The following is a 288,358-nucleotide window of genomic DNA, read 5'->3' as shown; positions in this document are numbered from 1 at the left end:
TTCCAAGCATTGCCTCATTGCTCAATTTGTAAATCAAATATAAGAGAAAAAACATAGAATGGAAATCAAAACGGCCATAATAGAAAGAGTTCTTAGCAACGCTTAATGAAGCAAGCTTAAATAAGGAGGCAGAACTCTCATTGATTGCCTTTTTGTTAGAACAACTAGATATATTCTTTATTTATATAGTTACGCATACGTACCAAAAATTAAATGTTCCAGAGAGTTTTGGAAAGGTTAATCCAGCAAGGGACACTGTAGTTAATGAATAAACAATTCATTAACTAGGAATCATAATTTAATTATATATCAAGCTGACTTGGCTGACCTGTCCACATAATATAAAAAAGCATTTTTTTAGTCTATTGATTAAATCTATCTATATTTGAGTTGTGTAGCATGATGCTTTTAAAATCGTAACATGTGACAATTTAATATACATATATAATGTTAAATTATGGTCACAATCAAGTTAATTAATACATCAATTACAACATTGATCTTTGAATGTGTGATGAGACTAATTAACTTCCACCTTTTTAGTAAAATTTCAAGAATTATTAACTATCTTCACCAGGTTATACAGAAGTTCTCAAAAACATTCATTTTTATGAGGTTGGACAGATTGTATACCAGCTAGGGGACCTGGATTTGACCTGGGCTTGAACCCCAGCACCCTATATGATTCACCAGAGCCCTCCAGAAATGATCCTTCCAGCTTCTTCCACAAATGATAAATTGAGTTGCAATCTAAAGGGATTCCGCTGAGATTCCAGGTGTAATTTGAAACTGGCCCCATATCCAGAGGTGAGGGAGAGGCTAAAGGCAAGGCATGCCACCCCAGACAGGGAGGTGAGAGTTTCCATGATCAAGGGAACTTAGGAGGTTTCTCTCTTGGACAGCTGCAAGAAAAGATAGTTTTCCACACCTTCATCTAGTCCCCTGTCAAATCTTGAAATGTTAGAGAGAATTTGTGTTTAATTACACATGCAATCCAGATAGTCCTAAAATTGTATACTGCATGTTGTATATTACACCATATTTCCCAAAGGGCTCATCCTTGGAAAAGCTTCCAGTTGCACATAATCTATGGAACAAGTTTATAACATACATTCCAAGGGTGGAGAAAGAAACATCAGATTGTCTGTGTCTCAGTCTAGATGACTGGAAATTCATTCCTTTGCCTTCCTCTTCACAACAGACAGTCTTCAACTACAACTTGCTTCTCCATGGCTGCTTACCCGAATTCCCTTCTTTGCACATTTTTAAGTTTCAAACCATCATAAGTGTGTGAGGCAATTTATTAAGATATATACTTTTCTTTCTATTTAGATACAGACCTATTGTTTCTGTTGGGTTTTTTTGATTTTTCTGAAAACCCATGATTAATATGCAATGCATATGAATGTTGAAGCATTTAAATGAAAAGGCTTAAGTTCTGAGTTTATTTAAAGAACTATTGAAAGCCTTATCATTAGCAGTATGGTAAATCACAGTCCCTAAGAAATTAATCAATAACAATGAAATTGTAGATGTTGACCTAGGCAACTAAATCTACCTTTTAAAAATCATTGTTTCTCAAAATAAATGAAGTAAAAATTGTCAAAGTTTAAAACATTGTGATATAAATTCTTGCTAACTTAATTTGATAAATGGTACCTAAGAAAGTCTACTGTTAATGCCATATAGAATGATTAAGTATTGAACCCTTTATCACTGGGACTCAGAACAAAGCAAGGACATCTCTGACAACTTCTTTTTAATGTTATACTGGAAGTCCAATCTGATGAAATGAAGTAAGAGGAGAAATATAAGCCATAAATATTGCAAAGCAATAAAATTATCTCTATCCTAGACAATATGATTATCCAATTTTCAAAATAAGAGCTCTCTTAAGAAGTTACAGGAGTAGTAAGTAGATTTTTGAGTAACAAGAAAAAAATGTCAAATATATTCTTTTAGTTATCAAAAATGATACATTTTTACATTTTTTTTTTGCTTTTTGGGTCACACCCAGCAATGCACAGGGGTCACTCCTGACTCTGCACTCAGGAGTTAACCGTGGTGGTGCTCAGGGGCCATATGGGATACTGGGAATTGAGCCCCGGTTGGCCAAGTGCAAGGCAAACACCCTACCCACTGTGCTATCTCTCCAGCACCTACAGAGCATTTCTAAGCTAATTTATAGCACAATTAAAAAATGGAAAACTGTACCATGGCACACACTAGCAGAATTTGTATGACTATTTGGTGAAATTAGTTCTTTCTATATTAATAGGAAAGATCAAAAGTCTCTTCTCAAATTTTTGGGCTACTTTAAAAAACAAATAAGTAAAATAATTATAAACTTTACATGAAAATTTATAAGATTTAGGATAGGAACAATTATATATTAAATAACACGTTTTCTGTATTTTGACATATTTATTGTTTTAAAGCTTACTAATCAAGGAATGATATCTTGACGTTAGGTTAGATACACAGATCACTGTCATATCATTGCTCATCAATTTGCTCGAACAGGCACCAATAACATCTCCATTGTGAGACTTTTGTTATTGTATTTGGCATATCGACTACGCCATGGTTAGCATGCCAGGCTTTGCCATGAGGGCGAGCTATTCTTGGTAGCTTGCTGGGCTCTTCGGGAGGGGCAGAGGAATCGAACGTGGGTCAGCTGCATGCAAGGCAAATGCCCGACCACTGTGCTATCACTCCAGCCCAGACACACAGATAAATGAAAAAAATTAAAAAATTCTTAAATAAGTAAACTCTCAAAAGATCAATTGATGATGGGCACTTTAAATTCACTAGAGAAGCATTTATTTCAACTAGTTATTTATGAACAAAGACTGATCTTAGAAAAATATAATCTGCATAAACGATAAGTCTCACACATAAAAATTTATTAGCAACGATAAAACATTAACCTAAAAATAAATCATACATGTTAAAGATATTAGAATAAGATTAACAAGATTATCATTTTGTTTCTTTGTTTTTTGATTTGGGGGAGTTACACCTATTGCTGTTCAGGCTTTACTTTTGACTCTGTGCTCAGGGATCAATACAGCAGTAGGTGCCAGGGATTGAACGTGGGTTAGCTGCATGCACGGCACTGTATCGCTGTATCATTGTCATCCCATTGTTCATTGATTTGCTCGAGCAGGTGCCAGTAACGTCTCCATTCGTCCTAGCCCTGAGATTTTAGCAGCCTCTCCTTACTTGTCCTCCCCAACAGTGCCACATTGGATGCTCTTTCAGGGTCAGGGGAATGAGACCCATCATTGTCACTGGTTTTTTGCATATGGATACACCACAGGGAGCCTGCCAGATTCTGCCATGGTGCAGGCAGGATACTTTTGGTAGCTTGCTGAGTTCTCTGAGAGGGAGAAGTAGACAATAAGAGGTTGTGCAGTCACATTTGCTTCCAGGAGCTTTGCTTTATAATCTCTGAATCTTGGCTGTTAATGGGATTACATGGTGGGGGCAGTTTGTGGGTGTGACTGCAAAGCTACTGGAAAATGGGAGATCTGGGTGGAGGAGGCTCAGTCCCGAGCAGGTTTGGAGACCTCAGCCACGGGTCCTGCACACCGAGGTTCCTCTCCCAGTTCGTTCATGCATGAGGCTCGTCTGAACGTGTGGAGAGGGGCCTTGAGCATGGCTGTGGCTGGGTTACACAGGTCTTCTGCTGCCAGGGCTCTGCTTGGGGAGGGGAAGAAAACTCAACCCGCACCCCTCTGAGAGACCCTGGTGAAGACAGCCAGGCGCAGGGACAGGAGACTCTAGTTATATATAATATATAATATATTATACAATAATATACATATTATTACTGTTATTTGTATCACTTGTCATCCTGGTGTTCATCAATTTTTTCAAGTGGGTGCCAGTATTGTCTCTGTCCCTGTTGTATGCTAGTTTAGCCCAATGGCGTCTGCTCTCATATTTCCTAAATAAACCTATTTCACTTATGTCAAATAATTAAGGGCTGGAAAGATGGTCTGCAGGTAGAACACTTGCCTTGCACATGGCCAAGTTGGATTCTATTCCTGGCACCTCATGTGCCCTACCCTTCTCCAGCCCAGCCCTGCCAGGAGTGATCCCTGAACGCAGATCCATGAATAATCTCTGAACACTGCCTGGTGTGGCCCTCAAGCCAACAAATCAAACAATGAAATAAAGAGTAGTTATGTTCCCAGATCAGATCATTTACCAAATCTCTCCTTTCCCCCCTGCACACCTCAAAGCATGCACACTCCACTCCGGGCCTGCAGGGGAAACCGATATACAATCCGCAAGTGTGGGGTGGACCCTGGGGGTGGCCACTCAGCAGTGCTCAGTCCAGTGACACCTCGAGGGAATTAGGGGATGAGCACAACCAGATGGTCAGTCTGAGGTGGGGGTGAACAGTGGAGCAGCGGACATGATGGAGTTGGAGGATGGGCAGTGGGGAAGGAGGATGACCAGCCATGGAGATGAATGGTGGGAACTGTGAGGGGAAGGTAGAGATGGAGAAGGTAGTGGAAGATGGAGCTGCTAGATGATGGAGCTGCTGGATAATAAAGCTGTCAGATGACAGAGCTGCCGGATGATGGAACTACTGAGTGATAGTAGCTGGGTTCAGTCCCTGGCACCCCATGGTACCCTGAGCACTGCTAGGAGGAAATCCCAAGTCTGAGCATCCAGCAGCTCCATGATCTTGCAGCTCCATGATCCGGCGGCTCCATCATCCAGCAGCTCCATTTTCCAGAAGTTCCATCCTCCAGCAGCTCCATGACTCAGAAACTCCATCATCCAGCAGCTCTAGAACCAGAAGCTCCATGCCCAGCGGCTCCATCATCTGGCGGCTCCATCATCTGGCGGCTCCATCATCCAGCAGCTCTGTCATCCGTAGCTCCATCATCCGGCAGCTCCATGACCCAGCGGTTCCATCATCCAGTGACTCCATCATCCAGCAGCTCTGTCACCCAGCAGCTCCAGGACCCAGCAGCTCCATCAGTACCAGCAGCTCCATGACTCAGCAGCTCCATCATTCAGCAGCTCCATCATCTGGCAGCTCCATCATCCAGCGGCTCCACCATCTGGCAGAAAGGCAAGTACCCCAAAATCTCTACTATCATTCAGGTACCAAAAAGATAATCCTAAAAAGAAATCAATGAATTATGGAGACAATACAGGACTCAGGTCCCTTGTCTTGCAAGACTGCTTTTGCACACCTTGCTTCAACCCTTAGCAACACACATGAACCCTGAGTGCCACTAAAGGTCACCCTTGAGCACAGACAGAAACTGGACACTGCTTGTTATGCTTGTTATAACTCTAACTACACACACACACACACACCAAATTTCAACAACAGCAAAAGGAAATTGATACATTTTACTTAATAAAAATTGAAGCAGTCCACTCTTTGCAGGGTAAGTTGTCCATGTCAGAAAGCTTACACCAGGAAAAATACTGCTCATGTTATTTTTTTGGTGGCTGCACCAGTTTGTAGTTGTTTCTTTTTTTCTTTTTTTTTTTTTTGCTTTTTGGGTCACACCCAGCGATGCTCAGGGGTTACTCCTGGCTCTGCACTCAGGAATTACTCCTGGCGGTGCTTGGGGGACCATATGGGATGCCGGGGATCGAACCTGGGTCGGCCGCGTGCAAGGCAAACGCCCTACCCGCTGTGCTATCACTCCGGCCCCAGTTTGTAGTTGTTTCTAACATATAAATTGAGTTTTGGAAAAAGAAAAGTCATAGTTTCCGGATCTCAAAGACATGCTCACTTTCCACTAAGTTAGTTGATGTCACATGTCAGAAATTCCATTCAACCACATTGTTAAATCAAATGCAACACTTTTGGACTCCTGACTTAGAGTAAAAAGTATCCAGCAACTGTGGCTCAATTTAATCTATTTAAGAACCACTTGATATTTTTATCCTAAAGAATTAAAAGGGCTAAGACAGTTCTGGCACTGTACATTCAATATTGCTCTAAACTACCAAATCTTCCCATCCTGAACATGAATGTCTGGGATCAGCTTTGGTAGGCATCCACAATGGTTGTATTCTATTCGCCAGAGAAGCCAAATCACTCTAGTTCCCTATTCCCCCCCACCCTTATGGCCAAGATACCAGTAACCATTTCCAGGATGCCTGAGTTAACTGACTCAGGGGGGGACAGCTTAAACTGAATTATCCTTATGCTGTCATTTTAATGTAACCATCTTTAACTTTAGACATCATTTAAAAATAGTCTGCTGAGTAGTGACTAAAGAGGTAACAACACAAACTACCTTCCCTCCCTCCCTCCCTCCCTCCTTTCCTTCCTTCCTTCCTTCCTTCCTTCCTTCCTTCCTTCCTTCCTTCCTTCCTTCCTTCCTTCCTTCCTTCCTTCCTTCCTTCCTCCCTTCCTTCCTTCCTCCCTCCCTCCCTTCCATCCATCCTTCCTTCCTTCCTTCCTTCCTTCCTTCCTTCCTTCCTTCCTTCCTTCCTTCCTTCCTTCCTTCCTTCCTTCCTTCCTTCCTTCCTTCCTTCCTTCCTTCTCTCCTTTTTTCTTTCCCTCCTTTCTGACTTTCTTCCTTCCTTTTCTGGTTTTTCATTTTGGGGACACTCCTGGCAGTACTCAGGACTTACTTCTGACTATATGATCAAAGAACTAATCCCATGCTTCTCAAAGGACCATATTCAGGGCCAGAAGTCAAACTTGGGGTTGGTTACATGCAAGGCAAGTGCTTCAATCTATGTACTATATCCCTCTCTTTTATTTTTTTGTAATATCTTACTGTCATAAAATCACTTTTGAGAGTAGTTATTAACACTGATGTAAGGACATGATGGTCACTTCACTACAATCCAGTATAATATTTCTGATCCCACAATGTTAAGTTGGTTGGTGTTTATTCAAGTCCCCAGGACACAAAACATTAAACAAAAAATATAATTTATATCAATTATGCTCCCATCCATTTACAAACATTCAGTCATCTTTCAGTTGTTTTCATATACTAGCATTAGATGCTAGTTGTGACCCTCTCCTTAAATAATTATCTTCACAGAGGCAGAAAAACCTCATCTAGTTACCTATCAGCTATCAAATCCTTCTGATTAGAACTGAGAGCTTATTTCTCTGGCTGCATGCAGATGTTGTGTGTTGGGAGACTGTAAACAAGGATCATTTCTGACTAAATTTCAGGAATCCACAGTGCTCACCAGGGTAATACCCAGCAGTGGCCTGCGGGCCAAGTGATGCTGGGAATCAAACTCAGAGTCTCCCATCTTGCCTGCAGGAGTGGAGCCCAAATATCTTAGCTCTACCTAGCTAGAACAAAGGATTTTAAATTGTCTCTCATTACTAGTGTAGTGTACACAATTCTTACCTTCACAAATAAAAAGTAAAGCATCCTTTTGCATTTCTGACACTCCAGGGCAAGATAATCGCATAACAAAAAGTTAAGGAATCACCTAGAGTCCTTAATAAAAACCACCAATAACACTCACTCCAATTTAGGTGGAGATACAAGAACTTGCTTGCTTGTGCGTGCCTTGGGGGATAGCTACATTTCTCTCAAAGGAGTCAGGGTTAGAGAGAAAAATATGTGTCTCCAATTCTTTCTGCCCTTGTAAAGCAGACAATTCTGAAATACTCTAAGGCTGATAATTGCCACTTTCCTTATTCACCTGCAATATAATATGAAAAAAAAAGTGTTGTGATTGCATACTACACAGATTTTTAGCACTTAATAGAAACTCTATACTCAGGAAGTTGCATACAATTTTCTCAATTTTTCCATCTACATCTTCAGAGAGCTAAACTATTGTCTGTATATCACAATAAGGAAGCAAACTTCAAGGGGCTAAATAAATAGTTAATTGAAGTCACATAGTAAATGGCAGAGGAAAAACAGGTCTGTATGATCTCTAAGCTTACTTTCTTACCACATGCTGTGGCCTCAAGTGTGGTACATTATAACTAGAAGATTTCCATTTCAATATTGTCTGCCTAGTGTCCAGATGTAGTACAGCAAGTGAGGTGCTTCCTTGCTGGACGCCAACCAGTGTTCAATTCTCAGCCTCCCATATAGTCCCCAAGTACCTGCAGGAGTGATTCCTAAATGCTAAACCAGAAGCATCTGCTTTTTTGTTTGTTTGTTTGTTTTTTAATTCAGAGTCTTTTTCAGAGAGTTCAAAAATCTTAATATATTTTGGAGTGTTTCTATACAACATACTATGTTTATGAGATTTGATTGCTATTATAAGTAACGGTAAAGCATTAGTTATGTTTTAAATTATTCATTTATAATTTAAATCTGTGAAAATATCTGATGTTAGCAACCCTGATTAGTTATTGGTAAGAGTCTTGCTAAATGTTTGTATGCTGCCCAAGATATTTTTTAAAGAGATTATCTTAATTGAGTGATTATATTGGAATATAGGAAACAATGTAGTCTTCCTTAACTTCACTATATTACTCTTAAGGGATGTTGTTCAGTTTAAGTGTATTTGATGTAGAGGGGGGCGAGGTCTTACAAAATTGGTGATCTTTATATATGCCTATGTCTAATTAAAGTGAATCTTCAACAGCATTATTTTTACTTCGATTTTAAATGGTAAATGACATTTTATCAAAGTCAATATATTTATTCTGATAATTTGGTGGTAAAAAAGAAAGGAATGCCATTTAATTGTCAAAATAATTACTAAGATAAAATAGAATTTCCTAAGAAGCTATTCAATGAGACCCTGACATTGGAAAATGACTCGATTTTAGTATTTGAAAATAAATGAATCCCGAATTTCAAAGGGATCTCCTGGAGAAGAAAGTGAATTCCTGAATGCCTGTAAATATTTTACTGACTAGTTAAATTTCCTCCTTGTGGGCTCTTTAAAAGTATCTATTTAATAATTCGGTATTATCTTTTCGGAAAGTAATTGCTATAATTTCGTTTCTTTGAAGAAAAATAATTATTTGACTTTTTTAATTAAAAGACTCACTCCCCATGTTAATTATATTCATAGAACTTTACTCGAGGATTTCTTTTAACTTTTAAATAATTTTCAAAAGAATCAACTTACACATTTTAATAATCTACAAGTTGCCGGAATTTGCCCCAATCAAGTTTTTATCTAGATAATTATTCAATCCTATGCAAGGAGAGACATTTGTATTCCAATTTTCTTTGGACTTGCTTTCTTTGTCAATTATTAAAATTAGTAATAATTATATGTTATCCTTCTCCTCAAAAACGTTTTTGTGGAGTTATTCTCTTCTTTCCCATGGATAGCTGATTTTTTTCTTTTGACATCTGAGCTAGTATCTTCCGCTATGGGGATGTTTTTCCCTGATCTGTAGATATTTTTCTTAAAAAAAAGAAATGTTCAAAAGTGAATTCAGACAAATTGGTAATTCCAAGGCAAGGAAGCTTAATAGAGATTTATAAATACACTTTTGCTATGTCTGGCATGTAGCAATCATGACTTTTTCAAGCCAAATTTTCTCAGCTGTAGACATATTTATATTGTGTTTCAAATATTGATGAAAATTATCTTAAACTAATCCATTATCTTTCTACAAAGAATTACAATGGCATTGCATGATCCCACTGATTCTAATGAAGTTTCATCAAAAGAAAAAGAATGATTCTTTATTACATACCCCTAAGAACTGTTTGATTAATAGACTTGGTCTTATATTAGTAGAACCAATGGGAAGAAAAGATGAATAGAACTTTTCTGAAGACAGAAAGATGGTCCATAGGGCTTATAAAAAAGTGCTCAAAAGCACTTATTATTAGAGAATCTGAGTTAAGACAATGAGATATCATTGTCAGACAAGTGAGGATAGTATATATCACAAAGACTAAAAACAACCTGTGTTGATCAGATACGGCAAAGTCAAAAAAGAACAAAATAACACAGGAATTCAATTCACTAATGGTGAGAATGTGCTCTGGTTCAGCCCTCTATATAAAACAATGTATAGATTTCTTTTTAATCTGGAGTGATAGCACAGGGCTGGAGTGATAGCACATTGGGAAGGGTATTTGCCTTGCACATGGCCAACCTGGGTTTGATTCCCAGCATCCCATATGGTCCCTCTAGCACCACCAAGTGTAATTCATGAGTGCATGAGCCAGGGGGAAATTTATCAATAGCACAGCAGGTAGGGTGTTTGCTTTGCACGCGCCCAACCCAGGTTCAATTCCTCTGTCCCTCTCGGAGAGCCCAGAAAGCTACCGAGAGTATCCCACCCACACGGTAAAGCCTGGCAAGCTGCCTATGGTGTATTCCATGTGCCAAAACCAGTAACAACAAGTCTCACAATGGAGACATTATTGGTGTCTTTTTGAGCAAATCGATGAGCAACGGGATGACAGTGATACAGTGATGATACACTGATAGATTTCTCAAAAATGTAAGTACAGAGCTACCATATGACCCAGCAATTCTACTTTATGAATTAACTCCCAAAGACAAAAATAGTCATTCAAAAAACATGCGCATTCCTACATTCATTGCTGTGTTTACTACAATAGTTAGAATTTAGAAACAATCCAAACATCCAACAACATATTATTGTATAATTAAGTTATGGTACATGTGCTGGAGCGATAGCACAGCAAGTAGGGCATTTGCCTTGCATGCGGCCAACCCAGTTCGATTCCTCCACCCCTCTCAGAGAGCCCGGCAAGCTACTGAGAGTATCCTGCCCACATGACAGAGCCTGGTAAGCTACTCATGGCGTATTCGGTATGTCAAAAACAGTAGCAACAAGTCTCACAATGGAGATGTTACTGGTCCCCACTCGAGCAAATCGATGAGCAATGGGATGACAGTGATAGTGATAGTGACATGTACACGAAGAAGTACCAACTGGTCTTTATGACAAAACCATGCAATTCATTAATACTTGGATGGAACTGGAGATTGTCATGTCAAGTGAGTTAAGCCAGAAGAAGAAGGAAAAGTATAGAATATTTACACTTATCTGTGGCATACAGAATTAGAAAACAAGAGAATCGAAGGTATCAGAAGTGGGAAAACCTTTTGTCTATATTAGAAAAATGAAGACACTGAGGAAGGAGACATCTGGAAGGATGGAATAGCAAGAGTTAGTCTAGAGGTAATATAGGGGCCTTGGACACATTGGTGGTATAAAGAAAAGATATCTGTATACCTCAAGACCATTAGTGCCAACAGTACTATAAGCATGGGACCCAAATCACAGTCACTGTCACTGTCATCCCATTATTCATCGATTTGTTCGAGCGGGCACTAGTAACATCTCTCAATGTGAGACTTATTGTTATTGTTTTTGGCATATCCAATATGCCACGGTAGCTTGCCAGGCTCTGCTGTGCGGGCGCGATACTCTCGGTAGCTTGCCAGACTCTCCGAGAGGGGCGGAGGAATCGAATATGAGTCGGCTGCGTGAAAGGCGAACGCCCTACCGCTGTGCTCTTGCTCCAGGCCAAATGACGGTAATTAAAACTAAATGTATCTGTAAGGAAATGGGCTGTAGCTGGGAAGGAACATGGTGATATGGGTTGATGAACACATACAGTCACGGTGGGTTTAGAACACTGTCTTCTTGAAACTCAATTATTAATTGCTTCATAAATCATGGTCCATAAATTAAATATCTGAAAGAACCTTGGTGTCTTTGATAATTTGTAAACATGTGACTAATCAATTAAACTTCTACGTACTTGGTATTGTCATCACATTCGTTATTAGCTAGTTGTTCTTCCTTTAAGAGAAACAAAATAAGCTAATCACTAGATGTCCTGCTTTCTAACAGAAAATTTAGGCATAGCTTTTGATGTCAAGTCAAATCACAACATAGCTCATATCTAATTAAACAATATTGATCGAATGTGAAAAATACAATTGCAACTAGGAGAAAAAGTGTTTTGTTTCTGTCCTGGGTGCAAAATTTGGCATTGTGCTAACAGCAATGATTAGATTGAACTCGGCAAGAACTTACAGCTTGTTACTCTGTTTTTATCCTCAACAACTATATGAAACATGAACTCCTTTCACCCAGAAGCATAGAAAACAGGATGGTTGTGGGGACAGAGAAATGGCACAAAGTGTAAGTCACTTGCATTATACCTCGATAACCCACGGTTTATCCCTGGCACCACATATGTTCCTGGAAGTACCACCAGGAATGAGCATAAAGCCAGATGTGAGTCCTGAGCACTGGAGAGTTTGTCCCTAACAGACACAATTGTGATGGAATGGAGAGCGACAGTGAATAGTAAGGAGCAAAAAATGCTGTTCAGAGCTGCATGTGATGTATATGCTAAAAATATTTTGAGAATTTTATAAAACATTTAGAAGACAAAATACAATTGAGAAATGTATAGAAAACATACAGAACTTTTCTTCAGTGCTCTTTCAATTTAACTGGGTGATGGCTGCGAGTTGAAAAATGCAAAAGTTTTTTCTCTGCTCAGAAAAATATTACTTTCCTTTTTGGAGTTTTGCATATTTAAACTATATGTTTAATATAAATTGACAATTGAACTTTAACAATTGTCAATTTATTGCAATTGCAATAATTGTGTATTGCAGATGTGACAGACGTATTTATGACCAACTCACTTACATAAAAGCAGGCCTTTTATTCAGGAGTTTTCTGTGAACTAGCCACAGCAAAATAGATCCAAAGCAATAGGTTAACCAGTAGTGGTGCATTATTTTCGTTTACTCTTTTCATGGTTATGTTGGGTCTTTTATTATCTAAGAAAGTAAATAACTGTGTTATAAAACTCATGGGAAATTCAGAAGTGTAAAAAAGTCATTCACTGTTAAAAAAAAAGTAGGTCCATCTCTTGCATAATTTTGATAGAATACTGTATTTGATATGCCAAAAAAAGTAACAAGTCTCACAATGGAGACATTACTGGTGCCTACTGGTGCAAATCAATGAACAATGGGATGACAGTGCTACAGTGCTACTGTATAACAATGTATCAGTGATACACTGGGATTATTTGCAAATAGTAGGTTAAAAATTATCAGCCAACTTTTAATTAATATAGCACATAACTATAGAATTTATTATTCACGTTCAAATATTACAGTTTCCCAGGCCTTGCTATTGTTTATAGTGTACATATGGACTGAGTCTTTATACTTTGTCTTGTATTTACCTCAGCTGCACCTGACAGATGTAATGACTTCCAGTGTTTTATTTGAAGAGGCTGGAATTTATATATATACATTTGGCAATGGACCTCTGAGGCTGACATCAGGGGATACTAGGAGAATACTGACATTTCAGGCTGCATTGGATATATTTTCCTCAGCAGAAGAAGCATTTAAGTGGGTCATGGCCCAAAGGTATTGAACTTCTTCCCTTGCTGACAGCTATTTACTCGAGCACAGTCGAGTAAAGGAAGAAGAGGATTAAGGCGCCCCAATTGATCAGAAAATATCATTCAAAGACGAAACCTGCTCTAGTCCCAGGACTCAGCTTTTGAAAATTGGTTAGTGAAAACCATTGTCAAAGGATAATATAATCACAGAATGAAGTAAGAAGATTTAAAATTTGTAAGCAGACAAAAATGCACTGAGTTTCAGAGTTCTAAGGGATTATAGGAAATAGTCATGTGATACTGAAACAGAATGAAGAGTCATTGATCCTTCTACAATATGACAAAAAATTTCTGAGTAAACTAGTTCCTTTAATTATTCAATCCAGGTGGAATATATGCATATTTAAAACACATGTGAAGTAATGGAATGCACATTTTATTTAATTTGGAAGAGTAATTTACACAAAGAATGGAATGATAGTAAGATTATTTTCATTATCTTATAAGCTAAGGCGCATTGTTTCTTTATATATGTGTATATATATCTATACATACACATATATACAATAGACTAGATTCTGTGGTATTTTTATTTCTGTTGATTTTCCACTTAATCAATTTTTTCACACTTGGAGAATTATTCAAGAGTTAAGTGAAATGAAAGCAATAGAAAATTGAAGAGTAAACATTGTAAGAAAAAAACATAAATGACATGTTTTTTTCCTTTGGTATTTTCTAATTGAAGAGATATCTCTCTCTCTCTCTTTTTCTGTGTGTGTGTGTAGTGTTTGTGTGTGTGTGTGTGTGTGTGTGTGTGTGTGTGTGTGTGTGTTGCAGAAGACTGAGAGACTGATGGGTCATTTCAGGGTAACCACAGAAACAAGAAATTTCGTTATAAAGCCCATATAAAAGGATCAGAGAGTCATTCAAAGATTACAGTGAAGGGCCAAGTTTTCCTCATTGCTAAGATGCACAATTTTGAAAGTTTGGTTTCAAAAGTGAAATAACAATGGTGTTTGGAGGCATTCAGTGCTAGTCATGTGACGATGGGATTCTCATAACCACTTTACATGAATGATCTCAAGTATAGCCCCAGATATATATGTCAAGAAACTCAACAAGATTTCTAGTTTCAGAGGATGAAATTAAAGCACATTACAATCTTAAAATTTGACCAGTCTTATTGTTCATAAGTAGTGATGTCAGAAATTAAACTCCAGAATCTAAATTCTTTTTATTCACAAAAAAAAAAACAAGAGGCTAAAAGATAATGTTCCAGGGGCTGGAATATAGCTCAAAGAAATAATGCTTTCTTTGCATGTGTGAAGCATTGAGTTGTCTGCTGTTCCCTCACCAAAAGAAAAGAAAGAAATGTAATGTTTCCTGAAGTTAGAAGACAATGTACGTATAATACTTTGACAAGTACCCCGTTTTGAGGTACTGCCCACCTGTAAAAGTTATTAGCAACATCTATCATATAGTATTATTACATGTGCTAACACAATTAAACATATAAAAGGTTTTTGTGAAGTGCAAATATCTGTGGTGTTGATAGAAATCTCAGTTTATATAAAATTACATTTTCTATAGTTCCAGCTATCGGGTCACAGTTATTTTGATAATTATTAACCTTCACACTAAGATGAAAGAGCTAAAAGAACAACAGTTCTTCTTGGGCATGGCATTTAGATCATAAAAATAAATTATGTTTATACATTTTGATTAGAAGAACATCTGTTCCTCATTTACCAAGAAGGCAATAATTCACATAATACACATGAACAGCATAATTACCAAGTATATTTGGGTAGTTAGTCTTTTTTCAAAGGAAGAGAAAAAACACATGCTGGAATGAATTTTAAATAGACAATTTTCATATTATGGGTAGAAATATTTTATTTATGATATTGTGTGTTCATTTTATGTCTTTTCTTAGTAAGCCTAAAAAAACTAAAAAGTGTAGGTACTAAAAACAATGATATTTTGACATTTAATGGGAATGGAGTAAATTCTTGGGCTTAGATTATTGGAGTTAAATCACATACAAGACAATATTTAAAGTTTTGTAAGTGAGTGGCCTGAGATATAGTACAGAGGAGAGGTTAAGGCACTCAACTGGTGTGTCGATAACCCTGATTCAGTCTCTGATACACAGTAGTGCCCATTGTTCCATGAAGCCCAGAAGGCCCCTAAACTTAGTAGGCGTGGCCCCAATAATCTCCAGCACCATAAGGCTCAAGTAGCGCCACATCTTTGGACCTTTATGTAGAACCACTGGTCTGGTTGGCCAAGACCTATAAAGAGAGTCCCCATACCTTCTGAGACTTTCTTAGAAGGCGCCTCTTAAAAGGAAGTAAACTAAATATATATATACATGTATATATATATATATATGTGCATTCCTGTATATGTATATATGTATCACAAAGTAACACTGTCATTATTATAAATAACACAGTACTAACTTTGTTAATTATAATCTATGTTTGGAATTTTTTGACACTTAACTAAAAATAAATAAATACATAAATAAACCCAATGGTTGCTTCTTTAAGATGCTGTATACATTTTAATTGCATGGTGCATTTATTACCTCATATACTCATGAGATAGCCTTATAGAGAAAGCTGGTTTTTGCTTTTTTGTTTTTATAATGGATTCTACTCTGAAGACTTTGAAAGTGTATGGGGAAGTTTACTTAAGCTACCCAAAATTCCAGAGCTGTGAACCTTAATTAAATTGGGTCACTCAATGAGGGCGTATGACTCCAGAGTCAGCATTCTCAGTGATCCTTTTAAAGTGTAATGATCTCACTGACCAATTAGACATAAAGAAATGGTTTTTCTGATGCATACGGCAGTGCTCTTCAAGAGCCAGATGTCTATGAACCATGTTTCGGTATCACATTGCATAAATGGGACTCTGAGCCAGGCTGTTTTCACTCGGGGCACCCCACAGGGGGCGGGCAAAAACCCTCCCCGCCCCAAGGGACCCAGCCCTGGTAGCTGACCTCCACTATCCAACCGCTGCTACACTCCAGGTCGCTTTCTGGACACATAAGATACTTCCTACCCATTTTCCATATATATATATATATATGTATATATATACACACATACATACATACCTATACATATATATGTCTTGGAGAGCCCAGCAAGTTACTGAGAGAATCCCGCCCACACGGGCAGAGCTTGGCAAGCTACCTGTGGCATATTTGATATGCCAAAAACAGTAACAATAGGTCTCATTTCCCTTACCCTGAAAGAGCCTCCAATCGTTGGGAAAGACGAGTAAAGAGAGGCTGCTAAAACCTCAGGGCTGGAAGGAATAGAGACGTTACTGGCGCCCGCTTAAGTAAATCAACGAACAATGGGATGACGGTGTTACAGTGATTGCATAAACACCTTAACAGTTCCCAGGGCCACATCATAATCCATGTTGATGAGGCATACATAGATATACCAAATACACCCAGATATTGATATATAGCATAGGTCTAAGTTTCTTGAAATTTTAAAAGTGTTATTGTTTTTCAAGTAGGCCCATGTCTCTATTCTTTGTCACTAAAATACACGTAGTAGAAAAACTCAGCAAATATGTTTAATTAAAGAAAGTATGTGTACTATAACAATGTGTATATAAGATATATATATATAAAAAAAACTATGTATATATGAAGAATATGTGTAATTAAAGAAACCCAGCCACAGCTATGTTCAAGGCCCCTCTCTGCAAGTTCGGGTGAGCCTCACGCATGAAGGAACCAGCAGAGGAACCCAGGTGTGTGGAACCTGGGGCTGAGATCTCCAAGACTACTCGGATCGGGACTGGGCCTCTTACACCCAGAGCCCCCATTTTCCAGTAGCTAGGTAGTCACACCCAGGAACTGCCACTGGCTCCATGTAATCCCATCAATGGCCAACATCCAGAGACTGTAAAACCAAGCTCCGAGAAATATTTTATGGCCTAGTTCTCCCTCTCAAAGAATCTGGCAAGCTACTTAGAGTTTTCTGCCTGCATAGGAGAGCCTGGCAAGCTCCCTATGGCATATTCATATGCCAAAACCAGTAACAATGCTGGGTCTCATTCCCTTGACCCTGAAAGAGCCTTCAATGCAGCACCATTGGGAAGGACGAGTAAAGAGAGGTTTCTAAAATCTCAGGGCTAGGATGAACAGAGACACTATTGAGACCGCTCGAGAAAATCGACCATCAAAGGGATGATGATGATAATGAAAGAAACTATGAATGTACAGATAATTTTTCACAAGATGACCTTCAGTAAAATAAAAAGTAAGAGAATATCTATATCTAATAAGAAAATATCAATAAAAAGTAAGAGAAAATATTTTATATGCACTCTTCATGAATATATGTTAAATTAAATCGATATTTCTTTCCTTTTTATTTTTTTCTTATTCTACTTTGCCCTTGTAATCCTAATAAAAGTCACTCCTGCAGGATTTATAAAATGTAGACTTGAAAGAATTTGGTGTTTAAAAGAATGTGTGTCTTAACTTTGCCAAACAAGAAAAAAAGAAAGAAAAAAACCTCAATCTCCTATGGAAATTTATCAAAAGTTCACGTTTTTAGATTTAAACATTGAGGGTCAAAACATAATTCCTCTGATTTTATAAAAATAAACTGCCAGCTTTCACACCTAACTTCTCATTTTGCTTTCATTTTCATTTCTCCAATAATTTTCAAGATAGCACTCACATATATATGTAAAAATTCAAGAACAAAAGTTTTACAAGACTATAAGTTACATATTTAGACTCCTTAAATAAATGGAGAGATTTCCCCCTTAAAATTCATATATATAATTATAATTATATTTAGGATTATCTTTAGCTTTTACTAAAAATGATTAAGTAAGTAATATATTAAGCATGTAATATGATGGAACAGCAGGTCCTCTAAAAGGAAACCCAAATTTAGAAGAAAACAATGATAAATTGTTTCTTTAGATAATGGGTTTGAATATCAAAGAGTATCTGATATTCTGGCTGTACTCAGATAGACTTGATTAATTTTAATATTTGTTCTAACTAGATAAAACAGTGTCTCTGTTCAAAGATATTGCCTTATTAGAACAGTTGTTTAAAATAGATGTTTGACATCGGTGGAGGGAAGGGCATCCTCGTGATGGTATTGGTGTTGGAAAGTTGCATGCCTAAACCAACTCTACCATAAACAACTTTGTACACTGCAAATCACAATATCTTCATGGAAATATGTATTTTTAAGTATAGAAAAAAATAGTGTCTGAGAGTGTTTGGACCACTTTAACAAAAATGTCTCACTCTGGGTAGCACTGTAGCACTGTCCTCCCATTGTTCATCGATTTGCTCGAGCGGGCACCAGCAACGTCTCCATGATGAGACTTGTTGTTACTGTTTTTGGCATATTGAATATGCCACGGGGAGCTTGCCAGGCTCTGCCATGTGGGAGGGATACTCTCGGTATTGGAGAGGGATGGAGGAATCAAACACAGGTCGGCTGCGTTCAAGGCTAAAGCCCTAGCACTGTGTATCGCTCCAGCATGGGTACTTCTGAATAACTAAAATCATTTTTCCAAAGAGTGAAAACTTCAAGCTGAAAGCACCGCAGGATGAGTCTCTAGTGAAAACACACTTCCTGTTCATAGATAATTGTCTTCTTGCTGTCTCGCACATGGTAGACTGGAAGTGAGATGTCTGGTACTGTTTTATACAGCAACCTATCACATCCATAAGAATTCAGCCTCACAACATCATCACCTACCAAACTCTCCATCTGTAAACGCCAAGAAAGTTGTGGAATAGGTTTTAACATAGTGAATTTGGGGTAAATGCAAACATTGTCTTTAGCAGTAAATTAACTCCTTTAAAAGAGTCTTTTGAATTTTTATCGTTGAACTAGTATCTATTAGTGAGTTTTAGTTAAAAGTTTTAGCTTTAACTTATGGAATTTAAGACTTTAGTCTTAATTTTTGGAATATAATATTAAAGAACAAGCAAATCTCCTACTGGGGTCTAGTTTGAAGGGAAGAGTAAGCATAACATTTAAAGGAAATTAGCTAGGGAACCAAAAATCTCACAAGACCAGTTCAATGATTTCTTTCATAATACTTTGTGCCTAACAATTACCATCATTTTTAGAGTTTTTTTTTCCAGGCTAAATAGAAACAATAAATTAAAAACTCATTAAAATATAGTTTGTGCTGTTTTATATATTCATAACACTATGTGAATCATAAAAGACTAATCCACAAAGACTTTGTAATAAACTTTGAATTTTTTTTCCCTAAGCAGGGCCAATATAATAAGGGAGGGAAAAACAGTAAAATGTGAATTTTTAATCAATTGGTGAATGACTGAGAAACAACAAAAGCTAAATTAGTAATTTTATCTTATTTTATTTTCAAGATCATAGTATATTGGCCTTGTATGTTGGAGGCTAAGACCTTGTACCTCAATGTCTAGGGAAGTTTTATGTCATTAAGTGTCTACTTAGTAAAAAATGAAAACATTGATTATTTATGACAGTTCATCTAAAAGAAATAACTTTATATTTTATCCCATTTGGAGGAAGCTTTTGCAAGAATAAATGAAAAATGTACATAAGTTTTTAAAAAGCACATAAAGCATTTGTTTGGTTCAAATTAATGGCCATGTGTTGCCAAATGTTGTATCACTTATGGTAGATAATCTGCTAGCAAACACACCAATGTATCCATGCCAAGAATTAATGAGGGGCAAAGAGGGATAAATATCATTCTTGGAAAAGAGTCAAACTTAGTGGAGAGAGCAGAAAAAATGTGGAAATAACAGTATTTTTAATAAAATTAAAAATAATACTCAGGTCAAAATAGAGTTCATTAATACTAAGAGTTTAAGTTTTATCTCATTGACATGGTAGGAAAAATACATTCGATAAGAAAATTACAATAAAGAAAGATTACAGGAAGAGAAAAAATGAATGGATAATTATTTACAATTAAGGAAAAACTGTTCAACAGATTAGCGGATTTAATAAAATTGATACATATTGTAGCAACCGCTTTCATAACCCTGCTTTTAAATGCAGGAGAATTCTGAATATTTAAAAAATTCATCTTAACTGTTGTGTATAGGCAGTGCACTAAGTATTTTGCACCAATGAAATAATGATCCTTTTAGTAAAATCTTGTATTATTAACAAACACTACATTATGCTAATTCCCTTATAGCTAAATTTATTTGCAATGTACAGTGAATGCTAGCTAACATTTATATTGAAAAGTTATGACAGAATTTAATGAAAGAAATTTTGAAACATAAGATACGCAATTATTGCACTTGAGAGATGGTGAAGTGGGTGAGAAAGGTCTAGCACACAGCTGATCCCATTAGGATTCCCAACACTATATATAGCCCCCCCAAGCACCTACAGGAGTGAGACCTGAGCATGAGTCAAGAGTGAGCCCTGAGCACAGCTGCGTGTGAGCCAAACACCTCCAAGTAGAAGTAAATGACCACAAAGATGATGCAGTGATTGTTTTGAATGCAGTGGACACACGTTGGATCCCTGCCATCATATATGCTACCCCAAGGACTGCCAAGAGTGATCCTGAGAACAGAACCAGGATTAAGTCCTGGACTCAGTAGGTATGGCCCCTAGCCCCTCCCCCTCATGAAAAATAAAGATAAAAAGTGATATGTTTTGGGGGTCAGAAAGAAAGCTCAATGAGGTGAGCACATGCTCTGCATATTCAAGTCTTGGTTTTGATTCTCCGCACAGCATATGCACCCTGTACCCCACAGCCACCAGAGTAACTGTCAAGTATAGAATCCAGAGCAGCTCTGGGGCTGGAGTGATAGCACAGCGGGTAGAGCATTTGCCTTGCATGTGGCCGACCCAGGTTTGAATCCCAGTACCCCATATGGTCCCCTGAGTACCAGTAGGGGTAATTTCTGAGTGCAAAAGTAACCCCTGTGCATCACCAGGTGTGACTCAAAAAGCAAAAAAAATAAAAAATAAAAATAAAAAGAATCAAGAGCAGCTCTGAGCACTCAGGAATGTGACTCCAAAATGAAATAAAAAAAAATGTATCGACATGGTAAAATAATCTGAGTTTTTTTTTTTAATGCACAATTTTAAGTTTAAAAGGTACATAACAATGTTATTAGAAAAAACAGGATAGTTAAAGAAAACCATGATCATATACAACTGATATTCAAGTTTCAAAGCTTCATACTAATTTGTGACCAATGTTCTATATTCAAGTATACATCACATCAATAAAATCTTAAGAAAATGGGGTTCCTAAAACTCAGCTTCTCCATGTTCTCTCATTTTAGATTGCATGGATTTGTTGTATTGAACTCCATGAAATGTAACTTATAGAGTGTTGTGCAAATCAAATGCCAAGTTTATAAAATTTGTCTGAAATATTCCCTAAGCATTTTGCAATGGATTTTAGTGAATCCATGGTGCTCTACCTGCATTGCCTAAACTTCCACTTGTCCCGTTTATATCTATCACTTGTCATCACTTGTCATCCTGTTGATCTTTGATTTGCTCGAGCAGGCGCCAGTAATGTCTTTATTTGTCCCTGTCACATGCTAGTGTAGCCCAATGGCTTCTGCTCACTCCAGGAACATGAAGAGCCTCAAACCTTTTGTTCAGAGTTTTCACAAAGAAGTCTGGCCACCTCATAGGTGGGCAGCCACATGTTCTTTTGATGTTCCGTGGAATCCATCAATGACAGCTCTAGTCCAGCGGTCATCTCAAAAATCGCATTACGTGTCAGGTCCATCTGATTTTTGATGCTTTGGCAAATGAGACAATGTTCCTGATTCTTGATCGTCAATGGAGGTCAGAACTCTGGATTCCTTCTCTCATTTGAGTGAAATGTGATATTCCAAGCATAGCTCTTTTGATTCCTCTTTGGGATATCCAAGTAGTGTTCTCATTCTGTTTTTGTAGGACCCAGGTCTCTGAGGCATATGTTAGTGAAGGAAGAATGGTGGGGTTGAAAGACGTGCCTGAAGCTGGAGGTTCTTTGTCCTCTTAACCACTTCTTCAATGCTCTTGAAGGCGTTCCATGCTGCTTTCTTCCTCCTGCACAGTTCTGGCACCAAGTCGTTCCTAAGTTTGAGTTCTTTACCCAGGTACACATAGCTGCTGCATTGAGAGATGTTCTTTCCATTGAGAGCATGGAATATCAGGGACTAGTTCATTTTTCATAAACCTTGTCTTGTTGAGATTCAGCTGCAGTCTGACCATTCCACACTCGAGGTCGAAGTTGGCCAGCATTTATGCCGATTGGCAAATGTTTGGTGTTATTAGAACGATGTCAACAGCAAAGTGGAGGTGGTGTAGTTGCTGACTATCTTCACTCTCATTTCTTCCCATTGCAGTCGTCACATGACATTCTCCAGGGTGGCACTGAATAGTTTCAGTTAAATTGTATCACCCTGGGGCTGGAGCGATAGCATAGCAGGTAGGGCGTTTGCCTTGCACGAGGCCGACCGGGGTTCGAATCCCAGCATCCCATATGGTCCCCTGAGCACCGCCAGGGGTAATTCCTGAGTGCAGAGCCAGGAGTAACCCCTGTGCATCGCCGGGTGTGACCCAAAAAGCAAAAAAAATAAAAAAATAAATTGTATCACCCTGCCAAACCCCTCTCTTTACATGGATGATCACTTCCTTGTAGAATGACACGAAAGTAGAAAGTACTCGGTTCTTTTAAGTCAGCTCAAATTTGTCCCATATAGTCTCAAGTAACTTTTAACTTTGAATGACCCTCTCTGAGCCAGGTTTCAAAATGCTATCTATGCAAAATAAAGAAATTTATGTATGATATCCAGGCTCTACACATGCCATAATGTTCCTCATGTAAGTGGAGTTTCATCTTCATTAGATTCTTCTCACCTATCTGTAAATCCAGCTCTTTGTACAAGACTTTTTAACTCACCTTCATTTTATTGATGCCACTTTAATCTAATTACTTTTGTAAATACTAATATCTCTAAAAAAGTAACCCACCCATCTTTAGAAAACAAAGTTCTCTATATAAAGGTGACCAATATTTTTGGAATTAGAAAAAAATAATGTAAGTGTGAAAGTTCTAGGCTACAGTGTTGAATACTCATATTTAATAGAATTGTAATCATACATGACTTATATTAACATACAAACTCATTCACTATTCCGATTGGAAATTATTTCAAAACCTCATTATACCTTCTGAGAAAAGTATGTTTCAAGGTAAGAATTAGAGTGATGAGAAAAGACTATCCTGCTCTGTTATCATTAAAATTGTTTCATTGCAATTTATCTATAGGTAAAGGCATGTTTAAACTCAAAGAATTACAGTTTTTTTATTAATGATGTGATAGTAGAAACACTCAAGTCTTAGCAAATTAATTGAATTTTTAATTTAATTAACCATTTGAAAGTAAAGCACGATAGCAAAATAAAGAAGGACCACTTGCCATGAATAAATTTGTAAAAGCAAAATGAGATGAATATCCTCAAATGGCCAGCAGTAATTCTCAAGGATCATATAAGAGATTTTATCTGGAATTACATATAAAGGGAAAATTGACTTTTAGAGCAGATTGTTTTCAACATTGTTTAACCATAAGAAAGAAGTTTTATAAAAAAATAAAAGAATGCAGAGCACAGATTAATTAAAAGATTTCAAAGAAAACTATCTGGATTAAGAGGCTTCGTGACTTTAAGAAAGAAAAAAGGAATGTTATATAGAATTCTGAAATAAAGCCTTCTTTTACAATTATTTGAAGTTGTTAATTAAATCTAGTTAAGTATTCAACTCACAGTGCAACTTCAACTTCCATTAAATGGTTGCAAAAAAGAAATACAAGCTGATAAGAAACCATGCCTGAATTAGAATTTTCTGTATTAATTTTCTGTACCAATACTCATTGTGTCATTTTATAACATGCAATTTCCATTACAAATACAAATAAATGAATACACACAAGTATCCAAATACATTTGGTATATAAAGAGAAAGTGATTCATATTAGATCTTTATTGTTGATGTTGATACTCATCATGACTAAGAATTTATAGTATAGAATTATTTTTATGACCTTGAAAAAAATAAGGCACAACTGAAATGTAAAACAGTGTGACTTTTACTTGACCACATTTGTACTTTAAAATTTTTTTATTTACTGTTTAGAAGTTATGATCTGGAATTAGGATCAATGTATACCTTTCCTTTTATAGCTGTCATTATTATTACTTTGTACAGGAAAATGGAATAATATGATGAATATGTTTTCTCAAATATTCAAAATGAAAGAAAAGTTAATTAAAAAGTCTCTGCAAAACTGCAGTATATATAATTATTTACAAAATTTTATGAATATATATGAAGTTAGTAGCAATAACTTGAATATACATTTGTTTGGCCTTTCTAAAAATCTAAGTGACTATTTTTTTAAAATGTAGGAGCACTGCTATTTAAGTGACTATTTTTTGCAGCCCTAACTTTATTACTTTTAAGAAAAAATACCAAGGTAACAATTTCATAACATGGCTTGAAACATAGTCCAGCACAGGACTTGATCCCTCACATCATATATGGCCCCTGAGAATATTTAGGGATGATCCTTAAGCACAGGACCGGAAGTTAGTCCTGAGAGCCACCAAAAGTGGCCCCAAAACAAATACAAGTTTGATTTTAATAAAAAAGTTTCATTTGATACTTTATTTTCAACATGAGTATATGAAATGTGGATTGCATCAACTTACTTTCATTCTGCTATTGTTTAATTACTTGGGACTTGCCACTGCTTCCAATCCTTTGGGATAAAGAACTTTATTACAGAGGTCACAGAGCTAAAATTCCTAGCATTGACAAAGTCTAATAAGCACATTGACACCACAAAATATAGAGCCAGCAGGTGAAACATTTCATTCTATTTAATTTTAATATCAAGTACCAGGGAGATAATCTAAAAGGATGGAGCATATTCTTTGAATACCTGAGGACAGGTTCACTCCCAGGATCTGCTGATTCCTGGCGCAATCTTGAAACAAGTGTTGAGAATAGCTCCCAAGCACTGTCAGGAGGAACCCCCAAAACAAAAAGAAAGTATTCATATAAAAATTGTAAAACTTGTATGCTAATTTAACTAATTTTTTTTACCAAGCTTTTGAAGTATTACCTGTCCAGCTTTCCACAAAACAAGTTTATCTTTCTGGAAAGGTGCACAGATATGTGCCTGACTATATAAAAATTGTTTTCTGCCACAAATACTCCAAACTTTTAAACATTTTCTGAGACTGAAGGGTCATTTGGTGATTGGTGAGTATAAGCACTGCACTGTTAGCACTGTCATCCCGTTGCTCATTGATTTGCTCGAGCTGGCACCAGTAACGTCTCCATTGTGAGACTTGTTGTTACTGTTTTTGGCATATCGAATATGCCATGGGTAGCTTGCCAGGCTCTGCTGTACGGAAGGGATACTCTCGGTCGCTTGCCGGGCTCTCCAAGAGGGACAAAGGAATTGAACCCGGGTCAGCTGCGTGCAAGACAAATGCCCTACCTTCTGTATTATCGAAGAGCCCAGCAAGATACTGAGAGTATCTGGCCACACGGCAGAGCCTGGCAAGCTACCCGTGGCATATTCAATATGCCAAAAACAATAACAAGTCTCACAATAGAGACGTTACACGTGCTGCTCAAGCAAATCAATGAACAACTGGACAACAATGCTACAGTGCTACAGCTAATAATCCATTTAAAACAGTCATAGAATATAAGACTATTAATAATAATTTGTCTAAGTATTTTTCTTACTGACCTGGAGGCTAGAAGTCTTAAATTAGGATGTCAGTGGATGGGGTGGGGGGAGTCTATGTTTTCTTCAAAGATTCTCTCTCTCTCTCTCTCTCTCTCCTTTTTGTTTTTTTTTAATCAACATGAGATACAAAATTGTTCATGATTGAGGTTTTTTTTTCGTCATGGGAAGAGTTTCCTTGACCCTTGCCACTTTCAGCTTCAGGTAGTAGTGGACTATGCAGCTTAATAACAGAGTTCCAAACACTTCTCTGTCTTCCTTAGGGTGTTATGCTCTCAATGTCACATTGTCTTCACCTGACCTCTTTCTTCTCAAGACTCCAGTAAGGACTTCTAAGGATGCTTTCTTCTACAGACTAAAGCCTCAACTGTTCACCTGTTACAACATGATCTCATTTTAACTTTACTTATCTCAACCTAATTACAGGATATAATCTCTTTTCAAATAAGATTACATTTAAAGCATTGGGGGTTGGCATGTCATCATACCATATGTTTGACTTAAATAAATGTGGATACTGTATGAGAAGGCAAAAAAAAAATATTTGTGACTGAACTAAGATAGCACACACAGTGAATCTATCCATTTCAATAGTATCCATTTGAGATTTTTTTCTATCTTCTCCACATGTTCATATCACCCAAATTTTATATAGACCCTTCTATTAAATGGCATAAAATGGCTAAAAGGAAAACAAAATTATTTTACCTGAGGCTAAATGTTTTTAGCTATTTAACTGATTTATCATTCATTTAATATAACTGAACTGGAGTGATGGCACATCGAGTAGGGCATTTGCTTTGCACGTGGCCAACCCAGATTTGATTCCTCCATTCCTCTCAGAGAGCCCCGCAAGCCACTGAGAGTATCCCTCCCACACAGCAGAGCCTGGCAAGCTACCCGTGGCATATTTGATACGCCAAAAACAGTAACAAGTCTCACAATGGAGGCATTACTAGTGCCGGCTTAAGCAAAGCAATGAACAATGGGACAACAGTGCTACAGTGCTTAATACAATTTATTTCCTCTCTATGTATAACCCAACCCACTACAAAATTTTCAAAACTCTCTCAGAAAAAAGACTTCCTATGCATTCTTTGCCTCTCATTTTCCCCTCTCTGGTAACTGTCTTAGTTTTCACCAAGTATAGGAATTGGTTTTATTGTTTATGAATAGTTATTGGCCCCAATCACTTTGTAATGGTATTCCATTGAGTATATAGTCTACAGCTTCTTTATATAGTTATCGTCAATTGTCATGAGGATTATCATGTTTAACCTCATGAATTATTATAATTTATCCACATAAAAATATAAATATATTTTCAAAATTGTGTTTTATTTCTTTTTAAAGTTTCATTATATTTTTGGTTAGATCAGTGGTTTTTCTCAGTTAGTAGTACTTTGACATTATTTATGTAGTTGAGATTGCATTGAATCTGTATAATGCTTTAGGTAAGATAGTCATATTGACAATGTTAATTCTTCTAAGGCATGAATATGGAAGTCTTTCAATTTCCTAGGTAGAGTCATCTTCTATTTATTTAAGTAATGATTTACAATTTTCAAAGATCCTGACAAAATCTTAGCAAACTGATTCAACAATATATTACATCAAAGAATCTTATATCATGGACAGGTATGGTTTTATACCAAGGATGCAAAGTTGACTTAATATAAATAAACCAATTAATGTAATGTATCATTTTGACTACAGTGTGCCCTAGTGTTGATCCTTTGGGGTTTACTTTGGCTGTCACTATTCATACCCCTGATCACTGCCCTAACATCACTCTCCATATTGGAGAATTATGGCAGAAGTAATGGTAAAGCATATAGCATTGGCCTTGCACCTGGCAACCCAGATTTGGTCTCCGGAGACTGCCAAGAGTGATCCCTGAGCACAGAATGGGGAATTTATCACATTACTTTTTCAACTATTTTTTGACCAGCTTTCTCTCTTTTTTCCTAGAATTTTTGTGACTAGGAACTTGTTTCTTTTGGTATCATCAATAATATTGCTTATATTCATTTTTTATTGCCTCCACTTTATTGGCAAGCTGCTTGACATATCTCAAGCTCACTGATTTATTGTTAGCTTTATCCATTCTGTGGTTGTGAATTGCTACTGTATTGTTATCTCCTTTATTTCTGTTTGAGTAAGCTCTTTCATATTTTCCGTCAGTCGCTCTTAAAGTTTTATTTATTCTTTTCAAATGTCCTTTCCATGCCAATGAGCACTGATATAATTGTTGCTCCAAAGCCTTCTTTGATCAGATTTAGACAGGACAGATGTAACTGGAGAGTTCCTAGATTTTTTTTCATTAAAAGTTAGAACACAGGAAAGAAAAGTGGCTTGCTTTTCTATGGCTACTCTCACCAATAGGTATGATTCCATTAGCTCTCCTAGGGCTCCAACTGGCATGGCTGATTGCCAGTGCTGGTCCTGACCTATTGGAATTCACTTCATGTGGTGCTGAACCTGGTGGGTGTGTTGAGATGCTCGAACTGTGCTCTTGGGCAGATGGATGTAGGCTTCTGGGTCGGGCCATCAGGAACTCATCTTGAACTGGTATTGGCCTGGTGAGTGCTATCATGATATCATATATATCCACTTTATTATTTGTCATAGTATATGAAATTTGCACTCTATTTTCATTTTCTCACACATTTGTACGACACCTGGTACTGTTTGGGATTACTCCTAGTGATTATTAAATTTTTACAGTTGAATTCTTAAGAATAATGTAGTGCCGATGATTGAATCCTGGTGGATAGCAGACAAAGCACATGTTTTGGGCACTCTCCTAGACACTTATTCTTTGATTTTTGTTATTTTATTTTGGGTTTTGTTGGCGAAAGGGCTCAGGGCTCTTGCCCAGTTCTGTACTTACAGGAATGCTTTTGGTCTCTCCAGGGGATCATATGTCGTGCTGTGGGTCAAACTTGGGTTGACAGCAAACAAGTCAAGCACCTTATCCACTATTTCTCTATCCCCAGACCTTTATTTTTAAACAAATCTCCATGTTACTTTCCTCACAATCTATTCAATTGTGTATCACCATTATGTAAGGTAGAACTAAACTTATATCCTCACTGTGTATGGTAAAATTAAATACTCTGTGGCCACATTGTATCTGAGAAAAACTGTTTAAACTATCAACACCAGAAACATACGCAGTGTTCCTCCAGCAAATAAATTGATTCATCGATTGTGGCTTGTGATACTATTCTTAAGTATAGATACACATTTAATAAGTGAACAACTTCTGATTCCTAATTTTATTGCCCTGTATTAAAAAAATAATTCTGAGATAAATCTTTACAAAGGCTGATGTTAGTGTTGCATAAAGTTGGTTAATGTTAGTCATATCAATGAGCAATAGTAAACATAATGAGATGATTCATGAGCAGAAAATATGTGTATACACACATACATATTTTTACTTACTTAAATGCGTGCTTTTAAGAGAGTATTTTTTGTGTGTGTGTTTAAATATTGAAGTCAGATTGAAATCAGAAGTGGCAATCATACTCCAAAAATTTTTTAAAAGTTTGAGTGTTTTTTTATTGTTTTATAGAGAGATTTAATTTGGTTTTAATCCATATCAAAAGAAAAAGGTACATTATGCTACTCCTTGCAACCAGTTTTTTTTTTCAGAGTTCTCAGGTTTATGTCTCAGTTATAGCATATTCAAACACCATCCCTTCACCAGTGCCCATATTCCACCACCAAAATCCCCGGTATACCCCCCGCCCCCCATCCCAACTGTATAACTGATGAATTTCACTTCATTTTCTCTTCACCTTGATTACGTTCCATATTTCAACACAAAACTCACTATTGTTGTGGGAGTTATATCCCCAAACAAGATAACCCTAATAAGAAGGCATTTGATAATTAGTTTTCCATTAAAAGATTGTATGTTTTCAGGTTTTAGAAAAGGTCGCGTGGCCACTAGTTAGTTGCTGCTCAGTATCGCCAGGGCTCCATCTGGAGAAGGTGTGCTGGCGGCACCTCCTTCTTCCGGCCCCCCGGTGTTGCTGGCCCTGATTCAGGTCCAGAGCATTTTCCGGGCCACGTTGCTCACCAGAATGCCTGCCGCTTCTCTGTGGATTGTGGCAAGATGGCGCCGAGGGCGGGTCGAGGGCGTGACTTAAGAGAGTCTTTTAAGAGAGTGTCTTGTCCGCAAGCCTGGCTGTCTTCCCCGGGGCCCCTCGGAGGGGATGGGCTCCAGCTTCCCTCCCCACCTCGAGTAAAGCTCCTGGCGACCAAAGACCACCGGACCTAGCTACAGCCATGCTCAAGGCCCCTCTCCACACATTCGGACAAGCCTCACGCATGAAGGTGCCGGCAGAAGAACCCAGGTGTGTGTAATCCCATCAATGGCCAACATCCAAAGACTTAAAAGCAAGCTCCCAGAAGCGATATCATATAACCAACTTCTCCCTCTGGGAGAAACTAGCAAGCTACTGAGAGTATCCTGCCCATATGGGAGAGCCTTGAAAGTTTCTCATGGTGTATTCATATGCTAAAGCCAGTAACAGGTGGATCTCATTCCCCTGACCCTGAAAGAGCCTCCAATGCGGCATCATTGGGAAGTCAGTGGAGAGAGGCTTCTGAAATCTCAGGGATAGGACAAATGGAGAGGTTACTGAGCCCGCTCGAGAAATCGCCGATCAATGGGATTTCATGATCGTGATCATGAAATGCATGTTTTGGTCAACTGAAATTATATATAAATTGAAAGTTGACTAGAAAAATGTTTTCCTTTAAAATTCTTAAGGGCCCTATCATAAAATGTAATCTGCAGAACCACATTTTTAAAGAACACTCAACTTAATACCTGGTGACATTTATTGTGTGTCAGAAGTATATAACTGTGATTCCAAGATCATTGTTACTGACCGATGTGAGAGGGCATTGCAATCATTAAACTCTATTCTATATGTTTTATTTCATATTTTATGGTAGGAAACATGCTGATTCTTCATCTCTAACCGACTTTGATTTTTAGATTGAATGATTAGAACTCACCCTATTAGGTTCCACTAAGAAGGACAAAGTGTTTTAGACCATTTTGGGAAAGCAAAGATAACTTTCTGCTTGTTTGAGGAAAAAAAATTGTATGAACTTCAATATGCAAAAACAACTTATCTTTACTTTTCCAAAATGGTCTTAAAAATCTTCTCCTTCTTAGTGGGACCTACGAGGGAGAATTCTAATTATTCAAACTAAAAATCAAAGTTGGTTATAGATGAAGAATCAGGATGTTTCCTACCGTAAAATATGAAATAAAGCATATCAAATAGATTGTGACGATTGGCATGCCCTCTCTCGTCTGTCAGTAACAATCATCTTGGAATCACAATGACAATACTTCTGACCCACAATAAATGTCACCTGGTATTAAATTGAGTTTTCTTTAGAAACATGCTAATTACATTGTATGGCATAGACAGTGACAGCTAGTGGGCATATGATTTTTAAGTGCAGCATTTCAGAATTCTTCATCTGAGACACGAGTGTGCGAAAACGGAAGGACTGACTCCTATGTATCTGTGTGCACACGAGTGGGGGTGGGGATGCGCCACTAAGCACAGTGAGGAAGGAACTGTGGAATATTTCTGTCTTACACCAGGCTAGTCCCCGGATTTCTGTGGTCACTAGTGCTGTTTTCCTGTGTGACAACATCTCTTCAATGAATAGAAATCTATTTAATACAAATAATACAGTGATCATTTTATGACATAGGACAAACATTTAATTGACAAAAAAGTACTGTCATTTTTTTTCACTGTGTATGCTTCCAAACCTAGTGTTTTAGGGGGCGTGTGGCCAAAAGAAGGACTGGAGCGATAGCACAGTGGGTAGGCCATTTGCCTTGCACATTGGCCAACCTGAGTTCGATTCCTCTGCCCCTCTCAGAGAACCCAGCGAGCTACTGAAAGTATCTCCTCTGCACGGCAGAACCTGGCAAGCTACCCGTGGCGTATTCAATAAGCCAAAAACAGTAACAACAAGTCTCACAATGGAGACGTTATTGGTGCCCGTTTGAGCAAATCGATGAGCAACTGGATGACAGTGATTACAGTGAACAAAAGAAATGTCAGATCCAATAGTGAACTCTCTTGAGAAAAACCTTTATCAATATTAATTGGACTAAATAAAGAGATATTTGAGAGAGTAAAAATTGCTTGCAGATATGAAATGTGTGTATCAAATTAAAATATTCAATGTGTATTGAATATGAACAAAATATAAATTATGAATACTGATCACTAGCTTAAGATATTAAAAAAAATATTTCAAAGAAAATGTATAAATAAATTAGCATAGCTAAAATCATACATAAAAGACACATGTATATTTTATAATATAATTATTAAGTATTAAATAGTGTATAAGTACAAAATCAAAATAGAAGTATGATGAGTTTATGTGATTGAGAATTGTAAAAATTATATAAAATAAGAAGACAACAAAAATTAAATACATTCAAAATAGATAACGTAAGAATACATCTCTGACTTTAAAAAGAATTTGCAAGCTCATTTATTAGATGTTTATTTGGAAAGAATTTTTAAATGGCAATAATTGAAGCATATGTGCCTATGTAATGTTCTTCTCTTGAAGGATGCCAAAATCTACTCCAAATAAGACAAAGCTGCTAAATACAGATCGATTTTAGGCCCTCATTCATGACAGCATCCTGGAAGAAATAAGCCAGCAAATTAAAAATACTGCCTTAGAAGGGATAGCCTTTGGGGAGATGGAACAGTTCTGTGGGATTCTTTTCTGATAGTAAAGTAATTTTAAATGATTTTGACTTCAAGTAAAGTACTCTAGAGGCTGGAGCTAAAATAGTCCAAAAAAAGAAAAGAAAAGAAAAACACTTTACATTCACAAAGCATTGTCTAAAAGGAGAGTCTATCAGCACTGGAACAGCTACTTCTTTGTATGTAAAAGGCAGTGATTTCTTTCACTATCGTTAGTATATTGACTTCATTCTGAAATACAAATCCAGTAAAGTAGGTAAAGTTAAAAATAGGGCAAGACTACATGATAGGATTAGACTAATAAAGGCAGTACACACTAGATATTCTAATCAAAACTGAAGCTACATTATCAACAAAGAAGAGGGACTGAAACTCAAACATGAAAGTTTTGTTACTGTAGCTCATGGTGATTCAATTTCTTTTTCAAAAAAAATGAGGGAATGTCCCATTTGACCCAGCAATACCACTGCTGGGAATATATCCCAGAGAGGCAAAAAAGTACAATCGAAACAACATCTGCACATGTATGTTCATCGCAGCACTGTTTACAATAGCCAGAATCTGGAAAAAACCCGAATGCCCCAGAACGGATGACTGGTTGAGGAAACTTTGGTACATCTATACAATGGAATACTATGCAGCTGTTAGAAAAAAGGAGGTCAAGAATTTTGTAGTTAAGTGGATGGGCATGAAAAGTTTCATGCTGAGTGAAATGAGTCAGAAAGAGAGAGACAGACATAGAAAGATTGCACTCATCTATGGTATATAGAATAACAGAGTGGGAGACTAACACCCAAGAACTGTAGAAATAAGTACCAGGAGGTTGACTCCATGGCTTCGAGGCTGGCCTCACGTTCCGGGGAAAGGTCAACTCAGAGAAGCGATCACCAACTACATTGTAGTCGAAGGCCATGTGGGGGAAGGGAGTTGTGGGCTGAATGAGGGCTAGAGACTGAGCACAGTGGCCACTCAACACCTTTATTGCAAACCACAACAGCTAATTAGAGAGAGAGAACAGAAGGGAATGCCTTGCCACAGTGGCAGGGTGGGGTGGGGGGGAGATGGGATTGGGGAGGGTTTACGGGTGGTGGAGAATGGGCACTGGTGAAGGGATGGGTTCCCGAACTTTGTATGAGGGAAGTATAAGCACAAAAGTGTATAAATCTGTAACTGTACCCTCACGGTGATTCTCTAATTAAAAGTAAATAAATTAAAAAATAAATAAATAAAAAAAGATTTTACCCATTAGATTTTCTTAATTCTCTTCACTTTTAGTAATTATTATAGTTGTAGTTTTTACCTATGTCATGAAAACTCTACATAATATTAGTGAATAATTAAAAATAATTTATTAATGGCTGAAAAGACAATTATTACCATAATAATACCCAAGTAAAAATTAAAGAATATGTTTTAGATATCATAGTTGAACACTTTTCTATATAAATGAGAGTAGGCATTCTCTCAGATTGTATTAAATATTTTTAATGTTTTCAATTCAATAAAATTTTTTAAAAAGCACATATACTGGGTATATTGGTGGTGGGGAATGTGCACTGGTGGTGGAAGGATAGGTGTTTGATCATTGTGTGATTGTAACTCAGACATGAAAGCATGTAACTATATCTCATGATGAATCAATAAAATTTAAAAAACTAAAAAAAAAATGAGGGAATGCTCTGCAGTTAGCCCTGTAAATTATTGAAAGACATAAATGAACAAAAGGCTAACAGAGAACCCTGCATGAGCAGTGTAGTAAAACAATATACAATTGAACTGTTAATTTGATATTTGGGAAGTAACCACTTGCTTTGTAAGAATCAATTTACTGCCCAGTAAAACTACTCTACAGTTATATGCATCTCAATAACATATTTTATCATAGCTACAAGCCTCCAAAGGTTTAACTACTCTAAACAAGGCATACTGAAGAGAATATTTTCATAGTTATCTTTTTCCAAATCGGTAAACAAGAGGATGACAGTGATACAGTGATTTTTTTTTTCCAAAAAGAGATGGCACAGAGCCATAATACAGTGGGTCAGTTATGTACTTACCTTGCATCCTATGGACCGAGTTTTGATCCCTGGCACCCTCTATGGTCCCTGAGCCCCTCCGTCATTATCCCGAAGCACAGAGCAAGGACTAAGCTCTGAGCACTGCCACTTGTGGCACCCCTTCAAAATATAGAGATTATATCATTTGAGGGAGTTTTGAAGAACTGAAATATTATTACACTGTTCATTGACAAACCATTTGCCAGCACTTTTTTTTTAGCCCTTTACTTCTCAAGTCTTGCAATGAAAATGAACAATTTTACAAAGAAACATAACTTTAGTAAGTTAGGGAGTAATTAACTGCGTTAACAGAATTTAATCATAAAAACTCTAGATAACCAATCTATCTGAAAGGGAATTTCAATAAATCCAAGAAATGGAGTGTTTTGTAATAAAATACGTGAAAGATATTGAATTCATGTCTCCATGGAGCCTCTTGTTCTTCCTACACAATTCAAAACCAATTTATGTGCATCACTCTGTTCGAGATTCTCTTCCTGAGTTTAATTCTCAATCAGTCATTTTAATCCTAGTAGAAAAAGGACAAGGTAACAAATTCCTCTTTCTTAATATTCTTAATATTTCTTAATATTCTCCTTTGTGCATTAAAACAATGACATTAATTCTTAATTCATAAGTTGCATGCCATACTTAAGTGAGGTAGTATCCATAAAGTATAGTTATCTGTGGCATCTGCCATACATATGTATAGGTGTGCTTATAAATTCATTGATGAATGTATGTAGTTGTTAAGCAAAATTTTTAAAATCAGAGCAAGATAGTACAGTGGGTAGGGCATTTTCCTTGCACATAACTGACCCAGGTTTGATCCCGCAACCCAAATGGTTCTCTGAGCCTGCCCAGAGTGGTCTCTGAGCATAGATCCAAGAGTAATACCTGAGCAATGCTAGGTGTGCACATCCCCTCCCAAAATAAGGAAGTTGGAAAAAAATGACAGCACTACAGGGAAAAAGAACGCATAGTAAAAAAGTTTAGGAGACATATTTAGGGAGGTGGTAAAATGAATGAATAAAAATCTATGATATACATTTCTTACATGCCTTCTTGCATTGTGCTTGTTACAGAGCTCAAAAAAAAAAAGATTAATGAGTTTCTTTTTCCCCACAGTTAATGTATACATTTTATGTTTCATTTGCTTATTAAATGATTTGTATAGTGAGCCAGAATAAATTTTAGAATACTAATTTATGTGAATCATAAAAATTTTTAAGAAAAATGTATAAAGTATATTTTGAAAATATTTTCCACCCTTCATTTTTTCGATGTAAAATAGGAAAAGTTTTTTCCATTAAGATTATAACATAGACTGGGTTCCAGTGGAGACCTCGGGAGAGGGGTGAGCCAAGTTCCCACCTTCCTAGAGCCCAGCAATCACACCCACACCCGAAGAGCTGCAGCTCTGCTTCTGACCACATCCCACTGCCCCAAAACTGAGCTTCACAGATATAGTAACTTGGCTTATATTTCAGTTATATCTTTTTTAAGTTGTGTGTGTGTGTGTCTGAAAACATAAGCCTTCTCAGCTGGGCTACTTCCCCCACCTTCCTATACTTCTAAGAGCCCCTGCAGCCACACCCCAATCCCTCTGTTGCCAGTATGTAAGTCATTTGAATAGGCCTGTTCCAGAGACTATAATTTAATCTTGTAATAGAACAACTAGCCTCAAAATTTTCTCAGATACCCAGTCTGGCAGAGACCTCTGGGAATATCTCAGAAGGGGGATGAAGTTCCACCCTACCAGAGTCCCAGCAGCCATACTCACACACCAACAGCTGCCTCCATGCCTCCACTTGGACTGTCCAGTTAAATATTCTGTATTTTCCAGAGTAACACCTCCAAAATCTATATCCCAGAGAAGCACAGCACATTGGACGGGCACGTAACATAGGAGCCAACTAATCTTAGCCAAAACATTAGCACAGAAGGCTTAACCAGAAGGTTAGTAAACCCTAAGACAAAGACTTAATGTCCTTACAATGAGATACAACAATTTCCACAAATTCTCCTTTGCTAAAATATTTTTAATTCAATATTTCCTTACAATTAATATAAACATTAATTATCGTGGACCTGGTAGGGGTACAGGTCATTGAAGAGTGGAAAAATGGAGACAATGATGGAGAGGAGGTGACAGTGGTGGTGGGATTAGTGTTGGATTATTGCATGCCTGTAAAAAATCCTTATGAACAACTTTGTAACTCATGATGTTCAAATAAAATGAGAAAAATAAAAAGATTATATCAAAGTAACACTGAAAATTTTAAGGAGGTTTTATCTATACACATATCTAAAAATTTGTAAATTATTTCAGTTGTATAACTGCATCAATAATTATAAGTATTTGCTAAAATTAAATAATTTATGACCTAATATGCAATACAATGATATAAACAAAAAAAAACTACAAGAAACTGAAAAACACTGCTTCTCCAGTAACAGATATATATTACTTTCTGAGAGCCATTAGCTCAGTGATGAGTTACAATATGATAACTCATTTTTTCCACTCTTAATCCACTCTCACTTATACTCTCCATAAAACTTAGTACATATATATATATATATTTTTGAAGTAACAGATTTTATTTTAGAGGGTTTTAGGGAAGGAGGAAGGGATAAGTGGAAAAGAAAAAAACAGCAGGAGTAACATGCTCAAGAAGGAACACGGGCTCCTCCGAGGATGGAGAGAGCTCTACATACATCCTAGCACTGGACACGAAAGCATGAAAGGACACATCTCAAGGGGGGAGATGCGGGCGACACATGTGCTCGGGCACCACATGTGCTCGGCCATGTGGGCACAAGCAGCACATGGCTCAGGCAGCATATGCGCACCAAACTTAGTACATATATTTCTGAACAAAATTTTGTATCCCCCAAATCATACTCAACTCTATAACAAGAGAGAAAAATCATTTCATAAATAGACTGGGAGAAATGTTTTAGTAGAGTTAAAATAATCCTAAACAACAAAAGTATAGGCATTATTTTCCTATTGTTTTTTTTTTAAAATTATAGGTTTAAAAAAACAAAACATACTGATTTTTAACATATACAAATTAAGAGTATAGCTATCATTTTAGTAGGGAAAGCAAAACTGTTATCTCAGCAGGGACAAGAATATCTGGTCTCAGAGGAAAACATTTTTGAGCTATGCTGCAATATTTGAGTAATTATTGCCCCCTTTCTACTAATGAGAAAATTTGATGCTCAGGAAAATTAAGCAAAATATACTTAACTTGTGAGTAACAAAAATCTAAACTAACAAAATAGCATTCAAAAGCAAACAATTTAAATCAATAATTCCCTTCAATATCACTGTAGAGAAATGAAACATGGGAACAGTCCTAAGCACCAATTTTCAGAATCCTCTATTCAAAGTAGGATATCTCATTTTAAGTGTTTAATACGGATACTTCATCTTAAATGCTTAATACTCTTATTTCTTATATCATCAAAGATCATATTAACTCCATATTAGAGCCATTTACCAATATTAGAATTTATTAGTATGTCAAACTTTCCTAATATTAATGATCTACTTTTTAATATTTAGAGCTTCCAGTATAATATAATGTAATTATATTAATTAATATAAAAGTTAGCAGATGATTTCTAAGTTTCTCTAAAGCTTATTCTTTGACAACTACATGGTTTTAGAACTTTGATGGGCACATAAGTCACTTGGGGATCTTGTTAAAATGGAGATTTTTTTTAATGGAGAGTTTTGATTAATAAATCTGCATTGATTCTGCATCTTAACAAGCTTACAGATGATGAGATAGACTAAGCTTTATTAAACCATAACCTTCTTTAATCTAACCTAAATTCCTCCCAGTGGTCAGAATGAGAAAGCCCACACACCTGGAAACTCTTTGATTATACGTGTCTGACTCTCACTGCAGAGGAGTGACCAAGACCCAGGCTGACACCTGCATGTTAAACCCACAGTGGCATCTCTGTCCAAGCTTGACTACGTTATTTGGACTTAATAGAAAGTCAGAGATCAAAAGTTAATTTCATAAAGCAGCATATGTGTTTATTATATGTTTAAGTCAGGTATGACATCACTAACAATAGCCATATCACTAAATCATAATACTAATTATTTTTGTTGATGCATCGGTTTCTATAATACACTGAATCTTTATTACGTAGTATGAGAGATTTATTTGACCCCTGTCACAACCTATGAATTTTCACTATACCTTTAAAGTGTTAAAGGTCTTTATTAAAGATTTTCAATTGAATTTGTACTTTATCTAACCACAAAAGACTGCCCCAGCTACTCAATAAAGAAATAAGTGAAAGAGATTCCGGCAAAGCCAGATAACATTAATAAAAAGAGCATATTTATTCCCTCCAGAATTCATATGTTAAAATTCTAACCTCCAGTCTGATCTATTAGGAGATGGTGCCAATGGGAAGGTTATGAGGTCAAAGGTGAAGTCCTCAGGAATGTGATTAGATCTCATGAAAGAGATAACAGCCCTCCCTCTTGCCACTTCTGATATGTGAGCAGCGAGGAAGTCGGTGGCAGTTTGTAACCTGTAAGAGGACCTTCACCTTAACTTGATCATGATATAAGAAAGAAATCATTTTATTCTATTAATCTATTAGTCTGTGTTTTTTTTTTAAGTCTTCTAAATGAAGACAAATTCTGACATTAGAAAAAATCATTTAGGGTTACTTCAAGTATGACTTTTGGCTATTTTAAACTGATTAAAATGGTCTCAGTCAAACCACTTTTTGCATAGTCAAACTTTAGTTTTATTTTATTTTTATTTTCTTTTTGGGTCAGACCAGACTATGCACAGGGTATACTCCTGGCTCCGCACTCAGGAATCATTCCTGCAGGTGCTCAGTGGACCATGTGTGATGCTGGGAATCAAACCCGGGTCGGCCGTGTGCAAGGCAGACATTCTACCTGCTGTGCTATCGCTCCAGCCCCCACATAATCAAAGTTTAAGCCTAAGTAATTACATTATTTAATAATATTATCAAAATCAACAACTAAATTTCATAGCCAATGGTCTTGTGCTTAGAAAGAACTAACTCCCTTTGCATAATATAAATACAAATGGGTGAGGTCTTCTGCATTCTGTAACAACCCACAAGTCTGATTGGTACATAATAATTTGGATAAAGTTTTGTCCATGTTGTGTGCTGATTATTAATCATAAGCAACTCTGTTTAAATTAACTGTATTTTATGACCAAAATGGATAGAGCAACCATATCTAGAATATGTGGTTTTTATCATAGAGGGGTAAAATAACTTGCTGTCCTCGTAGTTTTAAAAATATCCTAATATGGATGGTTATATTTTCCAGCTTCAAGAAAGAACAGTGAAAGCATCAGGATCAAACTTGGAGTTAATGCTGGTGGAACTCTGAAGAAACTGTTCTACCAGGGTAGCGTAGATTATATTTTTATTTATGTAATCTTCTATCATTATAAATACTGTGAACTCTATTGCTATTGTATGAAACTAGCACTTACAAGTACCCACACAAAACTGGATTGTCCATTTTTCTACTTCTGTGGGCCCAATTTCAACAGTATTTTCTAGCAGAGACTGCAGTCAAGATCAGTCGTCCATTTTTGTTTGTTTTTTGTTTATTCATTTTAGAGGTTTCTCCAGTGATACTGGGGTTACAAGAGCTGTTCAGTGGTGCCTGGGATTCAATGCAGAACCCTACACATGCCTCGCATGCTCTCTGACCTTTTGAGCTATCTCAAAAGGCCCTCCAATTTCAGAGAAAAACAGAAATGAGAGAATTTTCTCCTCTGAAATACTAATAGAGCAATTAACAATTACATCATTTTATAGTCAATAGATTATGGAACAAACTGATATGTTTGATATCAAAGAGATGAAGGTATAGGAATGGAATGTGAGAGTAAGAAATGGTGGGAAGGATGTCATTTTGCCTGTAACAGTGAAAGGCATAAGTAAAGTAACTTCCAAAGCACAAGAATATAGGCAGAAGAGTAGGTCCCTTTCAGCAAATATATACAGGTGGATAATGTCAACCTCATGCAGATGTTACCGCTACATACATGAATAGAAACTCATTTGGATTCTATAATATCAGCCATGGCATGACAGTCTCATTCCTCTGGTCTACTACTACTACTACTACTACTACTACTACTACTACTACTACTACTACTACTACTGCTACAGCTACTACTACTTCTTAACATTGAGAAAAGATGCTGAGACAATCTTGCAGAATAAGATAGTTAACTTTTTCACACATGGTACTCAGAAGTAGAGTATTTTGGTACATTTTTTTATTTTTGGTTTCTTCTGCCATCAAATATCAAGTATTAAAGAAATTGCAGGATGAAATTCAAGCAGAGAGGCTAGTATGTTTGAAAGAATAGCAGAGAAGATATTGTTTCTTTGGTGGTGAATTGGCCATGATTGAGAGAAAATGTGAACAATACATTCACTTATCTTTTAATGAAAGCAAGACAATGGGCAACAGGATGCTAAGAGTTGTCTTTGATTCATTAACTTTTCTTAAATTGGCTCAACTTTCCCCCACAATTTTATTAACATAAGGAATTCTTTAAGCTTTTCCTAAAATAATGCCTTGTACAAATAATATTGAATTATTGGATACTGTATTCCAATTGTGTTTGCATGTGAATATGTATGTTTGTTTTCTATGGTTGTGAATTTATGCTGCATACTACTTGCTTAGATATGAGATAAAGCATGAGTATGTGTGCTTGTGTGTGTGTCTTTGCATGATTTTGTGCATTTGTGTGCTCATAGATCTAGAAATTGATTAACATGTTCAGTTTAACCTGTATGGTATTGGGCTGAAGAGGTTTTCAGGAAGTAAAGTAATTGACTTGCATGCAACTGTGATGGCCCTCACTGTGGTTCAAACTCCAGATGCCACATAAGGTTCCCTAAGCATTGCCAGGGATCCATGCCCAAACAAAGGGCCAGGAATAGTTTCTGAGGACCACAGGATGTGGTTAAAAAACAAGCAAAAATAATTAAATATGTTAGTAGTTTTCTTCCTTGAATCACTGTCACTGGCACTGTCATTCCATTGCTCATTGATTTGCTTGAGCGGGCACCAGTCACGTCTCCATTGTGAGATTTGTTGTTACTGTTTTTGGCATATCAAATACACCACGGGTAGCTTGCCAGGCTCTGCCATGCAGGCGAGATACTCTCGGTAGCTTGCTGGGCTCTCCGAGAGGGGCGGAGGAATCTGAACTCAGGTGGGCTGTGTGCAAAGCAAATGTCTTACCTGCTGTGCTATCGCTCCCATGAATAAGCTTCGTTTATAATTTTTTTTTCAGAAAATTAAGGGAGAGTAAGAATACTTTCCTGTTTGGCTGGAGAAATAGTACAGTAAGTAGGGCACTTGCCTTGCACACTGCTAACTCAAGTTCAATTTCCACCATCTGATATGCCCCAAGCACTGCCAGGAGTAATTCCTGAGTGCAGAGCCAAGAGTCACCCCTGAGCATTGCCAGGTTGTGGCCCCCCAACAAAAAGTTTTAAGATTTTCTTGAGTGTGCTGAGTCAAGGTAATCTTCAATTCAACATCATCCACAAGTCAAATGATATATTTGATGTTTTGTTTTGCTTCTCAAATAGAACGATAGTTAGTCCAAAAGAGCACTATACTTATGCACTTGACCACTTTATTTCATTTTATAAGTTGGATCTAGAGTCACATCTGGCAGTGTTCAGAGTTTACTCCTAGATCTGCACCCAATGATTTCTCCTGATGGTGCTCAGAGGGTTACATGGGGTGCCAAGAATCGAACTCAAGTCCAGTACATACAAGGCAAGTACCTTATCCACTGCCCTATACTGACCAATTTAAGAAGTTATACTTTAAATAGTAAAGGAGAAGTAAATAACTTTCATATAAAAGAGGTGTGCATCTAGGAAAAAAATTCTACCTGATGAACTGATTTGGGTAAATCTAAAAAGATAATAGTCATTAATATGAAGTAAAACATTTTTTGTGTTTCAAAATTCAGACCAATCTAGAACATTAGTATTTGTTTTAAATAGACATTTAATTGCATCATATCTTTATTCTTTTAGTTTGGAAAGGGGAAAAAATGAGGTTTTGGGAAGTATTTTAACTAACGAGCTCATGAAAACTTCACCGGTTGATGTGGAAAGCTTATTCAATGGGAAAAAATAAAGCTGGATAGAACACCCCAGCGATGATAGCAGGGCAATTAGATAAAAGAATGCTGAGGAAATTTGACAAGTGGGCTGTCTCTCTTTTGATAGGAAAAAATCTTTTGACCTCTAAGCATTAAGATGATTAAAGTTTAAAAGTAGCATAGTGAGAAGGTAAGTCCTGCCTGGGTTATGGATGTGGCTGGCACAACAATGTGAAATCATGGGGCTGTGAATTGGTAAGGATTCTAGGTACATAGGGGGTTTCTTTGAAAATGACCTAAACTAGCAGCTGGTAGGGAAGAGCATGCTGATATTTTTTCAAAGCTCCCTATTAACCAACTAAGATGCTATAAAAAATGGGGTAACCCCTACTAGGAAAAACCAATCTCTCCCTGCCTAGTTCACCTTTCTTTCCTGAAACACTGGTCTATTTTTGAATACTGCCATGAATAGAGCTCTTTCCTTTGGAACAGTTAAGTGCTATGCAGTTCAGCCTGTTCTGGTATAATACCTTTTATTCAAAAGTTTCATAATCTACTTTACAGACAAAAGTAGATTAGGGAGATAGGCTCCAGGAGAGGGACTTTCATAAGGTGAGATAAGGAGCAGCATGGAGAGCAGGAACAAAGCAGAAGAGAGAGAGGAAGCAGAATTTGCATGAGCAAAGGGAAGGTAAATATGGTCTCACAGTAGTGAGACATGGGAAGGATAAAAAGGAGTTTGGCAGAGAATGAAAGGTCAGTGGGTGATATGAAGGAAAAGATCTGAAGAAAATGTTTGAATAGACATTGTCTCACATGGTGATTTTTAGGTGAAGAGCTGAAAGAAATTTGGGAAAGGAGGATTTTTGTTTTATTGTGAAGGGACATAAATCATAGCCTAATGTAGAAGGGAGCATAAAAATCACGAAGTTGTAAAATTGTAGAAATGATGTTAAGATCAATGTCTTGTCAGACAAGTTCTTCAGACGAGAAATCTGAAACTTAGAGAGTTCTGTGCAAGATGGTCTAGCAGGGGTGAGTATCTATCTGGGTAGGTGAGTTACCATGGCATGGCTAGTGTTTGTCCCCAATATTATCCTGCCTATTTGAATGATAAACAAATTTGATTTTGTTTTGTTTTGTTTGGGGGCCACAAATGGCAATGTTGAGGGCTTAGTCTTGGTTCTCTGCTCAGATATCACTCCAGTCGTTCTCAGGAGGCTGTGGGAGACAGGAATCAAACCTATGTCAGGAAAAGATAAGGACCTGCTCTCCTTGCACTTTCTCTCCCATCCCAACAAACACATTATTATTTTTTCCAGCAACCCAGGTCATGCAATTTTATAATTTTAAAGAGAATATGCCAGTTGACAGCATATTTAAGGACTCTTTACTAGCCAATTAATAAAGCAGATGAATCCCACATATCTGAGAATATAAAATTACTCAAGAGATGATCACTGTATCACTGTCATCCTGTTGTTCCTCGATTTACTTGAGCAGGCACCAGTAATGTCTCTATTACACACAGCCCTGAGATAGATGCCCTATAGCAACCTCTCTTTACCCATCTTTCCCAACGATTAGAGGTTCTTTAAGGGTCAGGGGAATGAGGTCTATTGTTACTGTTTTTGGCGTATCCAATACGCTACAGGGAGCTTGCCAGGCTCTGCTATGTGGGCAGGATACTCTCGGTAGCTTGTCGGGCTCTCCAAGAGGTGTATATCTTTTACTTGGGATATGAATACGCCATGGGGAGCTTGTCAGGCTCTCCCGTGGGGGCAATAGATTCTTGTGGTAGCTTGTCAGGTTCTTCAAGGGGGAGAACTAGGCTATTAGATGTCACCTGGGAGCTTGGTTTATAGTCTCTGGATATTGGCCATTGATGGGATTACACTGCTGGGGGCAGTTTCTGGGTGTGACTGCCTAGCTACTGGAAAATGGGGAATCTGTGTGGAAGAGGCCCAGTCCTGATCCAAGCAGCCTTGGAGATCTCAGCCCCGGGTAATAAAGTAACAATCAAGAGATGATTACTAATTGAAATTATTTTTAATTTATTTGTTGTCAACTTTTTAAAAACCCTTCTTTAATAATATTTAGGTGAAAATACCGTACATGATAGAGCCAACATTCTTTTTTTTATATGCTTACAGATCCCAAAGCTGAGACAGGACATCAAATTTAATATTAAGTATGGTTTTAACAAAATGAACTCAACCAACTCTTTAGGTGAAAAATTATATTGAAGAACATTTGGGTAAAGTCTGAATTGAATCAAAACCTTAAATACCTTTCTCTATATTACATTTAAATCATGTAAATATTGTAGGCCAGTTATAAACTCACAAGTAAAAAAAGGAAAGGGGGATGGAGAGATAGTACAGTGGGTAGAGCACTTGCCTTGCATGCAGCCAACCCATGTTCAATCCTTGGCATCCCATAGTCCCCTGAGAACCACCAGGAGAAATTTCTGACTGCAGAGTCAGGAATAACGCTGAATATTGCCAAATGTGGCCCCAAATTCCACCCTCTCGTAGACAAATTGCAATAAGATTATAACAAAATTAATTTCATGTCCTAATTGTTTTTAGTAGTAGGAAAATTAAGGAGAAATATGATTCTTTTCTATATTTTATTCATATTCTCCCTCCTCTCAACAAATGCTGGTAAAAATACCTCAAAATAGTGCTCTTTTATACTTGACAAAATATAGAAAAGTAAAATAAATGGTCAGGTAGGCAGTCTGAGAAACAGGGAGAATAACTATCTCATGACTAGTAATCCCTAATTAGCACACTACTTCTGTAGGAATCTCAGTTGAATTAAAAAAAAAAAAAAGGTTGTGATTTCTTTGTGTTACTCAGAATTGGAGGAATACTTGACAGCACAGTGGTATTCCAAACACAATTATGAAGAAAATAAACTCCACATTAGTACATGGGACTTTCACTAAGAGAAGAAGCGGTATGACTAATTACACAAAGGCTTTATGTAGATTCATGTGAGACTAACTTTTTCCCTTCCTACTCTCTTTCAATACACCAGATTACAAAAAAAAAAAGTTATACAAAGCATAGAGCATACATTCTTTCAATTGCAATTCATAAAAGTTCAAGAATCCACTCAACATATGGGAAAACCTTGGAAAAGACACATGTCTAAGTGAATTAGAAATCTGATGAAAAATAAAACATGGAAACCATATATAGGAAGAAAAGAAAAAAGGAAGGAAGGAAGGAAGGAAGGAAGGAAGGAAGGAAGGAAGGAAGGAAGGAAGGAAGGAAGGAAGGAAGGAAGGAAGGGAGGGAGGGAGGGTTGAAGAAATGAGACAGAAGAAAACGACAGAAAAAAGGAGGGGGAGTATAGCTTATAAAATATTGGGGGGAAAATGAGTCTGGAAGCAAATTCAACAAAAGAAAGAAATCATACAGTACTATTTATTATCAAGAACTTAATGAGAAAATGATTTCAAGGCACTAAGAGAACAGGAATAAGATAATAAAACATAGAATTAGATTAAAAAAGAAGGACTTATTAAGAAAAGTAATTACACTCTGAATCAACAGTCTTATATAAATAATAAGAAAAAAGTAGAAAATCAAAAATATAGTTGAATATTGTATATAATTAAAGTGTATGCATGAGTTACAGATAGTGTACAATTAGTAGGAAAGTATAAATATAGAGAATGACTAAATGTGTTCAACTGAAGGAAAATTGAACTTAACCCTAGTAAGACTTATAGTTAAATGAAACCAATGCTTTCTTTAGCAGCACATATCCCAAAGCAGGAAATTTCAAGACTTCATTAAAGAAATAGTTTTTAAATAAAGAGGAAATTTCAAAGGCAAATCTCATGTGATTTCCCAACACCACCAGGAGTTACTCCTTAGCGGGACTGGGGTAAGCATGATTACTTCCAGGACGCCCCACCCCTTTAATTTAACAAAACACTCTCAATAAGATTAAAATACCCTTGTACTCTTATACTATACTCATGGCTTTTAACTTAGACGTAATCAATATATCAAATCATATCTATCATTTTCAGGGAGACTTTTCGCACATAAGACTATCACTAAGGAAATTATTTTTGTTTTTAAAATTAAGAAGTGTAATCATGTAAGGCTGGAGGTAAAGTGCTTGCCTTGCATGCCCTTTGACCCCAGGCTTCCCCTATGGTCTCCTTCACCAAGAGTGATATCTGAGCGCAGAGCCAGCACTGGGTACGGCCCCGAAATAAAAACAAAATGTGACAATGAAGTAAATAATCCCAAATGTTTCTTACTGTTGAAAGTTTGTTTTATTATTTCTGGACTGATCTGTCCAGCACCAATTCATGAATTTTAATTTTATAATTAAACAAAAATATAAAAACTCTAGGCTCGGGGCTTCTCCTGAAGCCCCCGCCTGGCACCTTTCCGCCGCCGCCGTCGGATCCTGACCAATCTCCATCCTGCAGGTAAACAGGCAATCCCTTGGAGAGCCTGCCTCAGCGCGGAGAAGCCCCCTCCCCGCCCCCTGCCCGCTCGGCTCAGGACTTCTCCTGAAGCCCCTGCCTGGCACCTTTCCGCCGCTGCAGTCGGATCCTGACGAATCCCCACTCCGCTGCTTAGGTCCTCATCTTAGGGGGCGTGGCCTAAAAAGTGGGCGTGGCCTCTTTCCAGAGCGGCCGCAGTTATTTTTTTTACCATTCCATGCATTGTCTTTTGGCCACAATTGATAGAATTCATTCCTCCGAAGAATTCCCTGATCAACTTAGTTACTATATGTTAATGCTCAACTAACCCACCCTATCCTAACTTCACGAAAACTATCAATGAACACATCAACTTGCACAAAAAAGTCCTTTGTTAAAGGAGCATAGCCCAAAATCTTCAGTTGAGGTTCCTCCCAAGGTAACGAGAGCTCCAGACAGTAAAGCCCATAACAACTTGAAGAAACAGAGAAAATCCCCACCACCAGGAGAAAACCAAGAAAACATCTCACTAACATCACCAGCGACCTCCCAGAAATACATCCTCCTCTCAGATAAAGAATTCAGAGAGGAAATTGTGAGGATGGTTCACGAACTCAACACAACTATGGAATGAATATCCAATAAATTAAGGGAGGATATGGATGCAGCATTGGAACGCTCCACCAAGATAATCCAGGAAGAAATGAGAACAGAAATTTCAAAGCTACGAACAGAAGTCACACAACTAAAAGAATCAGTAGATGAAATGAAAAACTCCGTAGGAGCCCTCAGTAGTAGAATGACTACAGCCGAAGACAGAATCAGTGAGCTTGAAGATGAGCTGCACAAAGCATATAGGCAACAACAAATAATGGCAAAAGACCTCAAAATGGCTCTAGAGCGAGTTAGAGTCCTAGGGGATGACCTCAGGAGAAACAACATAAGAATCATGGGAGTGCCGGAACCACACGGAACCAATCCCAATGAAAAAAACACCATTAAAGACATCATTGCTAAAAAATTCCCAGAGCTAGAGAATGCGGACATCCAGATACAAGGAGTCCGAAGGGTGCCAGCTAAAAGGGACCCAAATAGAAAATCCCCAAGGCATATCATAGTCAGAATGATGGATGCCGTGGATAGAGACACAATACTGCAAGCAGCAAGATCAAAGAAGGAGATCATATACAAAGGCGCACCCCTTAGATTCACAGCAGACCTATCAGAAGAAACCCTCCAAGCCCGAAGACAATGGTGGGATATAGTGAAAAAACTTCATGAAATGAATGCCTCACCAAGAATACTCTACCCGGCTAAACTCTCAGTTAAACTTGAAGGAACCATACACTATTTCATGGACAAGCAACAGCTCAGGAACTTCATAGACTCAAGACCAAACTTAAAAGAAGGACTCAAAGGGCTACTATAAGACAAGGAAAAAGACCTATAAGAACAACAAACCCTACAGAAAAATGACACAAAATCCCATGACAATAATTTCTCTTAATGTTAACGGGCTAAATGCACCAATCGAGGCACAGAGTGGCAAAATGGATTCGAAAACTAAACCCAACTTTCTGCTGCCTACAAGAAACACATCTGAATAGTCAGAACAAACACAGACTCAAAATCAAAGGATGGAAAACAATCCTGCAAGCAAACAGCCCCCTCAAAAAAAAAGGCGGGGATGGCCATACTAGTATCCGATAGCATAGATTTTAGGCTGAAATAGATCAGAAGGGACAGCAAAGGTCATTTTATATTCACCAAGGGATATATACAACAGGAAGAAATCACACTCCTAAACGTATACGCACCTAATGAAGGGCAGGCTAAATACTTAAAAGAACTCCTAACAGAATTTAAGGAGGACATAACTAGCACCACGATAGTAGTTGGAGATTTCAACACTGCCTTATCACCTCTGGATAGATCGACAAGAACAACACTCAGCAAGGAAACGATGGCCCTGAAGGAAGAAATGGAGGAGACAGGGCTAATAGACCTATACAGGGCTATATACCCCAAAAAGAAAGAATACACATTCTTTTCCAGTGCACACGGAACATTTTCCAAAATAGACCATGTTCTGGGCCACAAGTTATACCTTAATAGAATTGGGAAGATAGAAATTGTATCAACTATCTTTTCAGACCATGATGCACTGAAGATGGAAGTTAATCATGCACAGACGTGGAGAACCAAATCAAACACTTGGAAGTTAAACAACTCACTATTGAACAATGAGTGGGTCACGGAGGAAATCAAGAAAGAAATTAAGAGATACCTCGAAACAAATGAGAATGAAGACACAAGCTATCAGAACCTATGGGACGCGGCTAAAGCTGTGTTAAGGGGAAAATTTATAGCTCTGCAAGCCTTCCTCAGAAAGGAAGAAAGGGCCTATATAGATAGCTTGACTTCGCAGCTCAAGATCTTAGAAGAGGACCAGCAAAAGGAACCCAAACCAGATCGAAGGAAAGAAATAATAAAACTTAGAGCAGAAATTAACGATATGGAAACCCGAAAAACAATCCGTAAGATCAATGAAACAAAGAGCTGGTTCTTCGAGAAAATAAATAAGATTGATAAACCGCTAGCAAGACTCACAAAGAAAGAAAAAGAGAAAACCCTAATAAACCGAATCAGAAATGAAAAGGGGGACATCACAACAGAAACCAAGGAGATTCAAAGGATCATCAGAGACTACTTTGAAAGTGTGTATGCCACGAAGCAAGAGAACCTAAAGGAAATGGACGAATTCCTTGACTCCTACAATCTCCCAAGACTGAGCCAACAAGACGTGAAATACCTCAATAGGCCCATAAATATCAAGGAAATCGAAACTGTAATCAAAAGTCTCCCCAAAAACAAAAGCCCAGGTCCAGACGGATTCACTGGCGAATTCTTCCAAACATTTAAAGAAGACTTGTTGCCAGTTCTCCTCAAGCTTTTCCAGGAAATTGAAAAGACAGGAACCCTTCCGAACAGTTTCTACGAGGCACATATCTCCCTAATACCAAAAGCAAACAAAGACACCACTAACAAAGAAAACTATAGACCAATATCCGTGATGAACACCGATGCGAAGATCCTCAACAAAATACTAGCAAATAGAATCCAACAACTCATCAAAAAGATCATACACCATGACCAAGTGGGATTCATCCCGGGGATGCAAGGATGGTTTAACATTCAGAAATCAATCAACATAATCCATCACATCAACAAAAGTAAAGATAAAAACCATATGATCATATCAATAGATGCAGAGAAAGCATTTGACAAGATCCAAAACACATTCATGATAAAAACTCTCACCAAAATGGGTTTTGGAGGAACTTTTCTCAAGATAGTCAAAGCCATCTACACGAACCCAGGGCAAGCATTATCATCAATGGAGAAAAACTAAGGGCTTTTCCTCTAAGATCGGGGACAAGACAAGGATGCCCACTCTCACCACTTCTCTTTAATATAGTATTGGATGTATTAGCAATAGCCATCAGGCAGGAAAAAGATATTAAGGGGATTCAGATCGGAAAGGAAGAAATCAAGCTCTCACTATTTGCAGACGATATAATGCTATACCTAGAGAAACCTAAAAGCTCTAGTAAGAAACTCTTAGAAACAATTGACCTATACAGTAAAGTCTCAGGCTATAAAATCAATACCCAAAAATCCATGGCCTTCCTATATGCAAACAATGAGACAGAGGAAAGGGACATGAAAAAAGCAATCCCATTCACAATTGTGCCCCAGAAAATCAAATATCTTCGAATCAGCTTAACTAAAGAAGTAAAGGACCTCTACAAAGAAAACTATATAACTCTACTCCATGAAATAAAAGAGGACATGATGAAATGGAAACATATCCCCTGCTCATGGATAGGGAGAATAAACATTGTCAAAACGGCAATACTCCCAAAAGCATTATACAGATTTAACGCGATCCCTATAGGGATACCCATGGCATTCTTCAAAGAAGCGGAGCAAGCAATCCTGAAATTTATATGGAACAATAAACGCCCACGGATAGCTTAAACAATTCTTGGGGAAAAGATGATGGGAGGCATCACCCTCCCCAACCTTAAACTCTACTACAAAGCGGTAACAATTAAAACAGCATGGTACTGGAACAAAGGCAGAGCTGCAGACCAATGGAACAGGGTGGAATATCCCCACACACAACCTCAAATGTATGATCATCTAATCTTTGATAAAGGAGCAAGAGATGTGAAGTGGAGCAAGGAAAGTCTCTAACAAATGGTGCTGGCACAACTGGACAACCACATGCAAAAAAATGGGCTTAGAACTCGACCTGACACCATGCACAAAAGTCAGATCAAAATGGATTAAAGACCTCAACATCAGACCACAAACCATAAGGTACATTGAAGACAAGGTCGGCAAAACCCTCTACGATATTGAAGATAAAGGTATCTTCAAAGATGACACGGAACTAAACAATCTAGTAAAAATAGAAATCAACAAATGGGACTACATTAAACTAAAAAGCTTCTGCACCGCAAAAGATACAGTGATCAGAATACAAAGACTATCTACAGAATGGGAAAGGATATTTACACAATACCATCAGATAAGGGGTTAATATCAATAGTATATAAAGCACTGGTTGAACTCTACAAGAAGAAAACATCCAACCCCATCAGAAAATGGGGCGAAGAAATGAACAGAAAATTTTCCAAGGAAGAGATACGAATGGCCAAAAGGCACATGAAAAAGTGCTCTACATCACTAATCGTCAGAGAGATGCAGATCAAAACAACCATGAGATACCACCTCACACCACAGAGACTAGCACACATCCAAAAGAACAAAAGCAACCACTGTTGGAGAGGATGTGGGGAGAAAGGGACCCTTCTACACTGCTGGTGGGAATGCCGACTGGTTCAGCCCTTCTGGAAAACAATATGGACGACTCTCAAAAAACTAGAGGTTGAGCTCCCATTTGACCCAGCAATACCGCTGCTGGGAATATATCCCAGAAAAGCCAAAAAGTATAGTTGAAGTGACATATGCACTTATATTTTCACCGCAGCACTGTTTACAATAGCCAGAATCTGGAAAAAAACCCGAGTGCCCTAGAACAGATGACTGGTTGAAGAAACTCTGGTACATCTATACAATGGAATACTATGCAGCTGTTAGAAAAAATGAGGTCATGACGTTTGCATATAAGTGGATCAACATGGAAAGTATCATGCTAAGTGAAATGAGTCAGAAAGAGAGAGACAGACATAGAAAGATTGCACTCATCTGTGGAATATAGAATAATAGACTATAAGACTAACACCCAAGAATAGTAGAAATAAGTACCAGGAGATTGTTTCCATGGCTTGGAGGCTGGTCTCTCATTCTGGGTAACTCAGGGAAGGGACCACCAAGTAAAATGTGGTTGGAGGTCATGTGGGGGAAGGGTGATGCCGGCCGAATACAGACTAGAGACTGAACACAATGGCCACTCAACACCTTTGTTGCAAACCACAACACCTAATCAGAGAGAGAGAACAAGGGGGAATTCCCTGCCGTGGTGGCGGGGTGGGGTGGGGGGAGACGGGACTGGGGAGGGGGGGAGGGATGTTGGGTTTACTGGTGGTGGAGAATGGGCACTGGTGAGGGGATGGGTTATCGAACTTTGTATGGGGGAAACATGAGCACAAAGATGTATGGATCTGTAACTGTACCCTCACGATGACTCTCTAATTAAAAATAAACTAATAAAAAAATAAATAAAAAATATATATAAAAACTGTATAATTGACTTTCTTACTGGACACATTTTCCTACTATTTTGTGAACCTCAGAGTAGTGTTAGATTATGTTTTGCTTCATAATCCACCTGTGCTAGTATTTCTCTAAGATGAATAGTTAGAAGTTTGAGGATCAAATTGTTTGAGATTTAGTTTTGCTAGATATTCTCAAATTGCTCTCTAGCATAGTTCTTCGAGTTTTCACTCCTGCTAGAAATGAGTAGCTATTTAATAATACTAAGCACATTAATTTTAAGTTCTTATTTGGGTGTAGCAATATTTTAATGAGTTTAATTGTCATAAATATCACTACCGTTGAACATCTACTAAAGTTGAGCACCTATTGATATTTGTGTTTTCATGCTTTATTCACTGTTACTTTTGTGATTTTACTAATTGCATGCTGTTTGTCTTGAATGTGTTAATTGGTACAGAAGTTCTTTACAGTTCTGGGAAATAGCTTTTATGTGTAAACTCAAAAAATAAAGCCACATGTTCCTGTTCTCTCTCTCTCTCTTTCTCTCTCTCTCCTTCCCTCGCTTTCTCTGTTTCCCTCCCTCATTCTCTCTCTTCTCTCCCTCCCTCTCTCTCTCTTCCTCTCCCTCCTCCCCCACCCCACTTTGTCCATTATGGCTCTACTTCCCAGGAACATTCTACTCTGACACATGAATGAGAAAGTGCAAGAGTTAAAGCCCCAAAGCTGCTCTGAACAATTTTGCCTCAGCTCTGTTCTGTTGTAAGCCAACTAAAACATATGTGGTAATAAGAGAATGGAAGAAAATAACCTTCTTTGTCTTGAATATTTGCATTTCTTTTGTTTTTTTTTGCTTTTAAATTATTCATGATATTATTAGCTAAATTCATCAATATTCTTCTGGCTTGTGCTTTCATTGTATGTAAGTATTCTAAAATTTTCTTCACCATCCTATCATCAGAAACGCACTTTTCTACATTTTCTTCTGACATTTTCCCCTATACTTTTAGTTTTTTTTAATCTTCTAGAAATTTATTTTTCTTTGTGGCATAAAATAAGGATCCCATTTTATTTTTCTTGAGGTAGATAACCAGCCATTCCAGTACTACTGATTGAATAAGCACCCTTTTGTCTTCTATCAGAAGTTTAATCTATTTGATCTATGAAGTTCCCATATATAAATTTTTGATTATGGGCTCTTTGTTATATTCCACTGAGATATTTTTCAATTCCTGGGTGAATATCATATACTCTATTATTATAACTCTGTATAGGGTTTTGTTATCTGATGGGAAAAGTTTCATTTTATTTTATAAAATATAAAGACCTATGATTCAATTTTTTTTCACCATGACCAGTTTTTTGTATTTCAATCTGCTCTTCATAATTATTTCCCTTTAAGAATAGACTTGTGCTTACATACTAGGTGTGGTTATTTAAAATATACAATTGAAAGATCAATTATAATATGAATGCTGACTTTATGTATAAAATTATATAATTTTTGTTTAAAAATTTATATTTGATCTATTATTATCTGGGCTTGGGGAAGAGAATGTGGACTCATTTTGCTACCTTTACTTCCCTAAAGGAAAGTGAGTAGAAACTTAATGTAACTTAAAGTTCTGCTTGATTTTTCTAGAAAGCAATTTGACTGCATCAGCTATAATGAAGAAAACAATCAATTTTCTACCTTTTTTGCTTCCAAACTTCAAGAGTTTATTTCTTCTCAGGTTCCAATTTTCTCCTGGAACATAAGTGAAATGAATCTCTCCGAGCTGCCTCAGTAATACATCTTATTTCATGAATATTTGGGGAAAAAGACACACCTCGGTGTGCTTGGGGTCTACTCCAAATTCCATGCTGAAGGCTGAAAGGTGAGTCGCTCCCTGTGGTCCTTGGGGGATCATGCAATGCCAGGAATTAAACCTGTGCCCTTTTCATGTAAACCCATGTTTAAGCCCTTTGGACAGTCTCTCTTAGCAGACCATGAATATTTTTAGATGTTCAACAATACAATCAGTATTAAATAAAAATGGTAAGTGTATTTAATGACACACATTTTTTCATTTGTAACTTCACCATTGGGGGCCACAAGGAAGAGGATAGAGGTCAGGGTTCTTGGCTTATACGTAGCCCCTGTGAGTTAGATTCCTAGGAACTCCAACGGTTTTCTCAGCCCTGCCTAAAGCAATTATTATTATTGGTGGGGCCCCCAAATCAATAGTAAAAACGACTCACATTAGCAGAGATTCCAATATATAACATGCAGTTTTCTTTTTTAAGGATAACAAAGAAGGGAAAAGATGACTAATGCTCATTTTAATCAGATATGATGCACCACCATGTCAGCACATTAAGTGGCTGATCTAGGAACTACTTATCTGTGTTCATTTTTTTCCTGCCAGAATAGACAATTTGACTTACACAACAGATTTGATTAAATGTAATTATTTTTGTAATTACAGACTCATTATTATTCAAAGCTTGTAAGTTCCATGGGTAAACTGTACCTTGATTACCAGAAATGTCGGGGTTTTTCCACGAGGCATAGGTCTACTGTTATGAACAAGATTATCTTTACCTGTTCACTTGTTACAATCACTATGTTAAAAAGATAAAGTTCAAGGCAAGTGAGCAATGGCTTCTCCACCCCGGCTACTTCCCTAAAATAGAAACAAATACTTTATTCTTTTCATAGTAATTACTCCCATTCATTGATAACTGCATGAGGCCATAAAGTACAGCCACGTGATGCCATTTCTGTGGACTTTAAGTTTAATATATACTGACTTATATTGCTCAACCTCCCATGGACAGAAATTACCAAATGTGTGATTGTCTCAATTATACAGTCATACACACAAGAAGAGAGGGAAGCATGACAGACACATATAATATCAGACTTTATAAATTTATTTATAGAATTTATGCATTGACATAGAACAGAAGAAATGCCCTAATGATGAGTCATTATTCAGAGGCAAAGTTCAACTGACTAGAAATGCTTTACAATATCAACTTCCCGTGCCTAATGACTAATTTGCCTACTATAAATTTTATATATTTTCCCAGTAGGTTTCAAAATGATAAAGTGTTATTTTTGTCTACAACATGCATTTTCACTCACCTGGATACATGGCCTGTTCAGGTGATTAACATTTACAACTCTAGCCATCTCTTTACTCATTTATATCTTCTTAAAGATTAACTGTCCTTTTAAAGCTACTTACTGTATGGAGACATCAGACTGACAAAGCTTTCACACGGACCAGTAAGATGATCTAGATTTAGTCTTTGAAAGCTAGAGAGAGTCTTCCAAAGTTGGTGGAGATTTCTAGGGTTCTCTTGGAATAATCCCTTCAAAAGCCTAAAATGGTGTCCAGAAGACGAATACCTTCAAGGCTCCCTTTTCTCAGCAGCTATGAAGTCATGTTTGCAGCTCTCTTCGTCATGCTGCTGGTGGTCAGTGCAGGATTAATTGCAGTGTCTTGGTTGACAATCAAGAGCTCAGAAAGAGGTAAGTGACAAGGAGTTGGTTACTGCTGGATGTACACAATTTCTTTTCAGATGGGTAGATACACATTAATCTAAATTATCCTGCCAGGATATTTTATTCATTTCTGTGCTTATATGATGGGGCATTTATGTTAATTCAGATGCCTTGCTCTAGTTCACTTCAGAACTTACTCGAAAAATGAGTTTGTTTGCAATTTGAAATTTAATCCAGAATTCAAATGTGACACATCTTTTTTTTCAAGTCTTCACCTATTTGGGAGGTTGGCCACACTTCAACTTGCTAAAGTCTAATTTCTGGCTCTGTTCTCAGGGATCAGTACTAGCAGTGCTCAGGGAACTGTGGGGTACTGGGGATTGAATCTGGATCATTCACATGCATGGCAAGTGCTTTATACACTGAACTCTCTTAGGCCTCATGAGAGAGTTAAAAATTTTTTTAAAATATGTTAATTTTCTCGGTCTAAACATATAATAAAATAGTTCTCATAGCTCACAGGTTTGATCTAATAGAATTTAAATGACAATCTTGTCAATATACTAACAATATACATCAACCAACAAGCAGAGCTAATGAAAAAGAAATTCTTATTTTCAGAGAATATGTATTTTTTATTGGATTAGCAATTTTATCTTTCAAATTAAGCTTTCAAATTTGGGGATGTTGCACAGACAAAAAAATTTGATTCAAATTAATTCTATAATAGAACACCCCAAAACATAAGACATACTTACTTTGATTACACCTTGTTTCATCTTTATTCTTTCTGAAAATGAACTAGGCTGCCCCTGGGTGTAGGAATACTATAACAGGTGAGGGGAGACCAGATGTAGCCTTGGATACAATTCAGTGGCACTTTCTGCGTATTTTCTTAAAGATGGTAGATTTCAGCATTTGGGAACAATTTTATTTCTGAAAATAAGACAGTAGACCAAACAAATTTGGAACCTCTGCTTACAAAAAACATTTACAGAAACTGTAGAATTTTCACATAGCTTTTGTCCTGGTTGTCCTGATTTTTTATTTGGTTATAACACAAATATCACAATCATGAATTATAGATTTACACAATATTATTAATTAAACTACACAATTTATTAAGATTCCACCCACTTTTCCCTTTAATCAATTTTTATTTGTTCATATTTTAATGCATATCTCTAAGCAAGATTTATTGTTTTTATGTTCAATAACATATCACAAGTATTTTATTTCCTTAGTCCTCCTCAACCCATAAAAAATTCTTTCAGTTCATTCTTTAACTGTGCAATTTGATTATTTAAAAATCAAATTAAATGGGAAATATGCTGTATTTTTACAATGTACAATTATAATTGTAGTTATACAATGATAATGGTTTAAAAATGTAGGATTTGTTATTAATATTAGTTTTAATGTCCTTTGTATACTGCAAAGTTTAGTGTTGATCTATGATGTATTCTGGGTTGTAACATCAAATAAGCTGATATCAAATTTTCAGATCTGTTGCTTATTAAAGTTATGACTTTGGGAAATTTTATTGGGAAACAAAGTTTTAATTTCCTTCTTTTGGAAATGATGAAATAATGTATTCTGACATAAAGTCAATGTGAAAGCTTCTTATCATTATTATAACACATAATGTTAATTTTATCAGTTTCTGTTTCAATTGAAGTGATTCATAATAAATATACCTATCAAATAATATATTTTGATTAAGATATTTTCTGGTCTTAAACAGTATATATTGTTTGCCATCTTTATATTAAATTTAACCATTTTCCTAACAGTTTATATGGCTTTTATGTATTTTCTGCAGTATTTTCAATAAATATTCTAATAATGACATACATTGTCTAAAGGCAAAAGGTCACACCAGCCAATCTTATAATTATTAGAATGAAAGCAACTTCAGAGCCATGTTTCAAAGTTATACAATACTGAAATCTTCACAGCAATCCACACATAGAAACCCAGCAGTGAACTTGGATGCTAGAAACTACAAAACTTTTAATGGTCCACTTCTCACCATGCTTCTCTCAGTTAGTACCCATAATTGGTCAAAATTGATCATCTTTCAACAGGAATCTCAATAACAAAAATTCCTTGGAAGCTTAGAGTGTGCAGACTTCAAATAAAAGAAAAACATGTAATAAGATGGGGAATAAATGTATTTTTATCTTTAAAGACTAGTAGACAGATTTTTAAGAAAAACAACAGTTGATTATGAAACATTATATCTATAAAGAAAAAAACAAAATATGGGAAACAGTTAAACAAGAATTTTATTTCTAAGTTTTAAATACAATGTGTCTTTCTTAGTTATTTTCACGTTTGTGTTTTATTTCTTGTTGATTGATTTAGAAACCGAATTTGGAAAAAGTCATGAAAAAAGAGGGACTTTTAAAATAATATCTGGAGCTACATATAATCCAAATTTGCAAGACAAACACTCAGCGGATTTCAAAGTCCTTGCCTTTGATGTCCAGCAAATGGTAGGAAAAGCTCTCTTTTCAGCTAAATTAAAATACCAGAACATAATTTCGCTAATTACTTGCAGACAGATACACAAATTCTGCTTTCTTATTTCGAAAATTTAATAACTAATATGTTCAGGACTAAGGCCAGCACCAGAGAGAAGAAACTTACTATTATCTTATTCTAAGCAGATGTAAATAATTTTTAAAATGATTTAAACCAAGTTTATATCTTAAATTATTTAGCTTTTCATAACTTTTTTCTATTCATTTTTAGATAAATGAGATCTTTCAATCAAGTAAGCTGGAAAATGTGTACAAAAATTCAAGAGTTTTACAATTTCAGTGAGTAAAGCGAGAAAATTTTCTACTGATTTTACAGAAGCACAAAAAAAAATTTCTAAATGTATAAAATAGTAACGGGAGCTGGGCCACATCTAACCGGGCTCTGAGGCTACTCTTGACTCGGTGCTCAGGGATCTCTTCTTGTTCAGAGAGTCAGGAATAGAATCAGGGTCAGCTACCTGCAAATCAACACTTTAATTCCTGTCCTCTCACTCTCTGGCTTATAAAATAGTACTTTTAGGAGCAAAGGAAACATTTCAATTTTTCAACTTTTTTTGGTGAAGATTTCAAAAAAGGGCATAGCATAAAGTTTTTATATTGGTACCAGGTCATAATAACTCTAGATAATTGATTTATATTAATGTATTTTTCTGTCCTGAGTGTAAAACTGTGCAGATTCAATAAAAGGGCGATAAGTTTGAAAATATGCAGTCACAGAATACAGGAGTTTATCATTCAATTTATATCAAACGGGACTCCTAAGGAAATGTAGGTCACTGGCGAAACACAAAACTAATACAAAGGTTAATCTTCTATCTTAGATCAGGAACAATTATACCCAAAGAAACTAGTAAGAAAGATTCATGGTCATGGGATGGGATGTTCCCGGGAGTTCTGCCATACAGAAAAATATTTCCTCGGTTTGAAGGGACCAAATAGTGCTAGGAAAAACACACTTGATACAAAGGGATCACACTTGCAAACACAAAAACCAAATGAGGAGAAGGAAATTTAAGACTTTGTCATGTCTTATTGCAATATATATATATATGCATATATATACATACATATGTATATACTTTATCCATGGATGGTACAATGACAAAAATGCATAAAGGTTCACCTTTTCCTACCTTAAGCCCAGTTAAAAGTTTAAGATTCCTTTCCTTTTTTAAGTTTTTTGCTTTTTGGGTCATACCCAGTGATGCTCAGGGGTTACTCCTGGCTCTACACTCAGGAATTACTCCTGGCGGTGCTGGGGGACCATATGGGATGCTGGGAATCGAACCCGGGTCAGCTGCATGCAAGGCAAAAGCCCTACCCGCTGTGCTGTCACTGCAGCCTGTCCTTTCCTTTTTTGAGTGAGGAATATTACTCAAGTGGTAGAGCATATATGCATTCATAGAGCATATATGGATTCATCATTGCACATGACGGTCAGCATTACCAAGAGTAGTCCTTATAAAAATAATACGGTATTTTTCTTCTCTATTCTCTACTTGTTCCCTTTCTTTCTTACTTCCTTCTATGTCAAACTGTCTTATTCTCCTTTCCAACAAATATTTTGATCCGATAGCCACCCAGCCTTAGCTCCACCACTGTAATGTCTTTATCCCCATTTACAATGTAGAGATTTCTTTTGTTTCTTGGGTCTTATTCTTCCTGAAATCCCCCTTTATTTGATGAGGAATAGAAAACTTGGAGACTCTTGGGAAAGGTTTGGTTTTTAATCTTTCTCAAATTTCTATTGTTTATATGTTTGATCGATATTTATTCTGTGAGAGTAAAACCATGCATGTGAAATTTTTCTATCCTAAGCTATTCGTATATTTGGACTGATGTTTCAAAATAAGCTTAACTTTTCCAGTTAGATGGAGATTGAGTGTAAACATTTAAGAATTAGCCCATATTTAATTCTCAAAAATTTTAGCATTTTTTGGGCAAATATCGCAGGCATGTGTCTCGATTTCATTAGACTTTGTAGAAAGAAATCCCTACTAATAACAGTAACCAGTGCAAAGTTTATCTAATACTTTTTGCTAATAGCAAGATTTGTGAGGTTTACAATTTTGAAGCCCTCTGGATAACATTATTGTGATTAGACTAGGGAATTTTGATGAATATAGCCTTTTAAAAATATTTGTATTGACATAGTATTTCATTACAAAATTTTTAAGTTTCCCATATGCATCATTATAGACCAACATCTGTATATACTAACAAAAAGAATAAGTACATGTTTTAGTTTCAGAATATAAATTCTGTGGGAACAAACTAATAGCACATAGGGATTAAGATGCTTTCTTTGCTTGAAGCCAAACCAGTTTCAAATTCTGACACTGACTATGGTTTTCCAAGCATCCCTAAGACTGATCTCTGAGCACAGAGCCAGAGGCAAGTCCTCAGAAGTATTAAACTGTGACCCATCTCACTCTCTCCCCCATAAAAAAGAATATACATTCTTGCAGTTGTTGCTATGACATGACTTACCACAGTTCTAATACCGTTGCTTATCTTTGCAATGCTACCAGAGAGTCATTATGTATTGGAGAAGAACTCAAACTTTTTTTAGTCATGGTAAAAAAAGGAAATGACCTAATGAGGTTAATTTATCCCATTGGTAACATTGGTAATTCAGAATTCCAGGGCAGTACTCTCTCTCTCTCTCTTTCATTCTCTCTCTCTGTCTATATGTCTGTCTGTCTGTCTGTCTGTCTCTCTCTCTCTCTCTTTCTCTCTCTCTCTCTCTCTCTCTCTCTCTCTCTCTCTCTCTCTCTCTCTCTCTCTCTCTCTCTCTCTCTCTCTCTCTCTCTCCTTCCGTGGCGGTGGGGCACATCCACCCACTCTCAGGGTTTATACTGCGTCTGTGTTTAAGGATCACTCCTGGTGGTGATCCGGGAACCATAGAGGGTGATGGGGATGGCACCTGGGTCAGCAGCCTCAAGTCAAAAGCCCTACACACTGTACTATTTCTCCAATCCACCCAGGTACAATGTGGGGAGAAAAAAACAAATTGATATCAGTCATCAGATCTTCCTTCTAGGACTTAGTATAAACCAGAAACGGACTTTGTGAATTGCGTAGGGACACCCAGCAGCGCTGAAACAGCATTTAGTGCTTTCTCATAGGATGATTATCTGGTGATGGAGAGAGCTATGGACCTAACCCATTTCACATGCAGGATGATAGCAGCCCTTTGTGATAAATATTTATCTCTCATGTGAGCTTACAGAAATATTTTTTACATCCACAAACATAGACTTCTATATTTTGATGGGTAACCAAAACCTCCATAAATTTCTCTGATTCTCGATAAGAAATCTTTTCTTTTTCTTTTGAAGTTAAAATGACTGAATTTAAAAGTTCAAGTTATTTGAACTGCTGTATCGTTCCTTCGTCTTTATAGCTATCTAGAAGAGCACTACAGTGCCTAAACCTTCACACAGACTTTATAATGATGCTAAAACAAAAAAACTTCTTCAGGGTGGATATACTTTAAGCCAGCAGTAGCTAAACTAAAACTTAAATCAGAAGTGACTTCTTAGAAGATGCAATAAAAATAATCCCAAAATTTAGTATGGTAAATTTTATATTGGTATTTAAAGAAATTTAGAAATGAGATGGGGCTGGTGTGATAGCACAGCAGGTAGGGCATTTGCCTTGCAGGTAGCTGGCCCAGGTTCGAGTCCTTCCTTCCTCTCAGAGAGCCTGGCAAGCTACCTAGAGTATCTCGCTGCACAGCAGAGCCTGGCAAGCTATCCATGGTGTATTCGATATGCCAAAAACAGTAACAAGTCTCACAATGAAGATTTTACTGGTGCCCGCTCGAGTAAATTGATTGAACAATGGGACAACAGTGCTACAGTGCTACAGAAATGAGAATAGTAAAAGCAATGCAAAAGCAGGAAGAATGATGACAAGTAAACAGTCAGCTTTTCTTTACATGACACAAACAAAATTATATATTTCAGTAAGAAATGGTAAATTCCTAAATGAGCTTATAAATGACTTTCATTATAAATGCCAGTTGATAAATAGGCTCTAAACAAATTGATATTTTAACCAACTTTTAAAATTATACCTAACATATTTTAGCAAGCCCGCTTTATATTTTATTATTAATTTTAATTAACTATCTACATATGCATGTACATATGATAAAAACATATTATTCAGAATATTCTCTTTAATCATTAACCTATGCCTTATTTCTCATAAAAATACTATTTTATGTCAAGTCCTGACCCTGACCAATATGACTGTGTGACTGTGCATGCGAGCGTGCATACGTACATGCATGTGTGTGTGTGTGTGTGTGTGTGTGTGTAACAACTTTACAGGATAGTTTGTTGTCATCTAGGAAGATTCTCCTTACAGAAAATTTAGCTGGCTATTCTTTAAATGATATATGATTTACCCATTGTGGCAGGTAATTTTTTCCTTTGAGCAGAGATGAGAAAAGGAAAAAGGTTGGTTTATTCAGCAATCTTCAAGGTTACTGGTACTATTAAGCAATGTAAAAGATAAGAAACATTTTCATTTCTTGCACATTGATCCTACTCCACGATACCATTATCTGCTTAAAATATATCCTTGTGTTATAATTGACAAGTACTTTGAAAAAAAAATGGCCAAGGTGTTTGTAACTCATATTTTCCATAGTAAAAATCAATTTCAGGAAAATAATAGAGATCATTCCTAAATACCCAAATATCAGCTTTAGTTTTCTGATTTAGTGAAAAATAAATGTTTATTATGGTTTTTCCTGGTTTCTGCTATGCAGTTCTCTTATCCAAACATATACATGGGAAAACAAATTTTAAAGACTGCAACTGCAAGTGAATTTAGGGTATGTCATTCCTGTCCTTGCAACATATAAATTATTAAATGCAATGTATAATTCACAACTAAAAAAACACATCTCTCATACAAAATGTTTTATGCTTGAGCACAAACTATTTCAGTTACTTTCAACTCAGGGAAGGAAAATTCCAGATTTGTATTTTTCTATCAAAAATACCTGGTGCTCTTACTTCCAACTAGTATAAAATAAAAGCATATATTTAGCCATATGAAACATGCCAAAATTACATAAAGAGAAATACAGATTTAGTCAGAAGTCCAACTAATGTGCAACCAAGGACAAAGTGAAAATGCGCAATGTTGAAACAGAGACTCTTACAGCTGCTATTCCTTCTCACTTTATTTACATTATATTTGGTCTTGTTTTTTTAAATATCGGGGACCTAGTGGTTAAGGATGCAGAAGGAAGAAGGAGGAGGGATAAGAGGGAAAGGAATAATAGAAGGAAGAAAAGCAAAATGAGGAGAAAGAAATGATGATAAAGGAGGAGGAGAGAAGAGGGGAGTAACGGGGAGTAAGGAACGGATAAGAGGAAAGAAAAATGAGTGAGATCCTATTTATTTGGAATGAATGAAATATGCTGCCTCTTCCACACTCCAAAAAATACACCTAGCTATTTTTCTTCTCAATTGGATTCTAAAGCTTTGGGTAACAATGCAAGATAATTAAAGTTTGTGCTTACATCTAGGTAGACCTGTTACATTATTTCTTTTACATCATTTTGTTACTAATGATGCATTCTTTTGCATCATTGATGTTACTAATAACAGTAATATTATTGTTGTTATTAGTATGGGCTGGGGTGATAGTACAGCTGGTAGGGTATTTGCCTTGCACACAGCTCACCTGGGTTCAATTCCCCCACCCCTCTCGGAGAGCCTGCCAAGCTACTAAGAGTATCTGGCCCCCACGGCAGAGCCTGGAAAGCTACCCATGGCATATTCAATATGCCAAAAGCAGTAACAACAAGTCTCACAATGGAGACATTACTGGTGCCCACTCGAGTAAATCGATAAGCAACAGGATGACAGTGACAGTGAGAGTTATTAGTACACATGATGATGATGATGATTATTATTATTATTATTAGTAGTAGTAGTAGTAGTAGTAGTAGTAGTAGTACAGCATTTGGAATTGGACAAAATACTTTGTGATCCAAAATAGCAAGTGATTCCATATGTGACTAATTTTGGGATCCTGAACTAGTTAATTTTGTTGCTGCCTGAGAAGTAGGGGAGTTGCACACAGAACTGTGCTCAGAGATGACTCTTGGTTCTGTGCTCATGGGACTATACGTCATGCCAAGAGAACTTGGTTAGTCACATGCAAGGCAAGTGCCCTATCTGCTAGTTCTCTGGCCCTGAATACGTGCAATAACACACATACCACACAATACCTCATCACATACATCCTACACACACCATATACATACACATACACAACCACATGCATAAACCACACATATACAGAGCCACCCATAACACACACACACCACCATCCACACACCCCATGACACACACATCACAGATACCCCACCACACACATATATTCTCATATACCATACCCCTCACCACACATAGACACATAAATTGTTTAAAGTCTACCTTTACAACAATTTTAATAAACAAATAGATACTTAATCATTCTAACACTTTGAAATAATTTATTGAATAGAAATAAAGTATGAAAATGTTCTAACAGGATATCCTGGTTTTTTAATTAAAAACTAGCTACATAGAAGAGAATTATTTACATAAACCTGTGAACTTAAGTTGTAGAGAATATTGATCAACTGCAATATTTCGGGAATATTTATTTAATGGTTTTGCATAACCATTAAAGAAAACATTTAATTGAGTTTTTACTGATATAGACATAGATATATAAGGGCAGATAAAGTACTCTTTCGGAGTTGATCACATCCTTAATGAATTTTAATAACAGATATTGCAAAGATGTGCAAATGTGTAACTATCTAAATTTGAGGATGAGAAAATTTTCAATGCAAAACTGAATTTTAGCTAGTCTTTCTTTTAAAGTTCCAGATATGCCCTGTCACTAGCTGACTGTGGGATACAGAATGAATATCAGAGGTGTGCTTGTCTCCCAAGTAGTTTCCATTATAAAATGACAGCTTGAGATAGGTGGAAATGTAAGTGAGAGAGAGAAAAATCTCTCAAGGTATTTGGAAGTAAGCATCTATGAATTATTATATTTTTAAAAATACAAACAAGTCATCAATGAAAACTTTTTAAATACATGTTGCAGAACAGGATATAAATAAAAAAATGAGATGATTTGAGCCCTATAATGAAATTTTAATACTATGGTAAAAAAAATTATACAGGTCAAATAATCCCTGTTCTTGACCATGAAGTTGAATATCCTGTGTTTTCAATAATATTACATATTGCTATCATTTTTCTATACCTATCTATTAGATATAAATTATTTCTATGCATATGTCTGCTATTAGACATCCATATGCTATGTAGAACATTTTTCTCTGAAATTAGTGAATCTATCTTAGAGTGCTTTACTACTTGTGAAAAGTTACAAATTCACACTTCATTCTCTCAAGCTGTAAATTAAGATTGATTGTTATGATGCTGCGTAATTTTGTTTAATTTAATAGAAATGACTTGTGAAGAGCCTTACAAGGAATTAATGTGTTAATAAAGAGCTCAGAACCTAAATTCCAATGAGGTAACAACTTTGGGTCTTTGTGTTCTCAGATAAACATTTGGACTTCTAATTCCTCTTACTTCCACATGTATAACAGAGATAATGTTGGCATAATATATCTAGTGCAGGTGTAATGAGAATTATTGAGGTGATGACTATGAAAAATTTGAGACATCTTTAACATAAATTGAACACAGATAACTAAAATAAGTCTGACTTTTTTAATCTTATGTCATCATTTGCTTTGCAGAAATGGCAGTGTTATAGTCATATTCGACCTCTTCTTTACCCAATGGGTGTCAGATAAAAATGTAAAAGAAGAACTGATTCAAGGCATTGAAGCAAATAAATCCAGCCATCTGGTCACTTTCCATATTGATTTGAACAGCATTGATATCACAGGTATCTCCGAACATTATTTGATTTCTTTGAATCATTAAGCTATGAAATTAAAATTGTGGTTATATATCAGGAAAGCACTGATACCTACTCTTGAATTTTGGTACACTTCTTGTTGCTTAAGGTAACACATTTACATGAAAAAAGCAAGATGTGCAGAAACAAAATTTGAAGAAAAACATCAGTGAGAAATTTTGTACTATCAAATATAAAAGAGGTTCTGAAAATATTGGCATGATTAAATGTTTGAAGGTCTTACCACTTTCCTGTCATTAGTCACGCATAACCTGATATCCAGAAAACTCCATTGTAAAGAGACACTTTCATTTCTGATAGTCATAGATATGATCCAATTGTTAACTGAAAGTCAAGTCTATCAGTCTGGTCTGTAACAGAGAACTTCAAAGAAGGGTAGTGAAAGAAAAGGGTTAATAATTTTTGTACATCTCAATTTCTTGTTTATAAAAATATTTTTAAATATTCAAAAATTTAAAGGAGTGCTCTCTCTGCCTCTGTCTGTCTCTGTCTGTCTGTCTCTCTATGTCTCTCTGTCTCTCTATCTCTCACTCTCTCTCTCTCTCACACTCTTTCCTCTGTGATCAAACCCCAAGGCGTATGTTTTGCAACTGAGTTACATTACACATGCACACATGCCCTACCTCTAAAGAACAGGATTTTGTGTGTTTGTGATGCTGAGTATAAGACACAAGGTCTTACATATAAAAAATGATAATATATTTTGCATTAGAATTCATTAAAAGAGAAGAGCTAATGGAAATCAAAAATAATCATAGGACTATATAGCTACTGATGCTTGGTTAGATTATTCTAAATTTATATTCCACTTATCCTACTTATCAGAAATTATGCTAAATACGAATCTGTTTGATCATAATAATGTTGTGGTGACTTATGAGATGTGAGAAGAAGAGCCAGAGGGGATACGAGAGCATTTGTGTCCACCCACTGATGTGATCTGGACACGTGGCCAGGAAAATTTAGGACTGATAAAAGTATATTGAATCACTGCACAGTACAATACTTACCTCTAACCAGTTCCTCAAGACATTTAACCAACTGCCACCAGGTCCTACAATTCTGATGTCCACAGCTGTCAAGGAGAATAACTTTGAAATTTTGTGGTCCATCTGTTTTCATTACAACTTTTTATTCCTACTGAAGTATCTCTCAGGAGAGGGCCTGGCATTTTGGAAAATGAACCCTACCATGGAACTCATACCAGAGTAAAGGAATTCTTCTCTGCAAGAACAGTTTTCTAGGAACATTGCCTTCCTCCACAGAAATTAATTTTTGAAGGACATAAACAGTAAAGTAAAAAAGTTTTATTTAGAATATTATGAAGAAAGGGAAAGAGAGAGAGAAAGAGAGAAAGAGAGAGAGAGAGAGATTCACAACATGGAATTCTCCAGAAGGGAAGGCTCAGAAGGGAGTACCCAACCAGCTTGAGATACCCCCACCCTAAACCCCACCCAGAAATTTACCTCTACAAAGTTAGTTTCATAGGTTTACTTCAAAAATCTTCTTGGGAATTCCACATTCTCTATAAAGTTAGTTTTGTAGGTTTTCTAACAAACTCACCTGGGAGTTCCATCTAGATAAAAATCCATTGTTAGAATGCTGTCAAGGGTTAGAGCTTTGAACTTTGTGTGACCCAGCTGTTTTTTCTTTTCTTTTTTTAATTTTATCACCATGAGATATCACTGTATCGTTGTCATCCCGTTGCTCATTGATTTGCTCGAGCGGGCACCAGTAACATCTCCATTGTGAGACTTGTTGTTACTGTTTGCTGGTCTTTTTTTTATTGAATCACCATACACAGTTACAAAGTTGTTCATGATTTGGTCACATTTCTATCCCAATTACCTTCTCCCATAGCACTTGAAGCAGGCTTACAAACATGGACCAATCCTCCTGGCCCTTGTTTCTACTGTCCTTGGTGTTAGTCTCATACTATGTTCCCATAGTTGAGTGCAGTAGTTCTATGCCTGTCCTTTCCCTTCTGACTCATTTCATTTAGCATGATGCTCTCCAGGTCCTTCCATTTATAAGCAAATTTCATGACTTCATTTTCTTTTACAGCTGCATAGTATTCCCTTGTGTAAGTGTTCGAAAATTTCTTTAACCAGTTCACTGTTCTTGGGCTCTCGGGTTGTTTTCAGGTTCTGGCTATTGTGAATAGTGCTGCAATAAATATGGAAGTGCTGATAAAATTTCTGCTACGTATTTTGGGTCCCTGGGGTTTAGTCTCAGAAGAGGTATGGCTGCGCCATATGGAAGCTCAATTTCTAGCTTTTTGAGGAATATCTATATTGTTCTTATCACAACCTTTTTTTCTACTGCAGCTTCTCTGGAGATAATTTTTCATCCTCTGGACTTGCATTAAAATTTATTAGAATATTATTGGGCCTCAATTCCTGTGTCCACAAAGTTTGGCCAATCTCAATTCTTTTGCCTACTTAAGACCTCGTGTCAGAGAAAGGTGCTTGATTCACATCTTGGGTTTATTACTAAATAACACATTGCTGCACTATGCCTAATCTATAGGCTATGTCAATAGTAAATTGTCAAACTGGAACACATCCACAATATTTTATGTGTAAACCTTATTTTGTTTAATGTTAAAAAAATTAAGCAATGCTTAGTCACACCAATTGGAATAAAGGCAAATCAAATAGCCCAATGTCAGATAGTCTTGTTACAACGTGAGATGATAGCGTACGCAATACATAAAAACATGAAGTCTGGGAAGGTTATTTGTTCCTCTCTGAACTAGTATACATTAAGTTGATGACTTCTGCTTGGTTTTCATTACAGTCTTCATTCATCAAAACTTTCCTGTTTCATTAAGGCACCAGCTGTCTCCTTGCTGCTGCTTCCGCATATGGAAGTATTAGCAAACCTTCTAAGTCTTCTGTGCAAATGTTTGATCCTAACTGCTATAGCTGTTGGGACAAAAACTGCTATGCATCTTTAATTTGAATGGATTGAAAATTGCTTTATTTTTAAGCTAGAACTATAAGTGCTACTTTCTTTCTTTTTTTTTTTTTTTAACTAGTCGAAAGATTTATTTTCTATTAAAAAATCATTTATCTTCAGGTGACTTCTATGGATCATTTAAGATCTAAAATACCATGGAATCCAGTTATGTTGATTGTTTCAGAAATCATCAGTACAAACCAACCAATCCAATCCAATACATTGGTATTATCAGATAAAGGGGGTGACCTCAAAATTTTCTATCACCATAACCTAAACACCTGAGGGGTTGGAGAGGAAAGAAACTTATCTCATATTATAGAAAGGTTGTGTTTAAATAACAAACTTACAATGCAATTTGAATTCACTTTCATGGGCACACTTTCTATGCAAGGCTTTATCTTGTTTTATTTCCTTAGATTAAAAAAAATAACCTCTTTCTTGAATGGTTTAAATTGAGCATATGGACTATATAAGTGCTACTTTCAATATATTTCTCCTCTCATCAATCTTGGACTGGATCGATAGCACAGTGGGTAGGGTGTTTGCCTTGCACGTGGCCAACCCAGGTTTGATTCCTTCAGCCCTCTTAGAGAGCTCAGCAAGCTACTGAGAGTATCCCGCCCACACAGCAGAGCCTGGCAAGCTACCCATGGTGTATTTGATAGGCGCAAAAACAGTAACAACAATTCTCACAATGGAAATGTTCTTGGTGCCTGCTCCATCAAATGGATGAACAACGGGAGAACAGTGCTACAGTACTCATCAACCTTATTAAATAGTGCCTTAGTATCTCCATTTGACAGATGAGAAGATCAACGCGCATTTAGTTTTGATAAATTGCCTTAAATTACACAGTTATCCAGAAATGAGTGGAGGATTGTTGTAGAGGTGGTCTAATCTCAAAGTTTGTGGTAGAAATAATTTTACTAGAGTACGTTTAAAATGGCCTTACCTTGAGAAATGTATGATAATTCTGAGTGGAACTTCCCACCCCCACTTAAGTTTTCTACTACATTTGTTTGAATGTGCAGCAAATTTTCTAGATAAATTAGGACAAATGAAATGATGAGACTATTGAAACTTATTTTTGTGTTTTCCAACTGTAGGCTCTTTTGGAGAGAGGAGTGTTTAGTCATAAAATACATATCTATTTTATAGGAGGTATAGTACAGTGGGGAAGATTCTTGTAGACTGCTGAACTATGTTCAGTACCTGATACCACGTATGATTGATTCCCTGAGCACTGGCAGAAGTGATCCCTAAGCACAGAGTCAAGAGTAAACCCTAAATACTGCTGACTAAGGTCCCCAAAGCAAATGTATGCATCTGATAAAATCATGTATCTGCATTGACTAGAAAAGCATCATGAATGTGACAAATCATATAACAATATCTACTTCAGGATATGCTCCATAAAATTAAGTTAGTTTACTGAGCATTGTTGAAATGCATTTATAAGCATAAATCAACCTTAACCATAGATTTGAATTGAATGCTTATTTGCATAATTTTAATTTTTAAATTCAGTGCATTCTAAAACCAGTTAAATTTTATAAGTTTCCATTTTACTTAGCACATTTTAAAATGAAATATCTTCTTTGTGAATAATCTTATAAAGCTTAGTTTGTTATTACTACCATTAAAATACCTTTTATAATACTGCTATAGATCTATTATAGAACTAAGGTAGTGAGGACATAAAGAAATATTCACATAAACAACCAAGTTATTAAAGAGAATATATCTCTTACTTATCATAAAGGTTAGGTTTAATAAAAATTTCACTAGATGAGGGTTTATTATAAGCTATGCCTCGGTCCCTTTCTCATGCCTTATACAGTTGTAACTATATTTTAAGAACCACTAAATATAAAGGTAGTAGACTAGAAGTAGCTTTATAGATAGGGATCGGTATGGGTTGGTAGGTGAGGCATGACATTTCATTTCCTATAAAATTCCCCTTGACAGCTCTGAGCTCAGGGGCCGAGATTGCCAAGGCTCAAAGTGAGAATTTCTTCATATCCACTCATATTCTACCCCCTTAATAATAGTTAAATCCCCAAACTGTGTATTTTATTTGCAAACCTTTAATATTTAAATAGCTCTGTCCATACTTGTTTATTAAAGAATACAAAACTATTTTTTAATTGATAGCTTTTATGTTTCAATGGAAAAGGTCTGATTCTAGGTATGGTAAGATTCATTAATTAAAATAATTCTATGTAACTATGAAGAATTCAAGAACTATGTCTTAGACAGATAAAGGAAAATATTACATCATTAAATCTTATAAATATTCTAAGGAATCATATGCCCTTAGAATATTCAAGCAGGTGTCTGTTTTAACATATAATATTCATTTATGAATTCAGCATTGATATCATCATTGCTTTACTTCAACAGCTCTGGAGAATTTAACAACAGTGAAACCGACAACTTCAGGTCAGTATTTATGGCTTTTTGAAAAATGCTTCTTGATAATTATCAAATTCTATGATGTTCACTGAGCATTTGTTCTTATAACTATATGAGACATTCACTTCATTATTAAAATACAAAATGCTTGCACCTGGTTAGGAATATTGTTCATAATAAAGTTCATAATGCCTAATTTCACATGTCAGTATGAGCATTTCAAATTTTGATGTTTTTTTTAAAGGTTAAAGAATATATGAATACTTTATACATGTAGTGAGTGTATATGTGTTTGTGACATCTTGAAATATGCTCTGATTGAAATCTTGGAGACAAAACTATGACATATATAAGTTTACTTACTTGGGATGAGGGAAAGAAATTTATAAAACAATCAAATGATGACTGCAAGAAGAATTACATTTCAGAGCATTGGAATTTAAGTCAGAAGACTTTTTCTGATTTTCATTTTTTTAAATTAAAGTATGATAATTTACCAGGACAGTATTTTTTGATATATAAAATTACTGAAAACATCTGCCACCAAATTGGCAATATGTCCCTCTATCATGCTTCTGGGGGGATTTACACAACCATCTTGTATCTGCTAATTATCAAAAACACAAGTCATGTTCTTTAAAACTTCAAAAATACAAGTTAGAAATTATAAAAAAATTTTTCTGAGTATTTCCGAGGTTATCTAAAGCATAAATTATATAGATGATATCAAAGTGCACATTTTTGTAAAACTATATATATATGACATTGGTAATATCTACAATATTGAAAATTGCTGTAGTATTAGAAGATTATTATTTAAAAATTTACTTAGGTCAGGGGCTGGAGTGATAGCATAGTGGGTAGGTTATTTGCCTTGCACGAGGCCAACCCAGGTTCAATTACCAGCATTCCATATGGTCCTCTGAGCACTGTCAGGGGTAATTCCTGAGTGCAGAGCAAGGAGTGAACCCTGTGCATTGCCGGGTGTGACCCAAAAAGAAAAAAGAAAAAAATTTACTTAGGTCAGAACTTAGTAAATAATAAAATTAATTTATTTTACTTTTAGAGTTATCCAGAGGAGTCCAGTTATTTTCATTTGTAAATAAATAAATTGTAAGCAGTATTCCTAGATCCATACACAATTCAGTGGCAAAGTCAGAAAAAGAAAACATTTCTTTTGAACTCTAAAGTCCATGTTATACCATACTTATGATTTAAGGTCATACCATGTTTAGCATTAGCCTAAACTGATATATCTCCACAGCCATTATTATGCTAATAAACCACTGTGTTTAGTGATTGGTAAGTGAATAATATTCTTAGAAAAATGTAATTAAAATTTCTCAAAACCTTTGCTCTACAACTTTACTTTTTTTGGGGGGAGGGGGACTCATACCCAGTGATGCTCAGGGGTTCCTCCTGGCTCTGCACTCAGGAGTTACTCCTGGTGGTGCTCAGGGACTATATGAGATTACGGAGATCGAACCTGGGCCAGCTGCATGCAAAGCAAATGCCCTCCCCATTGTAAAATCACTCCAGCCCTTCTCTGTACCTTTAAATTCAGTAAACAAATATATTCTTACATTCAGATACGAGTGACATAATCTTAACAATAGGTACTGATAATACTTATGGGGAAATTCAGGTATTAAAAAGAAAGGATATATAATAAATTTCTAATAAACAGTGTTAAGTGTAACAACTTACTGCCATTCTTTTACAGCCAAACCAACAACCAGCTCTACTCTGACAACTCCAGGTCAGTTTTATAATATTTATATAACCATGTTTAAAAACCATGCTCAGGGGTTCCTCCTGGCTCTGCACTCAGGAGTTACTCCTGGTGGTGCTCAGGGACTATATGGGATGACGGGGATCGAACCCGGGCCAGCTGCATGCAAAGCAAATGCCCTCCCCATTGTAAAATCACTCCAGCCCTTCTCTGTACCTTTAAATTCAGTAAACAAATATATTCTTACATTCAGATACGAGTGACATAATCTTAACAATAGGTACTGATAATACTTATGGGAAAATTCAGGTATTAATAAGAAAGGATATATAATAAATTCCTAATAAACAGTGTTAAGTGTAACAACTTACTGCCATTCTTTTACAGCCAAACCAACAACCAGCTCTACTCTGACAACTCCAGGTCAGTTTTATAATATTTATATAACGATGTTTAAAAATACATGTATTATTTTAAATTATTTGTCTAAAAATGTTCTTGGGCTTGGGAAATATTTCAAAGGGTTCATGGCTCTGAATGTCCCATGTTTGATACCCATCCCTACATGGTCTCCCAAATAAGTGGATAACAAAACCTGAACCCAGAGTCAGAAGTAGTCATGGAATAATATTGGAACTACAAAAAAACTCCAGTAACATAGCAGTTAATAATAGTCCTTGCTCTAGTCCTTTGTTAATGTCCTTTCTCTAGTCCTTTGTCTATTAGGAATGGAACACAATTTTCTCTTGCTATGAAGGTCATCAGTGGAATTAAAACACAGTTTCTGTCATGCATGAGCATCTTTTTCATTTGATTATTCCCTTTGCAAGGAACTTAGGCATGCTTACTCCCCTTAGTATAATACTGATGCTAAACAATACCTTGGCATCATTCCATTTACCATATAGTCCACACCAGCTCATATTTAGGGTTTACTTCCTATCTGTGCTTAGGCATCACTCCTGGTGGTACTCAGGGAACCATATGCAGTGCCTGGGATACAACTAGGGTTGGCGGCATGCAGATAAACACCTTCATTCCCTGTCCTAGCCCTCTGGCCATGGAATACCTAGTATTTGTAACTCTTCATATGTACTTTAATATGTCAATTTCTTTATAGTTCCAATACTTTTCATTATACTTTTGTCTACCTGTAAGTCTCTCTGCCTCAGTGCCTTTTATGATCCTACCAATCTGCACACTGGTCTCAGGATTGACCTTAATATTGCTAAGTAAACTAAATCAAGGCAATATTGTATACATATTCAGATTTTGAAATAATACTAATTTTAACATTATTAGAATTTAAATGAAATGTTATCTACATAGTAAAAAAGAACATTCATGGAACTGTAAATGCCCTTCTGGGTAAGACAATAATTCTTGGATAAAATGGCTGGTGCAATGTTTGAAATGCAAAATAATACATGAATCATTAATCCAAATGCTTTATAAAACAAGCCATCATACCACTGAAGCCTATAGAAATATTGTATGGTAGAATAAACCTGCCTGGAGTTGTATTTGGTTTTACTCATATAACAAAACAACACATTGAAAAATAAAACTGCTTTTGAGCCTGCGTGCTCCTCTCAAATGTGAAAAACTACTTATGGCTTTCAAAATCAACTTCAACCAACTTTCATTCCATGTTTTAAAAGTTAATAAAGCTATTTATAGAAATTTTGACATATCTTGATAAATGGTTTTCTCTAACATTGAAAGTCAACAATAGATATCTTAATTAGTGCCTTGTTTTCTATTGATCTATTAAGTTACCTACCGGCCTACACTTATTAAGGACTTGTTACATGCATAAAATGTCCTAAGAGAAGTATGTGGAATGATTTAGGGAAATCAGTGTTAAAGAAAGAAGTCCTTGGGCATAAAATACGGCCTCCCAAATACATAAATGCACCCACACAAGTATGCACACACAGACACACAGGCACACACACACACACACACACACACACACACATAAATCAAAGTATCCCCTCCAAAAATCAAACCTGTTTAAAAAATTTGAAGTGACTAAACTGTATGCCCAGTTTTCTGTGACAGGAGATGGTGATAAAGAGACTGAAAATGGGTGATTATCATTCATACTTTTCTCTCAGAAATTAGAGCAGAAATTCCTTTCCTACTTGAGAACTATACGGATGACATGAGTATACAGTTAGCTGTTAGCGTTAATTTTACTTTATATGAGAATCTGGTATAAAAATGAAGATCAAAGTGTAATATATTACTCTTTATCATTAAATAGACCAGTGGTTGAATGCCTTTGCTCAATCGCCATGAACAATTTGGTAAACCACAGTATTTGTATAAAGTTGTAAGGGGAAATTTTACATATGTAGGTCTTACCTATTCCATGTAAATTCCAAAATATATCAACACAGAATTGTTTTAAAAGTATTATTAATGACATACAGGACATGACTATTACAATAAGAAGATGCAAGTATAAAATAAAATTTAAGGAAATATAAAAAAAAGAAAAGAAAGACCGGGGTGATAATCCCAATTGCTTTGTGGTATTTAGAAAATTACCTAGCCTTTTTGAGGCTTGTTTTTATTATCTGGAGGAAAAAATCAAATATAAAAAGAGTTATTTTGAGAATTATAGGTTATGGATTACAAATATACTGTATGATCTCAATTATTAGAACAAATGAAGGATACAGAGTTAAATCTTTTTTCATTTATCTCTTCTGACTTAGATATCAAAAGGCAATTGTTCTCTTTTAAAAGACCTGAAAAACTGAACTATGGCTAAAGCAAGAAAATTAAACCCAGTAATACTCATTTAAGTCTATTTAACAAAAAAATCCACTTTTGAAGCTTACCTATTATTTCAAATTGTATTAAATTACTTTAATCAATCCTTAAAAAATTATTATAAGGAAAGGTGGCAAAATATTATATTCCTTCTTTATTGGCTCCAAACACTACATGAATCCCCAGTCATCTTTCCCATTTATTTCTCTTATATGGCAAGATACTATAGATTTATGAAGGGGAACGAGGCAATTAAACTTGAAAACCACTGTTTCCAAGCAGTAATTTATTACGAGTATGCCTTTCAGGGATGTTAAGTTTATTCTCATTTTTATATGCCTGGAAGACAAAGTTTGAGAAAAATCAACAAATGCATGCATCATATACCTGGCATGAATTCTATTATAAATTCTGCCAAAGAGAATTTTTGTATGAGCGTGAGTTCAAAGCCCATGAAGATTTAATTCTACTGCTTAACAGACTTTGTTGCCAATTACCGTAAAATTTTACTAACCCATTTGGAGCACAGGAGGAGAGAAATGGGAACTAAGGTTATAATACATGGATTTATTTCTCGGCTGCTGCTGAGAGCCTATAGGGTCTGGTTTTGGGCAATTGTTCATACACATAAAGATTATCTAGAATATACCTTATTCTAGCCCTTTGTTGTTTACTGTGCAAGCAATGATTATAGAAAATCCAGTTTTGCGACCATGTATTTACTCAATCTTGGATAAGATCCATTTCATTACGTAGAGCAGTTTGGAACTATTGAAGAAAAGGAATTAGCTAATTTAGTTAAGAACTTGAAATTGGAAGAAAAGCTAAGAATTATGTGTAACCAAATGAATTGTCAGTGATTTGGGATGTAAGAACAAGTGAGAACAATGTAGGGTGAAAAAAAGAGATTGCCACAAGCTAAAATTCCCAGTGAAATGTCACATGGGCCTATAGTGTGCAAGTAGGAAATAGAGAAGATATTCGTTCTCTTGCCCCACCTCTTCATTTTGCCATCTTGCATTCCTTAAATCTAGCGCAGAAACTCTTACCCAACATCCTACTTAGGAAGATATAAAAAGAGAAGGGTTTTCACCTAATCCAGGCTTCCTACTAAAGAAGACTCAGAAATCAGCTTCTCTGTCCTCTTTATTCCTCAAAGTATCTACTGAATTTGTTCATCTAATTTCTGAACTTCTGCTTTCCATCTTGATCGTCTGAGGACAAGAATCTGAGAGTGCTCTAACACCAGGACTAAGAAATACTGACGTTAGTTGAAACTAAATGTCATTTTTTGCGGGAGGGCGGGGAGTCACGCCCGTGGATGCTCAGGGGTTACTCCTGGCTTTGCACTCGGGAATTACTCCTGGTAATGCTCGGCAGACCATATGGGATGCTAGGAATCGAACACGGGTTGGCCAGGTACAAAGCAAACGCTCTACCCGCTGTGCTATCACTCTAGCCTCCAAAAGTTGTCATTTTAAGTATTTTCTTTCTTTGAATTAATATGGGAGCAAGTGTGCATACATGCGCACACACACATACACACACACACACACACACACACACATGAACTCTTCTAATTTAAGACATTTTAGTACACATTAAATCAGATCTATTGAAGTACCTCTTCATTGTATTTCATTCAGATTGATCAGACATAATTTTGCTAAAAAAATTTAATTCTTTCTAGCTAAGTGAATAAGTATTGATATAAGTTGACATCTATTTTTGCAATACAGTATAGTGAAATGAAGTTGGTTTCTGAAGGCAAAAACTGTTAGATTCAGATTCTATATCCACTATAAACTAAGCTGGAAGGATTTGGGACTTAATTTGTCTCACATAGTTTAGCAACCAAGCTCTATTACTCTTGCTTAAATAATAAGGAAAATAAAAATTGTAATTTAATTTTTTGAATATTATTTTCAAACAGTATCTTGTAGCATTTTTTTTTGGAATTGCTTTAGAAAGAAATATTAATGGGTTTCAGTCCTTTCTTTCCCCACAAAAAATTACTGGAAATTGCACAAAGATATAATTAAGTTCCTAATCCCCAAATCACTGGAAATTGTGACTTTGAATCACTCTTAAGTGATCATATCTGAATTACATTGATTGTTTTATGATACAAACAATCTCAATTAATTGCTAAACCCTTCAATTTTCAGAATTTCAAATAATACTAATTTACTGCTAGATTTTCATAATACAAATAAATTTACTATACTAGAGATAAAGTAATATTTTGACATAAAATTACATATGTATCATTTTCCACCTCAAAGTAACAGTAACTAAAATGTAGGCCATTTGACCAGCTTCTGATGTATATAATTATTGTTCTTTTCATTTATATAAGATAAAAAGAACATTTATTTTCAGAGAAATGTAAAGAAATTATATACATTTCTTTAAATAGAATTTCTAAGTTTCTTTTCTTAAAATTCCCTATTGAGTGGCAGATTTGTATACAGGTTGTTAAGTTACAAGTTAAAGAACTGTTATTTTTTAGAATGAAAAATATCTTTAAATGGAAATAAATAAACCTGGCACCTAACTAATTTCTGTATCAGGATAAGAAATAATTACACTGAAAATTGCAATCATGAGTAATATGACACATGTAAGTAAAGAGATGAGATGAAATCTAGCAAATACAATTTAATTAATCCTAAATTACTCCTCTTTCATTTAATAATTATTTTTGCACTTCATATTTTATATTGATTTCACTACGAATATTTATATGGGTTGAGGATTTGAGTGTTTAAAGAGTTTAGATAGAGAATACAACTTAATAGTACTTATCTGAAGGCAAAATATTTGAGTATGTCAAATCTTAACACTAATTTCTCTAATGACTATCCTGTTTAAATAATCAATTACTACTTTGAAAACATAAGTATCATGCTCAATATTCTCTCTGTACCTCCTTTTGGTCAAGAAGTCATCTGGTCACTAAAGCTTATTGACTCATTTATAAAATAACAACAGAATCCATGTTCCAACTCCTTTGCTATTGTGTGAGGTTAGTTCTCTTCAACTTTTACCTTGATTATTTAAATAGAGTTTTTAATTACTCTTGTCCTACATGATTCTCCACATGATCCCAAAATTACTGACACCTGATCATGTCACATATCACATATGTGCAAAAAATATATAATGTTATCATCTATGGGAAATATTTCTAAAATTTACAAAGATAAACTATGATCACCAAGTATCAAACTTCCTGTTTGTTGTTTTCATATGCATCCTATAATCTAGATAAGTTAAATTCATTTATTTTCTATATACTCATGATTGATGTGTTCTTGTGACATCCCATCTCTCTCTCTGTGCCTTATATGTTTCCAGGCATCCTTCAAAACCTAGTTGTATGTTGTATGTAGATGCTTGTTGTATGTAGATTTCTGCACTAGGGGAAGAGGGAAGAAAGGAGTTGGGACAGTCCTGGCAGTGCTCAGGATTTACTTTCAGCCCTGTGTTCAGGGTTCATTCCTGGCACTGCTCGGGGACCATATGCGGTGCCAGGGATCTAACTTATGTCAGCTCCACACAAAACAAGGACCTTATCCCTGTCCCTTGCCTTTGGCCCCAGTTAAGTTGGTTTTAATTACTGATTCAGAAGGAAATTAATCGTCAAATAAATGCTGTTCCACAAAGCTCTCATTCCAAAACAATTACTTCAGCAGTAGAGACACCAGTGTTTCCATGAACTTTAGCTGCTTGGCATGCACTCCTGGGAGATTTAGCTAAAATTCATGGAAACACCAGTCCCTGCAATGGAGAACTCCAGGGTGCCCTTGGGAGGTGGGCAGCCCGAATACCCACTCAGAGTCAAAACTCCAGAAACCGCACCCACACCCTACCACTGCAGTCACACCAAGGGCTCAACTCCACCACTTCATAAATATTCTCTGAAGAGACACAAAACTATGAATAATCTCAGGTATCTGGTGCAGAGAATTCTGCTGGTTTTCAGAGTTAGAGCAGATAGTTTCCCCTAGTCCCCCATACTTCCAGAAGCACCAGCAACTATGTCCACTGCCCTAAGACCCTGGCAAGCGAAGTCATTGGCCCAGAATATAGATGCTGAAGTCTCTGGACTATGCTAAACCTCCTAGTTTCTCAAAACCGAAATTTCAGTATGGGCACACCAAATTAGATGGGAAAATAAAATAGAAGCCAACTAAACTCAACAAACAAAAGCAGCAACACAAAAGGCTCAACTAGCAATGGACAACTTAATAAATAACCAGACAAAGACCTTAATCCCAGTTTCAGATATAATATTTTTCACATAAATTGAGTTTTTATATTTACTGATTTTAATATTTGAGATTTTTAATCTAGTCAATTTTAATTCTAGAATTTTATAATCAATTGCATTTTCCCCACATTAAAATAAATAAAAAATAATAACTTGATACAGTTTCCGGTGTAGATCATGCTCTATGGAATAAAGACTCTGCCTTTCTCATCCTATTATCATCAACTCTTAATAATCCATGACACAGATATGTAGTTAATAAGTAACTTAAAACTAATAAGTAATCATTGACAAAATCTAAGAAGGCGAAATGGTAGTAATTGCTAATATGGTTTCAAAATTTAATCAATGGAGTTCTGTGGGCAACAGAGATGTGAAATAATTTGGTAGCCAAATGGAAAAGATTTATACAACATCTCACCTACACCCTAAGTCTAGTCTTTCAAAGACCAGATACTTAAAGTTAAACTAACCATTGTTAAATAAACATATAATTTCCCCCAATTAATTTCATGTAGCATAAGGAAAATTTCAAAAACAATTATACAGTTAAAACCCAGAAGATGGCACTGTAGTGCAGGTTTTAAGATTAAAAACAATAACAAAAATGCTATGAATCTCAATGATATATTTTCTAAATTTAAGCCATCAGGGTAATTGTAATCATAGACAATTATTCAAATTATCAAATTACTGTGAAAAATAAAACATTTATGTTTTTGTCCACTGAGCATAGAAATGTTTTCTTTTAGAACTATGTGAAAACTTTCCAAGTAAATTTATAAAAGTAAAATGTGGGCTCTTCCCTTTCTCTACTAACATATATGGAAGAGGAGTAGGTAAAGAACTGAAAAAGCTGAGTAGTAAAATAGTCCTGATGTGACTTTTTCTACTATAAACCTTTGACCTCAAAAGGAAAATTCATATGGAATTAACCATTGGTTTCCTCCAGTGCACAAATACTTATAATTATTTTATCTTACTATAAAATTAACTTAGTGACAAATTTGATTCTGCAGGATGCAAATTGTGACTTTGGTCCTATGTTTTCAAATAGTATGTTCATAAGTGAATAGTCTGCTAGATATAGTAAATAATGCAATAAACATTATACAAATTGCACCACATACATATAAAAAAACAAATTTGGTATAAATATTAATGAATGTTCAAATTATAAGATTTATTTACTGGGTAAAAATAAAATATTGACAACACTTACTGAGCAATATATTTTTCTCAAATTTAAACTTCACTTTTTTATCAGTCATTGATTCATTAAGTTAAATATATTGTTTTAATTTTTGTGTTTTGTCACAACTGGCAGTGATCAAGGGTTACTCCTGGTGGTACTCAGAAAACTTTGTGATGCCAGGTATTAAACTCCAGTTTACTGGATAATTTGAATGCACTCAAACCTTTTGCAATATTTCCCAATCCTGAAATAAAAACTTTAGTTTTAAATACTTCCTCATATGGAAGGATCTAAATGACAACAATTTTTATTATAAATATCCAAATTTCCCATATTTCAGCAGTTGGAAATTAAAACTATTGTGCAGGAAACTTACAGATTTTATTTTTCAAAAGGAAATAACTCGGTGGAGTGCCAGCCTGGATCAAGACCTTGTGCTGATGCTCAGAAGTGCATAGCAGTTGACCTGTTTTGTGATGGAGAGTTAAACTGCCCAGATGGTTCTGATGAAGACAGTAAAATTTGTGGTAAGTGATATCTACCTTCCTCTCACCTTTACATTAATTCTTAGGCATCCCACATACACCCTTCAATACCAGAAGCTACTCGAGACTAACTTATTCTAATAAACATAACTGTGATTCAATTATTATGTCATTATTGTCCTAAACTTTACCACTTAATATTAATCATTAGTTAGAAATTTAATTTGATCACAATGTAAAGAAAGTCTATCACAGATGGAGTATGATATGTCATTACTTTTGATCCCTTTATTATATTACTATAAACTAGCATGAATTTAATTGCTTTTCAAATGTTTTCATTATCCAATAGTGACATTTCTCCACTGTAATGGCCTTCTAATACAGTAACTCTAATCCAACTCTCATAAATAAAATATTTGTTCTTTATTTGTAAATTTTGACATGTTGTTTGAGTGGTGATAGAACAATAGTTATTATATTTGTACTATTACAATTAGCTCTCAGCACTAAAGGCGTGATTTTAAATAACTTTTTAACAGATTTACAATTCATTTTCTTTCATCATTGTATAGCTAGGTAATGTACAAAAGCTTATCACGTATGTGAAAATACAAATTGTTTAGCAAATTTAAGAATTATGCAAATAATTCTCACATATAACCTGTTCTTAAAAACCATAAGGCATGAATTAAACAATTCAGTATACTTTATAATAGGTTTTAAATTGGAGATTTCAATTAGACCTTGATGTGTATAATATCCAAAGTTAAATCACTTGATTGAGTTTCCTATTCTGTTTTCATTGCACTTTGCTGTGCTTGCTTGTTATTAACTAAAGATGTGTGTTATGATAAAACAAAACTTTTAAAAATTACCTCTCTACTCTGGAATATACTTTCAAAGACTGGAAGTTGGTTTCTTTCCAAGTACCAATTCAAATAAAGATAATTTGGCTAAAGATACTTTTACTATGCAATCCAATTCAAATAATATTGGATAAAAATTCAGACATTCAAAGTTTAACTACATACTTTTAACTTTTCTTAGATATTATTGGAAGAACGTGCAGAATGCAGAATATTTTAATCTATTTAATATAAATAGATTATATTACTCAAAGAAGAAAAGAAGTGTAGTGACTTTCATGTTTGCTAAGAATTCTAGGCAGCTCCAAAAAACTTTTCAGGGAAGATAAGCATGCCAGGTCAAAAGATTAGATACAAGACTAATAAAATAGTCATAAAATGTACCCCCATCATTTGACTTTTATTGGCATGGAGTTTATAATTTCCCTGATAAATTAACGTCAGTGCTTACTGGAAAGTACCATAGAGATATCTCATGTGTAACAACTTTCCTTATAATAGATAAAAGGTCAGAAATGTTATTCTGAGTCTCTGTAAATGTGGCCTATGCCTTAGTCTTAGAGCTTAGAGGCTAAGTTTACTTTAAAGATATAAGTGTGTTGCGTCATCACTTCTCTACATCATGAGCAATTATCTTATTTTAAAATGAGGGGTTTTTTTTTCAGAGAGATAATAATACAGAGGCTAAGACACTAGTGTTGCTAAAGGATCTGATCTTTTGACCTGGGTGTGATCCCTGGCACTATATATTGTCAACTGAGTATAGTCAAGAGTGACTGCTGCACAAAAGTCCAGAAGTAATCCTTGAGTACCGCTGAGTGTGGTCTCCCCATCACCAAAATTATTGGGGATGGAAGAAATTTGGCTACACCAGTCTGTGCTCAGGGTTTATTCTTTTTGTTTGTTTTAATTTTAAAATTTAATTAATTAATTAATTAATTATTATTTTTTTGCTTTTTGGGTCACACCCGGCAGTGCTCAGGGGTTACTCCTGTCTTTGCACTCAGGAATTACACCTGGTGTTGCTTGGAGGACCATATGGGATGCTGGGAATTGAATCAGGGTCGGCAGCATGCAAGGCAAATGCCTTACCCACTGTGCTATCACTCCAGCCCTGCTCAGGGTTTATTCCCGTGCTCAGGATTTACTCCAAGCTATGCTGAGGAGACAATATATGATGCTGAGGTTTAAACTTGAGGTTGACTGCATACAATGGTACCATCAATGCAGCATTGTTCTAGCCCCATCAAGAGTTAAATGTTTTTGTTCCAGGGGAACAATATTATCACATCATGCCCACCACTAATGTGCCAATATCACTCCAGCACAGTTCATATGACCCTTCCATTTTCCACTTAGGTAACCTCAATCCTATTGTCAGGGTTAAACAGTTTGTTTTTGTTGGATGCTGACACAACTTTTGTTGCTCATACTAAAAAATTAGCTCTGTGAGGTTACTAGAGAGAGAGAGAGAGAGAGAGAGAGAGAGAGAAATGAAGTTGGCAGGCTTCAGTAAAATCTGAGTCAGTGCTGTGGTGGTAACAACAGTAGACTTTGAAGAAATGTAAAATCACTGTATCACTCTATCACTGTATCAAATAAATCGTTGCACAACGATTTACTTGAGCAGGCGCCAGTAATGTCTCCGATTCATCCCTGTCATGTTCAGCATCAGGAGAATGAGGTCCGTTATTGTAACTATTTTTGGCATATCGAATACATCACGGGTAGCTTGCCAGGTTCTGCCATGTGAGATTCTGCATTGATCTTTTCCGGGAGCTGTTTCATAGTCTTGGGATCTTGGCCGTTGATGAGATTGCATGGTGCCAGGGGCAGTTTGTGGGTATGATTGCCAAGCTACTGGAAAATGGGGAATGTGGGTGGAGGAGGCCCAGTCCCAATCCGAGCAGATCTCAGCCACGGGTCCTGCATGCCTGGGTTCCTCTGTAGGTTCTTTCATGCATGTAAAAGCATACCCTCAAATATAGTCTTGCAGCAAATACAATCTCAATAGAAATAAATGATATTTTAAAAGTAAATTTAAGCTAGCCATGTTAAACTATAATAAATTATTGCAGTTAATATTATTTTAAAATAAAATGTAAAGACTGAAATAGAAGTGGCTAAATCAGTTTCTCTTTACTTAATAAGATTCATGAGTTTACATTACTTTTTTAAATCATTAATCCTGGTGCCTTCTAAACCATCATGCACTTCACCTGAATATCAATCCAAACCCTAATAGCATAATTTCTACATGGAAGCCCTTATCCATCAATCTATACTCATAGAAAATTCATTGAAGAGAATTTTCTCTATATAAAATTAACCTTTGCTCCCATTCTCTTCCTCCAGCTGTGAGCTCTAATTCTAGCTGGCATTATTAATAGAGTCACATTAATGTTGACTTCCTCACACAGCTTCCTTTTATAGTAGTTAGTTATTTAGGTTTGCACAACTTATAGCTGACGATAGCTGAATCAAGATTTCTTTAAATTGTTTTCCTCTTCTGATTAGAATTGCATCAGCATGAAAGTTCACTTTATGTGCTGACCTATGAGGAGGAAATATGCCAAATCAGCCTTTCAGGCCAATGTTCAGATCCATTTGGAGGTTGGCAAGTGTCTCCATACATTGTTTGCATAGCACCATGCATGTTCACAAAAGACCTTGCCGGAGGACATAGATCAGATTTGATTGGTGCATCCCAGAGTCTTGCACCACAGAGCCTGGCAATCTCCCAGTGGGGTATTTGATATACCAAAAATAGTCATTCCTCTGACCCTGAAAGAGTCTCCAATTGTTGGGAAAGGTGAGTAAGGAGAGACTGCTAAAATATCAGGGCTGGGACAAATGGAGACTTTACTGGCGCCCGCTGGAGTAAGTGAGTGAAAAATGGGATAACAGTGATAACAGTGATACAGTGATCCTGGAGTCTTCAATGTCCCAATTAGCACAATTTTCAGTGTTGAGCCAGCAGAGGGAGCTTTCTCACAATCCTGAGAACCAGTTCTTAACCAAGTATGCAATTCCAAGTGACAGTTTGGAAGGTGTATCAGAATGACTGATACTGTCTGACTGACACGATTATCTCCCATTTCAGTCTCTTTTTTTTCTGATACTAAAATGTTATTATGAAGTGTAAAAAGTGTTAGTCCTGAATACCCTGTGATCTGACTCAATAATGACTGTATTATCTTAATTTTTTTAGAGCAGAAAACTTGCTCCCACTGTATTTTGTAAAATTAGGCATTTCAAGGGCTAAAGCCCAACAGTCTAAGAAAACAGTTTGTATGCATGTAAGAGTCCTGGGTATGTCCCCCGATACTGCAGGTCACCTAAGTGACATGAAAGGACACCTGAACATCACAGTATGAGAGCCAAAAGCTAAAATAATAATGAATAAATCAACAGAATTAGTGTTCTTCAGAAATATCCTTACATACAATGACAACATGTATGAGAAGGACCCTGGCACAATTCCATGTCTTAAAATGATATTTTGGTATTCTTAACTTTTCTATTGCACGTGGATCAATACTATTTGTATTTTATTTGAAATACTTTTCGATTATTCTTCTTAGACTTTAATTTCATATAGGAATTTTCAAAGGCTTGATCGAAAAGGTTCTCTTCTAGCTAAAACTCAGCAACTTACTAGATAAGCAAGATGATCATAGTCTTTAGGTCGTAGAATCAATAAGCTTAGTCATGGAAATCAATAATAATACATTTATCACCCCAGATCACAGCCCATGGATAAACGCAAGGTGCTACACTCTATGTAGACACTAAGGGTGTCATCACTCTCCGCTGATGACTTTCGTCCCAGCAGTTGTCCCTGGGTCCTGCTGCAGACCATGAGGGACTGTTACAGACCCATTTAGAAATTGCATCTGGAAATAAACAGTTATTTCCACAGTAGCTTATTGAGTAGCACCCTATTTGGGAAAGTGCAATTCAGTCATCTACCTAAGATGGTATTGAAAAGCGCTATGACAGACATACAGTATCTACCATCAACCATATTAACTCAGATTTTTTTTGGAAAAGTATCAATCCTCTTGTGTGATACAAGACTGTTGATATTTTCCCCAAAACATATGCAGTGAATAGATATGAAGTATTTCCAAAATAGTATCAGTACTGAAAATAATTTTTACAATTTTTGGAGGGTTGCCATGCAGAGAGTGCTTAGATCTTCCTCCTGACTATACTCACGGATCACTCCTGGCGGTGCTCAGGAAATCATATGTCAGCTGGGATAAAACCCAGGACATATAAGGCAAATGTCCTCCCTGCTTTAATATCTTTCTGGTGGATTGTTCTATAAATTCTTAAACATCTGTTTTGTTTCTTTTTTTTTCCTTTGCTTTTTGGGTCACACCTGGCAATGCACAGGGGTTACTCCTGGCTCTGCACTCAGGAATTACTTCTGACAGTGCTTAGGGGACCATATCGGATGCTGGGAATCGAACCCGGGTTGGCCGCATGCAAAGCAAATGCCCTACCCACTGTGCTATTACTCCAGCCCCTGTTCTGTTTCTTGACTCTTATTTTTCTTCCTCTTGTTTGCTGGTATACTATTGCAAGCATAATCAATGTTCTGTCACTGTCACTGTCACTGCCATCCCATTGCTCATTGATTAGCTCAAGTGGGCACCGGTAATCTCTCCATTGTGTGACTTGTTGTTACTGTTTTTGGCATATCAAATATGCTTGAGGAGAGCCTGGCAAGTTACCGAGAGTATTTAGCCTCTCCCCAATCAATATTCTAATTTAAGAAATTTGGAAGCAATTTTTAAAAATTTTCCTCTTCTCTTATTTGCAAGTCTTAGCCTTCATTTTTCTTGCAAGAGTGAGTGATTTCATCATGATAATTCCATTAGATATTGTGGCATTAAGCAGTATTGCAAAGAAGTTTCAGGGATGACTGGTTTTATTTTTTTTTTATATAATTTATTTATTTTTAATTAGAGAATCACCGTGAGGGTACAGTTACAGATTTATACACTTTTGTGCTTATACTTCCCTCATACAAAGTTCGGGAATCCATCCCTTCACCAGTGCCCATTCTCCACCACCCGTAAACCCGGCGTCCCTCCCACCCTCCCCAATCCCATCTCCCCCCCACCCCACCCTGCCACTGTGGCAGGGCATTCCCTTCTGTTTTCTCTCTCTAATTAGCTCTTGTGGTTTGCAATAAAGGTGTTGAGTGGCCGCTGTGCTCAGTCTCTAGCCCTCATTCAGCCCGCAACTCCCTTCCCCCACATGGCCTTCAACTACAATGTAGTTGGTGATCGCTTCTCTGAGTTGCCCTTTCCCCGGAACGTGAGGCCAGCCGCGAAGCCATGGGGTCAACCTCCTGGTACTTATTTCTACAGTTCTTGGGTATTAGTCTCCCACTCTGATATTCTAAATACCATAGATGAGTGCAGTCTTTCTATGTCTGTCTCTCTCTTTCTGACTCATTTCACTCAGCATGAAACTTTTCATGCCCATCCACTTAACTACAAAATTCTTGACTTCCTTTTTTCTAACAGCTGCATAGTATTCCATTGTATAGATGTACCAAAGTTTCCTCAACCAGTAGGGATGACTGGTTTTAAATTGTGACCTGCAAGTGACAGAGATAAGCTGGGAGTATTATTTTACTTTATCCTCAATATAAAAAGTTGTGGAGATTATATTAACATTTATAATTTAAAAACAATGGTTTGAGCATGAAAAGTACTAAAAACTCAGTTACACTGAGGCTATTGGTTTGATTGTCTTTACTTCATTGGATATAAATTATTAACAGTAGTAGTGTATTCTCTTGAAAAGCCTTTCATTCTAGATACATTTTTTCTTGACAAAATGTGATTAAAAGACTCCAGAATGTCATGCAAAATATAAACATATAGTGTCTTTCCATTAATGGTTACAAAACCTAAAGCAGTAATTATTCCATTAAATTGGCATGATTTGTGGTAGGTAAATAGTTAAGAATGAAGGAGATTTTCATTTCCATCTACAAAATTACTTAACTCATCCTTAATTGTCCCATTATATCTCAAAATCACACAACTTACCTTTAGTTGTTTTTCTTTGGTATTATAGGTGAGAAAATTCAATTATCTGAACAAACCATGATCTTTTACATTTATCCCTGAGAATTGTGAGATTTTTCAGGGTTTACTTTATGAATCTTGACACAGTGCTTTTTTTTTTCTGTTCTAGGGTTGTGTTGTCCTTTTTGTCTCCAGGTGATAATCAAGCTATCAAATCATATTCTAAACTAAGTATTCCCTATATATGTTGCTATCAATTTTTTTTTGGGTCACACCTGGCTCTGCACTCAGGAATTACCCCTGGCAGTGCTCAGGGTACCATATGGGATGCTGGGAATCGAACACTGGTTGGCCGCATGCAAGGCCAACACCCTACCCGCTGTGCTATCTCTCCAGCCCCTGTTGCTTTCATTATGTTTAGGCTGTTTGCATTACTTATGTTGGACTTGAAGCCATACCCAGAGGCACTCAAGGATTTCCAGCTTGGTGCTCCCGGGTTGACACTGGCAGTGCTTGGGGTTCGTGCATCAAAGGAGATCAGACCCGGGACTCTTGCATTCACAACACGCCCTCCAGTGCTTTGACATATCTTCCAAACTCCTATTATTTGTAGACTTTTTTTTAATTTTAAAACTTACTAAGATTTAAGGGGCCAGAAGTATAGTACAGGCCTTAAGGTTTTTTGCCTTACATGCAATCAGTTTCAGTTCAATCTTCAGTCCCTCCTATGTCATGTGGTCCCTTGGGTACAACCAAGAGTGATCCCTGAGCACAGAGCCAGGAGTAAGCTCTAAGTACAGAGTCTAGAGTAAGCTCTGACAACAGCTATCTATTTCTACCTTCAATTGTCAAAGGATTTTTTTCTTATTTAAAAAAAATAAATGTAGCATTCCAGAATTGTTATCAAATGTGAATTATGCGATTTTATAACAATTTTTATTTTGTCACTTGATTGAATTCACTGCATAGTGCTGGAAAGATTTTTTCCCATCCAATAATTACAATTTTGAAAATCCAATGAGTTTTATTTTTTAATACATAAATAATAGAAAGTTTAAGAAGATAGCAAAAATGTTTACAGCTCCCAGTTTCTGACCACAATACAATTTTAATGTACTTGAAAATTATTCAAATATAAGTTAAAGACAAATAATAGTCTGTGACACTAGGGGAAATAATGGTCTGAGAAACCTCAGGAATATAAAAGAAGAGTTAGTAGTCATGGGAAACAAAAAAAAAAGTTTTCAGGAACATTGAATGACAATAATGAGCTTAGTATCAAACAAACAAAGCAAGAATTATGCTTTTAAAACAAGTAAAATATCTTGGATGGATGAAATTTTTCTATAGACCACTGACATCATGCCTGTAATTTACCTTTTACTTGGTTATACTTCAGTTGTTCTTTAGGAGGACACAACACTCTGTTAGTTCATTTGTTTGGGGGTCACACCCAGCAGTGCTCAGAGCTAACTCCTGACTCTGCACTCAGGGATTATTTGGTGGGTTTCAGAACACCATATTGGGTGCTAGGAAACAAACCTAGGTCAGCCACATTCAGGTAAGCACCCTACCAGCAAAACTATCTCTCCAGCCTCAGGAGGACATGATACTTAAAAAAAATTATTTTAAACTTACTTTAGCTCCAATTAATTGGGAATAATAAGACAAACTTAGAAGTCATTTATCTAACTTGGAATTCCACAATTCAAACATGTCTGTTTTTCTTTCAAATAAAAAAGAATACACTAGAAGTAGACCTTGGGAATTAATTCTTAGAAATGATTTGCTTTCTACAGAACTCTGTGATGGGCTGTGTAAGAGTATTTGAAAATAGCTAAAAATCTTTCAATGTAAGCTCTGCTCTAGTCCAACTTGGTCATTTCAGTTATGTATGCTAGTCTCATAAATATCTGTCTGGAGAGCTCGCTGGTGTTCATTAGCTAACTGAAATCTTTCCCTTGAGAACACCTCCATGACTGTTTATATCTCACATTAACTGTCATTTTTGCACAGCTACTGCTTGTGATGGAAGATTTTTGTTGACCGGGTCTTCAGGAACTTTCCAAGCTGAACATTATCCAAAACCTTCTACATCAAGTGTGATTTGCCAGTGGATTATACGGTAGTACAACTCTATTCCTTGCTATCATGGCATAGAATACCTCTGAGGCTTTGAATCTTACCACCCCTAGTAGGCATTTATTATTTTGACAGTATTTGTGTTAGTTATGAAACAAGGTCTTCCCAGCTCTTAACCTATTCACATCTGATGCAGTAATTATGGGAATGGAAAAAAAGTGCAGTGCTCTGGTAAACAATTTAGAATTTCATCAAGAAGTAAACATACGAATATGATTTGTAAATTCCATTCCATTCCATATACAATGGAGATGTTACTGGTACCCGCTCAAGCAAATTGATGAACAACAAGGCAACAATGCTACAGTGCTACCTGGAAATATTTACCAAAATCTAAATATTTTTTAAAAAACATGAGGCATATAAATGCAAGAGGGTGTTATTCATTGTCATAAAGAAATTGTGCATTTGCAGCATTGATGATCCTTGAAGACATTCGACTCAGGAAAATATGCCCCTCACAGAATGGCAAATGCTGAGTGATTCTATTTTTGTAAGAAGCATCTAAAGTATTCAGACTCATGGAGACAGGAAGTACAATAGTTATCGACATGATTTGGGGAGGATGAACTAGGAAATTATATTCAGTCGGTATAGAGCTTTGATCATGCAGGTAAATGTTTTCCAGAGATTAGCTCTATATCATAGTGCTTATCATTACTGTACTGGAAACTTGAACTTTGGCTGAGTGCTGATTTTCTATTATGTACTTTAAAATCACTATATGAAAATTACTTGCAAATCCGTAATGCATTAAGAATTGCAAAACTGCTACTATTATGGTGATTTACTTTTTTCTTTTATTTTAGTGTAAACCAAGGACTTTCCATTGAACTGAAATTCAATTCCTTTAATACATTCTATATGGATATATTAGATATTTATGAAGGTGTGGGTTCAAACAAGATTTTAAGAGGTAAGTCGAAAGAACTGTAAATTCCATTAACAAAAATGAAAACACATTGGAAACGTCAGAGTTACATGTTTTTCTTTGATTCTGAACTGAATATAGACTAGCAATTTAAGTTGCTGAAAGGAGGGAGGTCCTCGTGAAAAAAGCTTTAGAGTTTAATACTGGTCCTCATGATAAAACTTTAGATTTTAATATTCCATGTTATTAATCTTCAAAATATTTAAATAAATAGTTGCTAATTTACATTATCATTATGTAATTGATGTCTTAAAAGTCATAGAATTTTCCAAAAAATATAATTATGTCTTTGCTTATTATGCTTTGCTGAAATTTTACTCCCTACTATAGAAAGTTCATGCAAACTCTAAAAACTGTTCTCTGACAAAGTGTAGACAATAAGAGTACAAATCACTTTTACTATTTTTAGTCTGCGCTTTACTCAAGAGTCTCTTATAAGATTACTCTAATAAAGTGAGCAAAACAAAATGCAAGCTTGGTAAATGGTAAGAGTGGGTATTACTGGTATGTTTATTACATACTAATTTATCATTATGAACTCAGACATTGATAGAAAAGGGATGTACTATTAATATATAGCTATTGGATTTTTTTATTTGATCCCCAAATTTATAAATCTATTTTGAGTAACCAACAGATATTAGTGAAATTTCTGGAAGAAGTATAATTATGATATAGAAATAACGTCCAAGTAATAGCTAGTTTTCTCACTCTTTGGAGGAATTAGAATTAAATTAAGAAAATAATTAAAATAAGGTCTAAAATGATGGTTGCTATTACTTTAAATAAAAAATGCATTTAGTTTAAGTCCAAAGCAAAGAGATGATATTCCTCTTGTGTACTGTCAATCCAGGTTCAATCCCCAGCATCCTATATGATCCCTTGAGCCCACCAGGAAAATTCCTGAGTGAAGAGCCAGTAGTAATCCCTGCTCATTACTAGACATAGCCCCAAATTCAATAAATAAAAAAGCATCTATTTTAATTTTGCTTGTACTAAAAAATAAATCCTTTATAATGATTGAACCTGATAAATATTTAAATATGATCACACATGAATTTTAAAAATTATTATGGGATGACATCCAGTGGTACTTAAGGACACAAACATCTTATTGAGTCTTATTGTGCCTGAGACTGAACCTAGGATCTCACACATGTAAGACGTGTGTTCTGCCTCTGGGGCTATGACCATCTTTGGGAGGCATTGATATGGCTTCACTATACAGGGTGATTTGTATTAAAATGAATTACTATATTCAGTATACTTAAGTAAGTACATATCATGAGTCTAAATGATGTCTATGGAACTATTGTTAGAGACAGAAATAGGAACCTCAAACAGTGTGACTTTTCATGCAATAATATATTTGTCATTGGACTTTCAAAGTTTTAGAACAAACATGAGTACATTTAGATGATATAATATATATGTGATTTTTAACTTAAAAATAAGAAATGACAGTGTTAAACATGCATCGTTAAAGTAAATTTAAATTTTAAATGCAATATCATGTCTTCAGTATCTAACATAATGCCTCATATATTATAAAACCAAGTGTTTTAAGTTAACCTAACAAATTGACATTAGGTGATATTATAATATTCCAACTCCAAGAATGTATAGCATTTCTCAAAACTTGAAAATGTGTTGTTTGAGATATGACAATCCTTTTCACCTTACTTCATAGTACCATTCTTTTCAAAATATTTTTAGAAAGCTCTATTTATGTTGTATATATGCACATGATTTACTTAAATTTTGTTTTATTTTGTTTGTTTTGGGGTCACACCAGGCGTTGATCAAGGGTTACTCCTGGTTCTGCACTCAGAAATTACTCCTGGTGGTGCTTGGGTGACCGTATAGATGCTGGGGGTTAAACCCAGGTCAGCACATCCAGGGGAAATGCCCCACCCGCTGTACCATTGCTCCAGCCCTAGTTTTAAATTTTAAATCAATAGTACACAGTCAAACATAATTATTTCATTTATCATTGAAAATATGTAGGTATTTTAATAAAAATTATGAGAGGTAAAATTGTGTAGAGACATTGTGGCATCAGAGAATTTGGTATCAGAGAATACCAGAGAATATCTGGTATCAGAGAATTTCTATATTCTTGATTAAGTAAGAAGAAGGTGGTCATTGCATGGATAAGGAGTTCAGTAGTGACTCTCTCAAATGGTTTTGAGAGTAAAAATAGATCAGAATAGAGTGGCAGGAAACTTAGTCCAAGTATTTTCTTTGAGATTAAATGATGAAAGTATGTTTACTTTTGAAGCTGTAATGATTACCACTGCTTAGTTGGAAACCATAAAAGATGGCAATTTTCTTTTGTTCTGTGTTCTTTATTTTTTTTTTCAGAAAAATTCATAGATATGATTACCCATCTTTAGAGAAAGAAATAGAAATGGTTTCTGTGAGCACTTTGAAATTGATTTCAAATTGTCAAATCTTGAAAATCATTTCTAAGAGTGTGCCTCTTATATTTTTTATATTCCAAGTGCTTAGTTCTAGGTTTATTCCTTTTATACCAAAACCACATCCCTAATAATATATTATACTATAGCAGTTAAGACCATACTTTTAACTACAGCAAAATAAACATGTACTGTTTTTTCTAAAAATAATAATAACCATAACAGACCATCCTGAATAATAAATAAAAAATGATCCTATTATGAATGTAGAATTAAAGCACTGTAGCACTGTCATCCTGTCGTTCATCAATTTGCTTGAGCAGGCACCAGTAACGTCTCCATTTTGAGACTTGTTGTTACTGTTTTTGGCATATCGAATATGCCATGGGTAGCTTGCCAGGCTCTGCCATGTGGGCAGAATACTCTCGGTAGCTTGTTGGACTCTCCAAGAGGCAGGAGGAATCAAACCCGGGTCAGCTGAATGCAAAGCAAATGCCCTACCCGCTGTGCTATCGCTCCAGTCCAGAATGCAAGAATATATAAAAATATTTTTAAAAGCAAAAAGAATTTTTGTAAAAGTTTGTGCTAATATTAGAAGTTTTAGGTAAATTAGAAGTACACCTTTATTTGTCTCTGTCCATAGGAATATGTTATATGGAAATGGGGATGTTTTAAATTTTTAGATTTTTTTTAAGTTTTTTAAAAATTTTATAAGTTAGTTCACAATATTTGATTAAACTTAATATTCAAACACCAATCCCACCACCATTAACCTTTCCTACCACAAATTCAGGATTTTTCCATCCCAAGCCCCAATCCCTGTCGCAAGACACAACCAAAATAATATACTTTTTATTGCCAGATCATACACATACAAGGCAAACACCCTGCCTACTGTACAATCACTTAGGCCCCTAACCTTTACTCTTGAACTTGTTGCTTATAGATGTGAATTAATGTTTTCAGTATGTGCATTATTTTAATTTTATAGCACCAGCTTCATTAATAAAGAAATTTAAATGCCAGGGATAATTTTCAGGGCCTCACACCTGCAACATGTGTACTTTACCACTAAGCTATGCCCACAACAATCTGCTTAATCCCAGTACAGATATATAACATTCTTTTGTAACTTTCTTTTTGCCTAAAATTTTCTGTATTATATAACTATAAGCCTATGTATAGGATGGAGCGATAGCACAGCAGGTAGGGCGTTTGCCTTGCACGCAGCCAATTCGGATTCAATTCCTCCATCCCTCTTAGAGAGTTTGGCAAGCTACCGAGAGTATCCTGCCCTCATGGTAGAGCCTGGCAAGCTACCTGTGGTGTATTCTATATGCCCAAAACAGTAACAATAAGTTTTTACTTACAAAAAAGTGTTCATATAGGAAAGAGTGTAAAGATTGTTCTATTTTGGCAGGAGCCATTTAACAAGTTGTTGAAGTTTGGGTGATGTGAGCTTTTGTGTATATATATATATATATATATATATATGCACATATATATGCATATACATATGAAAATATGGGGGCCATTTAAAGTGTTAGTTTTCTTAGAAGCGTTCAAAGGTTCCCCAGTCACAACATCTAGAAAAATTTAGGATTTGTTTCTCCCAAATACTTGGCTGCCATGGTATTTCTTCTATATAGATTAGTTCTAAGCTAATTGTTATTCATCAATATACATTATTATTTACATTAAGGAAAAACCTGGCTTTTTTATTTTCTGTGTCATCAACACTTAGCACTATAATACATTAATTGGTAAAATGATTCTCATATCTCGACAAAAAAAATCAAAGTCACAGAAATCATTTAAAACAATTTCTGCATTTTTAATTTATAATCCAGTTGGGGAGATAAAAAAAGAACAATAGCTAAAATCCTTCAAACATTTATTATAAACCACTAAGTGTGGCACATAGACATTATTTATTTTAGTAAATCTTTCAAGAAAATTATTATATTTCTACAATAGAGGAAACAACTGAGGCACCAAGAAGTTTCTAAGACATGGATACAGGATTATATATCATACTGTTTCTCTGATCTTAATTGCTACTCTTTAGGTCCTTCCTAGATAAATAACACACAGAGGAAAAAGTGTAAATTTTTTTTTAATTGTGTCGAATCAGCCTTTCATTCATTTGGCATTATTTTGGGGTTCTAGAATTATATCAGTAGACAGTCGGTAAAACTCTCGTATTATTGTGGAAAAAATAGCTTAATAGCAATTTTTTAAATTCGTATGTTTCTTAGAGTCACTTTTTCAATAAAGAATGTATATTTCCCTTTCATATGTATGTCTGTAGCATATATAGCAAATAATTTAAAATAAACATGTATATATTAAACCAGAAATATATAAAATAATGACATTTTCAATGTTTATAACAGTAATTTTATTAGTTATCCTAGGACTAGTTCCTTTAGCTTAGTTAGTTTCAGAAACTGAATGATCAGGGGACTGGAGCAATAGCACAGCGGGTAGGGCGTTTGCCTTGCATGCGGTCGACCCGGGTTCAATTCCCAGCGTCCCATATGGTCTCCCGAGCACTGCCAGGAGTAATTCCTGAGTGCATGAGCCAGGTGTAACCCCTGTGCATCGATGGGTGTGACCCAAAACTAACAAAAAGAACCTGAATGATCAGTACGTTGATAGATTGATGAACAGATGAAGAGATCAATAGATGAATAGAGAAATATATACATTATAACGGTTTTCAAATCCAGGTGTAACCCCTGTGATTCTATGGGTATGACGTAAAACAAACTAACAAAAAAAAACTAAATGATTAGCACGTTGTTAGATTGATGGACAGATGAAGAGATCAATAGATGAATAGAGAAATATATACATTATAACGGTTTTCAAATTTTATTTTGTAGCTTCTCTCTCAGAAAGGAATCCTGGCACAATTAGGATCTTTTCCAACCAAGTAACTGCCTCCTTTCTAATACAATCTGATGAAAATGACTATGTTGGGTTTAATGCAACATACACTGCTTTTGACAGCAGAGCTCTTAATAGTAAGTATTTCTTATTTTTTAGGCTTTCAGTTTTAAGAGCATTTAAATTAAGTAATGCAATCTTAAAATTAGTAGGAGAAAAATTTAGAAAAACAACATCTTTTGGGGGGTGGGGGATTTTGGCCACACTTGGTAGTGCTCAGAAGTTATTTTACTGGCTCAGTGGCCAGGGATCATTCCCAGCAGGGTTCAGGAGACCCTCGGGATTGCTGGGTTAAGAACAGGTGAAGCCTAGTGCCTTTGCTGCTGCACCATCTCTATGGATCATTTATTCTTTAACAAAAATCCCTTATGTATGCCTTTTTCCTTCTGAAAGAAATAAAGAAATCATTTTCAAATTGGATTCTTTTGATGCCCTTCAAAGAACAGACAAATTTAAAAACATTCCAAATCAGCATAAAATGAATTAAAATTTTATATTGAACAAGTATTTAAAGTTAAACATAGCATAAAATTAATATAAGAATTGTTAGCATCAACTTAGTTTTTATCAGAATATTAAATTTAGCAAGAAGTAAAGAAAAGAAAAAGAGGTGAACTAACAGATGCAAAATATACTTGATTTGCATATACAAATATGTCTTGAAATATACAAAATTATCTTGAAAAATCCATAATAGGGTATGAGAAACATTAGTTTAACTAAATCGGAAATATAATCCTGTTTTTTAATTTAAACAGAATGAGATAATTAAATAGTAATTGTTTCTGCGATTGCTTCTTACTTATAATCTATAAAATTTCATATTATTTTCCCTGTATCACTGTATTACTGTCATCCCGTGGTTCATCAATTTGCTCAAGCAGGCGCCAGTATCGTCTTCATTTATACCTGCACATGCTAGAGTAGCCCAATGGTGTCTATTTGCTCCAGAAACATGAAGAGCATGTTGTTGTTACTGTCTTTTGCATATCAAATACATCACAAGTAGCTTGCCAGGCTCTGCCGTATGGGAAAAATAAATAAGTAAATAAATAAATAAATAAATAAATAAATAAAGAGGCATTTGCGGCCGTGCTCCAGGAAAAATTTAATTTATACAGCAAATCTATATTAGGATTCAATTTGAAGTGTTCCTTCTTTTCTTATTTTGAATTACAGACTATGAGAAAATTAATTGTAATTTTGAAGATGGCTTTTGTTTCTGGATCCAGGATCTAAATGACGATAATGAGTGGGAAAGGATCCAGGGGTACACCTTTCCTCCGTCAACTGGACCAAATTTTGACCATACTTTTGGCAACTTTTCAGGTATAGTTCATATTTAATTCATGAATCAAAGAGAGTACTATATACTTTAAATACTCTGCAATTTAGATAAACAAGTGTGAAACATAGAGTAGCCTCTTCATAGTTCCTTTTTAAAAAGTTCGTGGGGTGCTAACTGCATTTGAAGGCAAAGTTGTGTAAAATGAGCACATATCAACAAGTTTAAAATTCATCAGATATTAAATCGAGACCATTAGAGAAAAATAGACTTAGTCTTCACCACTTTTAAATAGATTGACTTGTGTAAGATAATTAACTTTTAGAATTTTGTATGCTTTGCCCTAGTTTACAATCTTATTGTTCATTTCTAGTGCGTAGATATATGAGCGATTTAAAAAAAATGTTTCTCTTTTTCCTCTAAAGTATTTCTTTTTTATTTTTTTCAGACATCAATTTGTGTCACTGACTTTTAAATTTTATTAAATTATCTTGAGCTGTAAAGTTACAAAGTTATCCAGAATTGTTTCAGGTGTACAATGTTCCAACACCAATCCCTTCTCCATTGTCCCCAGTCTCCTTCCTGCCCGCAACCAACCTCTCTGACAGGCACTTTTGTCTTTTAGTTCGATTGATTTTTAAGGGTATTTTATTTATTTATTTATTTATTTATTTATTTATTTATTTATTTATTTTCTATCTATGAATAAAATAATTTGGCAATTGTCTTTCACTTACTAGCTGATTGACTTTGAATTATCACATAAATTCCATATTACTGCGAAAAGCACAATTTTATCCTTTATAATAGTAAATAGTATGCCACTGAATGTAATTATTTCATTCAGTCATTCTCCAGTAAGCACGGAAGTCGATTTTATATTTTGATTATTGTGAATAATGCTGCTGTGACATAGGGATACTCATATTCTTTTGAATTCATAAATTACATGCTTCAGATAAATGCACATGATTTTTTCGAGGGGGGAGGGATAATATTTTAGCTCCACTTTTAGTTAGTCGGGGTTTTTGTTTGTTTATTTTCAAATTTGCATTTTGTGCCACACCAAGATGTTTTCCAGTTCAAGATAATCTCTGGAAAGCTCAGGGGACCACATTAGATGGCAAGGAATAAACTTGGGTTAGCTGTGTGTGAAGCAAGTGCCTTGGCCACTGTAATACCTTTTCAGTCATTTTTAGTTTGTGAAGGTACTTTGATCCTGTTTTCTTGAGTCTCCACCATCGGCATGTACAAGAGTTTTTTCTTTGGTTTTGTTGTTCCCTGCCATTTTTAAATAGACCATATGATTTTCATTGTTCCAACAATCAGAAAAATTTAACAATATTATATGCCTATTATTTTTCTGTATCTATTTTAAAGAAGTGTCTATTTAGGTCATTTTCCATTTTGTGATTTAATTTGTTTGTCTTTGCTGTTGAGCTGTGTGTTTGTATTATATATTTTTAGATACCTACCCTTATCAGATGCATTATAGATAAATATATGCTTCCAATTAGTTGGTTGTCCTTTTGTTAATATGATAGTTTATTTTGATTTGTATTGTTTTAATTTGTTGTCATCCCTTTTATTTATTTATTATTTATGTGATCCTTGCCATTAGACTTGAGTTAACACCAAATATAGCACTAAAGTCTAAATTCCTAGAAAACACCTTCTATGTATACTTTCATAAATTTTGTGGCCGAATATATATACTTATATGTGTTATATAGATGCATATATGTGTGTTTAAGCATGTATAAATATACACACATATGTACTAATCCATTTGAGGCAATTTTTGTGTGTGGCATAAAAAGTACTTTTTTTACATATGGCTTCCAAGTTTTCCTAATAATTCTGAAAATTAGAATTTGATTGTCAGTTTGTCTCATCAGAAAATCATACTCTGATGAGAACTTTAAGAAATTTTTACATATATAAATATATTACTTCATAGAAAAGGTGCTAAAAATTATCAAAATTTATGATGTGAGATCACCTGATTGGTTTAAAGGGATGCCCGTCCAAAGAAAATAGAGAAAATAGGGGTACTAGAGTTCAGAGTATAATGAGTTTTCTATGAATTTTGCTTTTTCTTGTCAATTAATAAAAGACAGTGGATGTTCCCGAGTATATCACTGATAGAATTATCACTTATTGGAAGAATGTAGTTTGAAGGGCTAGAATTTTAGCAGGAATACAGTTTAAAATTCTATTGTCTAAATAATAGATGGAAATGATAATTTTGGACAGAACTGAGTGTTGAAAGTAGGCAAAGGGATATACATGAAAACCTTTCAGTATCTGCACTGCAAAACATATGGCCCCAGATAAGAGAGAACGAGAAAACATTGCCCACCACAGAGGCAGGCAAGGGAGTTGGAGAGGGAAACTGAGAAACTGGGACCATTGGTAGGTGGAATACACACTGGTGAAGGGATGAGTATTGGAACATTACAAGACCAAAAGCCAATCATGAACAATTTTGTAACGAGTATCTCACTGTGATTCAATTAAAAAATAAATAAATAATTTTAAACTAAAAAAAAAAAACTAATTTATTGTCTAACCAGAGAAGGACTTGGGGGACTTTTAAGTCTACAGAGCAGGTAGAATTAGAAATGAAATTCTGAATACAGTCTTAAAATAAATCAATAGGATCCTCTTAAATTAGTTATCAGACTAGATTCACAGACAAAATAAAGGTAATATACTCTGCAGAGATGGCCAATCCCAAAAGACAAGAAACATTAGCATTGAAAAATATGACATGCATAATCTCATATATCACTCATTTTGGTTGAATAGGTAATTTCCCAGGGCTTGATTCTCTATGGATATATGAATAATCTGCGCAGTTGAAGACTAACACTTTAGTGATAATCATAAAGTCCTCTAAAGAAGTTCGCCTAAAGTAGTGATATAATTTGACCACTTTTTTTCCCCTTTGCTATAATAAAAAATAATTTCTTTATCATCCTTGGATAAGAGTAGTCAGAGAAAAGTGTATAAAGCATTTATATCTATTGACGATGACAGATACCTTTTATGTAGTTGAAATCTTTGATGTTCAAATTATCATTTTTTTCTACTTTCATGTCATCATTACCAGACATAAAATAATTCCACTGATGTTTGAAGAATATAAGCACATTACAGGTGAAAAGTAGTTTCTGCTTGCTAACAGATTTCATAATTAAAGAAAGAAGTTGAAACTGACCAAAGTAAAGCAGGTTGAATGTCAGGCGGAGGTTTTAAATAGTTGGGCCGGAAATGGAGTCTCGGGAGAAAGTTGTGTAGCAGGAGTTATTTAAAATTAGACAACTCAGAGCAGTTCAGTGCCCACCAGGGACAGCAGGGTAATGAGAATGGGTGATAAGACTTAATAGGTCTTCCTCAACTCTCGTACCGATAATTTCATAATCTACCAGTCATCTACCTCTCCAAGGGCATTTTACTTCCAACCTGCTTTTTCATGTGTCAGAGCATCCAACCTCTGAAATGGAAGAGAATTAAATCCCTCCTGCTGTTCCTCTTATCCATAGAGGGCTTTTTTTGTTCTTCACTTTCACTCTAAATGACAGGAAAATCTAAATGAAACAGATAAACTTTGAATTAACACCACCTTTGAAAGAATATCTAAGCCCCATAACTTTTTGAGTCTTTGTGAAGGACTCTCCTGGTAGAGCACCAGCTCCTACACCTCTGCACTGTGTATGCTTTGGAGTTTCTTTGTACCTGTTAGCAGCAAAGGAAATTGGTGGAAACTGCCATTGATGCTGGGGAGCATCTTAGGAGGCTTAGAAGTGGGCCATTTGTTCAGAACTTTCAGGCAAAATGAGGTTAGTAACATGTGAGAACTTCAGAAATGTTGGGGTCACAAAAGGGTAGGAAAATGCAAAGAAACTTTTTCTTTGTTGGCCATTTCCAATGAAATCATAATGGTTTTTAACACTTGGGGGTCAGCTTAGTATAGTAGTAAGGATCATTAAAATATGGACACTAAAGTCTTAACTAGGTTTAAATATGAGCCTTGACATTTGGAAAAGATTTCCACCCTCTCTCTCTCTCCTCTCTCTTTCTCTTCCAGCCCTCTCTCTCTGCTTCTGCTTCTTTCTCTTTATCTCTCTCTCCCTCCTTCCCTCTCTTCCTCTCTCTGCCTCAATCTCCTCATCTGATAATTAAACCTGGCTTTAGAATCTTTTATAAACCAAAATGAATTATGATTTGCAGAGGGGGTAGAGACTAGAAACTGTGTGCACTTGAAAATTGTTATAGAAATGTTATAGCTATTTTCCTTTCATATCACAAATGTATTCAGTACAAGCAAATTGGTGTAGTGCAGTTCTGAAGAGTATGCTGGGGGAGAAAATAGTTTTATTGCTCAATTTACAAGAGTGTAATTAGGTATTTTAGATACCTGCATTTAATATAACATACACTTCTCTAAAAGAAATGTAACTTCAGTGTTTCCAAAGTAATATTATCTTCATTTCTGGTTTCTTTTTTCCCCCTGTAATGTTGAACTTTAGAAAATCACATTACTTATGCTGTTATACTTCCTGAGTTTGGACCATATTTCACTCTAAAATTTTCAACAATTTTCTACACAAAAGAGTTCAACGTGTGATTAAATTAACAAATTCCATCAATTTTCTGAGTTTGGGGCTAACTCTAAATTTAATTCCAATATTTCAAAGATGTTCAAGAAAGTTGGAAGATGTTTTTAAAACCATGATTTCACCATATAAATCTCCATATAGTTATGGGAATATAAACTTTGTAGTATTTCAGTAGATTCCAAAATGTTAAAAATAAGTCAAATTAGCGCAGCATGCATGTATAAAACAAAGCACAGTTAATTCAAAGAATTAAAAACTGAAGCTTCGTCGTCAAAGTCGAGCACTAAAATTTACATATTACATATCATGAATATGTAAACAGTATACGATAATTAGCTTAAGAGGTGTTGAATTACCACCAAAAATTCACGGAAAGGAATGGTCACTTCAAATTGTAAGAACTGATAATCTTTCTGAAAGAGATGGCAATTTCATTTCACTGACCTGAAATATTAGTGAACTTATATTATTAGTGACAGATACAACTATAAACGTTAAAAAAAAAACACACATACTCACGCAAAAGTTATCACAGGCCTCGAAGCTAAAACTTGATAATGGGTACATAGAAGCAGAACTCTATAGGAGGCTGTGGTGCTGGGATCTTTTAAGATGAAATGCTAATATTAATAGTTTTGCAATCTATACTGTGCCTGAAATAAAATGAGTAATTTCTAGAATTATTTTGTTATTTAATGAATTATAATAGGTATGATTTACCGACCCAAAGAGGTGGAACATGACATTAGGCGATTGCCTTGAACTCAGCCGACCGGGTTTAATCCCCGGTATCCAAAACACTTCCAGCAGTTACCCTTGAGCACAAAGCCAAGAGTAAGCATTGAGAGGCAGAAAGAGAGAGAAAAAGAGAAAATGGAACAGAGGGTGGAAGGACAGAAGGAAAGAAGGAAGGAAGGAAGGAATGAAGAAAGGAAGGAAAAGCAGAGAAAATTGTACTGAAATTAAGAGGTCTCAAACATCAGACTGTATATGCTTCACTGTGAAATAAGAATATACTAAACTATGCTAAGTAAAGGGCCAGATAGAGCACATATGAAGAAACATTATTGTTCAATGATGTATGAAAATTTGTTATAGAGGATCAAAAAACTACAAATGAGACAGTACTGGAAATCGTGACAATGATGCTCTAACTTAACTCATGTTGATATTTCATGTATATTTTTGTTTTCACTAATTTTAAGACTCATATTTTTAAAAATTTTCTTTACTTTTAATTGTTCATAAGAAAATGTTAGGCATCACAGAAATAGTTTATTATAATATAAAATATCTAATGCAGCATATTATTTTTCTGTATTCCATGGCAGGCTATTTTACATAAAATTAAAAGTATTTTGAAACTGTACTCAAGCAAAATTCACCAGGTACCAGCCACTACACATTTTATATTTTATGTGGAAAATAATGGAAAACTAATGATTATATCTTGATTAGATAAATAAATTCAAAATTATTACTGCATGATGAGCAAGTTATATATTTAAACTATTTCAGAGTATAACAATTCAACAATGAATTTGTCCAAAGATTAATTGGAAAATAGCCAATATTTATTTAATTGAAGATAGCTAGAAATATTTCTACAATAGTCTAGCTATTTCAATATTATTCTTGGGAGTCAAAATAATTTTAACAACTTCTACCTATCTAAAAAATTAAAGTTGGGCTGGAGGGTAGGGCGTACAGTGGGTAGGGTGTTTGCCTTGCACGCAGCTGACCCAGGTTCGATTCCCAGCATCCCATATGGTCCCCCGAGCACCACCAGGAGTAATTCCTGAGTGCATGAGCCAAGAGTAACACCTATGCATCGATGGGTATGACCCAAAAAGCCAATAAATAATAATAATAATTAATTAAAAAATAAGATAAATAAATAAAAATTAAAGTCTATTTAGAAAGTACTTTGATTAGGACATTTTCAAAGTGAAATTTCGAACTTTTCATCTAAACCAATCTTTAAATAGGTTTAATAACTTAACATTATAGAGCTGAAATAACAAATAACACATTAAGTACTATATGTATTTAGAAAACATTAAACAAGCATGTCTTTCTTTCTATTTTATGCTTTGTAATCTGAATCTAATGAATATTCCTCTTTTACTATATAATCCTGAAAAAGTTTACATTGCTATATCTTTGAAATTTCTTCTAGTATTTGTGTTATATTTTATTCTTAAAATGTACATTACAAATGCATGATTTGGGATTTCAGAACTAATGTTTTCTATGAAAGTTTATGTTGTAAAACTTAGAAGATATTTGATGCCAAAAATAATAATTTTAATATTTCATAAATATTTATAATAAGACCTGATTTATACAATATTTAATTCATGTTATTATTTCCATATATAATTTATTTTTCCTTTTATAATCTATGTTTGGAAAACTAAAACTAAAAATAATAAAATCTCCTGGGAAAATATTCAAATGTTCTCACTCCTGCAATTCTTTCCATGCTTCGAATTATTCAAATCATTGTTTGAAATAATGAATCATAGACCTGAAAACCTTTATGTAGTAACCTGGGCCATTTAGAAAGCTTTTATATGGATTAGCATAATTCCTGCTCCTCTATGAGCTGATTGTTATCATTCAAAGGAATCTTGATGATAAAATCATTATAAAATCTGGTAACTCCTGATTTAGAGATATGCAATATAGTCAGTATAATTTCAAAAAAAGGGATGGCCTTTGAAACTCTTAATTTTACTTTAAATTTATATTTAAATACTGTATACATCACTAGTTACTATACAAGCATTTCTGAATACCTTCATTTGCAAATTTTCTCAAAACAAGCAAATTGATCAAGACATCTAATAAATTGAAATTTAAGGAGTATTTGGACATAAAAACTCTATTAATAGATAATGCAAACTTAAGCTTAACAGTGCTCCAATTCAAGGTTCTATGTTTTTACAGAGACCAGATTTAGAAGTGACTTTTGTCAACAACCATTTATGATAGCAGGGTCATTATCTTCTGGATTTGAGTCTACTCTCCTTTCCATTTTACCAAAACACATCTCTTTTATTCTTTTAATCCTTCTTTCTTATGACCATTCTTTTCTGCTTATGAATAACTCAAATGAGAAAAAATATGAATATTTTACATCATTTGTAAATGAAGTAAAACTTTTCTTTTTCTGTTACAGGATATTACATTTCCACCCCACCTGGCCCTGGAGGGAGAAGAGAAAGAGTGGGGCTTCTGAGTCTCCCTTTATACCCCATGTTAGAGCCAGTCTGCCTTAGTTTTTGGTATGTTGTAGATGATGTTTCTCAATCTACTTTTCCAACATGGCCCTTTTCCAACATTATTTATTTCCTGTTCACCCCATTCTACCACTTGACCTCCTAGTTTCATGCCAGAGTCCTCCCTTTTATATAATTTTCACCTTTGGCCTCATGTATTATTCTGTAGGCCCATAGAGAGACAAAGGTTCCTAGTTGAAATGGTACTATAGACCTGTGCTATATTTTGAAGTATACCATAAGCAACACTGTTTTTCTCATGTTATCATGCACAGATTTCACTAAGCAGATATTCCAAACTTGAATGCAGTTATCACTAATTTTCCAGTTAATAAAGTAGCAAAGTTCTGGGAGATTCCCTCACCTTTATTAAGTTTCTTAGCTAATATAAAGAGCCATTTATAAAGCATTAACAGATACAGAAAAACCTTGTGTTGTGCTTTACAAATGTTATAGAAATCCAATCACTTTTGCTTATTTTTAAACTAGGTATTATATGTATGGTATAAATGTCTATAAATTAAGCATTAATATCAGCAATGACCAAAACTTGGAGAAGACTATTTTTCAAAAGGAAGGAAATTATGGACAAAATTGGAATTACGGACAAGTAACATTAAATGAAACAATGGAATTTAAGGTTGGCAAACTGCTTTGTAATTTATGACCTTATATTTGGATTCCAAAAAACGGTGCTAGAATTCTTTCTTACGGGTTATGGTAAAAAAAAAGATATTTTCTGAGTAGTGCCAAGTTGCCTTTGAATCTACCTTCTTTTTGAATATATTTTTTATTTACTGGACTATTAAAATAACCTTTTTAAAATTTTTGAAATTTATGAAATTGCTTCTTATAATGAGTCACAAAATTCACAGAAATCCTGTGGTATATTACCAATTTCTTTAGCAACTTTCCAACACGAGCTATTACTTGTTGCCCACATACCTACGACATCCAGTTTTCACCAATCCCATTTGTGTCAGCTTTACATTTTTCTAAGTAATCATCCTTTTTGATTAGAACATCCAAACCTATTGGTACTCACTCCAACCTTTTCCATTCTGATTGAATCTCCCTATGTTTCCTTTGAAAAAAATATCCTATGAGCTGTATCATTAGAAAGTCTCTGACCATTTATTTCACATTAGGGTGAATAAGTTTTTCAGATGACAGCTTAATGTATTCTTTTCCTAAGGGTGTTCTCAATTAAAATATAGTCTAATACAGCCTAATAGTTTAGCCAAATTAACATGGTTTAATTGGGTAACTTTAGAGGAGAATGTTTACTTTCAGAAGATGTTTAATTGGACAGACATTGCCATTGGTGAAAGCCTTCTATCTTTGCTGTGACTTGGTTTAAGGCAAACCATACTCAATGACCCTGTCTGTATTCTTCCAGTATTTTTTTCTTTCCTTCATTTGCTCTCTATTCCTTTCTTCTATGAATCTTTCCTGTGATATTTTCTTGTTCCGCTTTTTCTTATTATTCAAGAAGGATTTATAGTGGAACATCAAAGGAACAAAAAGGCAACAAAATGGAAAAAAATGATATTATAGTGTTCAAGTCTAACTCAACCCACCCCACATTTTTGTTTGTCATATAACTGCATGGATTTCTTCAGTTGGAAGGAGTGAATAGTGATGAGAATTTACAAATACTGATATCTTGACTTTGTCACCCAGTTGTAAAATCTTGAACAAATCATTTTATTGCCTGAAATTAAGCTTACACATAGATTAAAGAGAAAATTCATCATTATTTTAAACAGTATTTATCAAAAAGTAGGTGAGTGATGGTTATGTAAAACTGCTGAATGAGTGAAATGAGATGATATGAAATGAGATAGATACATATGCAATGTATCTAGCATAGCAGTTAGCATATGTAATATATCCTGTTTGTATACTTTTTTTTGCTTTTTAATATTTATTTTTATATAAATCCTGTAATGTATGCAGTATTACTTCTATTTCATAATGTAATATGACACATTAAAGGTTAAGTGGTCTTTACAATATACTTTAAATACATTTTATTTATTTATTTATTTATTTTATTTTATCACCATGTGGAAAGTTACAGAGTTCTCAGGTTTATGTCTCAGTTATACCGTATTCAAACACCATCCCTTCACCAGTGCCCATATTCCACCACCAAAATCCCCGGTAAACCCCCCACCCCCCACCCCAACTGTATAACTAATGAATTTCACTTTATTTTCTCTTCACCTTGATTACGTTCCATATTTCAACACAAAACTCACTATTGTTGTGGGAGTTATACCCCCAAACAAGATAACCCTATTAAGGAAGCATTTGATAATTAGTTTTCCATTAAAAGATTGTATGTTTTCAAATTTTAGAAAAGGTCGCGCGGCCGCTAATGCTCATATGTGTCCCAGTCCCAAATCCCGGAGCCGTGTTAGTTGCTGCTCAGTGTCGCCAGGGCTCCATCTGGAGAAGGTGTGCTGGCTGCACCTCCTCCTTCCGGCTCCCCGGTGTTGTTGGCCCCAATTCGGGTCCCGAGCATTTCAGGGCCGCGTTGCTCACCAGAATGCCTGCCACTTCTCTGTTGATTGTGGCAAGATGGCCCTGTTTGTATACTCTTAACCTACTTAGAAGTGACAAAAAAAGTCAAACTAAAGTTACTTATTAAGAATTTAGTATATTTTGTGTGACCAATGGTTCTGTCACACAAATGCCCAGGTCTGTGACCTATGGGAATAAACCTCATACGCTGATCCTGAATTAGCATATTATACTCATATTTTCTATTTTCTCCTATTCTTCCAGTTAAATTATCCAAGCAGTGGTCTTTAGATCTCTACACTCTTAACAATGCAGACGGCCACCTGCATTTCTCATACAATTGGAGTTAGGAAGCTGGGAGAAATTTTCTCTCCCGTCCAGATGGCATGTATGTGAGACAGAATACAATTAAGCATGACATAAAAGAGAGAGACAGAGAAAATCTGTGAAAATATGTCAACCACAAAAGGAAAAACACAAGTAAATGTTTGGACTAGTATGGACATAAAATAAGAGATTTGGACTCAGTAGAGAACTTATAAAGGCATGATTCATCAGTAATTCCCTATGTAGTAACTTGTCCTCATATTTTTAGATATGGCAATGTTTATTTTCCAGAGAATACTGTGCCACAAAAAATAATGACGCCAGAGGAGATTAAAGTGGGATGATTTCGTATACTTTTTCAATTTGCAGGTTGCTTTTTATGCTTTCAAAAACCAAGTTCTGAGTGATATAGCACTGGATGACATTAGCCTAACACGTGGGATTTGCAAAAAGAGCCCCAGTCCAGACCCAACTTTGGTCCCAACTCCTCCACCAGAACTTCCTAGTAAGTAACTGTAACATTCGCTTTCCTAATTAAGTAATCAATGTTATTTTTCTGGCTTCCTATTCATTGTCAAATCTAAGATTCTAAACTATAAATAAATGTCACATAGCAAATATATTATTAAAATATATAATGAAATGATTTTAAGTATTATATTTATTATTGTAATAAATTTATCATAATGTTTGAAAATAATGAAGATAGCATTTCTTTTTTCTCATTTTAGAATACAAACTAATTTTGTGGGTTTTTTGGGGTATTTTTGTTTGTTTTTGCTTTTTGGGTCACATCTGGCGATGCATAGGGCTTATTCCTGGCTTTGCACTCAGGGACTACTCCTGGCAGTGCTTGGGGGACCATACAGAATGCTAGGAATCAAACCTGGGCCAACGACATGCAAGGCAAATACCCAACCCGCTGTACTATCTCTCCAGCCCCTACAAACTAATTTTGAAACGACCATGTGGCTAATGCACTTATTTTACCTTTATTTTTGTTTGTTTGTTTTGGTTTGGTTTATTTTGTGGCCACACCCCACTGTGCTCAGGACTTACTTCTGTCTCTGTATTCAGGACTTAGTCCTAGAAGGTTCAGGAGACCATAAGGGGTGTCCCGGGAATTGAATCTGGGTTGACTTCATACAAGGCAAGAACCCTACCCATTGTATATCTCTCCAGCAGAAAACACTTACTTGGGGATGAGGGGGGGTAAAACAGAGACACTGAAATTCTCATACCCTCCTTAGAATGCTATTAAAAAATCAAGTAATTTGATTTATCTTGAACCCTTCCATGTCTATTTTCAAATGATTTAAGGATAACACTTAGGTCTGGATTTAAGACACACCACGTAGTCTTAGATTACAGATATTTATTTTCTGATGTCTTGGTAAAAACTTGGTGTCCTTATTTAATGGAGCCGCTAACTTGTTGCAGCCAAAAAATAGCCAGGATTTTTGTTCCTTTTTAAGATCTTCTAATTATATGTATATGTATATATATATATGTATATATATATATATATGTGTGTGTGTATATATATATATTTCTGTGTTATTAGTTCTATTTGTAAACAGAACTTCAGAAGCCAAACAGACATTACCACCCATCTTGTTATGTAATAGGAGACAATCTTTCCATGCCACTTTCACATTATAGGGTGAGGGAAAAAATGGTGATGAGAAATGATATAATAATGGAAAATTTTATCAACTGTGTATTATCCATTTACTGCATTGTAGTTTTTATCAAATGCCATATCCTATGTATTTGGATCATGCTTATTGGAAGTTGATTAATCTCTACAGCTTTGCTTATACAGAACACATGAATATTTTTATTTTGTTATATTACCAAGCCGACAAACAGAAATATTTTCACCTCCCATTTTCTCTTAAGCAAATTTGAAATTTTTTCCATGTTCGCATTAGCGGACTGGAGCAATAGCACAGTGGGTAGGGCTTTTGCCTTGTACACAGCCGACCCGGGTTTGATTCCTCTGCCCCTCTCAGAGAGCCTGGCAAGCTACCGAGAGCATCTCACCCACATGTCAGAGCCTAGAAAGCTACCCGTGGCATATTTTACATGCCAAAAACAGTAACAACAGGTCTCACGATGGAGACGTTACTGGTGCCTGCTCGAGCAAATCGATGAACAACGGGACAACAGTGACAGTTCACACTAGCAAGTCAATTTGTTGAGTTTATCCAAATTTGCTTTTACTCCAAAACTGTATTTTCCTGATTCTAAATTTTTGTTTTAAAAACTGCAGAACTGACAACTCAAAAACACTAATACAAATAACTAGTATTTGAGAATATAGAAAATATTTTATATATATATATGCTGCATGATGAGTATAGTATTTATATTGTCAAAATAGTTCTGTAAAACCATATTGAAAGTAGACTTACATACCACTGAAAGGCTAATTTATCTTTTGTATTTACATGTTTAGATATTGTTATGTGATATAAACAATTCATAACATTTCAAACATTCACTCAAATATTTTAAATATCCACTATATGTGAAGCACTGCATAAAAATGTAAGATATAAAAAGAGCAAATCATGTTAAAGTAATCATATAAATAAATATTCAGAGCAATGTGTGCCTTTAGAAGTGTAAAGGAATTGAAAAGGAATTTGAAGAGACTGTGAACTGATGGTACCGAGGAAACATTACGATGAAAAGATTTAGGCAGGAAAGATAATGCTGGGGTAATTATCTCCTTTCATACAATGGATCGGGTTTGTCTAGCAGGACACACAGTTTCCCACAACACACCACCAGGAATAATCCTTGATCACAGAGTCAATAGTAATCCCTGTCCCGTGTGTCCTCCCATAGAGAGATTAAGATATTTAATAATACTAGAAAATTGGATTTAAAAATATAGAAAACTACCCTGTTTCTCCAAAAATAATCATTGTCATAAAAATTGGCATAAAATTACACAAAAAGCTATTTTCTTGATAATTTCTATGTTTAATTCATTTTGTTTCACCCATGTCCACATTGCTTAAAAGCCACATAGATAATAAATATTAAATGTGACCTAAAATTTTTTTCTGTTATACTTTGCATTTATTTTCCTCTCTGTGATGCTAATGTTTTGAGCAAGAAAAACTTGTAGACAAGAATTAAAGCTTGAAAATACTGGTGGGTGGAAAAAATCTCAACATGATTGCAATAGTTTAGGCTTTCTGGCGTGATTTCAGATAGTATACCTTGTTTCTGATAGATGTCCCATATCCTACTTGCCTATTACATGAAACACTTGCATTAAATATTATAGGCATTAAAGTCACTTTTAGCTTCATAAATAGCCCCCATAGGGTACCCGATATTAGCAACATTTTGCTATTTTAATATTGTAATAATTTCATATTGTGTTCATCACCCTTTTGCCAATGCATTGAAATGTCCTCAACCAATAATCAAGAAGATAAATTTTTAAGTGAATGTAGCAATACCCTGAGCCCAATATTTTGAACTATTATTTAAATCAAAGAACTCTATAAAATTTAAAGCATGAAATTACTTTGTATATATTTGTAGCACTGTTGTTGTTCATTGATTTTGCTCGAGCAGGCACCAATAACATCTCCATTATGAGACTTGTTGTTACTGTTTTTGACATATTGAATACGCCACAGGAAGCTTGCCAGGCTCTGCCGTGTAGGTGGGATACTCTTAGTAACTTGCTGGGCTCTCCTAGAGGGACGGAGGAGTTGAACCTGGGTTGGCTGCGTGCAAGGCAAATGCCCTACCTGCTATGCTATCACTCCAGTCCTTCGTACATATTATATATAGAAATTAAGTATTACTTATAATTTTTCTTATTAGAATACTATCGGTACAACCTATGCAGACTTCATACTCCAGTCAGGAAGAGAGAAAAAATACCTCAGTGTCAAGGAACCATATACCCTAACATACTTTAACAATAGGAAAATTATAATGCAAGAATAACCCATCTGATTTTAAAATATAATCTTTAGAATTTGCCCAAAGTATATTTGTTCCAGTTTCCAAATGGTTCACTTCAGGGCAATATTTAGCACAGCAGAAAATGTTAATTACCATCAAATGCATTCTGAACAATTTCATTCTAATGCCATTTGCAATTGGTTCAGTGACATTCTTATTTGAACAGAGCTTTTCTGGTTCCAGATCATTGATTTGTTTAAGCAGAAATAAAAGGAAACCATGGTTGACTAGCCTTTCTGCGGCTCTGAGAGAGCATTTATATAAGAAAATAATCCTACACTAGTAACTGAAAGGGAAAAGTTAATTTCTCCCCTGTTCCTAGAGAGCCCTGAGTGCCTGGTCTGAGGAAGCATATGTTCAGTTTTCATTAACCCTATGCTCATCAGCTGCCCTGTGACATTAGCAAAATAATTTAAATATGTAGGTAGTATCTATAAAAGTCACCTTCACTGTCATCCCATTGTTCATTGAATTGCTTGAGTGGGTGCCAGTACCATCTTCATTTGTCCCTGCCTCGTGCTAATGTAGCCCAATGGTGTCTGCTCGCTCCAGGAACACAAAGAACATATTGTTACTTTTTTGGCATATCAAATACATCACGGGTAGATTTCCAGGCTCTGCCATGTGGGCATATATATATATATATATGTATATATATATATATATATGTGTGTGTGTGTGTGTATACGTACACACATATATATATTTTTGCCATATCCTCATCAATACTTGTTTTATATATATATATAAAACACACATATATATAAAACAAGTATTATATATTATTTATATATTATTATTTATAAATAATAATATATTATTATTTATATATTATATATTATTTATATATAATTTATATTATATAATAATATATTATATATTATATAATATATTATAAATAATAATATATTATTTATAAATAATAATATATATTATTATTTATATATTATATATATTATTTATATATATATATGTGTGTGTGTGTATATGTACACACATATATATATTTTTGCCATATCCTCATCAATACTTGTTTTATATATATATATATATATAAAAAACCCAGGTCGGCTGTGTGCAAGGCAAATGCTCTACCCACTATGCTCTCACTCTAGTCCTTTGTACATCAGTCCTTCTGTTGTATAAGCCCTTCCTTCTATTGTGTAAGATTTCTGTTGAGAAATACATTGATGGTCTTTAATTCCCTTAAATTGATGGACTTTAATTCTCTTTCATCATCATCATCATCCCGCTGATTGTAGAATTTCTCCAGCAGTCTCAGTAACCTCTCCATTCTTCCTATCCCTGAAATTTTAGAAGTCTCTCTCTACTCAGCCTTCCCAATGATGCCGCATAGGAGGTTCTTTCAGGGTCAGGGGAATGAGATCCAGCTTGTTACTGGTTTTGGCATATGAATACACCCATGGAAAGCTTTTGAGGCTGTCCCATGTGGGCAGGAAACTCTCAGTAGCTTGCCAGTTTCTCTCAGAGGGAGAAGTAGGCTAAAGATATCTTGCCCATGCGCCTGGCTATCTTCCCCAGGGCCCCTTGGAGGGGATGGGCTCCAGCTTCTCTTCCCGCCCCGAGCAGAGTTCCTGGTGGCTGGGATTAATTAATTCCCTTAAACATGACCATATGGTGTTTTTTTTTTCTGTTTTAAAGATTCTTTTTTTTATCTATTTAAATTATGATACATTTTGTCATCCTTATCACCGGGGATTTTGATAAGGATTATGTTAAATCTCAAGATCATTTGGGGAAGAATTATACCATCTAGTTTTAACATCATATTTTCTATTGACATTATTTTGATATTTTCATATATATATACAGATGTGTTTATGTACTCATAAATAAAGATGTAGATGGAGGCCTTGGATTGGCTTTAGATTGAGCATTTGGGTTATTTCCACTTTGGGGACATGAATATTCTGCCATGAATCTTCATGTATATGTTTTTCATGATTGTGTTTTCATTACTTTTAGACATATACCTAAGAATGGAATTGCTAGGTCATTATGGTACAATCATGTCTAACTTTCTGAGAAACTGCCAGACTATTTTCCAGAGTAGCTGCATTTTTATATTTAAATACAGCAGCATGTGAAGATTTCATTTTTGCCATATCCTCATCAATACTTGTTATAATCTGTCCTTTATTGCAGTTATCCCACTGTGTATGAGGTATTATCTTTTTATGATTTCTAGTTGTATTTTCCTGATGACTAATAATGTTGAACACAATTTCATGTATTAGTGCCAACTTGTGTTTCTTTTTTGTTTCTATGTTTTTGTCAGCAAATATTTATCGAACACCTATGCAAAACAGATGAGCCAAATACTTTCTAGAACTACCATTCCCATGGCAAAAGTTGGGCAACAGAGCAGACAAATATTACATTGCAGGACTAACAGGCAGACAAATACTTAGAATTGCTCATGCTGATTTATGCTATGATTTAAAATAAAGCAGGAAAAAAGGTCTAGATAAAGATAGGAGTGAAGGCTTGGTTTGTGTGGGGTGACTGGGAAATAGCTTAAGATACATCACCTTTAGAGAATCACCTATGTAGATTGTCATTTGGGAGAGAGGGATGGTAGAGCCCTTCTCTAACAGTGCTGAGAGGCCCCAGGGCCACCCACTCCCAGTTGTATAGGCCTGTTGGTCTAGTGCTTTGGGCAAGAGAAGTGGTACTGCAAAGATGAGTAGTACTGGGGGCCACCAGGGCCACATCTGGAATTCCTGGGCCATGCAGTGGCAGAAATTTTAGGCACATGAACATGTCCTCCAACCTTTTGAACTATGTCCATGTCCCTTTCTGGACAATTTTTAAATTGGATTAAGTTTTTATTTTTTTAATTGTTGAGTGGTTGGAGGTCTTCATTCTAGATACAAGGCCATTACCAAATATTTAATTTGCAAATAGTCCTCCCATTCTGTGGGCTAAATTTTCCCTTTCCTAGTGTTGTTTGTTGATTAACTTTGATTCTTAATTTTTTTGAAGCCCATACAGTTTACTCTTGGTTTTCTGTCAGTTTAGTGCTATATCTAAGGAACCATTGTATATAAGAAGCTTACCGAAGCAGGATTACAGAGATTTGTGTCTACGTTTTCTCACAGAAATTTGTAATGTTAGGTTTTTATATTTAGATTTTTACTCCATTTTGAGATCATTTTTATATGAGGTGTGAACTATAAGAATCCAGTTTTACTATTGTCAAATATTCTGTTGTCTCAGCATCCATTTGTTGAAGACATTTTTTTTTCTCTGTTAAAATTTTCTTGGCGCACTTAATAAAAATCAGTTGACCTTCAGCAGGATAGCTTTTTTTTGAGCTTTTAATTTATTCATTGATCTTTTTTGTATATCCTGAGGCCAGTATCACTTGGTCATGATTATTGTAGCACTGTACTTAGTTTTGAAATTGCTAAGGATTAATATTAAGTCTTATTAAGGCCTTTTTGTTTAAACTGTTTTGACTATCCTGTATCCCTCAAATTTCTTGTGAATTAGGATCCACATATCAATTTCTGCAAAGAACTCACCTGGAATTTTGATAAGGATGATGTTAAATCTCAAGATCATTTCGGGAGGAATTATATCATCTAGTTTTATTTTTTTTATTTTTTTTTTTATAAATTACTTGTCCTTTATTTTATTTTATTTTATTTTATTTTGCTTTTTTGGGTCACACCCAGCAATGCTCAGGGGTTACTCCTGGCTTTGCACTCAGGAATCACCCCTAGCGGTGCTTGGGGGACCATATGGGATGCCGGGGATCGAACCCGGGTCGGCCGCGTGCAAGGCAAACGCCCTACCCGCTGTGCTATCGCTCCGGCCCCTATCATCTAGTTTTAATGTCATATTTTCTCTTAACATTATTTTGATATTTTCAGAGAGTAAATCTTTTACTCTGGGGGCGGGGTGGAGTAGAGGGGAATGCATCATGGCCATGTTTAATATTGTGGAGCAACTACCAGAAGTTCTGATGTCCCACCTATGCTACACTCAGCAATGATCAAAGGACTGTGTGTTGTCAATCTATAAAAGTAAACATCCTAATACACAAACATTATACCAACTTCCAATACAATGTGGTTGCTTCTTGACAGGATACCTACTAAATTGAATAGAAACTCATACAAACATAAACCACACTACCTTCAGAAAAACAGACTTATTTTGGAAGTTGTTAAGTCTAGAAAAAAAGGGTTAAGTTACAGCTGTTTTTAAATTATCATAATAATTTCTGTATTCTTTGACCTTCATTTGGTCTACACTGCATTCCAAACAATAAACTAAAGCTTATTTTAAAAGTATTCTAGATGACATTGTACTTGAAGGAAAACAAAAGGGCTTTAATTCTTCACGCAGGAATGACTCAGTTATCCACCTTTCTCATAACCAATGGTCATATTCAAGGAAGAACTGATTGTTCTTACATCACTAATATGATTTAGCATTCAAATCCTTTTCAAGCTCTATGGTAAATGTTATATTATTTATATTATATATATTATAATATATTATCCAGCATCAATGTGGTTTTTTTTGTTGTTGTGGTTGTTTTATTTTGTTTTATGGAGGTTTTCTTTGTTATTGTTAACATGAGTTTATCACTGTGTGTTTTCAGGGTATAAGTTCACACCTCTTCCAATGTATATTGTCATACTATGACAACCACTGTACAAATAACCTTCCACCACAGTTCTCAGAACTTCTACCCATTGCCCATCCTTCCCTCTCTCCCTGTTAACCTAATTTCTGTGCTTAGTATCAAAGGATTTGCTTGGCTTAATTTTGACCATTGTTTTGCTTTATGGACTGGAGCAATAGCACAGCAGGTAGGGCATTTGCCTTGCATGCTGCCGACTCGAGTTCAATTCCTCCACCACTCTTAGAGAACCCGGCAAGCTACCGAGAGTATCCCGCCCACAAGGCAGAGCCTGGCAAGCTACCCATGGCATATTCAATATGCCAAAAACAGTAACAACAAGTCTCACAATGGAGACGTTATTGGTGCCTGCTCAAGCAAATCGATAAGCAATGGGATGACAGTGACAGTGACAGTTTTGCTTTATGTTTCTATATTTTTCATCTGAATAAAATTATTGCTATTTATTTGCCTTCCTCCTTCTAACTTGCTTTATTTAGTATGATCTCCTCCATATTCAATTATGTTGTCAGATGGTGTGATTTGAGTATCTGTTGTCATTTTGCTATGGGTTTTCTGAGTGTTTTTATAGTTTGGCACTATTTTGTTCTCGTTTCCTCTTCTCTTGTACTTTGATACATATCTTTTACAAAATGTTTGAATTCTATTTTCACCTTATCTGTTTCTTCTAAATTCTTAATATTTGGAGGGTACCATGAGGTTTATAATAGGGATCTACGCTACGCTTTCAGTGTGTATTCAGGTTGAGAGCGAATTACTCTCAATTTCCTTCTAACATGAGGTATGGTCTTCTTCCTCCCTTTCTGAACATTTTTGTTTGTTTTGAGTGTATTTTGTTGTGTTGTGTTTGTAGACATACATTTAGCATTTATTGTAAGGATGATTTTATGGAGATCTATTCCTAAAGTGTTGTTTGCCTGTAAGTCTCCTTCAGATAAGAATGACAGACTAGCTAAATAAAATTTGCTAGTTAGAGATATTTCCTATTCAGTACTTTGAGTATCTCATGCCTTTCCATGTTTGTATTTGTAAGATTTCTGCTGAGAAAATTATTGATGGTCTTTAATTCCCTTAAACGTGACCATATTTTTTTTTCTAACTCTTTTAAAGATTCTCTTTTTATCCTTAATTTTTCCATTTAAATTATGATACGTATTGTCATGCATCTCTTAGAGGTTATTTTGCTTGGAAATCTCTATAGTCCTGGATCGAGTATTTATTTCCTTCCCCAGTTTGGGAGATATCTTTAATTCTTCAGATGGTCCTAGCTCTGTTCTCACAATTTATTCTGGAATCCCTCTGAAATGAAGCTGGTCCTCTTGCTTTTGTCCTCTTTATATTGATAAGCATCTCCAAAGACAGGACTTTTCCTGTCCTGTCCATTCTGCTATAGTTCCTTTGTTATATTTTTTTGTGTGTGTTTCGCTCTCATGCGTGTGTGCGCATGCGTGTGTGTGTTTGTGTGTGTGTGTGTGTGTGTGTGTGTTGGGGCCACATACCACATACAGCAGTGCTTAGGGATACTCCTGGCTGAGAACTCAGTCATCATTCCTGGAGGTCTGAAGAGACAGTAGCAGTCAAAGTTAGGTTGACCTCAAGTAAATCAAGCACCATACCTGCTGTGCTATCTATCTCTGGCCCATTTTCTCTTTATTTTTTACTCTTTTGTTTTGCATTGTTTTTGTTTTTACTGCTCTTCTATGGAATGCTTTCCACTGTACTATCTCCAACTGACATATTCCATTTTCTTAATCAAGTTTCTTGTTGTACCTCTCTAATGTATTCTGAAATTCAGTTACTGTATTCTTTAGTTCCGTGACTTTTGTTTGAAATTTTCTCATACTTTTTTTGTTTTTATGCCTTAAATTTTCTTCATTAATTATTTGGATCTCAAGAATATCCTTAGAGGGGCTGGAGCGGTAGCACAGCAGGTAGGGCAATTGCCTTGCATGTGGCCTACCTGGGTTTGATTCCCAGCATTCCATATGTTCCCCCAAGCACAACCAGGAGTAATTCCTGAGTGCAGAGCCAGGAACAACTCCTAAGCATCGCCGGGTGTGACCCAAAAGGAAAATAAAAAAAGAATATGCTTAGAATTTTTGCTTTTAAGTTTTCTTCAGGCAATTTTTTTTGTTTTGTTGCATTTAAATTCTTTTTCTAAAGGTCTTACCTTAATTCATCAATTGAGTAGAGTTTTCTGCCTTTTCACTACTTTTGATGCTATGTCTTTATTATTATGGGTTAACTAAATATTTTCTTGCCCCAGTTCTGATATAACAGTGTTGTCTTAAATTTCAAAGTTAAATTTCAAAGTTGTGGGGACTAGAGAGTATAGCAGGCAGAATGTTTGCCTTGAATGTGGTATATCCTCAGCATGCCAGATGGCCCTTCGAGCACCGTCAGGAGTGATTGCTGAATGCAGAGTGGGAAGTGATCCCTGAGCACCGCCAGATGTGGCCCAAACAAATAAATAAATATGGAGCTGTAGGTAGCTGTAGGTCAAGAATTTTGCCATTGGCCAAGGAAACTGGAGCTTTTATTCTGGTAAGGCTGAGATCTTATAAACTATTAAGATTACTGAAGCACAGGCCTTAGTGTGGCATGTCGAACAAGAAGCCAACTACAGCGTAAGGAAACCTTGGCTGTAGCCACTGTGGGAGTCAGCTGCTCCATAGGTTTCTGCTGCCAGTGCCAGTTTAAAGCTGATTCAACCAGCACTTTCCTTTTGATCCACCTGCTTTGCACTATTTTCAATCTGGGATGATTTGTAAGCACCTCCAGGAACAGAGCGTTTCCCAGAGGCACATCCCCATTGCCCAGGCTCCTTACTGCAGGTGAGAAAGTCCTCAGGAAACCTTTAGATCCTAGCCTGGAAAAAGCTTTCCCAGGGAAAGCAAACCCAGGAGAGGGCTACAATCACTGACACCAAACAAGTCCGGTGTGGTTTTCCCTAGACTCAAATCCCAACAGTGACTTGCACTGGAATAGCCTCATAGATGTAAGAACTGATGGCAAATCCTCTTAGAAAAGAAGGGTGGAGCCATTTACTTTCTGATGATTTCATTCTATATAGAATGTGTACTACCTTCTTGATCCTTCTGCAGAAGTCTTTGTTTCAACAAATGACATTTCTTCAGTTAGGTCTGAGAACTTTTCACTGATCTCTCTTCCCCAGAATTCTCTTCTCCAGGGGAAAGCTTCTCCTTTCTTCTCTATGGCATGCATTCCCTTCTCCCATTCAATTCCCAGGTGCTATGACAACCACGTGGGCAAATACGTTTATTTGTTAGGTGGAGGGTCAGTGCACTTGATGCCTTCCATAGCCTTGGATCCCAATGCCCCAATTATCCTGGGGGAGAGTCTGAATCCCCCACTATTCTGGTGGTGTCTAACACTTTGTGTTTGGAGATGCAGTACCTCAAACCCTGGTTTTATTTTCAAAGAGAGTTGCTCCAGAATAGATGCAAGGTTGCTGTGCTTCTGGGAAGAGGCATCTCCAGAACTTTCCTAGCCCATCAGTTTTCTGAAAGCCTCTATTTTCATCTGTGTATCACCAAAACACCTATTTGTTAGGGTTATATTGAGTCTATCATTATTAATTACAAAGGGAGTTTGAACCATAGAAGTCTGAAAGATGGAAAAAATGTGTGCTTCATTGCCCCAATTTAAATAAAAGTATTTGTATCATGAATAGTCATTAGAATGTGTTTTTATAAACATAAATTTTAATGAATTGAGCACAAAATATCATTTTGTATTATAAGGCAAACATCAATGGCTAACATCCAGAGACTATAAAACCAAGCTCCTGGAAGTACATGGTCACATGACATCTTATAGCCTAGTTCTCCCTCTCGGAGAAACTGGCAAGCTACCAAGAGTTTCCTGCCTGCATGGGAGAGCCTGACAAACTCCCCATGGCGCATTCATATGCCAAAACCAGTAGAAATGATGGGTCTCATTCCCCTGACCCTGGAAGAGCCTCCAATGTAGCACTGTTGGGAAGGATTAGTAAAAAGAGGCTTCCAAAATTTCAGGGCTAGGACCAATGGAGACGTTACTGAGACCACTTGAGAAAATCAACGATCACTCGGGATGATGATAATGATGATGATGATGATAATGATGATAGGTCAAACTTATAGAAATATTAATTATCTGTAATATAGCAGGACTTATCTATTAATATGACAAAGAATAATATCACTAAAATTTAAAATAATTCACTTTTCAAAACACACAGGAATCTGTGAGATATTATTTGTTAAGTTACATACATTGCTACTCTTGGATAAAAATTATAATTAAACCCACTCTTTACTATACCCTATTTGTCACCCCTATCTTTAATCTGAACCCTCTTGTTGTAAATGAAAGATGTACACTCCTGTTCTTCATCCCACTGTCAATGTCTTCATATTGACACCTATCTCATGGATGTAAGAAGTTTCTGTCTGGATGAAAGCTGGCATACCACAAGACAAATATCCGTTCTGACAAGCACTGAGCAGAATACTGCATGGTATTTACAGAGTGCATGTAGCAAAAATCCCTAATGATCTCATAGAAGTTAATCAGAATGTAAATCTTTGAGAGAACAGCTGAAAGAAAAAAAAAAGAAAAAGAGTGTAACTACCATAAATGAAAAGAATTTGCCATTACCACACAGACTATTCAAAATGACCTCTGGGTGGGGGTGGTTTATCTAATGACACAGCATGACTAATTACCTTCCATGATTCTAATTCCTCTCTTAAGAAGCTTACACTATATCTCTATTTGGACAGTATCCTCTTTTAATTAAACTGTCATATTTTAGAATGGTTTGCAAATTTCTGAAAATTTCTTATAACAATTTATATAAGGAAAATAACTGATCCCTCTCATCAGTTCAATGATCTTGCTCGCCATTTATTTGACCAATATTTATTTTTAAATGAACATTAAAATATTCTGTTGTATGGTAATTGATCTATTTTATTTTAAAGTGCATATACAGGTACTTAATTTCATTTAAAATTAGTGGTATGGTTAACTGTATATTTCAGGCTGGCCTTCACTGGTCTTAACTTTGTACTGTCAAGGTACTGCAAGTAAAGATGAGCTTGGCAAGTTTTGCATGGTTGTGATTGATTGTCAGGCTCTGCGGTTCACTAGCAGAACTTGCTGCATAATCATTTACAAATGAAAATATAAATGCATTACTTTTCCAGCATTTTTTAAAGATTCTTTGAATTCATTAGGTCATAGTGCCATTTTTGTTTTCCTCTTCATAGCCAGTAGGATAACAACTTCAAACCTCTTTTTATTAATTGATTCTAGTGAACAGGATTAAGTATTTTAGGAGTTAAAGCATCACAGCTCTGGATGCATTAGAAATTCATCAGAACCACCACCAAACTTCTGTTGTCAACAGTAAAATAATCTCTGCCCTCATCTCTCTTACTCTCTTCCCAATTTCTTTCAGAAACCATGATAAATTTTTACACATGCATAATAATTTGTTTCATTGTTTTATTAAAAAGCTAATCTTAGGTATTTCAAATAAGTGTTTTTTTCTGAGACTTGTGTTCAGTGGAGAAAGGTGAAGTAAACTAAATGCCTTGAATGGTTTTGCAATTACCCTTGACAAAGCTTGAATTTTGGTCTTCCTGTGTACTGAATGTTCAGGTCTTGGAAATTCAATATGTGCTACAAAATGTTATGTCTTTGCTATATTAGGAGGATAATATTCAGAGAACTTTCTATTTTTGAAGAGAAAAATGATAATAAAATTCTAAAAGGAAAAACAAAATTTCAAAAATTAATTAGTGTCAAATCCCCAGTCATGCTGGCGGAGGCCAAATTTGCAGTTTTGTTTTTAAACCCTGAAGTTATACTTCCTCATTAGTCGAATCACAGTTTGAAGAAAGAATCTGATAGCATTTAGTAAAATTAAATGAATTCCGTGTATGTGGAAGTTAAAGACTTGTATAGGTCTTTGTTTTTTCCACAAATCTTGGCAAGATAGTCACACAAGATAGTCACACAAGATAGTCACACAAGATAGTCACAACCATAGGATAGTTGGTGCCATCCTCGGAGGAACAGTTATTGTGGATAGGTACAATTCCCATATCCTTTTTGTCACCTGTGTTCAGTGTCACCTTTTTTTTCCTGCATTCTCTTTATTTTGTACAAGTCTCCATCAGGGGTTGGGGAGACAGTACAGTGAGCAAAGCATGTATTTGTCTTGCATGCAGTAGACCCTAAGTTCAATCTCCAGAATACATATGGTCCCTTGAGCACCACCAGAAGTGATCTATGAATAACAAGTCTGGAGTAAGTCCTAAGCACAGCTAGATGCAATCCAAAAGCAAAACAAGTTTTTAAAAAGCACTTCATGTACACTGCATGATTCTCTCAGATATAGCCTTTATTAATCAGATAGTCAAAATATTCAAAGTTTAATGAACCCAGGAGGAGACATAACATTCAATAGGTGATCTCGAAATGAACTGAGTTTAAGTCTTGACTTAGATTTCATATAAATGTCAGTGGTTTTAATAAGTAATTAAATATTTCTAACCCTCAGATTGTCCACTTAAACATGGATATAATAATAATATTTACTTAGCCCATTAATGCACTAATTAAATTAGTTAATCAAAAACAATAAATGTGCCAGGGAAATTTAAAAAATATTCTTAAATTATCTCCAGTTTTTATGACAAAACTGAAAATTTCCAAAGTGTTTTTCATATGATAAAACCAAGTCTTAATAAGACAATTATTAACTCAGAGGAACAATTTTAACCCACACATCTTTCTTCTATATCGCTCTAGATGGGGCAATATGCATGGAAGCACTTTGCAAATGATAAAATTTTATAAGATAGTTCATTGTTCTCATTAAGCTTATTGGGTCCTGGTAGATAATATGAAAGGGTGTGTAAGATGAACAAGACTCTACCTCTTTATAGGACATAACAGGTGTCCTGTATGGTGACAATATTATTGGCAGTGATATCATTACCAAGTCAGAGCAACAGCTGTTCTGTGAACTATCAGAAGTAGTTTGAACCCAAATTGAAGATATTAATTATACATAAATCTTAAAAATTCACTTCTGTTTTGAAGAAGCTGCATTAATAAAGCATAGATATGTAAAAATAAATTTTGCAAGAAGTTTAACTGAGGACCTGCCTTAAGTATAGGCACACTTAATTATTCTTTCTCTGATTTCTATCTTATTGCAAATAATTCCTGTTTTATTTACAAATATGTATATACTTATCGCAGTTTTTGATATTTTAAAATTAGGTTACTTGTATTCTCTTGTTATCTTAAGAAAAATTGATAAAAAGACAAAAAAAATGGGATATTTTTAGTATTTTTAAAGTTTTAAATTTGATTCTTCAAATAAGAAGATAAGTATAAAATATTATGAATCTCATAAAGTGTATCATTTAAAAGATTGTATTTCTAATGAGGCATATTTATGCATTTGTTTTAAAGCTAAGTTCCAATTTGATTCATAGAGAATGATGGGTAACATCAGTTCATTGAAATTTTGTCTGTTTTGTAAGAGTGGGGTTTGGGCCACACCTGACTCTTACCAGTCAGAGTCCTAGTCCTAGGCCTAGACCTTTGCTCAGGGATCATTTCTGGTGGTGCTCAAAGAACCATATGTAGTGCAAAGGATTGAACTTGGGTTGGATTCATGAAAAGAAAATTGTTTAACTACTGGCTGTGTACCATTTCACTAGCCCCTACTGAAACTAGTATTGTAAATGAATAATATTAAAGAAGTGACATGACAGTTTTGATCATCTTAAAGTCAAATTTCTCAATTAAAATGGTAATAAATGTCTTCTTATACAGAAAACAAGTTGGAGGAAGAGAGGAGTAAAATAAGGGAACAGAGATATTGCTAAAAAAACTGATTGCACGCTTTACATGTGCAAGTTGGATTTGATTCTTGGTACCACCTAGGGCCCCTGAGCACTGTCGTGAGTAACTCCCAAGCACAAACCCAGGAGAAACCACTGAGCACTGTTGAGGATGGCCGACTGGGGGGGGTGGAGAATAAAGTGGCAAATTCATGATTTATGAGTACTCCTTTTAAGATTTATTTTGTTATAAAGATTAATTTTTATTTTCTAGAGCAGTAACTTTGTAACCTTATTGCATCAAATCTATGAAAAAAATGTCATCCCCCCCCCCAAAAAAAAAAAACCCAGATGTACCATTGTACAACAAATTTGGTAAATACTGACTAATGCCCTTTGGAGATTCTCAATGAGCATAGAAATATCTAAGGTTTTGACAAGTTTTTTTTTTAATAAAAGAACTCTTTACCTGTATCTTTCCTACCATAAATTGCACAATTTCCAAACTGTAAAATTTATCATATAAGATGGAATTGTGAGAAATGTAACTGAATGTTGCTGGAATATAGTATTACCTTTCCGAAACCAACCTTGCGTCACTAATGATTTTTTATTACTTTCCTTTGCAGCGGATTGTGGAGGACCTTTTGAATTGTGGGAGCCAAATACAACATTTACTTCTACGAACTTTCCAAATAACTATCCTAATAAGGCTTTCTGTGAGTAGATTCTTCTTCAAAGACCTGGGGGAGGGGGGTGGGGGGAATGGGTATATCCTGAGTAGAATGTTCTCTCGACACAACAAAACTGTAAATTTTCCAAGTGTGGATTCACTTACCACATCCATGACACTGCTTACCATAATGAGAACAAAAATAATAACAATTAGCAATAGCTAATATTTTTGGCATTTATTTCATTTCAAGGATGTAATTTACATGATTTGAGCTGATTCTCTGAATATTTCTTTGAAGAAGGTGTTGTTCTAATTCTCAAATATAAAAACTGAATGAAATCAGAAAACTAAAGAGTCACTTTGCTGCATATAACGCTAACATAATCATACGCCTTATTTATGGATAGAATTTCAGTAATATATATAAGAATTTCATAGAATAAAATAAATGAGAAATATCATATGTAAAGAGTCAACTGTAAATATAAACTAAAATCAATAAAGCAGGCAGTTAGACTAATGTAATTAGGTTCCCAGTATAAAAGATAAAATGAGAACTACTAAAATATAAGAAAGGAATATTTTATTCAAACTGAGCACAATCTTTCTCTAGGTCATTATTAGCAAGTAAGGAAGTTAATAAAAGCTTTATGAAGCTTATGTTAAAGATGATGATTCCCGTTTGTACCAAGATTCCATTGTAGCGAGTGTAAGATATAGACATGTTTCTCTTATTTTACCTTGTTAACATGACTCTTTTAATGGAAACTTCTGCCAGTGAAAGAGACTGAAGGATAGAGAAAAGCATGTTGTTAGGATATGTCAACTTTAAACCTTCAAATTATCCAGAGATAAGTAAAAATCACTTTTATGGAAAAATAGTGTCACAATTTGATTAAGATGTGGTCAAATAAGCAAATAAATGAACAGCATTTAATATAATTTATTTGAGCTATCAGAAATTATAATACCTATTTCACATTGAAAAACATTTCAATGCGCTCTTGGTACAAAATAATATCATAGCAAGCAAGAGAGATTGTACAGAGGTTAAAGTACTACCTTTTCACAAGGCACACCTTTGTTCAATCCACAAAACTATACATGGTCCCCCAAACCACACTAGAAATAATTTCTAAGCACAGATCGAGAAGGAGTACTGGTATTGCCCAACTCTTGTTTCAAGAGATTTAAAAATATCTGAAAAATAGGGGCTGAAGATACAGTCCAGCAGGTAGGATGCTTGCTTTGCTTGGAGCCTACCTTGGTTCTATTCCTGAAATCCCCTGAGTACTGCTAGGAGTCATTCCTGAGTGTAGATCCAGGAGTTACTATTAAGCATTGCTCTGTGTGGCCCAATACTCCACCCCCTAAAAAATTCTGAAAAATAAATTATCAGAAGCATAATTCAAAGATATTTTGTATTAATCTGGAGACAGATATTTATTGAACTCTTTGCTAGGCACTGAAATAAATAGAGCAAAACCCAACATTAGTCTAGATTGAGATCGTTAAGTTTTAAAGGTAACCAAGTTATTGTTACAAGAGGCCAAGTTAGGAGCAATGGAGGGACACCATGTGTACTTAGTATAGGAAAGCTCAGAGCTAGGAGGCCTCTTCATCTCTAGGTGTGACACTGAAGTTCCCAAGCAACACCAAGAAGGGTCTGGTGTTACTTGGTACTGTATGGTCCATAGCACCACACCTTTGGGCTCAAGCATAACCAGAGCCCAGATGGCTGAGTATCACTAGAAGCAACTCCTGGGGTACCCTGAGTATTGTTCAGAAATCTCCTCAAAAGAAATCAAAGCATATAATATATATAAAAGAAGTCTGAATGACAAAAAAGTACTTAAATGGTAAGTTTGCTCACTTTACAAATCACACTTTAATCACTACACATAATTATCTAAATTTAATTATGATGATGATAATTTTACTCCCATTATCTTACATGGGAGTAAAATATCGCTATCATTTGCTAATTACAAATAGATTTTAGCATTGAAAGAAAATTTATAAGGTTAAAGCTTTCCATTTCGTATAAGTAAGATAAATTTAATTACACATCTGATTGAAATTTTACCAAAAATAATCTTGACTAAATCAATGTTTTTTTTTTTACTCGAGCCTGGGGGGATAAACATGTTGGACTCTTGGTTTTCACAAAATGGGAAAAATCTTCTCTGAACATGATTTGTAATTCTCAAAAGCATAAAGCTTTTATGAAGAATCAAAGGAAATGTATTTTCAAATGTCTTATTTATTCATTTAAAGGCAGATGGAATTTAAATGCACAAAAGGGAAAGAATATACAACTTCATTTTCAAGAATTTGACTTGGAAAATATTGCAGATGTGGTTGAAATCAGAGATGGTGACGGAGATGACTCCTTGCTCTTAGGTGAGTCTGGAATTGAAATATCATGAAGGTTGCATTGAACTAAGGAACAGAGAATTTCTCAGTAAAAGTAACCAGCTTTTGACAACCAATAACGTGAAAATAAAAAAATAGCATACTTTCATTTTCTGTTTTATATGCAGTTTTTACTATTGGAAGTTCTTGAAGTTATTACAGAATAATATTATTCTTGAGGCTTGTTGGTAACCCAGGATTAGTAAATTTGATTTACTAAACTATTAGTAAATAGATTCCATGAATCTATTATGAATTCACTATGATAATCTTGCACTTCGGAGATTAAGAGCTAAGGACACTCATTATGTAGTTTTCTTTGCATCATACATAGATCAAATGTCCAAAGATTGCTATTAGGTCATGTTAGCTTCAAAGTAGCAAAATAATATTTGTTAAACAAAATATGAAAATGTTTGTTACACAAAATATGAAAATCAGGGGCTGGAGCTATAGCACAGTGGGTAGGGCATTTGCTTTGCATGCAGCCGACCTGGGTCCGATTCCCAGCATCCCATATGGTCCCCTGATCACTGCCCGGGGTAATTCCTGAGTGCAGGGCTAGGAATAACCCCTGTGCATCACCAGGTGTGACCCAAAAAGCAAAAAAAAAAGAAAAGAAAAGAAAAGAAAAGAAAATCAGTTCACTATATATTTCATTATTGTTTTGTAATATTTCACATCATCATCATCATCATCATCATCATCCCGTTGATCCTCAAATTTCTCGAGCGGTCTCAGTAACATCTCCATTTGTCCTAGCCCTGAGATTTTAGAAGCCTCTCTTTACTCGTCTTTCCCAATGACTGGAGGTTCTTTCAGGGTCTGGGGAATGAGACCTACCATTATTACTTGTTTGGGCATATGAATACACCATGGGGAGTTTGGGAGGCTCTCCAATGTGGGCGGGAAACTCTCGGTAGCTTGCCAGGTTCTCCCAGAAGGAGAAGTAGGCTATAAGATGTCACTTCCGGGAGCTTGGTTTTATAGTATCTGGATATTGGCCATTGGTGGGATTACATGGCGCCGGGGGAAGTCCCTGGGTGTGACCACCTAGCTACTGGAAAAATGGGAAATCTGGGCCCAGTCCCAATCCGAAGGTCTTTTGCCATGGGAGCTCTGCTTGGGGTGAGAGGGAAGCTGGAGCCCACCCCTTTGAGGGACCCCAGGGAAGACAGCCAGGCTCGAGGGCCAGAGACTCTCTGCCTTGTAATATTTAAATACTGGAAAATGAGTGAAAATATTACCAAAATTAAAATAAACTATTGCTCATTTACTTTTTAAATAAACATGGGGAGGGACTCATATTCTAGAAGAAATTTCTGTCCTAACATCATAAAATGCAAGTTAGCAAGGAAAACTCTATTGAACACATAAAACACCTATTGCCTTAGTAAACTACTGCTAATTTTCGGTTTAGGTGTCTCTTGATAAGACATATTAAATTGCAAAGCTGTGTAAGGGGTCAAGTGGAATACATGAAGCAGTGCACTTTACAACTAAAGGTTTATTCTGTAATTGTGCTCTGAATAAATATTAACCTTTTATAATATTTCTTTCGATGACTATGCAATCAGGATACAATTAGGTGAACACTGGAACCAGGTAGGAAGATACTTGGGAACACTTTCATTAGACTGAAGGGCCAGAGAGAAGGAGAGCACTCCTCAACCAGACTAATTCATATTCCTGGTGTAGGGTTCTTCAGTAAAACCTCACAAACATCTGGAATGCCAATTTCCTAAGAGGCTTTTGAGAGTCACTCAGAGAACAACTAGAAATGAAAGCCTTGGAAGAGGTTAGTGCCAGCTGAACTGAGAACTTCAGATTTGACTTTTAAATACATAGTTAGAAAACATATTCATAGTAGTAGTTTTTCCATTTACATATCACATTGTCCTTCCAAATAGAATTTTGGGTTCTTAATGTCTAATTTCACCACTTCACCTCTTAATGTTTATATAAATCATTGAAAATTACTGAAAAAGATCCCAGAATCATAGTTTTCAAATGTGTCAGCATGCAGGTCTCCGGAAACAAAATTGTTTTCAGATTTTCCTGATACCCTTAATGATACTAATGTATTTCTGACTAACTTGAGCCTTTATGGTTTAGTGAAGAGTATTCTTTAATTTTTTTAATGAATCACCATGAGGTACAGTTACAGACTTATAAACTTTCGTACTTACATTTCAGTCATTCAATGGTCGAGTACCCATCCCTCTACCAGTGGCCGTTCTCCACCATCGGTGTTCCCAGTATCCCTCCAATGCCCTCTTATCCCCTACCCCTACCGCCTCTGGCAGGTGCATTCCCTTTTACTCTAGTTCCTTTAGGGTGTTGTGGTCTGCAATGCAAGTATTGAATGGCCATCATGATCAGTCTATAGTCTACTTTCAGCATGCCCCTCCCCTCCTGAGCAGGCCGTCTAAACATCATTTACTTGATGTTCCCTTCTATATCTGAGCTGCCTTTTCCCCTATCATGTGAGGCTGGCTTCCAGTTGCTTGGCCAATGGCCTGTCATCTTTGAAAATACCTTTAGCTTGAATGTCGTAGAGGGTTTTGCCGACCTTGTCTTCAATGTACCTTATGGATTCTGGTCTGATGTTGAGATCTTTAGTCCATTTTGATCTGACTTTTGTACATGGTGTTAGGTAGAGGTCTGAGCCCATTTTTCTTTTGCGTGGATCTGGCCACTTTTGCCAGCACCACTTGTTAAAGAGACTTTCCTTGCTCTACTTCACATTTCTTGCTCCCTTATCAAAGATTAGATGATCATATATTTGAGGGTGTGTGTCAGGATAGTCAATTCTGTTTTTGGTCTGTGGCTCTGCCTTTACCATGCTGTTTTAATTATTACTGCTTTGTAGTAGAGTTTAAGGTTGGGGAAGGTTATGCCTCTCATCTTCAGAACATTTGTTTTTATTATGTCCAACTTGGGACTAGAGTGATAGCACAGTGGGTAGGGCATTTGCCTTGCATGTGGCCGACCTGGGTTCGATTCCTCAGTCCCTCTTGGAGAGTCCGGCAAGCTACTGAGAGTATCCTGTCCACACGGCAGGGCCTGGCAAGCTACCCATGGCGTATTCGATATGCCAAAAACCAGTAACAAGTCTTACAATGGAGACATTACTAGTGCCCACTCGAACAAAATCAATGAATAACGGGATAACAGTGCTACAGTGCTATGTCCAAACCCAGGTATTAACAGAGAGGTTTTTCAAAGCTACCTTGTAGTTTTATATTAGCAGTCTAATTCATCCCTCTTTCAGATTTAGCTTATGGCTCAACTCACAAAAGATGTAAAACATGTTAGATACAATTTACTGAGAGTTAAGGTCCTTAAAGTTCTTTAAAAAACAAGCAAATAATAATTTTGCTGGAATAATATGGGTTTCAAATGGCTGGGGCTCTAAGTCAGATACTACTATGAATAATTTTTAATGAAGTTATAGAATTCACATTTCTCAGGGAATATTGAAAATTATCAAATTGGCTTTTGCAGAGGCAGTGTGCAAAATATAAAAGAATATGCAGATATTTTCACATACAGCTGTTTTAGAAGCAGCTACATGGAGCTGAGTAATATCTGTATATAAGAGGAAATCTAAACTTTAGGTTTTTCTTCATACCAAAAGTACACACTTACAAAGTTCATTTTCTTCGGGGCAGCTGTGTACACAGGGCCAGGACCAGTCAAGGACGTGTTTTCCACTACCAACAGAATGACTGTGCTTTTTATCTCAGATGATGAGTTGGCAAAAAGAGGATTTAAAGCCAATTTCACTACTGGCTTTCACTTGGGAGTTCCAGGTAAGTGTGCCCTTGCAATGAAAGATTTCTTTGCAACTTTTGGAGTCAAACAATAAAAATCCATAGGATTTCCATGCCTAAATATGAGTAAATAAAGATTTTCTTTGTTATTTTGCAAATCTTTCTTCAGACATGATCTAAATTTGGTTGAAAGCAAGGTTTTAGTCTTGTCAGCAGACTAACTTGCTCTTCTCTGGTGTGTGATTATGAATGTTCTTCATGGAAAAGTAATATGTTAAGCATTTAGAACAGGGTATTTGGGGACCAGATATTACAGGAGTTAAGATGTTTGTTTTGCACCTCACTTACCTTGATTTAATTCTGTACACTGTATGTAGTCTCCCAAGCACAGCCAGGTGTCATCCCTGAGCACAGAGCCACAGAAGCATTCTGGAGTTGGGACACACACACACACACACACACACACACACACACACACACACAATAACCCCAAAATTTTAACATTAAAAAAAATGGGGCCTGAAGCTGAGAAAGTACAGTAAATAAGGTACTTACCTTACACAAGGCTCACCAGGGTTCAATTCCTGGTGATCCATCTGATCTACCAAATACTGCCAGGAGTAATACCTGAGCACAGTATCAGGAGTAAGTCCTGAACACAGTCAGAAGTGGACCAAAAAACAAAACAAAGAGTATTTCCTTTTTATTTGCTGTAAGTTTTTTTTATAAGATTACATAAACAGACAAAATGATTTAATATTAGCAGCAGCCAATTTAAATTGAATATCATGGGCTGAAAAATAGTTCAGCAGTTAGAGCTGGATTCGTAACACCCCATGACCCCCTGAGAATGGTTGGATGTTGCCATGGTGGTTCCACCAGCAACATCAAAGTGGTGTCCACCAGCACCACAGGGTTGGGACACACAACAATCTCAGGTCCTTGCATGAACTCCCTGGCCTCATTAGCATAGAATCTTTGGTGCTTTTCTTGTGCCTCCTGAGCATTTACTTTGAAACCCCCTATCATTCCCCAACTCCTACCAAAAAAAAAAAATTGAATATCATTTTATTATTAGAGACAACCAATGTAATATCAGTGCTATTATTAAGGATCAGGAAATTCCATGTTGATATTTACTGACATAAATAATATTCTTACCCTACTTTTTCATTTCATGTAACATAATCAGCATGACAGCAGTGGGCTGACTGCCCACCACAAATCTCTGTCTCCAGCTCAATCTGTATCTGTACATCAATAGTTTGGATATAAATCTTAAATATAAATAAAGATCAACAATAGAGAGCTTTGCCCCTTGCAAATCTTCTTGAATAATAATCTTTTATATACTGATATACCTCAACTCACTGGTTTTCTTCAGTGGAAACAAAGATGCCAGAAATACATCATGCATCTTCATTTCCATAGAAGAGTGTGGTCAATTTTATTTTCTGTACAATATCTGAAAGGGGAAAATTTAGAACATGGAATTTTTTTTTTGTCCTATACCTAAACCCAGACTCATGCTGCATCATTCTGTTCCTCCGTTGACAATTAATCTACCACAAACTTCACCTCAGAAAGTTACATGCTTTCAGTTTACTGCAATTTTACAGATCAGCCTTTATTTTCTCTACACTTTGTCTCTGAAAATAAACTGTAACAATCATTAACTACGTAATTTAGCTGAAAAATAAATAGTAATCAGATCAGTCTATTCTAGATTTTATTATTAATATACATTTTCTTCAATATATCAATATATTGAATTAATATTGCATTTTAACATCATAAAAATTTTATGATGCGTCATTTAAGATAAGTGTGTGTGTGTGTGTGTGTGTGTATATATATATATATATATATATATATATATATTGCTTTTTTGGTCACACCCGGCAATGCTCAAGGGTTACTCCTGGCCTTGCAGTCAGGAATCACTCCTAGCAGTGCTCAGAGGACCATATGGGATGCTGGGAATTGAACCCGGAAATCGAATCCGGGTTAGCTGTGTGGAAGACAAATGCCCTATCTGCTGTACTATCGCTCCAGCCCCAAAACAAGTATATTTTATATTACAGTAAGTTCAACCTCTGACTGTCCAAATCTGCATTTCACTCTCCAATTGGTCCCTTTTACTTGATTATCCTCCTCACTTTTTCTCTACAAGCTGGTAACCACTGATCAGCTTTATACTCTAAAAATTTAGGACAGTGTCACTGGTCTCCTCAGTAACAATGTAACAATGTAACTGCCTTTATTTTAAAAAATAAAATCCCACTATAAGTTTTAAATTTCAACAGAAACTAAATATTCTAATAAGATGAAACAAACTAAAAGTTCTAAAAAATAAGAAAGTGAGGGGCTGGAATGGTTGTATAATGGGTAGGGTGTTTGCCTTCCACTCTGCCTACTCAGATTCAATACCCAGCAGCCAATATGGTACCTTCAGCCCCACTGGGAATGATCTCTGAGCACAGTCAGGAGTAAGCCCTGAGCAAAACTAGGTGTGTACCAGGAACAAACAGAAATAAGAGTGAATTGATTTAGAAACTCAAAAATCTGAGATAACTTGGACCCATTATACTACCTTCAAAAGTAACATTTTAGAAAAATACTAGGTATTAAACCTAGAACTTTTAATTCCAAGTTGAAAGTAGGACCGGCATAGAACAAGGAGAAAAGTTTATGGGGTTAGGGTGGGGGAGAGAAACACATCTCTTCCATTAAGTATAACACAGTTACTGATTTTCATTAGCTTTTAAAAATGAGATAAATGCAACTAGTATTCTGAAAAATATCACAAACCATTCCTATCCAAGACATTGAAATAGGATAACCTATCACTTCTTATACAAAACTGAACGCCAAATTGTGATGTATTATATATTTGTTTTCCTGTTAACTACATTTCAATTTATATTATTATGTCATTAAGAACGTAAATCATTTAAAGAGAAAATTCCTTTGGCTGGGATTAGAATTGAGTCACTGGAAACCAGAACTGTGTGGTAAATATGCTGGTGATATGGTTTCACATTCCTTCCGAACAAGAGACAGATGTGACTGGGAAGGAAAAAATGGAGTCATTGAATTGTCATCAGTACAATCTTCACCCAGTGAGATTTTTACACCAAAAGAATGAAAAGCAATTACAGAAGCAGGGAATTGGCAGTGGAAGATAATCAAGCTAGTAATGGAAAGAGAGATTGGGCATAGACTTCAGTTTATATTGCTCCTCTGCTTTGGGGACCATTTTAGGGGGATGGGTGGGTAAGGTGTGAAAAGAGATATCACAAATTGTCAGCATTTATGTACTTTATTTATCTTCTGAGATATTTTATGGTCGCCTTCCAAAGATTCCAGTTGAAATTTGAAACAATTCAACAGTGTATATTTGATCTTCTTTATTGGATTTTTAACATTTCCATTTCTATCACACTATATGAGATATAGATTTATTAAGATTAGTCTCCTGTAAATGCTTCTTCATTTCTTCTGATTCAATAGTACATGGCAGGCAACTGTGGAAGTGACAGCTGATTACATTTAAAGGTTTAGCATCCACCCCAGATTGTGTGGCATGTGCCTTAGAGATTAATTGAGTTCCATTTAAAACCAAGCATATGTTGACTAAATGAGGCAGGGCTATTGAAAACTTTATAAGAAGGAAATAGGGAAATTCAATTCTTAGTTATGTTTCATTTTTCCTATCTCACTATTGAGGTTAAATGATCAGATATAAGATTTCAGAGCACACAAAGAGTTAAACTGGATTAAAGATTTCTTAATGAGACCAAAGTGCTATCTGTTGGAAAGAATTAATACCCAAATAATTTATGTTAAAAAAAGTTTCAATAAACTTATTTATAAGTACCCTCAAAATTTATTGTTTCTAATCAGGTCACCAACTGTGATTTTTCACCAATTAACATTTTTGGTCCAATGCTTTCATTACAGAAACAACTTACATTTTATAAATAAGCAGAATGTTAATATTAGCTAGGGCACAAAATTGAATTTTAATTATAAAATACTATACAAATTTTATTCATATATTTAATCTATTTGTATTTAATGAAAATGTGTTTTTCTAAATATAGTCTGACTACATAAATGAATAAAATTATCAATAAGTATATCTATTATTAAATTATTGACATTAAGAACTCATTTCTGCATAATGATTTCAATAAGCTATGAAAACAGTGTAATGAGATCATTTAAAAATGTTCAGCAGTCATTTTTATTCTATAAGTATATTAGGATATTTGATCATGGATATATAATTAGTGCTTTCAGCACTTTAAATATATTAAAGTACAGATTTTAAAGTACATATATAAATACAAACACATATATAACTAGATTTAACATTTATTTTCAAAAGAAAGTCATTGTTTTAAAGATAATAAAAATTGATGAATGTATTAATTTCTTCTTGTAGTATATGTAGTCATCATTGCTCATTTATTATTTCACTAATCTGGTTAAAAATATGTTTCTGTGAAGCAAATTGATAATTACATTTACAAGAAATCCCTAATAGTATTATTATATTTGAGATATATAACTGAATTTTCTCATAAGAAAAAAAGATTTATAAGAACAGGAAGCCCAAACATGTCTTTCTCAAAAAGAAATTTTTCTTACCGTTACTTATATTGGGTTGAAAAATATATTGAATTTTTAGAATTTTTAAAATGTATGCTTATATTTTCAATATTATTGTGATATCCCTAGAGGAACATACTAGATATTACTTCTTCTTATCCAGTTTTAAGCATGAGAAAGTGCAGCAGGTAATATATGAATGTAAGAATGGTATTGTAAAAAATTAGTGTCATTGACTCTTTTCAAATGTTAGTTTATGCTGTAAAAATATTACTACTGACTATTTAATTGGGCTGGAGTGATAGCACAGCGGGTAGGGAGTTTGCCTTGCAAGTGGCCGACCCGGGTTCGATTTCTCAGTCCCTCTTGGATAGCTCGGCAAGCTACTGAGAGTATCTCGCCCACAAGGCAGAGCCTGGCAAACTACCTGTGGCATATTCAATATGCCAAAAACAGTAACAACAAGTCTCACAATGGAGATGTTACTGGTGCCTGCTCGAGCAAATTGATGAACAATGGGATAACATGGCTACAGTGTATTTAATTGATCAATGTTAGTATACTAAGTGCATTTTATTGTGATTAGGAAAAGTGTCAATTCCAGCAGTGCTCCCTGGCCTAAAGCCTCTGCCAGCAGTGCTCATAGAGGATATTCAATACTGCAGATGGAACCCAGGGTCTCACAATTGCAAGGCATACGTTCTACCTCTTGAGCCATTTCCCAGGCTGTTATTATATGTATATGCTCTAATACCATATTTATTTGAATATCCAAAAGCCACAGCTGTTGCTACAAATCTAGAATTAAAATTGATTAGATAATAATGCTCCAATATTAAAATCAATGAATATTCCAAAATCAGTGTCAGTGAAAATTGTTGTGTTTGATCGTGGGGTTGTTCAGTCCTTGTGTAAGTATCGATTAAGCTGTTTGTTGTTGGCTGAGCCATGCGTTATTATTTTTGTGTGTTGAGTTTCTTCAGCTGGTGTTGCTTTCCCGCCTAATTTGATGTGCTCCTACTGGAATTTCAGACTTCAGGCAGGATTTATGGTCTTGGCCAATAAATCAACGTGGCTTGCTGTGGGAGGTGGGTGACATTCCAGGCCTTCCAGAAGGGGAGACTGTCTACCTGGAGATTGAAAAACACCAGAGGTCTCAGCCTGGGCACTGGGTGCCTGAAATTATCTGTAGTTTGGCATCTTTGCATAGAATATTTGTGAAGCTGTGGAGTTGAGCGCTTGGCGTGGCTGATGTGGGAAGGTGTGAGTGTGGCCGGCAGAGCTTTTACTGGGCAGGTACAAAGTCTGCCCACCTCCAAGGGCACCCTGGAGTTTTCAGCTGTGGGGGCTGGTGTTTCCATGAGTTTTAGCTGCTTGACATGCATCTCCTGGGAAATGTAGTCAGGAATCAGGAGAGTAGGGCCATTTTTTAAATTGTTGTTGTTTCAGTATGCCTGAAACACAAGTTCCATTTATTTCCACTTAATAGAAAATAGTCTTAGGACTGAGTTGCTTGTGTAAGATTAAAAAAATACGAAGCGAATGGGCTAAATTGCAGGTCAAATCAAGGTTGTAGAATTCCAGAGTCAATGTTTTAATTACCATTCAAATTCAACTGAGTAAAATGTATCTTCATAACGTATAAAGCTTGGAATTTATAAAAGTTTTCTTATCTTATTTTGGGAGCCAGAGGAGACCTCTCAAAAGGTGCTTAGGAGACCCGAGGGCCCCACTGATAATTCTGGACCAACTGTGACCTTGTTTCAATGTTGAGGGAGGTGATGTGATAGTGATCCTGTCTGAAGTGCCAGAGAAAACCTGGTTATCAGGAGGTCTCTGGGGGGGCCCAGTTTAGCGTACAGCGGTACTCAGGGGGGCATGTGGTGTTAGGAATCAAACCAAGGTCAGACAAGTATTAGGCATGTGCCTAACTACTGTTCTATGTTCTGGTCCCAATTTTATTTTTTAAAATCAATAACTCTCATTAGTAAGCAATTGTCTAATTTAAAGATGCATGTTTTGACTTTACTTTTATAAATATGCTTTGAAATTGTGTCAACTCTTATTTACTAAGCTTATTACAGAATTTTTAGGTTTGCCACTCATTTAAAATAAATTAATTTACCTAATATTTAACAAACATCCACTCATTTGCTAGTCTGTGCCAAATATCTTGCCAAACATTAACATTAAGGGAATATTAAGATAAAGATCTTGACATTATGAATGTTGCCGCTATAGTTATTAACTAGAACCAAAGAGAATAAATAGAGCTTTATTTTTATTCATTATCTTATTCCATACTTCCCCTTTTACCCATATAAAAGGGATATCTCTGGCTGATATCTTCACTAGAAAAGAAAAGAAATTAGAAAAGAAATAGAAACTTCTAGTTTTTGGTACTAAATTTTCTTAACTGTGAAATAAAACTCACTTTTTAAGTATTAAAATGTGTGCCAACTGTTTACAATAGCCAGAATCTGGAAAAAACCCGAATGCCCCAGAACGGATGACTGGTTGAGGAAACTTTGGTACATCTATACAATGGAATACTATGCAGCTGTTAGAAAAAAGGAGGTCAAGAATTTTGTAGTCAAGTGGATGGGCATGAAAAGTTTCATGCTGAGTGAAATGAGTCAGAAGGAGAGAGACAGACATAGAAAGATTGCACTCATCTATGGTATATAGAATAACAGAGTGGGAGACTAACACCCAAGAACTGTAGAAATAAGTACCAGGAGGTTGACTCCATGGCTTCGAGGCTGGCCTCACGTTCCGGGGAAAGGTCAACTCAGAGAAGCGATCACCAACTACATTGTAGTCGAAGGCCATGTGGGGGAAGGGAGTTGCGGGCTGAATGAGGGCTAGAGACTGAGCACAGCGGCCACTCAACACCTTTATTGCAAACCACAACAGCTAATTAGAGAGAGAAAACAGAAGGGAATGCCTTGCCACAGTGGCAGGGTGGGGTGGGGGGGAGATGGGATTGGGGAGGGTGGGAGGGACACTGGGTTTACGGGTGGTGGAGAATGGGCACTGGTGAAGGGATGGGTTCCAAACTTTGTATGAGGGAAGTATAAGCACAAAAGTGTATAAATCTGTAACTGTACCCTCACGGTGATTCTCTAATTAAAAATAAATAAATTAAAAAAAAAAAAATGTGTGCCAAATGCAGCACTAAATCTTTAGTATCATCTGATCCAAAGCTTCTTCTGTCTCTCAACTCATGCACAAACCTTGGCAAACACTTAAGGTTAATAATGATGAAAGTATTGTTCTTGGCTTATCTTCCACTTTAGTTCTGTTCCATCTTCCAACAGTAAAACTCTTGGAGAAGAGGCACTCCAGGGGGAAAATATCTATTGCCACTGTAGTCTTGACTCCTGAACAAATGATTCCCAGACAAATGCTAGTTCATTTATAGAACAGAGCTATGGGTTCTTTGAATCATACTTTTCCTCTCCTAGCCCCATAAGTACATCATTGAAGGGATGGCAATGCACTTCCAAAGGAAACATTTTTAACTACGTTCAGCTGTTAAATACTGTCCATCAGGATTCATCACCCTTCTTCTGGGTCCTGCAGAAAGGCAGATCTCAGAATTATCTTTTCCTTCATCTATGAAGCCAAAATAAAATTCATGCACTGACCCACACATGGAGAAATTCAATAAATTTTAATGGATACCTTTTCTTCTAGCATTCACTGACACCAGGAAAGTTCCAGTCAACTTTCTGATGTCAGAATAAATGACATAGAAAGTTAACAGTAATATTTACTTATGGGGCTGTCTTCCAAGCTGTAGGAAGTTGAAGTAACCATCTTTCAGGAAATTTTTCATTATCGCTGCATTTAATCTCATACTTTCAAAAAGTGGTTTGTGTAGTGAATGTATTGGACTTGCTCAGGATCTGCATTAGGAAATAAGATGTAAAAGAATAGAAATTGCAAAGAATAGAATACAAATTGAGATGACTGGAACAGAACACCAAAAAGTAAACTCCATTTTAGATATATACATATATAGATGTATTCTATTTATTTATTTATTTTTTGGTCACATCTGGTAATGAACAGGGGTCACTCCTGGCTCACAAAGTCAGGAATTACTATTGCAGTGCTCAGGGGACCATATGGGATGCTGGGAATCAAACCCGGGTCAGTCTCATGCAAGGCAAACGCCCTATCTGCTGTGCTATTGCTCCAGCCCTGTATTTAGATGTATTTTGGACTGGAGCGATAGCACAGCAGGTAGGACATTTGCCTTCAACGCGGCCGACCCAGCTTCGATTTCTCCATCCCTCTCAGAGAACCTGGCAAGCAACCGAGAGTATCCAGCCCACCTGGCAGAGCCTGGCAAGCTATCCGTGGCATATTCGATATGCCCAAAACAGTAGCAACAAGTCTCACATTAAAGGATTGGTGTCTAGAGAGCAGATATTGGGTATAAACATTAAAATCGTCTGTTTGCCATTTCTTTCTCCTAAGCAGTAAATATTTTGTCCACATAGAACCTTGTAAGGAAGATAGTTTTCAGTGCAAGAACGGAGACTGTATTCCTCTCGTCAATCTCTGTGACGGTTCAACACACTGTAAGGATGGCTCAGATGAAGAGAATTGTGGTATGTTTTATTTTTAGGAAAATGTTTTTGTATCTATATTTAATTATATATGTGTTAAAAGGAAATTATGATTTTCTACTAGGACATGCTTTGATTTTTTAGATATGAAAATCTCCAGTGAAATTAGCTTTTCAAATTAAGAAAAAACTTAGCACAGGGGTGGAGCAATAGCATATCAGATAGGTTGTTTGCCTTGCATGCTGTTGACCTGGGTTTTATTCCAAGCATCCCATATGGTCCCCTGAGCACCAACAGGGGAAATTGCTGAATGCAGAGCCAGGAATAACCCCTGTGCATTATTCAGAGAGACCCAAAAAGCAAACAAGCAGACAAAAAACAAAATAAAGAAACAACAAAAAATACCTTAGCACAAAGCCTAGTTTTCTGGTTAAATCTGGCTATAAGAATAGCTTTATGAGTAGTAAATACTTCCTATGTCTTTTATTTATTTTGAAACAAATATTTAATTATAATAATTATGTGTCATACACTGTACACGTGCTGTAAATAAGCCTCAAATAGAAATTAAATCTATTTTAACTTTAAGAAACAGGCTTAACGTAACTTCCAAAGATCACATTACTATTAAGAGTTGGTGCTCTCTATCAATTTGAATGTTGTTGCTCTTACTCTACTCAACTTTTTAAAATGTAAAGTAACATTAACTCACAAAATAACAGTACGTCATCTATGAATGAAAGAAACTTACTTCACTAGGCTAATTTTCTTAACCTGATGTTTTACTTGTTGAGATAGGCTAGTTTAGCTTGAACAAACCCCTACCTGAAACAAATAACCTAAACAGTTTACACAGAATGGTCATAAGATGGTACAAACACAAATATAAGAAAATCCAGTAACAAAAGAATAAACGGAAATAAAACAGTTTCTGATGGAAGTCATCAGGGCATGGGGAAGGCTCACTTTGGGTATATATTCAGCCAGAGACTATATGCACAGCTTATCACATGGTGTGATAACACAGCCGGTAGGGTGGGTTTGGTTACTCCGCCCCTCTTGGAGAGCCTGGCAAGCTACCAAGAGTATTTTGCCCAGATAGCAGAACCTGACAAGCTACCCGTGGTGTATTCAATATGCCAAAATCAGTAAGAATAAGTGTCACAAAAGAGACTTTACTGGTTCCCCCTGGAGCAAATTGATGAGCAATGGGATGACAGTGATGCAGTGATACCTTTACCCTGACTGGAGTGATATCATAGTGGGTAGAGCAGTTTGCCTTGCATGCCTCTGACCCAGCTTCTATTCCTCCATACCTCTCGGAGAGCCCAGCAAGTTACCGAGAGTATCCCGCCCACATGGCAGAGCCTGGCAAGCTACCCATGGTGTATTCGATATACCAAAAACAGTAACAAGTCTCACAATGGAGATGTTACTGGTGCCTGCTCGAGCAAATCGATGAGCAATGGGATGACAGTGATACAGTGTCAGTGATAGCATTATTTTCTGCTTATGTAGTGCATTTATACAAATTTACTATATAGAACTTAGATACATTGCCTTTTTCATTTTATGTTTATATAAAAATAAAAGAACAAAATTAAGCTACTAACGTTGAATTTTCCAACTTAGTCTTTACAAAATATTCTTTAAAAAAAGTTTCTATACAAAATACTAAGAACCTTGCACATTTAAAGTATGTAATTTATTTCATCAAGTTAGGTCAAATTATTTATGTTCTCTTTAGTGCGTGTTTTCAATGGAACCAGAAACAGTGGATTAGTGCAGTTTAGAATTCAGAATATATGGCATCTAACTTGTGCTGACAACTGGACCACTCAGATTTCAAATAATGTTTGTCAGTCATTGGGACTAGGGTAAGTAATCACCCTTAATGCTCTTTTAAGAGATTCTCATACATTTTAGTTGGTATTCAGTAAAGCTTATTATGAATTTATAATTTACAGAAGTTATTAATTTATAGAAGTATGCATAAAATAAAACTCAAGTCATAATTAAATTTTCAAAAATTAGCCATTGCTCAATAGCCTTTACTGAATATTATATTCCTCTTTAGAAATATATCCTAAAGTATTATCTAATATAATTATTTTTATTTGTAGCCCTCATATATAAACATTTATCAAATTACTAATTTGACTATTATTTTAATAAAATTAAATGTTTCATTATATTTTCTATCATAATATGTATAATCACAAGGGCAGTGCAGAGAACATGTTTTTCTTATACATTTACAACATACTCACCATATTTCTTATGGAAAATTTAGAGCAGTATGCTGAGAATCAAATCTGGGTCGGCAGGGTGTAAAACAAACACCCTACCCACTGTACTATTGCTCCAGCCTCACCATATTTTTTTTTACCTTTCTGTAAATTTAAAACATAAGGAGGTAAACCATGGAAGACACTAACGAGCTAAAGTTTATTTATTTTAAACTAAAATTCAATCAAATCTAATTTACCTATTATTATAATTTAAGTCATAATATAGAAAATAATACTGAAACAAATATTTTATCACTAACATCAGTATAGTTTTATATGCTTGACTTATGTCCAGCTATGAAGTGATAATAAGACATGTCTATGTGATTCATTTTTTTTCTTCGCTTTTTGGGTCAGACCCAGTGATGCTCAGGGGTTGTTCCTGACTCTGCACTCAGGAATTACTCCTGGTGATGCTCGGGAGGACCATATGGGATGCTGGGAATCGAACCCTGGTCAGCCACATGCAAGGCAAACACCCTACCCGCTGTGCTATCGCTCCAGCCCCATTATCTGATTCATTCTTAGATTGCTAACATATAGTCTTATCCTATCTCAAAATATCAAAGCTAAATAAACATTTGTTAAATAAATCAATTATATATAAAAATTTATACATGTAAAATTATATCTAGCTATCAAACATATGCTAAAAGTTTTTTGATTAAAAAATCATCATCATCTTTCTTCTCTGAACTGGGGAATTCTTTTCTATTTTTTTTTTTTTTTTGCTTTTTGGGTCACACCCAGCAATGCTCAGGGGTTACTCCTGGCTTTGCACTCAGGAATTACTCCTGGCGGTGCTTGGGGGACCATATGGGATGCCGGGGATCGAACCCGGGTCGGCCGAGTGCAAGGCAAACGCCTTACCTGCTGTGCTATTGCTCCGGCCCCTTCTTTTCTATTTTTTAACATATTTTATAAGGTTATAAGTGAAAATAAGTTCACATCTACCCAAACCCTCAGTATTTGGTAATTTTCTTAAGTATTTCAAAAGCAAATCAAATTCAATTCTAATATAACTTTATTTTGAGGGACTTTTCCTTCTAATTCATTACTAGTCATTATGACAAACTCCTTTTACTAGATATACAATTTCAAAATTAATTTGTTTTTCACCGAAAATGTATTTCCACCTAAAATTAAAGTCTCACACAGTGGTAAATTCTTCAGTATAGTCCCAAATAGCTGTTTGATTTGTATTATACTGGCAGATTTGAACTGCATATGACAAACATTACAGCTAATCATAACATATACATTTTAACACAGCAAAAGGTACCAGGATCCCAGTTGAAATTTTAGGCATGCCTCAGAATTTCTTGCAGTTGGACTGAGGGCTTTCCAATGCTAACTGCTATGCTTTGAAAGTGGTAATCCCCTAGCCTCAAATCTCATCAAAGTGATTTCAGTCACAATAGAAGATGTTCCTAACAATAACAAAGGGAGTTAATCATCCATTAAAAGAAAATCATCAGTTTTGTGTGTATCAGTCAGAAAGTTTATATGTAGTATCCTCTTATTATACGTTATATTTCATATTCTAATGAACGCTTTTCAACATGAGTAGATTTCAGACTTAAAGAGGCTGGCAGAAGGGTGGGCTATTGGGGGAACAAAGATTTTTGATGAAGAGTCCAAAACACACTGAACTGGCAGTTGTTTACTTATCCTCGATTCAAGTAAAGCACTAGGTAAGTGGCATGGATTTCCAGGTCCTACTTTCTCTTTGATTTTGGCTCAATAGCTAGTTCATGCAGGTGAAGTCACTTGTTCTCACTAATAAAAATTGCCAGTGATGCTGGGGAGCTGTTTCCATATATTCAGGAACTAAGTGTGTAAAGATTAGACTGAGGAGATTGATCTTGACCTTGTTTCCACAACCGATGGACCCAATGCTCTAGATGATTGGGTTTTCACTGTACAAGAGTTTGTTTTCCAACTCAACACCTTTTGAAAGCTTGGTTATAAACCTCTGTAGGAAGCATTTTCCATTCAAGTTTTTGAATACAAACTAATTCCTGTAGGATATATGGGATCGGACAGAATTGTATACGAAAACAAAAATGATTATCTTTTTGTTGGAAGCAATTTTTTCGTTCTTTAGTGAACTCAAAAGAAACATATTCGCTGTTTGCATTATGCTCATTCCTGCATTTGCATAAGAATATATACTAAAAAAAGAACATACATCTTTATGATTTTTCAGCAGTTGCCAATATAAAGGTGTTATTCTGATTACTTCCAGTTCATGAATCCAAAAATTAGTAGAGATGCTGTACTTGTTCCATGGATAATTGAGACATTGATTTTGCTTTAAATGTGGTGACAGTAGTGTAGATACTATAGATTATTACCATAAAATATGACAAATCACCACATATGCAGTGTGCTACTAGAAACCTACTCAGTTTGGGCATATAAGAGAAAGCTTCCTAGAAAACTGTGTAAGCTGAGTGGATAACAGCCAATTCCACACAACGGTACTATCTATTTACATGTTTCTTCTCCAGCCAGATTTTACTCTCTAGTTCACTGACCTCATTTCCTATGACTCATTTTCCTTGCAGCTGGAGACAAGCGTAAAGAACTATATTTTTCTAATGTAAAGCAAGTAGTACCTATCACTGCCTCTAGACATAGTATTTCTGATGAACATCAGGCACTTGACGTTTTTTTTCCCTGAAATGAGTCAGGTAATCTCTGTAAAGACTTTAATCTTTGGGCTTGCACTTATTAAATAGTCTCCATAGTGCTGTAGTAATTGAAAGAAAGTTATAGCCTTAATGAGAATTTGTCTCGACTTGTTCATGGTAACTGAAAGAAAAGTTAGCAAGTTTGAAAATGATGTGTTAGCTACAATGGAAAGTAATTTAGGAGTCAATTTATTAAGAAGGCACTATAGTCGCTCAAGATTATTTATGCAGATAGGGTACAAAATGCAATTCCCCGCAGATTCTAGTAAATCATGTGAGGCAGATTTCATCCACCGTCCCTTTTTAAAATGAAACATTTTCATTCCCTGCCATTTATAGCATGCATAAGTAAAACAGTACTTGAATAACATTTTCATGGTCTCTGATAAAAGAATGAAAGAAAACATTTTATACTTATATAAAAAATAAATGATAAAGAAATTTTGGGGTAGTCATTTTTAAAGTGATATTTTCTAGGAAAGGCATTACCCTGTTACTAACGCAATAAATGAACTCTGCAGTTGATTTGCCTTGCTAAGTCATTAGAACTTAGAAGACATCAGCTCTGTACAGCTTTACAAAATTTAGTAAATGTTCATGTCTTAAAAATAGAGTTAGTTATATGCATCCCTATTAGAAAGCCTATGAGAAGTTGCTATTCACTTTAAATCCCATAATAATCCTGTACAAGAGAACTTCATTTCGAATATCAGAAACATCAAGTTGAGCCTCTCATTCTCAGACTCAAACAAAGAATGGAATTACTTCTGTGTTCTTCCGTTTCAGAGGCAGTTGGAAACTGTTGGGGGATAAAGGATATATATATATATATATATATACATATATATATATATATATTTAATAAGCCTTCCAAATACATATAACTAAATGACTGAAACACTATAGCCCTTCTATCCACAATTTAGCACCAGGGTCTGTAAAATTGAAATAAAGCAACTTCATATTACTTAGGAAGTTAGTAGACAGATAAACTTCTATGCATGCTCCTGTTCATATTCCCTATCATAACTCCCCAATTTTCAGCTAGGTGTGAAAAATTTTTACACAAAACGCCAAAAACGAGAATTAGTGAGAATGGTTCCAACATTAAATGTTTGATTTTTGGTTAATGTTATCTAAAAATTATGAAATAATATTTCCTGGTTTAACTTTTGTTTTATAAATTAAGCACATTTTGCTATAATAGGATGGATAGGGGAGAGCTATGGGCAAGAGGTTGGTAAAAATTAGTTTACTTGGTTTGATTAACTAAATTCAAAGCTTATTTTTTGCCTTGAATAAAATTACAAACCTGATTTTTACTATTAAAATTGGAAATACTAATGAAAAATAAGATGAGAAAAATTAGTAGCAAACAAACTACTAACTTAGTAACTTTCTGTCACTGTCACTATCATCCTGTTGCTCATCAATTTGTTCAAGCAGGCACCAGTAACATTTCCATTTTGAGACTTGTTGTAGCTGTTTTTGGCATATCCAATATGCCACGGATAGCTTGCCAGGCTCTGCTATACGGACGAGATACTCTTGGTAGCTTGCTGGGCTCTCCGAGAAGGGTGGAGGAATCAAACTTGGGTCCTCTGCATGCAAGGCAAACGCCCTACTTGCTGTGCTATTGCTCCATCTCTAAGACTCATATTTAATGGGTATATTATCTAGTAGGATTGGGGGAACCATAGTGATTAGATAATGATGTCTGCTTTAGACAAGGATTGAAGGCAGATATGAAGCAAGTAAAACTCAGCTGCCTATGAAACTAGTTTTAAATTAAGAAAATCTAGACTTGAACCCCAACACTTACTTTCAGAGTAGTCAGTGGGTCCCAACTCTGACTTTGGGACCAAATAAGCAGCACCTTCATTAGTTAGGCTGCATAAAAAATATTAGATTTATATTTTCTATTATACATATAAAAATATAAATTATGGAACTGCCTTTTAGACATTTTGATCAGAAGACTCTAGCAGAGCCCTTTGACCTGTATTTGAATATGTCTTTCAGAGCACTGTGATACTTTGTAAACTTTGAGAACCACTTCCTAGGAAACACATTCTTACCCATTTTTGTGTCTTAATAATTCTTTGTTAATTCAGTGAAACTTATATATCTATACTTCATCGGGTCATACTTTTAAGTGCCTAAAATAAATTATTTTAATAACTTAAATATTAAATATATCACATTGCAATATGAATTTATCAGTGTATTAAGTAAGATGGGGCTGGAGCAATAGCACAATGGTTAGGCATTCGTCTTTCATGCAGCCAACCCGAGTTCGATAACTCTGCCCCTCTTGGAGAGCCCGACAAGCTACTGAGAGTATCGAGCCCATGAGGCAGAGCCTGGCAAGCTACCCATGCGTATTGCATATGCCAAAATTAGTAACAATAAGTCTCTCAATGAGAGACATTACTGGTGCCTGCTTGGACAAATAGATGAGCAATGGGATGACAGTGACAGTGACAGTGATTAAATAAGATAATCGGTGGTCTAATGGTCTAATGCTTACTGCATTATCATGAATGAGCATAAATGTTATGTCTAGATGAATGCTTTAGTTGTAATGTGAAGCAAAGATAACTTTGGAGTTTCTTTTGGTGATAAAACTATATGTGCTATAAATTAATACTGTCTTAATAAGATAAGTGTTTATTGGATGAAAGACTAAATTTTAAAGAAAAAGGCTAATAAAATAATGATGTAATTAATTTCCATCCAGTTACAACTTCACATTTATTTCATCATATATTACTAGTATATGTAGCCAAAACCGGTAACAAGCTGGGTCTCATTCCCCTGACCCTGAAAGACCCTCCAATGCGGCACCATTGGGAAGGACGAGTAAAGAGAGACTTATAAAATCTCAGGGATAGGACGAAGGGAGACATTGCTGAGACTGCTCGAGAAATTCGAAGATCGATGTGATGATGATGATGATGATGATTATGATGATGATGATGATGATGATGATGATGATGATGATGATGATATTACTAGAGGGTTCTAAAACCTAACCTAGATCCTCTATGATGGACAGAGGTCTTGTGTTACGGATACTGCCTGGGGGTAAGAGGGAAGCTGGGGACAATGATGGAGAGATGTTGGCACTGGTTATGGGATTGCAGCTAGAACACAGTAGACCTAAAAGTCTATTATTGATAGCTATATAAATAAAATACCAAAGCATAAAAATAATTAAAATAAATTAAATTGAAAAAAAGAGACCCAGGTCATTATGATGGAAACATCATCTACATCCTGGGAACCATAAACCTTTATGTTATTTTGGTAAAAAAACAAAAAATTTGTACAAAAATTCTCCATAGTTTGGTTTCTGCTGACAGAAGAAAGCAATGTGAAACAAAATATCAAACGTTTTTGCAAGTGTGCTAGCATTAAATACACTATTATTTAATGTATTTTATTTAATCTATCTTTGATTTCAGCTAAATGAATCCTTAGTTTGTTGTTCTGACACCAGTCTGTCTTAACTTTTATGGGAAAATGTGTTTCTCACAATAGCAGAAAAGAAAGTAGAGCATGTAAAACGACTACAATAAGGAATTCATTATAAGGTACAAAGAAAACATTTTTGGCTAGGTTTTCACCAATCAAAAGCTGGTATTATTTCTTGCCTGGAGAAATTTATTTCTGATTTTTCCACTAAATGTTTAAATCATATTGTTGAGATTATAAAAGGCGTATTATGTACCCCTAAGTGTTCTTGAGAGAATAGATACATATTCAAGCATCAGGCAGATTAATATAGAGAAAACTTGAGAAATTTATTTTAAAGAATATCTGCTTGTCCATGGGAGAGACATAGCAAACTGGATGACTCATATGTCATCTTTTAATGGTTTACATACCACAGAGGACTTTTAGAGAAAAAAGAAAAAAGAAAAAAGAAGCAGCTCAATTAGGAAAGTTACCCAAAAAAAGCAAAGTAAAAAAATTAAAATTCTCTCTTCTCCCCTGATTAAAACTTCCCTGCCAGTAGTCCTTAAGCGAGATGCTTTTTTTATTTAAATTTTGTTTTATTGAATCTCCATGAGATACACAGTTACAAAGCTGTTTAGTTATGCAATGTTCCAACACCGATCCCTCTACCTCCACCAGTATACATTTCCTACCATCAATGTCCCTGCTTTCTCTCAGTCATCCTTCCCCCCAGCCTGTCTTTATGGCAGGCACTTTCCTAGACACTTTGCCTCTCTCTCTCTCTCTCTCTCTCTCTCTCTCTCTCTCTCTCTCTCTCTCTCTCTCTCTCTCTCTCTCTCTCTCTCTCTCTCTGTCTCTCCCCTTTTTGGCATTGTGGTTTGCAATACAGACACTGGGAGGTTGTCATGTTCGTTCCTTTACCTATTTTTAGCACTCAGTACTTATCCGGAGTGATCATTTTCAACTATCTTTATCATAGTTGTTAACTATCATATCATAGTTTTCTATATCCCAACACCTTGGAAGATGTTTTTATGGAAATATCTCTGCCGAGATAATAATTCCGTCTTTAGGGTCCCTCCTCAGAATGAGCCGTTAGCCAAAAATACATCTAAGTATGGCAGATATTTGCCATCTAACAATATTATTTTGTGTGAACTGTCATTTGTTTATATTGATATGGTGGAGGTTGTTTGGTTTTGGTTTATGTTTTGTATTTGCAGCACTATGGTTTACAAATTGCTATGGGTAGGATTTCATATGTGAACTATTCCAATACCAAACCTTCCACCTATGTGTCCACTTTCCTCCATAATTACCCAGTGTCCCCTCAAATCCCCATCTTTATCTCTTTCCAAGTTTCCCTGTGGCAAACTTCCTACTGAAGAGCAGTTTTCAGTGTCTATTGCCTTTGGATATTTGTTACTACCATATTCTGTTTCTTTATACCTCAAAGTTTTTTAAACCAACACAGTATCTTTATAGTTTCCTTAGATCTGAGTTCTTTGCAGAGTGGGGTTGTTCCTATATTTTGAAATAGACCAATAGGGAAGAGGTAAACATTCTCCCTGTGAAATTAACCATTGTCTTCTTATTTCTTGCTTTTTTATTTCTAAAAACGATTTTAAAAAATATTTAGTAAATAATATTCTATTCTATGGAAACAAGACTAACTTTTACTAAGATTGATAAAATTATATAATACTTTCATTCTCTTTTTAGATTTATTCTCTTCTGCATTCCTTTCTTACTTTTTGTCTTTGTTTTTACATATTTATTCCTCTTTTTTCTTGCTTATTCCTTTTATTCCTTTCTCATTCTTTATACCTATAGCTTTTCAAGAAACTTAGGTGATTTATAAGAAAGGATATAATCCATAAGATTAACCAAGAAGTAGATAAAAAAAGAAAGAAGGAAGCAATTTAAATAATATACAGGGTCTATAGAACTATCCTGTTTGTCTGAAATTCCTGAATACTGACCAAAAACAGGGAAAATAAAGATCATAAATCTTTATTCTGAAATAATATGTATATGTCATTTCCATAGAGAAAATAGATTTCTCACTATGAAAATTTCAAAATTTAACATATGTTTCTTATTAAATAATAATGTATGAAGATTGTATGCTTACAGGGAGGAAATGTCACTGAAAGTGCGGAAAAATTATAGACCTCTTTAAAAACATTAACTCTAATAATAGCTGAGAAAGTAGTGTTACAAATTAGTGAAGAGTACCCTCCAAGGGGTGAAGACCATCTTGTCCAGTAGGTTGTCCAAAGAGATCACGTCTGTTTAATATTTACCCATAAATATCACTTCTCTCAGCCATGTTTTTTTGTAGAGATATCCGGAGTTATCATTCTTCCTTAAAACATCACATCTGTCTCATAAAAGAAAGCTACTACAACTTCTTTCATTCTAAATATAATGACTTGCACAAAGGTCACCAATTAGAAGGAGACATTCTTTCTTTTAGTACATTTTGTGTATAATGTGTTATGAAAGTGTAAGGGTTGAGATATGAATGTATAAAATAAAGTTAACCTGTTTTTTGAGAACAGTCATAGTTCTTGGTGAGGACTAGACACGTACTGTGAATGTATAAATGGAAAAACAGTTGGAGCTGAAATGTGTCCAATTCTAGCAGGATAGTTACCTGTTTGCCCACATGTCCTGACTGCCCTAGTAGGAAGCTTTGCCAGCTTCTGCTTCAAATCCCTTTTCTTCAACATCCCCTTGACTGCTAAAATGCTTTCCCCAAACTTCTGGCCTGTAAATCATGACCTTCTTTCCTTTCATTATGAAAAAGAAGGCCATCTTTCTCCAATATTTTTTTCAAACTAATCCTACCTGGCTCCATCCATGACTTAAACATGTTGGGGTGTAAAATGAGCTACTGGGCCTGACTACAGCATTTTCAACATTCCTTTTCATTTTCCTGAGTCTGTGTCTAAAAGCTTAAAACAGCCCTACGTAAACTCCGGCTTCCCTGAGGAATTTGTATGAGAGTCAGTACAGTCTGAAGAGCTGGACAAAGAAGGGAACCATAAGAACAGCTGAGGAAAGAAGCAGGTTAATATTCTGCAAGATGCCTGGAGATACCCTTCATTTCTCTGTGAATTTATCTATCAGTACTTAGACTCTATTTATGATATCAAAAACAACAAGATTGATTGCCTCGTTATGCTTCCTACTTACAGAGTGTAAAGTCTCTATGAATACAGAGAGCCTTTGAGGACACATAAACTAAATAATTAGCAAATGAATGTTAGAAATCTATAGACAAGGGACATTAGCATGTCAACCAAGTAATACTACATGGAGTGCTTCTGATTCCAAACTTCAACCGGCTGCCTCCTTAGGCAAATGATTGATAAAGTTCTCTAATTAGGTAGAGCTGAAACATGTTCAGAATTTTTTAAATGCAAAAGTTGTAATCTTGATGGTTGAAAAAAGTAACCGCTAGCTTCTTTGCAAAAACAGAAACAGGAGAGGGAGAAATAGTAGAGGGGGAAGGGTACTGGCCTTGCACATGGCAAACATGGGCAGGATCCACCCAGAGTGATGCCTGGATGTAGTGCAAGAGCCTGGAGTAAGCTCAGAGCACAGGTGAGTGTGGCCCCATGCCAAAAAAAAAAAGTGTTAGGAATAGACTCAAATTAGATTATCTAGTTTGCCTAGTGCTCAGCCCTGACTCTGTCAACCTCATGGGTCTGGTCAGTTTGCATGTCTGATACAGTCCCTGTTGAAGCTAATACTTCTTGATTGTTTTTGAAAAATCATTGTTCATGGAGGTAGAAACAGAAAACTACCTAGAGGACAAGCCCAAGACACATAATCCTTCAGCAAAATGAACGATACCTGGAACATGACTGGAGGAAGGAAATTGTTTCTGTCTTCCATTCTAGAGTCTGTGATTAGTCTAATAAAACTGAACTAAAACAGATTAGTAGGAGAAAATTTAATGTAATTTCATATACATCAGAGCCTCATTTTGATAAAAGGAAACTGAAAAACAATAGAACAAGTATAGTTTTGTGTTATTCTGTGCTAAGGAGAGGAGGGTAAGAGCCTGGGGTTTGAAAGAGAGGGAAGATGATAAGAATAAATTTTGGGTAAACAGATATTTTCCATGCAGATAAAGCTATCTGATAAAGAATTATTTATGGTATGCTCTTTCCCTGGTGCAGGCCCTCATCTAAATCCTTTCAGGCAGTTAAGGGAGAGATAAAAAGCTTTTCCCTGAATCTGCTGCATCTTCATTGCCTTCAGCACAAAACAACCCCTTTGTCCAAATGGAATATGTTGGGATCATATATTCTACTTCACATTAACAAAACAATCTCTAAAGGAGAGACTTTAAAAGATCATTGAAGAGTAACTAGGAACCACCAACTTTACTCTTGCAACAAAGATGTATACAAATCTGCCATCTACAATTTCTTATGCCAACTGCACGCATAAGGAAACGTACCTAGATCAGTTTTTCTTATATTCAATGGGTATTCTTGATATTTTTCAAAACCAAGATTGGTATGATTAATTATAATTCCTTTTGAAGTATTTGTGTCCTGTTAAAAAAAATAATCCTGCTCACTTTGAGGACATAGTTTTTTATCTAACAGTAATAACAAATTTCCCATTGTTAAATAACTTTCAAATTTTACTAAAAGAATTGCAATCACTTGGGATTCTTGAGTTAGCTTTATCTGTTTAACAAAATAGAAGTGCAGGATGTTAAACTGTGGTGCATGAAATATATCCACCATTTTCCTCTCTGTTCAGTTGATGAAAGAGACTAGAGGCTCATTGTGTTTTATGTAAAAATGATGCTTTACCAGAAAGAGAGAAGTATCACCATCCACCTTGTTCTTTTACTTTTATCTATTGCCCAGAATTGGTGAGAGAGCTTCTTGGAAGTTCCCCATGTACAGATAGAAAAAAGGTCAGTGGTGACTAGAAGGGAAAATGAGCTTCCTTCTGGAGATTCAATGGATTTGTCCTTTATGCCACTGAAAAGAAATTTAAAAGAGTCATGTGATCTCCCTGATAAATCAACTATAGTAGGAAAATAGAACCCAGAGCTTTTTATCAAAATTTTTCATTTACATTTATTGTGGGAGTGAGGGGTACACCCTCAGAGTTCATTCTTTAAAAAAAAAATTATTTATTTATTTATTTTTTAATGAATCACCATGAGGTACAGTAACAGACTTACAAACTTTCATGCTTACGTTCCAGTACATTCTTAACTCTGTGCTCAGGGATGACTCCTGGGCATGCCAAACCAGGATCAGCCACATGCAAAACAAATACCTTTAATACTCTCTCCAGCCCCCAAAGTTATAATTTTATACGAAGATTAAAATTTATAATAAATAAAGGTCAGGAAAGAAGATTAAGAATTGAACTTCTCAGATTCTCTCCGAGCTGAGCCTTTGGAAAAAGAGGCAGGATACCAAAAGAAATCTTCAATTAAGGCTCACAGTTGAGAGCTACGATATAACACATTTTCAGCAAAAAGAAAGCCTAGGAGCTTAATGCATTGTCACATGAAGGTGTTGCTTTCTTCATCTTACATTTTCTCACCCGTGAACACTTACAGGTTCGGTCTATACACTTCTTTTAGAGGGATTTCATGTGTCTGGCTTTAAATTAGAGCTTTAAGCTTTGAAATTAAATATATATATATATAAAAAAGCACTGTTTAGACAGCTAAATATTGCATCCTTTCTGAGTGTGTTCTTAGGCAGCATATACTTTTTAAAAGATTAATTTATGTTTAATAAAGAGTATAACAAATTATGGTACAGGAAATGAATTCTGTGAGACATTTATGAAAGTGCAAAACTCTTAGAAAAGGCAAGTAAAAATCAGATAAAAAACAATTGCTTTTTATTCACTGATTTTAGCTTTGTTCATATATAAAAATATATGAACATACAAATAAAACAGGGATAGTATGCAAAAATGAATATTGCATTCACTGACACTGTGTATAATTGCCCTACTGATTTTATTATATCTTAAATAGCAAACTGCTTCATTTCATATTAAAATGTTAATTTCTTTGTATTGATATTCATAGTTTTCCCTCAGTATGTACAGCATTAACTACTTAGAAATTTCACTATAGCTTTTTGTTTTTGCTTTTGCATGATATGTCCCTTTTTCACCAACAGAAATGAAAACTCATCGATGCCAGTCAACTCTACTGGAGATGGACCATTTGTAACATTAAGCACAGCACCTAATGGCAATTTAATACTAACACCAAGGTGAGTCTCTAAATCTGTTCTTGCATTTATTATGTATGGCTTAGAACGTAGGCTATTGAATCTGGTTAGGTTGTAATTCCACCGTGTAGTCCTGAAAGCTATTTAACCTTTTATTCTTCATGCAATCTCAAATACTATCTTACTCAATATGTGTGGAAAGATAGTCAAATAAGACTGAAATATATATTTCTAGCACACTCATACTGATTCATCATAGTGATACTGGTTCTTTATCCTTTTTATTCTTTTCCCTTATTCCCAAATAAATCTTCTCAAAAGAAAGTGCAACAGTGGGAGAGATAGGGCCAAGGACTTGGGATAAATAGGCCCCATGTTGATCAGACAATAAAAACAACACAAATTACCATTAAGGCAGAGAGAGAAAAGTTGGTAAGAATTAATGATATTATTTTTTTCTTTTCATAAATAAAACATGAATATTAAGTGGAAAATTCCAGACTTCTACTTGTGCATACATATCCTTATTTTCTGTTAAATAATGAATTGTCAGAGAGATATTAAAATGGGTAGGGTCTTTTAAGACAGCAGCAAGTCTGGGTTTGGTCCCCAACAATGCATAGGGTCCCTGAAACCCAGAGTCACCCCTGAGTACTGCAGGGTGTGTGTGATCTGAAAACAAAAATGAATAATAAGAGTAATTTTATTGGCTTAAGAAATATTTTAAAAAGTAGCATCCAGACTATTTTCAAAAATATGTTTTAGCTTAGATTATGTCATTTATCTTGCTTGGAAATTAGTGGGGGTTTTTGGCTGAAATTGGGTTTTGAATTTTTTAGTCCCATTAAAGTCCAGCTGTGGGTGGCAAAAAGAAACTGCATCTATAGGCAAGAATTTAAGAAATTGCTCGTGCATCAACTTGTAGTTTTTTTGTTTAACATATGCAATGGTAGCACTGTAGCACTGTCGTCCTGTTGTTCATTGATTTGCTCGAGCAGGCACCAGTAACGTCTCCATTGTGAGACTTGTTGTTACTGATTTTTGGTATAACGAATACTCCACGGGTAGCTTGCCAGGCTCTACTGTGCAGATGAGATACTCTTGGTAGCTTGCCGGGCTCTCTGAGAGAGACAAAGGAATCGAACCCAGGTCAGCCACATGCAAGGCAAATGCCCTACCCACTCCAGTCCTATATGTAATGGTGTAAGATTTAATTATATAACTATTCAATTCTTAATGAAAAGTTAGTTTTTTATGAGTTTAACTAATAAAGCAAATTGTAAAAAAAAATATTTTTAGTACCAAAACACTTTGTTATTGAATGTTTTACATGAATGTTTGCTGGTCCTTGACTGATATTATTAGTCATTGGGAAGGAAGCAAAGCCAGGGAAAAAGTGACTTGTAAGTTACTTCCTATAGTCATGTCCAAATTCATGCTACAACTATAAGTCTTGAATAGTTACAGTATTGAAAATATTTTATTTGCACATTAGAAGCATTAAAAGTGGATGGAAGGATTGGGAAGATAGTGCAGTAGATACGGTGCTTGCCTTCCATGAAGCTGACCAGGGGTCCCTCTCAGAACTCCGGATGGCCCCTTAAGCCCTGCCAACAGTGATTCCTGAGTGTAGAACTGCCAGGCAGAGCTCAGAAGCAAACAAAAAATATATAAATAAAATTAAAATGGTAAAGAAAAAAAATAATAGAAAATGTGGGGAAACATCTTAGTTATGTGTATATTTCAAACCATAACTGTGATATTTCATACTTATCCAAAAACATACCAATATTCTATACTTTGATGTCCTTATGATATGTATGTTCATGCTCTTTTAAAGAGATAAACCCTTCTTTGATGTGATACATTATTCTGGGTTTGAAGAAAATTGTGTGCATTATATATGTTAGTGTGTGTGTTGTGTTTAATGTGACCAATCTCTTCAGTCTCACATTAGGAAATAGTAAGAGAAACCTTTAATTCCTTGTATTACACTGATCTCTAGTGGTTGGTAAGTATAAAACAGTTTTGAGACAATTTTTCTTTGTTAAAGTTTTAATGTGAAATAGAATTTGTGGCATTGTGGGAAAAAAGTTGCTTTTCAAATGTTTAAATAGGCAGTGAATTTTTAAATTATTTATGCCTACACTTTCTTTTATGTTTATCTGTGTACATGTCTGCTTCCTTTTAAAGTAGAACCTGTGATTCATTCATTATTGAATTCCCTGAATTGAATTCACATCTTCACACACAATGTTAGGTATTGTAGAAATTCTGAGACATAGTCTGCCTTTCAGGATGATGAAATTAAAAATTAGTTCAAGCAAGCTCACAATGGCTATTATTTCGCAAGCACAGATGTTTCAAGCACAACAAAAATTTGTTGCAAATGATTTTTACTTCTCACAAAATTCCAATAAACATGACTGCACTTATTTTACTGGTGAAAAAAAAACTGAGTCTTGAGTATTGAACAACTTATCCAATATAATACACAAAGAGTAAGTGGTTAAAGATAAGGATGCAAACTCAGCTCTATTCATCTTTAGACTAAGGAAATTTTTTTTCTCTGCATTTCATACAGGATAATTTTAAAATCCTTTGTTTAAGATGGGGTAATAAACTCTATTGCATTAACACATAAGAAGTACACTTTCTGAAATATAATTGTTCTTCTATTACAGTAAAGAGTGTCCAAAGAATTCAGTGATTCTATTACAATGTAACCATAAACGTAAGTAAATATTTTCCCATAACCTCCTGCAGATCTTTAGTTTAAATTTACAGAATCTAAGGTGTAATTTTATTTGTGTATTTTTTTGTCCATAAGACCCACAAAATTCAATCCTATTGTAGCTCTGTTACCTAAGTATCAATAACAATTTACAAATAAATAAAATTAGATTTGAAAGAAATTAACTTAAATTCTAGCGTTTGAACCCAAAGTTTCTTTGTAGTTAATACTCAGTATTTATGATCAGAGAAATCTGCCAAAGTCAAACATGTTCTTTCTTCAATTATTTTAATAGCATGTGGGAAAAGACTGGTGGGTCAAGAAACCGGTCCCAAGATTGTTGGAGGAAATGATGCAAAAGAAGGATCCTGGCCGTGGGTTGTGGCTCTGTATCATAATGAGAAATTGCTTTGTGGTGCTTCTCTTGTCAGCCAGGAATGGCTGGTGTCTGCTGCCCACTGCTTGTACGGGTGAGTGTGACGTCACAGCGTCCCTTCCTGAGATGTCCTATTTCTAGCAGACTCCGAAGCCATTGTTTAGGCAAAAGTTCCTTCCGTTTATGACATAGATTTTCCAATCATTTTCCCATTACAATTATGTGTAAATTAAAGTTCAATTAAGAATCGTTCTTCATCCATGACGTAGTCATACTAAATATTCCATTCCCTCCGCACATAAAAATAGAAAATTTAATTTATCCCTGGGTTAGCATTATGAGGCAAAATGAGAAATGTATAAATTGTGCAAGCCATATTTTAATTAGATCAATGTGATAAAAAATGTTTTTTAAATAGCAAAACCCTTTATAGATAGTCTTCTGGTTCTGTGCATTTGAGATAGCTAAACTACGCCTCATCCTCATCTCTGGAACACTGGTGTGTGTGTGTGTGTGTGTGTGTGTGTGTGTGTGTGTGTGTTTTGTTTTCTTTTTTTAGCTACACCTGGAGGACCTAGGTCCTCCTTTGTCCCTGGCTCTGTGTTAAAGACCTCTCTACCTGGCTGTAATCTTACATGGTGCTGGGGATTGAACCTGGGCAGGCTGGGAGCAAAGCAAGTGCCCTACCCACTTTATTATTGCTCTGGGCTAACGGGGTTTTGGTTATTTTGTTCTGTTTTGTTTTATTTGACTTAGCACCCATTTGAAAGGTATTAATATTTTATTTTTATGGTCCTTATTTATGTAAACAAAGTGATCACACAAGTGCCAAAGATTGTTCTTAAGTCACTATTATCAGCCTCTTCTATTCTATTTTCCCATCCCCCCCATCACTGTGGAAAGGTGATTTTAGTTTGATGTGTTCCCATTTGTTTATTTTTTTTGTCTATGGAGATGCATTATTTTTTAATCAGTGGAGACAAGTCATTCAGTTATGCAACCAGAGGCATGTTTAACTAAACATTCAGTACTTTTTGTACATATAGGTAAGTCTCAGTATGTTGCAATCTCCAGTTTTATACTCAGAATTAATAACTGATGCTCATTACAAAACAAGTAGTTTCTAAATGTCAATCAGACTTGCAATTATTCTGGTGACATTCAATTATCTGGACTGGAGTGATAGCACAGCGGGTAAGGGGCTTGCCTTGTGCCCAGCCCACCCAGGTTCCATTCCTCTGTCCCTCTTCGAGAGCCCAGCATGTTACCGAGAGTATCCTGCCCACACAGCAGAGCCTGAGGCGTATTCAATATGCCTAAAACAGTGACAAGTCTCACAATGGAGATGTTACTGATGCCCACTCGAGCAAATTGATGAACAATGGGACAACAGTGTGACAGTGTGGTGCTGCTTCAATAATATTACACAAGTACATTTGATAAGCTGATGACAAAAATATCTTTTTTTTTTTTTTTTTGCTTTTTGGGTCTCACCCCGCGATGCACAGGAGTTACTCCTGGCTCATGCACTCAGGAATTACTCCTGGCGGTGCTCAGGGGACCATATGGGATGCTGGAATTTGAACCCAGGTCGGCAAGGCAAATGTCCTACCCACACTGCTATTGTTCCAGCCCCTATCAAAAATTTTAAACAACAAATAGATGAAGGAAATATAACACAGAATATCTTTGCACACAGATTAATTTGAACACAGAAAAATCAAGGTAGTTACAGTAGAATTGTTGTGAATTCAAAGCTATCCTCACCAACCTCATCTTCCACTATGCACAGCCAACCCGCGGCATTATTCTTTCTTTCTCCAATTGCTAAGCATTTGCTAGCATTTTTTAACTTCATGTCTCTAAGCAAGCAAGAACATTTCTAATATTTCCATAGGTAGTTTCATCAGAATAATTTTAATAGTTTTAACAGAAATTTTTACCAGAATGTTGATACTTCTTATTTGTCTTCTGTGAAACCTGTGTTGTGTAATATAAATCTTCATTCACTAACTTTAAAAAAATAATTCAGATAAAGAAACATAATGAAATATTACATCAATGAATTTTCCTCACTACGTGTCTGTTTTAGGTGTTTAAGGTACATGGAATTATTGGACATCTCTTCTCTATCAATATTGTTATTCTACATTCTCCTTCCCTTTCCTTAGCCTTCCTGTTATAGGGCATCCCTGAACATCTGTTCATTCCACTACTAAAGATGTCCCTTCTTTATAAATATCTCAATAAAAACATGGAAGTTCAGTCAAATTTGCTGTAGCTTAAATGGCAATGTTCACTTAGAATTAAAGATAGAATTTTGGTCCGGGCATTGTTACTGAGATTATATACAATGACAGACAAGTGATTTACAGAGCCTGTAAATGTAAAATGAACTTAATGGTATTCATCTTCTAGGGTGATGGCCAAGACATACCCCAGAATTTCCTTCTACTCTTTTACACTTTAACTCCTGAAATAATTTTTATCCTAAGACATGACTTTACAAATCTAGAAACTATAGAGAAATTCAAAATTTATATTTCAATTATTGATTTCTCCTCTGAAATCAATATCCTCATGTCCAGTACTAATAAGCCAGTGCCATTTCTATTCTAATAGTGAGTTTATATTTGTCACCTTACTGTCATCCCGCTGTTCATCGATTCGCTCAAGTGGGCACCAATAACGTCTCCATTGTGAGACTTGTTACTGTTTTTGGCATATCGAATACACCCCGGATAGCTTGCCAGGCTCTGCCGTGTGGGCAGGATACTCTTGTTAGCTTGCCAGGCTCTACGAGAGGGACAGAGGAATTGGACCCAGGTCAGCCCGTGTAAGACAAACGCCTTACCTGCTTCGCTATCACTCCAGTCCAAGCCACAGTAAATCTTAATATTTTTATTCAGGTTTGTGGCAAACCACTGCTATTTCCCTTTTGCATGTCTGTTCCTCTGCGCACGTTTCTTGCCCTGCATATTCATTGGGATATAATATAGACTATATAACAGAATATAATATGCAATATAATATAGAATGAGGTATAAGCTGAGTTAGGCAGTTGCAAATGCAGACATCCAGCAGACCCATTTCAGCTGCCCGAGCCCATCCTCGAATGCCCCGGGCTCACCCTGTCTCTCATCCAAGATCTCCTCCAAGTTTGCTGCAACTAGATTGAGGGCTTCTTGGGCCAGCTTTACTGGAATGTAGATGGTTTGATGCTACAATTTTTTTTTTTACAAAGAAAAGTGCCCTCTCTTCATCTCAAATTACCTTTTGTCTCATATATCAGTATCAGATGACCAGAAAAGCTAGGAGGCTTTTTGCATTACCCGGCATTCTGAAAGGACTTGCAAAGTTCGGATCCCTAGATCCTACTTCAGTTTTGCCAGTCGGAACCACTGTAGATAGAATCAGGGAGTAGGAGGCTCTCTCTTCCAGTCCATGTTTTCCCTTGAACATGTATTTTTGCTCATTACTTTTGTCCACTCTGGAGAAGCCTGTGTTCTCTCTCCAACACATATCCCCCTTTCTCTCTTCCCACAACTTTCTGCATAATTTTTGTTTAATTGAAAATTATTTTGACTCACTAAAAAAGGGAAAAAGAGTTTTCAGAAAATATCTTGTGTGATTTATAAAACTTGAAGTTTTCTTCTGCACTCATGAGAGAATTTTTACTGTTTTTACCCATAAAAATATTGTCTTATTATAGTTTAAGTATTGAACTGGAGTGATAGCACAGCAAGCAGGGTGTTTGTCTTGCACACGGCCTACCCAGGTTCAATTCCTCCGTCCCTCTCGGAGAACTGGGCAAGTATCCCGCCCACAGGGCAGAACCTGGCAAGCTATTCGTGGTGTTCTCGATATGCCAAAAACAGTAACAAGTCTCAAAATGGAGATGTTACTGGTGCCCACTTGAGCAAGTCGATGGACAACAGTGCTACAGTTTAAGTAATATGTTTAAATAATAATTTGTTTAACTTGGTAACATACCACCATTATTAATTGTCCATGACCCTCCACCACTGTCTTATGTTCCTTCTGGGCTAGAAGTCTTTTTTCCTTCTGAAAGACCAAACTGAAGTTTAAGTAGAATGTAGCAGATCTAGGTACCTGAGCTAGTGCTTTGCTTGTGGTTGGTAGCAAATTACATAGGCACAGTAAATATTATGGAACAAGATTAAAAGAGAAAAATTCACAGCATATGTTTGAGAAACATCTTCTTCCTTATAGGGGTACCTGCGGATTTCAGAAAAGTAAAAGCAAAAAAAACAAGACAATTGTTTGTATAGCATAATCACAGTTTGGAATAATCTATAATGTACCACATTGGTATTGCTGTATGTTCTATTTAATTAGACCTGTAGATTAAAGAAAGTTTTCTTGGGGCCGGAGCGATAGCACAGCGGGTAGGACGTTTGCCTTGCACGCCGCAGACCCGGGTTCCATCCCCGGCATCCCATATGGTCCCCCAAGCAATGCCAGGAGAAATTCCTGAGTGAAAAGCCATGAGTAACCCCTGAGCATCGCTGGGTGTGACTCAAAAAGCAAAAAAAAAAAAAAAAAGAAAAAGAAAGTTTTCTTAATCCTTATAGTTTGTAGTTCACGTAGTTTCTACCTACAACCTTAAAATAATGAGATGAAATCGTGATTACTAAAGTTTTCTACCTCTAAATTCTTTTTATTAGTAATTATTTTTGGAGTTTGAATTCAGTACAGTATTTAAAGAACAGACATGTCTTTGGAAGTGTACTTGTTTTTTTAAGATAGTATATTTTATCATTTATTTAAATCCAAAGCAAGTATACTGTATATAGCTTTTGTCAACTTCATGTAATTTTTCTGAAAATTAAAATATTCAGAAGGCATTAAAGGAGACAAGATTCTTATTTTTCCAATTAAATTGCTTTCTATTAATTTCAAAATTAAATCTATGGAATGGGCCCATACTAAATATAGCAAATTTAATGATTATTATTTAAGGAAGGAAAGAAGGAAGGAAGGAAGGAAGGAAGGAAGGAAGGAAGGAAGGAAGGAAGGAAGGAAGGAAGGAAGGAAGGAAGGAAGGAAGGAAGGTGTGTGTGAGGGAGGGAGGGAAGAAAAGAAGGGAGAAAGGAAGGAATGAAAGAATGAAGGAATAAAGAGACAAAGGAATGAAGGAAAGAAGGAGACAATATACAGAACTGATCAAACCGAGGTCTGCATTGGTGTAAGGCAAACCTTAACCCTTGCCTGAGGATTGTGTTTGTGTGCATGTGTGTTTTAGTTTGTTTGGCTACACACAGGGGTGTTCAGGGTTTACTCTGGGTTCTGAGCTCATAGATCTTCCTGGCAGGGAGGACTCAGGGGACCATACTGCATATCAGGAACTGAACCTGGGTTGGCCACATGCAAGTCAAGTGCCATACCCACTGTACTAGCTTTCTGGTCCCTGACTTACTGATATTTTGAAAGAAAAATCTTCAATTAAATTTTGTGTGGATACATTTTTTTTAACAGAAAGATCTCTAGAAAGTAACTGAGGTAGATGAAGAGTATTTTATACTTATTTTGTATTATCTCCAGGAGAAATTTAAACCCAACTAATTGGAAAGCAGTCCTGGGGCTACATAAGACAACAGATATGACTTCTCCTCAAATAGTAACCCAGCGGATAGATCAAATTGTAATCAACCCACACTATAATAAACGAACAAAGGACAGTGACATCGCCATGATGCACCTTGAATTTAAAGTGAATTATACAGGTAAGAGATACCACATTTAGTCATATCACCTACTTAAATTAATTCAGAATAAATTTTATATCATGTCAGTATCAATGTGCTATCCTTAAGAGTTGAATAATTTGTTACAGAAATCATCTTAATTTAAATGAAGGGAATAGGTAATGGAGAGAAATGTAGAAAATTACCTTCATGGAGCTATTCAAATCTGATTTTCAAAAAATGGGCCAGGAGAATAAATGTCTCTGAGTCTTCAGTAAATTTAAAGTAAATTCAAAGAAGCAGCCTGGAGGGAAATAGGTCATATTTAATGTGTGGCCTTTTGATTTCGAATGTTAAAAAAAGGCAGACCCATCTGCCACAAAAGGCTTGAGTAGGAAAAACTGAAAGAAGTGCATATGTTCTAAGAGTAAAGTGAAGAATAACTAATTATCCATAAAACAAAGATTTTGCATTTTGCCGTTGAGACTATCCCCAGCAGTGCTTACTCTTTGCTCTCTGCTCAGGGATCACGCCGAGTGAGGCTCTGGGTACCACATGTGGTGCTTGTGATCAAATTGGGTCCACTGTGTGCGAGGCAAGTTGAATTGTATCTTGCCAGTTGAACTATATCTCTGGTGACAAGTCACGCTTTAAGGATTTCATTAGCATTAATAGAATGGCAGATGAAGAACTTCCTTCAAAAGCCTTGGTCATATGCCAGAAATATCACAGGGCGTTGAACTTTATCCTGAAGAGCTCTGATAAACTCCAGCCTGGCTCTGAAGACATTTCCAATCTCCAGTTAGGACAAAGCACTGCCATGCTTGTACACTAGTGGAATTTGGATTATACAAGTATTGGGGTACTTACCAAAGATGTTACAATTGGTCTTGGATCACCTTCTTTCTGGGATCCAACAATGGATAATTTTCCTTTTTGCATCTACCTAGTATCTTACATATAGTTGATATCTAATAAATACCAGATGCCTTGCTAATTGTTAGGGAAACTTTAATAGTCAATGACAAATATAAGTACTTCCTTAAGTAGCCTGTATAAACAATCCCTAAAAGCTTTTTAATATGAAAGTAATTAGGAAAACATCAAAAAGCCTCAGAACACTTGCCTAAGTTTCTCTTAATTGATCCTGGAAACAAACTATATCAAGATTTTCATGGGATTAGAGTCATGCTCTGTTAAGTGACAATATTATTTTAAAATAAAGTATAATTGGTTGGCTTCAAAACTAAGACATTGTATTGTAAAATAATTAGATGACATAGAAAATCCAAAGAGACCATGGAATCCATTGTCAAGATCACTGCTCTGAAATGTCCTTTCTCCCAGGACCTTTGTGGAAGAAATTATTCAGCAGAATCAAGAAAAAGAAGCTTTCATGTGTTGAAAATTATTCATTTTTAAAATGTGTTCAAATTTTAAAAATTTAATTGAATGTGTATTTGTTCTTCTCCCCAGACTATATACAACCTATTTGTTTGCCAGACAAAAATCAAGTTTTTCTACCAGGAATAAATTGCTCTATTGCTGGCTGGGGTTGGCTTATGAATCAAGGTAAATTTTCATACACTATAAAAAAATAAAAAGATGTAGTTCCATTATTTTTTAAATATCATAACATGTTCTACAACTTTTTAGCTATAATAAATTTTTGCATTAGCTCTAAAAGGAGTTTATTGCATATTTGTACAAAGTATTTTTCCAAATTATGTTAATTTCCAAATTAACAAACTATAAAAATTTACAAGGGAATTTACAAGTATCCCCAAATTCAATATGCATTTTAGTATTAACAATATGTTGATAAACACGGGTGTACAACATGTACTAAAAGGATATACTAAAATGAATATAACCAACATAGAAAAAACATTTTTGTAAATTGCACGCACAAAAGTTTTTCAAAATGAAGTTTTGGGGCCAGAGAGATAGTACAGTAGGTAGGGTACTTGCCTTGCACACACCAACAGGATTCAATTCTTGTCATCTCATTTGCATCTCTCTGGGTACCACCAGGAATAATCCCTTGACACAGAGCCAAGGGAGTGAGCTCTGATCAGAAGGTGTGGGCCTAACCGCCCCCCAAAGAAATCTTATTAAAAGCTAAATTATTACTGCTATGTTTTCTAAATCAAAATTATATTGATCTATAAAGTAAAGCTCAAGCTTATATTTTCTTCCATGAGAAAGAAATTTCTTGTATCTTCTGTGTACTGATTAACTTCTGTAAAGAATATGTACATATGGCACAAATTTTACCTTGTAGGCTACAAATTGCTTTATTGTATACTTATTGACAATATTTGATAGCCATGTTTTCCAAAATTGAAAAGAGATGCATATTTAGACTTACAAATATTATTATTATTATTATTGTTGTTGTTGTTGTTTTTGGTTTTGTTGTTGTTATTTGGCTTTTTGGGTCACACCTGGCGATGCACAGGGGTTACTCCTGGCCTTGCACTCAGGAATTAGTTCTGGCGGTGCTCAGGGGACCATGTGAGATGCAGGGAATAGAACCCGGGTCGGCAGCATGCAAGGCAAACGTCCTACCCACCATACTATCACTCCATCCCCACAAATGTAATTTTAAAAAAATAACTTTTTTATTTTTAACTACTAGTATTTTTAACTACTTCTTTCTAGTAGTTAAAGCAGTCTGAATACAATCACAAGGCTCATGGGGATGGAATTATTAATGAGTTAGTTCATCTCAGACAAATTTTGGACCACTCTTTAACAGTTAATCAAAAGGAAAGGAACTGTGGTCTTGTGGGCTATCCTGGTCTCTGCAGTCAAACAAATTATAGCTAGCTGTGGCATTTAAAAATGTTAATTGTATTTAAAATTTTTAAAAAAGCACAAAGTCTTGCTTACAAGTACATGTCTCAGAAGCAAAACACTCAGTTAAAATGTCCTACATCTTCTGAAAGAAAGAATCAAGTTTACAGTTAAATTATTGCCTGATCAAACCAAAAATGATTCTTCATTGTAATTACATTAGTTGCTGAAAATGCTTCATGCCTGATAACCATAAAGTGTATTCAAGACAGACTTTATATTTTTATTTTCTCCATTTGAAAAATGTCAAGATTTATTAAATTTGAAGCCTAGAGAGTAAAATAGGATTCCCAGATAGATTTTTCCCCTCTGAGACATCAAACTAAAAGACATTTACGACCACATTGTAGTCTCTTCAAAAACAAATTATCTACAAACAAAGTTTAAGACTCCTTATTCCTTAAGAAAATTTTTTTAAGAACTGAGCAAATTTGGCCCTCATTGACTTATTGTTGGTAACTATGTCTCTTTAATTGACTTTAGAAAAGTCTCTGAAAGTGATGTGGAGCCAAGAACCAAAGTCTCAGATCAATTTTATTTAGAAATAAACCACTAGGTTATGTTTAAATACCTGCTGGATGATGGCAATCTTAGTATAATTATATAAACTTTTTTTATGATTTCCAGTTACTTAAAATCATTTAATCCCAGAACTACATATTGCTTTGAGTTTGCTAGACTCATAATTAGTTAGCTAGAAACACTGGGACATATTATTTACTAGAAGAAATAAAGCTACATTATTCTATATATTGGAAAACTTAAAATTATTGATGGGGTTTGAGAAATAGTGCAGTAGATAAGGCACTTGCCTAGCATGTGGCAAATCAGAGCCTGGAGTAAGCTCTGAACTCTGCTGGGGATGGCCAAATATTCCCCCACAAAAAAATTTTTTTTCACTTTACTGACAATATTTGTGTCTTCTTGATTATACTCATGGTGGCTAATGAATATTAAATATAAGGATGCTGCCCAAAAATATTTTTACCAAGGTTGTATAATATGCAGAACTAATTTTGCATTCCTTAGAAAACATCCAAATTGGCTTTGAATTTTACTATAAAATATGTCTACCAGCACTTTCTGGAAGAATGTGAGACAATGATGACAGTAATTGAGTGAATTTTCTCCTCTGTTTTTCATCTCTCTAGTTTATTTTCTCAGCTTTTGTTTGTTTGGGTTTGGGGGCCATACCCAACCATGTACAGGGCTTATTCCTGGCTCTCTGTTCAAGGATCACTCCTGACAGGGCTCAGGCGACCATATGGGGTGACAGAGATCAAATGTAGATCTGATAGGGTGCATGCCATGCAAGGCAAGCCCTTACCCACTGTACTATCTCTCCTGTCCTCCAACTCATTTTCTTAACTCAAATTCTATCATCAAACATTATTTGTGGTGCTGAGGATCAAATCCCAGACCTCACCAGGCTACGTACTCTACTGCCAGCTATATCCCAGGTCTCTCTGTAGGACTTTGATAATTCACATGATAATTAACATTCATGTATTCTCTCAAGCCACAGAAAGTCCAGGCTGATACCTTAGAATTAGCTGTGGTGGAAGCATTTATCGCCCCCGCCCCCACCCCAGTGAATCAGCATACAATACTTACAGGAGCTTTTATTCCCTAGAGAGTAGGTTATTAAACATTTACTAGAACAGTGCAGACTCAATCACATTCTGTCTTGCACCTAAGTCTGACACACATATCCATACAATCGCACACATATTAGTTCCATCAGTGTTTTTAGTATATGGATCAACTTTTTGCTCACTTGAAGAGCCAATGTCACTGCTAATTATTGCAAAGTGCTTATCAGGTATCTTTTCTGGGGTCCCAGACACCTGCCGGTTTTGTCTCCTTCTTGGCAATAGTATTTCAAGTAAACAGAAATTCAGACTTCCAGGAGATGATTCATCTTGTAAAAAAAGCATGGAAGTGCACTCTGCTACAAAATGTCTCCTTTCTCTTCTCCTGCACATGGGTGACAGGCTGATTGTCTTCAGACCAGGGCACAGTTCATATGAGCTTTATCTTCTGCTAAATGTGCACCTGCTCACTCACACATCACAAAGGAGCTGAATGCCATTAGAAAGCAGCACCTCTTCAGGTGCCAAATGAAAAGCACTTTAGGATTTTGGAGCTGCTGCTAATTCCCATGAATGAAACTCTTTGTTAGATAGGCTTTTTACATTTCTCCCCATGAGCAATAATATAAATGTGTAAATTACTGAAAATGTCTAAAGACTATCAAGTCCAATCTACCATTCCTACTAGCCCTTGGGAACGAAATATGTACTTTATAGTTATCATTTAGCAAAATCCACAGATGGGTTTTATTATGTGCTTCAACATAGAAAGTTTAGTATTTAGTTCCATTATATACACACACAGTACTGGATAATGAGAGGGAACTGCTGAAATAAGTAAGACTAATGGTGGCTCATTCAATGATGCATGTTGATCACTTCTGACTGTCTGGCTGTTTTATCTGTTTGAACAGGTCCTCCAGCAAGCATATTGCAAGAAGCTAATGTTCCTCTTCTATCAAATGAAAAATGCAAACAACAGATGCCAGAATATAACATTACAGAAAATATGGTATGTGCAGGCTATGAAGAAGGAGGAATAGATTCTTGTAAGGTAAGTATTTAAAACGACTTACTGCTGCAGTTCCAGAAAGTACTGCTATGGGTGATCTCATCACCGATTAACAATGGCTTAGACTAAATCATCACTTTATCTCTATTTTTGCAATACTTTGTCTTTTTTTGTGTGGTGTACTTATAGTCTATTTGTAATCTATAGAAACACCATGTAGGCCTGAGCGTCAGGGAAAATATTGTGGGTTTCACTCAAGTCATTATCAGGAGTCTGGGGTTAATTCATTAATATTTGGCCCAACTGTGCCCCTCAGTGGTCGAATGCTTGGGTCTGGCAATATGGTTCTGCTGGAATGCAACAATGCTTGGAGCCACCAGTGACACTCCACATGATGCTCAAAGGGTCACACAATACCAGGTCCATATTGAATGTGGACCTTTCAAATGCCCAACTTGCCCTCTAGTCCTCTGATCTATCATCTTGGTCCCAACAAAAATGTAAAAACATACCTTCTTAACAAATGTTAGCTATAAAGTCTAAGCAAGAAGTATGACTGTGGAGACAATAAGATAAGAAATATAGGAGTGGGTTTGCTTGTGAGTTGGAGTTGCACACCTTAGCTTAAAACATTTCTCCTCAAATCCCCAATTCTCTAAAACATGTGTAAGTTAAAACAAATACAGAAATGGATCTCAGGGCCAATTGACTTATTGGTCCTTTAGTTTTAGACAGTTATTTAGGGTAAGTTTCAATTGTCCAGTTAGATGGGATAATTTCTGGATGAAAACCAATTTGAAAGTTTTGTTTGGATCAGTGTACAGCTAGCCATTTATAGGAAGGTAAATAAGGGACTTAATAACTCAGCAGCACCTCATTCTTCATTTCCTGTCCTAGAATATTTCTATTACCTTTTACATTTCATTTTGGAGATGTTATAACAAATTCATTTCATGTCTGAATGCACTGTTTGATTTCTCAATAACCTTTGACCTATGTGACCATTAAAGAAAACATTTTCAAACAACAAGTATTGAAGACAAAAGAACTTACCACCAAAAAATAACAGAACCATCTATAAGCCTCATGAAATTTACACTTAGCAAATAAAAACCACTTCCTGTTAAATTTTAGAATTAATATTAATATTTAGGAGCAGCATGAAGTATTCATAAAGAACATAAGGTTTTTTTTAAAAAAAAAAAAGAACATAAGTTTTGTGATTAAATTACTCTTGATTCCAACAATTGGTGAGAGTTTTTGGAAACTCACTTTGGTTATATGAAGAGGTATAAATAAGGCAACACATAGAAGCTTCTAAGTAAGAACACAAAAGCATTAACAATTTTTATTATCATATATTGTAAACAAATTGTTTTGTGTTTTCTATATTTAAAAATTAATGAAATATTAATGCATACACATCTACTAAATCAGATTAAACTTGATAGCAGACTGGATAAATGAATAATTTACAAATATGGTAGTAGTAATACATACCAAGAGAAGATATTTTTAATTTGTTAAGGTGAAAACAGTATGGCTTACATATAAAAATGTGTGTCATATACATTAGCACATATTTGACAGAAAAACTGGACTCACACACCCAAGATATTTTAACAGCTATTTATGTAGATAAACCTGTATATGTATACTCTGGTTCAGTTTATGTATCATATTATATGAAACTTTTAATTAGTTTTATCTTGATCTTCCTTGATGAACACTTGCAAATTTAAGGCATTGGATAGCTTTCTTATTTAAAATTTATCTCTGGATCTTGGACTTTACTTTTGAAACTGAATGTGCTTAAAGTAATATATACATTGTTACTTAGAGGGAGATTTATAGAATTACTGTTCATGAGGGAAATCAACTCATAAGATGAATTACATTTAATATGAATTGTTTGGCAGACACCTCATGTATTAGGGAGAAAATATGACTGCCAGTGCTATTGATGTTAGAGTTACATTAAACCAATATGCCCAATTTCTTAAATCTTATATTTGCCACTGATTTTTAAAATCTAAACATACATTAGAAAATAATAAAGCCCTGATTTTAATATCTTGTATATAGAATATTATCATGATTGAGTTATCAATAGCACAATAACATAATTTTCTTCTCTCAACTCTAACTCCATAATGAGATTATCAAAATGAGCAAGTATTGCTAAAATTGTGAGCCAGTAATTCTTGATACAATCACTTGAACACATTCTCTGAATATTATTTTTCCTCCGATTATGATTAAAGAAAAATATGACTAAAAGTGACTCCCTTGTTCTTGAGTACTTTTGGGTTACTAAAACTTGGGTTTATCCAGATTTTAAACCACTGTGACTGTCTGTAGTGTGTTCTCTTTATAGAAACTAAAGAAATGACAAAAACACTAGCTCATTTCACTTACCATTTAGAGTTATTTTTCAAGGATGATTTTCAAGGATGGCTTTTTGTCCAAATCATCAATATGAACGCACTTGTTATATACGTAAATTCCTACCCTCTACCTTAGACATGATGAGTCAAAAGTTTTATAAGTGATAGTCATCAATATGCAGAATGCCTTTCCACTTATTCTATTGCTGAAGGTTTGAAAACCACTGCTCTAGAGAATATGAGAAGGTAGAGATCTTTATTTTTATCTGCAAATATAGCATTTAAGTAAAAAAAAATTATGATGAATATTTTATGTCTCAGACATATAATCACACTTTTCAAGTATTTATGTATCTGATGCATTGCAAAGGGAAAATGTCTCCATTGAACTAATGAAAAATGAAAACAAGAGGAGCTACATAAATGAGTCAAAATAACTGTAATGAGATGATGGGAAGTGATGGAAGCAGACATATGTGTCTCAACCAGACAGATGACACAGTAGCTGGATATCAGGCATGCTGGTGGCTCCCTTCAATAGCCGTGACTGACCCAGCATGTCTGGATAAGTTAAAATCCTTGTTTGTGTTATCAGTGTCTGGATTCTATTTATTTTAAAAATTAAATTATTTTAGAAAATGTGAAGCAAACCAGACTCCTTTTTGAAAATATTAAGACAGTTGGGTTTTATTTTTAACAATTTTAAAGTCACATGAAAATGTTGAGCCTGTAGTTATTTTTTCCACTGAATTGATAATCTTTCCTAAGCACTTCTGAATATGTACTAGGAACTAAGGGTTTAAGACAGAGTAATTAAAATCACAGTCCTAGCTTTCAAATAGTTTAAACATATTTTTACATCTGTAACAGAAATAACCTGTGGTTGTTAGTGTAATTGGCTCTCTGCCCCAATAAAGGAAGAGTGTTTGTATACATATAAACATATATTATATGAAAAATATATAATATATCATATAAGTATGTTTATATGATATATAAAATTATTTATAATATATAAGTATATAATAATATATAAACACCCTTTCTCTGACTTACATGGATAGATAGCATAATATACTATTTATATATACTGCCTTAAATATAGGGGCAAAACAACATAGCAATCATCAAAAATTCCCTCAAGTAATTATCAGATACAATATAAGTTTAAAATACTTTTTGGTAGGGATTGGAGAATTAGTACTGGGAGAAGGCATTTGCCTTACATTCATCCAACCTTTGTTCAATTCCTAGAACTACACAGCATCCTTTGATCACTGGCAGAGTGATCACATTGCACAGAGTCAGGTGTAAAATCTAAGCACTGCTGGTGTAGACTAATCCCCACCCAATTTTATTTAAATAAAATATTCCATTATACCAGCAATTTCAAGGCATCCACTGCTTACATTTCCTGCATAAATGTAAAAATGTTAATATTTATACAATTTAAAAAGGAAACGTAATATGTTTATTTGCAGTGCATAGAAATAATCATATGTAATCTTTATAATTAACTCTATAAGTCCAACTATAATTAATACTTAAGTTTCCTCAATTGGAATCTTAAATAAAAACATAAGTGTCAATCAAAAAATAGTTAAATCATAGATTTTCCCATTTCAGTTACATTTTTTCCTGCTTTTGTCCAATGCCAAAATATTAATACTATTCAAGAAAACTAAAATCAATTTTAACTATGTGTTTTCAGCTTTTCTAAGTACACAGTGTGGACTAGTTGCCTTTTTTTTCCACAAAGCTCACCGTGAGATTTAGAATGTATTTCTTTAATAAAATGACAAGACTTTATATATATTTTGGCTAGAATGCATTCACAGTTGTGCCTTAGAGAATTTTTAGTACCTTTTACATGACTTATTTTAAGTGAGGCAACTCAATAAAAGTACATCATAAAACATTACATAAAATTTTATTTTAGTTGTCAAAGTTTTTCTGCCTTTTTACTGAGTAACAAAAGGTTTACATTATTAACTAATGTGGTGGGAGTATGTAATTGTGTGTGTGTGTGTGTGTGTGTGTGTGTGTGTGTGTGTGTGAGAGAGAGAGAGAGAGAGAGAGAGAGAGAGAGAGAGAGAGAGAGAGAGAGAGAGAGAAAGAGATACACTTGGGGTTGATTTGCAAAATAAATTGTACTTAATGTAATCGACTGACCACATGCCTACAATTTTCCTTTACAACTTACTTTTTAGGGTGATTCCGGAGGACCCTTAATGTGCCAAGAAAACAGCAGATGGTTCCTGGCTGGTGTGACATCATTTGGATACCAGTGTGGCCTGCCTAATCGGCCAGGGGTGTATGCTCGGGTCCCAAGGTTCACAGAATGGATACAGAATTTTCTACATTAGAGAGCTTCCTGAATCAAACATGAAAATCCAGCAGTTCTTCCTTTACATTCCAAAAAACATACAAATATAAAGCTTTGTAAAAAAAAATAAATAAAAAGAAAACTATTTTGTAAAACTCTTTATTGCTATCTGGGACACTGAAATATCAAGAGAAGAGAATAAAATGATGAAATGAATATATACAAGTAGCTAAATAATATATTTTTGTCCCAGTGTGAATAGGCATTCTTTTACAGACTTGATTTCCTTAGCCATGATCAATTTTTAGCATGCTTTCTTATTTGGAAATGTTATCTAGAGCTGCAGAGATAGCTCCAAGGGCTAGAGCTGAGGCTTTGCTAAGGCTGCCTTTCAGTTCCTCCAGGTTCTACCAGAGAGCAGCCCTGCAGCAACCCCTGAGTGCTGCTGGGTGTGGCTCCAAAGATGAATACAAAGTTAAACAAATAACACAATGAAAATTCTATTTTAAATCACATTCTGCACCTGGAGTATTTATGCAACATTAGCAAAAGCAGTGAAACTAGCTCCTTTGTTTCAATGGTCTGCAATAAACTCCTGGAAATAATCTAATTCTAGCCTGTATTGCTATCACCCATAGCACAGCGGTTGGGCGTTCGCCTTTCACACATTCAACTCACTGGAGTTCGATTCCTCCACCCCTCTCGAAGAGCCCAGCAAGCTACCGAGAGTATCGCGCCCGCACGGCAGAGCCTGGCAAGCTCCCCGTGCATGTTGGATATGCCAAAAACAGTAACAATAAGTCTCTCAATGAGAGACGTTACTGGTGTCCGCTCGAACAAATCGATGAGCAACGGGATGACAGTGACAGTGAATTGCTATCACCCAGACTCTCTGCTTTTCTATCAAAAACCACTTCTACTTTATCTAGAAAGTGACTTTAATATTTTCTCCCTTATAAAACTATTTATTGGAAACTCACTTCATAGACCTGGACTAAAACGATGGAACATTCCTCTCAAATAAGCTAATTAAGCAGCAAACACACAGAGGTCTAGATAGCACTTAAGCGTCCAAACAAAAGATAACCTCATTGATATGGTATTTATTTCATTGAATCCTCTTTTACTTTGATTAGTTGTACTGCTTGTTCCATGCTAAGATTTTCTAAGTTTCAAAAATGTCAGACAATATAAGAGTGCACATATTATATATGTTTTTCTCTGTTTTGTATTTGTTATAATGAAATCTTCAAACCGGTGCAAAATTTATTTAGGCACAGTTAAGTTGCCCATTAAGAGGCCAAATGTGTGGAATAAATGAATTTGATTCACCGCTTTAATCTTTTGGATCATTTCCAGAATATGTGCAAACTTTAACTCAGCTTACTACAAAAAAGCTGCTCATGTATTTGGGGGATACAACTATATTAGTTTGATTTTACAAACATAACATACACCAACACACACATTTTTACTCTAGTCCATATGCTTCAAAAATAGTAGAAAAGAGAGTGAGTTATAGAAGTTTAATGATTAATTCAATGAGTATAGACTAACTTAAACTAAAAATGAGTTTTAGGCTGGACCGAATGATTATTACTAAAGTAATGAAGAGAATGTTTGGAATTGTTGTGCAGGCATAAATGATTTTGAAAGTTTGGGGAGGATAGTAGAGAATTGTGATGAGCTCAAAGATCATCTCTGTGAAACACATCAGAGAAAGGAGAAGTAAGAATTATTTTAATCCTATCAGAATCTTAAACTCTATGTTAAAGATAAAAATTTAGGATCCTCTGAACACACTTTGAAGAACTTTTTTTTTTTTGAAGAACTTTTTGATAATCTAATCCTAAGAAGGAGGGTAGAACAGTTAGGGGAAATGAAACAACACAATAAGGAATGTTATTTGATTTGCCTATCTAAATATTGTTCAGCAACTCACTCATATTCCAAAAACCCATATTAGAGATACATTCTCAGATAAATATAACAGATACACCATGTACTCCTTTTCAGTTTTCAAAGGTCAGCTAAAACTTTTTGAAACTCTGAGAACAAATTCACTATGCTCTTCAAGTTAGAAAGGAATTCACTGCCCTGCTCCTAGTAGCTCAGGGGTTTAGTAACGGATACCATCAGAATTCTCCAGGCCTGGATCCAGATAAAAGGCAAAATCAAGGCCTTTTCCTGTGACTTCGCCTTTTCTGCTCTGCAGCTGTTGGTGTCCTGGGTGGCACTGACAAAGGGGAAACCTTGTTTCCTTCTCATGGAGTCCTAAGTGAAGGGAGAAAAGCATGGAAATGCAGGATGGGAACTAGTAGCAAAGAGGACATCTCAGCAGCTGCAGTTGTGTTCTGCCCAGAATGATGGGTGGCCAAGAAAACGGAGTGCGGAATGTGTTTGGCACTTACGGCTGGTCTGCAATAGGACATCCCCACAGTCCCTAAGGGGCTGAAAAGTTGCCAAGGTCCACAAAGTTCTATATTGTCTGTTAACTGGGCCAACTAACAATAGTTGTGACCGGCCTGAATAAGAATTCTTTGCTATTCAATAGAATTTGACAAGGGAAAGACTAGCATTTTTTTTCCTTTTTATCCTTTTTTTTTTTTTTTTTTTTTTTTTTTACTTTTTGGGTCACACCTGGCCATGCACAGAGGTTACTCCTGCCTCTGCATTCAGGAATTACTCCTGGCAGTGCTCAGGGGACCAAATGGGATGCTGGGAATTGAACCTGGGTCGCCGCATGCAAGGCAAACACCCTACCAAAATTAAAAGCGATACCTTGTGCTATCACTCCAACCCCAAGACTAAATTTTAAATGACCATTTTAAAGACAACTGCCATCTCTACCACACGTAAACAGTCATTTGCTTTCATCTCTGTGTGTTGACATCTGTGTGCATCAGGCATCTATGTTTTGGTCCCTTAGAGATTTATCAGACACCAGTCATCATTCTTCAGAAATCATAATTTTTTTTTATTTGGTTTAAAAGGAACTGGATAGTTACAACTTTCTCTTAAGAAGAAGGCGCCACAAGCATTGAAGAAATGAGGATGAGACTTGAAGGAGACTCGCTTTAGTCTCCCAGTCAAGTCCTCAACAATGAGTGTTGCCATTGATGTCTCCCATCCGTTTTCATGCTAATTCATTACTTGAGTTTTCTTCCTTGCTGAAATGTCAGTGAGCTGTGCTTACCTCCCCCATCCATGACCATTAATATTGTCCCAACTCCAAGACCCCTTTGTATGCCAAAGGAGGCTAAACAGAGTTAGGGGGAAAACTTAGGAATATTTTGTAGCTATCTACCTCTAGTGACAACTTTGGCCCCCCAAAGTATGACTCTTTGTTTTGTAGACAAGAGAGGGGCAAACTGATTTCAGAACCTTCAAGGGACTACTTGTGGTTAAACAGGCAACATGTGAAGACATACGAATCATACTGTTTATGCTACTTCTTTTGTTCGAGATTGAGTGTATTATTGTTTAAACAGTTCTTATTAAAGTTACTACAAAATCGGTTTAATTTTAAATTAAAAAATAATTGTAAGGCACATGTCTTGCACAATTGAAATTAGACAATCCTTGCCTTTACGTAAAATATTTTAGTAGATTTACTCCACAGTTAATGAAATAGCTTATTTCCTAAACATAGTCTGACCAAAAGCAGAAAAACTGAAAAAAGGATGAGTCATTTCTAGAAAAGAAACGTGTTCTAAGGTAATATATTTGTGTTTGTGTGATTTAAGTTGAAAATAGTGATAAATTTGTTTAGTCAAAACAGCATGTATTGAAAAATTAAATACCATAAAAATAAATATAAGAACTGTCCATTTTTATCAAACACTTATGTAAAGGTAAAACATTTTGAACACTGAAAATTTCAATACAATTTACAGTACATTAGCTTGATTATAACCTAAGAAAGATAAAAGAAGCTAAAGTTTTTGCTCCTAGCACACATATTTCTGAGGCATTGATAGCAATTTTATCTACACGGTCCATTCCGTTTACTTGAAGTTCAGGTACATCCTTCAGCAAAATAAGCATGTTTCACTCCATTATTAGCACAGCATTATTTTATAAATGAAATCATAGGCATATAAAAATTATTTTAGTATTTGCCTCAAGGGGGAGCTTACAATTCATCTTGCAGATCCTTTGAGATTTCAAGCCATTCCAAGCAAATGTTCTGATGCCATTCCTTATACTTATCCAGAATTCTAAATCTCTAATTTCTTTTCTGAAGTCAAGTTTATCAATTATTATACTTCCATACCACTTTCCTTTCTGGTGCTTTTTGAAATCCAAAGTGTAGACTGGTTTGGACTAGTTTTTGTTCTTCCTTTACTGAAAAACATAAGAAGAAATAAATTTAATGGACGAGACTGCATCGCAAGTGAAGCTTGTCAGCGCCCAAGTGGGGAGAATTTAAGACCCTTCTTATCAAAGGCTCCTTCTCTCACCTTCATATTTTTTCAGTCCTACAAAAAAAATTTGATTATTCCAGTGCACAAAAATGATAAACAGTTCATATGAAGTAATTAAAAAATAAATACATTTTTTTCTGTCTGACCCTTTAGAACTTATGATTCTCTCTCTCATATACACACAAACTATATCTGACACAATACCAAAAAAATGTATTGTAATCAACCAATTAATCTTTGACCAATGATTTTTGATATTTGCCTTCTGAATATTTTAACTGATCGTGTATATAATACAAGATCATTAAGAATGCTTTTGCTGTAGATATAAGGACCTTGCTACTCTACTCATTGTGTTCTGTCATGGAGTCCATTAATAAAAGTTGATTTTTTTGTCTCTGAAACCAGTATAGTTCAATGCAGTTGCAAGAGAAGGCTCTGAGGAGGAGCTCCTGAGTTCATCTTCAATCTGATAGAGAACTCTTGTCTTAGATTGAGAATTTATACTCACACAACCAGCATGCACTTGAGACCGACAGTGCTAATAAATTTGGAGACTGAGTTATTTCCTAACCTCTTCACATTAAAATTTAAAATTTAGGCCACTGTGAGTGCAGTTGCAGAAGTTCCTATTCCTGCAAGTCCCTGAAAATCTCTATTTCAGGTCATTATTTACAAGATCACTCATACAAGTCTCAATTCCTTTTGATATTTCCTATTCATGAACTCAACCTGAATCACCAACCAGGTCCCTATTACATTCTGCACTCTCATCCTCTCCAACAGCTTCTGCAGCATACCTGCTGGTAAGTTTCTGCCTCATTCCCTTCATTTTCCATTTACCAGACATGCCAGGAATTCAAAGAAAGGGAAAATCTCCTTCTAAATAGTCTGAGCAAGGCAGTTTGGTAGTTACCTAGGTGATTACGCTTGAGCAAGAGTTCATTACTAACAAAATACTACAAGGAGAGGCAGAGAGCTAGCACAAAGCTCAAGAGTATCGTTTTTCTCACCAAGCCCTACTTGGTGTAGACTTGGTTGTCTATCCTTAGACTGAAGATGGTGGGGTTAGTAGTCCCAGGGACTTCCAGTGTGGCCTGGTGGTACCACCAGAAGTGGTCTATAGCACTGAGGTATAAAATAAAGAAAATAAAATACTATGTCAATTGACACACTTTGGAGATCTGTACCAAAATAAGATCGATACATCTTCACCTCTGAAGTGATCAAACAAGAACGAAACAGAAGTCAAGCAAAGTCTATAAAAAGCATGAGAGTTTCTCAGGTGAAAAGGAAAGGGTGGTTAAGCTATTAATGTGATTCTCAGATAACATTAGTATTTCATGTGAGTTACTACTACTAGTTAAGGAGACGAGTGTGGTTATTTGGAACATGACATGGAATGATAGAAACCATGATGTATACCAGATTGGAATTTAAACTTTCTGCAAGGCATTCAGATGATAATGGAGTTGAATCTTTGATGAAGTTTCTCCTTGCTTTCCTGGAAGAAAGGAAAATGGGAGGCTCTAAGAACGAATGAATTAGTCACTTAAATTAATTCTGGCATCTGCAGGTACTCGATCTTGCTTTGTTTTCAAACACTTAAAAATGTCACAGATCTTAAAAGTGTAAAAGTCTGGAAAACTTTTGAATGAATGGAAACTCTACAATTCTACACTATTTAGAAAAAGTCTAAAGCACATTTTAGAGAAAACTCTGTTACTGGCACTCTGATAATTCTTATCTTAGAAATGATGAAGTGAATATTTTTTAAATAGCTTTTTCAAACTGAGTTGTCCTTAACTGCTCTTCCTTAACAGTTTAACTGGAGTAGGAGCATGTTTTATTATAATTGTTTTGGTACACCATAGCTTTTCATAGTGATAAATCATCCTTCCATCAATTAAAACTAATGGCAGGAAATTAGAACATTTTTTATTTACTATCTTTCATATACATATTGGATATTTTATATATATTTATACATATCATATATATACATATATATATATAGGGAACACCTGTAAAGGTGATTAGAGGCTTCCCGAAAAGCCTCCATCCCTCTCAGAGAACCCGGCAAGCTACCGAGAGTATCCCTCCCACATGGCAGAGCCTGGAAAGCTACCCATGGCATACTGGATATGCCAAAAACAGTAACAAGGATGGTCCTCATTCCCCTGATTTTGAAATATCCTCCAATATGCCATCGGGCTACACTAGAATGCGACAGGGATGGATGGAGATGTTACTGGCGCCTGCTCAAGCAAATTGGTGAACAATGGAATGACAGTTATACAGTGATACAATGGTATTGGATATTTTAGAGAACACAAAATTTAGTATCAATTGGCCAGCCTTTATTATCATCCAGATGCAAAAGTTAAGTGTGCAATTCATATGGTTTTATTCTTTTAAAAAAGCTTATGCATGCCATTTATAGTATACATCTGTTTAAATTTTTTCTCACTAGTTTTGTTGCTTAGTGGATACTTTAGGGTTAATTTATTAAAAGAAAAAGATGCAGTAGATTCAAAAAATAAAATTTACCTCATTTGAGGGTCTCTTCCAGGAGGAGGCATTATCATGACCAGTTTTTATTTAAACACCCTGAAAAAGAGGTCTCACAACCCAACATATTTGCCTTTATCTTCTAATACACACTTATAGCTCATTTATGACTTTTTAAATGGATTTGACAAAGTAGGCACAGAAAAACTTTATCTAATTTAAGGTCTGAATAAACAGAGAGAAAAGAATGTCCTAAAAATCTTGTTATGATATTTCATTCTATTGCAAGTTACCTGCCAAAACATGACCTAATTTTACCATTGTATTTTACTCCCCATACTGAAATGTTTGTTTTGAAATGAAAGAGATATGGATAACTGAAATCTGAAAAAAGCACTGCAAAGTGCACCTGCAAATGTCTTATTATTACCAGAATTCAAGGTTTAAGTGTCTAGCATGAGTGCTTGCATGTAATAAACAAATGATTGTACCACAAAGTTTTATTTGAATTTCAGATCTGCCACAGATACTCCTATACATCCCAAGCAAATTGTGTAGCGAATCTAAACTGCCATATTCTTAACCAAAAAAAAAGTATATAAAGGGGTACCTGTATCATATAAATAGATTAAATGAGATAGTGAGAGAATTCTATAAAAGATATAGTTATTTACTTATCTATTGCAAATATAAAAATCTACTTTCTTAAGGCAAATTTAATACATACCTTAATATTTAAAAAAAAGCATTTAAACATTCAACTTTTATTTAATATGTATGAATTATTTACCTTTTATGAAGCATCTGGAAACAGCAGGTTCCAAAAGCAACTAATATCAGTAAAAGCAGTGGAATTGTAGGAATAACAACATAAATTAGGTTGGGAATTATGCCTACAAAAGTAAGACAGTTTTAGTGCAAATAGAGAGTTAAGAGTCCAACACAAAAGATTTTTTAAAGGTTCCAGAAATCAAAGTAAAATTGAATTATCAATAAATAGATATGAATAAAAATCTTTCCCAAAATAATAGAATGAAAGAATATATTTTTTGCTAACATTAAAATCAAAACAATACTATCATGTTCCAATTCAAAGTCTATATTTTCTAAATTATATCTGCAATTCATAATTTAATAACAATTAAGTTATCTTTTGAATTAATTCTGGAACAATAACTGTTATTAAGATAATTGTTGATTTGATAGACAAATTATGATTCTAGCCAAAAGGCACAGTGCCATAATGATATGAAAGACTTTCTAGGATTAAAAAATTTGAAATATTAACTGATTAGGCAGTAATAAGACATGCATACCAGAGGCATAAAAATTTGATTGAATTAAATTTTAAAATAAAATATTTTTTAAATTCTGTTCCATAATGCTTGATAATTTAGGATATTCTTGGCACAATAAAAATCTCTTAAATTTTACAAGTGACCTCATTAAATACTTTTTCAATGTTATAATGGGAGCATACTCCCAACATAAACACTTAAGGATAGCTATCATTAGGTGTATATGTCTGCGTGGTTTTAAAATTAAGCACCTCAGGCTTGCTCTTCAAGCCCATGCACACATATCTTGCTAGCCCGTCTCTCTTTGTTTGCTTAATTCCACTCTGAAGAAGTCTATGTTCTCTCTAGAACATACTTCCCATTCCTCTCCTCTTTCTAAGCTAGTTTAATTTAATAAAACTAACTTACTTCACACAAAGGTAGGGTAGTTTTTGTAAAAAAAAAAAGAAAAAATTAAAAATTAAAATTAAATAAAATCAGGCACAAAAAAGTATGACGTTCAATATGACCACATAAAAAATTTGATCTAAAAATCTATGCACTTAGCAAATCAAAAGCTGCCATAATGATCAATCTTAATAATTCTGAGCAAACTGAATCAGACTTGGATCAAACTATCCATTTATTTGTACTTAATTCCTTTGTTAACAAAACGATATATGTTAATTGAGCTCAGTGATGGGAAAAAATCTGTTATATTTTCACTTACTCTCAAACCTCTGAGAAGTGACTTCAAGCATTTTTAGCCATCAGGAATATTTTCATTTTTTTAAAGTTATCATTTCTTACAAATATACATAATAATTCCCTATTTTTTGTGTAATTTTAATAACCTTCAAAAAAAATTTGATGCAGAATCTCGGGCACTATAAGGAGTGGGGTTAAATCAAGATTTCTATACAATTGGAAAAAGGCCATGGCAAAATGGGCCCTTAATGGTACCAAGAGCAAAACATGCAACTTATAGTGAGATTGCAAGTTTGATTGTTTTGCAAACAATTTTGTACTAGAGGCAGGTGGAAGGCCTCATTGAAAGCTCAGTGTGCGATCTTCTGCTGTTCAGTGATAACATTTTGGTAACCTGCAATCAGCCAATGTAGTTACACCATGGTAACCTGCAAAGGTTACAAAGCAGACTCTGCATTTGATGCCCACACCCACAGTTAGCCAATCCCTGGGCACCACTTGATCCAGGAGACTGGATGTGCAGTTTTATATCCTAAAGGCTACCTTGTGAACAAGGGTTTTAATCTGAATTACTTAATATAGATACCACCACATGAGGTAAAAAATGAGAAGGAAACAAAATAGGCTCATCTATCATAACGCTAGTTCCTCATCTTTTGTTCTAGTCTAATTAAAAAGTAAAATCCTAATCACCCACATTCAGTGTATGACTTGACCAAGCAACCAGTTAAGTTGCAGCAGTTGTGAAGCTGATTCTATTACTCATAGAGGTGTCAGATTGTAAAATAATTACCTGCTTCAGTGACAACCACATTCTGATGGGCATCCCCAGGTTGATTTGTAAAGTAAGTCTTTTCTACAGGAGCAGTTGGATTAATCTCTATAAATCAAAAATACAAGCATCATATAGAAAAAATATGCAAACACATATAGGTTGTAAGAATGAATAAATATAAAAATAAATCATAGATTTAAATGCCTATTAAGAAAAAATAAATATATTATAGCTTTGGTTTTAGAACAAATTAAAAACATTTTTTTTTATTTTTTCCTTTTGGGTCACACCCAGCAATGTTCAGGGGTTTAGTCCTGGCTCTGCACTCAGGAATTACTCTTGGAGGTGCTCAGGGGACCATATGGAATGCCGGGGATCAAAACCAGGTTAGCTGCATGCAAGGCAGGTATCCTACTCACTGTACTATCACACCAACCCCAAAAGTCACAGATTTTATATTAAGTTTGTCTAAAATTATTTAACTATATAGGTATCATTTTCTTTAAGTCAAGGCAAATCCTCGATGAATCCTTGCAACTTGAAGTCACTTGGTGAATCACTGCAATCGAAAAGTTCACCCATCAATCAACATCATCTAGGTTGGTGACAGCCTTTAGTAATAAACACAATGCAGGTATAAAACTAGACAAAGATAAGGATCAACTAGTAAGTCTGAGTGGTGGTGGTGGGGAATGTGCACTGGTGGAGGGATGGGTGTTTGATCATTGTGAGGTTGTAACCCAAACATGAAAGCTTGTAACTATCTCACAATGATTCAATAAAATTTTAAAAATTAAAAAAAAAACTAGACAAAGATAAGGATCAACTAGTAAGTCTGAGTACTAAGACATTAACTACATGTAAACAAGTACAAACAAATGAAGGATGTCTTTACTCATGTCAGCGTACTATTCAAGCTTCTCACAATAATGATAGATAGATGGGCTGCTTTTGAAATTGCTAAACAGGTAATGATCTTATAGTACGCTTCTATCCTTATAATGCGATCCCAGAATTTATTTTCAAAGACTGTCTGCTTTCTTAAAGAATAAGAAATCAAACCTTTCCCATAGTTTGTTTTCCTGGCTTATGAGAAAAGAAAGATCACTTCAATTTGCTACAAGTGAAAATAATGACATTTCTTATCATGGTCTGATATCTTCAAATTACCTTCTGTTTCTCCTAAGCCATAATTTGTTAAATTAATAGTTCACTGAAAGAAAGTTGACTTGCTACAAAAATCACCTACAATTATTTTATTGGTCAAAATTTATAACTCTCCATCTTTGTCAATTGAAAAAAGAGAAAAAAAAACACATGCAGTAAAATTTTTACGGAATAATAAAATATTTAGTGTTATATTTACTACTCCAATTTACCTACTTGCAAATGTAGTCCTACGCTACATTTAGTTTTCTACAGAACTAAGGCACGCTGCACTTGTAAATCAAACTTTCAATTAACTCAACTGCTGATTATGTAATAAAACATAATCCCAGAATCCTATTTTAGTGTCTCAAAGCCAGTAACATACATATAATTTTAACAAACACAAAAATTAGGTTCAGACATATTCCCCCCATAAAAATATATTTGACAACATTGTAAGACACAAAGAATAAATAATCAGCATAGGTACACAACAGAAATGGTGGAGAAAAAGTAAGAAAGTTCACAAATGAATTATTTAGCTCCAGCATAGTTAGGTTTGGTTGTTTCATTCTTTTTCCATTTTATATATCATGAATCATGCTAATAGGATACATGTGAGAGCAGAAAAAGAAGAGTACCTTGAAATCATACTATATTTCTCGTATAGTTGAAGAATAAAGTTCAAAATAATTAGTGCTATAATTTACAAATGTCACTCATTCCATTTGCTTAATACCCCAGTTCTTTCACTACTAAAAAGCTAATCACTCACTACTAAGGAAATGATTCTAAGCAAGAGATTTTGTCACACCAATATTCTCACAAAAGGGAGGGGGGAGGATAAACTTAATTTTAAAAAATCACTAAGTAGGAAATAGTGAAATAAAAGTTTGAAATGTTTTAAAATAAATGATATTTTATATTCCACAGATGAGTGCAATCTTTCTATGTCTGTCTCATTTCACTTAACACAATACTTTCCATGTTGATCCACTTATATGAAAATTTTATGACTTCATCTTTTCTAACAGCTGCATAGTATTCCATAGTGTAGATGTACCAAAGTTTCTTTAACCAGTCATCTGTTTTTGGGCAGTCTGATTTTTCCCAGATTTTCGCTATTGTAAACAGTGCTGCAATGAACATACAAATGCAGATGTCATTTCTACTATATCTTTTTGCCTCTCCAGGATATATTCCCAGGAGTGGTATTGTTGGGTTAAATGGGAGCTCAATTTCTAATTTCTTGAGAATTCTCCATATTGTTTTCCAAAAGGGCTGAACCAGTCGGCATTTCCACCAGCAGTGAAGGAGAGTCCTTTCTCTCTGAGACTAACACCCAAGAGTAGTAGAATAAGGACCAGGAGGTCTGCCTCACAGCTTGGAAACTGGCCTCACATGCTGGAGTAAAAGGTAGCTCAGATAGAGAAGGGAACACCAAGTAGAGGATGTTGGGAGGACCCATTTGGGTTGGAAGATATGAACTAAAAGTAGACTATGGACCAAATATGGGGGCCACTCAATACCTCTATTGCAAACTACAACATCCAAAAGGAGGGAGAACAAGAGGTAGAGGAGGTAGAGTGGGGTGGTGGGGGATGGGGTGGGGGTAGTGAGAGGGATACCGGGGTCATTGGTGGAGGAGAATGGGGGGGAGGGATGGGTAAATAATCACTGTATGAAATGCAAACACAAAAGTTCCTAAGTTTGTAACTGTACATTGATTCTCTAATAAAAATTTTTAAAAATGATAGAAATAACAAGCACACATAAGATCAATTGTAAAATTAAAGAGTTTTTTGCATGGAGGGGTAATACCCAACAGTACTCAAGTTTTACTCCTAGCTCTGTGCTCAGAGATCACTCCTGAGAGGGCTCAGGACCATTTAGGGTTCCAGGATCTGAATCCGGACTGGCCCTGTGCAAGGCAAGCATCCTACACAACATATTATCTTGCCAGCCCCAAACTATTGATGTTTTAAAACAATTTATATTAAAGACACTTGTTGATAAACTATAGGTTATTTTTATAGTGGGGTAAAATATAAGGAAAAAAGAATAACTCCAGGTCTTATAAGATCTTTCATTTGTAATCTAAACCTAGAGTAATTAATGCAAATTAAGTGAAGAAAATACTGAAATTAATTGTCATTTTTAATATGTGGTATGCCTGTGATCTAAAATAACAAATAAATACATAAGTATACAAAGCATCAAAAAATTCATCTAAAATCTCAAAGGAAGAAGAGGAAAATATTTTATTAAGAATACTTCAGATTGTTTTATTTTATTTAAGTCTGAAATATCTTGTGTCACAATTTTAAAAGAACAAATAATTCTAGCTTCATTTTTTTCCCAGGAACATCTAAAGACAAAATAAAGTAAGTGCAAAACATATTTAGCTCTGTAAAAGCTTCTAGAAACATAATAACGGGCTTAGCAACCATCTTGATTCTTTAAACTATAAGGGTTTATTTAAAGAATAAACTCACCAGGGATATAGACTGTTGGCTAATAAACTCTAGAATAGGACACATATAAAGAAAAGCTAAGTCTAATCCAAATAATCCCTTGTGCATTATGGTTTTCGGAGAAAAGGAATCACATAATATCAAGAGTATAATGGAAGTGGCAGCACTTGAATATAATTACCTTTAGTGAACACAGAGTGAGGTCAAGCAGAGGGCCCCTTGAAAAAACTAAACAGACACTTGCAAACTCCAGGTGGAAGAACAACAAAACATCTCTAAACCTAAGTATCCAATGTAATTTCTTTAATGATTTTAAAAAGTGAGCTTCTGTATTTTTATTAATCTGTCTTTTGGTCAAGCAGTGAGGTTGTTGAACTGTATTATTCAAAGTCATTCAAATCCACAACAGAAAACCACCCAAGTGTTGATCAAATCAATGTAGCCTTTTCAATTATAATGTATGGAGAGTGGATAACTGAAAAAGTCCTGTTTCAGAGAACTACAGGGAAAACATGGCACTTAGTCTGACTTGTTTTCACTAGACTGATGTGTGAAGATCTCTTTAACATTTACTGAGGAGCAGAGGCCAAGTATCAAACTGGGAAATGCTAAGTTAATGTCCCAGGAGGAAGTTTCTCTATTTCCTTAAGTTACCAGATAACACCTCAAGAACTGTGTCTCAGATGTGGAAATCTTTATGGGGCTTTTGCAACTTCTTCACTTACATTATACAACATGCTTAAATATCTGAATGGCATATTCCTCTTCAAAAAAAAATGTTTCTTGAGATAAATTTATGATCTTACTATGAGAAACGATTAGTTTCTCTTAGACATGTCTCCAGATCTTTCTATGCTTACTACATTGGGTAGTTTTATAGAATGTAAGATGCTTTGGTATGCTTAATGAGTGAAGTCAATCCAAGATTCAAAGCAGAAAAATAACTAGGACCAAAGTTGTGGAATAATGGCAGCAAATAGCTACAAGATCTGGTAAGCTTCATACCTGGTTCATACTTGCAGATGTAATTGTGCTTCATGTTGCACCTGTCATCATTCCACTGGTAAAGATAGGGACCCCCAAGGCCAGGATTAGCTGTTGGTTGGTGATACATCACAACACACTTTTCACTTCCACAGGAAGGTTCGTCAGTATACCAGTTCCTGCAAGTAAAAAAACAACAGGAAAACTCCATAAGTGATCCCGCCCTCCGCCCTTATTCTATTCCGATCGGATCTGCAGAAATCTCTCTTCACCCTTTCAAGGCCCCCAGAACACATTTAAGTTCTCAGAGCCCACACTCACCGGTACTGGGAAACGCTTCCGTCGGACCACTGGTAGAGATCAGGGCAGGGGCCAGAGGCTTGCCCCTCTCCATTTCTCCAAAGCCCTATCCAGAAATCACCATCGGAAATTCCTGTTCCCGGTTTTGTCAAGTTTTGCAACATGTTCTCTATCAATTTCTGTTCTGCTTCGTTCTCAAGGCTGAGAAGGGCGCCCCCCTCGCTCTCACAAGCCAGCCGGGCCTCCAGGAAGCTCACCCGGCTGGACAGTTCATGGAAGTAGGCCATTTTGTAGCAGGGATGCTTGAAGTCAGCAAAGCAAACTTTTTGGCCTGAAAGAAGAATATATATCCATGTATCCACGTGAGCTTTAGTAATGAGGATGCTAAGAAGGTTGAAAAATGACCCAAACAAGAAATATTCTATCAAAACTGCTTCATTTAGGACATACAGGATTTAAGGTGCTTGCCTTGGATGCAGCCCACCCCAGGGATATGCCAAGAACTAAATATGGTCCACGGAGCACCACCAGGTGTGATTCCCGAGCACACAGTTGGGAGTAAGTCCTGGACACAGCTGAATGTGGCTCAGAAACAAAACCAAAGAATAATCGTGTCTTCATTAAATCACTGTCATGTTTAAGATTAAAAATGTCAATTTATAAAATTGAATTGGTTTTCTAATAAACTTGTGACAAAACTTGATAAATCACACTTCAACAGCATTTTAGTAAAGGTAGTCACTATTCTAAATTAGCTTTTTGACAAACAAAACGTTTATTTAAAGGATAATTTGAAAATTCAATTTTATATACCCCTACATTTAAACAGAATGGATTCTAGTAGTGACTAAGTAATTAATAAAACTATTAGTAGACATAAAGGGAAATAAGTCAAATGCTGACTCATAATAAAACAATATATATGCATATACAGAATACATTTAAGATGTATGTATCACATGTATATATGGAATATATATTATATATATGAAATATTATACTGTGTGGGATTTAGCCAATACTACCAGCACTGGAATTTCATTTATTCTATGATTTATACCTGTCCATTTTTACTATTATACATGTGTGTCAAGATTATAAGGCCTGGAGCAATATTAAAGTGGATTGAATGTTTGCCTTGTACAAGGCCCACAGGGTTTGATTCCTGGCATGTCATATGGTCTCAAAATCCTTGCCAAGATGATGCCTGAGCATACAAATCCAGGAATAAGCCCGGAGCTGTTGGGTGTGGTCCCCAAACAAACAAATAAAAAAAGATTGTAAATTGTAAAGACAATTTCCAGGACAGTCATGCTGCTTCGTTTTGATTTTTGCTAGTCTACTTGATTTACCTCTCATCTCTAGCTGTCAACTTTAAAAGCCATAACAGATTCCTTACCCCTATCCTGGAAGCCATAGTCTTTAATCTCTTCATTTTCTTAGATTTCAGTTTAGGGGGTGATGCCAAAAACCAAACTATCAAGCATTTTGAACCAAATCAAGTTGAATTGTTAACTTTTTTTTTTTTTGGTATGATATCATGATATAGTTCTGCTTTCTTCCAATGCATCTACATGGTTACTCTTGGTGGAATTTAAGGTTTGTGTTTTTTTGTGTTTTTTTTTAACTATATGTTTGATTTTTTTAGCCAAGAAAGTCTATCAGCAATAGGGTGGTGAAGTTGTAATTGTACTAAAATATTAGTTTGAGAAGCAAACATTCGATTTGTATTCTTAATTACAACCCAAGAGCATCACACTGATCCAGCTTCAGTGTCACATCCATTCTCCCCCAGAATAAGTGATTAATGACCTATGATGATACCCAGAGGCAGTGGGAGGCAGAAATCAGCAGAAGGTCATTAACCTCACAAGAGTTTTTAAGTAATGGGCATTCAATATCTTGATACAAGCTGAGAACAGTCAGTTAATAAAACAAAGCTTCCCGAATTGCAAGGAAGGCATCAATTATACTCTCAGTCTGTAGACTTTTCTGAATGCAGGAATAGCACATCAAATAATATGAACCAATTATCTTACTACCCTAATTCTTAATGAAAAATAACCTGTTTGTATAAATGACCGTTAGAAGCTAGAGTTAAAGAGACTTCACAAAACAACATCAATATGAGATAAATAATCTTTGATAAATCATCATAGATGTCTCAATGGTTGGCCATAATGTAATTATTATATTGATTTTCATTTTCCGAAAACTTTATAAATGTTGTGGTGAATTTAGTGTTTAAAAATAGTTAATCCTGTAGTAGTCGAAAATGCTCTTATGTTTAGTGATGCTTGTCTTCCTGTTTTTAAGGCAAGTTCTAGTTCCATTTTCTCTAGCAATATCCTCTACATATTCATTTTTAAATATATCCTAACTGCATTCCCTAGAGTTTTGAATTTGTTTACTCTTTTGCTCCAAGTGCTCTCAGACTTGGATTTTGTTCCAGAACTTTTGAAATGTTAAATTTGTCCAGCAAAACTGTTCTGTAAAATGTGGGAAGGAAATTAATTTAAAAAAAAAAAGAAAATAGATTAACCAGAAGTTTCAATGAGTAAGACTTATTTAGCCTTCTTGGTTTATTTTGATGATTTTTTTTTTTGGCAGGGATCACACCAAGCGATGCTCAGGAGTTACTTCTGGCTCTGCACTCAGGATTCACTCCTGGCGGTGCTCAGGGGACCATATGGGATGCTGGGAATCGAACCCAGGTCGGCCACATGCAAGGCAAATGCCCTACCTGCTGTGCTATCACTCCAGCCCCAGAGTAAGACATATTTAGAAAGCAAAAGCATATCATATTCAGAGAATACATGAACACTATTTATATGCTAAAAGTGTCTGCTTATATGTTAAAAATAAATGTAATACAGTTTTACACATATGTGCTAACACTAAACAAATGGTAAGAATTTAGGGGATTCATTGATTATTCATTGATTCATTCATTCATTATAAATGTAAAAACTAGTCTTCCAAATTAAATAAGTAACAGAGCTTCATGTGTCATGTGGAAATTCTTGACACCAGTATGTTGCTCAGTAGAGAAATAATAGTAGCATTTTAAGAACAGGAAGTATATTTAAAGTAATTACTACTCCATGGGCCCTGAAGACAATTAACTAATCTCAGTGTGAGGTGTTTTCTCTTTGCTTATTAATGATGGAAAGATGCAGACATCCTGGGGAATTGTGGTGGCTGTATATCTAAATGCTCTTAAAGGAATGAGACCAAGACCAGTAATCTAATACAGATAGATACTACCTGCAAAGTGTAGTGATTGTCAATTGTTCTCACTGATTTTGAATTCAAAAGTTCAGTTTAGCTCTTGCAAACAATTTTTCAAATATTAAAATTGCACTGCCAATTTTTATGGTTAATATATTATCATTAAAAGAGGACCTCGAGTTTCTTTATACTTAGTTCAATTTGGCCACTGATAGCCACTTCTTTGTGCAAAGTTAATCCAAGTTGCAGCAATCAGAAGAGGAAGTTATTGAACCACTTGTGACCATTTCAATTGATCCCCTTTGAGTGAAACTCCGAGAGCTGGAAAACAAATGTTACTCTAATTACCAGAATGTTCTATTGACATGGAGCTTCTTGAAGTAACCCTGCTACTTCTATAAAGTCTTATCTTTTAGAAAAATATCATGTGTACCTCATTTCTCATATTTTGAGATCACATGAACCTCCTTTTTTCTCACTTTTTAATGTTATATTTAGATAACATTGCACGTGGAATATTTATGAGCTAGAAAATTTCAGAAGTAGCAATTTTATTATGTTAATGTTGTCTTAATTTGTTCTAAAAATAACTAAATACACAAAGTCTGTGGTAATAAATATCCTCTGATTGTTGGACTATTGATGATAAAGTTAAGAGCTTTTCCACCTATATTTCTACAAACAGGAAGAGCTAATGAGATTTTTAGGAAAAATGGTAGAGTAAGAGATTTCTTTCTAGTTATTTTTGTTGACATGATCTAGATGTGTGGTCAGATGTAAGTCTTAAATATGAAAGAATTTAAATATTTCAGTACTGAAATTCCAGTAAAACAATCAGTATATTCATATAATTACGAATATGGAACTTTGGAATACATATAATAGAACCATGGAAGTATTCACTTCCTCTTGAAGCCCCTATATGCTTCTTTCTAGTACTGGAACTGAAAATAAATACAAGTTTTTCCCCTTTCTGAAAGCATGTGGAATTTCCCAGCTGAAGAAGTATGACACACAGCTGATATCACCATCTCTAAAATGATCTAAGATCATAATAGACTTAATAATCAGTGAAGAAGAACTTCACTGATTCTTCTTGGAGGCAGAACACTGGAACGATGGTGGAGAGATGCTGACACTCTAGTGAAATGGATGGTGATGGCACGTTTTATGCATGAAGCCCTGCCACTATCAATATTGTGAATCACTGTCATTCCGTTGCTCATTGATTTGCTCGAGCGGGCACCAGTAACGTCTACATTGTTGTTACTGTTTTTGGCATATCAAATACGCTGTGGTTAGCTTGCCAGGCTCTGCTGTGGGGGTCGAGATACTCTCAGTAGCTTGCTCGGCTCTCCGAGAGGGACGGTGGAATCAAAACCGGGTCAGCCACATGCAAGGCAAATGCTTTACCCACTGTGCTATTGCTCCAGCCCATTGTAAATCACTGTACATAAAATAAAAAATTTTTAAAGGTATTTTATTACACAAACATTCATACACAAGGTTAATAATGGAGCATCTTCTAGTTCAGAGATATGTCCTTAATGATTTCTTGTCCATCCTTTTTATTTTCCAAATCAGACAAGAAAAGTTCAGGCTGACTTCCCCCTTGTAACAAGGAATGTAAATTGAATTATTGAGTGATATATTATACCATCCTGAGTTATATATTGAGTTATATATTATATCAACCTGTTACAACAATGAAAGAACACATATTACAAGAGTGAAAAAAAATCTTGGAAATTTTCTATAAAAATATTGACCAAACACATTTTCTATAAAAATATCCACCAAACGAAATAGCTAGCAGTGAAGACAGTTGTTCACAGTAAACACAGTTATTAAGAGTATTATCTGGATTTTCATGTTGGGCCTCTTTAGTTAATGTTATTCCTCTTTGAACGTTAATGTAATAGGTATTACCATCTTTGGGGAAAAGTCATAAAACCCAGACCATGAAATGATGAAAAATAAAAGTGTTTTTTTAAAAAAAACAAAGGCATAAAATGATGAAAAACAGTTAAGAGAAATGTTTATGATAAATGGCTAGTGGATGAAATGACTGGTAATGAGATTAATTTGTTCCTTTCTTGCCCAAGAGATACTTAAAGTAATTGCATCTTTGGAAAAACTGCAGTGTCATCACTTTATGCTTTTGATGATGTCATGGAATAATACCATCAGCTTGGACCTGCTCAGCAGTTTTGAGTCTCCCATGCTACTCATGCTACTATGTTAACTTGTATGCTATCATCACCAACTATGATTTTGCAATATTCAGTGACATTTGAATGATTACAAAGTGTGCTCTCTAAATCACCCAGTCTCCTAAATAACATCCATGACATTTTTACTAAGTAGAAATTAAAATGTGTTCTGCAGATATATTTGAAGGTACCAGAAGTTACATTAATGCCAATTTGCAGGATACTCAGGTGATCACTGCTGTGCATACTAAAAAATTGAAGTTAAAAAGAAAGAAAGAAATTGCTTCAAAACATTTTCAGTTTTTAATATGTGTGACTCTTCACATTCACTCAGCTTAGAGGCAAATTTTTAACACTCCATTTTATGATGCATCCGTATTATATGATGAACATCTTACTTATGTCCTATGGAATTTGTCATTATCTAATCAGTTTCAATGCACAAAATTAAATTATTATAGCCCCTGCAAATATCGCCTACACAACCAGGCTCAGTAACAAACCAGGTTAGTTCTAGGATTCCAGAAGTTTCTCAAACCTCGAACCATATATGCATTAAATATTCCTGTTATCATCTTCATAGCTGTATATTTTCAGTCATATAATTGTACATCAAATTATAGTCACTAATATCAAAATAAATTTCTGTTGTTGGTACATGCTACTAAATTGCAAAGGAAAGTTTATAATATTTTTAATGTTTCTTATTAAAAGTATTCACTTCATTAAGAGGCAATGCTTTCATTTTCAAAAGTGTAATGATTTGAAAATATTAGAAAGCATATTATTGATTTTTTTAAAGTTTTTTAGGCCACATCTGGTGATACTCAGGGATTAATCCTGCACTCAGGAGTTACTCCTAGCAGTGCTCAAGAGACCAAATGGGATGCCAGGGATCAGCTGCATGCAAAGCAAGTGTCCTACCCACTGCACTATTGCTCCAGTCCCCTAACGATTTTAAGGTACTAAAATTACAAAAGCTTCTATGAAGTATTAAGTTGAGGTTGGAAGGTAAATGACTGGCTTACTAATAGAAATTGTAGCACTGTCATCGGGTTGTACATCAATTTGCTCTAGCAGGCACCAGTAAGGGCTCCATTGTGAGACTTGTTGTTACTTTTTTTGGCATATCGAATACACCAAAGTTTTTTTGACATTAATAAATGTAAAATGAACTTCATATACTTTAGGTAAGTTTGTTTTCAGTAATTTCTCCCAAAATGCTTATTTCAGTTAATAGGTATTTGAGTTGAAATTTGGTAAACTGTCCCTAGTGGCATGAAAATGTTGATGCACGTCTTAAAACTTAACACTGACCATAAAAACATTAGATTCACTTTCTCCAAAATTTTAAGTTTTAGAGTGCTCTGAATACATTTATTCTGCCTAAAACATATAATCTAAAAAATTAGTCTTCAATAAAATAAATCACAAATCAATTTAAGATGTTTACATTTAAATGGGGATTTTTATGGCCATGGACAGCTAAATTATTCATTTAAAAATCTAACTAAGTAATTGTTTTAATATCAAATAAACATCATTATGCTAAATCAAATATATCATGTTCAGTTAATTAGAAATTTTCCAGATGTCACCTACAAGATTCCTGTAAAAAAATAGAACAACACAGAAAAATATTGGCAGTGATTTGTGCAATAATAGAACAAAAGAATAAACTTTGGTCAACATTTTAGGTTGGCATTTTATATATCAGAATAAACATATATATTTAATTTATATACCCCCCTTTCTTTTGCAAAATTAAATAATGTAAGCCCAAACAATAAAAATGATACTATTTAAATCAGTGGTGTATTTCTATGACTTCAAAATACCAATGCCCAAAACATAGTATCTGCTATTCTCTTACTTGCAATAATAAATTTGATAAATTCTAAATCCATTAAGTAAGTGATTCAGACATGCAGATCAGTTGATATAGTGCACTTTTCATTCCAGTTAAATCGGGGAGGAAAGGAACGTATTGTTTGGTTTCTGTGACACCCTTATTTGATACTGTAAAGTTGTGTGTGTGTGTTTTTAACATAAATAAAATTAGCTTCCTTCCCCTGCCCCTAATGTGAGCCACATTATTTTTTTTTTTTACAAATGACATTTCACAATGAATTTAATTCCACTGTCTCTCCAGAGGGCTGAAAGTTACTGGGAAATGATTGATAACAAGACATTGAAGAATTATATCCTGAAGATGCAGAACATAACATATTGCTGAGGGGAAGATCAGTGACAATTAAGCTTAATATGCCTCTTTCCAAAGGTCTGGCCTCACTACTAATTAAGTTGCTGTCATTTGTCATTTAACTCTACCTCTAATGACACCTGTTAGACAGAGGCACAGCATGTGAAGAGGAATTTGTAAAAACTTCCCGTGATGAAAGCACACGCCCACATTCAACAAATATTTATCGCCACGCTTAAATAAGCATCACGAGTCATTCCAATAGTGGGAGCAAGCGCTCAGCCTTCATGGAAGGTCCCAGTCTTTCTTTTAAGACGCGTGAGACTCTACATGCTTTTCTTGGAGAGATCGCCCCGAAAGTAAAGAGGGTAAACGCAATATAAACTGTTCGATCGGAGAACAGTGAACGAAGAAATTAGAAAAAGCATAAAAACTGGTTGAGAGCTTGGTTGTCCTGACATTTCCCTGGTTTCTCCATAGACTTAATTGCGTTCCTGGAGTGTCCAGGATCCTGCAGTCGCTCCCCCTCCGCGCCTCACCCCAACTCTAGCTGAGTTCCTTCTGTGAGCAGTCCCCAGATTGGAATGAAGCTTGCAAAGGCAGCGCACACTCTGGGACCATGCACACCGGTGCGTCTCCTGTTCTTTGTCAGTCCTCCTGAGAACAAAGGCTGTGCGCCCAAGGGTGGGGGAAGTAAACTGCAATTCGCCAGGGAACAGGTCTGAGATCAGAAGTCCACCAAGGAAACCGAGCGCCAGGGCTGAGATGGATCCAAGCCCGATAAGGGGGGGGGGGGTGGTGCGGGGGTGGGGGTGGCATTCCTGCAGCCAGTCTTCTGCGCCTGGGTTCCCTCTGCTACTGCGGCACCCCGCCCCGTTTGCAGGTGCCCAGCCCATGCGCTGTGGCCAACTCTTTCACAAAGTGGGTGAAAGACTCCTGGCAAAAAGGCTGAAAGCGCTCGGCATGAAGCTAGAGCTCGCCGCCTAAGCTCTCCAAACAAGCACTTTGGCAAAAATTTAAAAAAAAAAAAAATCAACTTTTCTCAGTGTGTGCGCGCACGTGCATCATGAGCTTAGGCGATGGACTGGAGAATCCAACACACGGACACACACACACACACACACACACACACACACACACACACACACACACACACGCCTCCGCCCAGCCCCTAGACCCGCACGGGTATCCCCCTCACCATCAGCATCACCACCCGCCCCGGAGAGCCGCCACCCGACTCACCGCTGACCACCCGGCGGCAGGCGGCTCGGTGGCCGCAGAGCAGCGCGGCGCCCAGCAGGAGCCAGACCACGCGACTCATCGCGACGCGGCGGCAGCAGCAGGTGTGGCGAAGAGCGAAGGTGGTGGTGTCGGGGGCCTCGCAGGAGGGCTCCCCGTGCAGCCTCGGCTCGGAAACGCACAGCCCCGCTCTCCCCGAGTCCCTACTCCAGCTGGCACCCAGCGATCCGGAGTCTGGGGCGCATCGCCTTGAGCCCGACGTGCAGCTGGTGGCCCGGGCGCGCGCGGGATGCAGGGAGGGGACGGAGTTGGGGAGAGTGAAAGGGAAGTTCAGGAGCCCTGCGTCTAGCTGAGGCAAGGCAGCGCCCCTATTTGGATTGCATCGACCCCCTTGACTCCCCTTCTGGCCTCTGGCTGGCTGAGCCAATTGCGCCCCGAGGTTCTCAGCAGCAGCCGCCGCTCAGCGCTGGAGGCTCCTTATATACCGGATCCGAGGTCCCAGCCCCTCGCTACTCATCATGTTTAACTGCTTCGTCTCCTTCTGTCCTGCCGACTGTCGCAGCCCCTCCCCTCAAAACTGGAGCCACTTTGCAAACAGTCCAGTCAGCAGCCCCGCCTCCTCCTCTTGGCTCCAAGGAGGTCCCCTCTGCGTTCGCTACCAGTCCCGATACTCATTTATGTAAAATGTGACAGCTTTGCCATTAAAGTCTGCTAAAAGTTGGATCCATTTGGTTTTCTCCAAGATTAATGTCCACGCGGATGCCAAGTTATGGGGCTTTTCTCTTTTTGTGCTAAATTGCTTGATCATAGGTATAGGGAGATGTGGAGCTCTAGGCACTATTTAAGATGGATTGGCGGAAAGGGAGCCAAAAATCTGCTCGGGGGATTATAGAATGTGCCAGGTTTCCCCCTTCGTCCGCCACCCCTACCCCCACACCTAGACTCTGCACATAAATGAGTTCCAAGCAGGTTGTTGGAATAAACGGCCACAGGAATAAAGCCCCAAGTGCAAATTCAGGAGGGTATTTGGGTAGCAATCCAATCCCACTATTTGTAACTCCAGAGAAAACCAACACACACACACACACACACACACACACACACACACACACACACACTGAATCCTTGGGAATTTTCTGGAGATGAATGTATGTATTTCTTTGTATTCCCTTATCAGGACAAACCTGTGGTTTACATTAGGATAAAATTTGTTTTAATATCTACTAAGACACTCTCTCATTGCCTTTCCTGGTCTTTATTTTAATGATCTACCCAGGAACTTCTGGGCTGGAGCGACAGCACAGTGGCAGGGCGTTTGCCTTGCACGCAGCTGACCTGGGTTCCATTCCTCCGCCCCACTCGGAGAGCCAGGCAAGCTACCGAGAGTATCTCGCCCACGTGGCAGAGCCTGGCAAGGTACCCATGGTGTATTCAATATGCCATAAACAGTAACAAGTCTCACAATGGAGACGTTACTGGTGCCCACTTGAGCAACAAGATGACAGTGACAGTCACCCAGGAACTTCTAAATTCCCTGAGCATTACAAAAACAATCTTGAGCATTTCATCTGCCTCTGCCTGACAGCATAGCTGTTGAGAAGTGTCAGTAGAGTTTGTTGGGGTGTTGTTTGTTTTACTTGTGTTTGTTTGTTTGGGGTTCTGGGGCTACACCTAGTAGTGCTCAGATATCACTCTTGTTTTGTACTCAGGAGACCTTGTAGGGTACCTGAAGGGAAACCAGGGTGACGATGTGTAATGCAAACACCCTACCCACTGTATTATCTCTCCAGGACCCTTTTTATTTTATGGGTTTATTTTGTGGGTGTTGAAGAAATTTGGAAAAGTATAACCTACTTCAATAAAGACAAGTCTATGGAAAACTATATTTAAGTACTTGGAAAGAACTTAAAGGTTATTAAATAAACCCTACTGGAGAATGTAGAATTTCAAAATTATTAAAATTGTTTCTAGCACCTTTTTCTCTTTATAACCACTAAAAGTACTGATTTATTACGGGGCCTTGAGCAATTAATAAATCTTAAGGGAGGTATGGATTTTGTGTCATTAGCTAAATGTCCAAAGCAGTGTCTCTAACACTGCTGGACTTTTGAATGAAATATTGAAAATTGATAAATCCTGAAGGCAATGAAGGTATATATTGCTCCATCCTATAAAACATGTCAAACAAGATGACTAGATGTGGCTTTGTAAGACAGTTGATGTAGAGATAGACCTGTGTATAGAGTGTAATAACGATTGCATGCATAAATGGAAGGGGTAATGAAATATTATCTTGCATGTATAACTGGAAGGGTGACTAGAATATAATAGTTCAAATAGAGGAGTAAGGTGTCCTTTCAGAGATGGTTTGCAGAATATTCTAGCAGCTGTGTATATGGAACCTATGGGTCCTCAGTGGCTCACTTCCTAGATCAGTTCTCCAAGTGTCTGCAAAATAGAATTCTGACCTGTTCCTTGTATTCTACAATTCTTTTTTTTTTTTTCCTGCCTGGAGATGTCACACTCAGCACTGTGTTGGGAGTACTCACTGTTTGGGGTCATGCTAATAGTGCTCAGAGAACTATGCAGGGCTGGGGATGGAACCCAGGCCTCCTGCAGACAAAGCGTGTACTCCAGGTCTTTGCACCATCTCCCCCACCCAGGACAAGATTTTGAATGCGAGCACCTTTCTCGTTTTATGCCATCTGACTCCTGGATGTTCATGTGGGCAGAAGTTTTCATAGAAAGGTCCCTCTTTAGGAAGGAGTAGGTGTGGATTGCAAAATACTAGATATAATGTCCTCATATCAGCAGTCTCCCAAATGTCTCTAATGGTTGTGCTGCCTCAAAAGCCAACAAGTTCTTGAAGCCATTATGGGCAAGAGGAAGTCCTATGATTTTAGTACTTTGGAAGATGAAAATTGCAACAATAGCCATGTCCTCAGTCTGATGGCACAGCTTTTCTAATACAGAGTTTCTAATATTTGGATAGGACATATCAATTTAAAATGACCACAATCATTAGCTAGGGCTGCTTAATATTTATTCTAATAGCTTTTGATTTGCCAGAAAAGCCCACTTTTAAGTATTTATTTTTAGCTAGTGAGAATGTTTTTGAAGGGACTGCTTGGAAAGGCTTTTTGTTCCTTATTTCTCCACCACTACAAAACATCTGGATCAAGCATCACTAATTTCAGAGAGCAGGTTTAAATAGTCTTAAATATAAATTTTGAGCAGCAGTAGATCATTCTTTTGGAGCACATTAAGGAGTAGGAATATCTCATGCAAATGTTTGTTTAGCATCATAGAAGATATACATTTAAATTTTTAATAACATTTTACTTTTAAAAAAGAATATTGTAAAGTTATTGGAGTTTTGATATCCCATAATTTCAATTTCCAAACATTTTATAAGCTCTAAACTCATTATAATGACTCAATTATTCACTAACTTTTCACAAGTGTGTCACTTTTTTTCTCTTTGTGGGTATGCATAAAATAAAAGGAAACAAATAGCTTTCTCTTAGAAAACATTTCTGTGCCCACTAATGAAACAAAATGAAAAGTTTAAGAACTGCTCTGAGAAAAATCTGGAGATAATGATCTTTCTAAGACTGCCCCAAACCCTTTGAGTTATATGGAGAATGTTACACATATGTGTAGCAAGTATAATGAGACCACATGACTCATCACTGTTAATCAAGACACGTGCCCTGGGGTCAGAGCAATTATATATGAGTTAAAGCTCTCACCTTGCTTGCAACCATCCTTGTTCCATCCCCAGCACTACATGGCCCACTGAGCACCTCCAGGAGTGACCCCAAAGCACAAGGCCTAGAGAAGTCCCTAAGCAGCATGGGATATGACCACAACCATTTGGCCCTAAACAGAGGTGTCCTTTACAAGTTAAGATTATCTTCCCACAGAGAAATAATGTAGGTGATAGGGCACTTGCCTTGCACCCTGATTATTTGGATCAGCCCACACACAAGCTCCCCTGAATCCTCCCCAAAGTGACGCCTGATTTCAGAGCCAGGAGGAAGCCCTGATCACAACTCCCGTGGTCCAATAAACAACAAAAGAAAAATATCTGACCAATGAAAAAGAGTGAAATGATGACATCAACAACATGTATTCAACCCCTAAAAGCTCAAATGAGAAGGAAATTTCCATGAGAATGATCACAGAGAATTTTGAGACATGAGTCCACAGCTGAGTTTTCACCGACTCTGAGTGGAGTGAGAGTATTTTGAATCCAAGTTTTGAAAAGTGACATCAGGACCCTTAATAACACACTAAATAATATACTGTGGAATCTTAACTCCCAAATAGACAAACTCCTCCTTCACTCTCCCTATTCACTCTCTAATGTCTGCAATTTCCAGGCAGTGTCTGCTTCACATGTCCATTAATAAGTCTCAAGGACAGACAGAATTCTAGCCACTGATATATACTGGACTGGAGCGATAGCACAGCAGGTAGGGCATTTGCCTTGCATGCGGTCAACCCAGATTTGATTCCTCTGTCCCTCTCAGAGAGCCCGGCAAGCTACCAAGAGTATCCCGCATGCATGGCAGAGCTTGACAAGCTACCGTGGTGTATTTAATATGTCAAAAACAGTAACAAGTCTCACAATGGAGACATCACTGGTGCCCGCTTGAGCAAATTGATGGACAATGGGACAACAATACTACAGTGCTACAGACACACATTGAATGGCTTCTGACCTAGGCAACTTTCTAGTCACAACAGGGTTCACACATGTGTGTTCCAGAGCAAAAGTGAAAAATAGGGTTGCTTTAGAGGGAGCTGTTATAATTTTTTTTCACATATTCTGGTGTTGGTGACCTATTTCATCCTTCCCAATCCTGAGAGGGAGATAACAGCATTGGCCCTGCAGAGGAAGGTTGGGGAAATGTCTTCGTCCTCACACAGTTGAAATGGGGGTGGACTTGAATCTGGCCTGTTATATGTCAGATCACATTTATATTAACCCTAGAGAAATGTTTGTAGGGGACCCCAGTAAAAGTTCAAAGACCCCAGCATAAGATTGGTGGCACCACTGGAGGACTTGGCAGGGCAAGTGTATGCTCATGGACCCGAAGTTGGAGAAACTGCTGGGAGATTTAGGAAAACCCTTAGGATTGTGGCCCCAGCTCTATGGCCTGAATTTGGATGGTAGCCCCCAAAACCAACCTCCAGCAGGGCGAGCTGTCCCTGTCTCCTGTACTCTATCTCATGTCTCATGAACATGTTAAAGTGTCAGCATGCTTGGACCTCTTCAGCTTCTACCCTCACTCTCTTAACCAGGCCTGCCCCATGCTGAGAGGCGCTCTGGAAACCTGTCCCTGCCTTTAGCAAGGGAAGACCTGGCTCTAAATGAAGGTGAATTGGCATGTTTCCCACACCAGCAGGTGTGTGTCACACAGGATGCCATCCATGTGACTGTCTGTCAAGGTGAGGACTACCTCTTCTAAATGTGTTTAAGGGAACAATCTTGAATGTGCCCAGGACCACTGGAAAATAGCATTCTTATTCTAGGGGCTCTCTTGAAACTTTTAGGCTTCCAGGCCTTGTCCGAGTCTACCTGTAGGACCTGGCTCCCTCTGAGAAAAGTAACTCAAGAGCTCTCTCAATGCTGCTTCACCAGTTTCTGCATGTTCTATGAATGCCATAAACTGGCGGTTTATGAAAGCAGAAATGCATTCCTCACAGTTCTGGAGTTCTGGAAGTCTGGGATTAGGGTAGCAGTGTGGTTACATTCTATTGAACGTGCTCCATCTCTTCTTGGTTCTATCATCACATGATGGGATGAAAATTAAAGAACTCGGGGTCAGAGCTATAGTACAGTGGGTAGAGTGTTTGCCCTGCCTTGGCATCCCATAGGGTTCCCCAAGCACTGCCAGGAGTGATTCCTGAGTGAAGAGCCAGGAGTAACCTGAGTATCACTGTGGGTGACCCCAAAAGCAATTAAAAGAAAAAGAAAAAAAATCCTAAAATTAAAGATCTCTCTGGGATCTCTGGCCCGCTGGGAGTGACACATTTATGAGGGCCTCAATCTATGACTTATTTCCTAAGGTCCAACCTCCTAACACACATCTTCTTAATACACATTGAGATTAATATTTGTTTCTGCATATGAATATGAGGAAGGATACAAATATTCTTCATTGCAATAGTGTCCAAAAGGATTTGTTGCAATGTTTCATATTATTATATTATTACAAGTTTTTATGAATATATTTAAAATGGTATTAAATCCCACATATGCTAATTTTATTGATTGAATTATCTTATTTAGTGATGGTACATAATTCTCCTCTGCAAAACGTAGAAACTGCCTTGACATATTATAGAGATAACCTGAATTTGGGACAAAAAAAAGATGAAACTATCACTTAAAGAGCTAATTGTTTTTATCTTTCCCTCCCCTGAATAAAGACCATCGTAATTTTCGGGATGAAAGCACTTAGTCTAGAGGCTTTCCTTATAATCCTTCAAAAATGGTAGCTTGGCTTCTACACAGCCACAATACTGACTCAAAAGTAGTTGGACACATTCCTCCAACATTTACTGTCTTTTATAGAACATGTCACAAAATATATGTTTCCTATCTACCTCAAAAGTCAGTTCTAAACAAAAAAAATCAGTTCTACACTATCTTGTAGTACCCGGAGTACTGCTAGTTTTCACATGACCATATAAAGGAGCTTGCATATTCTTATTGCTGCTAGAAACTAAAAGAATTTGTTATACCACAAAAACATGTGTTTCTGTCATTTAAATTTTAAATTTAGAAACTACTGAATCTTTTACATGCTCTCATCCTTCAAGCAATGAAGGACGCTTAACTACTTCAACCTTCAAGTAGTTAAATACTTATGCAACTCAATTACTGGGAACATAACAAGCACATCTGAAGAAATATATAAATTTATTTGAATGTTTAACTAATTAAAAATTTTTTTATAATGCCTCTTATTAATTTCAAACAATACACTTGGATATGGTTGTTATAAATCTATCATGAGTCAATGCATTTAATTTCTAAGTTTGTTTTTAATACACATTAATATATCCAGCAAGAAATAATTAAACCAAAAAGTAGTAAGTTAATGGCTTCTTTACTTCAACCATCTACCTGTAATTATTAAATACTTAATCAATAAATTCTCAGTTTTCCCATAAGGAAAAGTTTCAACACCGATAGAAACATAAATAAAATTGTACTCAGTAAGACTTAAGAGCAATTTCATGACACATTTAAAAAATATAATCCATTTGAAAAGTTTTGAGCTTCCTGACTAAGCAGTATTCTCTCCCAGAAAATTTTTATTTTAATTTTCAAATGCTTTAAGAATTATTCTCGGGGCTGGTGCAATAGCACAGAGGGTAGGGCATTTGCCTTGCATGCAGCCAACCAGAGTTCGATTCCCAGCATCCCAAATGGTCCCCTGAGCACCACCAGGAGTAATTCCTGAGTGCATGAGCCAGGAGTAACCTCTGTGCATTGCTGGGTGTGACCCAAAAAGCAAGAAAAAAAAGAATTATTCTCAGTAAGAATGAGTTGTGAGTTATCTACATATCTTAACTCATTCCCCAAGGAACTAGTATATACATATGTATATGTAAGCATCAATGTAAGTCGAAAATATTACCAAATTGTCAAACATCTTCATGCTTATTTCTGGGGGCAGGGGTGGAATTCACAAGCAGTTCTCAGAAGGTCTGGAGGGACTCATCAATGATTTTCCACCACCTGTGCCTGTAGTTCAGTGCAAAGGTTCAAGGATGTGCTGTTGCTTGGATCCTGCAGTGCTGGTGTTATTTGGACCTCCCCGAAGGTACTGGGGACCTCCACGACTGCAGCCCAGAAATGCTTGAGGAAGTGTAATGCTGGGAATCAAACTGGAGTGAGGCTCAAACTGAGAATAAACTTTAAATATCTGTGCTATTTCCCAAACCCTTTGTTTTAAATTTTGTCACTGTCACTGTCATCCCGTTGCTCACCGATTTGTTAGAGCGGGCACCAGTAATGTCTCTCATTGAGAGACTTATTGTTACTGTTTTTGGCATATCCAATACGCACGGGTAGCTTGCAAGGATCTGCCGCGCGGGCTGGATACTCTCGGAAGCTTGCCGGGCTCTCCGAGAGGGGTGGAGGAATCGAACTAGGGTCAGCCGCATGAAAGGCGAATGCTCAACCGCTGTGCTATCGCTCCAGCCCACAATTTATGTATTTAAATTAAAAAATAAATACTTATTTAGAGTAACTAAGAGAACGGTAGTTATTATGTAGAGTCCTAGAAAAAATATATGTATGTTTCCAGAAGAAAAAAAAAAAACATGCGATTAGCGGCAACTTGAATTAAAATGAGGGGGACTGTGTTGAGCAAAATAAGCTGAGGCAGAGCACAAATGCCAGATGATCTCACACATGGTGGATTGAAGACCTGAAAATAGCAGGTTGGGGATGAGGCAGGTGGTGTGAGTTATGATGGGGCCGATTGGAAGTAACACAGAGCACAACACAAGCTTGGTGGTTGTAAAGTGCAGTAACAGTAGTCACCATCCTGAGTAGTATTGGAAATCACTACTATTACTTTAAGTCATAAAGCACCTTAAAAATAAATAAAATTTTTTTCGGGACTGAAACAATAGCACAGAGGGTAGGGCATTTGCCTTGCACGCTGCTCACCTGGTTTGATTCTTAGCATCTCATATGGTCCCCTGTGCACCCCCAGGAGTAATTCCTGAGTGCAAATCCAGGAGTAACCCCTGTGCATCGCTCGGTGTGACCCCAAAAGCAATAAATAAAAATAAATAAATAAATAAAAATTTGAATTCTAAACCCAAGAGTTTGAGCTCATTAGGTTAAATTATTTCTAATAGATTTACACTTATATGTTTTAAAATTACTATCCTAGCATTTTAATTTATTTTTCTGTTCGCCTTTTTGAGTTTCGGTGTTTTACCCTTATTTCGTTTCTTCTTCCTGTCTCCCATTCTCTCTGCTTTCTTCCTTCCTTCCTTCCTTCCTTTTTTCTTTTCTTTTTCCCTTTTCTTTCAAAAATACTGTTGGTTTACAATGAATAGATGCGCTCTCCTATTATATTGTTATATTAGTAAGAAATGGTCTGAAGTATTTCCATGATCTTTTGAGTAACAGATCAATAAGTCACAAATGACACATCAATGGAAAATCCAAACAAAGCAAAATAAAACTGAATGACAAGAACGTGAAAGATAAACTAAGGGACCATAAAGCTATAAATGAATATTTGATGAACCAATATTTTTATATAAAGCATTCCGTTTTAATAAAGTAAAGAGTGTCAGATAGAGGTATAGCTGAGGAACTGCAAAATATAAACAATTGTATTGTTTTCACAGATATTCAGTGTTTTTCCAAATATATCAAGTAAATAGCAAACAATGTGACAAAGCAACCCTAATAGGAAAAAAAAACCCTGAGCTATATGCAGTGAAATAAAATTAAGGGGGAAATGGAGGAAAAAAACAGAGGTATTAGGACAAAAAAAATCAATTTAAATATCCTTCTGGAGTTACACCTGTCCCTTGGTTATTTGTCCATATGCTATTTTTATGGGTAAATGGTTCACACACCAAATGTATGTGTACACTGCATCACAACAAGATGGAAATTTAGGGAAGAGTAAGAAACACACTGTCAGGTATCTCATAAATATCGACATTGTAGAAGTTTCTACCCTTTAGACTGTACTTTTTGCATAAATGTAGCTATTTGTCTGTAATCAAGTCTAAGTATCCTACTTTCCAAAGAAAGTCTGTAAAAATAAACCTCAACAGAGCTGGAAAAGAACAAAAGTAAATATACATTTCTACTGTCAAATCCATTATACTCGAAAAAAATTACTTGACTCGATTACAGAGGAATTGATGCTATAATGTATCTCCCCAAGATTATAAGTAAGTTTAATTTTCAAGAGCTTTTGAGAACATCATAGAAGCAAGAAATCATCATAAGTGTATTAGCCAGGGCTCATCCTATCTTTTCTAATGGGTAGGAGCCACTTAATCTGAGACTAAAACAATCAGGAATAATGATTTATAGTTTTGAATATTTATCAATTCAAATAACACAAGGGGTACAAGAAGATAGAAAGTTCTTAACACTAGACTGGGATATTCATTGTGGATTCGAGATCATCTTCACTGGGCTCATCAGCATGTAAGTCTAATGACTTGAAAAAATAGTAGTAGGAATTAAAAAGAAGTCAGAGATAGGCTTTCCTATTTTAATCCCTTAATTAAGGCTCCTTCTTTATTCACATCATCCTCTACACCTAAGCATATTTCTCCCCATGGCTTCTTCCAGAAGGTTGAGGACCACTGGATTCTTGGTGCTTCTTCCCATTTCTATGTTGTTTATCCTGAGTTCCAAGTAATTCAAGATGCTAAGAATCCTGGTGTGGATGATAAAGGGAAGGATTATATGTCCTGTCCCATCTAGATCTACAGAAAACCCTCCCCTAGCCACATAATAGAGTTCACCCCTATTTGTCCCTTATCAATTTATTATTATTACTGCAGCTAATATTCATTCAACAAACACTTTTGAGTACACATGGTGCTTATTTTGATGGTCCCTTCAGAATAGATTGTGAATTTCTAGTTTATTTATTTTTCATCAGTAGCTGAAAAATATTTATCAAATAAGTAACTGGTAAAAATGAGCATGAATTTCTTTTTTTTTTTTTTTGCTTTCACCTGCAGTTAGATTATAGAATATCTCATTTTTTTCTTTTCCACTCACAAGACTCACAAGAATGTGACCTGGCAAACTAGCCATGGTGTATCCAATATGCCCAAAACAGTAACAACAAGTCTCACAATGGAGACGTTACTGGTGCCCGCTCGAGCAAATCGATGAACAACAGGACGAGAAGACAGTGCTACAGTGCTACTCACAGAAATGAGGTCAGTAAGGTGTAGAATGTCCTTTTATGTCAACTGCATCTAACAAAGGAAGGACATTTATTCTTCTCTCATGTACACGTTTTACCTATGGTCAGATATAAAATATTAGCAATTCTGAAGAACACCGCAAAATCTTGTGTGTCTTTGCGGACATTAAAGGATGCCAGATTCAGGGAGAATTTCAAATGTAATATGTTATTTTCCTTCAAGAATGATAGGGTTCTATGTCTGACCCTCTCCTGACTCATTTCACTCAGCATAATACTCTCCTTGCCCATTCATTTATAAGCACTTTTTATGACTTTATTCTTCCTGATGAGCTGGAGCGATAGCACAGCGGGTAGGGCATTTACCTTGCACGTGGCTGACCCGGGTTTGATTTCTCTGGCCCTCTCCTAGAGCCCGGCAAGCTACCGAGAGTATCTCGCCCGAACAGCAGAGCTTGGCAAGCTACCCATGGCGTATTCGATATGCCAAAAACAGTAACAAGTCTCACAGTGGAGACATTACTGGTGCCCACTTGAGCAAATCAATGAGCAATGGGATGATAGTGATACAGATAGTGATATAGTGATTTTCCCTGGCTTCTGAGTAGTATTTTCTTGTGTAAATTGATCATAGTTTCTTCATCCGATTGACTGTTCTCGGACACAGAGGTTGTTTCCAGATTCTGGCTATTGTGAGTGGTGCTGCAATGAACACAGAAATGCAGATGGCACTTCTACAGTATGTTTTTGGGCCCTGGGCTATCTTCCCAGAAGTGGCATAGTTTTACACTTATTTGTGGGATACAAAAACAAAAAAAAACAAAATCAGTGGGAGACTAAGACCCAAGGACAGTAGAAACAATGGCCACAATTGGAAGCTTGCTATAAGTGGTAGAGCAGATGAGGGAAGTTAGGATAGAGAAGTCTAACTGTGTCAGTCACAGTGAAAAATTATCGCTCGGGACAAGAATTGAGTGCTGAAAATAGGTAAAGGGATAAACATGATCTTTCAGCATCTGTATGCCTAGTGAATTGGAGAATGATAATGCCCAAAAGGAAAGAGAGAAAGAGCAAGAGCAAGAGAGAAGAGAGAAAGAATGAGAAAGAGAGAGAGAGGGAGAGAGAGACAGAGAGAGAGAGAGAGAGAGAGAGAGAGAGAGAGAGAAGAAAAGTCCCAAGTGCCTGCCACAGAGCCAGGAAGCAGGCTGGGGTGCAGGGGTGGAGGTGCAGAGGGAAACTGGTAACATTGGTGGTGGCAAATGTACACTGGTGAAGGGAAGGGTGTTGGAATATTGTATGACTGAAACCCAATTGTGAACAACTTTATAACTGTGTATCTCACAATGATTCAATAAAAAAAAAGAAAAAATGATAGAGTTAGACAATCCATTTTTGTCTGCAGAAATCTGAGACACCCTCACTACAACTGTGGGTACTTTTTGGTGATGAAGAACATAAATTGAAAATTCAAATAAACACTTATAGATGGTCATTTTAGAGATTGTTGCGAATCCATCAGCAACATCTATGACATATCCTTATTTCCCTGGCAATTACCCAGACTAACCTTCCTAGAATAGCATGTGTTCTCTACTTGATGGGTGTGATCTATTCAACTGAAGGATTATAATCTTCAATATACAAACTTATCTTTGAGCTTTGGTTTTTGGATTAGACTTGGTTGTGTTCAGGGCTTACTCCTGTTATATGCTCAGGAATCACTTCTGGTAGTAATCAAGGGACCGTATGTGGTGCTGGGGACTTGAACTTGGGTCAGTCACATATAAGGGATCACTCTTATTCTTTGTACTATCTCTCTAGACTATATATATACATATAGGCACACATATATTATTTTTAATTAGCATAAAAATATTTTTCTGCACTTTTTGAACAATTAGACAATATTTACTAACATGTATTTATGAATAACATCTGTGAGTTCATTAATACTCTATCGAGAAAGTGCTATATTACAAAGTATATGATATATGCAATATATTTAAATATTTATTTTATATTAAATATTATAAATATGTACTGCTCTATTATAAAGTATCATTTGTTATGGTGCAAGGCACTAGAAATCCAGTTGGTATTGAATTTAACATTTTTTTCCTAATACCAAGCAATGGTAATATAGAAAAAAAATTCTACCTAAGTGTTATTTATTGAGGTTATCTTATTTAAAAGCTTTTTATTTATTTTTTAAATGATTATATGATTTCTTACTAAAAGCATTGTCTGGATTCAGTGTCATCTCAATGAAAGTTTCAATGGCTTTCTTAAAGGAAATAAAATGTTCAAGAATAATTTTTAATTTATATGAAAATAAACATAATCACAAATTAATTCTAAGAAGAAAAAATATTTGAGGCATCATGTCCCATGTCCCACAAAACTATAATAATCAAGCAAGTTTGATATTGACATAAAAGCATAAACTCACACCAATGGACATAATGAGTCCAGAAATAAACACACATAATGGAATATAAATAGAAAACATTAAAATAGAAATACAGCATTATTCAGCCATTTACTTCTTGATGTGTATCCAAATAATTTTTTAAAAATCCAGAAAGGTATGTGCATACCTCTGTTTATTGCTGTGATATTTACAATTAATATTTTAATAATCTATAAACAACCAAGTGTTCAAGAACAAATGATTGTTTAGAGAAGATGTAATAAAGATCCAAAATGGAATACAACTTAACTATTAGAGAAGATCAAATCTTGCCTTTTGCCGCAACATGGATTGATGGGATCATGCTAAGCAATACAAGTCAGAAGAAGAAAGATTAATAAAGGATGATCTCATTTGTGTGTGCTACATAAAGACACATAGCAAGAGGACAATGTCTGATGACAATAAAACCTTATGTTGTGGCTACAGAACTGAGATTATTAAGGGTAGGGTTGCGGTTTGAATGGGCTCTATGGAATGTAATGAATTGACAGAAGGATTTTGGTGGTAGGATACATGTGAAAACATCGAACCCTGAGCAAATAACCAATTTGCACTGTAATAAACTAACATTATCACAATTTTGAAAAGTACAAATGATTATATGAAACTTATGTCAAAATTATTAGGGTTTTAAATATTTCTATTTTTAAAATAACATTTCTGCAACATTTTTGAGCTATGAAGCTATCAGCTCTTCTGTTGAATTTCCCAATAACAATTTCTAGTATGCTGTTTAGATGAAATCCAAAAGAAATAGAAAACATCTAAATCAAGTGGCCATAATGATCATGCTTCCTTCAAAAGAAACCTCAGAGAAATTTACAGAACCCTTAGGACTCATAAAACACTTTGAAAACCAGAATTTCAATCAATAAATAGCAATAATATCCCAAATTGAGGGCCAAACCATTCAGAATCTATCAAAAGCAATCAAAGCTCAGATAGATGAAAATGGCTTTAAAGATTTAGGGAAAAATATTGTTGATTCATTTTATTTAATAACCAACAGATGATGGAAATACAACTAGATACTATAAATCTGTATGATATAAAGAAAACAATAATTCATTTTTAATTTACGAGAATTTGAATTCTTCCCTAAATTTATAAAAATTGATAAGAATATACTCAAGCTAAATATGAACTATTTATCTACCTTACCTTCTTACATTGAATGTTCTAGTTTCTAGCTGCTACTGTTCTAGGTTGTCATAGCAACAAAATGTTACTTGCACTAAGTTTTGGTAGAAAACCTGCTTAGAACACCTAACCTATTATAAACAAAACTCATTCAGCTGATTACATATTTGATAGATTTCTTTATTTAAAATTTTGTTTGATCAAGTGATTTCTGATGACTATTTGTTAATTCCTTTGTACCACTGACTAATTTAAATTTTGTCAACAATAGAATAATTTCAGTGCAGGCATGCTTATAGTCAACTCATTTTTTTTTAACCATGATTGATATTTGAGGCTCCTTGACTCCCAACCATACAATTATGCTATGCATCATCAAGGTATTGTGTTGTCAGAAGCATAGATTTTTTTATATATTCACTTTTTAAAATGTTTTTGAACCACACCTGGCCATAGTCAAGACTTTCTTCTGGCTCTGTGCATGGGGATCACTCCTGGCAGCACTCAGGGACCCATCTGTGTTACTGGGGATCAAACCTAGGTCAGCCACATGCAAGGGAAGTGCCTTACCCTCTGTACTATCTTACAGGCCCTATATTCGCAATTTAAATTTATTTAATTTTACTGTTAAGATAAATATCTTTCTGTTTGCTTGTTTGGGGGCTTCACCCAGTGGTGCTCATGACTTACCCTGGCTCTGTGTTCAGAGATCACTCCTGTCAGGCTCAAAGGACCATACATGGTGCTGTGGATCAAACTTCCATGACCTGCTACAAGGCAAGAAAGTGACAGTGGCGGTACTATCCTAGCTGGTACTATGGCCTTGAACCAATATAAATATTTCATAGGAAATATAACTCAAAACTTCAATGGAAAGTCCATACATTATGAAATCCTTAACAGTTCTATTAGCCCTCCTTCGTACCCACCCACACATGCACGGGTTTTTCTGTTGTTCTGTAAAATAACTTTCATAACTCTCAGGTTGATAGACAAATGTTTTCATTCATTTGAAACTCTCCAAAATCTAATCCTTTTTATTTTTCTAATTTTGTTTCTATTTCTTTTTTTTTAATTTTTCTTTTCTTTTTCATTGTTTCCCACTTGATTTAAACACTGTGGTTTACAAACTTGTTCATGATGATTTGTGACAGGATTTACTATTCCAATACCAATGCCACCATCACTGTCACTTTCCCGCCACCATTGTCTCCATTTCTCCCAACTACCCCTCAAGCCTGACCCCAAAGCAGACCCATAATCATTTATTTTATATTGCTTGTTACCATGAAATGGCTAAGGGAAAAATTGATAAATATTTTCATAAAATAAGATTTGTGAAAATTAATGTATTTCACCGTGGGACATTAGGTCCTTTGTGTGAGGGTTTACTAAGCTGTAGTTGCATGTATAGTATTCTCTGTTAATGTTTTGGAAAGTCAAGATCAGTTGGCTTCTGCATTACATTCCCATCCAATCTGGTGTGTTCCTACTGCGATGTTAGTATTTCTACTTCCTACTTTCACACATCAGTTCTCATAAGCAATTTGGTGACTGGCAGTGTTCATTTCTTCTTACACACTTTGATAATGCTTCTCACTTTCAAAAGCTTATCTAAGTATTCTAAGTATAAGAATAAAATACTCATGTTCAGACAATTCATATTACTTTCTCAAATGCATTTTAATCATTTAGTCATTAATAAAATCTAGTTGGTAGAGCATTTCATACTGCCAATTTTCATTAACTCCTTACATGATTACATTTTTACCTTTTCAATTAGTGTAAGTTTGTTCAGAAACATCATGTTGGTATATGTTTTTTCCATTCCTAATCAATGTTGTCTATTTGGTTCATAACAAAAAGTATTTACAGCAGAAGTCAAATTCTAGAACTTTCATGCCTTCTAGTGACACACTGATAAGTAAATTTTCACCCACAGGACATCAGACATGGCAGTGCTTAGGGGACTAAAGATGTTAAAATGTACTGTTTTCTTGATTTATTTGCATGTTGTTGTTGTTTGTTTGCTTTTTAAATTATTTTTTTAAAACGTATAATTTTTTTCCTTCTGGTATACATCAGGCTGAGCTCAGAATTTACTCCTGGATCTGCACTCAGAGATCCCTCTTGGTTGGTTATGGGGATCATATGGGTTGCCAGGGATGGAACCCAGGTCAGCTATGTGTAATTCAAGAGCTTTATCCTCTGAACTGTTACACCAGCACTTATTTTCTTGATTTTAAACCAGAGCTTCTCTTTATTATTACTGTAGTTTAATTTGGACTGGAGCAATAGCACAGCGGGTAGGGTGCCTTGCACGTGGCGGATGTGGCTGACCCTGGTTTGATTCCTCTGTCCCTCTCGGAGAGCCTGACAAGCTACTGAGAGTGTCCCGCCCACACAGCAGAGCCTGGCAAGCTACCTGTGGCATACTTGATATGCCAAAAACAGTAACGGCAAGTCTCACAATGGAGACATTACTGGTGCCAGCTCGAGCAAATCAATGAACAAAGGGAAGACAGTGCTACAGTGCTATAGTTTACATGTTTACAATAGTCTTGAAATTTATGGTCTTGATATAGACTTACCTCACCAACTCCAAAGTGTCCACAACCTTGAACCTATGCTCCCAAGTCTTTTCTACAACCCACTAAACTCTCTCAATTTATATTCCATTACCCAGGTTTGTTATTAATTGATATTGTCTATACCCTTATTTTCTTTCCCTATATGGCACACATGAGCATGATCATACAATGTTTGTCATTCTCCCTGTGGCTGAGCATGATACACTCCAATTCCATCCAATTTGCAGAAAAATGCATTATTTCATTTTTTCTTGTGACTGCATGGAATTCCATTGTGTATGTATCACAATTTTATTTTTAGTCCATTGTCTTTCATTGAACATTCAGGTTGTTTTTGTTTCCTGAACAATTGTACTTAGCACTATAATAAACATTTATATGCACATATCTTTTCTGAGTCTCTTGCCCAAGCACGCTTGGCTGTCTTCCCCAGGCCCCTCGGAGGGGATGGGCTCCAGCTTCCCTCCCCGCCCCGAGCAGAGCTCCCAGCGGCTGAAGACTTCCAGATCCTAGCCACCGTCAAGGCCCCTTTCCACATGTTCGGAGGAGCCTCACGCATGAAGGTACCAGCAGAGGAACCCAGGTGTGCGAGACCCAGGGCTGAGACCTCCAAGCTTGCTCTGATAGGGACTGGGCCTCCTCTGCCCATATTTCCCATTTCCCAGTAACTAGGTGGTCACACCCAGTGACTGCCTTGAGCGCCGTGGAATTCCATCAACAGCCAACATCCAGAGACTTAAAAGCAACCTGCAGGAAGATATCTTATAGCCTACTTCTCCCTCTGGGAAAAGCTGGCAAACTACGGAGAGTTTCCTGCCCACATGGGAGAGCCTTGCAAGGTCCCCAGGGTGTATTCATATGCCAAAACCAGTAACAAGCTGGGTATCATTCCCATGACCCTGAAAGAGCCTCCAATGCAACATCATTGGAAGGACGAGTAGAGAGAGGCTCCTAAAATCTCAGGGCTAGGACAAATGGAGACGTTACTGAGACCGCTCGAGAAATTTGACAATCAAGGGGATGATGATGATGATGATGATGATGATGATGATGATGATGATGATGATGATGATATCTTTTCTGATCAGTGTCTTTCAATTTTAGGGGTTTATTCCAAAAGGTGAAATCACCAGGTCCTATGGAAGCTCTTTTCTAGTTTTCAGAGAAATCTCCATAATGTTTTCTATAGAGGCTAAACTAGATAATACTCCCATCAACAGTGAATGAGAGTTTCTTTTTCATCACATCCCTGCAAACACTGGTTGTTTTTAGTACTTTTATTTTGTTTTTGTTTTGAGGTCACACCTAGCAGTGTTCAGGACTTACTCCTGGCAGGGTTCAGAGGACCATAAGTGGTGTCAGGAATTGAAACTAGGTCAACTTGCATGCAAGTCAAGTGCCCTTGCCATTGGACTATCTTGTATTTTCTGTTTTCTATTGGCATAGTACTATTGATCTATGCCATTCTCACTGGTGTGTGATGATACATCATTATTGTTTTTATTTGCATTTCCCTGATAATAAATGACAATGTACACGTTGGCCTATGCTTATTGGCATTGACTCATGTCCCATTCATTCAAGTATCTCTCCGTGTCCTCCCCTCATTTCTATATGGGGTTATTGGCTTCTTCCTTACTGATTTTTTTGAGTACTTTAATACTTATATTTGATGTACATGTACAAATATTTTCCTCAATTTCCTAGAGTTTCTTTTATTTTAGCCCTTGTTTCTTTTAAGTAAGGTAAATACGGCAAATATGTTATTAACCTCACACTTCAAAAGCTGACATCAAAAGAGACCTTATCATACAATCCAAAGGTACAAAAGGAAAGTTGTGAAGAGGGTTTAAAAGGCCAGTGAATAATATTAAATGAGGTGTTCTCCACTGTTTAAATACCAGCCATGCTGTCATAAGGGGTTAGTGATCGGGCAAAGAAATCAGAATATTCTTTAGTCCTGTGGCCTTTTCCTAAGCACCTGTGGAAGCCATCAGCTACTTCTAAGAATGAGTTTATGTAAAGAGGCAAACCACACAGATTTTGTCCACAAATTCACTCTCAAATCACAATCTATCCGGACACAACCACAGAATAAGAATAAAAATTGAAATAAGGACCAGCAATTGTTTTCACAAAAAATAACCTATTTGTCATATTTAAGTTAAAATCATAAGGCACGATTTGCTTTCCACTATGTATTTTAATGCATTTAATTAGCCACGAACCTTGGGCATGATAAATTTCTTTCTTCCAGCATTTTTAAAAGTTTACCTTTATTGGTTTGCTTTGTGAACAATATAATTTGGAGTATCATTCTTCAGTATCTTGACAAAAACTAAAATATGATATATTCTACATTGTGTTTTGAAAGCATGGTTAGAATATGGGTAGCATTTTATTGACTAAAATGTTAAATCTTGATATATTTATTATTTTAAGTATACTGTAAGAAATAACACAATTTAAAATATTGTCTTTCCTTGTCACTTCAGATGGGCAGAAAAGGGAATGCATGAAGTCTCACCAGAAACAACCTAGACACAATGAACAAAGGCGAAGCTATCATAGCTTGTAAAAATTCAAAGTCTTTGGTTTAATGTTTTGGGGAAAATATTAAATGAGTTTCTAAGGTTAAACTCAGTCCTTACATTGGCTGGATTGTGACATTATTGGAGATGCTAGGATTAATTTTTCTCTGGTATCATTATAAACATCTTCATAGTATCATCTTTATATCCATTAAGAGTCAACATACTAAGTCGCGTTCTGAAAAAATGACGTGAATTTATTTCATCCTCATAAAATACTTAGGTGCACTGTTGTAATCACAAGTTTTAAACGTAAAGATAGTAAAGAAGAAGATGCTTAAGTGACTTATCCTAGGTTACACACAAATAATGGATGATAGTTAGGATTTGAACCTTGGAAGACAGGCTCTAAAGTCTCTCCTTTTAAGCAAAACATCAAACTAATCAATCTATGCTTTGAAAATATACCTTCCTGGACTATAGAAGTGCACATCTGGAGCTTCCACTGCTCACTGTTCCCTAAGACAGAGTTTTATTTTTAATTCATATTTCCCTTATCTATTTACCACCTCTAATTAACACTAAACCTATAGTTCCAAAATATGATTAATATACCCTTTGATAAAAATAAAGATTTTTATTAATGACTATTTACATGTTTTATAGAAGAAACATAAGAAAAATGGTGGAGAGTATTGGACACTTTATAGAGGTTGGATGTGGTAGTTTTATATACCAGTACCATAAGTATTAAACTATGTTATCAAAGAAATAAAATAATTTTAATAAATAAATAAAATTAAAATATTATAATAAAATAATACATTTTAAAAATTAGGGCCAAAGAGATAATGTAGCAGGTGGGGCACTTGTCTTGACAAACAGCCAATTGCAGTTCAGTCCCTGAACCCCAGATAGTCTCCTGAGTTCTGCAGGATTGATCCCTGAGTTCAAAACTAGGAGTAAATGCTGAGTACATCTGGGGGAGGAGGAGAAGGAGGAGGAAGTGAAAAAAGGACAAAGAAGTAGAAGAAGAAGGAGGAGAAAAGTAAGTAGAAGGAGAAGAGAAGAAGGAGGAGGAGGAGAAGTAGTAGTAGTAGTAGTAGTAGTAGTAGTAGTAGTAGTAGTAGTAGTAGTAGAGGTAGTAGGAGGAGGAGGAGGAGAAGGAGGAGGAGGAGGAAGATGAGGAGAAGGAGAAGAAGGAGGAGAAGGAAGAGAAAGAAAAGGAGGAGAAGGAGAAGGAGAAAGAGGAGAGGGAGAAGGAGAAGAAAGAGAAGAAGGAGGAAAAAAGGAGAAGAGGAAGAAGGAAAAGAGGAAGATGAAGAAGAAGAAGAAGAAGAAGAAGAAGAAGAAGAAGAAGAAGAAGAAGAAGAAGAAGAAGAAGAAAGAAGAAGAAGAAGAGGAAGAAGAAGAAGAAGGAGAAGATAGAGGAGAAGGAGAAGAAGGAGAAGGAGGAGAAGGAGAAGGAGAAGGAGGAGAAGGAGAAGGAGAAGGAGGAGAAGGAGAAGGAGAAGGAGAAGGAGAAGGAGAAGGAGAAGGAGAAGGAGAAGGAGAAGGAGAAGAGAAGGAGGAGGAGGAGGAAAGAAATCAACATGGTATAGAGTCTCAAAAGACCTTGAATAACCAAAGGAATCCTTTGAGAAAAACAAGAAAAATGAAAAGCATCATGCTCCCAGCTCAACCTATATTGCAAAGCTAAAATAATCATAAAAATATACAGCATATTAGAATAAACTTTGGTGCACATATCAATAGAATAGACCCAAGATCCCATAAGAGCTAAGAACATACAATGGAGAATGGAAAGTATCTTAAATAATTAGTTCTGAGAAAACCTGACAATACAGCTATACTAAAATATGACCACAATCTTACATTATGCACATAATGTTTGAGTTACAAAAGGTATCTCAGAATAGGTTAAAGAATTGAATCTAAAGTCTGAATCCACAAAATATATAAAAGACACAGCCTTAATCATATTTTTGTGGTTCATCTCCCAAAACAAAAGAAACAAAAGATATTATATATAAATGGTGCTTTGCCAAGCTAAAATGTTACTGTACAGAGGGAAAAAAGTTAGCATTACACAAAATACCAATGGATAGAAGCTTGCCACAATAGTGTGTGTGGGGGGGTGAAGTGCAGTTGGGATAGAGAAGGGAGTAACATGAGAATCATAGCTGGAAATGATCATTTTGGACAGGAACTAAGCGTTGAAACTAGGTAAAGGGATATGCCTTTATCTAGTTTCCTTGCATTATCTATATCACAAATCATAAGGCCCAAAAGCAGAGAGAGAGAGAGAGAGAGAGAGAGAGAGAGAGAGAGAGAGAGAGAGAGAGAGAGAGGAAAAGTGCCTGGTATTGAGGCAGTGGGAGGGGGGGCAAGGGAAAGGAGGGAAACTGAGACAACTGGTGGTGGGAAAAGTACTCTGGTGAAGGGACAGATGGTGGAACATTATACAAGTGAAACCTAATCATGAACAACTTTGTAACTGCATATCACTGTGATTAAATATTTTTAAAATTAGAGTCAGTTTCTATTTTAAAAATTTTTAAATCTTTTTGCTTTTTTTATTATTATTTTATTAGTGAGTCACCGTGAGGGTACAGTTACAAATTTACATATTTTCGTCCTTGTGTTTCAGTCATACAATGCTTGAGAACCCAACCCTCGAACAGTGCCCATTCTCTACCATTGATGATCCCCGTATCCCTCCCACTCCCCCAATCCCATCCACCCCCCAACCCACCCCGCCTCTGTGGCAGAACATTCCCTTTTGTTCTCTCTCTCCTTTTGGGTGTTGTGGTTTGCAATAGAGGTATTGAGTGGCCATCATGTTCAATCTATAATTTACTTTCAGCACGCATCGAGATAACATTTAAAATATACAAATAATTCATACAATCCAGCAACAACAACAACAAAAACACAGAACAGAAATTAAAATGGGTGAGGGTCTAAATAGGCACATCTGGGTATATACCCCAAAGGGAAACAAAGCAGTATTGAATAAAATATGTATGCTCCTATATGCTCATGGACACATTATTATTCACAATAACTAAGATATAGGAACAATATAATGACTACTCATTAATGATTAGATAAAGGAGATGTTGCATATATCCAATGAAATATCATCCCACCACACACACACACACACACACACACACACACACACACACACACAAAACCATGAAAATTTGCTATTTTGTAATAACATGAATGGATTTTGAAAGGGGATGGTATTAAGTGAAATAAGCAGGAATAAAAAAGGACAAAACCGAGTAAACAAACAAAAAAATCCCCAAGCCCTGTGACTCTGAGAGCTGAATGGTGATTCTCAGGGGGTAATTAGGGATGAAATACATAGAACAGGTCGATTGGCTTGTATCACTGGGTAACTGAACATTGTGAAATATCAAATGGGAAACTGAAAAATGAAAATCTCTCCACATGGACTTGTAAAGTTTCATTGCCTCAATTCTTAAAAATCAAAATAATCTCATATCAAATTAATGGTGATATCTGTGCTCAATCAAGACTGAATAAAAGAGTAATAAAAATATCTAATAATAGAACTGTTATAAACAAAATGAGCAGAAATATATTGAATATGTGACTGATGAAAGTTAGCTAAATATTCACCTCATGAATACTTTTCTCTAAGGGCCAATTTACCACAATTTTTGCTTAGTCACAGCAAAACTAAGATAGAACTATTGCATTTGTAGTGTTTCTATACTGCCCATAATTTTCTCTTTATTTTTGTGGTGCCTGAGGCTTTAAAAATTGATTTTTTTTATTGAGGTATCACAGTTTACATACAATTATCACTATACATCTACCTACTACATTTATACAATCCAGAAACACCAAAGCAGTTTTACCTACTTTTTAGTCATAACCTTTCCACTAAAAGCTTATGCTGCTACTAGTGAACTCATGTCTTTTCTGTTCCAAGAACACCTCCCAGTTCTTTCTGTAATGGCTCGAAGAGCAAAAAGAGATAAATATTAGTATATGTGGGAAGCAACAGGCAACTATGATACAGGAAACCAAAAGGGAGTCACCCATTCTGAGCTAAGCTGTATTATAATCACTGTAGTAACTTTCGTTCACTCAATCTTCTGAATTCTTCTGACATGGAAGAATTGCTGTCCCTGTATAGATAAGAAAACCAAAAGCTTCAAATCTAGCAGAATGTGAGACCAGCTTTCTTTAAATTTGAAGCTGGAAGAATTTTGCTGCACTTTGCAATCATTCAAAGAAAAATCATTTCCAGAGGACGAAGAAAAGCTAAAAGAACTGTTGAACAATGTTTTCAGTGAGGCATACCTGAAACATAAAATTATACTGCAGTGTTATTTCTACAACAATAATAGTAAGGCCAGAGAGAGTATTGGGGGTTAGGAGTTTGCCTTACATGCATCCAATTCTGGTCCAATCCCCAACACTAAGGCAACACTAAGAGTGATCCCTCAGCAGAGACAGCCCTGCCGAATACTTCCCCCAAAAAAAAAAATTAAAATTAAAACAAAACAGTGGTAATGGTAAAGAAAAGATATCTTTCTCTCAAGCCATCAATTTAGTTGATCAAAAAATAAAGTAAGACAAAACTGCATATTCAAGGATCCAAAGCTATATAACCTGGGTGTTCAGTCACCCAGGTACAAAGTTCTTTTAAGCATATTAATTTTTTTAAAAAAAGGCTTGAATATTCACTGTACTATAGCTGAAGAACATGCTTAAATTAAATCAAATGGAAGGAAGTACTGCATTGCCAAGTCATAGTGTTAGCACACACCTAATGGCAAGCAGCCATAGAAACAATTTCTGCTGAGTAGGTTGTATAATAAATAGGCTACTGCAGGGAACTTTCCAAGCAGTGTCATTTCAAATCTTGGAAACCAAAAGTATCGAGCACTTTAGTGGGATGGCAAAGAAAGGAGCTGACAATAACCTTCTCAACATCTTTATTAGAAGCACTGCTATTTCATTGTAATACTACCTGGTACTCTACTCAATTTAAAACCTATGGAAAGTTGTTTCTGCACAGGCAAAGTGTAAAGACAGACTTTTCTCCCTTGTGTATTACAAATTACCAATTAAAGGACCATTGTTATCTTCATTTCCCAATGTCATACCCATTCTTTGGGCTATATAAATGCTTTTTGAATGGGATCAGATTTGCTATAAAGACTGAAACACCTGTGTAAAAGTAAATAAGGATCACTTAAATGTATGTAAAGAATAAAAGCATAAAAATGTATTGGTATATCTAGCAACTTGCATTTCTTTTCCTTTACAGGCATAGATGAGAAAATCATTACCATAAAAATAATTTTGGTCAATAATGATAAAATTATGCTCAAATCATTATAAGTCTATTCAGTCAATAATTCATATTCAAATATTTTATATACTTGATTGCTATTTTAATGCATCACACATTAAATCATGCCGCTATTAAGTTATATTAAACCACCTTTTAACACTCAACATCCCTCTTCAACCAAGCTTTTTATTTATGAAATTATACTAGACATAAAATTTCTGTTGTTAACTATTTTCCATTTGTAGTTTTTCCTCCACTTTGCCTTTTGACATTTTGTGATAAATTATAAAGTCATATTATATTTTATCAATAAGCATTACAGGTGATACTCAAGTAAATCAAAAGCCTAAGTATTTGAGATTCTATTTAGCTTTTATTTCCCTTTCTGGTAATCATAGAAATGTAAAGCTTTCTAATTTAAAAGGTCACAATTTTACAACAAAGGACTTATAGTGCTAATTTTGTGATTTTGAAATGCTTGATTGCTTTATTGAATAGATTCTTTTCAATATTATAAAAGAATAACTATCTGTGGTCTACAATTAGTGTGATTTATATTGTGTGGTTCTACTTATTCCCAGCTCTTTCCTTTACAAGAAATTTTCTGGCAAAAAAAAAAATATGTATGAAATTAAACTATGAGGATCCTGAATAGCATTGAAAGAATTCTTCAAGAAAACACAGACTATTTTAAAATAATAATTTTCTTCTACAGCAAGTTTAGAAAAAAATTCTGAGGTCCACAGCTACATTTTATTTGACTACAACCCACTTAAATCATGTGAGTTGAATTGCATGAATTTTTAAAGATATTTACTCTCCCCTTGCACCTTCTTTGGGAAGAATAAAATGCCCTCTTTGTTAATTTTTACTTTGGACCACATGACTTATTCATCCAATAAAAGGTGAGAGAAGGTGAGGTAAGTCATACTTAAGCAAAAAATTAAAAATGAAAATTAGCAATTTATTTTGTTCTTTGAACTTCTTAAATTGTCTTGAACTTTCAAAGTTTCTGCAAAAATGAGCTCTCCTAGGGTGACTATTTCTGCATTCTGGGTCACTGGATAACACATGTGTGATCTATAATATGATCTCCTGTAACACCTAGAAGAGAGTACTCATAATTGAACACTAAGATCTTTTGAGTAAATAGTAGTTGCTGCAAACTTTGAGATCTATTTTTACATGCAATTAGCACAACAAAAGGAACAAATACAGAATTTGATAATAAGATTAGGTAGACTTTTAAAAAAAACTAAAATTATGCTATTAGTTTAGGGGGCAAGGAAACTATTTTGGCAGATTTTTCTATCCTATTCTGATAATCAATATTGCTTGCAGAGGAAGGACATATAATGCAGAGAAAAGCATAAGAGTTTTAAGTTCAACTTTGATGTCAACAAGATATAAGCTTTATGTGAAGAAGGAATATTCACCGATACTAGTGTGAATATCTTTGTGGCCAACGAATCACTGTCATCACTGTCATCCCGTTGCTCATCGATTTGTTCGAGTGGGCACCAGTAACGTCTCTCATTGAGAGACTTATTGTTACTGTTTTTGGCATATCCAATACACACGGCTAGCTTGCCAGGCTCTGCCGTGTGGACTTGATACTCTTGGTAGCTTGCCGGGCTCTCCGAGAGGGGTGGAGGAATCGAACACAGGTTGGCTACGTGAAAGGCAAAAGCCCAACCGCTGTGCTATTATTCAAAAGTTGTGTAGGTATATTGTATTATTTAGCAAATATTAATCCTCCTGCTAAATAACACACATATATTCCTGGAGAAGTATATGTTCCCATCCTATTTACGGTCTACATAAATATGTAGTTTCTTTTGAAACAGAAAATGTGATTCAATATGGCAGATAGCGTATTCAAAAGGGAGTCTCAGATGTATTTGTGTCTTTCAAATGTGTTTCTATGTTTCCTAAGAGTTAGGAATAGGCTTCCTAACAATTCCTTTCTTCCATCAGAATATTCGTTAGTTAACCAATATTCCTTCAACTTGGGGTAAATAATGGCAGACCTACTGAAACATTCATAACACACAGACACTAGAAGAGATATCACGGTCATGTGGTAGACCCGTGAATAGGGAAAAAGTATACTTTACTGTAAGCCACTGGAGTATTGAGATGCTATCAACTGAAAATGTAACTACTACACAATTCATTTCTGATTTTTGCCAAATCAACAACTTGAACTCACGAGCAAGTAAAAGTGATAATTTTATGTTATTTCCCCCTTAAAAGTAAGTAAAAGAAAGTAAGTCTTCTCCTTATTGTTGGAATCCATTATTCATGTATGTATCACATGCAATTTATGTAGTTTTATTTGTAGTTGTACTTCATCACGTTTCAAATATATATATATATATGTATATGTATACTTTGGTTTGTGTATGTCATTTTAGCCATATCACCCCAGGTCATTGAGCTTTTACAGGATATCTATGAAACAGACCAATCACTGAGTTCATGAGACTGACCTTTCTATTCTCTTAGATATGCTTTAAGAACCTCTCAGGAAATTTTACATTGTGCCGTAAACTTGGAATATGTTACTAAAACTATGCATTAGTCCTATCAGCTGTCACTTTCATCTGGTGAGATAAAGCAAAATAAAAACCAATCTCCTGTGATTGTATCAAAAGTGTCCTAATTACTTAATTACCCAGTGTATGTTTTATCTTGATACAATCACTTTGCTTAGTCAAATAAAGAATATTCTGCTCTCTAGAATCTTGCTGATCTATATCACCGTATCACTGTCATCTTGTTGATCTATTCTAAAGAAAAGAAAAATCTTGATATATTAAGCAATTTAAATAAAAAAAAAAGAAAACCTGAGTAGATAGTACAAATTTAAGACTTGAGAGACCTTTATTCTGTGGTTCACAGAATTGACAACAGGATTAAATTGGCTTATGAACACCTTTCCATGCCAGAGTAGACATCAGGGAATGAAAAATGCAGCTGGGATGCTTGGATTATGTATGTGATCACTGCCCCACTCCTCCCAGGAACTGCCAACCAGATGCCCACGATAAAACTAGAATTCCTGTGAAACACAGGCATGAAACTAATGATGCATTCCTTGATGCAGTCACTGAGATAAAACCATCTGCTGGTTTGTTCATCCACCATTTTGTCACTACAGACATGTACTAGGAGAAAAAGTAAACAGAATACAAAAGCAATTTAAAATGAATAGGCTTTGGAATACAGACACATACTAAGGACTACAGGTACATACACTTAAAACTTATGTCTCAGGGTTGTCTTATGTCATACTACCTACATATTGTGAAGACAAAACACTAGTTTGAAAATTTTAAACTATTGGAAGTGGCTGCACAGTGATAGGGTGTTTGTCTTGCACATGGCCAACCCAGGTTCTATTCCTCCGCCCCTCTCGGAGATCCCAGCAAGCTACCGAGAGTATCTAGCCCGCACAGCAGAGCCTGGTAAGCTATCCGTGGTGTATTCGATATGCCAAAAACAGTAACAGGAAGTCTCTCAATGGAGACATTACTGGTGCCCGCTCGAGCAAATCGATGAGCAACGGGATGACAGTGAAGTGATACTTAATTTACTAGAATTGGTAGAATTACCAGGTAGAAAAGCTAAGGCAGTTCCTAACAAATGGAAAGACTCCAATCTAAAATATTAGTGTGGTGTAATCATTATCAATTTATTCTGAGTGGTTACATAATAGTAATACTTATTAGTAGTGACTTTACTACAATACCATCAATAGTCTAGAAGAGTAGAACTTGAGAAATAATATTGTCTGCCTTTGTTAGAAGTAATATTTTCTTTCAAATATTTGTATTTCCTGGCTTTTATGGGCTGGAGTGATAGCACAGCGGTAGGACGTTTGCCTTCCATGCGGCCGACCCATGTTCGATTCCTCCGCCCCTCTTGGAGAGCCCGGCAAGCTACCGAGAGTATCGTGTCCGCGAGGCAGAGCCTCGCAAGCTACCTGTGGCGTATTGGATATGCCAAAAACAGTAACAAATAAGTCTCACAATGAGAAACGTTACTGGTGCCCGCTCTAACAAATCGATGAGTAACGGGATGACAGTGACAGTGACTGTCTTTTATATTTCTATTTCCAATGTAACAAAGCATTTTTGAGACATAAATTTTGATGTGAATCTATCAGATGCAATTAAATAATAACACTGCATCGCTCATTACAACTTAAAATGTTTTTATAAAGTCCTGGTTACCAACCATCCTGTGTGTTAGCTAAACAAAAATACCTAGGAAATAGATAAATTCATTACCCTTTCCACTCACTTAATCACATAGGTGTTCATTGGAAAAGCTTATTTAGAGTTTTCTAAAATCAAATTCAAAGATTTTCCACTAAGTGAAGAAGGAAACTAAGTCTTCTTCATGAGTGATAAAAATAGGACTAAGTTAAATATTTACTAGTAATAAATATTACTATATACACATGACCTATATATCATCAACTTTCCAAATAACTTAAGCAACATTCTAAGCAATTATAAGACTGGAAATCTTGACAATTTTTATGTTATAAATGTTGATATCAGAGACATATCCTCCATTTTGACATCACAATTAGAAAAGTTTATATATCTGCTTCAATTAGTTTCTATGAAAACATGCTAGGGTGCAAATAAGTAAAATGTAAATAAGTAGAACTGGCTAATTGGGATTATTTTAGAAACCTTAAAAACATTAATAAGACACATGCTTTTTCTAGGATCGTAACTAACATTTCTATGTGTCTCTCTCACCCTTTAAAAAAAATGCTGCAGTACTTTAAGATAGACTTTAAATGGCTATGTTAAATATTTTAATCCATATATTTATTTTATTAAAAATGACAGGAAACATGAGAGGCCTAGAGGTCTACAATAAAAAATCAATTTATATAAAAAATAAAAGGTATTATAGCAACGCTTCAACGAATACTGCTAAGAGACAGGAAGGGTAACTTCTATTTAGTACATAAAATGCAAAACATTTCCTTTCAATCTCAACTTATTTAATCTATTACTTAAAATAATGAATCCATCCTTTAGAGCACTGGAAGAAATAAGCAATTTATCTTCCCAAGCGCTGTATCTTTGTGAAAATAATGAACCTCAGTTTTCCTCCAAAGTTGGCAGTGTTCACAGACATTAATAAGACAAACCCTCCAGGTAGCAGTTACCTTTGGCTCTCATCCCCCATCTTTTAAAATTTCTCCCACCTCTTCTGTCTTCCTAAAAGTGGTAGATTCATTTACTAAAACATACATCCTGGTGAATAGATTGTCTCTTGGTCTCTATGCATTATGTTAGTCTTAAAGGAAAAAAAAGTCCTAAAATAAAAATAATACCTTAAGAGAATAGTTTTATATATTTATCACTAAGTATTTTTTTACTACTTTTTTTTCTTGGCTGACCATGAGCTACACGGTAACAAAGCTATTCATGGTCAGATTTTGGTCTTACAGTATTCCAACACCTGTCCCTCTACCAGTGTACATTTTCCACCACCAATGTCCCTAGATTCCCTCTTCTCTCTATCTCTGTGTCTCTCTATGTCTCTATGTCTCTGTCTCTGTGTCTATCTCTGTCTCTCTGTGTCTCTCTGTGTCTATCTCTGACTCTGTCTCTTTCACTGTCTCTGTCTCTGTCTTCCTCTCTGTCTCTCTCTCCCTCCCCCCTTATAAGGTTCGCAATACAGATACTGAAAGGTTATCATGTTTGTTCCTTTACCTATTTTCATCCCAAGTTCTTATTCAGAGTGATCATGTCCAACTATCTTTGCCAGAGTGATCCCTTCTGTATTCCAACTGCCTTCTCCCCAAGCACCTGAGACAATCTTCCAATAGTGAACGACTCTCCTGGCCTTATTTCCCTTGGGCATTACTCATATTATGTTTTGATTTTATGTCCTATAAAGAGTGAATCATGTCTTTCTATCTCCTTCTGACTTAATTTCACTCAGCATGATATTCCCCATGTGCATTCATTTATAGGAGAATCCCATAACTTCATTGTTCCTAACAGTTGCGTAGTGTTCCATAGTGTAGATGTACCATAGTTTCTTCAACCAGTCATCTGTTCTGAAGAAATAAATAGAAACTTCCTCTAAGAAGATATACAAATGGCCAAAAACACATTTAAAAGGTTTCTACATCTCTAATCATCAGGTAAATACAAATCAAAACAACAATGAGATACCATCTCACAACACAGAGACTGACACACAACAAAAAGAAAAGTAACCGTTGCTGGTGCAGATGAGAAGAGAAAAGGACTCTCCTTCATTGTTGGTGGGAATGCTAACTGGTCCAGCCTTTTTGGAAAACAAGATAGGCATTCCTCAAAAACCTAGAAATTGAGCTCCCATTTGACTCAGCAATACCACTTCTGGGATTATAATCCCAGAGGTCCAAAAACACACAGTACAAACATCATCTGCACTTCTATGTTCATTTCAGCACTATCCACAGTAACTAGAATCTGGAAACAAACCCAGTGCCCAAAAACAGATGGATGGTTAAAGAAACCATCATTACCTTTTGAGTAGGAAATATACTTGTAGTCTTTATTAACTAGAAAGCATTAATATACTTTTATGAATTCTAATTTTGTTCCCAATAATCTTATTACCTGACTATTTCACTCTATCTCTCTCTCACACATATACACATACAAACACACACCACTTTTATTAGTCCTTTGTATTCTTGTATATACAATCAAACTATATAGAAAAATAACTACTGTACCTCCTCTTCTTATTTTCAATAGATAGTAGAATATCATATAAATATTTTTCATACTGCTCTTTTATTTTTTGCTTTTTTGGGGGTCACACCCAGCAATGCACAAGGGTTACTCCTGGCTCTGCACTCAGGAATTACCCCTGGCTGTGCTCAGGAGACCATATGGGATGCTGGGAATCGAACCTGGGTCAGCCGCATGCAAGGCAGATGCCCTACCCGCTGTGCTATTGCTCCAGCCCCATACTGCTCTTTTTTGTTGTAAAATTCGTGATATACATAAGGATTTTGCATTACTACATAAGAGTCTTCTTTTAAATTGTGATTATTCATTTTGTTTATATTAATCATTAAGAAGTCTATATTCTCTACAGTTTTGGGAGATAATAAAGTTGACATTGAAATTTTAGTAGATTCTTTAGATAAGATAGAAAACAATTCTGTCATTACTGAGTCAAAAATATTTTTGAGGGGCTGGAGCAATAGTACAGTGACTAGGGCGTTTGCCTTGCATGCAGCCAACCTGGGTCACTTCCCAGCATCCCATATGGTTGACCGAGCACCACTAGGCATAATTCCTGAGTACAGAGCCAGAAGTAACCCCTGGGCATTGTCGGGTGTGACCCAAAAGAGCAGTATGTATATGTTGCTCTGGAAACAATATATAATCTTATTACCTGACTATTTCTCTCTCACACACATATGTATATATATATATGCATGTATATATATTTACATATATTTACACACACATATATAGAGAGAGAGGAGAAACATTTCATGATTCATCCACTTTTAGAATTTCTGGTCTCATCTTTTTCCACAGTTGAGGAACAAATAACTTACTTGGCAGTCAATCGTCTCTCTCCCTTCTCAATTGTCTTAATACAGTGCACTCTTAGCAGTATGAGGCATACTATTAGGCTACACCCTGAAAAAATAATAAATCTCATTTATCTGTTTATTTTCCATTATCTGGGTTCAGTACTTACTATGGTGTCTTGATTTTGTCCATATGCAATTTTTATTGGATTGAGTATATAGCTCAGCAGTAGAGAACATGTCTTGCATCTATAGGGACCTGGATTCTTTCCTTGGCACCAGTATCTTATCTATAACCATGCTAACAGCTTTAAGATGCACAAATGTCCCTAGTTCTGAACATCTGGTCATACTTTCCTCACCCCTGTTCAAATGAATGCTTAATTTCAACTGGGGTCCCTTCACCTCCAAACCAAGTCCAGTATTTTCATTATATTTTTTTTCCTATAAGTTTTCCCAACCTCTAAGTTCAATCCATCTAATGACTGGTGACAAGATGTTACCAAAACCTGGTAAATTACAATAAGGAAAAGTCAAATGCCTACAGAGGGAGAGAGAGAGAGAGAGAGAGAGAGAGAGAGAGAGAGAGAGCACAAATATTAAAATGCGTACCCCGCCTGCCACTGATTGCAGTTTGATCCCTGGCAGCATTACTTCATCCCTTTCAACACTACCAGGGAGATGCAGGTGAGTCTAACACAGCAGCTTCAGTCCCACTGCATCCTCAGGCCCTCACACTGTCCTGCCAGTCTTATTCTGCCAAGAAACACTGCCTGTGGTCCTCGGTCTTTGGGCACCTCCTGGAAAACAAAGACAAAAAATAAAAATAAAACAGGAGAACTGGGCAATAATATTTTCTTTTTTTTGCTTAGCATATATTAAATAAGATGAAACTTGTCAATCTCATGATACTTTTCTTTTAGATTCTTTAAGTGATAGGTCGTTTGATCACACAAATACCCATTCTATGTACAATGAAAAAGTTTTTCTGACCCCTGAGCATCGCTGGGTGTGACCCAAAAAGCAAAAAAAAACAAAAAGTTTTTCTGGTACTAGTATTGCAGGTATGAAAGGCTGAAAGTATCCAGAGAGCAATCTAAGGCAGCCAATCAGGCTAAATAAGTGTTTCTCAAATACCTGCTTTTATTCAGAACATTACATAAAATTTCAGTAACACCAGATAGAAGAAGAAATTTTCATATGTCAGAAATTGGACCTAGATAATTTGCTTGACATTAGCTAACAACAAAGAAAACAAACCAGTGCATTTCTGCTAGTGGTTCCTGAATGGTGAATGCAATCAATACATAGGATTGCTCTATGAATGATTATGTCATTACTTCCTCAAATAACACAGTGCTCTTAGGCTTTTTGCTTCCATCTTTGTATGCCTGACAAAGAGAAACATGACATTCACATAGCTCATTGCAAGATCACCAGTAACTTCTCTTTGGAGTTTTTTTTTTTAATATTATTGTCATAAGCCAACCTCAACATAAGATTTATATTTTAATAAGGAACAGGCTTGGTTAAATGGAAGCCTTTTTTTTTTTCAGGAAAATAATGGTCCCTATAAATATATTATTGGTATCATTTATTATTATAATACAAAATGTTTATCTCAACCTTTCAATATCTGTACTGCAAACCACAATGCCCAAAAGGAAGAGAGAGAGAGAGAGAGAGAGAGAGACAGAGACAGAGACAGAGAGAGACAGAGACAGAGATAGAGACAGAGACAGAGACAGAGACAGACATATATAGAGGCAGAGATAAATACAGAGAGAGACAAGAAGAAGAAAAGCGCCTGCCATAGAGGCAGTATGGGGGTAGGGGTGGGGGTGATGGGAGGGAACCTGGGGACACTGGTGCTGGGAAATGTGCACTGGTGGAGGGATGGGTATGAAATACTATATGACTGTAACCTAATCATGGACAGCTTGGTAAGGATCAACCTCAGAGTGATTCGATAATTTTTTTAAAATGTCTATTTTAGTACATTTGTTTTATTATTGTTCGAGCTACATCCAGCAGTGCTAGGGGAACTAAACAGCAAGAGATCACGAGATCTCTTGCTGTTTCAAGAGATCCCATTTATTCATGGGATCAAACACATGGGAATTTGCACATGCAAAGCATGTTCTCTCCTTTTCGAACCACAAACCTGAGTCACTTTTATAGCATATTTTAACTGTGGATATGATAATTTTAAGTTTATTTAGATATTTTGGTTTAGCTGTAGCTTTATGAATTCTTCAGTATTATTTTTGTTTGTAATTCCAGTAAAACATTGCAAAGAATCATTAAATTTAAATAGCATATGACAAATTTACAGGAAATGTTTATAGTGTTCAAGTTTGTTGACAAATTTTGGAGTAGGAATTTTTCTCTCATTTTATTGTTTCTACTGAGTATTCAAAATAATTTTGAATGAATCTGGCTTGTCATAATTAAAAATAACTTTTAAAAACTGTAATGGATGATTCAATATTTGTATCTAAAACCGAAAAGAGTCTTTAATGATCTATTAATTCCTGAGGGTAATTATGGTAGTTTCAGACATTAAAATTACTACTAATTGTGATATTGTTTGAGCAATGCCAAAATCATGCTATTAACATTTAGACTGATATTGATCGACTTTTTCAACAATAAAAATAAATTTACCACATGCCAGTGTTCAGGTGGAGTGGAGCGATAGAACAGTGGGTAGGGCGTTTGCCTTGTATGCGGCCAACCTGGGTTTGATTCCTCCATCCCTCTTGGAGATCCCGGCAAGCTACTGAGAGTATCCCACCTGCACGGCAGAGCCTGACAAGCTACCCTTCGCATATTTGATATGCCAAAAACAGTAACAAGAAGTCTCACAATGGAGATGTTACTGGTGCCCACTCGAGCAAATCAATGAACAACGGGATGACAGTGCTATAGTGCAGTGCTGCCAGTGTTTAGCTATTTTTCTTATAGTTATGGCACTATCAAAAAAAGAGATTTAAAATGTGTGTTATATTACTAACACCAAACTCGATGCAAAATTAATAGCTGCTTGTCTTAAATTCATATGGGTCTCCATACATACCTTTAATGGGACACTGTTTAATAATATTATGGTTTATTTTCCCACATAAATGTAAGACTTTTAAATTCCATACTACAATCACCAAAGAGACTTTCAAATATTTATCAAGAGATAAATATTTTCAAATGAATGAAATTATGGTGGCAAGATAAATTATAACCTATAAAAACAAGCCTAGAGAGACAAGTTTAATAAAACATTGTGAAACAGCTGAAATGTTCAAGATCCTCTCAAATACAGGAATGACTAACCACACTTATGATTGCACTCTGGATATGCAGTAACCATGACTGACTCTTTTATTTTTATTTAATTTCCAATAAGTTAAATTGAAATTGGAATAAAAATCTAGTCAGTGACTACTGTATTGAATAATGAATATCTAGAAGTTCTTAAGAAATAAACTTTGGCAATAATTCAAATGTACAGATTTTATTTTCCTGAAATATTGCCAATATATCAGAAATCAGGAGTCAAAATTTTCTAGTGATTTCCATATGACTATGAGACACATATTATAGAAAACAATGTAAATAGGTTCACTGTATCACTGTCATCCCATTGTTCTTTGATTTACTTGAGCGGGCACCAATAAGGTCTCTATTCCTTCCAGCAGTGAGATTTTAGCAGTTTCTCCTTACTCGTCTTTCCCAACGATTGTAGGCTTTTTCAGGGTCAGGGGAATGAGACCTATTGTTACTGATTTTGGCATATCGAATATGCCACGGGTAGTTTGCCAGGCTCTGCCCGTGCAGGCAGGCAGGACACTCTCGGTAGCTTGTCGGGCTCTCTGAGAGGTCTGTGTGTGTGTGTGTGTGGTGTGTATATATATATAATTATATATATATATATGATTTGTTGTCTACTGTCTTATGTAAATAATTTAAAAGTATCAAATGCTAAAGAAAAGTTTAAGAATAAGATGTTTTTTTAAAAAAAAGATAAAAAGTCTCCATAATTTATGCCTCTTTCTGCCATGATCAATTACTAAATCACAGAGCAAAACTTAACTGAACTACATGACAGTTGTAGCCCTGACTCCACTCCAAATAAAGAAAATAAAATGAAAAAGAGTGATGGCCAACTGCGTTAGCCACAAAAATCCATGACTATTATCAATATTTATACATCTTAAAAGCTGCCAGTCTGAGGTAAACAATCTCAGAATGTAATAAGCTAATTCACAATACACAAGGGTCAGATATCTTGCTGTTAAGCCTCAAACAAGCTATATTCTGATCTTAACATTTTCCCTTTGAATTGTTGCTTAACTATTGAGTGCTCTTAATTTGTCATATTTGCCCCCATATTAAGGTATTCACTTAATACATAATGAATATCATTACATGATGCTTAGTATTTGGTATTGGCATCAAAATACAAATCCAGACATTTAGAAAGCCATAATATTTAACTTTTACTCTGAATGATATAGGATAACTTCAGGAGAGCCTTGTGCATAAACATTTCATTGTTGGAATTCATTACCTTTCAGTGATTTGGGAACTCCAATCTAGAATATATATTCTTATCATTATAAAAACTAAGACACTATCACTATCTTCACTTTGAATTTATAGGTCAACTACAAACCAGAGTGAGACATCAAACTTGCTACTTTTCTTTCATTTTATTCATGTCTTTATATATCCAACATATTGTACTGGTGAAAGTTTAGAATTACATATTAATAGATAACGTAAGATTCTAACATTTTATTCTATAATCTATATTTTGAAGAAAATGCTCTTTTTTATTTGTATGAGGACACATCCAGCGGCATCCAAAGTTTACTCCTGAATTTGTGTTCAGGAATCACTTCTGGAGGAGGGCAGGGACTAAGTGGGATTCCAGAGATTGAACCCAGGTCACATACATGCAGGGCAAGCACCTTACCCACTGTACCACTCAGCCAAATGGTAGGAATTTTTGCATGTCATTCTGGCAACATTTCCTCCACTAGTATCTACTAGTATCTACTTCCCTCCACCATGGTCCTAAACTCTGGTAGTTTTAAAATCAACATAATTTGCCAATCCCAAACCTGATAAATTTAAGACTCAGAGTTTTATATAATGAAATTACCCATTTTTTCATCTAAGTCAGTATTTTTGGTTCATATCAGAAGACATTCTCTAACAATGATTTTTTCAAGATGAGCTTTCCTTTTAAATTATTCAAGCTAATTACTGTCATTGAATGATTAGCTAGACTTTGTAGATACTTGTTGAATATTTACTGCCTATGTTAATTTGTACAAGATATTATCATTTTTAAGGATAAAGACTGACAAAGATAAAAAACTGATTTTTATTGAGAGCCAAATGATTTTTCTATTAGCATCAGTCCATTCTGTTAAGTGAAAGGTTTATAAAATGACTAAACAACATGAAACATTTCATTAAGGACAAATTCTGTTGTCTATGTTTTCCATATTTCATACACAATACTAATGGATGATTTTAACTTAATGTGGAATGCTATTCTACAATTTAACTTTCCTTCTTCTTGATATTCTTACAATAGAAGATGGTTTAACAAAAGTAGCTGCCAGAGCAGATTTATAAACCTCAATAAAAATTATTTACAAAATATGAACTCTAGCAAACGTATTACCTTTCTCTGATATAAAAAAAAAAGACATAATGTAATTCAACTTTGCTCACTGTTGAAAGAAAAATGGTCCCTGTCCATTTTAATAGGTTTAATACTCCTGGGAAAGGGACTTCTTCCAAACACCTTTCTCTGTGCTTGGTTGATCATTCTCTTAGTGAAGGAAATACTGTAAATCAGTCTATATTTTAGCATTCAAGCTAAATAAGTTTTTCCAGATATTAAGTTAGCACCAAGTTGATAATCAAATCATCATTCTGAAAACTGGGCTTACATACAATAAGACTAAATTTTGGTTACCTTTTCTAAGCCAAGTAAATGATTTGTACAATAATTTACTGGAAAAAAATTATATGCATATTTTAGTAATTCCCTACTTATTAAAACTACTTATTAAAAATTCCCTACTTATTTCTCTTTTATTCAATAGCATTTTAACAGAAGTAAAATAAGAAATAATTGCCAATAACTGATGAGATCAGATCAGTGAGCGACCTTTCTAAAGTTAAGCTTCTTTAAACTGATAGCCTGCTTCCTTTTAAAAAAAGTAAATAAAATTATGGATTTTTTTTTTCAATTGAATCACCATGAGATACACAGCTGCAAAGCTGTTCATGATTGGGTTTGATAACATGCTTCTTTAAAACATTCTGCTACTGAGAATAAGATATGAACCAGATATTATTTAATGTGTTGTTGCCTTGCTTGCAGCTGACCCAGGTTCCATCCCCAGCACTGTGCATGGTCCTCTGAGCACCACCAGGGGTCACGCCTGAGCCCCAGTGTCAGGTATTTCCTGAGTATCTCTAGATAGGACCCAACATGCTATGCCCAACAGAAATAAATAAAATTAAATGTCTTCTGCTCGGGTTACTCTAAAAGTTCTCAGTGATGGGACAGTCTAAACAACAAATATGTATGTGCTCTTTTTTAGAGATAAAAAGTCTGAATAAAGCAGTATTGCCATATTTCCTGTGGATACTCAAACAACCAGTAATCCTTCCTAGCTTCCTCCTACCCTCAATAACTTCCTTGACTTTGAACTTCTGACTTATCTATCCCACTCCCTAGCTCTGAATGTCATTTTTCTTGTTTCTGAACACAAGTTATTGAATTAAAAGTCACCTCTAAAAAGAGGGCTTGAGGGGCTGGAGCAATAGCACAGCAGATAAGGCATTTGCCTTGCATGTGGCTTATCCGGATTCAATTCCCAACATCCCATATGCTCCCTCGAGCACTGCCAGGAGTTATTCCTGAGTGCACAAGCCAAGAGCAACCCCTGTGCATCACCAGGAGTGACCCAAAAAGCAATAAATAAATAAACAAACAAATAAATTAATAAGAGGGCTTGAGTCAATACAGGGGTGAGATACTTTCCTTGCACGCTGAGGAGCGCGTGCACTCGCGGGCTCTCCGGGCGGCTCTGTCTCACCACCCGCGTTCGGTGCTCTGGAACCACTGTGTGTGAACTGGATCGGGACAGCCGTTGGCCAAGGACAGGAGAAGGAAGAACGAGGACCAAGCTGGTTGCTGATTAGTTACCGTTTATTCAATCTTCCATCTTTCTCATCTCCCGCACTCCCAGCTCCGGCCTCTCTCTCCATCTACTGCAGCCTCTCTCCTTCTCTAGTCTCTCCTCCTAATTGTCTCTCCCACCTTGCACTCTAGGCTACACCCAGCAAAATCAACATAAGAAAGCCCTTCCTGAAGGCAGGGCATTCCAAAGCCCTTCCAGACTCGAGGGTTTTTTTTCCTTTCCTTAGTCCAAACACTCATTAACAGCTTAATAATAGTTATTTTTGGATGGACATAGCAAGAGATACATTGAGGTTTACAAGGCAGCTCTCCTGGCAACATCTTGCCACAGACTCAGACCATAGCACTCAAGCCAGATTAATCATTCCTCACCCTAGCAGGGTCCAAATCTAGTTGTCACTGTTTGGATCATGACAGCATTTGTCCATGATCAAGCTCTTAACTTATAGTTAAGTATTTGGCACTTTGGCCAGACCCATCTCGATGCCAGGGTAGCACACAACTCACCGCTTTCCCTGGGTCCGTCTTGTTCCTCATCGGGACCCTGCTTTTGGGGGTGCTAGGAAGTAAGGGCAGCTGAGGCTTAGGTCCAGAGAACAGATGCCCAGGAGGAAAATATCATGTAGAGTCAAATGACTCCCAGGTTATAAAAGCATAGCATTTGCTAAGTCTTCCTGTGTCCATACAAAAAGGACATTGCTCTGAATAAACTATGCAAAGGACTCAAGGAGAAGAGAAAAACAGTATTTGCAAGTCAACAGAACACTAAGTAAGAAGTTACAAATAAACACAGAGGAGTGGGAACACTGTAATGGGAGTAACCCAATAAACCTAAACTACCTGAAGCTATGTTATCCTACACATAGGACTGACCCCAGTTCTATCCTTGGTACTAAATGATCACCCTAGTACCATCGAGAGCAAACTTCTGAGCACAGAATTGGGATTATTCCCTGAGCACCACTGGGTGTGATTCAAATATTCACCTTCTAAATAAAAATCTGCAAATGAACTTTGTGAAGACATTTTTCTAAATAAAAACACACTCACAGGTATCAGGAATAAGCACTTAAATATATATTTTGTAGATGACATCTCAGCCACTATGGGCTCTAAGTAAATAATTAGAATCAGAATTTGAACTGACTGAATTTTTTCAATTCATGAGTTATTGATAACTTGCTAAATGTATCAGAAGTCAAGAATATGTGAATATGTGATGCCAAGTATATTAGTCAAAGAAGACATAGAAGAGGAAACTTGGTCATCTTCCTTTATACTTCTTACATTCACTTACTTTCTCTGAAGTGATCTTTCAAGTGGAATTGAGAAAGAAGTATCTAAAACCCAATGGCAAAAATATTTTTCTCATGCAAGTAAAAAGCAAAACAAACATTTCGGCATCCACCAAAAATAAGGCAACACCCTATTTTGTTCATACCTCCTCCCAAAACCTTAGTTCCCTTGTTCTATCTGTGGATTTAGTAAAACACTTAATATGAGATCTACCATCTTTAAAAAGGAGAAAGAAAACGTTCAGTGATTCTTTCTGAGAGTGGAGAAGGAAAGCAGAAACAATGCCTCTGCTTTGTTAAAAAATGTTCCATTCCCCACTTCTTCTCCCCTCACTACTAATGTTTTTTCTGCTTCTATGATTTTGACTATTTTAGATATTCATATAAGTCAAATCATCCTTGTGTGTTCTTTTAAGTTTCCTTCCTTAAAAGGAGAAAAGAATGTAAAATTGAATGCATTCCTCTAAAATGTTATTACCTTGAAGTACACAGATGAGTTGGAAATTTAATTTGATCAACTATTGAATTTATTTGTATTGGTAATTTTACCATTTTTGTTACTCAGTATGCATCATATCCACTATTTTTCATTTTTGTTGTTTGAGTCAATAAACTTTGCCTTAATGTTACATTTTTCAATATCATCGAAACACACAAATGCAGAATGAACTCTAATGTGAACAATGAAATTTAGTTGATAATTGCATATCAATATTAAGTCAGTCAGTTGTAACAAATGTGCCCAAAAAATCATGAAGGGAGTAATAGGGGAAATTGTGGAGAGGGGAAACACAGGAAAGAAATTCTCTGTACTCAGTTTCTGCAAATCTATAAATAACTGTCCTAAAAGTTATAGTCTATCAATTAAAAATTACATTATGTTTCTTTTGATCCTAAATCAAGTTTGATTAAAATAATGCAGCCTTTAAGAGTTATCTGGGATTATTATTGTAGCCGATGCAGTCTGGCTGATTAGCCATCATTCTATTTTCCTCATTTCCATATTTTCTGGAACTCTGTTACAATGATATCTAAATGCACACAAATAAGTCAGATGTTATTTGCCAACTAAGTCTCTGCATGTAAACTTATTAACCTTTTAGGTTTTCTATCCAACAAGAAATTACTTAGTGAGTTTATTTCAATTCCTTGGACTACAGGGTCTCCAAATATATTGAAAATGGTATTAGACAGGGTCTGAAAGTTTCATTTCTAAATCACCTTTCTATTAATTTCATATTTTATATTTAGAGTTGTTATATTTTTAAATAACAGCATCGGTAGTATAAGATGTGCCTATTTTTTTAAATTTCCTCTTTTGTTGAGGTATTCATTGGGCACATAAATGGAACTTTTCCTTTTGGGAATGTTATTATATTTCCTTTCTTTCTTTCTTCCTTTCTTTCTTTCTTTCTTTCTTTCTTTCTTTCTTTCTTTCTTTCTTTCTTTCTTTCTTTCTTTCTTTCTTTCCTTCCTTCCTTCTTTCCGTCTTTCTTTCTTTCTTTCCTTCTTTCCTTCCTCCTTTCTTTCCTTCTTTCTCTTTCTTTCTCTTCTTTCTTTCTTTCTTTCTTTCCTCCTTTCTTTCTTTCTTTCTTTCTTTCTTTCTTTCTTTCTTTCTTTCTTTCTTTCTTTCTTTCTTTCCTCCTTTCTTTCTTTCTTTCTTTCCTTCTTTCTTTCTTTCTTTCTTTCCTCCTTTCTTTCTTTCTTTCTTTCTTTCTTTCTTTCTTTCTTTCTTTCTTTCTTTCTTTCTTTCTTTCTTTCTTTCTTTCTTTCTTTCTTTCTCTCTCTCTCTCTCTCTCTTTCTTTCTTTCTTTCTTTCTTTCTTTCTTTCTTTCTTTCTTTCTTTCTTTCTTTCTTTCTTTCTTTTTTAAATTTTTTATTAGTGAGTCACCATTAGGTACAGTTACAGACTTACAAATTTTCATGCTTGTGTTTCAGTCATACAATGGTCCAGTGCCCATCCCTCCCCACTGCCCATTTTCCACCACTAATGGTCCCAGCATCCCTCCCACCATCCCCACCCTGTCCTCCCCTCCACCCCACCCCGCCTCTGTGGCAGGGCATTCCCTTTTTCTCTCTCTCTCTTCTTTTGGATGTTGTGGTTTGCAGTAGAGGTATTAAGTGGCTACCATGTTCGGTCTATAGTCTACTTTCAGCCCTTCACTCCCATTCTGAATGGGCCCTCCTAGCACCATTTACTTGGTGGTCCCTTCTCTATCTGAGCTGCCTTTCCCCCCAGCATTCGAGGCCGGCTTCTAAGCTGTGGGGTAATCCTCCTAGTACTTGTCTCTGCTGTTCTTAGGTGTTAGTCTCCCATTCTGTTACTTTATATTCCACAAATGAGTGCAATCTTTCTATGTCTATCCCTCTCTTTCTGACTTATTTCACTTAACATGATACTTTCCACGTTGATTCACCTATGAGCAAATTTTAGGACTTCATCTATTCTTACAGCTGCATGGTATAATCATCAAGCAGATTAGGATCCAAACAACAATGAGATACCATCTCACAACACAGAGACTGGCCCACATCCAAAAGAATAATAGCAATTGGTTTTGGCGCAGATGTGGGGAGAAAGGGACCCTCCTTCACTGCTGGTGAGAATTCCGACTGGTTCAGCCCTTTTGGAAAACAGTGTGGACACTTTCAAAAAATTAGAAATTGAGCTCCCATTTGACACAGCAATACCACTTCTGGGAATATATCCCGGAGATGCAAAAAAAAAGTTAAGTAGAAATGACATCTTTATTGACCCCATGGTTTCGAGGCTGGCCTCACGTTCCGGGGAAAGGCCAACTCAGAGAAGCGATCACCAACTACATTGTAGTCGAAGGCCATGTGGGGGAAGGGAGTTGCGGGCTGAATGAGGGCTAAAGACTGAGCACAGCGGCCACTCAACACTTTTATTGCAAACCACAACAGCTAATTAGAGAGAGAGAACAGAAGGGAATGCCCTGCCACAGTGGCAGGGTGGGGTGGGGGGGAGATGGGATTGGGGAGGGTGGGAGGGACGCTGGGTTTACGGGTGGTGGAGAATGGGCACTGGTGAAGGGATGGGTTCCCGAACTTTGTATGAGGGAAGTATAAGCACAAAAGTGTATAAATCTGTAACTGTACCCTCACGGTGTTTCTCTAATTAAAAATAAATATATTATAAAAAAAAAAAAGAAATGACATCTTTATTTCTTTTTTTAAAGACATATTGTTTTGTTTTATTTTTTTGTGTTTTCATTTTTGGCAGCATAGTTTTCAAACCTGTTGATGCAGGGCATCAGGCATAAAGTTTTCCCCACACTGCACCTTCCACCTGAGTGTCTGCTCCCCTTCAGCGCTGCCCAGGTGTTCCGGCCCCCATGCACCTATCTCAGGAAGTAAGCTTCTATCTGAAGACTAGTCCTCAGTTTCAGCTAATGTCTTTGGGCAGTAAATATTCTCCCACCACATTTCTTTATATCCCACAGATGATTATTCTGTGCCTGCCCTTCTCCTTCTGACTAGCTTTATTCTGTATGTTCTTTTTGGTTTTGTTTTTGTTTCTTTTTGGGTCACGCCTGTTGATGCACAGGGGTTACTCCTGGCTCTGCACTCAGGAATTACTCCTGGCAGTGCTCAGGGGACCATATGGGATGCTGGGAATCAAACCCAGGTTGGCCACGTGCAAGGCAAATGCCCTACCTACAGCAGGATTAGAGTGAGTTAAAACAACAACATAACTATGTGTGAAACTGTAATAAACTTAATCCAGATGATTTGACATTAGTGCTTGGCATAATCTGTCCAAATACAAAACAAAAGACAATCTTCAAATATACAAAGCTCAAGTTTTCTCAATATTTTTTGTACCTTTAAAATTTTAATGTTATTTGTACTTTTATTAAAAAAGTATTTAAGAACACTACTCTTGAAAAGAGGAAATTGTTTTTGCAGGTATGGGTGAATCCAAGTTCTTTTTATTAATATGCCATATGTTATTGCGTCAATATAAAAACCATAACATACTGGAGCTGGAGCGATAGCACAGCGGGTAGGGCATTTGCCTTGCACGAGGTCAACCTGGGTTCGATTCCCAGCATCCCATAGGTCCCCCAAGCACCACCAGGAGTGATTCCTGAGTGCATGAGCCAGGAATAACCCTTGTACATCGCCAGGTGTGACCCGAAAAGAAAAAAAATGCCCTGCTGTTGTAAAATATCATTATTTTATAATAACACTTTGTACATTTTACATTTAGAATAGAAAATGAAAACTACTGTCATTGAATAAAATAGCTTACTTTAATCCAATTGCAACATTTGCATGAGTTTCTGTGGAAAATAACACATAATAACATAATATTTCTACTAATTTTCTCTTATCTCAAGACTCACAGAATATAAAACTTCCATAGACTCTTAAAGGTACTTAGGCTTATGGGAGGTCTTTGTATAATATAGTGCATAGCATCTAACAGAAAAATCTAATTATTAAGGAGAACTGTGTATACTAAAGAAAGCAATGGCTTTCAATTATTTATGTTATTTGCTGACCCAGAGATAACTTTCAGCTTGCTATTTTCAAACAAACAACAAAATCCACAAATAACAATGGCTTTTCATTAACTAAATATTCCATGATTGTCAACTTAACTCTTTGTCTTTCTTCTTAATGGTCACCCAAAAGGCTTAGGTAAGGAGTTTTAACAATCATGAAATATTTATTTAGTTGCATTTGCAAATTATATACTCATGTGAATAATTGTGAAGTGGACAAAAGCTTTCCTTTCAGCTTTCACATTTGATTTTTTTCCCTCCAGGCATTTGACAGTCATTTGTCCAGTTGCCTTAAGGCATTGCTATGTAGGATACTTTGTGACATTCTATAGGACAAGGTCTTAAGTTGTACAGTTTCCCAAGATTCTTTGGCAAAGGCATGAGCTTTCATCAAGTACTGGTGATTCCCAGTCTCAGGCTGCTGTTGTGTGCTAAGCAGATATGACTAAGGCATGTGCTTTAGAAAAAAGACAATACAAAATAGCAAATTATGAGTGTTAAGCTCAGAAAATTGTGCAAGTCTATTCATTTTCTTAAATTACTCTTTTATGCTATCTTGTTCAATCATGAGGAGAAAGAAATTAAGTTTAAATGTGCTAAATGTGGGCTCCTATTGCTTTTCTGCAGACTAAAATATCTAGTCTTCACAATATGGTCTCAGTCTGTATTGATATACTTGTATTACAGATGAGAATGTAAATTTTCCAAATATGTAGTTTTGTCAGTATTAACTGATTCCTGAGGAAGAAGTGAAGTACCCAGGGCTCAGAGAGTTGAAAATTTATGCCCATGAAACATGTCCAAAGATTTATGTGCAACTAACACACACTCAGTTATTTATGCCAGAAACAAGAAACTTAAACAAAAATTAAATAAAATATTTTTAATATTGTGATTATGAAGCAAAGGAATGTCAAAAACAACCTGAAAGGGGGGTCTCCAACAATGATCATTTAAAACTTTGCAAGATGACAGATGTTTCTCCCTCACAGATTTCTGGCATTCTTTTCTCAAAAAAGAAGGTAATCTATCTAGATGAGCTATGACCCAAAACAATTGTCAAGAATTGTCATTCTAGCCCACAATTCTTTGCAAAAACAAAGAAATAAAAAGAAATTTTTTCTTATATACTTTTGGGTCTCCAATTTAACCCTTGGCAAAAGATTGAAATTAGGCATTGTAAATTGGTTTGAGGTTAGGATTAACTTGTTACAAAAGATGGAAATATATATTTCATATTTTTCAGTGTGAAGCACCACGATATTCTTGTTTTTGAAATCTTTTAGAAAAATCAAGTATGTCAGGGTTGGTTTTGAAAATGTGGTTGCCCATGTGTAATGGAAGTTACTTCTGCCACAGCTACCAAACTAATGCCATTAGAGATTTCCAGTTTGTCTTCATTTGGAGTGTCTCTAGTTAGGAATCAGAGAAAGACACAGAATTTTTCTCTTGAACCTCTTTTTCAAGCATAAAAAATCAATTTTAGACTTGAATCTGTTGGCAACTGGACATTAACTTGCAAAGAGAAATGTCAGGGTCCTGGCCAGTTGACCCCGGCAAACTGGAGTATGATCCCCAAGCCAAGGGACTTACTCCCTATAGGAGAGGGAGTGGGAAGGGGAGAAGCCACTCTCTAGGCCCTCTGCACACCTCAGACTCTCCATCAGGGAGAAACAACTACGCAGAGCGGGGAGAGTTGGAGGTCAAGCAGCCCTCATTTTATTAGCTCTCACACAGGATATTTATACATGGACTTCAAGTCAGCCTACATGCATATTGCGCACACCTGGTTATCACCTCATCACCTCATCGAGTTCATTACAGATGTTAACTAATGTTTATATTCCCCCCCCCCCCCCCGCCCTCAAGGCCCAGGTGTGTTAGCTCAGGCAAGTGATGACTGTCAGGTCCCTCATCCCATTTTCTCCTCAACCAGAGCACCTTTCTGGGTGGAGTGCTGGCACAGGGCCCTGGCCCCCTGGGAATAGAGCCTGCTCCTATTTCTAGGGGCAGGGGATTTGGCCAGGGTCTCAGGCTGGCTCCTGAGACCCCAACAGAGAAATATCGAGATATTGAATTTACCCAGAAAATTGTTGAATAAACATATTTAAATGCATCCCAGTCTGGTGTTGCTAATATTTTATTACTAAACTATAACATTTACCTAAAATCTCTGCCCCAATATTTCATTTCAATAAACAACTCCTCATGCACCAGATCAAGTTAAATGAGAAATGAAAAAAAAATATTTCTCTGTGTTAGTGTCACAGTGACTACAGAAAAAAATTATATCCCTGTCTTATTCTGACTTTTTAAAACTATTTGGTTCCCTGAAGGCGTCTACCAGAACTAAATTCTGCTTTTCCTGGGGACAGAGAAGAAAGCTTCCTGCTCCAGGCAAGACAGTTCCTAAGAGAGAAAACGAGACGAGATGAACTGTACAAACCCATAACATTTTTTCTCATTGATCAATTAAAAGACTCAGCCCATCATCCTGTTGGCAGACAGCAAAAGTTATTAAAAAGGATGAAGAATATTACACTCTCTTATCAAGTTCCATGTGGAAGAGAACAAAATTATTTTAATATTTTCCAAAGTTTCAAATTTTCTTTTGTTAAACTCTGCAACCAGACAGCATTTTCCCCCCTCAAAATCCCTTCTCAAGGAGATGATATGAGAATGGAATGCCACCCTAGCATGCATAAGTGGGCCATTGTCCAGAGATGGTAGCACTGTTGTCCCATTGTTCATTTATTTGCTCAAGCGGGCACCAGTAACATCTCCATTGTGAGACTTGTTGTTACTGTTTTTGGCATATCGAATATGCCATGGGTAGCTTGTCAGGCTCTGCCGTGAGGGTGGGATACTCTCGGCAGTTTGCTGGTCTCTCTGAGAGGGACAGAGGAATTGAAGGCAGGTCAACCAAGTGCAAGGCAAACACGGTACCCATTGTGCTATCGCTCCAGTATGTTAATTAGGCTGTTCTTCCTGTATGGATACTTATTCCTTAGAAGATTAGTCAAATCTCAAAAGACTCCCTGACTGTCATCTATATCTTGTGACTCTTCTGATCCCAGACATGATTTCTGGAAGTGGTCTTTCTTGGAATGGCCTAATTCTAGGTTTATTTTGTCAGGGCTATTTAGTCCTACATTTTAATCTATATCTTAAATCTTTCATTGTAAATAACCTGTTGTTTCTACCTTACATTTCCCCTATCTGTCTGTATATTTATCACATTATTTATATCCCAAGAAAGTAATAATTTGCTTGTAACCCTCAGACTTATGCTCAACCCAATCTCTCTAGTACCTGTATTTTAACATGTTTAGTTGTAAATTTATTCTTCCCAGATTAATTAATAGTACTGAAAACTAGCATAGGAATAATGTATACTTTGTGGATTATCTCATAGATAATGTATTCATTATGCAGATCTTTGAGATATTTACTACCAAACTTTACCGAATGCCTATATTTTTATCAAGAGTATGTTAATCAGCCGGTATTTATATAGACATTTGTAACTATATCACCAAACCTTAATGAAAATTAGGGGGGAAAGTCCTGAATTGCAATCCAAGTGCAATTAAGAGGAATTTTAAATTGTGCATAGATATTTTGTATTAGGGAGACCTGTTTTTGTCTCTCAGAATTGGAGTCAGAAGAAGTGATAGATACTGGGAGAGTTAAAGCTGAAAGACAGATTTATTCTCACTCACACATGTGATAGCACAACGGGTAGGGCATTTGCCTTGCATGCAGCCGACCCAGGTTTCATTCATCTGTCCCTGTCAGAGAGCCCAGCAAGCTACTGAGAGTATCTCTCCTGCATGACAAAGCCCGGCAAGCTTCCCATGGGGTATTTGATATGCCAAAAACAATAACAAGTCTCACAATGGAGATATTACTGGTGCCTGTCCAGTAAATCGATGAACAACAGGATGACAGTGACAGTGAGAGTGCTACACACAAGGCTCAGCGCTGCAGGTTCACAAGTTCAAGAGACCTGGGGCCTGGAACGTTTGCTAGGCAGTCAATATATACCTTCAGTTCCCATTTCATACCTGGATACACCTTACCCCTTCCCAGAATCTAGGCATTGAACACACACACATATGTTTTGGAAAGGAATGAATCCCAATCAGGTCTTCTTATTTTTATAGCATGCTTGAAATCAATATTAATCTAAGGCATTCACATTGTCATCTACTCTCACAATGACATCTTCAATGTTCTTCTCTGACTGATTCCTTACCTTTGTTCAAGCTTCAGCTTCAACCTCACTTGGAAGGCATGCATCATTGCAGTAAATTACTCAGTCTTAAATCACATTTTCTCTGCTTTAAAAATTGCATTTATTTAGGGGCCAGAAAAGTACTAGAGCAGGTAAAGTGCTAGCCTTGAGCTCAGTTAACCCAAGTTCCATCCTTGTTACTACATAAAGTCTAAGCATGCCCATGAGTGATCCCTGAGCATCACAGGAGTAACCCCTGAGCACAGCCATATGTGATCCCAAAATCAAGCAAACAAAAAGAATTTATTTAATCTCAGATATTATTTATCATCTTATATAATATTGTACTTCTCAAATAATATATTAGAGGAAACACACACCTACCCTAGCACATTTTGTTGAAAGTAATAAGTATTGTAATTGAAGCATTATTTTTCAAGTTCTAAATTACTTTTTGATTATTAATATAATTGATTTAGAATCAATTACAGCAGAAAATAACTTTTTAATCATATTTTGTGAAAATGAACTATTGATAAAAGATGCAATGAAACTATGCTTTTAACATTGTACTTTTCAATAAGGGAATTTAAAATCAAGCATCTGACTTAAATACTATGCATTCTATAGTAGGAGATTATCACGATCTAGATTGAATCATTAAAAACAAGGGGCCAGCAAGATAGTACAGTGGGTAGAGCATTTCCTTGCATATAGCCATCCCAGATTCAATCCCTGACAATCCATATGGTCCCCAGATTCCACCAGGAGTATATCAGGAGTACTGTTGGGTGTGACTCAAAAACAAAATCCTAAAGAAAAAGAAAAGAAAGAAACGAAATACACTAGAATTTCAAGATAATTTCCTATAAAGTTCACAAATGGTTGGGGCTGGAGCAATAGCACAGCGGTTAGGGCGTTTGCCTTGCACGCGACCAACCCGGGTTCGAATCCCAGCATCCCATATGGTCCCCTGAGCACCGCCAGGAGTAATTCCTGAGTGCATGAGCCAGGAGTGACCCCTGTGCATCGCCAGATGTGACCCAAAAACCAAAGAAAAAAAAATTAAAAAAAAATAAAGTTCACAAATGGAAGAATAAGTTTATGCTATGACTTAAGTATTAAAAATACAGAAAAATACATATGTTAAAACATTAAAATTATTATTACATATTAATGAAAATAGGCCATTTAAAAAATAATAACACTCAACACAAAGGAATCTTAGTGAAGTAAAATCAATTACCTGGAGAACTCCTTGGTAGTAATTTTCTCTCCTCTCCATGTTGTCATACCTGGTGACTTTTTTTTTTTAACCTTTGAGCATTTTAATTCACTTTCCTTTAGACTCTTTCTGCGGGGGGTTAGGGGCCATGATAAGTCAAGACATGGGTCGCACCCAAAGGTTTCAGGGCTCAAGGCAAGCACTGTGATGCTATTTCTCCAGCCCTTATGCTCAATTCTTAAATTTATTTTTCTCAAGCTAATTTTCTTTTTGTCCTTGACTACTTACACTCTCATCAGGTCCTTAATTATAGCATTTTTTTATTAATCTAAACCTGTACTGTCTGGCTAACAAGATTTCTAAATATCAGCCTCGTATCCTGCTCTTCATGAGCATCTCCATTTAAATGTTCAATCACTGTATCTCTGTCATTGTTATCCCCTTGCTCATTGATTTGCTCAAGCGGGCACCAGTAACGTCTCCATTGTGAGACTTGTTGTTACTGTTTTTGGCATATAGAAAATGCCATGGGTAGCTTGCTAGGTTCTGCTGTGAGCGTGAGATACTCTCAGTAGCTTCTCAGGCTCTCAGAGAGGGATGGAGGAGTTGAACCAGGGTCAACCGCATGAGAGGCAAATGCCCTACCTGCTGTGCAAGTGGGATTCATCCCAGGGATAAAGCATGGTTCAACATTTGGAAGTCAATCAACATAATCCATCATATTACTGTATCACTGTATCACTCTCATCCCATTGCTCATCGATTTGCTCGAGCGGGCACCAGTAATTTTTCCATTGTGAGACTTTGTTGTTACTGTTTTGGCATATCAAATATGCCACGGGTAGCTTGCCAGGCTCTTGCCCGTGCAGGCAGGATACTCTCGGTAGCTGCTGGGCTCTCTGAGAGGGGTGGAGGAATTGAACCCAGGTTGGCCATGTGCAAGGCAGATGCCTTATCACTGTGCTATCACTCAAACCCATCCATCATATTAACAAAAGAAAAAATTCAAACCATATGATAATGTCAATAGATACAGAGAAAGCATTTGACAAGATCCAGCACCTGTTCATGATGAAAAATCTCACCAAAATGGGTATAGAAGGGACCTTCCTCAAAAGCCATCTACCACAAGCCTTGAGCAAGTATTATCCCCAGTGGGGAAAAATTAACAGACTTCTCTCTAAGATCAGGGATAAGACAAGGATGCCCACTATCACCACTTCTGTTCAATATAGTACTGGAAGTACTTGCAATAGCAATTAGGCAAGAAAGACATTAAGGGCATCCAGATATGAAAGGAAGAAATCAAACTCTCATTATTGACAGATGATACAATACTATATTTAGAGAGCCCCAAAGCCTCTACCAAGGAACTCCTAGAAACAATAGACTTGTATAGTAAAATCGCAGGCTATGAAATCAGTACCCAAAAAGTCCATGGCTTTCCTATACACAAATAATGAGAGAGAAGAAAGTTACATGAAAAAAGTAATCCTGTCCACAATCATGCCTCAGAAAATCAAGTACACCAGAATTAGCTTAACTAAGGAGGTGAAGAACTTGTACAGAGAAAACTACAAAGCACTACTCCATGAAATAAAAGAGGACAGGAGGAAATGAAAACACATCCCCTGCTCATGGATTGGGATAATTAACATTGTCAAAATGGCAATACTCCCCAAAGCATTATACAGATTCAATGTGATCCCTATAAGGATATCCATGACATTCTTCAAGGAAGTAGACCAAACACTCCTGAAATTCATATGGAACAACAACCTTCCACGAATAGCTAAAGCAATTCTGGGGAAAAAGAAGATGGGAGGCATCACCTTCCCCAACCTCAAACTCTACTACAAAACAGTAATAATTAAGACAGCATGGTACCATTTTTCCCTAGTTCCTAAATCTGCCACTGTTCCTGAATCAACAAGTGAACTTCACTGCAATGATGCTATATTTCACAAAACAAATGTAACAAATTATCCAGTCTCATTGACCCCATATCTATTGCAAATTCACAAAATAATCCTCGGGGGACTACTGCTGCTGGACATGTGTGTGTGTTCCATGGCCCTGAGCTGCCTCTCCGCCTCACCACCTCCCCAGGGCTCCCCAAGAGACACAGAGAGACAGGAGAGGGGGAGTCTGGGGACCACAGTCTGATGGTGAAAATGGCCTGTTCAATGCAGAGTTGCTAGCATACTTATAGAACATCTGAAGGGGGGTTGAACTAAGGACAGATGTGATTGGTCATTTACATAGGTAAACTTTTGGCTAAGGAAATTCTCTTGAGGAGATCAACTCTAGAAAACACTCTGTCTCCCAGCGACTACATTGCTTTTATCTTTCCTTTTAGTTGTATTAATTATCAATACTTGCAGTTGTTTGCATAAACACAGTAAGAGACAAAGATCCCAACACTTAGTTCTCTGGGCTGAGAGCAAGCAAGGCTTTTTACACTTAGTTTTCTGGGCTCTGAGAGCAAGCAAGGCTTTTACCATAAATCCCAGACTAAGTTCTCAAGCCAGTTCAGTTTGTCCTTCCCCATGGGGGTCCTGTCTCTTAGGTTGTAACAGCTTGCATCAAGACCATGCATTTATGCTTTCTAGAATGTCCCATTTTGATGCTGGGTAGTTTTTCCACTCGCCCCGGGTCCATCTCAGTCCCACGCGGGACGTCCCCTTTGGGGTGTTAGGAACTACAGAAACTGAAGCCTGAGTCAATTAGTTATGACTTAGGAATTATGCCCAGGAGTAGATATATTTCAGTGTCAATCAACTCCCAAATATTAGGAGCACAGAATTAATTGTCTTTCTGTGTTTAACCAAAGAACGTTGCTCTATAGTAAAATATAAAAAGGCCCTAGGGGAAATAGAAAAGCAGGTACAAACGTACAACACTTTCAGTACAAAGCAGTACAAATACAAATTCAGAATTACCAGAAAGTTTTGGCTTACAAGTAATCAAGACTGAATTGGGGAACTATGATAATGAGAGGTAAAATACAAGGGAAAGGTTAAAGATGAACTTTAACTAAGTTAGAGATGCTAGCAAGGGCATGTTAAACTTCTCTGGGAGGAAGAAAGGGGGCAATTGACTGATGAAGCACTTAGGGTCAATATCCAACACAAAGGAAAGGTTGAAGATAGACTTTATTGTTTTCCAGAAAGGCTAGACCAGTCCAAATTCCCACCAACAGTGAAGGTTGGTGGGAAGGTTGGTGGGAATTCCCCACATCCACACCAGCACTAATTGCTTTTGTTTTTTTGACTGTGTGCCAGTCCCTGTGGTGTGAGATGATATCTCATTGTTGTTTTGATTTGCATCTCCCTGATGTGCACTGGCGGGGGGGGGGGGGGGGTGGGGGGTGGGGAGGTGGGGGGGTGGATGGGTGTTTGATCATTGTGAGATTGTAACCCAAACATGAAAGCTTGTAACTATCTCACGGTGATTCAATAAAATTTTAAAAAAATTTAAAAAAAGAAGATAGACTTTAACCAAATTAGGGATGTTAGCAAGGGTGTGGTAAGCTTCTCTGAGAGGAGGAAAGGGGCAATTCATCACATCTTGCCAAATGTAGGTGCACTGAGACTACTTCTAAAATATAAATCTAACCACTTCTACTTAAAACTGATCAATAACAAAAGCTCCATTCCTTCCAGACCTACCTACCTACCTACCACATAGTCTCTCATAATCTGTTCAGTATACTGCATGCCACCTTTCATAGTTGCAGGTGTTCTTTGGTATCTATGCTTTTGCACAAAATTCTAAAAGTTGAAAAATTACTCAGACACCTCCAACTCCTTCACAGGATTAATCCTACAATTCTATTTAGCTCTCTTTCCTTTAGAGAAGAATGTGATATTACAGATAAGACCACAAAAATAGAACAATGGAAATAAAATTAGTAATCACAAATGATTATTTCAAATCAGGAATGAAATTAAATTAGTACTAATATTCCCAAGAAAACAAGTTTGGGAATGTTAGTACTAATAAAATTGATTAGTAGTAGATAATAAATAAAATTGTGCTTCTATTTATAGACCTAAAATTTACCCATGCGAATGCTAGTGATAGTTGAAATAGTATACAGTTCCATAATAGAAAAGAAAAAAATAACACAAATATTTGGAAAAGTAGTAAAAGGTGTTTGTCAACACACAAACATTAGTTTTATAGTCTTGCCTAGAAATCAACATTTCATAACTTTCTGTTGTTTGTTAAGATGGCAAAGGTAAATGAGAGGTTTTAATTTTGTCTGAGTAGACTGATAAGTAGGCAATTATAAAGAATTATTACTTATAATTTTGAGGAAAATATATATAGTACAAAAATCTTACAGCTATTCTGATTAAGACAAAGTTATCTATTTTGATGTAAATTAATAGTTAATAATATATGTTTAATACCTTAAGAGAATTTGATTGTAAAAAGTCTTATGAATTATTTTTAAATAATCCTTGCTAAAACAAGGGTAGCTAGTCACAGTAAATGAGTAAATTACTAAATGGCAGTGAAACATTTGTATAAAAGCTATAACATCATATTTTTATACGGCACAATTTAATGGAAAGATGTTAAAAAAACATTTTTAGTTTTGGTTTCAAACTTTGTTTTCAGTAAATGGGTAAAAAAGGAGAGAAAATTGAATTTCTCGAAATATCTTCGTTTTCCTAAATGGATTCATATTTTGTGAATATTTCTTCTTTCCACCAAATTGTGTTTCTATCAGTTATATAAGCCATCACCACTTACACTTAATTGTGACATAGCAAAACTATTGGAAATTAGAATTAATATTTCTAGTTGAAAATATAAAATATAGTCTAAAAAGTCTCTAACATAGAGAAAAATGCTTCTAAATTTGACTTATGTTTATCTAAATAAATGTTTAATATTAAAATTTTATTGCAATAAAAACATCTGCTTGAGTTGTTAGTAAGAAACCATGTTATAAGTGAATATAATATGAGTGGATTACAAAATTTTGAGAGCTAGAGAGATAGTACATTACAAAGGTTAAGATTCTTGACCAGGCTTGACCCCTGGTGACAGAGTCACAGGTAACTTCTGAGTACCACTGGACATGCCCCGCCCAAAAAAATCTCAGACACGTCACTGATCTCTATATTAATCGTAGGCACAAAATTCTTATTATTGCTGCAAAACTTTTTCACCCTCCAGTTTGAAATACAGATTTATGTGGATATTTAAGACTAAGGCCTAAGGTCGGAAATAAAATTTAGCACAGCTCATTAATGAATACATGCTTTGTAGATCTTACAGGAACTTGGAATATTTTCTACTTTAACATTGTATTGCAAATGCAGAACTTAGGCAGATAGATCTGTGGCTTGAAAATAAACTAAGATATTTACTGTTCTCAGAAAGATCAAATAGGTTTTCAATCTTCCTAGAATCTACTAGAAGAAATGACATACTACTTACAGCCAATTTGCAATTTTGCCTGACACTAATTAAATATTTATTCTTTAAATAGTATTTTTCTGCTCTAGGTACTTGGTTTTGGCTGAAGCTACAGCACAGCAGGTAGGGCATTTGCCTTGTATGTGGCAGATCCAGATTGGATTCCTCCACCCCTCTCCGAGAGCTTAGCAGGCTACCAAGAGTATCCCACCTGCAGGGCAGAGCCTGGCAAGTTACCCGTGGTGTATTTGATATGCAAAAAACAGTAACAACAAGTCTCACAATGGAGACATTACTGGTGCCTGCTTGAGCAAATCAAAGAATAATGGAACAAGAGTGCTATAGTGTAATAGCTAGGTACTTTTATTGACTGGAATATGTTAGTAGACTATATGAATAATAGAAGTTTCTATTTCATTACTGTCTTCTATTGGGAAATAGTCAAAATCAAATATTTGAAATTATATATTGCACTGTAGCACTGTCGTCCTGTTGTTCATTGATTTGCTCAAGCGGGCACCAGTAACTTCGCCACTGTGAGACTTGTTGTTACTGTTTTTGGCATATTGAATACGCCACGGGTAGCTTGCCAGGCTTTCTGAGAGGGACAAAGGAATCAAACCTGGGTGGCCGCATGCAAGGCAAATGCCCTACTCATTGTGCTTATATTAAATTAGAAAAATTAGAACATACTAATATTGTACAGTTATGCTAAGTGGTTTATTAATCCTTTTAAATTAGACTATATAACCATTAAAATGATATTTTGAATATATATGTATGTATAAAATACTTCAAATAAAAACTCATAAGCACACATTTCCTTTTCAATTAAAATAAGTATATATCCTTTCTCAATTATAATGTTCATATGAAAAATCTTGCAAATATGGAGAACAATTTGTAAACTGCAGCAAAATTTCACTGTTTTTGAGTAAAGGAGATCATTTCCTTCTCAGAAATTCAGAATTTAGCCTCACGGTAAATCAGTGAATCTTATACTAAATACATCATCTCAGATTGCGGTTCTTCCCTTTTTCTCAAATTTCCCAAGCTAAGCAGAATAGTCAGAGAAAAGACCCTCTAGTAATTGTGTTGAAAGGGAGAGATTGTTGTCTTTAAAATATAAACCATTATTCTAGTGTGGTTTCAATAAGACTTTACAACTGGGGGCTGAAGCCAAAGTACTCTGAATAAAGTGCTTCCCTTACATAGGCTGACACAGAATCTCATATAGTCGCCCAGGCTTCCAGGAGTGGTCCCTGAGCACAGCCCCCGAGTAAGCCCTGAGCCGAGCCAGATGTGTTCCTTAAAAAAAACACCAACAAAATGACTTAACATTCACTTTTTCAATACTTTTCTCTCATATTCAAGTGAAAATATCAATGCATTTATTTGCATAATCTTCACAAAATGTCCATGTTGTTTTCTTTAAAACTTTCTTAAAACATTTTAAAGTGCAAATTCCTTGTTAATTGTGGGAACAAAGTTATGTTACAGATCTCTAGAACTTTTCATATCGTATAATTAAGACAGCACACTGATTAACGCTTCCCACCAGGCCCCCTATAGTTTTGGTAACCAAACTTCTGTTCTATCTTGATTATAATATGTAAGCAAGCCGAATAAAGCAATAATTCTTCTTCTATGCTGGGCTTATTTGATGTTGAACTCCTATAATCGGATAGCCAAAGAAAAATAAACACATCCAAATCTCCTAATCACTCAGTTTAAAATGAGTTAATTACTTGAATAAGCATTTTCTAAAGACCGCTTACAAAATGGCCAATTGGTAAAGAGGTTTAAAGCCATTAATCAGAGAAATGCAAATATGCACATCAAAAGAGAAACAAGATCCTCTTGCAGTGAACTCCAGATTCTTGACCTCAGGCAGTCAACGCTGAATACAGAGGACCAGAGAGAGACGGGGAAGAATTCAGTGGAAATTTTACTGGAGGAAAGGAAGGGAGGGCATAAAATCTGGGATATGAGGTTGTCCTTAAGTAGGAAGACAGAAAAGTGGGAATACAAATTCCTATTCTAATACTGTCTTCACTGGGGGGGTCAGTGAGCATCTTTAATTGGCCGTAAGACATGCAAGATGGTAAGATAAAGGGAATGTTGGGAAGCAGGGTGTTTAAGGGGGGTATCTTCTGTATAACCTGGGGTCTCAGCATGAATGTATAACCTGGACTCTTTCTGAATTGTAATTTTTTCTCTAGGGGCATGCTGTTTCTAGTATTACCCTGCCCGTTTTCCTTCTGTCTCTCTCAGTGTAGTATTCAAGTCAGTCCTTTGAGTCTGTGTACAAGATGGGAGTGGAGAAAGGGAACTTCACGTGAAGGAGGTGTCTTCATTTAAAAACCAAATAATGAGAGGAGAAGCCTGTTTTCACTGGTCAGCTGGTGTGGACAGTCCCATTTTTGACTGTCCCCATCCTACATTTTCAACATTCCAACAAATTTTGGAGCTCTTTCTGACACAGGGGAAGTTAATGCTTCCCCAGGATCTTAGGGTCTGCCCCAAACCTCAGGCTCAAGGAGACTGAGGCCATGGGGATGCGTAAGGCTCCTGGCCAAATAGATGACCCTGAAGCTCCCAAACTAGCCAGACCCCCTCTGTGCTTGCATTGACAAATCATTCTTGTCACTTGATAAGTAACTTAAAGACCGACTTTTCCTATTAAAAAAATCCCCAAATAGAACCGTATTTAGTTCTATACTAATTTTCTCCCTTTTACTCTCCAATGAACCTTTCTGTTTCCAACTCTGAATCTGAGCATCTTTATTTCTCAATATTTTTATTCTTGAAAATATTGAAGAACCTGGGGTCTGAGGAGTAGCCCACCAATGCCACAGCTTCTACATCTGTAGGGACAGAGAAAGCCTCAGTTTCCCCCTTGCCCACTGCTGCTGTGGCTCCATTTTAGCTGACTTAAGTCTGCATTTTAGACAGCCTAGCCAATTCCTCGACTCTCTCTGAGATTGGGTAATTTACTCTTTCCCAAGACCATAAATTCTACCCCAGCTCTTGGCTTCCCAGGAAACCAAGAGATAATGGACAATACCCAGGGTGATGATCAAATAAATAACCAAAAAGGACCCTAATAGATACAGGGTGTTAGTTTCAACAGCATAAATGGGCCCTAAATTAACAAGACATCTCTGGGAAACAAATGGGAATACTCTCACGCTTTGAAGAGTGACACAATTTTTCTACATCCCCCTGTTAGTGTGGAGTCGACCACCCCTCAGTGACAGAGAAGAGGACTGATAATGCAAATTACAAAGCGAGGTTTATTGTTCCAGATGGCTGGGGTCCAAATATCCGCCCGATGCATCGAGCTTCAACAAGGACCCCGAGCACTAAATTCAGCGAGATCTTATACCTTTTTATTTGGGCCCTCGACATCCAGTCCCCTCCCTAACCGTTACATTCTGGGGATGTAATCTTTGAAACAAACATCTGGTTTTTCTGCTTTTCTTGTTCCTGGAAGAGGCTAAGTAACTCAGAAGGCCACGAAGTCTGACATGGCAGTTCTCCAGCTAAGTGGGTCCTCACAGCCCCAATCCTCACCCCCTCACAAAAAGCAAGCCATAGTTATTTTAGTCCTATACTGAATTCTTCCCCTAATGGGGAATTTCTTTCTGTTCTATTTTGTTTCCAATAAACTTTTCTGGGATGGAGCTATAACACAGTGGGTAAGGCATTTACCTTGCATGCAGCTGACCTGGGTTCAATTCCTTCATCCCTCTCGGAAAGCACGGCAATCTACCAAGGAGTAGCTTGCTCGCTCCGCAGAGCCTGGAAAGCTACCGTGGAGTATTTGATATGCCAAAAACAGTAACAAGAAGTCTCACAATGGAGACGTTACTGGTGCCTGCTCGAGCAAATCGATGAACAACGGGATGACAGTGATACAGTGATACAGTGATTTTCTAACTCTGAGTCTGAACATTTTTATTACTCATTTTTTTCCACTCTTGAAGAACCTGGGAACCGTGGACAAACACAAAACCTTTGTTACTACTCCTGCATCAATAGTATGTTTATTGGCTAAAATGAAATGAGACAAAACAAATTAAAAACCAGTGAGCACAGTGGGTAGAGTATTTGCCTTGCATGTGGATGACCGGGGTTCAATTCTCCATCTCCTGAGCACCACCAGGAGTAATTCCTGAGTGTAAAGCCAGGAGTAACCCCTTTGCAACCCCAAAAAGCAAAAAAAAAATAAAAATTAAAAAAACAATATTTTTTATATTTAATATTATTATAGTAGTCATAAGCACTCGGGTTCTTGTCCTTGAGCAATCAACATTAAAAGTGACTGGATATCAAATGGCAGAAAAAAACTTTATTTAAGGGAAAGGAAAAGAAAGAGAAAGAATTCAGTGAAGCTCCCAGATTATTGGAGGGTCTCCCTGACGGATTCCAGAGAATGGCAGAAAGCATTACTTTTTCCGTACTTTTTTTCTCATTCACTTTTTTTGTTTTGTTTGGTTTGGTTTTGGGGTCAGATCCACAGTTGCTCAGGGCTGATTCTGACAGCTTGTTCTGCCCAGGAATCACTATTAATGGTGCTCAGGGAACCATATATGTTAATCAAGATCAAACCCAGGTTTACCATATACAAAGCAAATCTAGTATTGCTCTGGGCCCTATTATATACCTTTTTAACAAAGAGAGGAGGCCTTTAAAGGAGATGAACTGGTAAAGTGGGTGGAGATGCTGAAATGATCCTGGTGTCTGGGCATCTAGATCTTCCGATCATTTAGATTACCAGACACTGTAGGACTGTAGCACTGTTGCCCGTTCTTCATTGACTTGCTCAACCGGGCACCAGTAACGTCTCCATTGTGAGTCTTGTCACTGTTTTTGACATATCAAATATGCCACAGGTAGCTTGCCAGGCTCTGCTGTGCGGGCCGGATACTTTCAGTAGTATGCCTGGATCTCTGAGAGGGATGGAGGAATCAAACCTTGGGTCGGCCGCATGCAAGGCAAACGCTCTACCCGCTGTGCTATTGCTCCAGCCCAGATTACCAGACAGAGCCTAATATATCCAGGTATTTGAGATATACATTTGTATTTTGATTTTGCTAATAGAGGTAAATAATGAGAGACATTTTGCCCCTCTGGGGGCAAATATTAGTCTAAGCAAAGAGAAAACTAGATTCTTTCCATTTCAGCAAACAACTAAGAAGAACCTTAGCATGGTACCTTTTTGTCACTTCACAGACTATTTTTTCAGAAAAACCCCCTTCCTCACCACAAGCTAGAGAATTTCTACCAGTGGAACGAAAACAGCTTTAGAAATAAGTCAATAAGGGGTAAAAATCTGAGTAGAAAATAGAGAAATAAAACTCCCCCTGGGTCAGACACATCTCTAGGCTAATGCTTCCTAAGAAGTTCCTATTTCTTTCAGTCAATCAGCACCCTTTGTGTGCTTAATGGAGTTTGAGTTTTGTTCTTATTTATATCTTGCAACTACTTAATTAAGGTTACTCAGGTTTATTTGCAAATTGCACATCCCTTGAGGAAAAAGAGAAAAGTTATTGCAGGTGATTCCCTGCAGGTCTGGGAGATAAGAGGTGTTTGAAAGTTTTAAATGACCAAGAACTGGCTCCCATTAATTTTTTTTCTAGAAATCTTGAGGTAAGGCTCTGTCCATAATTATGGCAAAGGAGGATGGCCTATCACTGTTCCTGATCAAAGGCCTTCTAACCTAGAAACTCATAAACCTTCGGGAAGTTTTGCCAGGTTTTTAATTGGGCAGTAAACAGTTCTAACAATTTCAAACTTGGAGCTAGATTGGATTCAACTTAAATAAAAAGTAGTTTATCAATTTATACTCTTGGATGTATTTTCCAGTAGCTAGACAGTAACACCCAGAAACTGCCCCCAGCACCATGTAATCCCACCAATGTCCAACATCCAGAGACTTAAAACCAAGCTCCCTGAAGAGAGCAATGCAGAGTCTCTTGCCCACATGCCTGGCTGTCTTCCGCGGGGGCACTCGAAGCGGGTGGGCTCCAGTTTTCCTCCCCTCCCAGAGCAGAGCTCTCACGGCCAAACACTTCCGGAGCCTAGCCACAGCCAAGCTCAAGGCCCCTCTCCGCATGTTCGGACAAGCCTCACACATGAAGGTACCAGCAGAAGAACCCAGGTATGTGGAACCTGGGGCTGAGACCTCCAAGACTGCCCAGATCAGGACTGGGCCTCTTACATCCAGATTTCCCATTTTCCAGTAGCTAGGCGTTCACACCCAGGGACTGCCCCTGGCACCGTGTAGTCCCACCAACAGCCAATATCCAGAGATTTAAAACCAAGCTCCCAGAAGTACAAGGCTGCTTTGCAGCCGCACAACATCTTATAGCCTACTGGCAAGCTACCGAGAGTTTCCTGCCTACATGGGAGAGCCTTGAAACCTCCCCATGGCGTATTCATATGCCAAAACCAGTAACAATGCTGGGTCTCATTTTCCTAACCCCTAAAGAGCTTCCAATGTGGCATCTTGGGAAGGACGAGTTAAAAGAGGCTTCTAAAATCTCAGGGCTTGGACAAATGGAGATGTTACTGAGACCACTCAAGAAATTTGACGATCAACAGGATGATGATGATGATGATGATGATGATGATGATGATGATGATGATGATGATGATGATGTTATGGGAAAATTCATACCAAATACATAATATTCTTAACCAATACCTGGTTAGGATCTTGTAAACATGGATTTCCTTTTTTAAAAAAATAATTTTTGTATTGAAATAATGTACCCATCCCTTCACCAATATCCATTTCCAACCATAGATTGATGAGTGGAATACCAATGTATTCTTACTTCTAACATCTTCATTTAATTCTTTGAAAATAGGACTTTAGTGATAGGCATTCTAACTTGATTTCACCCAATTAAATTTCAAATCAGTCTGAGTTTCACTTAGAAAAATTGATAGTCTTTGCATAGTCTGCGTTTCAAAATAAAAAGCAAATTATCCAGATCTCAAACTTAGCAGATTACACTTAAGTAAGAAAAAAAAACAAAGAAAATGAAATCACTAATTATTTTTACAGAAAACTTCAATTTGCTTTTGGAATCAAAACTGTTTTTTTCCCTCTAAATACCAGATTGGTTGATTTAAGGATTTTATGCTTATATTTTTAGAACAAAAATGTTATAAAGGAAGTCGTAAAATTTAGTCCATCATTAGGATCAGTCAATAAATTGTAAATTACATAAAATATTCACGCAGCTAAATCTCATTTGAATCCAAAGTAAAAACAATAATTTGTACAGAAAAACCTTCAAATACTATTCCTGAGGGAAAAAAAAAGTCATAGAAAATGTTTTTATGGGCCAAACGCAAAATTAGACTCTCACAAAGCTGGGACTCTAAAAGGAAAACACACATTTAGATGACAAATCACTACAACATTAAAGTAAAAGTTTCCATTTGAAAATATTCCTAATGTTGAGCAGTCTGTAGTCACTTAGCCCAGTTAGCATAATATATAACCCAAAGACACACCCATCCAGAAGGATTTTTCTTTGTTATATTAATGTGTACAGAATTGTTGAAGCTTCTGTGTACAAATACATCTAGCACCAAATGCAGGAAAGAGGAAAGAGCATTGCTTCTTTCTTTTTGTTATTCTAGTAAACTTAAATTATTAGAGTCTTTTATTTTAATTGCAAGTAAGAAAAATTCAAGCTACTTACTTTAAGGGGAAAGTATAGAAAAATCAGTGATGCACCATAAACAAGAAAGAAAGATACTAGTCTTGATTTCTCAATAGTACTAAAATTATGTCTTTCTATCCATATTCTCATTCTTTGTCTCCCTAGAATTTTGGCTAGATTATTTTTTTTGTTCTTTACCCTGATGATGAAACAGAAGATATTTGCCATGATTCCTAATTGGCAATATTCATCTAAAATCATATTCATCTAAAGGTAATTTTATTGAGTCCAGTTTTAAGTTCTTGTGAAATTAACATAATTTGGCGCAGATTTGAACAGTCCCTGATCCAATATATTATTATAGATGATAAAACAATATAATATAGACAAGGTTATCAAGATGTAATATAAATATTTACCTTATGAAACACAAACATCTTGTGGACATGTAAGAGAGAGGTGGAATGCATTTTCAGAGAAAGGGACCCCAAAATTTAATTATTAAAATACCTAAAATATGTATTAAAAATGCAATATGAGGTTTGTAAGAATTGTCCTCTATTCAAAATTCTTTCAAGAAAAGGTTTTGAAATGATATCATATTGGTAAGTGTGACTTCTTTTCTGTAGCTAGACTTGGTGTGATGTAAACCTTGTGATCTCAGAATTGTAGTGACAGAAAACTACCCTCTTGCTTCACTGCTATAGACTTTAGCTCCAGGTCTATAGAGGTTTGTGGTGCAAACATGGAGAGAGTGGGTTAAGGGCAGACCAACACCTAACACACGTTATCTAAATCCATAGAATAAAATAACAATGGGGGAAGGGAGGCACACGGATTTTTGCCTTGTAATTTTGGGAGACTGGAGAGCTGGAGCAATAGCAGAGCGGGTAGGGCGTTTGCCTTGCATGCAGCTGACCTGGGTTCTATTTCTTTGTCTCTCTCAGAGAGCCTGACAAGCTACGGAAAGTATCCCACTTGCAAGGCAGAGCCTGGCAAGCTACCCGTGGCGTATTCAATATGCCAAAAACAGTAACAACAAGTCTCACACTGGAGACGTTACTGGTGCCCGCTTGAGCAAATCGATAAGCAACAGGATGACAGTGATACAGAATTTTGGGAGACAGGCAGGGCTCAGAGGTGGTTCTTTTGAGCCCAGAGGCTTCTCTTACCACTTCTCAGCCAACCAGATCTGAAGATATACTGCTGCTTGGACCCTATGATGCCATAAATTACCAAGAGAGTTTGAAAGACCTCCTAGGCTATGTATACCCAACAATGCTCAGGAGATAGTGTAGTCCCAGAGATCTAACCAATGTTGCCCACATGCAATGCATGCATTCTAAAAAAGACAGAAAATTAAGTACTTCAGAAAGCATTTGCTTTTACTTTGGAATCAGTTTACATAAAATTCACAGAGGATGTAAATTTCAAATTCCATTTAAAAACAAAAATTACTAAAATGTGATTTTATGCTTTTCTTTTTCATGTGATTTTATGAAACATATTAATAAAATTAAGTTATGGATATTTTTATTTAATTTTTTCTTTTAAAAAGTCCATACATGTTTCATTAGGCTCTATTAAAATGTAAAACATAAATTGTGAAAAGCAAGATATATTTAAAACAGATTTAAACCAACAAATTCTTAATGGAATTCAAATTCCTTTGAACATTTCTTGAGATTTAAAAAATATTTTGGAGACTAATGCGGCAGTATTCTGGAACTACTTTCATAATCACTCCTGATAGCACTCAGGGACTTATTCAGTGCTAGGGATTAAACACAGACCTCCTGTATGCAAAGCATGTTTCAGTTTGTTGAGCAACCTCTTAAGATCTTATAATCATGGACTAAGAGTGGAGGTGTAGGACTCAGCTAGACCTGCTTAAATCTCGACTTCTCTCTTCATCTTATATTTTTGAGATCGCCATGAGTTGTATCTTTAAGATGATATAACACCAGGTTTTATTATTTATAATAAAATTTAAAATTGATTTACAAAGAAATGTTCATTTAGATAAATTTGAGTTGTCTCTGGACCCTGTATGAGGCTATCTTCTTCGGGGCAATTTGGAAGGGGATGGGGCAGTTCTCCTCCCCACCACTACAGAGTCAAAACCCCCCAGAACTCAATCGCCATCATACTCACAGCCCTTCACCACAGGCTCAGACAAGCCTCATCCATGAGTGAATCTGCTAAAAAACCCAGATATGTGGGACCTGTGACTGAAATCTCCAGGCTCACAAGGAGCTGGGGATGGGCAACCTACCCCCTATCTCTCTGTGCTTCTGTTAGCCTGGCAGTCACGCCCACGAACTGCCCTTGCTGCCACATAAGTTCATTAATGGCCATGACCCAGAGGCTCACAAATAAATCTCTCAAAAGAGAGCAACACACTACAGAGATACCTTCAGAGTCCAAAGTCACCATCCAGTTAAAAAAAATACCCTCAGCTGTATAACCGTATTTAAAATTTTAGAATTTCCAGAGCATCTCATACTCTGTACCATTGATGTACGAAGAGTAATGCTCCACCTTTGAAGGGGTGTAAAGTAGAAGGCAACTAATCTCAGGGAGAAAAAAATAAAAAATACATATATACACACAAGGCTCAACATTTAACAACATGTTAGTATTCTTTTTTACAATGGCTTAATGGCTTCAGGGGGGAATACAACAATCTTCAGACACTTCCCTCTAAGGAAGCTTTTTTGGATCATTTTTAGTGGATTATTCATAATAAGCAATATAAAATGAATTTCGGTCCCTCATAGAGAACAGGGTTTGGGGATCAGAGTGGAAACAAAATATAGTGGTGGGAAGGAATAATAGAGGCGGAATTCATGTTGAAATATTAAATGTAATAAACTATTGTGAACAGCTTATAAAAATAAAATAAAGTTTAGAAAATAAATTAAGTAAAATAATTTTAAGAAATCAATTTGAATATTATATACAGTTCAAGAATGTGATTGATTCAGCCCTTTAAAACACATGCTGATACTTCCTCAAAAGGTTAAATGTAGGGGCTAGAGACATAGTACAGTGGATAGGACACTTATCCTGCACTCAGGTGACCTTGGTTTGATCCCTGGCACCCTATAAAGTCCTCTGAGTTCACCAGGAGTAAACCTCAATCACAGTACCAGAAATAAGCCCTGAGCACCTCCAGAAGTGGCCCCAAAACACAAAAAGGGGCTTAAATATAAAGAGGGGTTAACATATGGTACATCAATGTTAATTTCTAAAATGTGTGTTATTTGGATAATTGAAAAATACTTCTACATAAAAATGTATAAGCAGGCATTTGTGACAACATTATTATAATAGCTGAAAAGTAGAAACAACCCACGTGTCTTTTAGCTAATGAAAGATTTCTTTTAAATCTTAGAATGATCAAGAACTGAAACGAGCCCAATTGTCCAATAGTATGAATAGATAAAAAAAAAAGTTGTGGCTTATATGCCCCCAAAAGCACTCTTCAACTAGAAGGGATTAATAAAATCTTTTCTTTCAGTTTGGTTGTAACTCAAGGGTGCCATGCTACGTGAAATGAGTCAGATGGAGAAAGACAGATATCGGATGATACTGCTCATATGTGTAGTGAAAATAAACAAAGCAAGGGAGTAGACAGTCTCCAAAAGAAACAAACTCTTAGTGCTAACAAAACTGAGAACTAAAGCTGTCAAAGGTGTGGGTGGAGAAGAAACTAAGTGAATATGGTGAAGAAAATTGGGCACTCTGGTGTCGCATATGGTGCTGAAGCACCAATGCTATTACAAATCAGGATACTGCAATTAAAAAAATTTAGAAGAAATTATTGAAGTAAGATCAGATCACATTATATGATTCAGACATGCTATATTACATTAATTTGTACTATATTAATTTCACCATCTAATTCTGTCCATCACTCTACAACTAACCTTATTTGTTTATTTACTCATTCATTTATATATGTTTGGGTTTAGAGGCCACAGCAGCAGTGCTCAGGGGTTAATTTGTACTCTGTTCAGGCATGAGCCCTGGTCTACAAAGAGGACTGACTCTATATGGTTTTGAGGACTAAAATGGGGTCTACCACATAGCAAGAGAAACACTTTATCCCCTGTGCTATTTCTCTCCTAAAGTTCTCCATTTTTACCCCAAATACTCAACTTCTTATCCTCTTCTTTTCTGATCACCATGAATTTGGCCTAAAACGTATGAAGTTTTAGTTTTAATTTTTTAAATAACATAAAAACCAAACTGTGTTATTTAAACAGAATGATTAAACTAATATTAATTTATCATTGCTTTAAAATTTTAACTAAAAATTTCACTAGGAGCATAATATATTTTCTGTATGCATTTCAACATATTATTGAAATAAAATATTTGCAAATTATATTTTGATCTTATTTCCATGGAAAAGAAGAAGGTGGGCTATGCTAGCCTATTTTGAACTCATTTAATTTGCAAAGAGAATTATCACTTTGACTCAAACGTGGCATGTTCACATACTTCAAAGATACCTAATATTGGGGCTGGAGCAATAGCACAGCGGGTAGGGCGTTTGCCTTGCACACGGCCGACCTGGGTTCGATTCCCAGCATCCCATATGGTCCCCTGAGCACCGCCAGGGGTAATTCCTGAGTGCAGAGCCAGGAGAAACCCCTGTGCATCGCCGGGTGTGACGCAAAAAAAAAAAAAAAAAAAACAAAGATACCTAATATCAATAAATGTGCTGACATAAATAAACAAAATGGTCCAGTATAGTTGATACTGATTTAAGTAGTTACTGAAATTTATCTGATTTTAAATTTTATGTACATTATATAAATCTAACCATTGCCTAATTTATAACAAAAATGTTATAAACACACTTTCAATAAAACTTACTGTTTGTATTCATATGGTTTAACTAAGTGTGAGAACTATTAATTCAATTGCTTAATATTCTGGCTTCGTGATTTATCTCTGTTTATATTCCATGTCAAGTCCATAAGCACTTAAGTTCTTTGTTTCAGGAATTTACAACAACAAAAATATTTTTACATAACTAGAAAAGAATGAATTTGACAAGATAACTGTTGACACTTGAGTTTGACTTTTTTTTCAAGTTGGTATCAATGAAAATGTGCAATTATAAAAAAATAATCATGTATTTGCAGATTTTTCCAGGAGTAGCCATCATTCCTATTTGTCAAAGCCAAGAGCTTATCAAATTGTGACATTTATAAGGCACGTGACTAGTATTTCACAGAGGTTTTCAAGGGCATTAATTATGAATTCCTTAGCTAGTGTAGATGCAAAGGCTTGCCCAATAATGACATCTTTACCTAATTTATTATGTTTTCATTATTTAAGCTAAGGCACTTGTCTAGCCTGTAGTTGACCTGGGTTTGATTCCTTGCACTGCAAATGGCCCTCTGTGTACCTCCAGGAATAATTCCTGTAAAAAAGGCCAGGAGTCAGCTTCTAACACACTGAAAGTGGCGCTAATAAACTTCACCTCACAACCCTCACAAAATAACTTTTATTTTAGGGGCTGGAGTGATAGCATAGCGGGTAGGGCATTTGTCTTGCACGCGGCCGACCCGGGTTCAAATCCCAGCATCCCATGTGGTCCCCTGAGCACCGCCAGGAGTAATTCCTGAGTACAGAGCCAGGAGTAACCCCTGTGCATCACCAGGTGTGACCCAAAAACCAAAAAAATAAAAAAACCTTTTCTTTTAGAAATAAAATTATCTGAATCTTAATTAGTATTTAATAAAGTGAAACCACTATAAAATATAACTCAGAATTAAATGTTCTAAGTATCCCAGGTCTCCTGAAAAATTTATATATTAAGAAACTGAGGGCAAAGTTTATCATTTGCCCAAAGTCAGTTTTAAAAATTGAAAATTAGGGTTAAAGAAATTTACAGTACATAAGGTGTTTATCTTGCATGAGGGCAACCAAGGTTTGATCTGCAGCATCCAATATCACTGAGTCCTACAGGATTGTAGGACTGAGTGCAGACCCAAAAATAACCCCTAAGCATTATAAGGTATGGCGGCCTAACAATCAAACAACAAAAATGAATACTTTGATCATGGTACAGTTTCAGACATCTATATGGAAAGCTGTGATATTTTACTTTAAGAACGTGCCCAAATGCTTTTATAAGAAGGCATCTTTCTTGATATTTTAAATCCAGTTTGATTTTCAAAAAAGCCCTTCAGATCTACATATAAACATGTATAAAATAAAGCAGAGCTATATCTCCATGACTAGACAAACATGCTCTGCCAGAAAGAGTAAAGAATATTTTTCTCTTGTTTTAAGTGGAATCTGTTGGGATGAGACTTTTCTAATTAGAAAAAGCCATTTTATCATTTTCAACATTTTTGCACAAAAACACTCTCATGCATTAGTTATCTATAAAAGCTCCATCAGCAAAATTTCTATCTCTAAAAAATGACAAATTAAGAAAAGCTTATGATCTTGGCTTTCAATATGAAAGTTAATTGCTAAGAGCAACTATGTTTCATAAAGTGACATGGTCTTTAAGGAACTATAGAATATTGATGCCATAAAATTTTACTTAATTAGAACTTTAACACCAAGAGTCATGGAAAATTGGTAGATGTTGAATCCAATTCGTGCATTAGTGCTTTAACTTGTATAAAAAAATCTTTTGTGCTAACTTATATATTATTTTAAAATACAATTACTATATCTAGTGTTGGGTTGTGTTTCTAACAGGGATCACACTCAGCAGTGGCTAGTTGGAAGGATATGAAGTATGAGGATCAAATTTAAGGCTTTGCACATACTAGCTATGCACTCTTGAATCATATCCATGGTCATTAATTGTTTTTGCTTAAAGTATTCCTTTATCATACAATGACTAAAAAGTCATAAATATCAATATTCTAGTATACATAACCTATATATTTTCTAAAAACCTGTTTAAGAACTCTGAAGTGGTTCACATCATGTGAAGTTGTTTAAATACTCTCATTGATAAGATATTATTTGTTGGGCTTTATTTTTTAACACTGTTAGAGATAAATAATAACCAAGAACATTATGGATAAGTTAATGTGGAGTCAAACATGTACACTTAAATTTTCATTTAATTGCATATATTTAATTTCAAATTCTTATTTTACTCTAAAAAGATAAATTCTTAAAGGATTATCATACTATTTAGCTGAACGTCATTCCCAAATAATTTGCCCTGAAAAAAATTGCTTACTCATGGGAAGTTTGACATCTATATTTGTTTTTTCTTATTCTTTCTTATTAAGAAAAGTAGAACTATAGGAAGTGTGCAGGATAGAGAGTATAAACCTAATCTCAGCTTTCGTAACCAACAAGCTTTTAAGGACAATACAAGAACTTTGAACATTAGATTTCCATGAATTTGTCTGTTGGAATTACTCAGCCTTACTCTCACTTTAAAAGAAGGCTTTGTTGAGAGGGTGGGAGGGGACCTGGGGATACTGGTGGATGTAAGTTGACATTGGTGTTGGGTTTGATGCTGGAACATAGGATTCCTGAAACTCAACTATGAATAACTTCGTAAATCACAGTGTCGTAATGAAAAAAAATAATAAGTAAAATAATGTGTAAAGTCATTATCACATTATTATAACATTTAAATTATAGAACTAAAAATATAAGTTTAAAACATCCAAGTCAATTAATGGAAGAGAAACAGTTTTAAATATCCTGTAAGAGATTAAATTGTTTTATGACCCCTGAGTAATATCCTTCATGACATTGGAAGGAATTTGTAATTCACTTCAAAAGAATAGAATAAGAAAAAGGTGCTGGAATATCATCCCATTGATGATACCAATTCAAATGGCAAAAAAATTGAAAAGATTTTATAAAGATTAATAAGGTTGTTAATCTATTGGACCATGCAGCAAATTTTTCAATATCAGGCTTCAGAAGCAAAGAAGCCCTTAAACAGATCATCTGAAGACCGGGGTTACAAACATAAATAAATAAATGAAATATAGGGGTGATGGGAGGGAACCCGGGGACACTGGTGCTAGGAAATGTACACTGGTGGAGGGATGGGTGTTGGAACACTGTAATGACTGAAATCCAATCATGAAAAAGGGGCTGGAGTGATAGCACAGTGGGTAGAGCATTTGTCTTGCACACGGCTGACCTGGGTTCGATTCCCAGCATCCCATATGGTCCCCTGAGCACCGCCAGGAGTAATTCCTGAGTGCAAATCCAGGAGTAACCCCTGTGCATCACCAGGTGTGACCCAGAAAGCAAAAAGAAAAAAAAAGCCAATCATGAACAGCTTTGTAGGGTCTATCTCTTAGTTGTTTTTTAAAAAATAAAATATACAAAAGTCTCTATGCTGGGATCTGCCTAAGAAGAGGCTGAGTCTAAGACGGGAGAGCAGCAGTTCACAGCTCTATGGAGCTGAGTACTTTTAAGGACTTACATGAACCAGAGAGGACAGTAAACTCTAGGAAAGAGACTAATCCCCAACGGCAGACAGATATCAGGCTTGATAGACACTCAGAGCTTAAGATACTGCTGAATGTTATTCAGATTTCTCATCTGCCAAACTGGAAGATTAAATAGGTGTTTTTTTTTAATGTACAAAAAAACTGTTCTAATTTATTATTCATAGCAGTGAGTGAATGTATTAGAAAATAGAGCTTCTGGAATGGAGACGGAAAAACATCTGATAGTCCTCCATTCCACAAAAAAATCAGTAGCATACATTCTCCAAAACCTAACTCTTTGGGAATGCTCGGAATTTAGACAAAGACATGCACACTCAGAAGAGTGTTTATCCTAGAAAAAACACTAAATGTTGGAAAGAACAGCTGGCCTCAAGTTTTAATTGATGTTATTCCATCATGTTCTCCTCAGCTCTACAGTTGCCTGGAAAACCAAGCCTTTCCTCTAATACAGCTCGGAAAATCTAGGAGGCTAACAACCACTGCATGGACCAAATAAGACTGAGAATTGTTTGGAAGCAGAATGCCCTATTGTGAAAGAATGGTCATCATCATTATTATTATTATTTTGGAAATACAATGTCTAACTTTATTAAGTTTTTGGATCCCTTTTTATATGACTTGATGAATCTACTAATTGATGTCCAGGTCACTGTCACCATCACTATCATCCCATTGCTCATCGATTTGTTCGAGCAGGCACCAGTAACGTCTTTCATTGTGAGACTTATTATTACTGTTTTTGGCATATCCAATACGCCACGGGTAGCTTGCCAGGCTCTGCTGTGTGGGCATGATACTCTTGGTAACTTGCCAGGCTCTCTGAGAGGGGCAGAAGAATCAAACACGGATCAGCCACGTGAAAGGCGAACGCCCTACCACTGTGCTATCACTCCAGCCCGATGTCCAGGTAACAGAGAAAAATCTCTTGTATATATTTTTCATAAGCAATTTGTTTTGCATAGTGAAAGTAAATTAACGAAAGGCAGGATCCACATAAACTCTTTTTTCCACCTTTCTTTCTTGCTTTTTTAAAATTGAATCACCGTGAGCTAGAGTTGCAGACTTACAAATTTTCGTGATTACGTTTCAGTCATATAGTGATTGAGCACCCATCCATCCACCAGTGTCCATTCCCCACCACCAATGTTCCCAGTATCCTTCCCATCACCCCCACCCCTTTCTACCCTGTCTCTGTTGCAGGCACATTCCCTCTTACTGTCTCTCTTCTTTCAGTGTATGGTCTGCAATACAGGAACTAAGAGATCATCCTGTTTGGTCCACAGTCTGCTTTCAGCACACGTCTTCCATCCTGAGCGATCCCTCTAATCATCATTTACTTCGTGGTCCTTTCTCTATCCCAGCTGTCTTTCCCCCCAGCATGTGAGGCTGGCTTCCAAACCGTGGTGCAATCCTCCTGGCCCATATTTCTACTGTTTTTAGGTGTTAGTATCCTACTATGTTACTTTATATTCCACAAATGAGTGCAGTCATTTTATGTCTATCCCTCTCTTTCTGACTCATTTCACTTAGCATGATACTTTCCAGGTCCATCCACTTATATGCAAGTTTCATGACTTCATCTCTTCTAACAGTTGCACAGTATTCCACTATGTATATGTACCATTGTTTCTTTAACCAGTCATCTTGGACACTCGGGTTGTTTGCAGATTCCGGCTACTATAAACAGTGCTGCAATAGGATCTATTCCCAAAAGTGGTATTGCTGGGTCAGATGGAAGCTCAATTTCTCATTTTTGGAGGAATGTCCATATTGTTTTCCAAAAAGGCTGGATTAGTCAGCATTCCCACCAACAGTGAAGGAAAGTCCCTTTCTCCCCTCATCTGTACCAGCACTGCTTGTTCTTTTCTTTCTTTTTTTTTTTTGATGTGTGCCAGTTTCTGTGGTGTAAGATGATATCTCACTCTTGTTTTGATTTGCATTTCCCTGATGGTCATCGATGTAGAGCATTTTTTCATGTGCCTTTTGGACACGAAATTTCCAAACTTCTTTGAGGAAGTTTCTATTCATTTCTTCTCCCCATTTTTTGATAGGGTTGGAGGTTTTTTTTTCTTGTAAAATTCTACCAGTGTCTTGTATATCCTGGATATTAAGTCCCTATCTGATGGATATTGGGTAAATAATTTTTCCCATTCTGTGAGCTCTCTCTGTATTTTGGTCACTGTTTCTTTTGAGGTGCAAAAGTTTCTTAGTTTAATGTAATCCCACTTGTTTATATCTGTTTCCACTTGCTTGATCACTGGTGTTTCATCCTTCAAGATGCCTTTAGCTTCAATACTATGGAGGGTTCTGCCTACATTTCCCTCCAGGTACCTTTTGGATTCAGAGAATGGTCTGAACCTTTCTGGATACTCTGTGGAAACCTACACTCACAGGATTTTTCTTTATTTTACCTGAGTTTAGCTTCCCTCATAGAAAATTACCATTTTTCTAGGTTTATCATCAGAAAATCATTTGCAATTTTGTAACGCCACATCTGCTGACAGCAGGAATGTGCAAAAGACAGAATGAGGAGACAAAAAAGGTGAATACTTGAAAGGAATAGTGGTAGATGACATAGCTGCAAGGGGATTTATAAACTCTTGACATCTTTATAAATTCATGAATATGTGATCATATTAGAGAATGCCTGAGATTGCCCTAATTTTTCTTCTGTAGAACATCATGAGAATCTGCACCAACAGGAAGTGAAGGATGAGATAGATTGTAAATAGCCAGAGCAATTGAAAGCATGACCTCTTATTCCCACAGAATCCCTTAGGAAAAAGTAGGAGACTTACACTTTGAGGCGTTTAGGGAACACTGCCGAATCATTATTTGAATCCTAAGCTCACTGAACAGGGAGACCAGTGATCACACATGACAAAGACTATAAACCAACATCGGTAGCAATAACAAGCTATGGCTATAGCATAGAAAGCGTCGGAAAGGGAAGATGATTTTCAGAACTGCTATATTGCTTTAAAGGCCCACTTTGTAAACAAGAATCTCAATACATACAAAGGAACGGGATGGTGTGTGTGTGGGGGGGTGCATATCAGTAGACATTAGCTCCGAGAAAACCCAGACAAAGGTGCTTGGTTGTTACTCCCGGCCCTTGGCAAGTTGGGGCAGGGTATTGCTTCCAGGTATTGGGTCAGTTGGTTGAACTCTCTGGCATTTCAAATAGCTACTATAAGTATGCTGTAAGGGCTAAATAAAATCATGCTTCAAGAACAAGGGGAAGTCTCAATATAGGTTTGTTCTAAATATAGGAGACACTATAACCCATAAGCCCAACTTCAGCCTCCATTGCTCGGACCTGGCCTTTTAAACAACCTATCAAGAATGTTGATTTAAAAAACAAAAGAAAAGTCAGGGAACAATCTATTGTGAAATACAGGATATCAATAGAAAGTATAAGAGATTCAATACAATACTAATAAAAACTATCATTGTCACTGTCGACCCGTTGTTCATCAATTTGCTTGAGCGGGCACCAGTAATGTCTCCACTATGAGACTTGTTACTGTTTTTGACATATCGAGTATGGCACGAGTAGCTTGTCAGGCTATGCCGTGCGGGTGGGATACTCTTGGTAGCTTGTCGGGCTCTCCGAGAGGGATGGAGGACTAGAACCCTGGTTGGTCGTGTGCAAGGCAAATGCCCTACCTGCTGTGCTATTATCACTCCAGTCTGCTAATAACTAATAAAAATATTTTTAAAAAACAGATACTTTAGGCCAAAAAACAGCACCAACCAATAAAGTAGATAAAATCTGTAAATACAAAAATAAATAAAAGGAATTAGATTGGAGCAGAAATAAATGAAATAAAGACATAATGATCAATAGAAGCAAATCACAAGTTTTCTTTTGAATCATTTGGTTCTTCATACTTACATGTCTAACTCCAAAATCTAGTATAAAAGAAGAACAATTAAAAGAGTATATAAGGATATGTACAAACCAACATAATAGAAAGGAAGGATGAAATGGTAAAACTTTAGCTACACTAATGACTGCTGAAAATATAAATCTTCATTATTCCTATAATCCAAATGGTATCTTTCTAACAATAACATTGAGAAACTGAAAGAGGAGTTCAAGTTCTAGAAAAGATGAAGTCTGGTGAATAATTTCACCAGAGAAACTCATCATAAAACTTAATTAAACTCAGTCCCAATTTTTTATTTAGTGAAAACAGAACATAAAATAGAGTTGTTGCTTTACATCACAGATATGTCCTTACATACAATGCAAAATAAAAAAGAACACAGTCTCATTAAAGTTAAAAACAATACTCCCAACTATATATTTATCTTGTAATAACAGTATATCTGGTAGTGTCTCTCAAAAATGTATTTCTTTAGTATTCCTAATTTTACATATTCTTCTAAGATTTAGTCATTATTCTCATTACAAAGAAATTTGTTAAGAGGAGATTACTTTCCAAGCCTTTGAAACTTGTTCAATTTTTTGTGACTCAGTATGAATGAAGTGAAGTGACACTATAAATTCTCAGAAGTTATATTACAAATTCTGATTTTAGAGTTTTCATCCCACCAAAGTTTTATATTCTTCTTGAGACACTTACTCTTGGAAGCAAGCAACTACATTGTCTAGGAGTCTATTCTTTCACAATTTCTTTGGCTGTGAAAATGCAGAGATGAGTTCTTATAAATGACTGCCTAAATTGTGGATCTGAGTGCAAAATAAGTTCTACTGCTGTCTTCATGCAATAAATTTGGGATTTTCTTAATACATCAATGGAACCAGAATAATAAAATGAAGATTTAAAAGCAAACACTGGGGCCAGAGTGATAGTACAGTGGTGGGTAGGGTGCTTGCCTTGCACATGGTTGGCCTGAGTTCAACCCTGAGCATCCATATGGTCACTTGAGCTTTCCAGCAGTGATCCCTGAAAGCAGAACAAGGAATAAGCCCTGAGTACCACCAAGTGTAACCCCAAAACAAAGAAACAAAAACCAAATATGATCATGCAAAGAAAAAAAAACTGATGGGGCTGGAGCAATAGCACAGCAGGTAGGGCGTTTGCCTTGCATGCGGCCGATCCGGGTTCGATTCCCAGCATCCCATATGGTCCCCTGAGCACCTCCAGGGGTAATTCCTGAGTGAAGAGCCAGGAGTGACTCCTGTGCATCGCCAGGTGTCACCCAAAAAGCAAAAAAAAAAAAAAAAAAGAAAAAAAAAAGAAAAGAAAAGAAAAATGAAGAAAAAAAACTGAATGGAACAACGAAAATAAAATATAAGATAAATCTCAGTGAGCTTTGTATTGGTTAAATGCTGAGTTTCACGTATACAGAAGTAGGAGTTGATGCCTACCCAAACCCTTATCTCCCAGGACCAGTGCCAATGTCTGGAGTCATTTTGGTTTCTGCACAATGTGGTGGCTAGAAGCCAGGTATATTGTTAAACATCTTACAGTGCACAATACATTTCTCCAACACAGATAACCACAGGACCTAAAGTAACAATAAATCTAAGACTAAAAAACTGTACTAGGATGATGATAATTGAAGAAGTGAGCATGTTAAAAAATATATTGTAGAAGATTCAGCAAAATTGCTTGTGGGAAATCATGAAAAGAAAGAATGGTAACCTCAAGATTTTTGGTTGGATTAGCCAGAGAGATGGGGAAACCACTACTTGAGTAGTAAGAGAGATAGGTGACAGGATGGGGGTAGAAGAGGCAGGAGACAGGACTAGAGGACAGAATTATGTGGGTTTTTTGAATAATAAACAGTTTTACCCAGCTCAAGTTTGAGATATCAATTATAAAATCCAAGTAGAAACGTCAGTTAAGCAGTTAGACAAGTTTAATGTGGTAAGAAAGACCCCAGAACAATACTATCATTTAAATGATTAAGATGTTACTCATTCCTTTCTCATAACAATCTTCTGGCAGTGGATTGCCAAATCTCGTATTAGAAATCAGATCTGTCTAATACCCAAACTGGTGCATTTAGTCACCAAGAATCAACAGACTTAAATATAGCAGCCTCATCTCCCACCAAAACAAAACAAAAAGACTTCAAAATTATCAGATAACAAAAGAGCACAGAATTAACAGTATCTTTTAGATATCAGCTTACAAAGCTTAATTGCTAAGTTACAGTGCCATCATTTGTAAATGTGTGTGTGTGTGTGTGTGTGTGTGTGTGTGTGTGTGCGCGCGTGCGCACGCGGAGGCGCAGTGCGGGCATGCATGCATTGTGTGTACTTGAGATTGCATTCCTGGCTTCAAAGTGTTTTAATTAAATCCCTCCTGTAGATTTGAATTTACTTGCCATCTGGAATGCAGAAGCAGCTAAGAGACTCTTTACTTAATTGGGGGGCAAGCCCTTGTGTTTGGCCTTAGTGCTGTTTGGCAGCCCCAGTCCCGCTGCCCGTCTGGGGCACGCTTCCCTTCAGACTGCAGTCAGCAAAATGAGACATCAGGAAAGTGCTGAGGCCTGGATCACTGCAACCCGAACCACTTAATTAATATACAGGTTTAATGCATTTGGTAATTAAAATTTAATTCTTTTAAGACAGACAATAGAAACAACTCCGTTTGCAAGCATGTAATCCATTGTGCAGCTAAGAATAAAGTTGAAAAGGGAATTGAAATGGGTAGTTTCTCCTTCCTAAGCATTAATCACACCTGGATCAGGAAAATGAAAGCAAATGCATAGCCCGGGCTGTTGGCTCACTATTCTTGCTGAGTTTTGCTGCTGCTTTTTCAGAGACAGCCCTTTTTATCATAGGAAACTGTGTGTGCAGAGGAGCCACATAAAAATGATGTTTATCATTGAAATCTAAACAATGCTTCAGACATTTAACCAACTCCCCCTCACCCACCAGCACTGAAGCAAACAAACATCTCAGTAGCAGGATTTCATTTTTAGTAGGTGGACTATGTTTTCATCCATCTGACTTTCGCGTATAAAAAAATTGCCCAATGAACTCATAATGTCAATTTGCAGTGTGTGTGTGTGTGTTATGGGGGGGAGTAAGAGGGGTGTATTTTTACTAATAGTGCCTAGCTAGTAAGGAGATGGAGAGTCTACTAGGAAATTGATTTCTAACTAACTCTTGCCCAAACAAACAGAGTCACTGTCAAATTGGAGAAGTATTGACTTTCATATTCACACTCTGGGAGAAAAAGGATCGACATTAGCATTTAAAACCTCTGGGGACTGTGCTGCTGTGTAACTGAAAATAATACAAGGAAAATATTAAATTATTTTCCAGCCAATATTTTCAAACACTTTACCATAGGTACTCTTTAACTCAGGAAGTTCCTGCAGAGATACTATTGCAAGAAATATGTTTGGAGAAACACTTGATTACCTCTGCCAAACTTGGACATTTGCTCATTTGTTAAGGCTGCTAAAGTAAAGGGAAATTCTGCAGCTGCCTTAAAATTTATCTATTCAGTAAATATTTACTTAAACATATTCAACCGAAGTCACATACAAAAATGCTTAGAGCAAACTGCTTATAATAACCTCAAACTATAAACATCATCACCTTATTCTTCAAATACACATATATGTATTAGGTACATATATGTATTATATGTAATGTAGTATAGGCATTTCATGAAATATGGTATAACATAATAAGGATGTGTGCATAATGTAATATGGATGATGTGTGCATGAACAAAATATGAAGCCAATGAAGAAGACACAGAAGAATACAGAGGTTAAGATATCATTTAAAGATCAGCAGCAGTTACTATAGGTTGAGTTGTGCCTTCTCCACCTCTGTTCCAATGCTTCAGTCTTATTCCCCAGTGTATTAGAATATGACCATATTCATAAATAGGGCCACTGCAGATGTGACTAAGCTGAAGTTATACTGAGGGCTGGAGAGACGGTACAGCAGGTAGGATGCTTTCCTTCCATATAGCCAACTAGAATTTCAGCCCTGACACTGCATTTACTACCCTGAGCACTCCCAGAAGTGATGCCTGAGCACAGAATAGGGAATAAGCTGTGAGCACTGATGGACATGACCCCTAAACCAATTTTTTTAAAAAAGGCAAGATAAGATCATACTGGAACATTAGTCCAATATGACTAATGTTCTTTAAGTGAGGAAATTTGGATACAAAGTCATAAACAAAGGGCAAGGGGTATCACCAAGCTATGATGAAGGAGAAGACTGGGGTGATATTTCCAGGAGCCAGAGAAGCACCAGATGATGGGCAGAGGCAGAAGCAGAGAACAGAGTCTCTCACACAGCCTTGAACAGGGATCAATGCTGCATATGCCTTAATCTTGAACTTTTTTTTTTTTTTGCTTTTTGGGTCACACCTAGCGATGCTCAGGGGTTACTCCTTGCTTTTCACTCAGAAATTGCTCCTGGCAGTGCTTGGGAGACCATATGGGATGCCGGGGATCGAACCCAGGTCGGCTGCGTGCAAGGCAAATGCCCTACCTACTATGCTATAGCTCTGGCCCCCTAATCTTGAACTTTTTATCTGCAGAGCTGTGAAGCAATACTCTGTGGTTTACATCACCTAATTTGTGATATTTTGTTATGGCAGCCCTAGGAACAACAGACAAAACTGACTATGGAGTTGGAAGTTAGGATAAAGAATACCTTTGGAGGGGATGGAAGAGGAGAATCATTTAGAAGTTTGCAGAGGGAGGGTAGTTCTTCCATCCGGAAAGCTGCTAATTTCCTCATCTGTGTGGTGGCTACATGTGTATGTACTGTACTGGCCTGAAAGTTCAACCAGCTGTACAACTAGGATCTGTGCATTTTTTACAGTGTAAGTTATGCTACAATAATTTCTTTAAAATAGAACATTTCCAATAAGTAGAGACAGTTATCTCCTTGAGGAACTTTCAGCCCTGAGAGAGATGCAGAGAAGGCAGAGAGGATACACAGTAGGGAAATCAGTTCTGACCCAGGTTTTAGTACATACACAGTTGAAGCACACTCATTCTTGGGGTATGGGAGAGCAGCCAGAGATTGACTTCCTAGGGACATGTAATGACAGAATGCTAGGATGTGAAGAATGAGTACAAACTACTATGATGAAGGAGGGGAAATAAGTTCCAGTCAGAGCAAACAGATGGCAAAGAATATGGGGTGAGGGAAATTCAGAGAAGAAAAGTATGAGCTTTTTAATGAAATAAAAGTAGTTCCTTGGGGCTGAAGTACAGTGAATGATTTGGCATGTGTAAGAGAAGGTGAGCAAAATAAATGAGTAAGAGTTAGAAAACATAAGACATAGGACTCTAAGGGCATGACTATATTGAATGCTAATCCGATCATTTTAAAATTCAACAACAGCAGCATCCAAACAATCCTATAGACACTGGAGAGACAGCTCAGTGATCAAGTGTGTATGTTTTACACAAGAAGAGACCGTAGTTTGCTCCCTGGCACCACATGGTAGAGTTTCCCTGGGGGCCTACGGCAAGGCTGGGCCAGAGCATCACTTTGTGACTGGACCCTCACATGACCCAAATAACACCGGGAATGACCCTCAATATCCTGAGATATAATATAATATAATAGCCTGGGAGGTCAAAAAGTAATAAATATATTCAAAATTTCAAAATATGGATGCTGGAGGTCCTGGCTCCAAGATTAAAATAGTAAGTGAAGGTGGTACAGTGGGCAGAGCATTTGCCTTGCATGTGGCTGAACCAGGTTCAATCCCTGACACCTCATATGGTCTCCTGAGCACTGCCAGAGTGATCCCTGAGATCAGACCCAGGAATATGCTCTGAGCATCACGAGGTATGACCCCCACCCACCTCGAAAAACAAAACAACCACCCTCCCTGGAAACTAGAGAGGTAATAATGAGGATAAGGTGTTTGCTTGCCTTGCCTGCAGCCAACTGTGGTTCAGTCAATCACTGGCACCCCATGTGGTTCTCTGTGTATAGCCAATATTAGCCCCCATGAAAAGAACCAGGAGTAAGTAAGCTCTGAGCACAGCCAGGCATTGCCCTAAAACCAAAATAAAACAAAATAAATTTCGAACTTTAATAAATTCATAAGAATGTGTCTTTCCAGGCCAGAGTCATAATACATCAGGTAGAGTGTTGCCTTGCATGCAACTGACCTTCGTTCAATCTCTGGCATCCCATGTGGTCCAACAAGCAACATCAAGAGTAATATCTGATTGTAGAATGGGAGTGACCCCTATGAATCATCAGGTGTGACCCAAAAAGCCAATTTTTAAAAAGTGTGTCTTCCTACTTGATGGGAGTGTACTCTATTAATACTAGGAAAGAAATATTTGTCTTTCTAATATTTGGTAGAAAAAAAAAGCTAATCATTTGGTAGAAACCCAAGATCTAGATAAAGTGTTTATAGCATGCTTTTGAAAATGACACCTAGGAAACAATTTGGGAGTCAGTTTGCAGAGCATTAATTTTAATGTACAATGTACCTGATTTTGCAATTTTGTTCCCCCACCTCCTCATCATCTTATTTCCGCACTTGTGATTTGAAGAAAATCATAACTCCCTTATCCTGGGGTTGTTTCAATGATGAGAATAGATACACAATTTTTTCATTGTGACTTTGAAGAGGTAATTTGCATTTTTCCAAAAATTTAAGACTGAAAAGTTTCATTGTACAGTTTTTAGATGACATCTGAGGAAGGTTTCACCTTATTGAAAACGGGGATGCCTTTTGTTTTGAAGACTGCAGAAAAGAATTTCCTTACTTTTTCCAGCTTCTAGAGGTTTAGGTTTCTTTACTCATGATACTTTCCTCCCTTTTTAAAACCGGCAAATTCAAATCACTGTTGGGCTACCGTCCATCTGATCTTCTGACTCTAGCCGGGAAAGATGTTCCCTCTAGAGTTTCATATTGCTACCATTGGATCACCTGGCTAACACCGAAATCCAGCGCCTTAATCTCTATCACAGATGCTAAGCCCCTTCACTACTTAAAGTCATGGTTTCAGGGAGCTGAGAATGAGGACTTGAGCACCTTAAGATTGCAGGTACCATTATGCCCAACACAACACTGAACACATTGCCCAGATAGAGGAAATTCTCCAAAATGATCATTTTCATTCTTAATTCCTTTTCAAATCAATGATTTATGTGTTTTCCTAGTTTTATTGAAATCCAGTTGACTCACAACATTGTATATGCACTAGTTCTTCAATGAGCAAGTTAGGTTGAACTACCACATCATTGGCATAGAAACCTTCACTTTTGAAATAGGACATATATCTGAGAAGGCTTCTTGAGAAAAAAAATATCTCAAAATAGAAAACAATTTCAAGTGCTGGTAGAAGGGAACAAATTCTTCTTTTTTTTTCTTTGCTTTTTGGGTCACACTGGGCGATGCACAGGGGTCACTTCTGGCTCTGAACTCAGGAATTACTCCTGGTAGTGCTCAGGGGACCATATGGGATGCTGGAAATTGAACCCGGGTCAGCCGCATGCAAGGCAAACACCCTATCTGCTGTGCTATCGCTCCAGCCCCACAAATTATTCTTATACTAAATACCATCATTTCCAATCTTACATGCCAGATATACCAGGGTACATAAGTGACACTTTTACATAGAATTGTCTTTCACAATATGTCAATAGTCACAAGACTGAGAAACCTTGGACTAGAAAAAGGAAACAGAGCACATTAAAATATAAAGCACTGACAAATAATTGACTGCACTATGTGCAAACTGAGATGTCCATGCTATGGACACTGGAAGCAGTCTCCCTTCCCCAATCTCCAGATGTCACAAACAAAAACATCTCCAGATATTGCCAAATACCACTTGAGGGCCAAAATTGTCTACAGTTAAGAACACACTACCTTGAACATTTAAAAATTCTGGTTAGTGGAGGCATATTTACAATATCCCTTGGTTAGTTGAGGCATATTTACAATATCCCTCTATAGCAAAACACATAACACATTGTCCAAATGCTTATAAAAAATAAAATTACTTTTAATATTTGCTGTATTCCAGTAATAATAGGAATACTGGCACCCGCTTGAGCAAATCGGAGATCAATGGGATGACAAGTGATACAAGTGATTTGCTGTATTCCAGTTGTTTAGATATGAATTATATTAATAAAGAGTGTAATATACACTTTTTAGACTCCCTTTCATTAAAATTCAATTTTTCTCAAGAATATTGCCTGAGTATGTAGGTAAAGTGAACAGAACATGCAACATAAATTACAGGTGCAAAATAACATAAAATTCATCTCCTAATTAAGTGTTTTGAACGATCTGTATTTCTGTCTTATTTCTAGCAAAACAACATGAATAAGGAGAGAGATTTTTTTTTTCATTCAACACCTTCTTATCCTTGTAAGGTTTCAGGCACATCCTCAAAGGGATCATCTTCATGAAACTGTAGAGACTGAATAAAGTAGGAATTGTTAGATAATATTTAATACTTAAAGAATTAAACTGATCTACACAAAATCTTATTAAAAATCAAACAATGACTGTCTTCCTCTTTCACCAAATGTCTTCAATATCATTCCCATCACTCTGAGTTCTATTATCTCTAGAAGATCCACTAATGATGAATACTTGAATTGTTTTACATTTTTTAGTTCCCCTAAAATTTAAAAACCATGTTTTACAAAGTTGTTCATAATGCAATTATTTCTGGCATTCAGTTTTCTAACACCAAACTCTCCACCTGTGTGACTTTCCCTTCATCGATGTCCGAAGTTTTCTACGAAACCCACCAAGCCTATCCCCTAAGTAGAAATAAGCAAATTTAATCTTATTGCTTGTAACAACAAAATGTCAAATTAAAAGTATCACAAATTTGGGGCTGGAGCGATAGCACAGCGGGTAGGGCGTTTGCCTTGCACGCGGCCGACCCGGGTTCAAATCCCAGCATCCCATATGGTCCCCTGAGCACGGCCAGGGGTAATTCCTGAGTGCAGAGCCAGGAGTAACCCCTGTGCATCGCCAGGTGTGACCCAAAAAGCAAAAAAAAAAAAAAAGTATCACAAATTTACTTTTAATGAACACCTGAATTTTTAAAAATTAAAAATTCAAAAATTCTCAGACTCTTACGTTACTAGAACAAGTCTTAAATTAAAACAATGAAAAACCATTTAACACTTCTGATAATTGCCCAATTTTTATTATTTGTCCAGAATAGACTTATTTTCAGGTTTCTAATCTGTTTACAATAATTATAAGCATTCTTGTCAATTAAACTAAAAATGGTACAATCAGAAAGTTGGAATTAATAAAGCAATTTTATTAACTTCTAGCTAAGCTCTAATATATAGAAAAGTGAAAATTATCATCATTTGGTAAAAGGCTAAATGAATAGAGTAATTAGAATAGAATAGTATTAAAAATAATACTTTCTGAAACTTAGCAAATAGTTTTATGGTAAGTCAAGCCTCCAGTACTCGGTCTAACCAAAATAACACAGAGCAATAAAAAACCTGTGTACACATTGGACTTTATCCAGTAATTACTGCAGATGATGAGATAGCTTGGAATATGACATTTTTTTTATTCACATGTTATGGCCCAAATGAGAACATCTGCCCAAAAACGTTATGGACAGACCATCTGCTGTTTGGCTGACACAACCTGCCTAAATAAAGAAAAATAAAGCCTTCCTAGACATATGTACAAATGGATTTTTAATGGAATATATTTTTAAAGTTACCAGTAAACTGAATAATAGAAGCATTGCATTGTTCAATTTAACATTTGTTCTTCTCATCACTAATATTAGAATATGTGATATCATTTCTCTTTTGACCACAAATAAAGATGAAATTTTTCTGAATAGTTCCCAAATGCATAATGGCAGGTAAGCAAGACAGACTGTAGCTAGGAAGAAAGTCTCAGTTGGATAACAAATATGCACACCATAAATAGTGTGACAGATTGCACTTTCAAAAATAGCCACAACATAATCTTCAATGCACACAACCTTGCCTCTACAATTTGATGGTGAAATTCCTTCAGTTGAGAGACAGTACAAATAATGATTCTCCGTGATTGCACACAGTCATGTGACATCACTTATGACTAAAGCCTATGGGGGCAGAGATGGCAGTACCAGCACAATTTCTAGGGCCATTTGCACCTTGCTCTTTGACTTGAGCCTTGGATTTGAATGTCCGCTAGTGAGCTTCGAGAGTCAATCACTCAGAGAGGTCAAAGTAGGTACAACACCAGCAGTACTAGACTTTGGTTCCTGCCAATTCAAGGGTAACAAGTAAATGAACAAGTCATCAGATAACTAGGCCCCGACCATTGAGCCCCTTAGTTCCCGCCATTGAATCTTCTACCTGGGCCCCATGTATTATGGAGCAGACAGGTCATTTGCTACTGTATTCTTTAGAAATTTCTAATCCACAGATGCTATTTACATATTAGAAGCTTTACAGCACCGAGTTTGGAACAGACTGTTTTACAGCAGTGATCAAAGGAAGTAATGATAAATCAGGGATAAACAAACATATACTAATATGATGGACCAATGACAAGCATATGCTAACATGATGTCTCCAGTAAATATAACAAAAAATAATAATAAACTTATGCATAGTATTAACTTCATTGATACTCCATTGACCCAGAAAAAGGAATTTAAAATTATGTCCCTAGAAATTTTGTCTTATCAATTATATGGGTTGGTAATTTTCATTTTTACTATAAATTTAAAAAATATTTTAAAAGTAAAAACCATAAAACATAATCAAAACTCTAATCCATTAATTTATAGGATGATTATTTTTGACTATAATTATTTACTTATTTCAAAGACACCTAAGTGAGAAACAATTTGACTTTTAAGGTATCTTTTTATTCATGCAGTTTTTATTGAATTATCTTGGTAAAATGTGTCACTTTGATTTCCCTACCAGAGTTTAAGCCAAAAAGAATACATTAGATAGTGTTTTAGCAGAGAATTTCCCAGTTGTTCACTGGGTATCTAATACTACAGAATGCAGCAGTAATGGCTCTTGGCCTCTGACGTGACTAAAAGTACATGGTATTCATGCATAATGCCTTTAGGTAATTCATTCCAGAATTTTCTTTTAGTGGGTTGATGACCCTGAGACTTTGAAACTATTTTATAGTTGACCTTAGTTGGACATTGTTCAGTAATTTAAGCTAGTCTCAGATCAGAAGGACTAGAATTGAATCAATAGCCTCCTTCTAGGACTGATGCACTGAAAGCAAAAGGTTCCGTTTGAAAGAACAAACCTAGCAAGCAG

At 36.1% G+C, this 288,358-nt stretch overlaps 2 protein-coding genes across 3 annotated transcripts; one reads left to right on the top strand and one right to left on the bottom strand.

Annotated features, from left to right (window-relative positions):
* The first annotated feature begins 56,716 nt into the window (after positions 1–56,716).
* Positions 56,717–176,965, top strand: TMPRSS15 (transmembrane serine protease 15). Its single transcript, XM_055128728.1, has 25 exons — positions 56,717–56,861; positions 59,202–59,332; positions 59,592–59,659; positions 67,179–67,330; positions 74,466–74,501; positions 83,125–83,256; positions 92,153–92,261; positions 93,088–93,194; positions 98,518–98,658; positions 99,761–99,910; positions 107,676–107,781; positions 108,265–108,415; positions 111,001–111,136; positions 127,809–127,902; positions 130,137–130,258; positions 133,945–134,085; positions 143,175–143,285; positions 144,991–145,120; positions 157,878–157,973; positions 160,616–160,665; positions 160,961–161,135; positions 166,607–166,788; positions 168,226–168,321; positions 172,115–172,254; positions 176,810–176,965. Exons 1-25 carry the CDS (start codon positions 56,717–56,719, stop codon positions 176,963–176,965), a joined length of 3,057 nt encoding a protein of 1,018 aa, XP_054984703.1.
* A 2,919-nt stretch (positions 176,966–179,884) lies between these two features.
* Positions 179,885–200,842, bottom strand: CHODL (chondrolectin). 2 transcript variants are annotated; one of them, XM_055127979.1, is made up of 7 exons: positions 200,420–200,842; positions 191,552–191,861; positions 191,252–191,409; positions 186,642–186,728; positions 184,654–184,756; positions 182,778–182,856; positions 179,885–181,272 (listed from the first exon to the last, which is right to left on the bottom strand). In XM_055127979.1, the coding sequence occupies exons 1-7, from the start codon at positions 200,496–200,498 to the stop codon at positions 181,270–181,272; spliced, it is 819 nt and encodes a 272-aa protein (XP_054983954.1). In that variant the 5' UTR covers positions 200,499–200,842; the 3' UTR covers positions 179,885–181,269. The 2 variants fall into 2 exon arrangements, with proteins under 2 accessions (XP_054983954.1, XP_004607036.1); XM_004606979.2 differs by lacking the exon at positions 182,778–182,856.
* Between the last annotated feature and the right edge of the window lie 87,516 nt (positions 200,843–288,358).

Source organism: Sorex araneus, chromosome 2, assembly GCF_027595985.1.
Source record: "Sorex araneus isolate mSorAra2 chromosome 2, mSorAra2.pri, whole genome shotgun sequence".
NCBI classification, from domain to species: domain Eukaryota; kingdom Metazoa; phylum Chordata; class Mammalia; order Eulipotyphla; family Soricidae; genus Sorex; species Sorex araneus.
The sequence above is the reverse complement of the archived record's forward strand: the minus strand, read 5'-3'. Positions and strand labels throughout refer to the sequence as shown.

Coding starts and splice junctions, on each gene's coding strand:
- TMPRSS15 (XM_055128728.1), top strand. CDS start 56,717: ATGGTGTCCAGAAGACGAATACCTTCAAGGCTCCCTTTTCTCAGCAGC. Junction 56,862..59,201: donor AATCAAGAGCTCAGAAAGAG/GTAAGTGACAAG, acceptor TGATTGATTTAG/AAACCGAATTTGGAAAAAGT. Junction 166,789..168,225: donor ATTTAAAGTGAATTATACAG/GTAAGAGATACC, acceptor TCTTCTCCCCAG/ACTATATACAACCTATTTGT.
- CHODL (XM_004606979.2), bottom strand. CDS start 200,498: ATGAGTCGCGTGGTCTGGCTCCTGCTGGGCGCCGCGCTGCTCTGCGGC. Junction 191,862..200,419: donor CTGCCGCCGGGTGGTCAGCG/GTGAGTCGGGTG, acceptor TTCTTCTTTCAG/GCCAAAAAGTTTGCTTTGCT. Junction 181,273..184,653: donor TTCCAGATGCTTCATAAAAG/GTAAATAATTCA, acceptor TATGTTTTTCAG/TAAAGGAAGAACAAAAACTA.